General features: G+C 44.2%; 1 protein-coding gene and 2 long non-coding RNA genes across 11 annotated transcripts; all 3 read left to right on the top strand.

Moving 5' to 3' along the window:
- The first annotated feature begins 44,287 nt into the window (after window positions 1-44,287).
- LOC125709367 (uncharacterized) lies at window positions 44,288-69,834 on the top strand. 2 transcript variants are annotated; one of them, XR_007382685.1, is made up of 4 exons: window positions 44,288-44,730; window positions 45,291-45,390; window positions 57,359-57,458; window positions 68,613-69,834. It is a non-coding gene; the product is annotated as an uncharacterized LOC125709367 (long non-coding RNA). The 2 variants fall into 2 exon arrangements; XR_007382686.1 differs by lacking the exon at window positions 44,288-44,730 and adding an exon at window positions 45,031-45,143.
- Window positions 69,835-70,797: 963 nt separating this feature from the next.
- LOC125709086 (uncharacterized) lies at window positions 70,798-74,010 on the top strand. 2 transcript variants are annotated; one of them, XR_007382608.1, is made up of 4 exons: window positions 70,798-71,152; window positions 71,281-71,613; window positions 71,819-71,869; window positions 73,898-74,010. It is a non-coding gene; the product is annotated as an uncharacterized LOC125709086 (long non-coding RNA). The 2 variants fall into 2 exon arrangements; XR_007382607.1 differs by lacking the exon at window positions 73,898-74,010 and having other exon boundaries at window positions 71,819-71,928.
- A 52,619-nt stretch (window positions 74,011-126,629) lies between these two features.
- On the top strand, window positions 126,630-288,109 carry ptprsa (protein tyrosine phosphatase receptor type Sa). Of its 7 annotated transcripts, XM_048976249.1 has the most exons (36): window positions 126,630-126,863; window positions 156,040-156,116; window positions 191,206-191,388; window positions 202,110-202,255; window positions 203,052-203,193; window positions 216,594-216,782; window positions 228,652-228,762; window positions 238,000-238,269; window positions 238,777-239,358; window positions 239,636-239,772; window positions 241,101-241,245; window positions 247,066-247,374; window positions 248,296-248,489; window positions 249,231-249,257; window positions 250,524-250,641; window positions 253,691-254,284; window positions 255,150-255,244; window positions 255,733-255,986; window positions 256,304-256,391; window positions 257,268-257,495; window positions 257,821-257,981; window positions 258,525-258,539; window positions 258,840-258,955; window positions 262,788-262,835; window positions 268,239-268,336; window positions 269,823-269,946; window positions 271,923-272,098; window positions 273,510-273,629; window positions 275,683-275,837; window positions 276,565-276,850; window positions 278,177-278,355; window positions 278,937-279,063; window positions 279,518-279,643; window positions 281,255-281,409; window positions 283,637-283,772; window positions 284,063-288,109. In XM_048976249.1, exons 3-36 carry the CDS (start codon window positions 191,292-191,294, stop codon window positions 284,129-284,131), a joined length of 5,817 nt encoding a protein of 1,938 aa, XP_048832206.1. In that variant the 5' UTR covers window positions 126,630-126,863; window positions 156,040-156,116; window positions 191,206-191,291; the 3' UTR covers window positions 284,132-288,109. The 7 variants fall into 7 exon arrangements, with proteins under 7 accessions (XP_048832206.1, XP_048832207.1, XP_048832208.1 ...); XM_048976250.1 differs by lacking the exon at window positions 249,231-249,257; XM_048976251.1 differs by lacking the exon at window positions 253,691-254,284.
- The last annotated feature ends 249 nt before the right edge of the window (window positions 288,110-288,358 follow it).

Raw genomic sequence — 288,358 nt, 5'->3', positions numbered from 1 at the left:
TGTCGATGGCCTTCTAATCTACTATTGCACACATGCTACAATGCAGTTCTTTCTATTTCAGAGTAAGTGCTTTAAATTGAGGCTAATTAGAATTATTCAACTATTTATTTACATATTTTAATAAGCAAATTAAAATGCAATTTGTAATATATTTCCATTTGTGAGTCCTGAGTGAATATAAATGAAATTAGCTATTTAATGGAGGTAGTTAAGGCTGTGGTGTTAGAACCTAAAGTTTAATTTAATGGAGCTAGTTAAGGTTGTGGTATTAGAACCTAAAGTTCCCTGATCACTTCCTGTGAGGATGATATTGGACCCTTGAGAAAGAGGTAATAGTGGATAAGCCACTGTCTGAGAATACAAATAGACTCTATTCTTGTTGTTTTGCTGTTGCTGTTATTACGAAGAGTGGGATGGATGGGGTAACATGTCCTCATGTCTTACTACTTTGAACACCATCAGGTTCCTCCTGAGTGGGTCTGTCTATTAGTATTCTCTTTTTCTAGAAGCAGAGCTGTTATCTTTTTCTCTGGGAACTGCCTGAAATTATCTGGTGAACCTCAGTGCTCTACAGCAGGAGCATCTGCCACTAGCCTGTCAACTTGTGGCCAAAATCGTTAACTTGAATTACATGAAATGGGCACTTTGGGCTTTCATTTGGAACTTTTCATTATTCCAGAAGGTACTGTACATTTCCAACTTTGCATGAATTGCTAAATCCATAAAAAGTAGTCACACCCACTAATAAATTAACAAATTAAAAACTCTTAATTAAATTTAAATTCAACTGTTTCTACCGCACGTAGCTATAATACTGACGCTGACCTACCAAATTACTGTAGTTTGAAACAGGGCAAAGACATTTCTTGGCTCCTGAAAAATTTGGGGCCCCATGCAAAATTTGAATGTTCTCCGCTTGCAGATGAAATTGACCAGGGGGAGGAGGCGCTCTTGATAGATCGAGTTCCCTCCCTCCGTATGGCCGGCCCTCCCTTGGAAGTCGGTGCAGAATCATCAAAACTGCATACCGTGCAGTAGAGGAATGCTGCAAGTCTGCTGTCCCCACGTGGGAAATGCCTGCCCCCCCCTGCAGGAAGGGTATGTCAAAGTTTATTAAACTTCCACACAGACAGAAATGGAACGGATGCACTGATGAGTCTCTCTTCAACTGGCATCAACTCAGAAAAATAACTATTTATTTAGAGAACAGTGCTGCAAAGAAGATGCAAAGTAACTCGGCAAGATCACAACGTAGCTCTTAAAAATATTGAGAGATTTGTCTATATATTGATATATATATATTACTGCTGCTTGTTATAAAACTTGGTAATGGGAAGGTCTGTCGCAGCTCATTATGAATGAAGGGAACTCGTGTGGGATAACAAATGACAAGCACTGCTGCTTGGTTCCTGCGACCCTCCTCAGGTTCCTGTTTGTGGCTGTGCTGTTTCCATCTTTTCTCATGTCATTACATTTCCAGTTTCCATCTGTTCAGATGAAATATGTCTGCCAGAGGAGGACTGCCCCATAGCTCAGAGGGATAATATATTTTAAAACATATCGGCTGTCTAGAGCCCTTTATTTAATATTTATGAAGAGAGTTAGATGGGATTGTGTGGAAAACGGCTACAATGCGGAAATCGCCATGCAAGCCACATCCACTGGAAATTTGCATTGTCAACTTTTTCCTACAGTAATATGGTAGCATCGCACACCCGTTCTTCTAAATCCTTTTATTAAAGTCCATCCCCATCTGCTGTTGCTTACTTCAGCAGATTTGACCGGCTTCAACTCGCTTAATCCAATAATCCATGTGATTCAAAGGGCTTAATTGAATAATAATTAACTTTTGTGCTAAGATGTGTGGCTGATTAAGATTTCTATTCCAGGGTTTAATATTTTACCTTTATTGTCATCTCCCCCCCCCCCCTTACCTTCGATTTGATCCCAGATGATAGTTTTCATCCAGGGCCCCCGCAAGTTTCCCACCGTAGACAAACTGTGACGCTCTGTCCAGGTTCCCGTGTGAACCCACCTGGACAGACGCAATCTGAATATTTCATGCTCTTTCTGAACCTTCTCCTCAGCTGGCTTGTATATGACTTTATCAGATTCTTGTGATGTCGCCCGTGGTGTGAGATTGTGCGTGTAGCTGTATACCAGCACTGGCTGGTGGCAGGAAGATAATACATTTTACGATATTACAATAGTGAATTCTTCCAAAGAAGAGAGAAAATGTGTTTTTGAATGACAATAAAACTATAGCATTGAGTTATTTCAGAGTCACTTGTTTCATAATCTAATCTCAGAAATGGAGGAGGTACTTCTTCCTCTACCCCCACAGACCCGCCCCCTCCGGCATATGCCCTGTGCTTTTTGTGCCCTGTCCTTCCTTGGATAGTCCCCCGGTCCTCTGTAACCCCGGCCGGAATAAGTACGTGAAAGGTGGATGGATATATTTCTCTCTTGCATTATTTCGACTGCGTAGTTTGTTCACTTCTGTTCCTGTTTGCATCTCTCTTGCCCTTCGCTCTGCTGTTTCACATTGGCCACAAGCCCGTCCTTATTTTTTGTAGTGCGCTGCCATTTTTGGTGAGCAATGCCACTGCGAAGGTACAGCGGGAGACTGCGAGCTCAGGGCCCGGTGAGGCTGGCATGCTCTGCCCCTGTATTGTGGAGGGCCTGAGGGATGGGGGCCCCTACCAAGTCCGCGGTGTGCGGGGCTGCATCTCCTAAGAAAGCCAGATGACTTCTGCTGACCAGGCCGGCCCCTAGGGAGTGAGCTGTCTCGGCCCTGTGTCTCTGCTGAATGTGTCCGTCTGGACTTACTCGCCCAGCATCTGGCTGTGTAATGGGAGTATCGGCCACACTGGCCAGCGAACAGGCCACCCAACAGGCCACCCAGCCAGAAGCAGCCTCCCGAGGCTGTCGCTTATCGACAGCTACGCCGTCAATACCTCGTGTGTCTGCATTCTGCTTAAGGAGATCCATTGCTGGGCTTACATCTTCTCTACGTCTTGTCGCTTCTATAGTGCGATAGATGCAGTTCTATAAAACCTCAAGTGATGAAAACCTCCATCTGTATCACCCACCCCGCTAACAATTTTTTGTTTGTAGGAAAATTAATCCTTGTGTTAATCATGAACGTTACAATTCAGCTATAAAAGTGTCCAGTTTTCCTGACAATCCCAGAACATTACAGAACATTATCCCAGGACTAGAACTAAGACTAATGTGAGAGCAAATGAAGGGTGTAACAGAACGGCGGGGGGGCGCTTTACACTTCAAAGGTCACGGGTTCAAGGCTCGACAGTGTGTTCACGGTATATATATGCAGCCCTTTTACAAAATGATATTTTATCAGAAATATTATGCTACGGGGCGGCATGGTGATGCAGTGGTTAGCACTGTTGCCTCACACCTCTGGGACCCGGGTTCGAGTCTCCGCCTGGGTCGCATGTGTGTGGAGTTTGCATGTTCTCCCCATGTCGTCGTGGGGTTTCCTCCGGGTACTCCGGTTTCCCCCCACAGTCCAAAGACATGCTGAGGCTAATTGGACTTGCTAAATTGCCTGTAGGTGTGCATGTGTGCGTGAATGGTGTGTGAGTGTGTCCTGCGATGGGCTGGCCCCCCATCCTGGGTTGTTCCCTGCCTCATGCCCATTGCTTCCGGGATAGGCTCCGGACCCCCCGCGACCCAGTAGGACAAGCGGTTTGGAAAATGGACGGATGGATATTATGCTACATTAATTGCATTCAAAGGATGTTCAGGTAATAATGTTATCATTGTGAGAGCGAAGGAAGCTTTGTTAAAATGTAAAACGTGGAAGTAACATTCCATTAATGTTCCATTAACGTTACCTTCTCTGCTAACTTCGAGGGGACCTTCACATAACTTTGAGGGAACCTTCACATAACACTAAAGTTCTGGTAAAGTTCCCTGTTAGCTGGGCACTTGCCCTATCATGCAGGGTCACGGAGACTGCAGGTGCCAGGCAGGGAGGAACCAAGCACTGGTCCATTGCAGGGAAAGCATACTAATTCACCTTAGCATGTTTTTGGACTGGGTTGGGTGGAGGGTAGAATAAGAGGAACCCCTTCAATAACATGGGGATAATACACAAGTTTTACACACATAGAGCTGGTGAATGAGTTTTTAAATGACAATAAATCTACAGAATCAAGTTATTGTAAAGTTACTTGTGTCATAATTGACTGGAGGTTAGGGACTTCTATCAGTGAACACCCCAGGATGAGGTACTAGCCCACACTGGTGGGTAATTCAGGTCCAGAGAGGAAAAGTTTGTTTCAACCAACGAGCTGAGCATAATGTAGGAATTATTAGCTCAGGTAAATTTTAATATCTCCACCAATATGTTTTGAAATTAATTAACTTTTAATTAATTATTATTTAATGCTGATTATTAACCAATTGTTATGCCGAATGGTCGGCTCCTCCAAACTCAATTGCGAATCCCCTATATCTGTTAATGTGAGACTTAAATGGGATTCATTAATAACCAGTATCGCTTAATAACCTGTGTTAGAAGGCTCGTCCAGCGAGCTGCGTCACCAGGTAATGTAAACGATCGGTAGCGAAGCTCCCCTCACGGCCAATGAGAGAGAGTCTCGCGATATTTCAGGCGAGTTTAGAGGTTTCAGAGCGTAGTAGCCAGATCGCACAGAGGCAGGGACTATTGTGAGCACTCAATGACGGAGGCTGAAGTTGTGTAAAAAGACATGCATTTATTCCTACAACTAACATAAAACAGACATTATACCTAACAAACAATAAACATGAAGTAACGGAAAAGACACAAACGATGTAATCATGAAAATGCAGTGACCAGATTTAAAATGATTAACCTGAAAAGGGAAAACTGTTCTGCAAAGCAAGCAGTTTGTAGGAATATAAACCTAAAGGAATATAGCAGGTGAATAGGACAGTTTAGGTTGTTAGAAAGGAAAGGAAGTTGGTTTACTTGGATGCAGGAAAGAGGGTGGTCTTTGCAGTTGGTTGCAGTGGCTGATGAGCTGATGGGTGATGGCTCTCAGGGAGGCGCGGTGTTTGCAGCGGTTGTTGGAGTGGAGTCCCTCCGGTTCTTTCTTCTGGTGAAGCTTGGGCTGAGTTGCAGTTCTTTGGGTCTTCACCGACGGGCTTTAAGAACGCTGCTTGTTTCTCCGTGTTCTTCTCTTTTTCTCCGCCTTTCTCCGCTGCTTTGTTCTGAGATGCCAGGTTTTATAGCATAAGGTTCGTGATTAGGAGTGACCAGGAATTCGAGTCCTGGACCAATGGCTGACCATCCATTTGGCGGGCTTTCGGAAGGGGGTCGGTATCAGTCCTTTTGGGATTTATGACCAGACTGACTTCTCTGGTAATGGTGATTTTCATTAGGCTGGTGTAACTTTTGATATATCCACTTTTGTGGTAACCATTGACCAGATTTGGAAACTGGAGTGATTTTCCTTCGGTTTGATACCAAACATGCCGTACCAGCCCAGCGGTTCACACCAAATACCATCTGTGATGATTAATTAATGATTACTTATATTATGCTATTATGTTATGTTCTATTACTCACACCAGTATATGGTACAGGTGGTTTAGGTTGTACCTCAACAGATATTACCCTTTATACAGACATTATATGACATATTCTCATGTCATAAGCACATCTTACCCTTAGATAGGCATGGTAGAATACAAAGATCAGATAAGGGTTGCCGAGGAATGTGGCAAAGAAAAGGGGGGGGAGAAGGTTTGTCAAACAAAGAAAAAGAATCTCCAAAAGTTAAGACACATTCGAACATAACCTGTACATATCTGTATATTAAGACTAGTAGTCAAGAGTAAATACATATACAGATATACAAAAGCCAAACTTAAAAGAAACTTTCTTTGGGGTGTTCGGTGAGTGGTATGTAAGGCAGGACGTCGGGGGATGGGGTTGTGTGCCAAGTCGAGGGGCCCCTGTCCCTGGGGATCCACTCTGCTATCTGTAGGTCGTTAAAGCTTTGGGCAATAAAAGTTGGAGTGCTGGCCTCCCTGGTTATCTATGTGTGTGGGGTCACAAACCCCCCTTTGGGGCCTAGGTCGATATGTGCCTTCTCGTACCAGGGTAGGCCTTGTCTCAGGCCACCTGGAATTTAAGCTTTGTGATATGTGCATGTGTGATCCTACATATCCCCCCTTTCGGCTGATGATGGCATTGCCATCATTCAGGCGACGGAAGTTGAAACAGGATCATCCACATGCAACGAGGCACATGAAAGTTCCCGTTGTTCGGCACTCTGGGTGGTACAGTGACTGGATGGACAGGGAGGAGGCGCAAGGGCTGGCCCCTGGCTTCTGGGACAGCAAGGAGTGGTGAACTCTGTTGAACAGGGTGCTGCAGCTCCCAGCAAGGCGTCCAGGCAGTCGATTGGACTCAGCTTGGTTCACGGTCATTGGGTAACTGCTCCAGCATGTGGGTAGTGTCCACGGCAGCATGATGCATGGCATCCTGGGTCCATAGGACACCTGTCCCACTAGTTTGGCGTCTCTCATGGAGGTAATGGGCTCGGTCGACATCGTCAGACGAATACTAGCTGTATGTGGGTACAACAGTTAGTAATCAAGAGACCGGGCTGTTCCCGGAAGACAATGCCTGACGGAGGCCCAGGGGATGCCCTCTTGGACTGGGGCCTCCCCCTCCTGGCTGAGTAACGCTAGTAGCAGGGCAGCGTCATCCTAGTGGTAAGGGGATAGAAAATAAGGACCGGATTAGGAGTGAGGGGGTGAGTCAAGACCGATTCGGAGTGTGGTGCACCCTTGTGCAAAGGGGACAGGAAAAAGATATAGTGGCAACAATTCTCGGCCAGAGGACAATTGTAAAGAAACAAACGTGACAAGAAAAGTGCAAAACCGGATCCTCTTCAGTAATTTCCCGGGCACGCGTGAGCCACCCCAGGTCCTTACCAAAAACAACAACCAAAGAAATGAGAAGTTATCAAAACAAACAAACAGATAAACAAAAACATCAAGATCACCCAGATATCAGTAGTCAAGCCCACCACATTGGTCTACCCTATCTGTGACCTTCTCTCCTTCCCTTCCTCTTTGTTCTTCTCCCTTGGGGGTTTTGGGGAGATTTGAACTGGAAAAGTTGTCCTTCTTTTGGTTGGAATTGGCAGCAGACCAGACATCCTTTCACATATTCCGTCACATCCTGTTGCATGTTAGGCCAGTAGGCTACTTGACTAAGTGCCTCATAGGTTGTTTTGGCATTGCGGTGGCCTGCACAGGGTGCGTCGTGGGCGTACAGTAGCATGACCCCCCTTTGTGCCTGAGGGACCACGAGCCGTGGTGAAGTGTGGGCATCAGGGACATGAAGAGGTACGCCCTCGGCAAGATGAAGAGAGGATAAAGCCGTCATCAGGTGATGGAGGTCAGGAAGGGATACTTGGTCAGTTGTGGAGATCGAGTTCGCAGAGGGGTCGCGGAGGTGATCGCAGACCGTGCTGAGGACGGAATCAGTGGGCTGGAGGGAGACGATGTCAGAGTTGGAAACCTGAGGGGAAAGTTCCAACAGTGAAATCGTTGGCGGTGGGGCAGATGCTCGGCTGTGACTGCGGGTGACGATCTGGACAGCGTGGGTGGGTGGGAGGGGACAAAACTCCCATGAATCACCGTGCAGTGCTCCTGCTTTGGCAAGTGCATCCGTGTGGTCATGGTGTTTGACTGGCTTGTTCCCTGATGTCTTGAAGCCATTCTGTGTCCAGTGAGGGAGATAGCACATGAAGCTGAGACGTGTATAGCTGGAGTCTTTGCAGATCAGCAGGTTCTCTACTCCATGTTCGGAGGCCATCTCCCGGGCGATTAAGATTGTTGCCAGCTTCGCATACTGCGATGTGTGAGGACAGAGCTTGAGCTGTTGTGGTGGGACGAGGTCGTCGTTGAGCCCCAGAATGCTTGCTCTAGCTTTCAGGGTCCCCTTTTGTTTGAATGCGCATCCATCTACATAAATGGTGATCATGTCTTGAGAGACATTCTCATCAACGTAGTGGTGTTGCGATGGTTCCATTGGCGTCGGCGTGTCCAAAATGCTGGGTGCTGCTGGTCCCTCCTGAGAATAGTAGTGGCAGCTGGGTGACTGTACTGTGTCAGGCTGGGCAGTTATAGCATGGATTGTCAGGTGTTGGTCACCAGCAAGCTCCATGTCACATACAGTCCCTTTTGTCACTGGATATTTTTCTACCCCCATGGTCATTACCACATCTGTGACTTCCATGCCTTGGAGCCATATGCCTTTCCTGATCTTGGGGCTGAAGGATCCTGAGGTAGGGTCCAGCCTACACAGGAAGGAGTCATGGTGCTGGCATGGGTCTCTCGTGTCACGATTCTGATCTCCAGCTGGGTACTCTCCATGGTGTGGAGTGAGGTCTGAGGATGCAGCCAGGGTTTGACATTCCTGTGTGGCTGCGTCAGGTTTCCACAGTGGCAGTCGTTCTATAACTTGAGCCCAAATTTTCAGACATTGGAAGTCTAACATCGGCTCGAACCGGTTCAGGAAATCTTTCCCAATGAGGAGAGGAATGGACTCAAGTTGGGAAATGTATACTGGGTGCATTACATTCATGGGACCAATGGACCAATTGAGGGGTATCATGTGATCCATCCTGGTGCCCACTGGTGAATACGCCTGCACGTCCAAAGAGCATTTCCTCGGTTGGAGGGTTTTGTTCTTCTGGGCGGATAGGTGCTGCACCTGGCAGAAAAGACTGGCTGACATGAGGGTGATGTCTGCTGCAGTGTCGATGAGGGCCTCCAGGGTGAGAACATCTTCCAGGGTGATGGAGAGGTAGAATTTCTTGGCTACCCCCCTTTCCACCAGATCTCCCAGGAGCTGTGGCACAAGGGCCTGGCCAGGAATTGGTGAGGCCTCACCACAGTAGGGGTGGTGCTCTTCTGAGTCACGGCACACAACTAGGACAGCGTTGTCAGGTGCTGGTGGGGGCTCATCCTCTTGATCGAGCTCTGTGTTGGTGACGGCAACATCAGGTGCTCTTACCAGGCTTGAGTCGGCAGCTTTTTTTAGTTGAGGTGGGACGTCTTCAGTTGTTCCAATATCTCTGGTAGGGAAAGCTGATGGCTGTTGAGTGTTACTTAGGGCTGACATCCAAGGGAGTCTGGGGGCATTGTCTGGTTTGGGTTCTGGTGAGGATTGTGGGGTCGTGCGTGTTTTGTGCTTCAGTCCTAGTCATTTTGGATCTTTCTTCCGAAAGTCCTCTTGACCCTTGAGGTGATGCTGAGCAAAGAAATCACGCAGCAACTGGAGTAGAACCCACTCATCTTTCTCCGTGGTTTGTCCAGGCTTCGAGTCTGGTTCATAACTTTTCCTCCTGTCTTTCCAGTTCCGCGGTTGATTCCGTCGGGAACTTAGTGGAGAGCTTGGATTAGAGAACTGGCTTCCTAGCCGATCTCCCCGCTTATTCCAAGGCTCTGTGGGTCTTGGTTTCCCTTGGTTAAGAGAGCGCTGTGCCTCCCACCGGTCTGGCCGGGTCTTCAACTGCTGTGGAGGCGGACCAGGGTAACGCTCATTGTGGCTTGCTGCTGTCCAACCTTGGTCATGGATTGGTGGTTGCGGATGAGGGTGGCCACCTTCCAATGCCAGGTTGGAGTCTGTAATGCCAAGATTTAGCACTGCCGTCGCTTTAGTTGCTTTCTCGGCTGCTGCTCTTTGTTTGTGGTATGCCTTGATTGCAAGGTCTCGTAGTTGTTGACTTGTCATGGTGTGGGGACAAGCCATGAGCCCAAGGTAGTGATTTAAGGTTGGGTGGAGATTCCGAAGGAAGAGAGCCTTGAAGGTTGCATCTTCTTCCATGTCTGCCTCATTTTTGGACCCAAAATATGCCCGACGAAGGCGATTGTAGTAGGCTTGGGGAGTCTCTTGTCTGCTCTGTTTGACATCCAAGGCGACACTGATACCTTGTTCCGACTCGGCAAACTCTTGAATCAGTGCTTCGTGTAGCAGCTTGGAGTTGGCCTTGATTCGACTGGGCTGTCGATCCAGGAAGCTGCGGACCTCCAGGCTGGATGTGATCCTGATGAGGTAGACTCTGTCCTCATTGGTCACACTGTCCAGTCTTTGGAGGTGAAAGTCAATGTCTTGGAGGTAGGCATGAATGTCGTGGCCCCCCATGGGGTTAGGTGTAAACATGTCGATATTCCGAGCTACTTTATCAAGCTCCTTTGTGGTAACCCGGTGTTGGTATCGCTTCAGTAGACCTGTTTCATCTGGGGTGCCTTCTTTGAGAGAGACCTTCCAGGCGCTTGGTTCCTCAAGGTCCGGTGATGGGCACGGAGGTACCTTGTCCCGATGAGAGGTCCCTTGAACGCGGTCTGAGTGCCTTGGGGGAAACAGCACTGTTGGAGAGGAAGTCGGTGCCATCACTGAATTGTAGGAGGCTCCAAATTCTGACTTCACCTCATATGCCTGTATTAGTTCTTGTCTCATCCGGTCAATCTCTTCTGTGTCAGCTTGATGTTTCGTTCTGGTATCGGTGAGCTGTTCTTGGGAGCTGATTAGCTGGTGAGTCAGCTTGTGCAGGCTTCTCTGTGCCTCAGCCAGATGGTTTTCCAGGGCCTGGATCCGAGCATCCTTGTTCTTGAGCTCTGTGTGGGCTCTGTCCAACAGTCTTTCGGCCTGGTCCAGTCTGGCTTCGAGGTTCTCTTTGGTGGCTCTGGCTTGCTGTTCTTGCTGGTCAGCTTTATCTCTGAGCTCTTCCAAGGCCTGTTGTAGCTTTTTGCTTGTTTGAGGAATCTTGCCTTCTTCTGTATCCTCTTCCTCATGGGACGGAGACCTTCTTTGTTGGAGTTCTTGCTCGAAGTTCTCAATGCGATGTTGAGCTTGGGCCGCATCTCGCTGTGTCTCAGCCAGAAGTTGTTGGGTGTCTCTCTCCTGCTGTTGGAGTGCTTGCACCCTTTGCTGGAGACGGGAAGTTTCCTTTTCATTTATCTTCAGCCTGGCTAGAAGTTTGTGTGTGAGGGAGCCGAGTACTTTGGTTAGCCTTTTACTCCCGCATTTCTGAGTGGGTGGCATGGCCATTAGTTCAGCGATGTCGTCCTCAATTTGGTCAGCTGCTTTGGACCGTATGAGATCGGCATGACTGGGCAGGAAGTCGGAAGTCACAACATCAGGCCAGGTACCCAAATCTTTCCACTGGTTGAGGGGGCTTTCCATGTGGATCATTGTGACTCGGTCAACTGCAGGGTGGCCGCAGAAATCTGTTACACTCAGACTGGGGGTTGTCTAGGTGGGTGACCTGACACCTAAATCTGGGTGAACAAATAAAACCAACAAAATAAAATTAAGTAGAACTGGGGCCTGTCACTGGGTAACTGGAAGGGTGTAGTGAACCACGGGAATAGTTACCCACGACAAAATAAACAAACAAAAATTGCTCCCTGGGAGAAGTTGTTGCAGGTTAGAACAGTGTGAGTTACTCTAGGGCTTGAGAGATGCCCTAGTCAGGGGTAAAAGGTAAAACCTTATCCAGGAAATTGTCGGTCTGTGACTACTGACAGTGTCAGAAGATGACAGGAGAAGTTGGGAATAGAAAGTGGGAAGCAAGAGCTTCAAAAGCAATGGGACTGCATTCAAACTTAGCTTGCTGTTGCAGATCAGATTACCCCTGGGTTGGGCTCTGTTGAACAACTCTGCTTTGACCAGACGGGGGACCACTAGCAGGTTTTGCTTTACTTGTCCCTATCCGAATTGTTGCGGTGTTAAGCTAGTGATGCAGGTAGAGAGGTTTGAACGCTGTCAGGTGTCCCCTCCTGAACAGGGCACGTCCTACAAGCTCAATCCCAGCCAAGCAGGCCTGAGTCCGGCTCCCACTCCCCCGATCCCCAGCAATGTCAACTTGGAAGGGGGTGTTCTGTATGCACAACTGAGACAACCCAGGTGGGGCTCAGCTTATCGGCTGCACTACCTGAGACCTGACTCGACCAAGGCTGGCAAAATAGCCTTCAGGTATCACCCACCCTAGTGAGAGTCCAAGCTAGGGCCGTTCTCAGAACTCACCCTAGACGAGGTCCTGCTCAAAAGTTGTAATGATCGCCTGAGGTACCTGTCAGCCTTGCCCTTAATGAGTCAGTGGGTGCAGCCGGGCTGGCACGCTTTTGGGCGTCCAATTGCTGAGAACTCCCCTTCGGTTCTGACAAACTGTATGATCGCAAGCAGTGACAGCAGAGCCACAGACAAGCTCAACCAACAGAGAGCGAATGGTAGGCACCTAGCACAGGAAGAGCTCAACTGATCAGACCCAAACGACTCTCCGATGTGATTGTGTATGTTGACTGTTGTTAATAATGGTTGAACTTCTATGCAAGTACCCTTGGTGGGGGAGAGGGAGTGAATAAAAGCCTAAAGTGAAATAAGACCTAAAATAAATCAAAAAGATAAAACAGAAATCAAACCCAATGAGTTGTGATTCTTATTCAATTGAAAACATCAATTAGTTATGCAGCAATAACCTAATTAGATGTTAATGTGTTGTAATCAAGTTAATTAAAAAGTTGATTAAGGCTTTCAGGCAAGAACCTGTGTGTCCAATTATGAGTGTTGGTATTACCGCAGATGACCACCAGAGGCCCAACTCAGATGTTAACCTACTATGGCTGACCACTAGAGGTGCAATTTCAATGGAGTGGCACTGCTATGGCTTGCCACTAGAAGCGCAATTTCAAAATTGAGTGGTAATTCTATGCCTGACCACTAGAGGCGCAATTTCGAAATTGAGTGGTAGTTCTATGCCTGACCACTAGAGGCGCAATTTCGAAATGGAGTGGTAGTTCTATGACTGACCACTAGAGGCTCAATGGGGCGTTGCTCCCTTTGTGGGGGGTCCCAGGCAAGTGAGCCTAAGGGGTAGGGTCACTGGTGACCCAAAAAAAAAATTGGCGTCAGGCAGGCCTTCAGGGCTCTGATCTCTAAGTGGTTAGAGTGGCGTTCGCAGACTGCACTCGTAACCAAAGAGATAGCTAGGCGGTTGCCGACGATCAATGAGTGTCACACACGTTTAATGCATGCACATGCCGCTTGCGGCCTTCTGCGCCTTGCGCAGTTTAACCCCTTAAAACTATTACTGGAGCGAGGAAGCGCTCGCGTTACGGCGACGGATCTAAATAGTGAGTGCACTATATCTCGTCGCAAATGACGCTGAAACCACGGCGGGTCTCAAGAACTGGAGACTCCCAATTTCCAAATTACACACACACTTGGCTCGCAGCGCAAAGTGGTGTTAAACTTGCTTTGTCTAAAGCAGGCACACACATATGAGTAAGATCCTGATAGGTAGCTAAGCTATCGGTCTTATCTCAGGGAGTCCAAGCGCAACAGAATTCAGGTTAGAACCTCGTAACAAGAATTCCTGTTCGCTAATAGAGAGATCTCTGCCAGGATATATGGAAACGGAGAAACTCGTCCGAATCGATCCTGGAAACAACGCGCTATATCTGAGAATCTCGTCAGACATAGGGTTAAGGTTTACTGCAGTTTTAAACGAAATAAACTAAAATAAAATAACCAAAAATAAAACAAAATAATATAACTACTAATAACAGAAATAAAAATAACTATATTAAGCCCGTATGTTCCCGCTTATATGCCTTCAGATTGCCCTGAGTGCGATCGATCCTCAACTTTTTGCAACCAGTTCACTGTAGCGCTTATTCAACTGTACGTTCAGTCATAAAAAGTTTAAATTGTGTGCTCACAATAAGTTTAAACCTTGTGCCCGCATTCTCCACCAATTATGTAGGAATTATTAGCTCAGGTAAATTTTAATATCTCCACCAATATGTTTTGAAATTAATTAACTTTTAATTAATTATTATTTAATGCTGATTATTAACCAATTGTTATGCCGAATGGTCGGCTCCTCCAAACTCAATTGCGAATCCCCTATATCTGTTAATGTGAGACTTAAATGGGATTCATTAATAACCAGTATCGCTTAATAACCTGTGTTAGAAGGCTCGTCCAGCGAGCTGCGTCACCAGGTAATGTAAACGATCGGTAGCGAAGCTCCCCTCACGGCCAATGAGAGAGAGTCTCGCGATATTTCAGGCGAGTTTAGAGGTTTCAGAGCGTAGTAGCCAGATCGCACAGAGGCAGGGACTATTGTGAGCACTCAATGACGGAGGCTGAAGTTGTGTAAAAAGACATGCATTTATTCCTACAACTAACATAAAACAGACATTATACCTAACAAACAATAAACATGAAGTAACGGAAAAGACACAAACGATGTAATCATGAAAATGCAGTGACCAGATTTAAAATGATTAACCTGAAAAGGGAAAACTGTTCTGCAAAGCAAGCAGTTTGTAGGAATATAAACCTAAAGGAATATAGCAGGTGAATAGGACAGTTTAGGTTGTTAGAAAGGAAAGGAAGTTGGTTTACTTGGATGCAGGAAAGAGGGTGGTCTTTGCAGTTGGTTGCAGTGGCTGATGAGCTGATGGGTGATGGCTCTCAGGGAGGCGCGGTGTTTGCAGCGGTTGTTGGAGTGGAGTCCCTCCGGTTCTTTCTTCTGGTGAAGCTTGGGCTGAGTTGCAGTTCTTTGGGTCTTCACCGACGGGCTTTAAGAACGCTGCTTGTTTCTCCGTGTTCTTCTCTTTTTCTCCGCCTTTCTCCGCTGCTTTGTTCTGAGATGCCAGGTTTTATAGCATAAGGTTCGTGATTAGGAGTGACCAGGAATTCGAGTCCTGGACCAATGGCTGACCATCCATTTGGCGGGCTTTCGGAAGGGGGTCGGTATCAGTCCTTTTGGGATTTATGACCAGACTGACTTCTCTGGTAATGGTGATTTTCATTAGGCTGGTGTAACTTTTGATATATCCACTTTTGTGGTAACCATTGACCAGATTTGGAAACTGGAGTGATTTTCCTTCGGTTTGATACCAAACATGCCGTACCAGCCCAGCGGTTCACACCAAATACCATCTGTGATGATTAATTAATGATTACTTATATTATGCTATTATGTTATGTTCTATTACTCACACCAGTATATGGTACAGGTGGTTTAGGTTGTACCTCAACAGATATTACCCTTTATACAGACATTATATGACATATTCTCATGTCATAAGCACATCTTACCCTTAGATAGGCATGGTAGAATACAAAGATCAGATAAGGGTTGCCGAGGAATGTGGCAAAGAAAAGGGGGGGGAGAAGGTTTGTCAAACAAAGAAAAAGAATCTCCAAAAGTTAAGACACATTCGAACATAACCTGTACATATCTGTATATTAAGACTAGTAGTCAAGAGTAAATACATATACAGATATACAAAAGCCAAACTTAAAAGAAACTTTCTTTGGGGTGTTCGGTGAGTGGTATGTAAGGCAGGACGTCGGGGGATGGGGTTGTGTGCCAAGTCGAGGGGCCCCTGTCCCTGGGGATCCACTCTGCTATCTGTAGGTCGTTAAAGCTTTGGGCAATAAAAGTTGGAGTGCTGGCCTCCCTGGTTATCTATGTGTGTGGGGTCACAAACCCCCCTTTGGGGCCTAGGTCGATATGTGCCTTCTCGTACCAGGGTAGGCCTTGTCTCAGGCCACCTGGAATTTAAGCTTTGTGATATGTGCATGTGTGATCCTACAATAAAGAGTCACAGACACAGAGTATTTAACAAGTTGATAGAAACAAAGTCCAAGTCTGAACTTTTACTCTCTGGACCTGAATTGCCCAACTCTGCCAGCCCATCGCAGGGCACAAACACCATTTGGCAACACCAATTTAGTGTCCTTTTTGGGCTGCGGGGGGGAAACTGGAGTAACCCCACAATATCACAGGAAGAACATGCAAACTCCACACAGGCAGAGACTCGAACCCCAGTGCCAGTGGTGGGAGATAAGAGCACTGCACCCCCATTCCAGCTGTGATGACAAGTCATGCAGTAAAAATAATCAGTTTCACAGAAAAATCAGGGGCTGCCCCTTCCCCGCGACAAAATGCCAAACCAAAGCTTTACCTAATTTAATAATGAATGAATCATTAACATTTATTATATTCAGCATTTGAATTTTTACAGTATTTAACATGAAAGTGTACTGGTAACTTAAAGGACAGGGGAGGGAGAGATAGTGTGTGTGTGGATCAGGTTTATATTACATTGTGGGGCCAAATGTCCCCACAATGTAAAAAAAAATAAATTTTTACATTGTGGGGGACATTTTTCAGGTCCCCACAAAGATCTGTGAATGCAATCAAAAAAGTAAAAAAGTCTCGAATTTTGTTTGGTTACTTATGGTTAAGGTTAGGGCTGGGTAGGGGTTAAGGTTTTCATGTTGAGATTAGAGTTTTCCCATAGTGTGTGTTTGTGTGCGTGTGTGTGCCTGTGTGAACCATCAAAACACAGACACACTTTCTCTTTCAGGGAAATATAACGGCACTATTTATCGGCAACAAATTCCAGTAAGCAGTAGATAATATTAAAATGATGTAACATCATTGCCCGCTCAGCTGTCTTAATTGGGAGAGAAGGTGTTGTGTTTCAGGTGTCACTGGCCTCTGTCCAGGTCCACTTCCATCTGGAATGAAAGAAAATATATGAAAAACTAAATTATTCTCTGTATGTGAATACCAAAAGCAGTTTTTATATGTGTTTTAGGCTTCAAAAGCCAATTATCTTGTTTATTTGTGTACGGCACTGTAACAGAGAAAGACCTGTCAAATCATCACCTGACGCATTTAAAACCTCTTTGTGCCCAGAGGCTGGAATAGCTCCCCCAATTTTTCCCTCCTTCATTTTTTCTCCCTCTCTCTTTGTACTCGTCAAGAGCTGAAGATCAAAGGCAGGGCCTGCAAAGCTCCCAGGCTTAAATTAGATTCATTCTTTCTTGAAAGAGCCAAGAATCACTAGGACAAAATCCGCAGGTCAAAGTGAGCCCCAGGTGTGCAAATTGCCCCATGTCTGGGCTTAACTCCCTGTGCTCTGGTTCCAGGTCGCGGTCATCAGAGGCTGGATGCAAGTGCAGGTTCTGTGCCCGACATGGTCATACACGTGTCCAATTACGGACCTGTTACATGTGCATTAAGTACAATGTTATGTCACTTTTGACAGCCAAATGCTCGGGTCGTGCGTAAATCTTATGAGTGACTCTATTTGAAGAAACATCTGCTCTTCTAATCAATTTAATTTATTTTTATGTGGCACCTTTCAAAAAGGTGCTTGACTGTACTACGTCATTTAAACAGATTAATACATAAATCAGGAAAGAAAGAAAGGCAACATAAGAGGAGACCCAAAATATCAGAGGGTCCAATGTCAATTGGTTGGTCAACCACTCAATGCAGGATGATGTTATAGAGAAAAGAAAAGAAAAACAGAATAAATGACCAGAAAAATTTACAAGAGCTCCAGCGAAGTGCTTTCACACCACTTTCACATGCAAATCTTTCTTTTTAGGCTCTTATATTGAGCTTGTGTTTTGTGATAGTCCAAAGCAAATCGGTTTTGTGTCGATTTGTGATATTATTGCTAATATTAATTAATCAATTTTAATTATGCACTTGAAAAGTTGTTGCTTGACGTTATGCCAAGCACTTTGAAGAAACCTTGTTGAGAAAGGTGCGATGAAAAAGTCAATTTAATTTAACAATGGACAGTAACATCAAGAGATGTTATTAGTATTACTGTGTTGTTTCTGTTATATGAAATGAAATGAAAGAATTTAAATTATTTCAAGGCAATTAAATACAATAAGTAAAAAAAAAAAAGAAAAATTCAAGTCACACGGCATTTAATTATGTTTCGCATTATTGAGCTGAACTAACTTTTTACTGAGTCCTGTGAACAGTGATGTTCAAATGCTGTAGTTAGTGAAGCCTGAATCATATAATAATTAATTAATTAATTAATTTGCTGCAAGATCAAAAAACATGGACTGTCTGCGGTCCCCTTGGACCAGTTTGGGAAACATTGGTATAGAGTCTTGCATCCTGGGAAAGATGAGAATAACCCCAAGCAACAGTCACTGATAAGTGCATATTGAGTGTTTTATTAAGTCCCAGGCTCAATGGCAATGTACAATGGCAATAGCATTACACCCATCCTGATAAAATACACACTGCCCTAGGAATGATCTGTTTGTTCAGTTCAGTTGAATTGAGTTTTATTTGTATAGTGCATTTTCACAACATTACATGTCTCAAAGCGCTTTACATTATCCTTGCCCAGTGTCCCCAGTCAGCAAACCAGATGCGACAGTGCTAAGGGAAAACCCCCAAGAAGGCAGAAACGTTAGGAGGAACCAGACCCAAAGGGGGAGCCCATCCAGCATTGGGCGGCAGAAGAAGCCCTAATCAAACCCAAAGTCAGGAGGCCATCCTCCAGGGGGCAGCAGAGGAAGCCCTAATCAAACCCAAAGGGGGAGGTGTCGCAAGCAGCAGGGTAGGCAGGATTTCTTGATAATATCTCCAGGAAGCACACCCCAGGAGGAGTAGGAGAAATAAAATGTGCAATTAGCTAAAGTAACGAATTCTAGAGGCAGTGCAAACAATTAGGTGAGTGCAATATGTAAGCTCCGGTAGATATGGCTTTGGCCCCCATAAGTAGGAGAGAGAGGCAAGAGAGCATGCAGGCCTGGGGTGTCCCTGAAGCACCCCAATTCCACAAGGGAGTGTGAAGCTAGAGTGACAGCACTGACAGTTCAGTTCATCCAAAGCCAATGGCACCGATCCCCACCCAGCTCTACACCTCATACTATAGGTCTGACTGGGAGTGAGCAGTTAGCTAGAGCTAGAACTAGAGTCCCTATAGGCTAGACTGAACAAGTGTGTTTTTAGTTTAGACTTGAATATTGAGAGTGAGCCTGAATCCCACACATCCGCTGGAAGACTATTCCACAGCTGAGGAGCTCTATAGGAGAAAGCTGCAGCCTGCCGTAGCTCTTTGTACTTTAGGTACTAATAGATATCCTGCTCCTTGAGATCGAAGCAAGCGAGGAGGGTCGTAATAGACCAGTAGTAGTAGGTATTCTGGTGTAAAGCCATTCATTGCTTTGTAAGTTAACAGCAGTATTTCGTAGTCAGTCTGAGACTCAACTGAAAGCCAGTGAAGGACGTGTAGAACAGGGCCAATATGATCACATTTTCTATGTTTATTAAGAACTCTGGCTGCGGCATTTTGTACCAGCAGCAGATCCAGATGAGCACCCAGAAAGACAGGTATTATAGCAGTCCAGTATGGAAGTTATAAAGGCATATATTAGCTTTTTTGCATCATGAAAGGATAGCATCTTCTGAAGCTTTGCTATGTTCCGCAAGGGAGGCTATACTGTATATCTAACATTAACAAGTAATGACCTGAAAGCAGAGGATTTTGAGGGATAACAGATACATGTTCCACCAGGACACCATGGCTCAGAATCAAATCCAGGGTGTGGTTACAGGCATGAGTAGGCCGACTACATTCTGACAAACACCTACAGAGTCTAGGATAGCAGAAAACGTTGTTGTTAAAGGAGCACTGTCATTCTTCATGCCAATGATAAAATCATGAAGAATCACGGCTTTGTCAGTAGTGACCACCAGATTTGTTAAAAAATCTGCAAACTCCTTAAGCAAATTACTGTATGGACCAGGCGATCTATACACAATAACAATGGTGACTGGATGTTAGGGACCAGGTGGTCTATACACAAAATCAATGGTGATTGGAGGTTAGGGACCAGGCGGTCTATACACAATAACAATGGTGACTGGATGTTAGGGACCAGGCGGTCTATACACAATAACAATGGTGATTGGATGTTAGGGACCAGGTGGTCTATACACAATTACAATGGTGATTGGAGGTTAGGGACCAGGCGGTCTATACACAAAATCAATGGTGATTAGAGGTTAGGGACCGAGTGGTCCATACACAATAACAATGGTGATTGGATGTTAGGGACCAGGCGGTCTATACACAAAATCAATGGTGATTGGAGGTTAGGGACCGGGCGGTCTATACACAAAATCAATGGTGATTGGAGGTTAGGGACCAGGCGGTCTATACGCAATAACAATGGTGATTGGATGTTAGGGACCAGGCGGTCTATACACAATTACAATGGTGATTGGAGGTTAGGGACCAGGAGGTCTATACACAAAATCAATGGTGATTGGAGGTTAGGGACCAGGTGGTCTATAGACAATAACAATGGTGATTGGATGTTACGGACCAGGTGGTCTATACACAATTACAATGGTGATTGGATGTTAGGGACCAGGCGGTCTATACACAAAATCAATGGTGATTGGATGTTAGGGACCAGGCGATCTATACACAATAACAATGGTGATTGGATGTTAGGGACCAGGTGGTCTATACACAATTACAATGGTGATTGGAGGTTAGGGACCAGGCGGTCTATACACAAAATCAATGGTGATTAGAGGTTAGGGACCGAGTGGTCTATACACAATAACAATGGTGATTGGATGTTAGGAACCAGGCGGTCTATACACAAAATCAATGGTGATTGGTGGTTAGGGACCGGGCGGTCTATACACAATTACAATGGTGATTGGAGGTTAGGGACCAGGCGGTCTATACGCAATAACTATGGTGATTGGAGGTTAGGGACCAGGCAGTCTATACACAATAACAATGGTGATTGGAGGTTAGGGACCAGGCGGTCTATACGCAATAACAATGGTGGTTGGAGATTAGGGACAAGAAGCCTGTGGGTCATTCATGTTTGGAATCGTGTGAAAAATTGGAAATATGAATAATGAAGAAATATATTTATACCTGCTGGAAATGCCAGGAAATTTTTATTACGAGGCGCAAAGAGATAAATTGTCATTAGAAAATGTACAGTTCTGAGTATTCATCCAATAAAGTTTAGTGTTCTACATTTACAGCAGTGTGATAATGGAGCTTGAAAAGGCTGTTGCTCAAAGCACTGTAGCAGTTTCACTTTCACTTTCATTAAGAGATTTTCCATTAATACAAGCACATTATATGGATGTTTTATTTAAATGAGCTTACTACAGCGGAGTGTCTCTCAATGTGTTTTCAGGCTTGATGTCTGTACTTGATTTATATTGAGGGAGAATATTTCCCTCGCTAAATTAGCAAAGTGTATGGCTTAGAAAATAAGCAAAAAAACCCGCATATTTAGCAAAATATTTCACTTGTACCCAAGGATATCAATGTTTTTTTTCCTGATATTTTTTTCATTAACTTTTAAAATTGCAGCTACGTAGTGTAACATCCGGTTTATTTTAGTTGTGCTGTTGGTTATTAAACAAAAGGTGTTAAGTTTTAATGCCGTACTTAAATCAGGTACTCATACTTTAAGGAAGAACTCAATCATCGATTTTCCAGTTTTGGTTGATGTGAGCCAGTAAGAGGTAAGGCAGAGGCAAAGAATTGTGTTTGAGTGACTTTACGTTGTCATGGTAATAGATTACCAGCCTGCATGTGTAGAGCCACTGCTGTTAGACACCCAACTGGCAATAATGAAACTGAACAGCTTGTTAAAGATAAATTGGGTCACCTGGTCTGAAGGGGGGAGTTATAGGAACTGGTGTGTGTGTGTGTGTGTGTGTGTGTGTGTGTGGATTAGATTTATATTACATTGTGAGGACCAAATGTCCCACACAATGTGGTAAAAACCTGTTATTTTGATGTTGTGGTGACCATTTTTCACATCCCCACAAAGATCTGTGAATGCAAAAAAAATAAAAATGCAAAGTCTCATATTGCATTTGGTTACTTATGGTTAGGGTTAAGGGCTGGATAGGGGTTAAGGTCGTCATGTTAGGATTACAGATTTCTTCATAGAAATAAATGGGGAGTCCCCACAAAGATATAATTACAAACCTGTGTGCACGCACGCACGTGTCTTGTATTATTTCACTAAAAACCTGCTCTTTTGACGATGTGGGGACCATATCTACGGAATAGGATTTAAACTGAACTGTTGGCTTCTCTGTTTCTAATAATAATAATCCTTCTCTCTTCCTAATAATCCATACTTTTGATAACACCCACACAATAATCACATCTATATTTTTATTATTTATAGTAGATGCAGCATTATTGCTAAGGTGGCAGGTAACACCACCTAAGATTATATAGTTAATATGTTTAGTTATTACTTCCCTGTAAATGAGAATTCAAAGATCCCAAAGTAGGTGTGTAGATCTGGTCAGTGTTTCTGTGTTTCAAGTGGAAAAACAAGGAATTTATATTTCATAAAATCAGGTTATTATTCACGTAACAAAAAGATTAAATAATTATCAGTTACCCACTTGTTCGTTTTTGAGGCGTAAAAGCTCCACTTGTGTGAAACTACGGTGACCGTCACCAGGGGTAGCAGCGGTAAATCGAGACAAGATTAATACAGAAACTATCCGAAGATGTTTTTCTGTACAAATGAATCCAGTAGCTAGATGCTCTATATTCATTCCTTCCCTAAACCAGCCGCTGTCACCCAAACGGCATAAAGATATTTTAATCTCAGTGGATACAATTGCTTTACCTCTCTTGTGATTTAGCTGCATTTAGCAATGTGCACAACAACAAGCAGGAGTATTGATCTGTAAATGGGTCTTATTTTTATACAGAAAGCGTCTCTATACAGAAGCAGGGCCAGAGTGAGTCTCTCTTCCAGCCAAGGAGATACCTGATACATACCAGCCCATCGCAGCCGGGGGTGAAGATGTCAAGTGCTTTGTTTTATTTTATTTAGTTTAGTTTTTTTTCTGAATGAACGAGCCCCTGACAACAATCCTATACTCAACGCAGTGGCCACGCCTTCAAACCAGCAAAAAAGAAACTGAGATATAATTGAGTAATCAACCAAAATTCCACTTTATTTTTCGAAAAAAAAAATGAAACTACTTAAAATCAGTAGCGGACTTACACTGTCTGTCAACTCAAGAAAATTTGATAAATATAGACTGTCTACCTGCAACTCGAGTAGCTGTCACAATATGTGACTGGTCTCTGCAACCTTGTTTATCGCCCATCAGTAGCCAAGGATGTGCCTCTCTTTGTTGTCATGAGTATAAATACTTCCACTGTAAGTGCTCCTGAGTGAGAGTGCTTTTAAATCTGCTAAAAACAGCAACATCGTTTGAGATTTATTGACCATCTGTTTTCTTTACCTGCCTGTCCTATGCAGGGTCACAGGTGGTCAGAGACAATCCTGGGTGCCATCAGCACAAAGCAGGGAACAACCCAGAATGGGGCACCAAGCTGGGCTGTTTGCAGGGCACACAACCTGTAATCTCCACACACATAGAGCCGTGGCAGAGACTGGATTGGAGGCCCCAAAGATGGGAAGCAACAGTGCTAACCACTGCACCACCACACCCTCTATTCACTGTAATACAGGCAGAATGTCCAAGTTGTGCTTGGACCTGTGCTTGCGGGCAGAGTGATGCCTCTTAGCCAGCTGATGGAGCAGCCACTCTCCCCATTTCCATCCTGCCTCTTGGCTCCTGTCCATAAACATCATTTCTGAGGAATTCTTTGCATTATGTGAACTTGGAGAAGGGGACTAGAAAATAGCGAAGGGAGGGGGAGGGAGAAATCAAATTAATCCACTAAAAGCCTTTGAGCAGTATTGCCATCCAATCACAGTCTGGCTCAGGTAGTCTCCCACCCCTTCTTTAATTCCACTGGAAATTTCATTTAGTCTGAGAGCTCTTCATTTTGTCAATTAATCACTGCTTCTGCTCTCCACCATTCCTTCTTAATCTCTTCTCCCCATTGCTCTTTCATCTCTGCTATTCTGTCATCTCTATTTTTCCTCCATCTCCATGTTGCTTTCTGTTTTTTTTTTTTTGTCACTCAGAATTTAGCGAAGTCATTTTGCCATTTTGCCTAAGCGGCATGCCACTCTGAAAGGATGACCTACCGCATTTTGTTCCGATTTACTTTCCTGTAATTTTATGGGGATATTATTTGCTACTTATGAGTAGTAATGGGAGGCTTTGAATTTGCAGGCGTATGAGAGGACCATGTGCTATCAGTCACCACCTGGTTTAACAGAACAGGGTCTATGGAAAATCTGGGCAGTCCTTCTCAAATAAAACTGAGTGAAAATATGGAGGATAACTGGGTTATTAATTAATAATTTCAATACAACAGAGTAGAGGTAGAGGTGTTTAAATGGATGTGTTTTTGTAGCTAATAAGCTTAGAAGTGAATTCCTTTTAGTTTTACTTTTTTGCATTTTGCATGGGGCAGTGTCTTTTTCTGAAGTTTTGTTAATCAAGTTTTTATCAATCCTGCTGTCCTCTCATCGCCGCGTGGGAGATCCTAACCAAACAGGGGAGTGAAAGGTACCCTGTGTGTTGAACAGACCAGACATGCTGTAAGATGTCAAAGCTAATTGGATTACTGAACAAAGAAAAGTGGTTTTGAAGGCAAGGTCGACAAAAGAGGGCGTTGTGGAGGGCGTTGGGTTCCCCGTGATAAAAAGATACTGTTTAAGGTAAATTGAAATATAATGGTTCTGCTCCTGGGATTAAATCATCAGTTTGGGGATCTATGCAGTATTCAGGGTATTTGAAAAATAATGAAAATCTGGACCCCGTTTTGGGGGGGGGGGGGGGGGGGGGGCAGATGATTATGTCAATTAAGTACTGTCTCATAGATTAACGCTTATATATATATATATATATATATATATATATATATATATATATATATATATATATATATATGATTCTTTTGGCATTTCATTCAGTACGATTATGTGCATAAATGTATATACATTAAATAAATAAAATCACAGACTAATCAGTGCACCTGGAGCATACCTGTGCATACGAGCCTCGACGCTTCCAAAGCACGCCGCATAAATACCATTTAACAATGCGCCACTGACTATAGACGTGGTTTTTGTTGGTCGAAAGCACGATGTCATTCCGCTGTCTTAAAATAGCAATGTGCCAACAATGCACCCGGCTACACCTCATTGAAAGACACCACTCTTACGAGGGTGAAGTGGGCGCAAAACCATTTGCTATTTTAATGAACCATGCGCTGGTACGAAACTAGCAAAACCCCTTTGCCTCGTGCTTTGTGTTGGTAGAAATTAGGGCCCCTTGTATTTAAGTACCTGTCTCCTGATCAGCCCCAGCCGGTCATTGGCGTCATACCTTCCTGTTGCCAGTGACCTTCCTGATTTCTAGTCTTCCTCTTTCGGATCCCTTGTGATCCTGTTTGTTTACCGTCCTGGTTCATTTACTTCAATAAAACCCTTTTCTGTTTCGCCCACACACCTGCCCTCGAGTCCTTCATCCCTCGAGGCATGACGAATTGTGTTATGATTCTCAAGCAGAACCTTAACTACCACCACTAGATAAAAGTCAGGAAAATGTCCAGATGTAAAAATTTATTCTGGACACAAGCTTCATGAGTGATGAGTATGTTTAATACATAAATGATTATGTAACTTGGATAGACCTATCACTAGTTTGAAAATCCTAAGATGAAAAGGCATAGAAAATTCACCAGTTTTCTGTATCAGACATGAATTCTTAGATGATTTTAATGTTACTATTTTGCTTAAATGACTTTAGAAAAGAGCTTTCCATGTTTAGCTAAGAATGACAATATTAAAAAGGAAAATGTGTGGTACGATACAACTAAACTGATTAGAGAGACTGAATCAAACCATTTACTTATGTACAACAGGGCTTATTCAGGGAATATTATTTTTGCTTATCCTCAGTTTAGGAGTCTTGGTAAGCAAGGCATTGCCTTCCGGAAGTGACCCAGTACTGGATAAGCAATTGAAAGTAAGTTGGATTGATTAATTCTTTTATGCACTTTTCTGAGTTTCCCAAGTAGTATTTTGCAAGTAATCTTTGGTCCTTATTTGAAATTATTGAATGAGTCTGTACCTGCATTACTCACACAGCTGAATGTGGGGCGATTTTATAATGCTACCTTGTTAAGAAAAGGGCAGCTGAGATGGAAAGGAAATGTTTCCGCCTTCTCTGTCATTAATGAGCATTTAATTCAGAAATACATTTTTATTTAAATGTAGTTATTAAGGTGGCAACTCCTAATGGGGTTGACTGTATTTTTAACAAAAGGTTTATAAAAATGATGCTTATGCTGTAATGGCGAATGAAATAAGGGTCACCAAGTTCCAGGGCTCCACAATTTTAATTAAAAAGGGGGGTGTCGTGTCCCTCTGTGAATTTTCAAGCAGATAATGCCCTTACGGAAGTTAGCATGATCCATCAATAGTATGGGTCGAATTCTGACAGAGCTGAAGATTGTTTCTGTGAATAGCAGGTTGTGGCAGCAACTAAAATGGCTAATGGTAATGGACAGCCTTCTGAAAAATACACCACCTGCACCTAGACAGTAAGGAGACATCTTCCCACTGGACCCTGTGCCTTCCTGAGCCACCAGAATTAAGAAACGATCAATAGGAGACTCTGCGGAGACCAGAGCATAGAGCTGAAGGGATGGCAAGGACTGCGTCGGTTATGTCGGCCTACGAGGTTTCCGAGCTGCTTTTGTGGAGCCCAGAACCATGACAAAGCATGTCACTCCGTCTGACGAGCATTGAGGTGGACATGGTTCACTTCGGGCTGTTTATTTACACACAGGTTATGACTCCTTTCATCACATCCTGACCTGTTTAGGAAGCACGACTGTCTCAGTTCACCGTGTCAGAAAGAAGCTGTAAAAAAAAAAAACATCTGTTTAATGGACCGAATATAGAAGGACTGCAGTATTAAGGCCAAGGAGCGTTTGTGGAATGAAAGAGCACCCTGCCAATGTTCATGAATTAGTCCCTTCATCTGCTGGGACTCCGTGGTTCAGTACTTAAACACACTTATTACAAAGTATGATTAATTTAGGTAGCCTATTAATAATCCATCTGAAATAATAATGGATTGGACACAGGGGATAAAGAGGAAAAATGAATTGTTTGATTAATAATAATATATTATTAACACCATGAAAATCAGGAATGATAACTATTAATAATCAATACAAAAATGTTGTAATTGGTTTCATTTTGTGAAGAATCTGACTCCTGGACATCCTGAGTTCAACTCATCCCTGGGTCAACAAAGGGCTTGTGTTTCACTGCTTTAATCAATCACAGTCTTCATTGTATGACATCACTACATCGGTCTGTTTTTTCCCAGCCCTTGACCTAGGGGCTATGCCTCATGATCACTGCTTCAAGCCTGTGCACCTTTCCACGTAGCAGAAAGCACTGGTTTTAATTAATGTGGTGATGTCATACAATGAAGACTGATTGTATAAAGACAAGCCCCGCCTTTTTTAACCCAAGGATATGTTGAACTTGGGAAAATCAGGACGTACTTGAGTCAGTCATACAGAACTTGAACATAAAACTGACCCTTTGATTTCCAGAACAAAATTCAGTCTCCAACAATTCACAATAGTTTCTGTCTAAAAATGTTAAGCTATTTTTGTTCTTTAGAAATGGTCATTTTTGACATGACAAAATGTTCGCCTAGAAAACATGCAAAATTATTAAGTACCCTGTATTATCCAAACTATTAGAAAGAACCAAAATATTCAGTTTTGGTGGAATTCCCTTTTGAATAAAGATTTTAACTGATAATTTGCACATTATATGTTTAAAGACTGTACCCAGACTAGCAGATATTTTGCCTGTGTTTTCAGTTGTGGTTGACTTTTCTATGACAGACAGGCGTGGCACCATTCTGAGCACTGTGACCTTTCTTATTCCAGAAGGATCTTAATCTCCACTTCAAACAGCTGCCTCATCCCTCTGAGAAATGACCACACCGCCACCCCACTGTCCGCACGTCATCACGCTGATCAAAGCACCCAAGACGCTTATCCTGGCTGCCTTGCAAGGGGTCCCGTTGCTTTGATTCCTGCAAGTTTTTAAGCCTCGACAGACCACAGTTTCATTCGTAGATGCTTGTCACGCACAAACCAGCCCCCCCCCCCCACCCACCAGGTGCACCTTGCTTGCGTCCTAAAAGCTTCTCAGATAAACCATTTATTTCTCTGCCACTTGCATAAGTGCAATTTACAAGGAAGAGCGGGAAGACAGAAGGGAAAGAGAGAAGGGAAAGACAGAAGGGAAAGAGAAGGGAAAGAGAGAAGGGAAAGAGAGAAGGGAAAGACAGAAGGAAAAGAGAAGGGAAAGAGAGAAGGGAAAGAGAGAAGGGAAAGACAGAAGGGAAAGAGAAGGGAAAGAGAGAAGGGAAAGAGAGAAGGGAAAGACAGAAGGGAAAGAGAAGGGAAAGAGAGAAGGAAAAGAGAGAAGGGAAAGACAGAAGGGAAAGACAGAAGGGAAAGAGAAGGGAAAGAGAGAAGGGAAAGACAGAAGGGAAAGACAGAAGGGAAAGAGAAGGGAAAGAGAGAAGGGAAAGACAGAAGGGAAAGACAGAAGGGAAAGAGAAGGGAAAGACAGAAGGGAAAGAGAAGGGAAAGAGAGAAGGGAAAGAGAAGGGAAAGACAGAAGGGAAAGAGAAGGGAAAGAGAAGGGAAAGAGAGAAGGGAAAGACAGAAGGGAAAGACAGAAGGGAAAGAGACAAGGGAAAGAAAGAAGGGAAAGACAGAAGGGAAAGACAGAGATCTCTTTGAGTGTTTATGAATCTGTCTCTTAAAGCCGTTTTTTTTTCCATGCTTTTTAATTTTTCTTTCACACACATCAACTTCCATGCAACATGCATCATATGAGTCTCTCATAACCTGCATTCGTTTTACTCAATTTTGCCATTACAAAACCCTGGAGCTGGAGAACTTCTTTTTTTGTTGGCTTAATTTGACCATGCAGTTAACGTCATGATCAGATAATGTCTCAGTTTTTCAAGTCATTCAGCACTATCATCTGAGCAGACTTGATGTGGAGGAGAAGCTTGATAAATCACACTGTTTGTGAGCAGCTTGACTTCACACATAAATGGTACCTCTGATCATTTTAAGAAGCATTCAAGTTCGCGGACCTTAAAAATTGCTCTGAGACGCGACCGATTCACTTAAAGCAACGTGACAGCTGTCCTTAAATTGCTTTTCCTTAAACGCTGAGCTTTATCTGGGTTCAGGTATGCTGGCTTATGAAAGCTGATTATTTATGTGCAGGTCATCTACTCCGCTGCTCATTAAGATCATTACAGATCAGGTAATAAAATATGACCGTTTTTATACTGGGTGGTGGATAATCTGAGGAATTAACACAAAATCTTATTTCTCCCCCATCAGACGGCTTTGAGGGGTTAGGAGGCCCAGGGCTGCGGGGGTGCCTAGTTAGGGACAAATGGACTAAGTAAGGTGAGGTTTTCGCCAGTCACCCTCCATTCACTCCCCCTTCCCTAACCACAGCGCCCCCTGTCTGGCGTGATGAGCGGCTGCCGACCTGCACCTAATCTAGTATGACCTGCTAGATTTGAGACACCTAGCTAGTACAGTACTGGGTATGACCTGCTTTATTAGTTACACCTAGCTAGTACTGGGTATGACCTGCTAGATTAGGGACACCTACCTAGTACTAGGTAGGACCCACTTTTCCCTACCGAACCACTTGAAGGATAGTGGAGCATTCAAAGAAACCTTTGCGCTCACTAATGTCATAGTGAGGTGTTATTTTTGCACTTTTGGCCTTCCTGTTAATGATCTCTCTCATTAAGGAGGTGTTTTCAGTCACAGAAATACCGTTGACGGAACAGCCTTTGAATCACACCATTCTCCGTAAACTCTTGACACGCTCGTCTGTGGAAATCCTGGACGGTGGCTGTTTCTGACATCCTTGGACCCACCACACACGGCATTAATTATCACAACATATTCAAAATCACTTAAATTAGACGTCTTAGCGATTCTCACATGCAGCTGAGCAGTAGCTGAAGCTCTTAGCCTGTCTGCATTGCGTGCGCATGACACTGCAGTCACATGGCTGTCTGTTTTGAAGAGTTGGTCACTTTGGCAGTGGTGGCCTAACAGTTAGGGATGCATGTTTATAACCAAATGGGTGCTGGTTTGAATCCCTAACAAGCAAAATACCACAGAGGTACCCTGAGGAGGGTACTGCCCCCTGGGTGCTGAATTGGCTGCCCCTTGCTATGTCATGATGTCTCATATGTGTATATGTGTTGTGTGCTGTGGCGTGTCAACAATGACAACCAATCACTTTCTCCCTTTTCTCCTGCTGTAGTTTATAGCCATATGTTATCAGTTATTTCTAACACAGTATTGTTATTGACTTATGGCCTGTGTGTTTTTTTTTTAACTTCATTTGATTTTCTTAGTTGAACAGTAGACATATAAACACATATGCACGCATATTCACACAGAGGCTAAACAGCCAACTATAAGCAGTGACTACATCAAAATCATATTTACATCGTTTAAATCATATGTACACATAGGGGAGGGGTAAGAGATGTGTCAATTATTATAAACAGAACTAGACATCAATAATAATAATAATAATAAAAATTATAATAATGGAAAATCAGAAAATACAGAAAAGAAAAGAAATGAGAAAATAAAAGTTGTGTTAGCTCTCAGGTAGATTTAATAAGAAATACTGAGTTCCAAGTTTGCTCAAAATAGTGCAATTTATTTTTTAAAGAAGCTGTCATTTTTCATATCATATTTTTTCTGTAATTAATTGATTTCATAGTGATGTGTTATGTGTAGTTTTTCAGTTCATGAGAGTAGTTTTCTTGGCAAAAGCCAAGGTGACCTATACCAGTTTTGGGATCCATGGAATGTATTTTACACCAAGCCAAAGTTAATTATGTTAGTACTTATTGCACTGGGGAAAATTCTCATACATACATAAATGCTCATACAGTGGTCTGCATTGTACTGATATATTCCGTAACTGCCCTCATATCTGCATCCATCCTGCTGACACACAACATGTAGACTGCAATAAAGACCTAAAGACTTTCCCATAAAGCCCAGTCACAGAGCTTACAGTTCAGGAGTCATGAAGCCATCCCACTTTCCATGAAAGGAAGTGCATTAGCCTTTTTAGAATTTTCTAGACGCAGTGTTTTCTTTTCTGCACTCATGCTTGAATGACTTAATCATTATTGAGCTCACTTTGAGTCAATATTTGATGTTTTTGGCTCTTTATTTTCAGGTTATAATAATGCTTCCTGAGGGAAACCCTCAGCGTTAATTTGTGGCGTTTAATAGCGCATTCTATTAATCTTTTGAGAAATAAGTAACCGTTTCTCCCACCTTCATTCACTAATTCTTCTTTACGTCCAGTGAACTACAATCCCTTATACCATGCACCTATGGACCATGGTATGATGTGGATATAGAAATTAACAGAAGCTCATTTCCAGTGTCCACACTTGGCAGCATGTAATGTAGAGCATGAATTCCTGGTGAAAACAGAGGTTATCTTCAGCCGGTTGTTACCAGCAGGTAAAACTGAGTTTTATTGACAATGTCAAACTGACAGCGTATCTACGTGCTCTTCTTACCAGGGTGATCCCTGGGTACCATCCCTTAGACACTGGCTATTGATTTAGCTTTGTCGCTGACAGCGTGTGTCCCTGAATCTCCATCTGAAGGTCATTTTCTTGGCAAATGGCCGCCTCTCCTCGGACGCTCCCAGTCTCTGACAGGATCCTTGTTAGAGGTGCGGCTTCCAGCAGCAGCGTTGCCCATAATTTCCTCCGTGTGTGTCAGACTGTTTCTGACTCAAGCGCTGAACTTCCTGGACATCTGCTGAAAGCACATAGTTTCCATGAGTGGATGCAGATCCAGCGAGGTACTTTATTCAGTTTTTTTTATTATTATTTTTATTAGCAATGATACTTCATTGATTTTAGCAGGGAAATTCTCTTTTTGCTATGTTCACCGTGCATCGTGACACACAGATAGAGGTGACAGCAAGGTTGGCAGTGAAGGGCTGCCTCCCATAGTGGTGCCTGCGGAGCTGGGGGTTAGGGGCCTTGCTGAAGAACTCTCATATGTGGCTCTTCTGCTGCGGTCAGGCCCGAACCAGCAATCTTCCAATCAGGGGCACACAGGTTTAGCCCACTGACCCACACACCACGCATGTATGTAGCTCTTCTAGCAATAATTAAAACATCAGTTAGTAGTATGTATCTCGGTACGTATCTATGTACTGATGTACAAAAGGCAAAAAAACAAATCTTCAATTTACCGCTTATGTACAACATTGATGTACACGCAACATGACAGCTGCAAACTGAAGGGTCCTCACTGAGCACTCTATATATTCTAATCTTATTGTCCCTGTGTGCCAGAGACTGTCCTCCGCAGCTGCCCAAATCACAATCTGGGTTATGACACTTCATTTTCATGATGTCCCTTCAGCGTTCTGTCCCACAGTTTCCCGTGCTGTTTGTTAAGAATAGCACTCCGTATAGCAGAAATGTAGTTTTTTTTCGTATAGGTGTGAAACAAGTATCTTCAGTGAAAAAAATAACATCGAATGAGTATATTGTTTTGTTGATAATGGGACTATATAACCTGGCTGGTTTGGCTGATGAATTTGAAGAAAACGTCGCGCTACTTACCAGTCTGTCTTCGGGACTGTAGTTCTCTCGTACTGTTGCTGTCCGTGGTGCTGAAAACTCTTTATTATTATTATTATTTTTTTTTTTCGTTTAAATGGCCACAACTTAATGTACTCTTAATGTACCACTAATTCATGACATCTCACTAAGGAATTTTCAAAATGCTTTTGCACTTCACCAATTAAAATCTGTAACGGAAAAATATACAGTATGTGGCGCAGAGACATATAATCAGGGACAAAGCAGAATTCACTCTATTCTGCCAGTTGCTGTACTCTCTGTTTTGAAACAGCATTGTCAGTTTGTGACTGCAGTTGTTTTAATTACTACTACTATTCCAATCGGTGAAAACTTGTATGCTATTAAAAAGTATACAACACAAAACAATACCATTTCGGTGCTTAAATGAGCAATGTAATTGGATTTTTATAAGCATATTTTTCCTATCTACAAAATATATTGCTTCTGGTGTATGGAATGTGTTTGTTTATTGGTTTTATTAGTTGAGCAGTAGGCAAATGAACACATACGTTCTTTATTAATAATGAAAGAAATTGGAAGAATTATCATAAAAAATCTGCCATCCTTACCTGGAGAAGTAGCATGAAAATGAATGGATTTTAAAATCTGTTCTCATCGTGCTGAAATACCCTTAAGTGATGAAGAATTCTTGTTTACAATAGATTTTTATTAAATTGCCCCCCCCACTGATCTGTCTCCACCTTCAAAATGCTAGATCTACTGTGATTTTTTTTTTTACAAGTATAACACATGAACATCTGTAAAGTGCAATTCAGTGTTGGGCATTTGATAAGACACCATCTCCATTTGAGAATTCATTCAGCATTTTTTTTTCGTTTCTTTTATACGTCAGAGTGATGTGGGACAGTTTATTTCCTCTCCTTTTAAAATGCAACAAATTTTATTTTTAATAAATAATAATAATAATAAACTCATTATTTACACATGCATGACCACAGGTGTACATTGGGATTCTTCTCCTTGCCTAAACCATCTTGCTCTCCATAGTGTGTGTGTGTGTGGGGGGGGTCACAGTGGCTCAGCCAATGTCCGGCGCCCTGGGAGCTGGGGGTTAAGGGCCTCGCTCAAGGGCCCACGGACATGTGACTGTTCTGCTGAGGCTTGAACCAGCGACCTTCTGAGCACAGGCACAGAGACTTAGCCCCCTGAGCTTCTCACCGCCCCCTTCCTGAGTGTGGCCTTCAGAGGCAAGATCAAAATGGAATTTCTCCATGGGCCGGGCATCCAGCTTACTCCATACACATCTCATCCCTCATGGGGGACAGAGCCCCCTGCTTCTGCCCTTCATCTTAACCTCAGCAAATATCACAGAGCTTTATGAAGGGAAGTACAAGCCCACTGTAATGTTGCAGAGACCTTGTGTCCTAGTGTCTGCTACCACTGACACTGAAAGATTATAACACAGGCCTTACCTTGTCCAGAGGGATGCATAATGCCTTTATAAGCTCGTAAGTGAAATCACACGGATTTTTCCGTTTGCCACAGGAACGAGCGACGTGACCCTTTGGTGGGTCAGTGTGTCCAGGCCTTAAAAGTTAAGGGGATGTGTTTTATTTTATCTCTGCAAAAGTAGAGTATAGATGAAAGAAGAGCCAGTGACTGCCTGTAGTGTCTCACAGTGCTTTATTATCTTATGTGAGCCAAAGGGAACGTGTCATTACCCAAGACTGGTTTACGAATGAGGGAGCTATTTGATGGCTATTTGATGCTTCGAGCTGTATTACATTCTGGTTACCTTAAAGCATTGTCATTAAATGTAAGATATTCTTATTGAAAAGATATTCTTTGAAAAAAAATCAAAGCATTTTTAACTTGAATTCAATTCTGCATCCCATGTATGAAAGACAGATATATCAGGAGAAGGCTGATACGCCGGTCAAAGAAAGGACACACGCTTGCAATTTATAAACGCCGATTAGCCTGACTGCATGTCTATGGAATGCAGAAAGAAATGGAGGGAATCCTGTGTGACACAAGGAGAACATGCAGACCCCACATACACGGAGCAGGGATTCAAGCCTGCAACCTACTGTGACGCCCACTGAACCACAGCACCGCCCACCCAATTACAGCTTAGTAATTAATAATTCATTTAGAAAGCTGAGCTCATAAATGCACTGGAGGAGAAGGCAATGAATGAGGTGGAATGAGTCTCTCTGACACAAATGTCTGCTCTTGGAAGAGGACTGATAGAGGACAAAGGTCTCCTGACAGTTGAGCAAAGCACAGGGTACCTTACTGCTACTGTAAAGGAAAGGCCTCTTGTTATATTACCATCGATATCATTTTCTTTAAGATCCCAAAGTAAAGCAATTTGTCTGCTGGGAATTCATGATGCTTTAGTCCAGTGTTTCCCAACCCAGTCCTCTGGGAACCCTGGACAGTTCACATTTTTGCTTCCTCTCAGCTCCCAACGCACCTGTACCAGGTATTTGGTGTTCCTGATTGGCTGGGAGCTGGGAGGGAGCAAAAACGCGGACTGTCCGGGGTTCCCCGAGGACTGGGTTGGGAAACACTGCTTGAATCATAGGCCATCAAGCACCATTTGGTTGTAAGCTTTATTTTAATAAAATGAATATACTGATTTTTACAGTATGACACCGTCACATACTTCAATATATTAAACAGTATTTTTATTCATTGCTTTTCTTACAGACCCTGTCAGCTATATTACCTACATTGGTTTTGCAGTATACTAATATGTCTTATTTATAAATCCATTCATTCCATTTTCTAATAACTTATACCTGTATGCTGCATTTTTTATGATTATTTCGGCCAGTAATATTATATCAAGCTCACATTCACAATCACCTTCCACTGTGTTGTAAGCAATGGTAGACTGACGTATGTTTTTGCCATTTTAATCATGTCTCAGTTTTCCCAGGAACAGAGGCTATACATCAGTGACATATCTGCTGAAGTTTTAGATGCAGTCTCTAGCTCCCCACTGTCCAGAGCGTCTAAATGCTTAGACTTGTGGTTCAATTGAGCTCTAAATTAGTTAATTACGACCGCAATTGAACAAATTTGTTCCAACCAATAAACCCTTTGTTTTCAAATGGTCTGTATATATCTTTAAATCATCAGCTACTTTCGGAACTGAAAGGGGACAGATTTGCCTGGTGAAGCAAGTAATTGCTTCATCTGTTTCCCAGCGTTTAGGTAACGAAAACAAAGGGGAACAATCTAGCTAAAATGTTTTCTGATCCTGATGCAGTTTTGTTCAGTCGACAAATAATGGCAAAAAAGGGCCCAAATCATGTCATATTTGTACTCATACTATACTCAGTAATCGTACTCATACTATTTAAGATTACTTTCCTGTATCTGTTTGAGAAATCACTTGATGAAGTATTGTGATATCCACACATTTTTACACAAACCAGACAAACAGGAAAAAGAAAGCGCTTATTGTCTCAGTTATGTTACATTCCCAAATTATCTTCCTTATTATTATTCAAACAAATCAATCACAGTAACAGTCTTAAGAGATAAATACATGTGGGATGCCTGGTTTCTTGTGAGAACCAGTCACTTTCCAGACAGCATTCTAAAAATTTAATTAAGCAGTGGGAAAATAACGACTTTATCCGAAGTAATAAGGGCTCAACTTTTTTCCTTATCTTTAATGATAAAAAACAAAACTTACATAACTGAACAAATTTTCGGTTGTGTGTGTGTGTGTGTGTGGGGGGGGGGGGGGGGGATTACAGATCATTACAAATCAGCTAGAATAAACCTTAGAGGAAGCGACTGTTTACGGGATGGCGAGATATAAATAATTAAAGGCTAATCCTCTTGTTATCGCCTTGTTTGTTTGGCAGCAGCTGAGTCAGCCTGGGTCTGTGTACTTTTATCAGGTTGCCTTAATGGCAGTCCGCACAAACTTCCCGTCCAAATTCTCTTCCAAGACCACCCTGCATCTCCAGGAATCATTGATCTGTTAAGCAAAGCGCTTCGCTAAGTAGCGCGTAGAACTACCAATTTAAAAACAATCAACACATTATTCACGGTGCCATTTCAGAATTTATAGTCTTTCAGTGTGTTTTACACTGTAAAAAGATACAGCATGGTTTTCGATGACATTCGGGGGGAAGGGGATTTAATGATGGCACTTCTGCCATTATTTTATTTATTCATGAGGTGCATCTTGCTAAGGCAATTTAGACCGAGTTTCGTGTTTGAAAGTACAAGAACAGGCTCGCCCCTTGGGACTCTCACTTAAAGCCTTGTTGCTGGTCCATTTCCTTTACCTACTATGCTATGTGTCGCCCCGTTCGGCACAGCAATTCAGCTGACACATTAACACTCTCTGTTGATTATTCTTATGGGACTTTAAATCACGCAAAGCCCATTGTCAAAATGACATCATCGTGTATATATTTTTTCCCCTTGCTGCTCAGCATACTGTAGTTGTGGTAAAACTGAAGGCGCGCATCATAAACTTTTAACGACAACGAGTGTCAACTAATATTCAGTCCTTCTGGCCTTTTTTCGAAAACCCCCGTGTGCCGATTTGGACTGCAGTCCCAGAGGGATTGGTCAGGCATGCTACAGCCTTACAGTCGATAAAATTTACAGGGTGGGTTTATCTGCCCTGGCTCATTCTCTGCCGCCTACAAATCAGTCTTGTGAGTGGAGCACCAGTGTCCCTTCTCCAGGAGACAGCTTGCATCTATTTGCACGGAAAGACTCGGCTGAGTCCCGGCCGTTGTTAGCGGTCACGGCACAGACTGTACTTGTTGGGAAGCCCAGTCCTTTCGAGGCGGCGAAAAACTTCACCTCTAGACCCGATGGGCATGTGAAACGCAGCGATCCGGCCCGAAAGTGTGTAGGCTGCAGAGCAGTGCCTGGCTGACCGAGAGCCATGAAGAATCTCAAATCGCTGAGTAGCTCTCTTGACTCGCACGGGGCCTCAGTTCACTGCTTGTCAAACATGTTGAATATGTGCTGAAGCAGTTCACAGCATGTGCCCAAAAGTATGGCCCGCTCCAGCTTCTGAGAGAATCCTCGTAAGGGACATCATGATCCGTCTCTTCCTTTGAGTGTGTGCAAGGCCTCTTATTGCCCATCCGCATGTAATTCTAAACGTCTCTGTGGCTGAGCCTGCCCCAGGGTTACACTGCCCAGAATATCTCACCCTACCACAGACTCTCGGGACATTCTGCTGTTTATCTCCTGTCAGGCCTTTTTCATATCAGTCTGCCTCCATGTCCTGCACCGCGACCCCTGCCACCTGACTGCTCACAAAGGCTTTATATTATTATGTATCTTTACATCCCAGCAAGGCACCTGCACCCTGTCGGCAATAACTGTGCATCTGTCCCTGCATTCATTACTAGGCTCTCTATCAATATGAAACCGAATTTGGGGATTGTTTATTAAAATCTATTGCCTTAACTCTGAGAACGGGCACGGAATTAATCACAGAAAATAAGCAGTGACGGTCTTTAGTATTCTGGATAACGCAAACACTGACCAGTGATTTGTGTGTTTACCTGCTGCCAGGACATCCCAGGAAGACCCCTATTTTCATAACCTTGAATTACTTTTTATTTTTGGTATAGATTTGGATTGAACAAGAAATATAGATTAAGGTAAAGTAAGCTGTAAAATGGATAAGGGTTCGGAAGTACTTTGGATAAAGACCACAGTTATATTATTGGAAAATAATGTAACCGTATTGAGTAAAGAATTAAGAAGAAAACACTGTGTTGAGTGTGAAGATGAGTGAAGAGCCTGCAACATTGAATCACTTATTGTATTACATACTGAAAATGGAAATTACTTCTGTTTGTTTAAGAAACTTTCATCAAAATTAAGTCACCTAACTGGTTAAATGTTGATGTTATATTTGATTGAACATAAGTGATTAGGCCACCTCCACTGACTGACAGTATAGTTATTCTTAGCAGATGATTCTGTACTCAAAGTAACATGAAGTCAGGAGTGTTTTTGGGATCAGAGAGCAGGGTTGTGCAGCATGAGCTTCCCTGGGCTAACTGCAGGTATGAGTCTAGGGTGATAGCAATACTCTCCTGCCAGGTTACTCTCCTGTCACGTTACTCTCCTGTCAGGTTACTCTCCTGTCATGTTACTCTCCTGTCACGCTACTCTCTTATCAGTACTCTCCTACCACACTACTCTCCTGCCAGGTTACTCTCCTGTCAGTACTCTCCTGCTATGTTACTCTCCTGTCAGTACTCTCCTGCCACATTATTTGAATTCCCACAGGATTTCGGACAGGTCCCAAGCCACTGAGCTCCACATCTAGATGTTTACTTAATAAAAACTGGCCTCAAGCCAGGTTTTAATTGCTGAAGCCCTTTGTCTGTTTGATGATGATGATGATGATGAGAACCCTTTATTGCTGTTGCAATACACCATGTCACTAGTCACAAGTACCAGTGAAAAACTGGCCATCAACCGACCATACATATACACAAACATCACAGTAGGGGGTAGACAGGTCGGGAGACAGGGGAAGAGAGAAGAAAAGAAACAGAATAACATGAGGAGAGAGGATGAAAATACAGCCCCCAGACTGTACTCCAGTGGGGAGTACATTGTAGGAACCGAAAAAAAACACCTCTGCAACATAAGCACATGGTCACTACGCCTTACAACATAAAAATGGTAAATGGTAAATGGACTGCATTTATATAGCGCTTTTCTACTCCTACGAGTACTCAAAGCGCTTTACATTTCATGCCTCACAGTCACCCATCCACACACTCATTCACACACTGGTGGCGGAGGCTGCCATGCAAGGTGCCAACCTGCTCACCGGGAGCAATTTGGGGTTCAGTGTCTTGCTCAAGGACACTTTGATGGGGTCAGGAGGAACCAGGGCACGACTTGACAGCCATTGTTTGCTCAATATGCTATGATACCTGATGGTATAGGAGGACCTTCTGGGATATAATTCGTATCCCATTAATCCAGGCAAGTGCACGGCCCCTAATCTCACTGGAAAAAGTGCCTGTTTCCCGTAACAAGTCATTGAACTGCTTATTTACATTCCAATTTTATCTGTTTTTTGCAAATTTATCATATCTGTTGCTTCAGCTGTTGGACTAATGTCTCTGTGTTCTGTTGAAGAACTCTCGGCTGAATTAATTATCCCTTTAATGATGTTCAGTCCTCTAGGTTCAGAGGAAGAGGAAGAAGCAACCGGAGACTATCCCAATCCCACCAGCACGTATACTTGATATAATTTGCAATTTTTTGCCAAAAATTAAAAAATAAGGAGAAAAATATTTACATCTGAACAGTCTCAGGCTGAGCAGCTTTCTTGTACCGATGAAAGTATCGTATACTGTTTCCAAAAGACCTGATTGGTCAACATAGGGGACCACTCAGGAAACACAAACGGGTGCTAAGCCTACAAAAACACAATGAAGAGGACGGGAAGGAGAGTGACACCTGCTGGTCAAACAGGGAGACAGACAGGCAGGGAGAGATCCTGACATTTACAGGATATGTCCCACAAGCACAATTTTCTCTCTATTTTCAAGCACAATGTTGAAAATACAATGAATATTGCCTTATAATCCTAATATTGACAAATTGATTTCAGTATGAAGCTTTTGTTTAAATGAGGATTATGCAATATGTGAAAATAATGTCTTCAAGTGCAAATGTGTAAGCCAAATGGGTAGTAACCGTGGTAAAAGCAGGCTAATGCACTCCAAACTGTGCATTATATGGTGTGAAATCCATGGCAGCAGAGGCAAGGAAATGTAAATATGATTTCATTGAATGAATACTTAATTCAACTTAATGTACCTTCTGGTCTTACACAGGACTGTAAAGGATGAATGGACTGCTAGTACATTACATAAATAAATCATTTTAGTATTAAATCACCGACCACAGTCTGAAGCACTGCTCTCGTCTAAGTGATCTGTTGCAGTTTCTTTGTTTTTACAGTTTTCTTTATATAGTTACAATTAAAGAATATGATCACACATTGATTTGCCATTGTGATTCACCCAATTGGTACTACGTGTAGTTATAGAAAATTAGTCAACTCCCTTCAAACCAATCAGAATTCAACAGTGCTGTGTTAAAAAAAAATAAAAGATAAAAAAAAATGAATGAATGTGATGTAATTGCATCACAAATTTCCAGATCACATTATTTGTGGTAAATTTTAAGAGGGATGATTGTATCATGACTGAATGTATCACTTGCAAATTTTAATTAGTTTTTTGGACTATCTGTTGACCCCTGAAAGGCTAAAAAAAAAAAAAAAAAACAATGTGACTGGAATTTATATCAGTTTGTAGGAAAAAAAATCTTTTCAGAAAGAAAACAAAAGAATGAAGCTGAGCACACAAAAGAATTTTCAGTGCGTTCTTACATTGTAAAGGTGCTTTAATGAAAAGTTGCTAATTCTACAGCTGTGTCTCATTGTTGAAATGCCACACTTCTTATCTGTATATCTGCAGAAGAATTCAAAAGCCACCCTGTTTGGATGTCCGCTCTGCACCCTGAGAAATTAATTAGCATGTGGACCTTGTGTCTGAAGTCAACAGTGTTGTAATGCTGAGCTGGCTTTTATCTCAGTCTGGCAGAAATGCAGGGCAAGGACATTAAATCAGTCATTCAGGTGGCAGTAGACATGGTGATCAGGGAAGACTTATTAAACTTCCTTTTTGTGGCCAGCACAAAATTAATCTAGCGAGGCTAAACATAGCACCATAAAACAAAAGGTTTATTTTGTTATCAATAACAGCTCATTCTAAACAAACCGAATAAGGAATCCTTAATGAGACTGTTAACCGAATAGGGAAAATAAATAACATTAAATCGAAACCAAACATACTCTTTGTGCTTTCCCATTTCCTTCTCTTGACTAATTTCCACATTCGCCAGCAGACACCCACACAACACCATTCTTGCCATTTGAAAAGTGAAAAGTCTTCTCTCCTTCTTGACACAGAGCTGTCACAATTAGTGCAGCAAAGGCAACTCATTAACACGTTCCTGTCTTCTCAGCAAAAATCTTTCGCCACCTGTAGCATGTCTGTTCCACCAGCAGTGCTAATTGGTGCAACAGCTAATCATAAATTAAAGTCTACAGCACTGTCCAACTTGGTTTGGATTCCAAGACCCTGGGACCTTCCCTGTAAAATGGTAGATACAAAGACGAAGAGTAATTTTAACTAAGTTTTATTTATTTAGTTTTTCATGCAAAAGTCATTTTGTATTTTTCTGTTTTTGTAATTAGAATGTTAGTAACTGTAATGCTGTAATGCAGTCATACACTGGATCATTAAATAAGTAACTGGAATAACTGGAATAAAGTTCTGCAGTCTAAAAACTGGAAGCGTTTCCACAGTTTTGGCTACTGGTGTGTGTGTGTGTGTGTGTGTGTGTGTGCGGGGGGTGACTGTGTTTTCATGCAGTTGCTTCAGGTGTTGAATCCTGTAGGTGAAATCCAATCTGCTGTTATGTCATAGCTTACTGTATTTATACAAAAATTAACCAGAACGTCCACAGCTATCTGTGATATTTATAAATAATCCCATTGCTCTTGAATAAGGATTGTGTGACACAACCTCAAATAAGAAATGAAGATTTCCTACAAGATTTGCATTGTTTATGCATTGTTTATGCAAGTGTTTGAATTGTTAAAATGTAAGTATTTGTATTGTAGGAATATATTGTCATATCCAAGGCCGCTTCATAGTACTTTAGGTTTTATTACTCAGTAAGTGTGACCCACAGAAAATTTGCTTCGGATTTTCCGCATGTGGAAATAAAAAGCAGCATTTCATTGCCCAGTCTCCCCGGACCTGCAGACCGTGTGGTTCCTACTTATCCTGTCTCGCAATAACTATGGCAACCGTTTCTTTGCTGGGAGGAACAAACTGAAAATCTTCAAATGAAAGGTGCAGGTGGAAATTTAATGACCTGTAAATGGAATGGGGACCCATTTGATTTTTACAAGCTTGGAGGGGAAGAGAATATGTGCCTCTGTAATGCTGCTCAGCAATGCAATTGAATTCTTATTCATTTCAGCTTCATCTTGCCTTGCCTGCTTTACATAAAATGTCAAGACAAATTAGCAATGATGGAATTTGGATTTTAGGAAACAATTTAAGTGGTTAATACTATTAATAATGACGGTGTGATTCAGAGGCCATCCGTGAGATTAAATCACAGTTTATAAATGCTTCTGCGATCTATCACAGCAGAGCCCAAAACAATTTAACGTCAACAGAGAAATGCTGTATAAAAAATGGTCATACATTTACCTTTCAATTTGGCTCTGCCTCATCGGCAAGCACTTATAGACTAGAACAAATGGCCATCAGCTTAATGCTGTTCTCTGTTTTCATCAGAATTATGTATGGTTGTGTAATATGGGAAACATGCCCCAACGCTGGACCCTACAGTAACACTTGCACCAGCAAAAAGAAATGATCAGATTGCTTTCAGATATTATGCTGTGTTTGTCGTGTTTGACTTCAGATATTTAGCTCACTTTGAAAACTTCAAAATGCTTCAATGGTGCTGGAATTCCTTTAATCATTACGTTGCCCTTCTAGCAGTATTCAACAGTGCTATATCATTTAAAAATACAAATAATTGTGGATTTGTGACATCCCTCTTTAGTCTTACAAACACAATGATTTGAAAGGAACAAAGCCCCCAGATTCATTCAGCCCAACCTCTAGTATGGTCCCGTTCAACTAAAGCGCAGCAAGCAAAACTACAGAACAACAAATAAACTTTTTGAGAGCGTAGATCAATGAAAAAAATCTAGAAATGTTGACTCTTCGAAAATGTTGCTTTTGATTTAATGTTCAATAAAAGGGATCTACAAAAACAATGAATCTTTGGTCCGTGTTTCAAAGTGTTGCAACACACTGTGCACAAGACTGGGTCAAGGGTTTCTGCTTTTTTTGCTGAGAGGAAAAAAATGAAAAGAATATTTAGTGCTGTTTGATCAGTATTTCATTTCTTGAAGTGAAAGCAATAAAGCATCCAGATTTCAGATGTGAAAAAAAAATGAGCATGAATGTGAGGTTAATCATGGTTGGTTGTTCGAATATTTTGACTGTCAGTCATGGCCAATTTGATCCAATCGTTTCCATTGACTTTAGTAATTTGTCGACGTTTTTTTTACTGGTTTAAAAACCATTTACAAAAAAGACTTTCAGAAAAATGGCATTGCTGGGCGTCATTTTTTAGGCAAACAGGTTGATGTCTATCCTGTCAGCAAATACTTGTGCCTGCACCTGTTCATCTTTAACATGAGTCTTACATGTATTTCCAGCTCTTGTCCTTCCTTCTGTCCACTAGCATTATGCATGCAACAGTGCTAATGCAACACACCACCCTTTAACGAGTGCCGTGCTATCGAACACTTATACAATGTCAAGCTAGCATCAATGCTAAGCTGCCGGCACAGCTAGGCTATCCAAGCACCACCCTCCAATGACAGTGCTGTGCTATCGAACACTTATACAATGTCAAGCTAGCATCAATGCTAAGCTACTGGCACAGCTAGGCTATCCAAGCACCACCCTCCAATGACAGTGCCGTGCTATCGAACACTTATACAATGTCAAGCTAGCATCAATGCTAAGCTACCGGCACAGCTAGGCTATCCAAGCACCACCCTCCAATGATAGTGCCTTAGTGGACAGCCAAAGCTAAGCTCGCAAAAAAAAAGAAAGATGCTTGGAGGCAAGAGGGTTGGATAAATCACTGGGGGAATCAGATGGGTACTTTTCTTACTCAGGTTGTTGGTAAGACATTAATTGTAAAAGATCAGTAGGAAATTTAATTCTTAATTGGCTGTCATAATTTCTGTATTGTGTTCATTAAGTGAATTTGGCTAAATATGGACAGAGCGGTGGATGACTGCTATGCTTCCACTGATTGTTGCTGGAATGGCAAAATAGTTCCAAATGCAGTAGGAGGTCTGTCATGCTCATGCAGGTCTTTGTACCACTAGACTAGAGGAACAGGCCTTTTGTCTGACTGGCTAGAGCTGGGTATCATTCACTGGCAAAACTGCTGACGCTGCAGATTCTGTACTCATGGACGGTTTTCAGTCATTACTGAAACACGATTAATCTTATGGAGCCAGCGGATGAAAGGAAAGCCGCGCTTTCGGGACATTGTGGTACGTTTCGGTTTTGTAATCATACGTGGTTTTGATAGTGAAGAATGTGAAAGCATTGTGACATTAAACTGCGAGATGCTGTTATGGGTTTGATTTGAGGGCTTGTGCACCGGAGGTTTAACGATCTCTTTTGCTGGACCTGCCACACTCTGAGCAATATCTTGCCCATGCATTCTAAGCTGTATCCAGATCACGGCAGTATTATTGCACTGTCAGCTGCTATTATAGTCATAAAGCAGCCCTTATTCAGAGCAGCACTGGAAGCCGGATCGCTCAGAATCCTCTCTGTTAGCACAAATCTCCATCTAAGCAACAGACACTCTGACCTGTGACTGTGTGACCCGCATTAATGCAGCGAGCTCAACTCCTCTGACATTGCTGAAGCACGTTTGTTTAACTGCCATTTCTGACAGGTACGACAGCATCGATGATATCTAACACTGATACGTATAATATGAAGCTGAGAAACTAATTATCCATTAACATCCCGTTCAGTTTTTGATTGGAAGCTTAGTGTAAACTGCATCCAACTGTTGTCTATACCTGTTTGTCCAATGCAGAGTCACAGCGGGGCCAAAGCCATCTCAGAAGCAAGGATGGGAATAACCGAGGACAAGGCACCAACCTTGGAGAACCTAAAACTCCACACGGGCCCCAGAGGTGAGATAGTAGTGCTAACCTCTGTACTGCCGTGGCGCCGTAATAGCAAACTCATCTCACTAGAGGACTGTTTCCCAATCCGGTTCTTGGGAAGCGACAGACAGTCCGCGCTTTTGGTTCCTGCCAGGTCCGGGTAGAGAGCGAAAATGTGGACTGTTTTGGCAGGGAGCTGGAAAAGAGCAAAAACGTGAAACAACTGTGGGTCCCGGAGGAACGGATTGGGAAACACTGATGTAAAGCATCTGCCTCTTGAGTGATTTTGCAATAATGTTGATTTTTTTAGGGGGGAGAAAGATATTTACTTCCCATGGACATTTGAGACTCGGTCAATTTTTAATGTAGTGCAGCCCCTAAAGTATATTGACATGTTTTTACAGATGGTTTTATGAAAAGGTGCCTTCCCTTCACACATTGCTTGTTTGCAGATCTGAATGAGTAGCCGATTTCTTTTTTGGATTAACTTAATGAGTTATAGTTTGCGTTTGCTACGTTCAAAACCTTGTTTTGGAACATATGTCAGAACTATGTCATTGAAATATGTTTTATTTTGAGTCGTATTTTTAAAATGTTGTTCAGTCATATCCTGTCCTGCTGCATTTGAGAAACTAGGCCACATTTATCACTGCACCAAAAGTAATGCTTTACGTCAGGGTTGTTTTGATTAATTGTGCGTCTGTCAGCTCTGGGCAGTCTGGTCTTCGCCAGGTACAGGATTCTGAAGCAAGGGCCCCATTCAAAAATAGTACATGTACCTCATATCACACCTGCCCTTGCTTCCCTTCACTGGCTTCTGCTTGCTTTCAGAGTTGATTTAAAATTTGTATTACTTACGTAGTTTCAAAGCCTTTTCGTTTCTCTCCTGATGATATCACTGAGCTGTTAGAGCCTGCTGCACAGAGAGAGATCTGGGGTCTTATCAGATAGGTCTCCTTAAAATGCTGAAGACAAGACAAAAGGAGATTGATCTTTTCCTGCACCCTGCCCCAGGAACTGTACCTTCAGATATCGTGAACTGGTCTCCTCTTTAATGCTTTTAAAAAATGCTTGTTGTGTCGAAAAAATACGAGCTTGTAGAAAATCGGTCATGGTGAAAGTAAGAAATCAGAATAAATCAGACGGGCCTGTGCTTCTGTCCTTTATATCAGTTTAACTGATTCTTCTATTTGTAATCAAGCAATAAATCCCAATTTTGGTATTAGTGCTGTAGGTGCAATTGTTTACAGTTCAAATTAGGAAGTTATTTTGAAAAGGGCTGTTTCCTTACTCCTCCTGGGTGGAGGGGGGGGGGGGGTTGTATGCTGTGTTATGAGTGTGTGTGTGCTGTGTTATGTAATGGGTAACTCGTCCTCGGTGGCCCCCAGCCTTGTGCCCAGTGCTGCCAATGATAAGCTCCATGCCCTGTTTGGGATGGGTACGCAGTCAGACTTTCACGTTGGTGAGGGTTGGGGCTGGAACATCCCCAGGAATGTGAAGATTCACAAACAATACATGGGCTCCCTAATCAAAACCCATAACCGTCTGCTACTCAGCAATAACATAAAAGGTCTATTTGTTATCAATTTCCAAAAAATACATACTATTTAATGATAATATAGGATATGCTGTACAATAATATGGAAACCATCTAAATTAGGTTCCATGTGCATACAGAGTCTAGCTACTACTGTAACACTGAATGCATTGTGTTTTAGACCCGTCATTAGAAATGCAAGATTAACAGGACTGAAAAGTTACTGTGAGAAACGCAAGATTCCAGGATCACAAAGACGGCTAACATGCGAGTCAGGCTGGTCGCCAAGATGTGTGGCAATAACCAAGCCAAGACTTATACTATTAAAGCTACAACATGCACTTACACTTGGCGCCAGCGTTGTCTGCGAGTTTCTGCGACGTTTCAGCAAGCCCCAGACAGTTAATTCCTGTCACGAATAACCAAAACTGTGAATGTCGAGCCTACGGATGTAAAGAATTTACCGTATATGAAAAAAGTGAGGGAAATCACCTAACTAAATTTCACAAGTGATTTTTAAAAAATATTTAGCTTTTTTATTAGTCTAGTTGTAAATTTTTTGTTGAACTTCAATAATGGGCCTTGACGGAATGCACCAAGTAATGGCGCCCGTCTGGCTCCAATCACTCATAAATCCTTGACGGGTTAAAGCAGGGCAGCTGGGACAGTTTATGGACCAACAAAGGTGTTCTACAGTATTGCTAAACTATTTCATTAGTTTGCCTACATTGTTTCTCAGCCATCTTAGAGACGCAATTTATCATACAGAGTCAATGTAGTTGGCCTGCTTTCCAGTGTGTGTGTCTATATCCTGTGGGTAATGTTTTACGTCATTTTAAAGTCTTTAAGTAAACTTACTTAATCAAGTTTCTAAAGGCAGGTGCTAGAAAATGAATACTAGACGTAATATCAACAGTAATTATACAGCAAAATATCTACATACGGTTCTGTTCTGTACCTCGAGCCGACGAATCGCTGAGCCGCGTGTTTTCACGAACATCACAAAATAGAGTGCGTTCGTTATTACGAACCATTGTGTTTAACTGAAATGTGTGATATGGGCATTATGGCAGCCATAAGTATGAGCTGTTCATAAGTTGGACATTCTTAACCCAGGGACTGCCTGAATTCCTGTCTACAGTTAAAAGAGAAATTATGGGTTTGATTAGTGCATTTTCGCAGTGAACTGCCAGTGATTCTGGATAATTCTCTCTCAGTATTTTGGCAATTCTAGGATTCTCTAGTCTTCCTTAAACTAACAACATCAACTGGTTCATTTTGAACATGGATTTCTGACGCTTCATTTTTATCGGTGCGAAGCGATCGTTCATTTGCCGTTCGGGCGTAGACGAGGACAGCTGCACTGGGACGCTTCCTTTCACATGTATTGCACAACTGCAGACTTTTTCAAAGCCAACAGTCTTGTCAGGAAAGTCGAGCTGAAGCTGGCTAATCGCTGATGACGTCATTAATAAAACCACAGGGATCTACAGCACATTAAGTTGTAGCATACAAGTGTTATTTTCATATAGCGTTGCTGCTAGATTGCAACCTGTTTTTGTTTCTGCTGGTTTCTGTTCTGTGTAAAAGATTCACTGTATGTTCTATGAGCGGTCTCTAGGCATCATATGCATTAAGTTTTGCAAATATAGATTGTTGCATGTTGCAAAGCATTGTCTTCTATTGTAATGAGAGATTAGTTGAAGTGGACTCCACTTTCATGACATAACTGTTGACTTAATAATAATCTGAAGTTGTGCGGTCCCTTATAAAGGACGTGGGGTGCGCTCAGAATGGCAGGCCATTTATCTCTCACCCCCTAGGAGCTCTTTTTTTTTTGGGGGGGTGGGGGGTGGTTAAGAGTCGTGCTCAAGGGTCCAGCAAAGATGTGACTGTTCTGTTGGGGCTGGATCTGACAACCTTCTGGTATCAAGCGCCTAACCCTCAAAGCCAACACCCAACACTGAGATTGTCTCATGCTGCACTGACTGAGCCAGTGATCTTGTAATAAAATGAAACGATCATGAAATGATCTTTATATTTTTGTACTCTGCTAAGCTTCAGAAATTCTGCCTTCTCTGAAAGACGCATCTGTGTAAGCCTGTGTGTGCAGTCAGGTTTATCCTGCAGTGTCTGAGCCCGAAACGGTAGCGGGAACCTGGCGATAGGCAGAGAGTCATGTGGGCTGCAGAGAGCACTCTGAGCGATCTCCCACGGTTCATGTGAATGGAAGTTTGCTAGGCTCAAAAAAACCACACAAATCTACATCCATAAAGAGAGAAGCATAGCAATCAATTCTTCACAAAGCCCCAAAAAACTGCGAACCGGCAAATAGCACTTGATTGAAGAATTGCCATTTTAATTCCCACTGTACTAGTATGACAAAACATGTGTCCAACTGTTTTTTTCCTATGATTATTGAAATGTCCGAAAGGAAGAGATGGCCGGATTGATCGTAATGCAGTTTATAAGTACAGGAAAAAATAAGTTCAATAAAAGAAAAAGGATGAAATATACAAAGGGGTCAGTGGGAAGACCACAGGCCCTTCATGTACCTTATCTTACCGTACAGTAGCTAAGGCATTGTGCTTTTCTCCACTCTGGATCATCTCTCCCAGTGCAGGCTGACATCTCTACTGGAGAACTCAGTCCCACCCCCTAGTTGAGGCGATTAGCAGGCAACAGTCACGTCCTATTGGCCCCGTGTCCAGCTGTGAGGCGACTGCAGGCCTGTGTGCTGCTGATCGCCCCCTGCTGGTGCCTAGTGGATTCTCTGACACGTGTCACCTGTGGGTCTTTGCATTAGTTACATCACCAGCAAAGTTTATATTCATGGAGGATTTTTGTTTGTAGAGCAAGATCGGTCAATGGCATCCAATATATGGAGTAAAGTAATACTTCAGTTTATCTGGATTTAAGACTAATCAGCTTTGTGTTTTGGAGTGTGCAGGTTGGCCTTTAGGTTCCCAGCTGGGTAACATAACTGCTGTAGATTTATTGTAGAAGACGTGTAAGTTTGTCCTTATCTGTTCAGTTATATAGGGTATGTAACTGTAGTTCTCACTTTGAGTTAAGCTGCCGTTCTTCCAGTATAAAACCAACCACACGGTTACACAAACAAACAACCACGCACTGTTAAGAAATAAATCAAATTTTAATTGTTTCTGGGAAAATTTGCAGCAGGAGTTAGAACTTCCTGTAATTGCCTGGAAATGAGTACAACAGTAATTATGCTATATAACAAGGTTGAAATGGAAGAACTGGGACTTTATATATTTATTTAACAGATAAAAAAACCCTCATTAGCACATCATTTAGGTCACATAACCTTTAATTAAAATGTACACAGTTTCAGGTGAATAATGTAGAAACTCTCTAGCATTGGATCATTTATCTCATATCCTAAGGTGATGACAATAATGAACAATAATGAAAATATAGATTAAAAAAATCACAGGAGTTCTGGACATCCTGTGAGGATGGGAAGTGTCCTGTGCACAGTTCTTGGCTACAGTTGGAGCTTGTTGGAAGAGATTTTATCTAAAGGAGCAGGACACTGACCAGCATTTACGCTTTGCAGATTTCCACATTTCCTTAGTGACAAAAAGCCCTTCATCAGTCACCCAAAATGGTGGCTTTTCAGCAAATCCCGGCCAGTGTGATATTTTGCATGTAAGTGTTTGTTGATGTGAGGTGTGAATAATGGAGGAAACATGCAATTCCCACTAGTTGTTCGGTGTTTTATCTCTCAGTACTTGAGCTGAAGATGTGACCATATCCAAACTACTCCGCTCGCTGATCCTGCGACCCAGGAACCCAAATAGATTTCCTTTTCTCTGTTCAACTTTGTGGAATTATCAGTGCAGGCCAGCAATACAAAATAAACCTTCTTTTGCTGACATGTTTGCAAACCCTATAAAGAACATCAGCAAGCTGAAAATATCAATTCCCCATTCTGTCAACCTTTTAAAGCAAAATCGCAATCCATCCCCTCTCAAAGAACAAACATTGTGACATAAACTGAAATGAAATAAATGTTTTTCAAATACCTCTAAAATATTTATAAGTTGAAATGGAATCAGGGCATGTATTTTACATTGCGTAATCGGAATTTTAACATTAAATAAGAAGATTTTCTAATCTAATGGCAGCATGGAACAGGAATGACAGGTATTTATATTTATATTCAGACGATGCTCTACTTTATCAATCCCAGCAAAGGATCCAGGAATGCAGGCATATTAGGTAATTCACATATCTGTCTGTGGCACTTCAGCGATTCCCACTGATTATTTATAGTGGCTGTTTAAATAATACAAATGTTCTGAATCATTTCCTGCACATTCACTAATGCTTTTTATTTCATTTTCGTGGATATTCTTGCATTACGAGATTCTGTGCACAGTTCTCATGACATTCTCTGAATATTTTGTGTCGTGCATGTATAAAAATTAATGTGAATGTGAATTTTTGGCCCAGAATATTATTATTATTATTATTTATTTGAAGCAGTAGTAGTATTTGTGTAGTATGTAAACATAATGTTTGTAGCTGCAGTTATTTAATTAAGTATAGGATCTACTGCAGAGTCCAGCAGTGCTAAAGGTATTCTAACAATGTCATTTTCTCAGTTTCTCTCCATCTGCTTTGGTTCTGATTCTGTGACACCGTTAAATGATCAGAAAAATGATTAGTTAGCTGTTCAACCCTGATGAATTTGTGAGAACAAACGTATCCCTCTGCTGAGGCCTTTCTGGGTCCAGGCCCTGTACTGTACAAGGCTGCGGTGTCAGTGTGCTTATCAGATATCCTTTGGAACAGTGATCTGATATAACTCCCTCCTCTGTTATTTCTTGACATCGCTCCTCCAGAAGGAACAATGAGTGGGAAGTGGAGACAGATTATCTTCCCAAGAAAGTAACAGCGACACGGTAACTTTGCCTTTGTCTGAGGAAGAGCTTATTTTTGAACAGAAAACCCATGCAACGCTTGGGCCTATTTTTACCTCTGTTGCTGCAGAAAATGTAGCGGCGGTAGGACCTGTGATATTTTATTGACAGTAGCGTTTGAACATGCAGATGGAAACTAAGTTTTGTGAATGAGAGTGGGAACTGGATCACAATATATCAAGTTGTAGTTCTTAAATTGATCTGTCTGTCTGTCTGTCTGTCTGTCTATCTATCTGTCTACCTACCTACTTCTCTGTCTAGACATTCGATTCTGAAACACTTTTTTTGGGATTAAAGTCTGATGTAGTGAGACACCTCAAAATCTTGGCACACTTGTCAGTATAGTCCCTCCCAGTTGAAGAACCATTGCAGTGCATTGTTTTTTCACTGCACTGACACGTTTGCCAAGATAATCCTGTGTCTTACACTGGAATTTCAGCCTGGATGAAATTCCATACTGTTTGTTCTTCAAAAATGACATCTTTCATCCCAGTGTCTGACACTTTGTCCCACGTATGCGACTGTTTTGCTGCTGCTCCTACAGGTGTCAGGGAACATAACATGCGTCATACATGAGGTTCGTACGACATCACTTGGTGGCTGTAAGAGTAGGTGATTGGTTGTGCCACCCTGTCCATTGAAAAGCTCTTCGATAAATAATTGATATATTGCTTCCTTCAATTAATCAGTGTGCAATTAACATGGCACTGTGTATTATTAAGTGTGTGGAGTGTTCCGACCTGACATTGAAGGTCAAGCCACATGCTTAGTTGTGAATTTCAAAGGGAATGTCTTGGTAGGTCCTGTTCCTGTTCTCGTGTAGCATTATATGAAGCCACTCAACAATCACTCCAACTCGCACTCCTGGCTGCTCATACCTGGCTGGTGCTTTTAAAGATGAGAAGCCAGGCTCTAGGAATTCACCACCCAGCTACAACCTGTAGCATTACGCCAGTGGTTTCCACACAGACTCAAATATGCCCTTGAGATAACCATAGCTAATTTATCTTCGCAGAAGATGAAAGCTCATTTTTGCAAAAAAAAATCCGCAAGTTACGAACCAAGAGATTGGTCATTGGCTATGTATTTCTGTAATATTAACCCTTGTCATGCAGAGTGAATTAGATGAGACAGACTGTTTGCGTCGTACTCCTGACCTCAGCTGAAAAGTTCCTTTATGTCATATAAATGGGGCGAAACCTTATTGCACTGATATTAAACATAGAAGTAGGTATAAATCATATCCACTCAGTGCAGCAGTTGGGGTATCTGCTTTCTGCTGTGCAATTATTACTACCTGAAGATGATGGTGAGGTTATACATCATGCAGATGTCATATTCAGATATCTATCCAAGCAAGAGTCTCAATTGTTGTTTCATTGGCCACTCTCTCCATTACAAAATCTCCTCCTATTCTTGTTTGAGAGTCTGGCAGCCAACTGACAATGGACATCTACGGGTTTTTGCACCTGTATAAAACTATGGAATTCTCTTTCCTCTGCTTCATTGCCTACTTGCTTGTCATGCCCATTGATTTTTACTATTGTTACCCCTAGTTAGTGATACTTTGAATGTTTATTAAGCTGTTTGGGGGAACTATGTGGGTAAGGAAGCATAAAACAATGTTGAATTGCACTGAATGTTCTCATCTCTCTACAGGGAAGTACTGTCTGTACAGTCTGCCTGTGCAAAGCAAAAGTCTCTAGAGTCTGTTATGCATCCTAGTGCCAAAGCCTGAAGACAGCTTGTATGATCTGTACTGATTACTGCAAGATGAATTTAGCCACAAAGCCTCACTTTCCAACCTCTCAGGAAGATCCATGGTCATATCGATCAGGTTCGGCACTATGTGTCATTAAGTTTGACCCCTTAGAATGATACTAACAAGTTTCATCAATGTTGCTTGCTTCAGAAATTTCATCATTTGCCACAGCAGACAATTTCCTACAAAATGTGGCTGTGGCATTTGGAATGAAGGATAACCCAATATCTTACCTGGGCTCCATGTCTATAGCGGGGGCTGGACATCCAGAGCGGCAAGTGTATATAAATGACCGAGTAATTCACTCCAATGGCACACTTGTCCATAGTGTTTAATTCTCTGTTTGTGTGGTCAGTCGCGTGTGCCGTGCAACGAACTGCAAAGCTATTGGGGGTAATGATAAATCCTTTATTTGCCATTTGCACACGAGCTCTGTGTCACTTGGGGGTTACAGCACAGGGACCCGCCAGCACATTGTGTCCCTGAGGCACACGGACATGTGACTGTTCTCTCAAGGCTGGGGCCCAAACCTGTGATCTCACGGTCACAGGCACAGAGACTTCGCCTGCTGAGCCACTCACCACCCACACCCATGCCCTGCGCCCTACGCTGCCTGAGATAGGCTACAGGCCTCCTCTGTGACCCTATATTGGATAAGTGATTAGAAGATGGATGGATGGATGCATGAAAGAGGTGTATAGAGGAAGATTAACTGCATACTGAGGCATGTTACCTTGGCAAGAGCTAGACCTCTGGGTCGAAGATCATTGCCACGAGTTTCATTTATGCAGGAGATTTATGCAGGAAGTAGTACTATGTGTTAGCAGGTACATTTAGCTACATTTTTATATTAATTATACATGTACAAACACAAATGTTTAATGTTTAATGAAATATGTGTATTCATGTAATCTTCACGTGCTACAGTACCACAACACGTATTTCATGATTCAGTCATCAAAGTATATATATATATATATATATATATATATATATATATATATATATATATATATATATACACACAGTATACTGTATATACATTTATTAAGATGAATTGTAAGTGAAACAAATACTGTAAGTAAATGAATGAATAAAAGGATAGGAAGTGCCATAGTAAAACTTAGATTTTTAACAAAATCAAAAATGTTTAAGCTCAAAATCCGAGTGATTGGAGTTATATTTATAGTCTGACAAAATGCGTGCAGTGAGGGAAAACATTTTTCATTTGAGCATTTTAAATAAACATTCACCAGAATTTCGGTTATTTTAAGTACTTGAATTTATCACACTACTTACTGTATTGCATTATTTGCTAGAATGCAAAAATATATCTTTTTGAATGTCATCTATATGCACTTATTTTCTGTGACGCAGTGAAAGCTACTGCAAACCTTTTTATTATTCAACACTAAGTCTTGCTTGTTAGGAGAAATAAAGCAACTCATTTTTGTTGAATGAGAAATGCACTTCACTGCATGTTTTTCCTCAGCGGGGAAGATGTTCAGGAAGCTACAACTTTAGCTTTCTTTTGTAAAATATGTGCTGTGGCGTAAAATGTTAAACACCGACCCATGCAGTCTCGCCATTTCATAGTCAGCTACTGTATAACCACATTACATTAATTGTAATTTTCATGTCAGACTTACTGGATGGTCTACGTATTCGTTATCTTGCAACATATTAAAATTGCTCATATGGTGTGCCAGTATGTGCACTGAAAAATTGTTAATACAGATACAATATTGTCATGCCCGGCTCATCCGCTCCTCCTGTGTACCACGCCCCCTGCTTACCCACGTGTGTTTCCCGGATCGTACCCAGCTGTGTCCGTTTGCTTTCAATCAGTCCTGTGCATTTAAGTCCTGGTCTCCCCAGTTTTCCTTGTCTGTCATTGATGTTTGTTTGCGTGAGATCCCCATTATTGTCATTAAATCCCTGGTTTACCCCGACTTCTGCCTGTCCGCCTGCTTCCTGCCCGTTCGCCTCGAACGATCGCCGCTGTGCCCGCGGTCGCTGCCGACTCTCCCGTGACACAATATATTAATTTAATGATCAATCCAGAATTCTAAGCGTTTTTTTCTGGCAGTCCACTAAGCTGTAACTTAAATGTTTTCCATGTCAGTACAGAAACCTTAAAGTCCACGTTTGACGATTGAAAACTCAAAGGATTTCGTGTCCGTCAATGGGGCCTCCAGAGAAGCGAGGTATTGGGGGGATTTTCCTGTTTAAATAAGCCATTGAAATACAAGAGCATTTTCTGTAAGACCTTATGAATCTCATTCAGTCTTACAGGCATGGCTTTAGTCATGGTAGAAGTATGACTAACTGTTATGATTTACAGCAATAAAACATAAAAACTGTAATCTAATCCCACGTTGATTATACTATTTAATTTGATACCAACTGTAAATATTACTAAGTAAGGCTTCAGTGTATTTGTATGATGTTAAAAAAATAGCTGTTTAGCTAATGTCTCATCTCTCAGCCCCAGGGCAGTGGAACTGTCATACTTGTTCTATAATGGAGTATTATGAGTATTTTAATTATACTAATATATGCTCTGCTATACTACTTGGTGCTGGTAGCATAGGGCTGGTTGTTGCAATTTTTGATAAAAATTGGTTGGCTTTAGAGACATTTAAATGCAGAATAAAATGTGAAATTAGTTCACCTGACACTTTCAAATATTGTAATATAGAGATATTTAAATGCGGAATAATATGTGAAATTAGTTCACCTGACACTTTCAAATATTGTAATATATTTAAAATGTTATGCTGTTGTTTGATTTTGGATGTTTTTGACCCTCGTGCCCCGTTTAAAAAGGTTTGGTTAAAAAGGTTTCATAATTTTTTTTCTATTTCAGTTCATTGGAAACATGGATACTATTTCAAGTATTCAATTTGAAAATGCAATCAAACAATATTATTATGATAATCGGATTCAAGTCAAGTTCCTTTTTGATTAATTTTAATATCCCTGTTGAATAAGAATGCAAAGGACAACGTTAGAAGACTTCTGCCACTAATTGACAAATCCTTTCACAGAGCAACAAGTCAATCACACCAAGTCCGGTTGTTTCATCTTAATTAGCTCTGTATTAAAATAGTCACACTAAAAAAGCTAATTAGCTTTTAGCAGTCAAGTTACATTAAATAGTCAGGTCTGCTGGAGGAAAAAGATCCTTTGATTGAGGAATCTCTCGCTCTACGCCAAGAAACTCATAAAAATCTTATTATAAGGGGATTTCACCAGCAAATTCAATCAGGGGACTCTGAGAATGCTCCATCATTCCGAGGAATCGCTGACCATGATCAGGCATAATGCAAGGGAATGACAATTTTAGGTCATGTATGATTTTTGCATATGCAGATTTTATGTCATTCCTCCAAACCGTGTTTTAATTCATATGGAACATCAAAATGTACAGTAATCAACAACTTTATTAAATGAGTTCCAACTAGCATCAACAATTAGCATCAACGGTCTAAATGAGTTTAACATTAAAAGAAATCTGCAACATTTGAATCATCAGAAAGATACCAAAACTCTCAGGATTCGGTACGCAGCAGTTGTATAAAGGCCTGTTTGGCTTGTAATTGCTGTTTGTTCAAACATGTGGGTGCTGTGACGGTTTGGCCAGTTCGCTTATACGAAGCCTGTTTTCCGTCGTATGTTTTGGATGCACCATTTTGCATAAAACTCAAACACGATGCAAGACTGACTATCCTTTAATGCTTCTAGGTGATTATCTTCGGCTCAGGTCACCGCGCCCTCATCTGAAAAGCAATGTCATCGCAGCTTCTTCATTTTCCAAGTTAGTGGTAAAGTAAAACAAGGAGGGGTAAGTAAAATTAATTTAAATCACTAACGTCTTACTGTTACTCTGCATTTGACAGCAAACTCACCACTCCCGTCTGCCTTATTGCAATGGGGTCTTATCAGCTACATCTCTTCCGATTATATCTACTGAAAGGCACCCATATATTTAACAGCTGCATCAGCAGAACACTGATCTTTCCAGATATGTGGATGTTATAGGAGTCCGGAGGGCTTATCTTCGTTCCCCAGCAGATGGGGAGATGCCGTTGAAGGGTCCTATGCTACCAGATGGAATTTTAGTAATTCGGCTGATTCGCAGGGTTGGGTGAGCTGACTTTTGCAAGTGAAAAGCTCATCCAGCTCCCCGGAATTCTGTCTAAATGTAAAGATGGAATCCAGTACAAATTCAGTTACATTTTGTAATTTCCGTAGGATCCGTAGCATGTTTCGATTAAAGGCACAGCATGGCACTCAGGCACTTATTACAGGGGCAGATTATGTTTACATAAGTATATTTATTTTAGCATAAAGCTGACAGATAAAGCAAACTTGGAGGAAACAGTAAAGCCATTGAAATAGTAATTTGTGTTCAGGGAGGAACATTCAATGTGAAAGAGCTGAACTGAGAGACGTACCAAAGGCCAGAGTGAAAAATGAAACGCAGTGTTTGATTTCTGGCCTCTGCACCGTTAAATTATCCAAAAATTGATGTGTGGGAAAAGAACCGACGCAAATGAAGGTTTTTTTGACGGATCTTCCCTGTGCCATTATCTGATTCGTGGGCAGTCAGCTGTTGTCTTGCCACAGCACCCAGTGGTAACAACCTCTGTATTTGTACAATAAGCAGAGAAACAATGGGAAAAGGAAATTATCACTCATTCAGACGTGTTTCACTCATAAATACACCTTCATGTAAACTTCAGTCCCAGCCAGGCTTGTCACATACCCACTGAAAAGCTGTGTTTTTATGGTCTATTAAAAAGCATGGTGACTTAAAGATCTTTGGTACCAGTGATGTTGATTTCACGATCTCTGTGTAGTATTGGCTTGCTTTATCTGTCTAATGGTCTCTGTCAGACATAGTTTATTTATTTCAGTCTCAAAAACATGCCAATTTCCATTCTGTTGGAATTCAACATTTAGTATAGTAAGTATACTATACTATAGTATACTAAGGTATAATGACTGTACAGGCTTTCTATGTGTAACATACATTCTGTCATTTATTGTTTCTCACACTAGATTACATAGATAATAATTTAATAGACAATAATGGATAATTAAAAGATAATTTATTATTTTGAAATATTAATACTAAAATGTTTATATATAATAATTCTCTGCATCGGTATAGTGACTATATCTGTTTTATAAAATGATTAGGCTGGCAAAAGTCCTAATACAAGGCACTGTGCTCCAGGAACTGCAAGCCACCCAGGACTAGAGCAGTGTTCATGTCCTTTGAATGAGGGAGAAACCTAGAATATCCTAATTAACACCCAAAGGAAAAAGGAGGAGAGGATTCAGCCTTGGGGTACCTACTGTAGGGTTAATGAAATACTTCCACTTTCTGATTTGGCACGCAGAGTCACATGACTAACTGGTGCAGCAAACCAGTGTGTCCTTTATTAACTGATGGATGGGATCTGAAATGGGGAAAACAGAATATTAATGAAAAAGAAACGGCTGGCAATGATCACCCACCTTCCTCTAAACCAGTGGTTCTCAAACTCGGTCCTCGGGCCCCACTGCCCTGCTTGTTTTCCTGCACTGTAACCTGCAACACTGGGTCATGCGGGTTGCTGCTCTAAACCCGGACAAACCGAAGATTTTAGAGAAACCGTCCAGGTGCATATAAAGGGGCCCAAAAAAGGAAAACCTGGACGTGTGGTATCCCTGCTTCACAGATATGCAGCAGCAGACAGTTTTCTCAACAACCGTGTGGCACAAGATAGCTCCCAACCGTTGATGCATCGGGTTGAAAAATTAATGGCTGGTAGGAGTTATGGGGGGGGTTGGAAACCATTGGGTTTATGACTAGATATGGCATCTGCTTCATCCGGTGTTTTGGTGACACGCCAGCCCCGTTGGTCTCGGAGATTTCACTGCAGCCCTGAGACATTGCAGATGCCATAGCTGACCATTACTGTAGATGTTTAAAGTGTTCATGCATAAACAACATCAAGTTAAGAAATACTGTCATTTTATCACTATAATGTCACCAGAGCCGCGTAAAAAGTCTGTACAATTCAAACTGAGCAGGATTTTTTTTTCCTGAACTTTGCTGATTAAGAACTCTTCCAGATGCTCTTGGTTAGATAGATATAAAAGTGAGCTATGTTTATTTTAGCTAGAGGGCCATCAATACAAAGCATATATGGATAGGATGTTTACTTTTCCATGCTTGGGATAAGCAGTCAGAAGAAAGATAGGTGGATGTTTATTTTGGGAATAGCCAAACCGAACTAAATACAGCCATCGGTGTTTGAAATCGGCGCGACGGGACTGTACGAGTCACCGTGTCAGTCTTACTGAAATCCCCTTGTAATATATTCAGGCAGACACTCGGCACTCCGGCAGGGCTGTGCACGCTTTTGAGATCGTTTGGTGACAGAGAAGGAGTTTAAAACACTGCAGATTGCATCATATGCTCCGGTACTTGCTGGACACCAGAAGTAGCTGGAATAGGATTCAAACTTTTAGGGAATTCCAAGGAGGTTACTGGAGAAGCCAGCAAAGAGGTTTCCCCATCTTTTGGGTAGTTGAGGAGAAGAATGGAAATGACGTTTCCCTAACCTGTTCATCAGATGTCTTAATCTACATCTCTTTTGTATGCGATAAACAGTAGTTTCCCGGTTAAAAAAAGAACCTGATTTCTTGGGTGACATTGTATTTTGTAGGCTTGCGGCAAATGGTCAATAATGGAAATCACCATAGGGAGAAGTTTGGTCCAAGATGGGGGGTTTTTTCCTGCAGTGGCAGCTCTCAGCAGTTTCCCTAAATGAGTTCCAGTATTGAATGAAGCAACTGGCTGTATAATTACTTGAATGGGCCAAAGCCATTGGAGTACGCAGGAAACACAAATAGCAAATGGCAGCGCATCCGATAGTTTGTCCCAATTTTTTATAATGGAGTGACCAAACTTACAAATCAGGGACTTTAATGTTTTATTAAAACACCCTAACAATCCATTGCCAAGTCTGCAGTAAACCCTGGTGTGTAAATTGTTTCACACTCAATAGCTTTCAAATTTATTGTGGAGTTTGTTAAATAAAAAAGGGAACTTTAGGATTTCGGTTTGGGAGTAAAACAGTGGCTTTAGTTTAATGTTACATACTGTAAGAGTTCAGGTTTTGGGTCCCAGTCACCACTGATCCACAGGCCAAAGGCTTTGGAACATCCCTATTAGTTCATTTGGACCAGGGTCTCCATGGATCGTTTGGGACATAACGGCATTATCTCATTAGCCACAGAATCAGCTGTGATTTGCGGAACTTCACACACCACTAGCATAACTAGCATACATATGATTAAATTCCAGAACTACGCTATCTGTTGCACTTTACTCTCCCTCTTCTCCTTCTGTGCAGTTGTGTTTGTCCACCTGTGAAGTCATTTTCCAGTGGCTTTTTACATATTTAGCAGATGTTTTTGTCCAAAGCGACTTACAAGTGAGGCGAGTGGCACATTTATATTTAACTTATTTTTAATTTGCACTTTGACCTATGAGAATGACGTCACATCTCACAAGCCGACAATAACGTACACTAACTATGACTTGACATTGGAAGGTCGGAATAATTCACATCAATGGTTGGAATGGGATTGCAGGTGAGCCAGCTCTTCCGGTACTGGGTTGATGTATGACCACACCCTCTCACCAACAGCTGATGGTAAGGAACTGCCTGATTACCGCTGTGTGCTCGGCTAAAACGTGGCTTCTTAATTAATATATTTCACAGTTACTGAGAAGCTTGTTTGAAGCTCCTCGTGTCAAGGGGACGATAAACAAGACACCTTGTTCAATAATGATAATAAACTTATGTTCTTTTATTAATCTCAGCCTTGTCGATAAAATTAGGAGAAAAAAAAACATTGTGAAGCTTTGCACGCAATGCTGTTATTGAAGAATTGCTTTGGCACATCTGAATGTCAGACTCTTTTCCATAATGCAGTTAACAGCAAGTCATTGTACCACCATCATGACCTGCAGTGATATTAATATTACGCTGCTACACAGACAAATCGCGTGTTTTGAGCTTTGCAGGAATTGCTTTTTTTATTAGGACAAAGATGTTTCCCTTTGAAATCCCATGGGACAGAAAACACATCCACAATCTATTAACCTTAGCTTTTTGTGTAGGTATAAAATGTGTCGCACTCATGACAAAAAGGTGGTTTTGTTAAAGGACTCTTGGCTTATTTGGACCGGTTTGATATCCGGCTTAATTGAAAGCCGTTGCTGTTTGTAGATTTCATTATTTTCCTACTTCTGGTCCATATTTCTTTCATATTGTACAGCATAACTTTCAGTCAGACCCCATCTTTTTTGAGTGTTTAGTCAATTCCAAGCAATACAGACCTCTGAGGTGAAAGACTTTGCTATGATGGACAGTGAATCTATGTGTCTTTACTGATCTTATAATGTTCTATAACTGGTTTGAGTAAAATATGAATATCAGCTTCATCCTTAGATATTATATGTGCTACACACACATACACACATATCATACACAACATGAGTAAATCCTGCCATATTTATACATTGTCAGGAAGAAGAGTACCGAGTTGTACCTTTGCAGGCACAACTGTTTGTCACTGGGCCTGTACCCTTAAGGGCCTGCCAATTGTACCCTAAGTGTAGGTAAATGTACCCTTTTAGTCTAATTTAAGGTGCAGAAATGGACTCTGGGGAGCATCCCCAAGGTACAAACAACGTTAATCTACCCCAGATGGTACAAAAGTGTTCCTCAGAGTCACACTTTACAAGGCATATTTACCTACAGCTGGAGAACAACAGGCAGACCATGTGACAAGTAGTTGTACCCACAAGGGTACAAATTGGTACTTTCTTTTTCTGACAAGGCAGGGACCCGAGGGTTTATACCTGCCGTTCCATCCAGTTATATCATAATGACATTTCACATCTTCTTTTAGTTTATTTAGGGATATACTATTTAGTCATTAGTTTGTTTTTCCAGTGTAGGACAGCGGGGCCCACCCTCGTAGAGGGCTTAGCACTTCTGTCAGATTTCCAAAATCAGGACAAAGCACATTTTGTATCTAGTGTTTCGTTTTAATTGGGCTGTTTTTACCGTTTCTCACGTTTCCCTGCATTTACCTCCCTTCCCTGCTCTGCCTCCCATGACTTCTTATCGAGTCCATCAAGTTACTGGCAAGAAGAGCATTTTAAATGACTGCCTGAGAAGTCTTGCTTTTCAGAAGCTGACCTACCAGCAAACACTACCTTCCAAAAATCATTCTGTTTTCAAAATTTTTGCGTATGACAATGGTACGAATTTTTAGAAACACGGTATATATGATTCTGTTTATTGTTGTGTGAGAGGATTATGTATGTGTTTGTAATAGCAATGGGGGAAGAGAACAAGTATATACAGCATTATAGAATATGCGTTTTGAACAAAATCGCCAAAATGTAACAATATAATTGGCTCATAGGAATGCTACATAGCTGAGAAGGTCAGCGGCGGCAATATGAGAAACCCAGTTCAAGATTTACTATAGACCAATTATTCCACAAATCTATGAGAATTTTTTTAGAAAATATCTTTAAAATACTGGTTGCTGCTCCATTCGTAACGGACAGAGAGAAAAGTTGATTTCATGTCGTTTTGCTAATGTTGAATATTTTGACTTTAGATTAAAGACTGTTTTTTTAAGAGACTGAGGACCTGATTACATGTGAGTAAATGGATGAAGCATAGAACATGTCATTTGTCACACTTGTGAACAATAATGAAAACATATATGTGCACTATGTATTCTCTTCTTCAGGTGTATGCTACTGTATTGAACTGGTTTTGGTGTTTTTCCAGTTAGAAGGCGACTTACTCCCAAAGGATGAGGCTCAGTTCAGTCTTGCTGGAGAGCTGATAGATCTTGAAAGCATTTTACTCTCCTTCCTAAAAAGCAGCCTGTCTCTCTCTCTCGTGAGCCGTTTCTATCTCCACTTGCCCTGTTTCCCAGAAGCAATGCACACCCATTGTGACTCGGGTGGCTGTCATTATTCAGACTGATTAGTTCCACCTGCTCCTCTTCCTGCTCTTACTGCATGCTAATGTGCTCTGCTTTCGCTTTTACGCTAATCCTGCACCAGAACCCCCCCAACTTCAGACCTAAACATTTGGGTTTGAAATTACAACCCCCCCAGCCCCCAACACTGGAAAGCCCTAATATAAACATCCCATAAATATCCCATAATTACCTTCAGTGCAAGGAATAATTATCTCACTTTCTTGCCTTTAATACTTTGAACTGGGAAAATTTAACTGTAGGAGTATGAGAGACAAGACACTTCAGTTTGTCTAAAGGAGAGTAACAAATATGGCTTTGATGAGTTCTTACAGTATGTAGGGTAGCCAGATAATCCATGTTAGAGAGGGGACTATGAGCTATGACAGGATTTGTAAATGACCATTTCAATTAAAAGGGATTTCACTTAACCACCGAGTTCCTGCTGTGTGCTGATTGGTCAGTGTCCTGTAATCATGCATGTGTCACTGATGTTAATGCGAAACAGCTGGATGAGTCTTTCAATCAAGGAAACAAACCCATCAAAGAGCTGAACTACAGAGCCAATCACAGGAGCCTTTCAGGCTTAAAGTGGTTTGTAAAACCTGAAGCAGTTCAGAGTGTCCAACCAGACGTGGATAATCTTCTCATCCAATCTCCATGTGATCAGTATGGCAGTATGCCTATATCTAACACTCATCAAAACAGCCAAGATTACCTTTACAGGAAATTGTAACACTTCTGAAAATTGCAGGTGATTATCTTAGGTCCACTTTGGCAAAGGTGTCTGCCATCTTTGCTCCAGTTGTTATCATCCTGACACCTTTTCATAATCACACTCTGGATATCCTCTTAGTTTACTGTATGTTATTGATTTTCTAAACAATTCTGTAATTCCAGAACTCCCTGTAGTATCTGCATGAATTTAACAGTGAAATTCTCAGTGACTAACTTTAAGTTTAATGTAAGTCAGTGCCTCCAAAAAATGGTTGCACTCATTTTGCACAAAACACAAGCTACATGCATGCATACCCAGCAACAGAGGGTGACTGTCACATACAATACATACTGTATTACAGTATGTCTGTTCCCAGGTGCCTCAAGTCGGCTTTTACCAGGTTCACCACCCAAGAATCCTGATCTGAATCCATATACTTTTATGGGCATGACTCCATCCATCCATACTTCTGAAATCGCTTGTCCTATTCAGGGTTGTGCAGAATCCGGAGCCTAGGGGCACAAGGCAGTGAACGACCCAGGCGTGAGGCAACCGTGCTAACCACTGCATCGCCATGCCACCGCGGGCATGTGAAGCGCGTTGCTTGGCAGCTGTCTCCTGTCTCCACCTCTGCTGTGCTGTGAAGATCTTTTCCCTGCCCTAGTTCCCGTATCCCAGAATACCCCAGTTCCCAGTGCCATTTCCCCACGTCCCATTGATTGTTATCACTGGACAGGTGTTCATTGGTTTAGGTCTTCTGTATCAGACCATGATGAGTGTTACCTTGAGTAAAACATGAATCATCAGTTTACTTGACATTTATGCTATTCCATAGTACTCAGTCCTCAGGAAAATGCTCCTCTCCCTATACTGTACACGCCCTTTGGGATCATTTTGGTGCCCAATGTGTTAATTACTATTGTTATGCTAATGACACACAGCTCCTTGTATGTGTCAAACTCCTGAAACCTGCGAGAAGAAAATTAGAGACTCGCTACAGCTGAACTCCTATGTCAGACAGAAAAGACTGAATATGAACATGCTGAATGTGGGCAGCCTCTGGGTCAATGCAGATACTTCAGTAAATGACCTTTGCATAACGATTGACAAGGACATTTGAGATTTTGAGATACAGCCTAGATTAGAAAAAATTGCATAAATGATACACAAATGCCCATCTCTCTGGCTTCAAAAAAGTACAAATGGAGATATATATATATATATATATATAGAGAGAGAGAGAGAGAGAGAGAGAGAGAGAGAGATTCCCATATGGAATAATCGATACGGAATAATCTGTTTCCTCATTTCTGTGATTCAAACTGTTCTTATCAAAAATCTTTGCCCTTCAGTTGCTTTCATAGTAAAAGGTGCTGTATGAATGATAAAAATGCTTATGAGCTAAACAGCCAGGAGCCCAAAGTGCTTTGCGCATGCTGGCCATTCCCTGCCTTGTTTTGGTGTTGACTCTCTTGTGGCTCCATCATGGTTGTTTCTGTTGGTACTTCCAAAGAGTTAACATGAAGCAGGGAGTCAAGAAGTCATTTGAACTAACAGTGTTCTGTTTTGGGATTCCTGAGAAGGACACAATACAACGCATAACTCAAACAGTATTCACACCTTCACCACTACACAAAACCATGAAAATTCCAGGGAGGTTAGACATTTAAATGCAAATTTATACGCGATTTTTTTCACAACTGTACAGTTCGGGTGAAGTTCACCCCTACTGGGGCACGAAAACATTGCCCTGGCGCTAAAATATTATCGGCCTCATCTTTTAATTAGCCATAGTTACATTCGCGATTGGCTACATAGTATTACACCTAATTGACTGCACTTCTGAATAGCCTATTGCAGAGGTTCTCAAACTTTTTGATCAAACGTTTGCATCAGATTATTGTTCAATGTCAGAGGTGTGGAACAATTTTCAAAAACAAAACAGCTTCATGAACTTCAATCAATTAATAATAACCTTTGAAATAGACATCAATACATGAGAAGGTAACTTTTTTTTATTGGTAACTTTTAGGTAACTTTTTAATGCTCACTAATCATTTCAACGAGGCTTAGTGTTGTGATCGGCGATAGCAGGTAAGGCGCACGGACAGGGCGACGGGCAGAGAAGCAGGCGATCAGGCAGAAGTAGGGAAAACAGGGATTTATTCTGCGAACAGGATGCAGGGAACATCTCACGACGACTAACATCAATGACAGACGAAGGACTCAGGCAAGACATGGACTTAAAAAGACAGGACTGGTTGAAAATAATCAGACACAGCTGGGCATGATCAGGGAAGCACACGTGGATAATCAGGGGGGCGTGGCACACACGAGGATCGGACGAGCTGGGCGTGGCACTTAGGGTCATTCCAGAATGCATGCGTCAATTTCATTCGAAATCAGGAAATTGGTCTGGACATGGAATTTAAATCTCCCTGAAATTCAAATTCAGTTCCAGTTCTGTTCCCCATAGTTTTTTTTCCGATCCCAACTCCAGTTCCATTTCCTGATTTGCACTGGAATTGATGAATGCTTTCCGGAATGGTCCCCACTCTGGTTTCAACTGTCTGTCATTGGGGAGGGGAAGGAATTTGGGGGTTCTACATTGTTTTTTGTAATCTAAGCCACATTAAGCCTTTTTAGGATAACCATATTGATTCATAAGGTGCATTATCAGTTGGGTCTGGATTAATTTGCGGTTTGGTCTGCATCCGAATCGTGGTCCAGACTTTGAGAACCGTCAATCACATCAACCACAGCCTGCTTGTAGTCCTGCAGTATAGAGAATGGCACTAGACAATGGTCTAGTACATTGACATAGCTACTGGGGCCTGCGCTTCGATTAGCTGAATCACATGGTCATGATCATCTGCCATTTTGAATAATCAAATCATCATTTGTTTATATTCTTTATAGAATTCCATTTTTTATTTACGCATTCTATCAACATTATTTGCTGGGACTAACACTCAGTCACTGTAAAGGCCTTTGTGATATATTTTGTTGTAAAAGTGCACTATGCTAAATCGATAAATTAACTGATTGTTTGACTGCCTTCTCCCCTGATGTGGTCAAGCTTGTGCAGGTGACATTCTGCCAGAGTAGAGGTAAACTCTTTAACCTTTCATCTTGGATTGTGTGCACACTAAATTACAGCTTCAGCAATGCGAAAACACACTCATTCACACATCAAGTGCAAGAACAGTCCACCGGGCAGTGAAGGCATCAGTGCCTGGTGTATTATTGTCTGTATGGGCCAGCTACTTTCTACACATCCCAATACACACTTTCTGTCTTTGGTAAGAGTGGTTTACATTGTTTATGCTCTGTATCTTATATCATATAAAAAGCCTAAGGGTTTAACCTAAGAGTTTCAGAGTTACAACCTTCCAGAAAGGTATTTTGACCAATTACACCAGCAGTTTCTTTTCTGTAAATATATTTAAATGAATTAATTTAAGGAAACTATGAGTATATCTTGGGGACTTTTTTTTTGTCAGGATTGCAAAAAACTGCTGGCATGCAGAAACCCTTTGCTAGAGTAACACCTGGATACATTATTGTAAAGCATGGACACTTCCGACGTAAAAGAAATAACGCCACACTGTGTTTGATCAATAATCGCAAGAGAAGCCATCTTCGTAATCTCTGAGACAGCTGTCTAACATTCAAAACCATGTGTTATTATTTGCGAGTCTAATTAGCTCCTTTAATACAGCTATGGATTTTCAAAATCGCCAGGATCTTCAAAGCAGACTCAGTGAGTGGGATAAGCGATTAGCACCATCCATCATCGAGAGGTTTTGCGTATCTCCACAGCTCCGCCGCTGGCGACTCTCAGGGACTCGCTTGTCCATTTTGACGCATCCCGTCGCCATGTTGCCAATCCTGTTCCGGCACTGACGGTTATCCTTGTTTTCCCTGCTGTCTTGCTGAGGTTTATCAACACGCTCAGGGAAGAATAAGCAGACGGACATCGACAGACAATCCTCCCGCGGATTAGCTTGAACAAAGAAGCCAGACCGTCTTAAAACAGCTGTGTGCCTTGGATAAACTCTGTCTCCCTTCCTGTAATTTGGAATATCCTTCTATTCATTGATTGATTAAGAAAAACAATTGATTTACTGTTTTTTTCCCTCCTTTTTTTTTACAACTTAGGTATTGACTCCCCGTAGATCTTTGTTCACATCTCTCTGCTCTTAGGCTTATCTGCACGGAGACACCTTCAGTCTTATCAGCTCATGAAAGAAAGAAGATAAAGACCAACTCCATTCCACTCATATGAACAAAGAAAACTGCACAAAGCCAGTATCCTTAAAATATTAAAAAAATCCATCTTGTTATTAACCTTTTCAAAAACATAGATTGTCCCCCAGTCTCCTTTCTCTGGTGTATGTAATATTCAGAATGCATGTGTATAGTTTTTTGCTTTGCTGGAAATTGTATTGTGATCTACTGAGTTGAAAAGGTCAAGAAGAACACCTGCATTGTAGTTAACCCTGATTGGTTGTTTCACGTATTACATACACTACAGTGGTTTTGCTTACAGAGGTAGACATATTTTATTGATCCTAAGCGGGAAATTCGGGTTTCATTTCATTACGTACCCGATCGTTTTATCCAGAGCTACATACATTTTCTACCAGTTTTTTCAAGTTGGATTTTTACTGAAGCAAGTCAGGCAAAGTGACGCAAACGTTCTAGTTTACAGGTTCCAGGTTCCCATTAACTGCAAATATGACTTATAGCAACCTCTGCAAATACCTATTTAGGTTCCAGTCTCTTCCATACACAGGCTGGTTTCTTTAAAAGGTCCATACACGGTAAGAGAATTTTAATTTTAGTTCGAGTACCTGTAATGGCTTGCATTGTTGTGAAAGGTTTTTAAACTGATTAATGCAGTAAGTACTTGTCTTAAAATCCAGTGTGTTTAAGTGCTGTGCACCATTGAGACTAACTGTCAAATGAAATCAAGCATTCTTAATTTCTTCACATGCTAATACATGTTAATAACTAGCACACATATGATGTTTTTTATGTTTTACAGTGGTTTACAGTGATTTAAACTTTTTATAGGCACACGGTACCGGTACACGCCACCTGGCCAATGTCACAAATCTCACAGTATGCAGAACAAAGAAATTATAGGAGCAGTTACTTTTTATGTGTCATTTTATTACCTGGATCTCCATTTAAACAGGGATCATTTTGCATCATCCTAGAAATATGTGTTCCATGTCCAAATTACGCAGAATTTTATACCTGGAAAGCACATGTATTTTGATGAAGATCTCATGTCAACTGTGTAGTACTTATATATTATTGGCTTATTATATATGAAAAATAAATCTCTGTGAAAAAGTGGAATTCTGTTCTGGTTGTTTTAAACCGGTTATATATCTATGAAATGGTACAAAAAATATAAAGATACATTGCAGAATTTCACGATGGAAACCTCCAGGTTGTGGGCTGGATTCGTGCCACTGATCACAGGGACGAGGCCCCAGCCGCCCTGATGCAGGCTAACTGTGGTTGAGGGTGGAGCCTCAAAGCACATTTCTCAGGTCTGATGTTTCTCTCGGGATTTTGTGTTGTGCCCCGTTGGTTATGCTGACATTGCCAGCCGATCCAGGTCCTCACAGCCATTAAGACTCTGCTGTTCCTGTCACCTTGAAGCCAGTCAAGGCTCTGTTAGATGCACTATAGTGCAATATTGCAGCACAAGTCGTGGGATCCCCTCTTCCAGGTACAAGGCTTTTGAACCACCTTGACGAACACATAAAGAATAAAGCTTTTATTGTGAGTGTCCACCCCATGGGAATCTTCTGTTTGAGAGCACAGCAGGTCTGAATGTACAGTGACACCTTCCAGAGTTACTTCTGTCAGAATCTTGCCTTTTAATAAATACCTTGTTGGTTTCTATGAGCCACGTTTCCATAAAAACCAGACACGGCGAAAGGGCGTCGTATTTAAAAGGCATGGCTAAGGTGAAATGGTGTAATAGTGGGTAAGTAATTCCATTGTTTGATATTAGTGTCATGGCAATTCGTCGTATAAAATGGCACTTGGATTTTTATGCCCTGTTTTTGTACCAAATGAAATGTTTTCTGAATATACAAAATAAAAGAGACTGGAACTGAATTGATATGTACTTCAATGAGAAATGAGATAATGAGTGAACAGCTCATGTGCGCTAAAGTCAAACAAATGTTTAGCATTTTTTAACATTTGTAATGAAATATGAACATTTCACAGGCTAACCCTGATTAGTTGCTTCACATTCCATTAGTTTATTGTTGTTGTTATTATTTTTATTATTATTATTATTATTATTATTATATCTATGTCTGTCTATCTATTTTTGATTTATTTGTGCATTGCAGGCTTACATATCCATATCAATTCATTTCCTTTATTCTGTTCATGTTAGTGTATTTTGTTGTTTGCAAATGTCAGCTGTCAGAGGTTGCTAGGATACGAACATACCATCTGGGAATGTGGTCCTTCCACAGACTATATAGTAAATTACATAGGTTTCCTAATACGGGATAATAGTGTTCAAGTGAAGCATTTTAAATAAAGCCCATGACTAAATATGTGTGACCAAACCCCAAGATTAAGCAAGAATCAGTAATTAGAGTCAATTTAAATAGACTGATAGACTGACTGCAGGTGCACGTGATTACAGATGGAAGCCATCTGGAAGTGGGCGTGGCCACAGAGGACAGCGACGCCTGCGGCAGGTAACTTATGAAATTGATTCTCACCGGGATGTGACACCTGTGTTATTAGTAGCAAATTGTTCTGCATTTTCACAGATGCAGAGAGACACGTTCAGGTTCCCTTAAAAGAATCACTGCTTGTCCCACAGGCGATCACCATTAGGTGGACCAAGGAAGAGACGATCCTCGACATGCTCCCGCTCTGCCCCTCAGGGATTACCTGGGAGGCTGCCTTTGTTTCTCAAAGAATCCTCAGAAAAGTGGCATTAAAGTACAAGCGCCCTCTGAGACCTCACTGGATAAAACGGGGTTTATGTTTCTGTTTAGCGGGCGCGTTGCACAGCGTTAGTAAAGATCCTGCGGCAAGTTGTGTTAAAAGTTGGCAGCTGTTGGGGCAAAAAAGTCATCACATTAAAAAAAAAAAACAAGATGTCCTAATAAAGCCTGAGAGACTCCTTCAAAGGAGGGGCCGCGCGTCTCTGGTAAGACCACTGCTTATGTTTGTTCTGATCTCCGTCACTCCAAAAGATCTCCCCCTCTGTGCGAGCTTCTTGTGTTTTCACTACTGGTTTAACATTCAAGCCATTGAAAAACTTCAGTATTTGGAAAACGTTTGATTACATTTCTGTTTTTTTTTTTTCCTTAATACTCCCGCTTGAGCCATTTATCCTGTAACTGCTTATGCAGGTCTGGGTCACGCTGGACTTGAAGCCCATCATAGACGGCACAGGACACAAGGTTGGAGGACACCCTGGCTGGGATTTGGGACTTCAGAGAAAACGTACACAATACAGGGATAACACACTAACTCCATACGCCCTAAAGCAAGGCTCTTCAAATCTGGCCCACAACTCCGAATCCAGGCTGGGTTTTCACTTCTCCCAGGTAGTTAGTTTAATAATTACTGATTCTGATTGGCCAGAGACGTCACACCTGGCTCACAGGTAAAGGATGACTGGAAAATCCACAGGGCCCGGACCTTGAGAGCCCTGCCCTAAAGAGATAAGGCAACAGTGCAAATGGCTTCCCAATGGCCACTGAGCACCTAACACACCCTCATTCTGCTCGATTTTCTTTTTTTAAATTGCCGGTTATTTTAAACCCTGTTTCAGTCTGTTTTGCCTGTAGCTACCCCAGCTATCAAGGCTGATTAATGATGGTAGACTACAAGGAACGCTGACCATAAGAAGATATGTATTGTAATCTAAACGACTCCAGATTAATTCCTGATTGATATTTGGTATAGAGGCTCTGGCCAATGGCTTCCCAGAGTAAGATCACAGAACTCCAAGCAGAGGTCAAAGTGTACCGATGATAGAAGGCTGCTCATGAAAAGCTTTCAGGGATTTCTGACTTACGGTACTTTAAGAAGGAAAGTATAGTATGTCAGTCAGCACGCGGCAGGACTTGCCGCGGACTACCATAATCTGTGCCGGGTATAAACATGCTAAGTGGCATGTTGGAGGGGAGGACTGTGTCCCATGTAAATGACAAGTGACAGAATTTATTTGGACAAAAATCTCAAATGCTTCTGGACTGAAAAAAATATATATTAATATAAAAATGCAGCTCATGACTGCCGTAATGGTGGTAATCCGGAATTCTTAAAGCTATGAAACATTTTTTAATGTTTTTCTTTTTTAATTGATATTGAATGTCACATTATCCAGTGGCAGATTAGTAACAGGTAACTGAAGAAAAATGCAAATGTATTTTGGACAGAAAACCCAGTCCACAAAGATATGTAATATTCAAGATTTTTTTTTATTATTATGTTAAAATAGCACAATCAAATTCTTGCATGCCACCTGCAAACCGTATTGCCAAATAAGCAAGACAATTAGTGCAGCGGCTAACAATAAGTGACAATGAAAACATCGAATAACACCAGTATAGACAAACAAACACTGTAGGACCTGGGGAATACAGTATCACGATGTTAATTGTAGCAGGATATGGTTTGCAGTTATATTCCTCGTACTGCATATTTGCTTAGACTTATGTTCTTGGATAAAGCTTCAGTGATGGCTTTGCATAGACAGAGAGCGTAGGGAAAGACCGCATGTGCAGACCCATCCAACTATGACGGTGTGGTGAGGCGGAGAGGACAAGGTGTGCAGTGACTGAAACAACCCAGTGTCTTTGCTGAAGTACTGGAACCATGGACAGGCGCCAGTCAGGAGAGGCTTTGCTTGGGTCTGGACAGGCAAGCAAACAGGCTACATTCTCTGCTGAGAGAACTTGGCTTCCTGTCTCCACCTCCCTGTAAAAGCTGTTAGGGAGGAATAAGAGTAGACAAGTATTTGTTGTAACCTGAACCAAACATAGTCATGTCTAAATCAGGGTGTAGACCCTAGGCCTACAAGAAACTTTCAATAGGAGACTATTCTGCTAGAGAGAGTTTTCGTAGAAAGTATCCTGACTGGCTGCATCACCGCATAGTATGGCAGGGCTACAGCCCACGGCTGAAGCTCCTTTAGGAGAGTCGTGGAGTCGGCACAGAGCTTCACTCATTGTAAGCTGCCTTGATATCTGCACAGGTAGATGCCCCAGGAAGGTCAGGTCTGTCCTCAGCATCCCCAGACACCCACAAACCGTTCACGCTCCTGCCTTATCGGAGCTTGGAATCCCGGGCACGCCGCTCCGTAACAGCTTCTACCCTCAGGCTATTTGAGCTGTTCTGGCTATTAGCATGGACAATTAATATATCTGCACGCTGCCATTTTATTTCATTGCTAATTGTTATTTTCCTTATTTTCTTTGCAGCATATATTTCTATCATTTGCAGTTGGGAACTTCAAGGGAAACTCATTTCATTGCCTTGATCTTCCAATTTTGCTGCACTGTTGTGCATTCGATAAATGAACATTGATTTGGTGCGATTTGATCTTAACAGGAGTGACTGATTGTCATATTAAACACGCCTGAGCAAAGATCTTATCCCCCCCCCCCCCCCCCCCCCGCCAGATTTTTAATTAAAATTAAAAAGATGCTTCTTAATCTGCTAATTTCAATTTCCACCATTACAACATGGCCACAGAAACGCCATTATGTCTCTGAGCAGTAAGGTTACATTGTAACTGTGTATAGACATTTGAATGCTGAAAGCAGGGAGACCATCTTGATATATAGTAAAGAGCTTATTCATGATGGAATGGTAGATGGAGAGGAACCGCATGCGTGACTACAGTAGTCGCACTTTTCAGATTATTTGCATAGGTTTAAAAATGTAATAGCTTGAAAATAAGTTGAAAGTATTTTTTTCTTATGGACACTTTCATATGAGCTGATATTTCCTATGAAAATCCCACCGAAAACCTCTGCAGTTTTATTTTCTCTCACATCGCTATTCTCTGGATTTTCTTCTTATATTTCCATAGGTTGCCAGACATTAGATGCGATGCAATATATGTGGTGTGCAGTCCCATGACAAACATACACTCTATATTTTACACACACACATATATATATATATATATATATATGACAAATCATACTTCCTCAATTTTTCATTCTGACAACTGCTGTGCAATGTTAGCCATTTTAAATCATACTGCACAAAGAACAGTGAAATATTTTGCCCTGCAAATGCATGTACAAACTTCTGGCAACAGCCCCTTCTCCTGAGCCCCACCCTCCCTGCCTGTCCCACAGCTGCCCCCAGCAGTTTTGCTTTTGGCAGGAAAAGCACAACAGGACATCAAACTTTAATCATGGCAACACGTCTTGTCAACCAGGTACAAGCTGCAGGCTGAAAGCTGGTAGTATCCAAGGCTTTTTGTAATTCTGCATTACTGCCCAATGATATAAAAGATTAACCTATAACCCTTTAACTAACTCTGTTCATGGACTGTGGAGCAGGGGAGGGGTGGCTGGGGGGAACCAGTTAATGTTTCATGCACCAGTAAGGCACCAATGACCAGTCTTTAAAAAATGCAAACCAATACAGCTATCAATAACTGCCCAAATTATATCTGTACGTTTTGCAAAATGAAACGGAAATGGAAAGGACTTTCTGATCCCCCTTTTTCAGGTACATTGTGTGGTCTGTGACCTGTTTTATGTAAGTCACACATTTTGTAAAAAGACAAAGGAAGAGAACACTTTGTTTTGATTTTTTTTAGAATGACTTACTTGCATATTAAACACTTTGGAAATTCTTAATCCATCCATGCATTCTCCGCCGCGTATCCAGGTCACGGGTGCAGCAGTCTAAGCAGGGATAGCCGGATCTCCCCCCCCCCCTAGCTACCATGTCCGGCTTCACTGGGGGAATACCAAAGCGTTCCCAAGCCAGACAAGAGGTGTCTCTCCAGCATGTTCTGGTTCTGCCCCAGGGTCTCCTCCCGGTTGGACATGCCCCAGGGAGGCATCCTAGATAGATGCCTGAATCAATTCAGCTGGCTCTTTTGGATGTGGAGAAACAGTGGCTCTACTTTGAGCCTCTCGCTGTGTCAGACCGGTACAACATCCACATAGCTGCTGATACTGCACTGATTTGTCTGATACTCTCCATTCTCCCCTCATTCATGAACAAGACCCTGAGATGCTTAAACTCTTCCACCTGCGACAATAACTCATCCTTAACCTGGAAGAGGCAAGCAACCCTTTTCCAGTTGAGAAACATGACGTCAGAATGGGGATGGACCGATCCACAGTATCGGTATCGATCCGATATTGGCCAAAATTACTGGATCGGGTATTGGAAAAATAAACTGAAGGGGACCACAAGGGGTCAAAACTAAACTGACGCAGGGAGGAACACCAGGCTCAACAATACCAAAGATAGGAAGGAACACAGGAAGCTATGATAACTAACAGGGTAACTGCAACTAATGATCAAGAAAGAACAAGAGCAGGCACAAGACAAGACTAGGGACTAAGAACCATAACAAATCACTAAGGACTGGGGACAGCAGGGAACAGGTGGGGAATATTACAATTAACAGGCATTAGATATTAGGAAACATTAACAAACGCTGAGGGCTAGCTACACAAGTAGAGACTAGGAACACAGGTAAAACAGAACATAAATTAAGGCACGGGCAGGGTAATCATTAGCAGGAACACAAAGCAAAGACCGATTAACAATACCAGATGCTAGAAGATAAGGTAAAACCAAAATATTAAATGGCCACATGACAGAGAGATGTCTGCCTCTGTGCCACACATGCAACTCATTGAGGTACATGGCAGCTCAAAGTGCAGGAGAACACACTTTGTCAACACCAAATGGTACGACCAGTAGGAACCTCCCATATCATTGTGAGGGTAAAGAGCAGATCCAGGGTTCCATGATGATGACATAATTCGTCTTGTTCCTCCCGGATCCGAGGTTGGATTAACAGACAGACCCCCCTCTCCAGTACCGTGGCGTAGACGTTCCAAAGGAGGCTGTGGAGTGTGATCCCCCTGAAGATGGAGCACACCCTCAGGTTCCCCAACCCAGTTTACTGTCCCTAACCACTACGCATTGTAGAAGAGGTGTGTCAGCTGAGACATCCAAACAACATCAAGAGCTTTCAGGAACTTTGGGTGAATCTGACCCAAAGTTCACCACCTGAACTTTACCACTGAAGAGTTTTTTTTTACTACCTCAGTGCCATCAGCCTTAGAGATGGGCAATTCCTCCGCAGCATTCCACTCGACCTGCTAGTACCGGTCAGCTGCTTCCAAAGCCCCACAAGCTAACCAAGCTCAGCAAGTCTCCTTCTTCAGCCTGACGGCTCCCTTTACTGCTGGTGCTCACTACCCAGTTCAGGAGTTGCTGCGGCGACAGACACCAAGTGCTTTACCACCTCAGCAATGAAGGCACGAAAATTGCCCATTTGGGTTAAATGTTTCCAGCCTCATTTGCTATGCAAGAGAAATTCTGCCAGGAATTGAGTTGAAGAACTCCAGGACAGAGGCCTCTGCCAGATGCTCTCAGCAGGCCCTCACTATAATTTTGGGTACTGCAGGTCTGGAATTTTCCCCCATCTTCTGATCCAACTCTACCAGGTAGTAATCAGTTGACAGCTCAGCTCCTCTCTTCACCGAAGTGTCCATGACATGCAGTCGAAAATCGATCATCAAGCTGCTGCCTAAGGTGCTCTGGTGCCAGGTGGACTTATGAACACCCTTATGTTTCAACATGGTGTTTGTAATGGACAAATTGTGGTTAGCACAGGAGTCCACTATCATTACTCACTTGAAAGAAAGTCCTCCAAAAGGGGGCACCTTCCAGCACCCCATCCAAAGTCTCCAAGACTGGAAGATCTGAATGGGTATTTGATAGACAACAGTCAGAGCCCGTCCCCCAACTCGAAGTCAAAGGCAGGTGACCTTCTCATTCACCGGGGTGATTTCCAACGTGCAAGAGCCAAACTGGGGGGCTGAGGGTTAACCAAGATACCTAGGTCTAGTTACATCTAGTGGTATGAGTACAATTACTGCAGCTCTTCAAAGTGAGACGAGGTTTATAAATCTCACCTGTATGTTTCCCGCGATCTGACAGTCCCGTGGTTCAGTGCTTTCAAGGAGGTTTTTCCACCCGGTTGAACTTGCTGTGAACTACGATTTGGGGGTGAGACACTCTGCTCTGCCAGCCGCCTGCGAGGTCTCCATCAGGGAGGGGGCAAATATTCCCAGCCTGCGATTTAGGACTGTGGGAGCGAGGAGCTGTGTTTCATGTTGCCTTTTGGGAACTGGGCTTTCCAGCTGACTTTGTAGTTCAGATCTCTGAGCCGGCAGATGTGCTACATAAATTATACAGTGAGTAGCAGACTTCTCAGGCCTGTCTTAAGGGTTAAGGGCAGCTCACTTTTAGGATTGTGATCAATGAGATATTTTTGATTAAAAAAGCGAGCATGAGCTGTGTGTACAATACTCAGTATGAACTAAAACTGAAACTTCGCTTGACCTGCCTGCCTGCCTACCTACCTAACCTAACCTAACCTAACCTAACCTAACCTACCCTTACCTAACCTTACCTACCTACCTGCTGGTGACTGGCCATGTTTGCATTAATATCTAATCTCTCTATGTATTTAATGAGCACCACAGGATCCTGGTCCATATATCTATTTAGTTTTTGTTTTGTTTTTTTCATTTAAATCATGCAAATTTATACATTAAGTTATTCTTTTCTTAAGTCTCGGGCCAAACACAAGCATTGTTTCATGGTCTGTAAATTCTCAGCACCTTGAAATAATTAAAATCTCTTCATGAATAGAATCCCTTAAGCATTTTTTTCTATAATTGATGCAAATTAAAATTTCTATACTGTATTTTATTAAATTGTTATGCTTGGGTTGCAAAAAATCTCCCCGTTTGTTGATCAGAATGCTTTAATCCCAAAACTCCTCTCATCATCATCTTGCACCTCATATATACCTGCTGTATCTTGTATCGGTTCCTTAATAATTCAAAAGTATAAATCTGTTTCATATGTTTAATTCATGAGGTCAAGAAATGTCTGCCCAGTTCTCCCTCCACTCTTTTGTTGCTAGGAGGGGGATGTCTGCAACATCACAGCTACATACTTCTACCCTAGATTCTAGATGGGATACGGGCTTCTACAGTAAACCATCAATGTGTGTATATAATGTCAGAGGTAATTCCTCCCCCATCCGGACCCCATAAACTACCTTTGCATCTGAAGGACTAAGCAAACCTTGGAATCAGTACCAGACTGTATAATAATTCATCAGTTGCCCCCCCCCCCTCCCCCAAGTCTATGTTTTGACTCTTGTCCTTGTCCTCTTGTCTATGAAAGTTTTCGTTTTTTGGCTCCTAGCAAACCTTGTGTCATGCACTCTTTACATTTCTCTTCAGATATGAATCTATCAAATAAAATGTGCTCTTTATTTTAAACTATATAAAAGAAAATGACTAAGCATCCATTATCTAGGACTGCAGTGTGGCTTACAAACATGCCTGTTAAACACGTTTCTATTTCAGAGTAGGAAGTGTCACTCATATGAATCATGTCAATTCTCAGTAATATGAAATGGTCTGTTAACTAATGAATCTTGTAAAAATGTAGTGATCTTTACTGTATAGCCTGACAAACCTGTAGGCTTTCTTAAGTATCAGTCTGGAGGAAAAGATCATCTACTTTAATGATTGGAAGTACATTTTATCTGCTACAATTTCATCTTTTTTCAAAGCTTACCCTTATTTTCACATTAGATTATGAAGCAGTTATTATGTAATCATGCTCATTAAAATGCAGCATTTTTTTTAATTGTAGGCTGGCCATAGTGTTATATAAGAGCAAAACTAGGCTGCCTTGGAAGAGCTTGAACAAACATGAATCGTCGTGTTGGGGACAGGCAGGCCTGTGATGCACATGTGATGTATTCACTGTGTGATCGATGCTGTACTTAACAAAGAGTGACACTGATCTTATTAACAATCAGGCATAATAACCCGAAATGAAGCAGCTAATCTGGCAGAAATACATCAACTAAATTTGATAGGTAATGAAAATTTTCCCCATTTTAAAAACTGCCTGTTGTAATTGCAAGCCCATCAGATGTTAATTATGATAATGAGTTCATGAAACAAATATACAAGAGTAGGCGAACATTTGAATTTTGCATTGAGAAATCTACATTGCAAATTCAGTAAAATTGTTTTTTTTTTCCACATTGATTTACAGAGCACTCTAGATTTCCAATTTATTGTCTTCAATTTCCGACCTTGCAAAAGTCAGGTCCCTTTTTTATGCATGTTAATTATATGTCAACTGCACTTTCCCTAGTTCCCAGAGCCCCCCCCCCCCTCAGTGAAGGGGTCATTCAGGAAGGGCCCGACCTGTGCATCTTATCTTCAGGTAAAGTTCACACCTAGAAACTGAAGGCAAGGTGGCCAAGCTTGAATGGTCAAGATTTTCCACAAATTTGACAGATTTTTAGGGCTTTTTCAAACTTTTGGGAAATTAACGAGTGAAGTCGGGCAAATGAAAAGCTAGAAGCGATCAGCACCCTACACCGCATACTAATCACTGTCACTACTGCACTTATGGAGTTATAGGGTTATGGACTTTTATTAAAGTGTGCAGATCTGAGGTACATTTTTTGGTCCATACTGGACACAGCCTTGCTCATTGTGTTCTATTCTGCATTGTATTTCCTTTGCTCCATACATTGAATGTAAACAAACTCGCTAAAACAAATCGCTCGAACAATTCAATTCAACTGAATTTATTCTTCTATAGCGCCTTTCACGAGAGTCGCCCTGAAGCACTTTACACGCGTGTCGTGATACATTACAATGTCAATGTCAGTAGGACAGAATAACACAAAAACAGGGGAAGAAAGAAAGAAAAGCCAGATGAAACCTCTGGGGGTCCAAGCCCCCCCCCGGCATGCTAACATTAATGAAAAAGAAAGAGTGGGTTTGTTCGCTAAAATCAAGGTGTTAACGGGCAAATTCCTTCGCAAATAAAGCTGATTCTGATCATTATTCTGATAGGAATCATTTCTCAATTTCCAAGCAAGACTCAGATTCAGTAAATACCTGCGGCATCAGCAATGCCCCAAACCACGGCTTCTGGTTAAGGTTCCATTGCTTCTAACCAGGAGATGCTCTTGCTGACGTCCCCGATCCCCTATTGAAAGACGACGCAGCATTTCCTAACTCAGACCGATGCCTGTGGCTCATGATCAGGCAGAAGTACCCCTCGGTGGTGGTGGGGGGGGGGCTCCAGCATATTTGCCATTTATTTCCAGCCGCAGAGTGGACATGATATCTTAATCAAAAGGAGCGTCCGCGTCGCTCGACAAGCCACCACAGCAGCGGTCGCATCGCGGAGATTATCTCGCAGGCCGCTGCACTCTGACTGCCCTGGGAGACACTGTGGATTAGGTGCATTTGGGGCGTGAAGCGAGTGCAGGCCTTGGCTGCATCTCCAGAGCGCTGCACATGCAGTGAGCATTTCCAGTCCCCTGCTCCATCACCACCGAGGTTGATCACGGTGCGACTGCCTGCTCCGGCCCGGGATTTGCTCAGATTGACAGCTGCCTCGTTGCAAACATTCGATTGTGCAAATGATTGCAGCATGCAGCTGTGTCTGAATGAGTAACCAACTGTCATGGTAACATGCTTCTGGCTCTCCAAACATCATCACGACAGTCAGCAATGCCAGCTAATGGAGCGCATCAGCGGTTTTTGCTTTCTTTCTCGCAGCACCTTAGAAAGGATGCGGGCAGGTCGCGCTCACAGAACACCGTCTTAACAAGAGGAGGAACGTCAGGAGCCGAGGACAGTTGTGATTTCACACGCCGCCTGGGAGCGGCTACATGAGCAGCAGGTCTGTTTCACAGTCAGACAGGTCCAGAAAGTTAAATAATTAATGAAACTGAAGGACCCAACTGAATAGAATATCAGGAATAGGACATATTTACTCCTTTGCATACCTTCAGCTGAGACTAAAACAGCTCTCCGTTAATGCTTAGAACACCATATGTGACGATAAGTAATTGGCGGTGCTGTATTGTTTTATTAATTATTTTGATATTGTTGCGATTAATACAAGCTCATCCCTCCCGACGTGTCCACTGTCGCATGTACTGTGTCACCTGGAATAGGTTCCAAGCTCATTCTGCTAGGCTTGGCAGGACAACACGCACTTCTGACAGTACAGCCTATTATGATGTTATGCTATAGCTGTTAGCTACTCTGCTATTATCATTGCGCTGTAAAGGATTATGAAGCAGACTATTTCACTGAAGCTGATCCAGAATGTTGTTTTAAGGGACCCTAGAACCTGAAAATCAAATTTCCCGTAAAATGTGTAATTCTTTAACCCTTGCCCCATTCAGTGGCCACTTTAATTCATTTTTAAAATTTACTTTCCAATGGGTTAGATCCACAAGGGAGACGTGAAATATGGAAGTAATAAAAAAGGGTTGCTGAGGGGTGTTTAAGACCAGGAACTGAATAAGGAAAAATGCCAAGAGCAGAGCTCTGCTATTACTGCAATCCAGCAGAAAACTCATTTAGAATTAATATATTTACACCATGGGGGACACAGTCACTTTACATCTCCGCTCTTACACACTTAACACGCACCAGTGATGCGGTGCGAAGGTAGGCCTCCGTCGCTGTAACGCGGCTTCCGTCTGGAGGGCAGAGTCTGCCTTCCGCATGCTCTCTCTGTACACGTTCCCTCTCCGCCTCCCTGTCACAGAGCAGACCCCCGTGCAGCCTGTCGGCCTGGCTTTCACATAGGCGCATCTAAGTGGTGGCTGTAAACGAGCTTTTAGAATCGCAGCCTCCCGCGTCATCCTGTGCTGGGGCCGTGAGTGTGTTTGGCAAGCTCTGGAAGATGTATTAGGCTGATGATGTGCTGTCTGCAGCTCCTTTGACAGCGGGGTGCAACTTTGCAGACTTCCTACCTGACAGAGGAGGAAAAAAATAAGGAAGATGGTGCAGACGGTGGAAGCAGTGCTGCAGTGCCTCAGCGGGTAGCTGCATCGCCTCACACTTCTGCAGGCGTAGGTTCAAATCCTCAAACACGTATTTGCATGTTCCCCCTGTGCTGTGTGGGTTCCCCTGCAGGCAGGCTGTTAAGCTCAATAGCATCTCCGTCCTCTCTGTGCATGCACCTTGCAATGGCCCGACATTCCCTGCGGTGCTTGGGGTACACTTTGGGCTATCGGAAGATGTTAGAATTCTGTAAAAGTTCCTCATCTGTGTCCGTGTGTATTTCACCTGCATTTGCAGATGGACCAAGCAGGCGGGGGGGGGGTTCAGTCACCATCCCTTGCATTGTGTCTAAAGTTCTCTTGTAGCCAGTGTGATTTCTATAGAAATGTATCACTGCCAGTTCCATGCTACTGTGCAAATGGTCTCGTGAACCGACTGGTAACAATTACTATAAATAATAATGATATACTATGCCAGCAGTGGGTGTACTTATATTGTTTAAAAAAATGTCTAAATATATTCAAAATCATCTATATAGCTCCCCATTTCTCTTTCAGCAGGAAATAAAAGCCCAGACAGTAATTAGAGTCAGAGTGCTTCATAGGGGTCTTTACATTTCTCCCTCACCCTCCCTCAAGCCCAGCACATAAATTAGATTTCTTTTTCTCTTTAACCTCCAGTTTTTTTCCGTTGTGACCTTGGTTCACAGCGGAGTAAAAAAAAAAAGTAATGAATGCATAAGGAATGCATTAATAAATTAACAGAACCATTTTTATTTTCATGCATTTATGACTGAATATATGGCGCCCTTAACGTCTGGCTTGCAGCCTTGCTGGGAATGCAGTCGTTTGCAGAGTAGGGGGACTCGGTGACCCCGTTGTAACAGGTGTAACGCGCAGTAATTGCGACGCTGAAGAGGCCCCCGTGCTGGAGGAGTGACAGCTCGCGCAGACCGTGCAGGTCAACAGGAGCAAATTAGCGACAATCCTCAGCGTGGCGCCCCCGGGGGCATCTGTGTCACTCCTGCTGCCACTGTAGAACAGTGGGGGCCGCTTGTTCTGCATTTAACACCTCTCTCCATGTCAGTTAATCGCAGAGCTCGTTTTCAGCGTTACGAGTATCCTGAATGAGAGGCTCTCCACGCAAGATGAGAGATAAAAACAAGAGGAAAATAACACAGTATTACAAATTGGCACTCCAAATTTAAACTCCAAAACGATATCATCGCGAAAGAACCAACCAAATAAACTTCAATATTTCTAAATGCACCCACTTTTAACTCTGCAATAGCCCTTTTAGTGGCAGTATCTGTCGCGTAACTTGTGCACGTTAGGAATGAGGCGGAAGAGGCAGACGAGGGGCGCGCGAAGCCAGTACCCGGCCGGCGTGTAAATGTCAGCGCGCTAATTATAGTGCTGATTGTTGTTTAAGCGGCTAAGCCTGGCACTTACTTAAGTGACGGAGACGTGTGGGTGGAAACTGCAATAAATGAATGATGAAGCAGGTGGCACGAAAAAAGCGTGTACCTGACAAGGCTTTGGGCAAACTGATCGCAGGGATTGCTCTGCGTCCAAGTGACAGACGTGTGGACGTTTCTGACCGGGAAATGCTCTCGATGGATGTGTCTGCATATAACCTTATTTGTTACCTGCCTTTTCATTGACTAACGCAGGACATGTGGAGTTACTATATTTTACTTAGTCCTCCTGCTCGAGGCACGGACGGATCGTTCTGCTGCTGAGGTTTCCGGTAGCTGACTGGTAATGCGTCGACGTTTTTAAGGTTTTGGGTTTTATTAATCGCCCGCCCAGGTAGAGGGGGACAGCTGCCCCTGCAGTGGGCCATATGCAGGCCTAGGCGTGCCAGGACTGCGTGACACATCTGTTGCAGGCAGCCACCCAGGGCTGCAGCTTAGGGACACCTCCCTCGTCAGCGGTCGCAGTGCTGCGTGCTGTTTTTCACCCTTTCCTCCCTGTGGGTGTTTCGCCTCAAGAAACCGAAAGGCAAAGTGAAAAAAAAACACACAGTTTCTCAGCCTATACTAAGTGCTTTTATATATATATATATATATATATATATATATATATAAATGTTTCCAGAGCTTGGTACCCTTAAGTACCTTTCGCGTGTGCCTGCGGGAGAGATGAAGATGCAAAGCTGCGCTCCAGCGCAGTAAAACCAAACACTACAGCTTCATTGAAAGCGATCGTTTGCAGCGCAAGAGATGCGGCGCCGACATCCGCATGTCTGTCTCAGCACTGTCGCGGCATGACAAAAATGCAACCTTGCCGCATAGATGTGTCACACTTTTGTATTTGACGGATGAATGCTGTGTGGAATCAAATATAGAAGAACCATATTTTTGTTGCTGTAAGCTGCTACCCCCCCCCCCACACACACACACACACACACGCACACAGACAATCCGGTACTGGATTAGGGTTGAATGAATGGATGCATGCTTATGCAACTTAAACCCACCATTTGAAACGTAACTGTGACCAACGACACAGGTCTGCCAAACTCCACCACATTTTTCTCCATCCAACCTTTTCCCCACATCCATCCATACATTCATCCATCCATCTGTTCATCTTCCTTCTTCCCTACCGCCAGAATGTAATTAATTTGTTAATTATTAGTTAATTATACATGCACTCCAAAATGGAGTATTGAAATTGGTATCGTTTAGTGAGCATGCTGCTGTCACACCATCCGGGTGGGGGCTGTGCGGTGGTTGTGGTTCAAGAGGCTCCCCATCTCTCCTGTAAAGTGCTTTGGGTGTCTTGAAAAGCACTATATAAATGTAACGTTTGCTTTTTCGTTCATTCACTCATTTCAGTGGTCAAAAGTACTGCATATGTCATTGACAAAAAATCCAACAAACACTTTTTAGATAATCGTGAAGATTGCTCATTAATTAAGGGAGACTAAATTATTGAGTTTTGCCTGAGCCTGGGACTCATGGACTAACGGACAGATGAAAAATCCGTAATACAGATTCTGCGTGATGTCACATTATTATTATTAGATAATAATAATAATATAGATATTATAGATATTAATCCCTCAACCTCTGTACTTTCAGGTATTTCCTGATTGAATTGTCCATGTATGCAGTGAAACACCAAACCCATTCATGAAGACTCCTTCTGTTAAATAGTGTCTTACATGTGCTTTTGTCATATTAAAGTGTTTAATTTGTTGTGAAACTGAATCTGAAGACTACATACAGGAAACAGCTCATTCTAATTAGAGCAAAGCACCTTCATGTGGATAAGATACATAGATGGTGCTAGGGGGCGCTGTAAGGGGGGGGGGTGGTTAGGACGATTCTAAGGGCCCCTGAGTGACAGGGGCCCTAAACCATTTGGAAAATGACTGGTCTGGACTGGAGGGCCCAATATGATACGCTTTCATGGCGTCCAAAATCTCTAGCAACGTCCCTGGCTGTAGTACGGCTTCCAAAAACCATATAGCATATAAGTTGGGGCAGGAACCTTTTACATCCATAAAGGCAAAGCAGTTAAAATAGAATGTCTTAATTAGAGGTGGATACAGGCAATTTAATATGAGTGACACTACACAACTGTTACAGGTAAATTATTAAATGAAAAGGTGATTATGAAATGTACTAGATGCTTTTCAAAATTTATGCTAATGAAAGCTTAGGCAAAATGTCTGTTGAATATAGATTAAATAAAACGTCCTTGAGACTATAAGAGCATTATTAAATATATTGTAAAAAAAAAACTGAATTATACAAAACACCACCAAAAAAAAACAATTTATCACCAAGAAGGCAATTTAGTGTTTCATTTGAAAATCCTTTATTAAATTCTTTATTAAATAATGTAGACTTAATTTTGTGACATTTCAGTTAATTAATAATTCAGTGGTGAGCAGACTGTTCAGTGGGCTTCTGTGAAAGTGTTTGGTGTCTCTAGTCAGTGGCTTTTTCACGAAAGATGGCAAGTTCAGCACATTTCCTCCCTTGTCAGAGTTGCACGCCTTGTACACGATGGGATTCATTCAAGTCATTCCCGCGTGCATTCTTAAATGCATTAATCCTTAAATTACACGTATACAGCACCATGAAAAAGCATTTGCCCTGAGGTTTGCATATTTTGTGGCACTAACCTTATTAGATTTGTCAATCCAAAAAAAAAAGAGAAAAATCCACAAAGAGTAATATATTAAGTAAAGCGAATCATTGGTACAGCCAGCGCTCCCTTGATGGGGGGGGGGTTTGCAGATCAGGGCACGGTGGCTGAACTCTTTCTGACCTCCTTGCCAATTCCCTGCAGTTATCTTGGAAAGATGTCTATATAAAGCCAATTCCTGTGAAGACTGACTTCCATCAAAAATGACGTCATTTGCACAATAGGACTCTGGCTATAGAGCTGTAGAACAACCTTGTCCAGACTAACTGAGATTTATTATTGTCCTCAAACAATGTGCCTCTAGAAACATATGCATCCAGTACTTGATGATTATCTAAGTGAACACCAGTGAATGGCTTTCGTATACTTTTTGCAACTAACTTCACTGATTTTTGCACCGAGCAGTCCCCCTGCCAGAGTACCAGGAACCAGAGCTGACTGGCCCATCCTGTGTGAGTCACGCTGTGATTCAGCTGTTTATTTCTGCAGCATTTTCCATCCAAATCACCCCCTATAGAACATAATATTTAGCATGAGTCACTGGAGAGAGTACTCTTCCCCTCTCCCTGTTCGAAGCCCTTCACTTGTTGGTCGTGTCTGTTACAGTCAGTCCTGTGGAGATACGTGACAGATGCTAACATGGCCATCCTACTTCAATGCCTTTATGTTTCATATCATAATCAGTGGGACCAGATATGCGGGAAAAATGTGGCTGATACATTCATCGCTGTAGTCAGGAGTTGAGTGTGGAGTGGGAGGTGCAATGTCGAGTAGGAGGGGCAATGTCGAATAGGAGGGGCAATGTGGAATAACAGGGTCAATGTCGAGTGGGAGGAGCAATGTCGAGTGGGAGGGGTGTATCACAAGGTGTAGGAGGGATTTATAATAAGGGTCAGGGTTAGAGAATCAGATATTAACAGGCCTCTCGTTATAAACCCCTCCCACATTGCCCCTCCTACTTGACACTGATAAGTCTGTTTCTGTGCGTTTACAAGTCAAAGCTATAGAACCACTTACAGCAATGTTAACCAACCCCATCCATGGGAACCCACTTCCGGTCCATGTTTTTACTCCCTCCCAGCTCCCTGTTGGTTACATATACAGTCAGAATGATGTATGTACTATTGAATAACTTACATTAACTGAATAACACCTAACTGCAGTAATGACAATAATGCAGGCTCAGGGGACATTCTTGGTTTGGGTCATTCGATGCCTTGGTTGCATATTTATATCTGCCCTGTCCTTTGGTATCCTTCCTGTACTCCGGGAGCTGAGAGGGAGCAAAAATGTGGACTGTCTGCAGGTCCCTGAGGACTGGGTTGGGAAACACTGTCTTAAAGGACAGAAGTGTTGTGATAATTGTTTGAGAATAGTCCTAATGCCATCTTGTCCTAATGCTTCTCTGTTTCGGACTTTTGTGCATATCCTTCTTATAAATGTGATTTTTGTGTGATTGTGGCAATACATGATCAGGCTACATCCATTTTTAACTTGGATGCAAGTGTGTTGATTGAGACAAATGCGTAGTTTCGATGGATTCTTCTTTGCTGCTGCATTGAGAAACTGCTGACCGCTTATTGATATGGAAATTCATTGGCACGCATGTGGGCGCGGCTCACTGGTATTTACCGCGGCAGATTGCGTATCCGTTTGGCATTCGTGGGACCAGCCACATCATGTACACCTACTGTGTTGCTCGCCTTTCAACTCCGGTATGGAAATAATGGAATTTTATAAATAGCTGTGGGATATCACTTTGCAAAAGGAATCCGCTTGGACACATCGAGCCCATGCTTACGGTGTCACTTACTTTCCCAATAATGACAATCACAATAATCTAGGGCTCCTTATTTTCCCCATAGCTACAGGGTACAATCCATATTAACAGACTTTAATGACTTGTCTTTTGCCTGGGCAAGATGTTTTAATTGTCCTTCCTATGTAAGATTTTTTTGTGACATAAATATTATAATGAGCACAAACCGTTTTCTCACAGGTCGATTCCTGTACAGAATTACAGGTAGGCTACAGGTTTTTACGTTAGATAAGTGAATCATAATGATGCTGCCTTATTTGTATTTTTGAAAAGCATTTATGTTTGACCTTTGCAAATTTGAAATAGCCTCATTTTATTCCCCTGCCTGTGTCCTTTGGTAACTAACAATTGTCTGATTAATCTTCTTAGCTCCAAGATTTTAATGCCCCCTAGATGCTCATGATATTGTTAAACGATGCATTAGTGCTACCTGAGGTAAAGCTACGGCGAGTTTTCACGGGCTGCCTTTGCGTTACAGCTGGCGGTGCTGGTGACGGACCTCTTAAAGGTCTGCATTTCAGGGCAGTAGTGGAGACGACTGTTATAGGCCAGAGGATTTAGGAAGGCCACCTAAAATACAGATCAGATGCAGCCAATTCATTCGTGCTGCACATCCGGGCAGCATGAGCAGGAATATTGACTGTAATGTTTCCTGGAAATTGTGCAATTAGCCTGAACATAAGAAGAATAAATAATGACCTTATCGTCCTCCTTCCATTCATTTGGCCCCTGATTTATATAGACCAGCACTATTGAGTATTTTTGCTGTGTAACCACAAGGACTCACTACTTGGTTAGCCTGAACAGAATTCATCTTTCCTCTAGAACAGGGGTAGGCAGCCCTGAACAGGGGTAGGAGAGCCAGGATCCAGCAGGTTTTCCATCCTACCTGCTCTCTGATGAACCACACCTGATCTGAGGCAGATAATAACTCATCAGGTAGGATGGAAAACCTGCTGGATCTAAGATCAGGGTTGCCCACCTCTGCCCTACAATAATTTAACTATTATTTTGAAACACACTCTTCAAACATACATTATTTAAAATGAGTATTATTTTCCAACCAACTTTAGATGAAATGACTGGAGTGGAGTGGAATGCCGAATCTGACCTGCCTCTAACCTTAGCGCGACATTGCCTGCTATCATTAATGCATCTTAATATGTGTCAAACGCGTGACTCTGGCAGCCTATGGGAAACGCAGCGAGCTGCTCTGTTGAAGGATAAGGTTTTGAAATTTCTGCATATGTCAGAAGATTATCGGAAGATAAACGGCTTCCTGTCCCCGTCACCTCTAAGCGCCGCCCTTTCGCACCCACGATAAATCACTGTCTCCGTGGGGGGACAGAGTCACATCAGCATGTCACCTTTCTGGGATGCCCTCTTTGTCATAATTAGGTGTGACCCTCCTGTTTTAAAAAGACAATGCTTGCATGGAGCTGTCACCGCACCACACATCATACTTTCTGCTCAGTGTATTATACAGCAAAAGGCAGTGCTATTTTTACCTTGCAAACAAACTTACCGTGTCATGGTGTTAGGATTTAGGGGATTCAATGTTCTCGTCTGGACATGGTTAAACTGTACAGAGAACAGTAGCCCTGACCAATCTGTTGTCTTATTTTGCCTGCTGAAAGACATGCCTCAAAATGAGGATGTCAGGAATTATTAGCCTTTGCAAGATAAAGATAATTACCTTCAGTAGATCAATAAATATAGAAAAAAAATTTAAATTGAGATCAGATTAGTTTGGAGCGTCAAAATAAATTTAAGTAAGGGATCGACTGTGGCTGGCACGAATGCAAAGCTCAGAACAAATGCAGAGGATGCACAGAAGCTTCTTTTGGCAGTGACTGCAGAACATTCTGGAAGCCTGTGTGAAAAAAAGGACAGGCCGTTGAAAAGCAATACTTTATTCATTGGGGTAATTGTCTTTTTACTTACACCATTACAGACAGGTGAGAGCTAGCTTCGGCTGGCAGGAAGGGTGGGGGTCACAGTACAGGGTCAGCCAGCATCTGCACCCTGGGAGCCGTTGGGGGTTAGGGGCCACACTCTGTGTTCTAATGGTGACATCAGTCTGGCGGCCATAGGATTCAAACCAATGACCTTTCGATTGTGGAAACAGTGTCCAAACCCACTGAGTCACACACAGCCTCCCCAGCGCAGGTAGATAATTTATGCTTCCCCTACAGGGTGCAGCTACTGAAGGACACGACAAGTATGAATGTCACTCAACAGCGACTAAAGCATCGTGCAGCCCAACGTGGGACTGCCCCCTGAATTATACCCAATCATGTCATTAAAGTAACAATAGGTAGGTGCTATTCAGTTAATTTAAGTTAATTTGAAGCACATACATTATTCTGACTGTGTACGCAAATAGCCTTTAGGACAACATACATAATTATCAATAAATTGTCATATAATGAGAAAGACTATTTACATGGCAGCCGTGTGTTTTTATATAAATGGAAAGGTAGTGTCACTTTTATATATATATGTGACTCCGCAGGATAGGACCCTGCAACCATGATCAGAAGGTTGCAGGTTCAAACCCCTTGGTCAGCAGGGTGATGTCACTGTTGGGCCCTGGAACAGGGCTCTTAACCCCCAGTTGCTCCAGGGTCTGTCTGATCCTGCTCTCACAATTGTATGTTGCTTTGGGTAGAAGCATTTGCAGAGTAGCTTACAGTATTCAGAATAGATTTAATGGATTTCTTGGCTGTTTGTGCAATTAACTTACTTTTTGTGAGTTCTTTTTTTGAGCTGCATTGTTTTTAAACATCCAATTAGTTTCTCTGCAACAAAAAGAGAAAGAATGTTTTCTTAATGAAATATATTATGATTCCCAGCATCTTCACTTTGTTGGAAAATCTATTTTGTATCGTCACAAATGTTGTAATTGTGTGTTATGCATCAGTTCACCATTCACTGAGACTGAATAAGTATTGGTCTCTTTGTAATATTACTGTACAACAATTTGTGCACAGAAATGTGTTTTTACAGACACTAAAAATGTCACACCTGCACATAGTATCCATCCAGCCCTGCCCAGTAAGTTGCATCTCCCTCCCCTGAATACTAGACACACCTGTAACTCACCGGGATCAAATAGGCAAAAATTAGAAGCACTGTAATCTACGCCACGCTATGTGTGTGACCCCGCTTGCTCTCAGCTTCTCTTGTTCTTTGCCTGGCTTGTGGATTTGGTTACTCGCCCTGCATCCCTCTGATCGACCCCTCCCTCCACATGGTCTTTGGGTTATGATTAGGATACTTCGCTCATCGTTTGCTCCTGCCCAGTTTTTGGCCTTTCGGATGCACTATCCCTGTCCGATCGTAACAAAAAAAAAAAAAAAGTTGGTTCCGCATATTTTATTTATATTATTTTAAATGTTTGTCCGGTGGGAACTACACCAAGTCCTTTCATCGAATTGTTATAAACCCCCCCTCCCCAGGGTAGGTACAGATGAGGTAAAAATTCTCCGTTAGATATTAGACTCATTCGCACACTAATTTCCACATAATGCTAAGGAGGCCGATACTGTACCTTCTGAAACAAAAGGGAAAGATCCATTGTAGCTATTGAGAGCCTTGCGTGCTCCGTCTCTCTGTAGCGCCTGCCTTCCTCTAAAGGCCTGCAGATGAGCCACCCGTCAAGCAGCTTTGCACCGTGAAAGAACCTGTCAGGTCAGCTTTACATTTACTGCATGCAAACGGCGCCTCAAAATGGCTGACATGGAAGAGAGAGCAAATTACAGCAACAGAGTCTGGAGACTGTAAGGGGCTTGGAGGAATCATGCTGCGAAAGTCCTCTGTTTAATTCAGTCTGTCATCCATAATATTTGGTTATTTGGTTTTATTCCAGACCTGGACAATAGTCCAGTGACCCATGGAACACAGTTGGCCCGTTACCCTGTAAATCCCGAAGACACATGCTGGACATGACAAATAACCCTGTAACTATGAATCCACTCTTTCCATTCGCTACATAATTTAGCAGAAGTTTATATAAAGCCAGTAGCATATGTGTAATGGCTGCCAAAACTGAAAGATGCAAATCTATGCCACATAAGCGCAACAAAAACAAAGCTCTCTGTATATCGTCCAGGGTGAATAATTCCTTAGGTCTCTTTAGCGTATTAGGTAGTCTCTGTAGCTGAAGAGCAGCGCTAGTCTTGACATTCTTTCCAGACGAAATCCCCAGAGGACCAGCTGCCACCTTCGAGAGCTGCTCCTCCGATGACACGGTGGCTCAGTGGGTTACCTCAGGGTTCTCTGTTTTCCTATCACTATCTAAAAACATGCCACATGGTGATTCCAAATTGCCATTAATATGTAACCTGTGGTAGGGTGATCAGATCATCCATGTCAGGGAAGAAAGCTTGTGCTAGGACAAGATTTATAAATGACCATGTCAATTAAAACAACCTGGATTTCACTTAAGTGTTGAGTTGTTGCTGTGTGCTGATTGGTCAGTCTCCTATAATCATGCATGTGTCACTAATGTTAATGCGAAACAGCTGGATGAGTCTTTCAATCAAGGAAACAAACCAATAAATTCACAAGAAGAAGCCAAACTGATTAGCCAAGCGCAGGAGCTTTTCAGTTTGCAAAACCTGAAGTAGTTCATAGTGTCCTCCCTAACATGGATTATCTGATAACCCTCATCTGTGGGTCTTGACTATTAAATGTGAGGATTCCTCTGAAAAAAGGAGACACGGATGGAGTCAGGTTACTTTGTAGACTGCCACATTTTTTCCTTCTAATAGTCCACTCAACTTCTTGTTATCACAGGGTCACACGGTGGATTTTAACCAATCGGAATTAAAGGAACTCTATCTATTTGATAAACCTGTGTTGATCTTATAAAACAGATCCAACACTCTTCCTCAGCTACCATATATCACACTACAAATGTAGAAGTTATTAACAGTTTCAGGAACCAGTTTCAAAGAGTATCAATTATTTATGCAACAAAAACGAATGACTTATTAACTTGTAAAACATACTCTTACAATTGTGTGACTGAGAGTGTGTGCTGAGATGGACAAGTATCTCATCCAGGGACTCCACGGCTGCACGATGGATGGACAGAGGGGAACCCCTTTGTCCCAGAAGAAAATGTAATGCAGAATGGTCCTCAAATTTGCTTTGTCACTCTTAAATGGACCGTGGTACACTGGATACTTATGAGAATTAAATATCCAAAAGTCTGCTTTGGATAAAGTTTATCTGCAACACATTCTCAATGTTTTGGTTCTATATGGCATGAATACATTCCCAGACTTACGATTGTATGTTTCCTAGTTGTCTGTGATATTCGGCTGTGGTCTTTGACATACAATATGGTTAGCTTATCTGCTATTCGAAAATGTTGGTGTGGTTATGCATTTAGATGTCTCCATGGTTACTGTGAATATGCAAATGTAAATGACAGAGTCTGATTTGTGTGAGAATCTCTCTCGGTCGCCGTGTTCCCGGCCACCCAGCTGTCACTCGTCTTACATTCCTGTGGCCCACAGCTTTATAACAGAGGACACAAGGGGGGGCAGCATGTTGAATGTGGAAATGAATGCATTTCCTGGTTTTTCCTCATTTTGCAGAGTTCATGGCTGCCTGTTTTAATCTTTCACCCGGTGACCCGCACACAAACTGGTCAGGTGACTCCATCTGGTGAGGCCTCTTGAGAAGAGAAATCCTGGAGGAACATCTGTTTCCCCAAATATTCCCTCCGTCTGCCACAGATGGTTAAAGGATGACATATGAAGAGATGTTAAGTAAGACACAGGAGCACCGTGCCTTCATACTACAGGCGGAACACACAGTCTTGCCCAAAGTGAATGCTAACTAGCTGCTTTTTAGCTGACTTACATAAACACGGATGTGACATAGTGTTTAGTAAGAGATAATGCCATTTTGTGGAAGCATTTTTTATTCACATTAAATGAAAAACATTTTTCCTCTTAGTAAGTTAATAGAAATGATTCCCAACAGGATAAAAGATTTACATATTTATTTAACAATGTTTTTCACTTATTTATTTCATGAATGTCTGGTATATTACAGTTTTGCCGTCATAATTTCCAGTCTTGATTTCATGAAATCATGTGCTATTTATAGAAAGTAGAGGCTGACTTTCTCCAGCAGAATCATTCAGACCTTCCCACGGCAGGGCGTGGTGTCCATGCCAGGAAGCGTGTTCAGTGCATGCAGCCCATCCCTGTCACTCTGATTCACACGGAGAGTGTTCAGGTCGCAGGAGAAACCAAAGAGCGATGCAAGTACCTGGAGAAAATGGACGTTCCACCGAAAAGCATTGAATCCTGTATCCCTGAAGCTATGAGGTAATAGTGTCACCCCCCGCCACCCCAAATCTAACGCTTGTGAATGGCCACTTGTATTAGTTTTTATTAAAATAACATTTTATTATCTGCACCGCAAATAATCGTATAGCAATTACATTTCCCACCATGTATGAATATAAACACAAGATATTATTAAAACTGCCCTGCTTTTTCAGTTAATGCAAATGGAAGTATATGACTAGAACTGCTTTTATTGGCCAGTTGTCTGTTAAGTGCAACAGGAAAAATGGTAGAGAATTACCTTATTGCTGATGTAACGTTATCATGTGTCATTTTCTTAACAGATAAAGTCACTGAATGCAGGCCAAAATGGTGAATTTGGGCTTACAAACATCCAAAATTCAAATCCGTTTAGGAATTCACCTTCTACTTTGTATGTCAGTAAATATGTTATGCATAAATGTTTCCATCCTCTCAGCATTGCCGTTCATGTTCCTGCTGATTAACTTCTCGCTGGAGTTGCAGCTAAGGGACAAACATCTCAGATGTGCCCTTCTGCATGACTCTACCTCTTAAGTTCCGTCCATCTTCTGCAACTGCTTTTCCTGTTCAGTGTTGCAGGGGGTCTGGAGTCTATGGGAACAAGCCAGTATGCGGCACCAACCCATCACAGGACACACTCACACACCAGTCACACCTATGGGCAATTTGGAAACTCCAAGTCACCTCAGCATGTGTTATCACTGGGGAGGGTGGTGGCAATCAGTGCACAAAGCAAGGTTGGAAAGGACATGGATGAGCGAGTTTGGTGTGGAGGAACTTGACTGGCCTGCACAGAGCCCTGACCTCAATCCGACAGAACCCCTTTGGGATGAATCAGTGTGGAGACTTCTCGTCCAACATCAGTGCCTGTCCTCACAAATGCTCTCCTGGAAGAATGGTCAAAAATTCCCATAAACACACTCCTAAACCTTGTGAACAGCCTTCCCAGAAGAGTTGAAGCTGTTATATCTGCAAAGGGTGAGCCGACTCCATACTAAAGCCTACAGTATGTATGAAGAATGGGATGTCATTAAAGTTCATGTCTGTATAAAGGCAGGTGTCCAAATTCTGAGGGCCACATAGCAAGGTGAGCCTGAACTGGATCCGGGTAAAAAGTTGTTCAGAAATCGTCACAGATCCGTAAACTGGATCTGCTCTGACCCGTACGTGTTTGAGAGTCAAAAGTTAAATTCAGATGAGGGCCAAATGGGAGTGGTAAGTGGCTCGGTGGGCTTAGTCTCTGTGCTTGTGATTGGAAAGTTGAGGTTGGTGGTTCAAGGCCGCCCTCAGCAGGATGGTTATAGGGTGGGTCCTTGAATGCACTTGGTGACCCTGCAGTGTGGGGTGTGTATATGTGAGAGCAAAAAGGAGAGGGAGAGCAGGATCATTCAGTGTGCTTGAGGGCCTGCCCTGTAACTATTCTGCTGAGGGCAGTCTTGAGGACGCTGACCTGATCACAAGCACAGAGATTAGCCACTCACCACCCTTTTTTTTGAGAAAAAAAAATTTGCAAATAAAAGATTCACGCACATACCACCTGTCTCTGTGGCCCTTCCTCTAGGGTCTGTGCTGTGATTATTCTGCCAAGGTTGGGCTTGAACCAGCAACCTTCTGATCATAGATACAGAGGCTTAGCCTGCAGCGCCACTCACCACCCCTGCTTGTATGCTCTGTTTTTCAAATATATGTCCCTATCTTGCCAAATAAAGGATTCACACACATGTACCACCTATCTTTTCTGCCAAGGCTGGACTTGAACCAGCAACCTTCTGATCACAGATACAGAGGCTTAGCCTTGTATGTATGTTTTTTTTTCCTATGCGACCCTTAAGGCCTCATTACAAAGCCCTGCCGGGCGACGCGACAACAAAAACAGTTACTGAGTGAGGTTCGAAGCTGCGATCTCTCAATCGCAAGAACAGTTACAACGACAGACACTCTAAGTTAGGGAGAGAGAGCGAGAGTCATTTTAACAAGGATTGCCTGCGTTATTCCTTGATTCTTGTTGTCGAAATGCTTAGAATGTTTTATTTTAAATAACACATTGGCCGAAAAAGAGTTTCATTACTTAAAAAACGTTATGGGTAAAGGGTCTTATTTGAAATAAAAGTGCAACATGTGTCCCCGTTGGTGCCGCTAATTTGGAAATAGGATGTCTGCGCTTTAGCTACCGTCGGACTTAAAGGTTATTCCTCCTAAAAGCTTGCTGGTTAAATGCTTTCTTCAGCCTAACAACGAAATAAAACACTGGTAAATACCGCTAAAGGTTTTCTTCTTTTAACATGTTGGTTAAATGTAATGAGTTTAAGTGCTTTCTTCTTTTAGAACGACATGCTGTATGTTAATTGGTGTCGCTTATGCTTGTTTAAACTCAGCATTTGCTCTTCTGACTGCGTTTCGTTCAGGCATGTTTGTACTTGTTTAAATTCCGCCTGCTTTTCTTTCTTTTTTAAAAAATAACGCTAAAGTTTTTCTTCTTTTAAAAAATACCCGCTGGACGTTTATGCGCTAGCTTGCATTCATCCCGCTATATGTTTCATTATTCCTTAACGTAACTAACGTAACACATAAATGAATAAATGTAATGTGTTTTTATTCTATTAAAGTTTATTGGCAACCCTTATCTCCTAAGCTGTATGGCCCCCTATCGGCAACACGTGGCATAAGCATGTATGATACCATATATGGACATAACCCCTCGACCAATCAGAATAAGGGATACGCCCCCTTAGTCCCAGGTTACCTTAAGCCGCTTTCATCAGACATGCCCTCCTGACGAGCCTCACTGGGATGGCTCACAGTGTGATCATTATATCCATGGGGCTACATTTCAATTGGGAGGAACATCAGGATTTCAGTTCAGGTGATCTTGTAAGTGAGGTGGCATGGTGGATGAAGGATTAGCATTGTTGCCTCTCACCTACTGTATGAGACATGGGTTTGAGTCTGCACCATGGCTCCATGTGTGTGCAGTTGACATGATCTCCCCGTGTCATTGTGGGGTTTCCACGGGGGCCTGACTGTCACCACCCTCCCCAGTGATAACACATGCTGAGGTGACTTGGAGTTTCCAAATTGCCCATAGGTGTGACTGGTGTGCAGGGGCGCCGCTAAGGGGGGGAAAGTTGGGACAATTCTAAGGGCCCACGCCCTTTAGGGGCCCCCAGAGATCTGAATGGGTGTGGTAGGGGGGCCCAACCTCATATTTTGTCATAGGGCCCAAAATTGCTAGCGGCGCCCCTGCTGGTGTGTGAGTGTGTCCTGTGATGGGTTGGTGCCGCATACTGGCTTGTTCCCATAGACTCCAGACCCCCTGCAACACTGAACAGGAAAAGCAGTTGCAGAAGATGGATGGAACTTAAGAGGTAGAGTCATGCAGAAGGGCACATCTGAGATGTTTTTCACTTAGCTGCACCTGCAATGATATAGAGATGTATAAATAACATAAAAAAAATCTCATGAAGACATCATATTTGGTTTATATGCTTAGTTATGCAAAAACATTCCGTGTGTTGGTTTATCACTACATTTTGTCACTTGGTACAAATGATGCTGCTTTGAACAGCGTATCATGCAGGCCTGTGGTACTGAGCACCACAAAGAAATTTCACACTATAGAAATTCCTCATTATACATATAGAATTCAGGAGCGTCCCACTCTCAGACGGGGAAGTCTGGATGCATGGATGTAGGGGAAGATCCATTTGCATTTTTACAGGACACTATTATTCATGGTCGTTTTTGCTTGGAGCAGGAATAGAACCTGAAGCCAAGCAGAAGCTGACTGAGCAGAAGCATTACTGACACTGCACTCTGGAAACGTGCTGGTCTTCGGCTTCCAGTGGAAGGAATTCATTCAGATTCAAACAGGCTTACATAGCAGCGCGACCCCACCACTGTAATTTCTTAAAAAATAGAACCAAAAAATAATAATTGGAGAGCTGTGACTATAATGCAGGTAAAAAATGAAGAAGACTGACACTGTTTAGGAGCAAATCCATGAATTTCTCTAGGTTCTCTCTAAGTCTCTTTTTGTCAATCATGACATCTTCACTAAGGGAACACAGGAGACTTATAGAAAGAATAGAATAAATAAAATCCACATTTAAATTCATTTATATTAAATTGGAAAAAAATTATTAAGCAGCAAAGAATGCATTGTGAGGTTGGTGAATGGAGTCTTAAGTGCTGTCAGTGGAGAGTCCCCAAAAAGATATAATTACAAACATGTGTGTGTGTATTGGTGGGAGGGAAGGGGGGGAGTTTCATGGGTTCCCTCCCGCCATCGAATGACAAGTAGTTAGGCTAATTAAAAGGTTTCAGATTGCCCTTTGTATGTGTGCCCTGTCCCGCGACCCCGGTTGGGATTAAGCGGTTAGGGTGATGGATGGATGGATGGATGGATGGATGGATGGATGGATGTGTGCCCTGTGATGAACTACACCAGCCTTCTGATTCCTGCGATAGGCACCAGGGCCCCGATGGGGTTGGTAAAATAATCTGACCTATTCCAGTGAATTATCAGTGTGTGTGAAGCATACAGAGTTATCATGAGTATATGCATGACACATGGAATATTTGTGTGAATTCACCTTTACTGTGGATTCTTCTTGTGATTCCTGTTAATCATGCCACATGTTGTAAACCACTGCTGAACATTTAAAAGCAAAATATTCATGGCGTGTTTGAAGATTTGCATGACTAAAGATCTACTGACAGACTTAAAAATAGCTGGGTTATTTTATGGCATCTCTAGTACTGAGCCCTTGTAATTTTTATAGTGTTGGCAGTGATTCTGTATCATTCATGTGTTGCTCTACGGAATGAAAGAGCATTTTCACCTGTATTCTTTCAAAAAATGCAAAAGCCATTTCGCCGTATGGACACTGCGGATTCTTGGACTGTAATATAAATTGTTAGATCTTTTAATCGCATTAGAAGTGATGGCAAAATGTGCAAAATGGTGGTGACCTGGACGACCTCCGTAAATTCGCTTTGCTGGAAATATTAAACGGGGAAAATTACTTTTAGAGAACATACGGTGTGAAAACTCTGGGCTTTTAGGGTGTGACTTTGTGAGAAAGTGCTGCTATTCCACATATCAGTGTCTTAAATTCTGAACTGAAGCCAAAGATGCTGGACTGAGCTGGGATTTTGGGCCCCAAAGGCAGTCTCACTGTCTAAAAAGAGGTAAAAGCGGTAAATCCCAAATAAGAATACATCTATGTATTTGAATTAAGTGAGAAGCTCAAATGTTTTTTGCAGTGTGAAGAGAGCCATTCAGCGGACAGGGACCTCAGCTTTGTATCGGTTGCTGTCTTTCACGATGCCTGACAAAAAGATGGCTACGGTACGCTGCCCTCGCTACACGGGGTGCGTGACACTTGCATGCTGGTGTGCTTGGAGCACATAGTTGACAAAAGATCTAAGGAAGTAAACCACTGCTGAACGTTTAAAAGCAAATTATTCATGACACGTTTGGAGAGTTACATGACTGAAGATCTACTGACAGGCTGTTAAAAATAGCTGGGTAATTTACTCCAATCGTAATGTGCTATAGAAGAAAAAAGTGAACAACTGCACCAGTTTAAGGCGGCATTATCTCGTAATTACTCTGACCCTGGTTGTTCACTTGCCGGTCACACCTGTAGATTAAAAGACCCTGGTATGTCTTTGGAGGGGTGTGGGGGGGGGGGGTAGAAAGAAAAAATATTGGTTCAGAGAATAACAAATCAAATTGTAGAGGAGGTTGGTCCAAACAACTAGGGGAGGCGAAACCAAGACATCTGATTGGTCAGTCCCCCCTCCTCTAGTTGTGTGCACCCACCTCCTCTGTAACCCGATTGGTGATCTCTCTGAACCAATCATTTTTCCTTCTGCTCTCAGAACAAGACTCTCATGAGCTTTGTTAGAGGTGGAAGAATGTGACTGGACTTCTACCTCCCAACTAGGGTTTTGCCCGTATCCTGGAAAATTCCTAGCAACTTGAGCTGAAGCCCTAGTGCCGCATCTTGAAGTTCCCAGATTCCTTTCTTGTTCCTCCTGCATGTTTTTGTTTCTTCATTGCTGCTGCTAGAGACAGTTTCCCTCTGTCCTGTTCGCATTTTTTCTGCCCCAAGTTCCCCTTTCCAGCACTACCCCTTGACATGTGCTTTTCCTCACTGTCTGAAACAGAAACAGTTTCACTCTGTCTAAAAGGTTTCTGTTGTCGTTGCAGCTTTTTAATAGTTTAAAGGGAAACTGGACAGTGGGAGATTTCTTGAATTATTTCTGCTACACCGAACTCCTACTACCCTGTCTGTTAACGCTGTTAAATTGGTAGCACCCTTGCCAAAGTACTGCAAGAAAACAAGGAATAGATCGATGACCTCCACCCTCTATGTCCCCCTGGTGAGGTAACATTGCAGATGAAACGGAAAAGTACGAGACCATCTGAGCAAGAGAAGATGGGACAGGTCAGAAAGAGGAAACTAAATACGGTACGAGAGTTTCTAGTGGGCAACTGGGTGTCAGTGATTGTAAGAAAGACGGTAACATTTTACTTAAGGTCATGCTTTTAATAATTTATAAACACATTCATCATGCATTATAATGCATTCATAAAGCATTATAGACATGGCTATACATATTTATAAAAAGGCATAACACATTATAGCCATGTTTATTATCCATTATGAATGCTTTATGAAGCTTTCATTTATAATGCAGTACAAAGCCTCCTTAATGCTTATTCTGACCATTATAATACATTGTAAAGGTATCTATAGTCCATTATAGACGAGAGCTTCATAAAGCATTTATAATGTATAATAAACATGGCTATAAATTGTTAAGCCTTTTTATAAATATTTATACCTATGTTTGCTATGCATACCCATGTATACCCATTTTTTGTTATGAACCTTTTTATATATTACTAAAAACATTGCCTTAAGTAAAGTGTTACCCGAAAGAGCTATACATGACCAAGGATTAAATCCAGTTGTGTGCATGATCTTTCAGACCTCCTCACCATATGCATCAGGGCTTGAAGGCCTGTGCATCGAGATACATTACTTCTGTAACCATCACTACAAATCGACTTTTATTACATTAAGAACGGAGGAATTTATTACGCTATTGGCATGTTATTACATTATTGGCTGCTACAGGCCCTTCTATTTGTTTGTACCACATGGGATAGCCTGCATTCACATCTTGTATCGACGGCTTGTCCACCCAGTATCCTGTCGGCACGTTGTGGTTTCTCCCTTCTCGGATCACTCTCAGTGGGAATCCTGTTTTTGCTGAGTTTGACGTGCCGGCTCAACAAGGGAGGGGCTTGCGTTTCACTTCCCTAACCGATCACAGTCATCATCGTGTGAAATCACCACATGAATTAAAGCCAGTGTGTTCAGTGTTATTGTGTACGCCTTTTGTTAAGGGACATGTCGTGGATAAACAAAGACAAAATGCAGGAATATGCTCATCTGCAAAGGCAGTATGGTGCAATGTAAGGGTGCGTCTATATTTCATGATGATAATAATAACAATAACAACAGCAAAAGTAATAACAACAAAATATATTTGCAGGCAGCGATTAACAGGGTCCAAGCACTATAGCCTGCATAGATACTTTGGCCACATTAACATCAAATGTTCCATTACAATGTCTGTACATGAATGTGTATTAAGTAAGTACTCAGTGGGTACTCAGTAGGTACTCACCACTGCTGTCCATCAGCACCCCACAAGCAAGCAACAAGCACCCAGTTGGCGATATGGCCCTTATTTTGTAAACTCACTCAAATCTTTATTTCTAAGTCTTTTCTTCTACGTTCAACAAGTCATCTACGAGTACCGAATGCTGGTTTACCGTATAATATACCCCACACTTTGACATGTGCCGTTTTTCCCATTGTCAACGAAACTCCCGTCGTGTGGGTGTGGTAATAATGTTTTGGCTCATCAGTATTTACAGTATCAGAATCCAGCAGTGACATACGTTTGCATACTTTGACCCTTTAACAAGAGTATAATCTATTATTAGCCTGGTCAGCAATTAAAGATGCTTAGAATTAATCAGCAAACAGACTTTTCAAATACCTGAAGCTGTTGCATTCAAGAAGGACACCTTCCGGACACTGACCCATGCAGATGTGCCCTGTAACTCAGCTGCCTTCACAATCTGCCTGAGAGCTGCAAGAACAAGACGGAAAGTTGGATTCGGTAAAGATAAGGGGACAGACCCCTACTGTCACTTGTTCTTACAGAAGCCAGCAATTACTGGATGTTTAACCACTCTGCAGCATTCCAGCTTAATAATTACTTTAAACCCATAAAGACCATTGACTTGGTAGTCGGAATTAGCAAGATCTCTATTCTGAATTCAGATTTTCCTTTTGCCAGTGTTGTGGGGTTGCTTGACTTTCCAGCAAGGATGCTCTGAAATTTCGGGATTCCCCTTAATGTGGCAGCCACCAGAGTTTCATTTCTGCTGCAATACCCCCGATACACGTACACAGACAAGTGCACACATATACCGTACTCGCTCCGTGACAGTCACAATGGCATCCAATGTTAAAAAAGGCAATATATTAAATCATAATAGTCACGCATTAAAAAATCAAGAAATCTAAATAAAGCATAGAAATTTCTTGGGGGTGCTAAGGAGGTGCTATGGCTATCTTAGGGGTTACTACAGCACCCCAAACCCCACCCTGGCACAGCCTCTAGTTGTCCATTGTCAACACATGATCCATGCGTATGACTGCCTTCTGCGGGGGATTATGTTGTGTGAAATTATGCAAAGAGCTGTAAAATAAATGGTTCAGAAAATGTTGCGTCTCATATAACCCACATTAGACAAGTCTGTGTCTAGGTAAAATAAAGGTAAAATAAATATGCTGACAGTTTTCAGACAGATGTAAACTTGAGAATTACAGGACAAGGTTCAGAAGCATATACACCGATCAGCCATAACATTAAAACCACTGACAGGTGAAGTGAATAACATTGATTACAATGGTGCCTGTCAGGGGTGGCATTATATATTAGGCAAGAGAACAGTCAGTTCTTCAAGTTGACGTGTTGGAAACCAGAAAAATGGGCAAGAGTAAGGGTCTGAGCGACTTGACAAGGGCCAAATTCAGTTCAGTTTATTTTTATATTGGCCATTTCACAACAGAGTCACCCGCAAGGCTCTTTACATGGGTGTGCTGTGGTACATTTCAACATCAATAAAACAGAATACAAAAACAGGGAAAAGGGAGGAGGGAGAAAGAAAGAAAGAAAGAAAGAAAGAAAGAAAGAAAGAAAGAAAGAAAGAAAGAAAGAATGAAAGAAAGATGACAATGGAGGAGAGGAACCAGAAACTCCCAAGTAAGGAGAAAAAAAAACCTCAGCTGGCTGCCCAGCCCCCCCCCCCAGGCATGCTAACATTATAGGAAGAAGAAAGAGTGGGTTTCCTTACTTGTGATGACACGACGACTGGGTCAGAGCATCTCCAAAGCAGGAGGTGTTGTGGGGTGTTCCCGTTATGCAGTGGTCAGTACCGACCAAAAGTGGTCCAAGGAAGGTCAACCGGTGAACCAGCGACAAGGTCCTGGGCACCAAAAGCTCACTGATGTGTGTGGGGAGCGAAGTCTAGCCCGTCTGGTCCCACCTCACAGGAGACATACTGTACCACAAATTGCAAAAAAAGTTAATGAATACTATGATAGAAATGTTTACCATGATTTATTGAATTATGTTAAAATTGCACGGAAAACATACATCAGTCTGTTTATTACTCAGTAATTATGGATACAGTTGTAATGTGTCAGTAGGGTACCTCTGATAATTAAACATGGCAATGAGATCTCGCCATTTGTTCATTTTTTTATTTAAGACCTTGCTGGACGCGTATATATACACGCACATATATACATTCCCAAAATGCCTATGAATGTCTGGCAGGGTCTGAGGAATAGCGAAGGTTTTGGCTGAGCTGTACGCAGATTGTTTTCCGGGGAAAAGAAGAATCCACAGCTAGTCCCAGAACAGATGGAGACCGAGACCCACTGAACTGCATTCAATGTCAGCGGCGTGTTCCAAGGCAGCCCCTGAGATCCTGAGGCCTCTAGCAGAGATGAGGTTTGTGGCTCTGTGCAGCAGAGGTTGTAAAAATCATACAGCCCCGTGAGTGCAGCGCTGACACATTCCGGGGAAGACGGATAAAATGGAAGAACATACTCTTCGGTGTAACGTATCTCGCTCTACAGTTTGGCCCAACACTCCCCAAAGAAAAATAATATGTTTGCATAAATGAGGAAATAAAATTCCAAATTGATTATTTGTGCAAAAGCAACTTGTCCCTATGAGTCTCATATAGCATATTTTTTTAATTAAAGTTGATGTTCAAGTAAATGAAGTCAAACTACTTTCCACTTAACTTTTGATTAAAAAAATAAAAACAATGATGATAGTAGTAGTGGAATAGTAATGAAATGATGGTGATGACAAATTTTGTAGTATTTTTGCATTTTTCTGTCATTCTGCTGCCTCTGAACTCACTGGAAATACCGATACTTCCAAGTGTGGCTGGGTCTGCAATGTTTAAGTCTGTGGACTTAAGCTACCATGCTTCCGGCCAGAGCTGCAGCCATGCTATGGATTAACTCTGGGTCGCCTGATTGGTCTTGAGAGCGAAGGGTGAGCGCCGAAGCCAATGAAACCTCTCGCTCTTCCTCTTGGCTCTGCCTTCAGATGACCACAGCAGGTCGCGGTTATTTTCTGTGGCTTTTCTATCAACATTGTACTCACTGTCTGTTAGTTGGCTTAATGGCCATGAGATCCTCAAATCCTGCCACAAATGCCAAAATTGTGCATATGTTTGTGCAATACAGGCACTGTGGGGTCAGTCCTTTGATCTCATACAAGCACACCCACGTGTGCACACATGGACACACACACCAACACAGGCACAGGCAGAAACACAGACACACACACACACGGTCAGTTCCTGCTTTAAAAGGTCTCTCGATGGCAGCTGAACATTCATAACACTTTTCATTGGTTGGTTCAAAAACTGAACATGATGTCATATGTTTCCAGGACATTTATTTAATGTGTTCCATTACACATATTAAAACCCATTGTTGTGCTGCAACGATTTTACATCACTGTTTGTACAAAGTTTATATTTTTCAACAGAATAGGATAGACAAAATTCAGTGGATATACAGTACAGTATAGACAAGCGAATTAAGTCACATGACAAAATTCTGCTTATGTTTGTGTGTTGTGTCTTGAGAAAGATTTCATATTGACAAGAAATTGCCTGTGAGTCCATCCATCCACTTTAAACACTTGTCCTATTCAGGGTTGTGGCAGGCAACAAACCAAAATGGGGAGCCAACCCAACACACTGACACACCATGCTCAGTTTGGTAACTCCAATTAACCTCAGCATGTTCTGACTCTGGGGGGAGACTGGAGAAATCCCCATGACAACACATGGAGGACATGCAAACTCCACACACATGGGGCCATCGCAGAGACTCAGGTCAAACCCAGGTCCCAGAGATATAAGGCAACAATGCTAACCACTGCGCCATCGTGTTGTCCCCTGTCATTTATAATCAAATTTGCATTTTGTCTTATGGACTGGACGTCAATTAACAGAACCTACTGTACCTCCCTGCAGCCAAGCGCCCTCTGGTAATACTCCAAATATTCCCTGTTTTGTTTTCCTTTTCCTGCTGTGCCAGGGCACCATAAAAACACTACAGTCAGAACTGTGGGATAGCACTTTATTGCTATTTTGGGCTGAAAGGTCAGTTTGCTCGTCTCCATAGCGATGTAATTTAAGCAGAGCCATTTATCCATGTTATCTATAGCAGACCATAAACATGTACAGGGAATCAGAGGTGCGTAATTCAGGTCCAGAGGGTGAAAGTCCAGACCAAGATTTTGTTTCAACCAACCAGTAGAGTGTTAAGAGTCACAGTCACAGTGTTACTCAACTGGATGGGTGCAAATTTGATTATAAATGTTTTGTGGTCGCTTGTGCTACCATGACAATGATTACTAACCCTGACCCTACAGCTAACTTAGTCAATGACAGCCAGTTAGCCTATTCTGTTCAATAACTGGGTAATTTTGCTTAGAGGGTTGGTGGATATTAGTGGATGCATTGGGTGAACTTGGCAACAAAAAAACTGGTAAATACCTAGCAGAAGGTGTTTTTACAAGCAATTATTATTATTGTTAGCTGCCATTAAATCAGTGTTGATTCTTGGAAAATATTTTACAAGCAACGCTGCAACACTTTTCTTAAAGAGCAGCAATAAAATTACAATAAATTTTTTTTTTTTTATAAAAGTATCTATCCTTCAAGTTTTATACTGTAAATGACTGAACATATGAAATAGAATTAATTACATTTTTCCAGAAGTATCAATTCCTCTAAAGAGTAGATGAGTAGGCAGCCTTTAATTACTGTTCAGTTTTATTGTTGCCATTTAGTACCTGAAAAGGTTCAATATCATTCTATTTTCGCTGGCAGCAGCTTGAATAGAAAAGGACACCTGTAATCATGCAGCATTGTAGCCAGAATCGTTCACCGTACAGAAATGCCATTTGTTGCATCATAGTCAGTGGCTACAGTGACAACATCACACTGCATTCATCACATCAACATGACTTCAGGCATAGATATAAGGAAAATAGACTGGCTATCCCTCTCTTATTCTGTGTCTCCTTGCTCAGCTCTCCCTCCTTAGAATACTCTGTTCTCCCTTCTTAAAAAACCCTTTAACAGCATAAATTTGACACAGCAGGAATTCAGCAAGCTTCTTCACTTGCTCTATGGGATTTCTGTGCTCTTCGTGCTAGTTCAGTTGTGGCATGCAGTGTTTCCCAACCCCTGTCCTCTGGGAACCCTGGACAGTCCACACTTCTGCTTCCGCACAGCTCCCAGTGCACCTTTACCAGATATTCCATGTTTCTGATTGGCTGGAAGCTGAGAGGGAGCAAAAACATGGACTGCCTGTGGTTCCCCGAGGACTAGGTTGCACTAAAGTAATGTCAACACTCTTTATATGCTAATCTCTTCATGATTTGAAACATCTTTCCAAACCAGGTTTATTATTCCTCTACTCAAAGACAAAAATAACAGAGGAAAGAAAGATGTTGAACTCAGTCAGTCCCCATTAACTTTTTCATATCCTATTCTTACAAATTAAGACTTGAATGCATACAGTACAGGTCTGATTTACCAAAATAGGTCTTCGTTAGCAAATTCACACTTTGTGAGTAAATCTGTGTGATCTTTGTAAATGTTTATATTGTATTTTTTTGTCAGGTTCTTTGTTAGATAATGTGTCAATAGGCAGTGTTTTACAGTGATTCCACAGGTTTTACATAGACTTCAGTAAACGTCCAAGATTTGGATGGTTCAGAAAACTGACTCTGCTGCCCTCACCGAACTCGACTGGGTCATGTCGTCCGAAACGTGAGCCGGGTGTTTTGCACTGAAGACTAAAACTTCAGATTCACCAGACCATAATAACTTCTTCCTAAACTTCTCATGGTCAGTCACAAGTCCTGGAAAAATACTCATTACAAATGTTGCCCTTTTCAGAAAGGGGTTCAGTTTTGTTACACTGCCAAAGACTTCAAAGATGTGTTCTGCTGTAGAGCCTGTCGACCTTGGACACTGCTTTCCCATTTCACCCAAAGAGCCATTTAACCATAACTACTGTTGTATCTGGTCTCTTATTCACTTCACTGAGTGTTTCCCTTCTCGTCTAGTCACTCTGATTGCTACGGAGGCCTGATTTTCATAGCATCTGGATTCTGGGTTATTCTCCATTTACATTTCTCTTTTACAATGGACTTCATTCTGCTCTTGTTTAGGTCCAAAGCTTTGTCATTCTTTTCATAACATTTTCCTTTTTTTTTCCGCTTCCTAATAACTTCGTTCTGAAGTCCCACAGATAGATACCTGGTTTCCACTGCAGTGTGACTAATCTCATCCACTTCTTTAGCCGAGAGACTTGCACAAATGCAGCCATATTTATTCTCCATTCATGCAATTAAACACTGGTGAATTCCAGCTCAACACAGATTTTGATGTTCTGTCAAAATGTAATAAAACCTGACTGATTTAGGTGAACATTTATCAAGGTGAATAATGAGATAAAATTACAGCCCCACCAGTCTGTCCCCGGCATTGTGCGCTGTGCTTTCTGGGACAGGCTGTAGGTTCTCCATAATCCTGTACTGCAGAAGCTGCATTAAATCCTCAGTTCTCTTTCACACAAGTAGGACACATTCAACCCAAGCTGAACTTCACTATCCTGTTTTTGCAGTATATTCCATTTGACCATGTCCCCAGAACCCTTTGGTAAAGAATCCTGCCAGATTCAACCATATTTTCCCAAGCGTCATGCCATTACCTTTGTCTTTGTCAATGAATGAACTGTAACCCTGTTTATACTCTTGACCCTGTGAGCCTAGTTGATGCTGTTTCAGAACAGCCCACAGCTACCATTTAGCTCATTATTCAAAGCAGGCCATGCTGTCCTATTCTGAGCCTTTTCCATCCATCCATCCATCCATTTTCCAAACCGCTTATCCTACTGGGTCGCGGGGGGTCCGGAGCCTATCCCGGAAGCAATGGACACGAGGCAGGGAACAACCCAGGATGAGGGGCCAGCACATCGCAGGGTACACTCACACACCATGCACTCACACATGCACTCTGAGCCTTTTATATTGATTAAATATAAAATGATGGTGAATCGAGATGGCGAACTCAGTCCTCCTGGGTGAAGAGTAGCTGGTCTCCATTTTGCCGAGTCCCACTTTTGGTTAGCTTTTTCTGTCCGGCCACAGAAGGAGATCCAGCCGTACCTCTGTGGCACTGTACTTCAGGAAGTTTGCCTCTCAGCTGTTCCCATCTCCTGAGACCTAAGGGTTAATGAGAAGATGTGGAGCAGTTCAGTGGTTGTTTAATCCGTCCCAGGTGTACGAGCCTAGATGAGGCAGGTAACTATCCTGGTAGTTCGTGTTTTTCCTCGGTCGAAATGGTGCTGAACAGACAACTTGTCACTTTTCCCGAATCTGCGGTTTCCTCTAATTAACGGACTGTCACAGTCCCACCAAATTTATTTTTTAGCGTTCTCAAGCCCACAAGAAATCTTTAGCAATCTCAAGATTATTTTATAAATATACAAAATTGTATAATCTATAATTACCTCCAAGCTGATGTTAAAAAGATCTGCGGCTTTATATTATTGCCCCAGAAGTGCTTTCTAAAAATGTGAAGCGGAAAGAGTGCAAGGGCAAGAAATAAACCATGATGTAAAGGAAAAAAAAAACTATTGCTTCCACATGTCAAGCAGATCTAAGGGATATCAGGGTACTGGAGGATGGAAGACGGGAATTTTATTGGCATCCTTGGGTTGTAATGAGTCAGCGAACTGGGCAAATACAAAATACAACCGTTATTTTCCCTAATGAAAAACGAGCAAAGAACCAGACCTTTGCTCTCTCTCTCTTCCTTCCCCCCCACAGTAATCCTATTTGATATAATTATCAATTGCTTACAAATGGCGAAAGGGCCTCGTCCCTCCACAAAATCCTCTACCTGCTCCCTTGAAAAGAGACCGGCGTCCCACGGGATTTATTATCAACGGAAATGTGCAGGTGCGCAAAAGCTACTAAATCTCATTTCTTTGAGATGATTATGCCCATAAGAGAGCTGGGTGATATGGAGAGGAGACACAGTTTTTTTGTTTTTATTGAGTTATTAATGATGAAAGCCAAGGGGGCAGTTAGACACTGTATGTGCTGTATCTTGCATTACCATAGCTGCCTTCTCCAGCAACTATTTTCCATATCACCACTAGCATTGCCTTTTATTATACAATAGAGACTCTCCTCTGACATAAAACAGTAATATGAAATGTAATGCGTTCCGGGGAGCAAATCGGTTTTTGTTTAGTCTCTTTGATGATAATTCCTATCAGGAATAGCTAATGAATCGCATTAGCCAGCCTCGGGGGTTTCTGTGGAATAAATGCTGAAGAGCAGGCCTGGGGTCCCGACTCTCAGGGACTCTCACTGGAGCCTAGGACCCTGACTCGTATGGACACTCAATGGGGCCTGGGGTCCCAGCTTGCGGATACTTAGTGGGGCCTGGGGTCCCGACTCGCACGGATGCTCAGTGGGGCCTGGGTTCCCGGTTCTTGCGAACACTCAGTGGGGCCTGGGGTCCCGGCTCTCGCGGACGCTCTGTGGGGTCTGGGGTCCCGGCTCTCCTGGACACTCAGAGGGGTGTAACTGAGTGGGAAAATTCATCGTGTAAGTAAATGAGCCGGGTTGAGACGTCTTTCTTAAGCAAAAAATGGCAGAAGTTGTGTGCCACTCAAAGATTGCCCTGCTGTAGGTTTAATTATAATTAAGAAGCTAGAACAAGCTCGTCTTTGGCATGTTTAGGAAGCCAAATGGTATGAGTAATCATAGGTGAAAGATGGAGTGTGATTGTCTGCCATTCTGTTTCAGGCTGGCTGCGTTAGTCACGACTCCTTGAATGACTCAAATACTCTCCGGAATTCTCATAAATTACTCCACATTTATCTTCTCGTCTAATTTATTTTTGAAAAACTAGTTGGAGGCTTTGCTGAACACAGATCCACTGCAGCCACACTTGCCTTAAAAATTAGATACGCTTAACAGAGTACCGACTTTTTTGGGGATAAATTGCCACATGCTTGAAATGCTTGTATGAATTTTCTCAAAGTTTATTGTTGGGGTGAAAAAAAGAAATCTACTCTGAGTAATTTCTTGCTGAATCAAAATGGAAGCATCCTGTAAGGGTTTATGTTTGCAGGGGGACCTTCAACTTTTGATGTGGGCGGTGGATAGTGAGAATGAGACTCTTGTCCTGTCAGCGACAGACTGTTGAGGGGCTTATATCACAATAATTGACGTTCACATGTGAGCAAGATGGAACTGTGAAGGAGACTACAGATTTTACGCATGAAAAAAGCAAATAACATTGCAATCTCGATGAAGCTGGTATGCATTTGAAATGCATTCTTCTCAATTATACCTCTTCCTCATGTACGGCCCTTTACCCTCCTCCGTCTGTTCTGCCTGCCAAGCGATCTCATCCAGCTGTCCATTCAGCTCTTAACAACATCCATTTGCAAAATTATATAAATAAGATCATGCTTTACACTTTTAATTAATGGCTTAAATTCTGTTCAGATCTGAATGTCGGGATGTTCTGCTCTGTATAAAGAAGGGATTATTGGGGGCATTTCTTGGGTTCCAAGCTAAGATTTCATGCGTGATATGTATAAAAGAGGAAGGCTAGAGTGAATCAGTCACAGACGAACCCGCAGGTTTATCATCACAAGTCAAAGTTAACTGTTTTTGTGCTGGATGCTTATTAATAGCTACAGAGTATGGAACAAGACGTTAGCCGCTATCTGTATTAGTAATGTTAATTATATGGCATTTAATAATTCTGTTTGTCCTTATGAATTGAAAGTAGCAATTTCATGTGTAAGTTTAATAATAAAAATAAATAACAGACACACCAGAATACGAACCGAAAGCCATGTCTGAGAAGTCTGATTCCTTTAGGTTAGACATTTTTTTTGGCTATTTTCCGAAAGGGTAATGTACAACAGAGATTGGGCTTTATGTAACTGTGCTTGCAGTAATATCAATGTAGTTCGCTTGGTTTTGATTGGTTCAAAAAAGATTGTCTATGAGTTCACCAGATTTACGTCAGAGTGGGTGCTTCAGTTAGTGTAACGCTTGTTGTCCATTCAGGTGGTCAGTTCATTATGATATCATCAAGAAGCATTGACGTAAAAACGCTTTCACTAAGCAAGTCATTTATGGATGTATGGTCACGTTTATTGGCAATCACCAAGAACCAGGTCTCCTATTCAAGAGTTGGTTTCCATGGTAAAATGGTATATGTTAACTTGGCTAAAAGCTGAATGCAAAGAAAAAGCTTTAAATAGACTGACTCGTAATTTACATTGTGACTTGAGAATGATATATCGTAGCTTTGGTATAACTCTGATTATTTTTTAACTATACTGGAATGTATTTTAAATAAGAGTGAATAACTGAAAGTCTAAGTAGTGTAACAGAATATTACAGGCAGAGGGGACATGATCAGTGATGCATGGTGCTGAGGAGAAATCCACCTTGTAAAAAAGAAACTACTACCCGTTTGATCTAGGAACGTTTACCGAATGTTACAATTATAACATTCATATAACGTTCTGGGAATATAATATGTTAACTGGGTAGTTATTCCTTCTGGAAACTGTTATCTTCTTCAGGGACAGTGCTCACATCAATGTTTGCTTAAGAGAATAAGCCTTTTTTCCAGCTGTATTCCATAGCGTCCCTGCAAAAGCTTAGTTATATCGTTAATAAGCAAAACACACAAGGCTGTGTCCTCTTGGTCTCCGATTGTCAGGCAGATGTTAGCAGGCTACAGATTTGACATCTATTATCTGTTTCTCAGCATGTGTACTGTTCTGTACTTTTGAAGACGGAGGAAAGTTTTTAATTAATGATTTACAATGTCCCATCTCTTACATTATTCAAGAAGGCAAACTGTTTGGGTTTGGAATTTAAAGTGGTAGTATTTTATTTTTTTCAGGCCTCACACTCTGAAACGGGATGTAAAAATCACACAACTAGCCCAATGTGGTGGACTCACACCTTCAGAATGGTGCATTTGATTCTGTGTGTGATGTTTGCATCTTTCCTTTCCATGTGGGGTCTCCAGTTCCCTCACAGTATTCAAAGACGTGTGGTTTAGGGGAATCACTCTCTCTGAATTGCCCATTGTGTGCCATTGCCCGGTTTGACTGTGCCATACCCCTCCACTTCCTGGTATAGGCTCAAGACTCATGGTGACCTTGCAGAGGATAAGCAGGAATGGATGAAAACATTATTATGGTTCTGCAGCAGGAGGTATGGAGTTAAAATACCAGCATTATGTTGAAAACAGCAATTATCATAGCATTCATCTGTAACACTGCTGACCTAAAATGACACAGCAGCCCCTGAAAATGGGCTATCTGGAATGCTGTGTGATGGCAGGCAGAGCAAATATGAAAATATGTAAATATTCAAAATCATTTTCAGCTAAAACTGAATATGAAATTTATTCCTCCATCTCTTGAAGTAGCTATTCAGTCTCTGTTGAATTTAGTTCAATATAATAAAAACCTGTAATGGACATAAATCTCCCAGGACAACCTCACAATGCTTGACTTTTAAAATAGATTTTTTTAGTGGTTTTCATTATACTTTGTAGATATGTACGTTTCAATATTTCTGACTGAATAAAAATAGCATTTTGCTCATATTATAGTCATAATGAGAAAACATCTTAGATTGCGCAGAACATTCTGGAAGGTAAAACCAAAAGCTTCCCTGTCTTGAGTCATAATAGCAGTTAAATTTAGCCAATTACTTTGCATACATATATATCAATGCACTCCATTTATAAAGTCCATTTATAATTTTGAGTTACAAATTCTCAGTGTCATTTTAGTAAATTCTTGATGTGTTTTGCCCTCTTCGTAACCAGGTGACCATCTCGAGAATGAGAGCAAGATTCCCATGGTTTTGAAAGCTGCTACTGACAGCGATTAGAATCTTCTGTCCCTTGTTGCAAGATTTGTATTAATTGGTTCTTTCTTAAATGACATCCACCCCCCAACCTGAGTAACGTGGAAGCCACACTTAGTGCTAGAGTAGACCCGATTGTCTGAATCACCCACCTGAATTTTCCAAAATGGTACTTTATAGTTTTGTTACAACATTAGTGGCACTTTGTGGTGTGTTCTGTTGCTGTTTGCCAAGTCACCATTCCAGAAAAATCTCGAAAGGAAACCCCCGTATACAGTAACCCCCCCCGGCTATTCATGGATGATACATTCTAAGACCTACCACGGATATCCGAAACCATGGTGAACAGCAGATCATCTCCTGACCCCATGTTTACCGTGATTTTTGTGGTCGTACACATGGTAAATCATAAATTACACACAATGTAGCAATGAAAAAATATGCATTAAGGGAAAATGGGGTAATCATGCCTTTTTCACCCCTCAGACGGTGAAGGAACAATGAACAAACATACTGATATACATCTTACAATATTGTTTTCAGACCGCGGTAAACTGGAGATAACTGAACCTACCGCGGATACGGGACGACTATAGTCTGTGTTTCTTTCTTGGGCATTTCTGTGTAATTGAGTACAGTTAGTTGTCACAATGGCATATATGTCCTCAATGTCAGTAAGGAATCCGTCGTAGTCATTAACGATGCTTTGATCCATAACAAAAATCTTTGATGCCATTTCAAGTCCCAGCAGCTGTCGATTTTATTGATTTTATTTTGGCGCTTCATTCTTAATTACAAATATGCTCACTTCTGGGAAAAGGATTAATTCAGCTAAAATATTTCTAGCTCTTATGTTGTTTTCGCCACTATGTAGCAACTCTTTCAGGGTTTCTATTAAGTGCATAACATTTGTAGAAAGCTTAATCAAGCAATTTGCAGTAGGCATACATACAGCTAATTTTTTTTCTTTTCATTTCTAAACAGCATGGGGCAGATTTCTACACCATACTATGACTGTACATGCATTGCATACTATGTATGGTCAATTGAAATTGTTTGAAGTACAAAATATTATTGCGTTACGCATGTTCTTTACTAACACTATACGCATATAGAAACAACTGCCTTACACCTAAAAAAACCTTGCAGATAAATTGGCAAATGAGCGATGAAAACGGACTTCTAAGTTACATTCTGAAGTACTGTAATTTGTTTATAAAGGCAGATCACTTAAAAGATCAACAGGCTTCTTGTGTATTTGCCTGTTTTCTCTTGTGACTTCACCAGATCACCGAACCTCCCCCATCTCTCTCTATATTTCCTTAAAAGTAATGATTATTCCAGAGAGTCTTGCGAAGAGTTATTAATTTTTTGATCATTAATGCCATAATTTTGGGGAGAGTGTCACATTTAACCACAGCTTGATCATACAGTGTGGCCAAATACTGAGGGGTTCACGGGTTCATTGAAAGGTGCAAAATTAATTTTCAGTGTCACAATTTGAAATAATAGAACAGCAGGCTCAAACAATGCAGCAATGATCTGAAAAAAAAATGCAAAGTCTAAAAATAAACACCGAAAGTCTGATACCAAACTGTCTTATGGGCATCACAAACTCGTGATGATTCATGGTTAAAATTCTGCAGATTATCCCATATACAACATGAAATAAAATATTTCAGTGCAATTAGTGAATAATACAAGTAACAATTCACCCAGTGTCACGGGTCGTGGGCAGCGATCGCGAGCCGAGCGGCGATCGTGCGGATAAGGAGCAGACAGGCAAGCGGGATACGGGAAAACGGGGGTTTAATCGGGGAACAGGACGGGTAACAGGCATTGACTCACAAACATCAATGACAGACCAAGCAAACTGGGGAGACCAGGACTTAAATACACGGAACAAGGCAGCAGGAAACAAGACACGACTGGGCAGGATCAGGAAATCACACGTGGGTAATTAGGGGGCGTGGCACACAGGAGGAGCGGACGAGCCGGGCATGACAGAACCCCCCCCCAAAGGCGCGCTACACCGGGCGCGCCCAGGAGGAGGCGAAGGACGGGACGAGACCAGGGAACCAAAACCTGAAAAACAAGAACAGAATCAACGCACGACGGGGAACAGGACCGAAGCACAAAACAAAGCCAGGGACAAGACGTGCGACAGGAGCTGACAAAGGGATGGGAAGGCAGACAGACAGATCAGGAAGGGAGAAACAGAGGGAACAGGTGGGACAAAAGGACCGGGAGTGAACGGAGGGAAGCCAGAGGGAGAAGGAGGAACACGAGGAGCAGAGACGGGAGGAACAAAGGAACGAGGAATGGAGAAAGGAGGAAAGACAGGAGGAGGAGCAAACAAAGGAGGGACCAGGGCAGGAGAGAAGGGAGAGAAGGCGGGGGAACAAAGGGGAGCCCGTGGGAGCCCCAGCGGGCGACGGGCGGCAGCCGGAGGGGCCGCAGGCGGCCGGGAGGCCGGAGCCGGAGGGGACCGAGAAGGGGCAGAGGAGACAGGGCGAGGGACCCGCGGAGGGGCCAGGGAGGGAGCAGGAGGGAGCACCAGGGAAGGGGACGAGGGAGCTGGAAGGGGCCAGGGCGAAGGCACGGAGGAGGGGGGAGCCGCAGCAGGCGGCGACGTCCGGGGGAGGGCCGGAGGTAGGGGCCCCGCAGGCGACCGAGGAGCCGCCGTCGGGGAACCCCCAGGCGACCGACCAGGACCCGGAGAGGGGAGCGAGGCAGGGCGACGAGGCACCGGAGAGGGACCCGCAGGCGACAGCCGACCCGGAGGGCCAGGACCCGCAGGCGCCAACCGAGCCCCAGCGCAGGCGAGGCAGGGCGAGCCAGGGGGCAGGGCGGGCGGGACCCCAGCCCTGCGTCTGTGTCCCCTCCCTTTACGGGACACAGACATGACCCCAGGTCGGGGTCGAGTTCGCCGGGGCGAGGGAGAAACTGTCACAGGGGGCGCCTCGGGAGCTGCTGCAGCGCGGTCAGGAACTGGGGCGCTGACAGGAGCTGCAGGTGACTGCAGTGGGGGCGCCTGCCCGGGAGCTGCAGCAGGTGGCTGCAGTGGGGGCGCCTCTGCAGGGACAGGAGCGCGGTCAGGAACAGGAGCACGGTCAGGAACAGGAGCGCGGTCAGGAACAGGAGCGCGGTCAGGAACAGGAGCGCGGTCAGGAACTGCAGGTGGCTGCAGTGGGGGCGCCGGCCCGGGAGCTGCAGGTGGCTGCAGTGGGGGCGCCGGTCCGGGAGCTGCAGGTGGCTGCAGTGGGGGCGCCGGGACAGGAACAGGAGCGCGGTCAGGAACAGGAGCGCGGTCAGGAACAGGAGGTGGCTGCAGTGGGGGCGCCTGCCCGGGAGCTGCAGCAGGCGGCTGCAGAGGGGGCGCCTGCCCGGGAGCTGCAGCAGGCGGCTGCAGAGGGGGCGCCTCTGCAGGAACTGGAGCGCGGTCAGGAACGGGAGCTGGCTGCAGTGGGGGCGCCTGCCCGGGAGCTGCAGCAGGTGGCTGCAGAGGGGGCGCCTGCTCGGGAGCTGCAGCGCGGTCAGGAACAGGAGGTGGTTGCAGCGGGGGCGCCGGCCCGGGAGCTGCAGCGCGGTCAGGAACAGGAGGTGGTTGCAGCGGGGGCGCCGGCCCGGGAGCTGCAGCGCGGTCAGGAACAGGAGGTGGCTGCAGTGGGGGCGCCGGCCCGGGAGCTGCAGGTTGCTGCAGTGGGGGCGCCGGCCCGGGAGCTGCAGGTTGCTGCAGTGGGGGCGCCTGCCCGGGAGCTGCAGGTTGCTGCAGTGGGGGCGCCTGCCCGGGAGCTGCAGGTTGCTGCAGTGGGGGCGCCTGCCCGGGAGCTGCAGCAGGCAGCGAAGGCGGCTGCGCAGGCGGCGGCTGCGCAGGCGGCGGCAGCGGCGAAGGCGGCTGCGCAGGCGGCGGCAGCGGCGAAGGCGGCTGCGCAGGCGGCGGCACGGGAGCGGGGTCCGCCGGCAATGGCGGCTGCACGGGAGCGGGGTCCGCCGGCAATGGCGGCTGCACGGGAGCGGGGTCCGCCGGCAATGGCGGCTGCACGGGAGCGGGGTCCGCCGGTAGGGACGGCTGCTCCGGCTCGGGTTCCGCCGTCAGAGTCGGCTGCTCCGACGGGGAAACAGAGGCCCTCTGTAGCTGGAGAAGCCGTTTGAGGTCCCCTGCCAGCCGGTCGAGGTCCTCCCGCTCGGAGGCGGGAGTAAACGTGTCGAAGCCCCTTCTCAGACGGACAGTGAGCGCTTCTACCTCGTCGCTCACTGGAGGTGCCACCTCCGCTAACGCCCTCCAGAACAGCCCCTGGAGGGCGAAGAATTGATTGGCGAGGGCTGCCGTCTTCCCTGGGAGAGGCGAGGGATACGCCTCCGGGGTGGCTGCCGCGGGAGGTGGAACTGAGACGTCCGGCGCGGGTAGGGCAGAAGTAGCCCTTATCAGAGCGCGGGGTACCCGGGGAATAACGTCCCTCATCGCTCTGACACCTCGGTTACCTAGCCGCTCGGGCCGGTAATCACACCGCTCGAGGGGCGGCAGCAGTTCCGTGGGGAGGGGCTCCAGGTCTGGGAAGACGAAGGACTCGTCCTCTTCATCCTCACTTGGAGCCCAGAGCCTGGCCACGGAGCAGGGACCCAGACCGTACAGTCCCAGGTCGGGACCTAGGACGAGCTCCTCTTCCTCCTGAGGGAGCCCGGGGCTGGAGAGCGAGCAGGCGCCCAGATAAAGAGGCGGCGCTTCCGGGATTCGCCTTCCCCTGCGTCTCCTTTTCTTTGTTGGGTCTGTCATTCTGTCACGGGTCGTGGGCAGCGATCGCGAGCCGAGCGGCGATCGTGCGGATAAGGAGCAGACAGGCAAGCGGGATACGGGAAAACGGGGGTTTAATCGGGGAACAGGACGGGTAACAGGCATTGACTCACAAACATCAATGACAGACCAAGCAAACTGGGGAGACCAGGACTTAAATACACGGAACAAGGCAGCAGGAAACAAGACACGACTGGGCAGGATCAGGAAATCACACGTGGGTAATTAGGGGGCGTGGCACACAGGAGGAGCGGACGAGCCGGGCATGACACCCAGGTTAATGATTAAAGTTATTCTGCTATATTGATTTCCATGTCCTTTAATTTAATAAGATGATGGCAAGTCAACAGGCAATGAATGAATTGTCTTGGAGTTGGACATTTCACATATTGCAGAATGCAAGTATTAAAATCAGGTTGTACATTCTAAGGTTTGATCAGTTCCAAGCTAGCAAGCTGAAAGGTCTACCAGTGACTGTGGGGACGATCTTCCATTTCTGTGCTTTAAGCTTTGACATGTCATGAGACGTCCAGATACCCACGAGTTGCGTAAAGCAAACTATCCTCATTTCCTTCTAGTGAATATAAATTCTGAGATAGGAAAAAAAAATGTTACAGCTCTACCAGCCTAAAAATAATGCCAGATAGACCACTCCAGTGCTCTGTGAATCTTCTCTTATGTTGAATACCAGTTGACACGCTTGCGACAGTCTTTATGTTTCAAAGGGAAAAAACCAAAAGAAATATGGCCGTTCATACTGTAGTCTGAAGTCCTTTTCTGTACCGCAGCCATAGCAGGGCATGATATAGAATGTGCCTCTCTGCTGATGAGGTGTAATACTGCCATGTGCTTTAAATTAAAGCTTCTTTTTCAGAGACACAGAGAGTAATTATTCCCAGTGCCAGTGATTCCCAGTGGAAGGCCCTGACCTAGCCTGCACTCTGGGAATAGAATTCAGCCTTTCCCTTATGCATCGATTTCCTGTTCAACACAAATTAACTGTTAATGTTGTATGTGGGGAGATGGAAGAACTGTGAGCTAAGGGGAAATGTGATGCACAGCAGTTTTTGAGCACTACTGCAGAAAAAGGGCACCTTTCGTTTTAGCCATGATAGTCGTAGCAAACGAATGGTGTCTGTGATGCATCGTGTTTAACACGTCTTGCCCTGAGCATTAGCTGTGCTCATGGTTGTTATCTTTGACTGAACTTTAAGAGGACACTGTGTGCGGTTTGATAACGGCAAAGTACACACTTATATCACCGCTTTCAGGGTAGTGGGTTCTGCTCATCTATAGTGGGTTTTTTTTTTCAGTATTTCACCAGCTAAATGTCATCACATGGATTCAGATATTGGTATAAAGAAATGCAAAGTATATTAGCAGAGATAAATTACCATTTTGTTTACAGTGAGCATTGACTTTTACAGTTTGAACTCACTGTAAAGACCATACATTAAACAGAAGCTGTGTTCACTATACTACACTATACTATACTATGCTATGTTATGATATGCTATACTATGCTATGCTACGTTATGTTATACTATGCTATGCTATGTTATGCTATGCTATACTATGCTATGCTATACTATACTTTGCTATATGTCTTCTGAGAGTAACCCCTCCATCTATACCTTCTAGGGCTGTGTCAAGAGAAAGATGCGGCAACATCATTTATGTTGGAGTGAAGGTTCATGTTGTATTACAATTGTTTAAAGCACAACTAATAAAAAGGTAAAAGCCTGCATGTATGGTACATTGTATATCTTTTCAAAACTGTGAAATATATGTCTGAAGCTTCAGTTCTGACACGCCACAGGAAGCATGACAAATCTTATAACCTGTTTAAAAATACAAAAGAATGACAGTATTTCTATTGAAATTGACTTGCATCTGAGCCCGTTATCCATGAAGGGTATTGAAATATGAAAGACACTGTTTCCCCATTTGAGAAATGGAGAAAGGCTTCACAGACCAAGCGATTCTCACTTTTGCTTCTGCAGAGGTGAGTCTAATAAGACAAAATGTACCTGTTTTAGATTATGCCAGCTCATTAATGCTACATCATCGACACAATGTGTAACACACATAAGGATTTTCCGTATCAATTTAACAGATTTGGACTATTTTACCATAATTAGATATTTTATTACTCATATGCAGATTTCATTAATATAATTTGCACAGCATTGTCTTATTCCTCTGCACACCTTACAGCTACAATGTTTAAAACTGGGGTCAATGGAGAGTTAATTGGAATTAAAGAATGTTAGTTTGTTGGACTGGATATTGATAAGAGAAAATTACAGGTCTGGAAAGCTCCTATCTCCAGGCTGGCTGGTCTGGTTCTCACTGCAGCTCTGTGTGTGTGTGGTACTCACACATTCTTCCTGTGTTCATGTGGGTTTCCTCTGGGCACTCCTGGTGTCTCTAAATTGGCGTTAGTGTGCATTTGTGTTACTTTTCTGCGAATAAGCGTCTCCGAATTCAGGATGTTCCCTGCCTTAAGCTATGCTGCAGGATAGATAATTATATACCAACAAGACATAACTCGCTAATTTCAAGCAAAACCAACAAATCCATTTATTAGTCAGCTTTTTAATCATTGCTTTTCAGTCTCCTCCAACCTTCTTAAACTAAAAGGTGACAAAGCCAAAAGTAACAAAATGACGAGAGTTTCAGCCAGTTACAAAACACGAAATTCTGTAATATTCAAACTGTCCTTCCGGATGGAGTGTATTGACGGCTGTATTGTCAGACACACTGCAACCACCTCACACAGAATCTGGGAAAGATCCGCAATTAAATTCAGTAATTAAGATTCCAATGTGAACACTGCCCGCCACTTTCCATTGGCAGGAACACGGGAGCCGTGGATTAAATTGGGTATGGAGGTTGGGCCTGGAGACACAGGCAGTAGACCGGGCAGTATCCCCTTAGAGTTGTCTTTGCCTGGATGAGGGGTATGGTTCCATTACGAGTTATCAGGGTTTAATCTAGGTCAGTGGGAGGCTTGAATATGCATGGTGTGTAAAATGTGGTCTTCCCCTCTCTGAGTTCTGTGAGGTGCAGGTGTTCATTGTGCATGACGACTAAAGGCAATTAGCTAGAGTGCCAAGGCTGGCTCAACACAAACACTGGGAGACTCAACGTTTTAAAGTCACTTAATAGCTTGGAAGATGGTGTATACATTTGATTTTGACTCTCAATAGCCCATAAATAAGTGAATTGGACAGCATTCTGACTGGTATATGCAAAATCTGTAACATTTCCTTAAGGTGCAATATGGTTTGATCATTAGCAATGGCGTGAGTACAAATCATGGGGCACATGAATGCTGTCAGTTCTCCCACTGGCTGAGGGTCAGAAACATGTCTGTCATCCTTCACAACTGAAAAAAACAGGCGCAAAAGCAGCTGTTTCTGTTTCTAAGCAGAAAGGCACGGAGGGTATCGGTTAGCATCTAACCACGTTGGTGACGATCTATTACTGGGCAAACGGCGAGGTGATAGTCGTCGGGTGACCAGCCTCATTGCTGAACTCTGGAGCTCAGCTCTGGACACGAAATGACATGTTAGAGGTTGTCAGCTTTTCTTAATTTTTGTAGATACTTGAGACTCCAATCTGGGATGGAGAAACAACGTGGACTGTCTGGCAGGGAGCTCAGAGGGAGCAAAAACATGGACCGGCTGTGGCACAGCAATTTTTTTTTATTTTCCTGAAAATATTTACCTATTTGGGTGCGGCATGGTGGTGCAGTGGTTAGCAGTGTTGCCTCACACCTCTGGGACCCGGGTTCGAGTCTCTGCCTGGGTCACATGCGTGCGGAGTTTGCATGTTCTCCCCATGTCATCGTGGGGTTTCCTCCCACAGTCCAAAAACATGCTGAGGCTAATTGGAGTTGCTAAATTTGCATAGGAGTGCATGCGTGAGTGAACCCATCCTGGGTTGTTCCCTGCCTCGTGCCCATTGTTTCCAGGATAGGCTCCGGACCCCCCGCAACCCAGTAGGATAAGCAGTTTGGAAAATGGATGGATATTTACATATTTTTTAAAAAATATAAATACCAAAACAGTTCAAAGGTTAATAAACATTAAGTGCAACTACAGCTAATTTTGAACATTAAATGAAACAAAGCAAGTCTGAATGCATACATGGACAAATTCCTAGTCTAGTAAGACATTGCCTTTTAGATGAGAATAAACAATTATCCAACGGTTTCATGGTTTGTTTCATAGCAACAATTCTCATTAACAGCTCCATCATTAAGGTCTATATTCAGCACAGTACCCTTGGGGTGGGGAGAGAGCAGAGAGATGTCTAACACTGATAGGCTAGAGAAGAAGGATGAGAAGATGGAAGAGGAGGGGAGTGATATCGAGGAACATTTAAATGGTAAAGGGACCTGCAACGGTGAATGCTGATAAAATAAATAGGCACACTTTACACAATCTGAAACTAAGTGTCTCATTGCATTTACCATCCCCAGAGAGCTGATATTCGGCCAAACTGACAAGGTCAGGCTATTGTTGGAGGTGATGTTTCTACCAAGGTTAAGTCAAATTGGATCAGCGATAATGCACTAGGAATGGACTCTGATGTCCATGGTGAAAGAACAGCCAGTGGTTTGGAAAGCATGAGGAAATGTGCTCTACTGTCTGTCCCCATCTTTGTCTCTCAAATATCCTAGATGTGTTGAGGAAACAAGCTCACCTACTTTGGAATAGCAAGGAAAGGATGTTACTAAGTCTGCCGCTAGTTACTCCCCGATTTGTGCCGCCTATATCCACAAATAAATCCATCAGTACGGTACACAACCGACTCTGGACAAGTTCTCATTTCTTCACACTGAGCGCTTTTGTCCAAAAGATGAAAGTTACAGCACTAAAATATCTAAGTTTGAAACCATTGCAACCACATTACATTTCGTCTCCATTAAAAACCAAACGGTCAGTCTGTCTGGACAATAGCAGACGCATACTGGGAGATAAGACGTTTTTCAAGCGATGCTTGTCTCGCCTTGAATGCATTGGCATTATTTAAGCGTTTTAGAACATACAACAGCAGACAACTGTGCTGGCATGTTATCATTCACGTTTCTTGTCCAGCGTCCCATAAGGAGCACAAATTAGGATTAATGTGAGCGTTTGATCTGCTGATGTTCACTGAATATTTGATGTTTCAAACCCTGCACATGTTTCACCAACCACAAGTGAAGAAAAAAATTATTATATTTTTGGCCTTGGTTCAGGAGATGACCTGTAGGCCAAGGCTTTGCCAATGTGCTGCAGCCTGTAATCTGCATCACCTTTACACTGTTGCCGAACAGGTTTTCCTAGCGTCACAGTGCATGCGGAGCGAGGAGAAGCTTTCGGCGGAAGTTTAGCACCATTGCCCACCTGCGATTCCTGTCAGGCTGTTGCTATAGATATCCTAACAGAGAAGCAGTGACAGAGAGAGAGAAACAGAGAGAGAGAGATACAACTCCCTCAGTCTATCCCTCAGCCTACCAAACTGCTGTTGAGTCAAGGCACATTCATCTTGAGAAAAACCCTCTCAACCTAATGAGGCAAGTGTCCCTCTATTGTGGGCATTTATACCTCGGCAGCAATAGAGCTGACACAGCCCATTTGCCACACGCAGTTATCCCGCACTTTCTGCTGTTTTTGTTGTTTCATTCTGCTCTACAACACGAAGTCACGGTGGCACCATTCTATCCTTAAATAAAGCGACCTGCTAAGACCCAGCACTTCCAGGCCACGGCGGGTGACAGACACGTGCCTAATATGAATTTATGAATTAGCTGACAGATTAAAAAAAACACACACACAATTATCTGGATTGTCTGGTGGTCGTGTTCCTCTAAAGAGGAACCGCCAACGTTAATGACTAAATGATGTATTGTGTCCAGCGAGATAACATGTTGTCACCCACCAATAGCTACCTAATCCAGGGCTCCCTTCTGCCCTCATTCCTAATTACCAATGAATCAGTCCTACCAGTGACAGTCAATTTAATCTTCTTGCTAATTAAAGCTCTCATCACCAGATCTTTTCTCACAGAGTGATTCCTGTGTGACCGTTACAGGGAAGCTTTGGAAAAAGTGATGTATGTGAGTGTGGACTTATACATTGAGAACAAACAGATGGTTGCTCTAGTATCAGGGTAATAGTGGTCTGGACAGAGAGACTAACATCAAACTTCTTTGCCTCCTCAAACTGCAGCTTAATGGGAACAGCTATTTGCTCACCAGTAACTCAGATTTTCTTAAATGCCAATTGTGTTAACTATGAATTGTCACTTAGACATGTATTGCACTTTGGAATAACGGTCTAAATATTAACAATACGAAATTAAAAATGTAAACAATTGCAATACAAAACAAATAGCGATAAAGAATGTTGTATACAATAGGTATCGAATTTCATTATATCAACTGTGCAAAATGACAAGAAACAAATTCTAAACTATACAATAATTTCACATTATAACCCCTGGTGGTACTTATCAGGGGCGCTGAAGATTGGGATCCTGAAGTGATATTTAACCCAGACCAAATTTTTTAGGGCTCCTGTGACTCAGGGGCCCTTGGAATTGTCCTATCGTCCCCAACCCCCCAACACACACACACACACACACAGACACAGACACACACCTTACAGCTCCTGTTAAACATTGATTTTTATTTGCAGAGTTAGTTATAGGAAATGTAACTGCAATATGTCAGTAATATTTGTGCTGTGGTGCTTCCCACTAAAAGATCATGAAATCCCAATTGTATTTTAGATTTCTAAAACTACACCATTAGGCCTACCTAAATAATAAATGAAATATAATTTTGTTAGGTAAAATGAGTACGGTACGGTATCACATAAGGCTATGTTCAATTGGTAAAAATGCTGAATTATTAATAATATAATAATAGGCCCTGCGTTTTGTGTATTCCGTTAACACTCCTGTTTTCTTCATGGCAACGGCTATTTTTTCTGTTTATATAAATGAAGGCGTACTGTCACTAATAAACGTTTAAACTAACGTTTTAAAGCCAAGGAAGCCGATAGGTGCGGGACTGCGCCGGAAAACGCACGCAGAGCTTTAAAGCTGGCTTTCCTGATTCGCGTTTTATTCCATCCCGCCAAACGGTTTACAGGGAGGCTGGCCGACGTTGGTTTTGGAGGCGTGGGGATCGGCATGACTTCATCACGTAAGCGAGAATGGAAGAGCTGAGGGGAGAGGAGGGGAGGGGAGGGGGATGAAAGGGGAGGTGGGCTGTCTATGACATCACCCTTCTGCCTTCCGCGCTGCCAGCTGTGCTTCCTCGGCGCGCGGCTGAGCAGCGCTCGTGCTGTATCATACACGAAGAGCGAGCGACACGCGCAACCGGGGGATTTTCAGCGCCGTGCGATACTTAGCTGTACCCGGCTTTTTGGGATTTGCTGTGGGACGCATATATGCAGGATTATTTATTTGTTATTTAATCAAGAAGATGTGAGAGCCATATATTTGTGCAGAACGAAGAGGGAAAGGAAAACCGTCATTCATAAAGGTAAGGACAATTGCTTTCTGTAAATGGGGGTGATTGTGTGTGAGGGGGTCGTGACTGTATTCACGGTATTTTTCTTTTATTGTCATATATTTCCTTTGATCGAAGCCATGCCTTTCCTAGTGTTCAGGGCATGCTTAGTTTGCTGGAAGTGTCTTTCTCTTACTTTCCTATATAGTTATCCGACTTCTGTCCTTCAGTAGAAGTGTGTGGCTGCACATGCCATGTCCCTTGTACGATTGAGACTAATATTTGACGGCACTGAGTTGGCGGGGTTAAGTTCGTGCTGATACTGCAAATGTGTTGGTACATGGTGACAGCGATTGTAGGCGATGCTCCTGCCTCCGTAGTATATTCAGAACTGCATTGTTCATTGAGCATCGCACGAAGTACCAGGCACTTCTGATTGATTGTATTTAGATTTACTGCCGTCTGATGTCGAATCTGTGGCGTTTCAATAACAAAAACGCATTACTAACCACATTCATTCTCAGACACAGTCATATAGCCTAGAAATATATACCGACAGAAGCCTTTCAGTGTGTTCAGGTAATTTACTTGTTGAAATATTTGATATCTGAACACTACTGAAAGTTATTGTATTATTATTACAATTAGACATAACATTTACCATTTTGCATATTTTATTAGTATGCTTTTCATATTTATATTTTGTATGTTTACACTGAAATGTTATTTGCCGATTGATTATAAGTTATTGTCGTTGTCGTATCGCTGTCAGTTGTTGTAAGCAGTATTTTTTAACTTTGTATGTTCAGTATTGTATCGTTGCCACAAATGTGAATTATAATTTACGCATCCGACAGCATGCAGTTATTCAAGCGCTCGGGTTTAATGTTTCCATCACATTATATTAATACGACCTCACTGAATCAACTGTCAAACACTTTTTCCTTTTTAGTGCTCATCACGTGGATATTTTATTTCTAGTTTGATATTCATTAACGGTTCGGTCCCAACTCAGTTTCTGTAGCATAACTTAATTCGCATGTTTATACATTACTGCACAGTTCAGCGTCTGATTTCTTAAATACTGTTATTCTTTTCTGGCTTTTTAATGATTTATATTGTATTATGTGGTGGGCACATACTCATTACGAAGAATAGAGAGTTGAATATGTGAAGCAATACAGGTTCCGTTCTTATTTCACATTTTCCTCCATCGCCGACTTGTGTGGATGAAGGCTACTTTTCATTTTGATTCCGTAAAACAAGACCAACAAAAACAACCAGATTCGGAATACCTTAGTTGCTTTGTGATTTAAAAAGATTAAATAAGCACCAAGCGAAATTTGTCAAAGGTATGTGCACGCAGCCTCCAGGGTAAAGCGTTGACAAATTTAGATTCGGTTCAGATTTTACCGCGACTTTTTGCCTTAAGGCCATGTATCTGGATTTATTGTCTAGTGTATTGCATTTTTCTAGGGAAACCGGGCATTAGTCATTTAGGAAAAAAAGATCAGTAAGAAAAATGTATATTCATTCATATATCGGGCTGAAACCCTCTAAAACCGGCGGTTGGGCATTTGCATGATTTGTTGCAGGTTATTTATTCGATTAGTCGTTTTTAGAAATATCGCCGTTTTCTTACTAAGTGTAGATCTGCTGGACACGCTGCACTGTTGTTTTGGGGGATTTTCTAAGTGCAAAAAATGTTGGGTTATTTTATAAGGATGCAGAATTGTTGCATTTGAAAGTGATTGTATCTGCTTATGCGCAATTATTTCTGCCTCTCTCTCTCTCTCGCTCACCCGCTCTCTATTTCTATATATATAAACTTGCGTGTTTGTGTGTGTGTGTGTGTGTGTGTGTGTGTGTGTGTGTGTGATTGCTTTGGCGGTGTTGTATGCCAGATTGGATATAATATGAGTTAACGTTCACCTTCCGAGGCTGGCCCCCGGACTGTTTAAGAAAATTGGTTCATTCGTTTTCTCTCAACCCGCGGTAATATAGTTATTGGCTTTTTTTTATGATGCTTGAAAATAGCTTACGGGTTTGCACTGCAGTGTAATCTAATCATGTTTATAACGTTACTTTGTTTTACAATTTCCCATTATGTTTCATCACATGAAATCGTGACACAAAGGCGCTCTCCCGTGTGGTATTACGCCATGGCATGGTATGGGATGGCATTTTGGGTTCGCTACGTGCTGGACAGCTCCCACCGCGCCCGTCATCATATAGCACCAAAGACGTACGGACCTTAAAGTACAGCTCACACTAACCCTATTCCGTCTTAATTTAATTTGGTCACTGGTGACTTTTTTACGATCTGTGAAGTAATCAGATTCCTAATCACGTATTATTAAGATGCGGCTTCCTTAAATACACCTACTCACAAACTGTACCCTTAATGCCTGTTTTACCGTTAGATTGTGAATTTTACAAATATGTTTGCTGCTAAATGCACAGTTTTGCATATAGCCTACCATAATTTACTTTTCAATCATGGCATTAATTTCACAAGCATTCCTACATGTACCACGTCTGGAATATATGTTTTAGATCGACTCATTTCACTGGTGATATAACTGTTAACTCAGCTATACGGTTTTCAGATTTTGCGTGCCACCTGTAAATGCTGTGTTACCTTACTTATTTGATTTAAATTAATGCATATGAACTACCGTATGTGAAACAGAGGGGCCGCGCCGCGTGCTTGGGGGCTTCTGAGCTCCATCTCTATTGACGTTATAGGCTATTGACGACGGGGTTTCATCGACCGCTTCCCCGTGAAATATTTTGACAAATAAACAGTTAAAATGTATTATATATATAATGCATACTAGACCTATGTGTCAGCATTAATATTAATCGTGTCGTTCGACCACATTTGCATTACAAACTTGCTTTTAATATTATAAAAGTCTGACGGATGTGCTACGGTGGACCGTAAAGGAGACGGAACATTCACTACTTTCTAATGCATAGTTGTTCTTCCCCCGAGTGAAAGCAGTTTATCTCTCAGGAAAACGGATGAAGTTTATAACTCCTAATATATTTCTTATCTGATCCTATGACTTGTTTTGGCGTCTGCGCCGTTTACATTTTCCACGGGGAGTCAGTTCAGTTTTAGCGGTGAAGTTTCTATCTGTACGCAGCTTACGGACCTAGAAGTAATAAATACTTATTTTCATTTGGCGTGATATCAAAGCTTAACTCTACCTCCCGACGCGTTTATTGGCTTTTGCATGCATTCTGTCTGGTCATCCATACCATATGAAGAATACATTGTTATATCAACGGCGTTTCTCAAAATAGCTCTGAAATAGCTATCGGGACTTTTACGAAAGGAGTATATCATATTATGAAATATCGTCGAAGATTTGTTTTTTTGACCCGTTGTCTTTGGTTAAGAAAGAGTGTATAATATTAAACATATCTGATTTAGCGGTGGCCATAATATCTGCTTTGCCTGTGGTTAAATGTGTAATAGTCCATACCTAGAATATTTTCTTGGCGTTCCAGTGTGGCTTTGTTGTTGTGTGTTCATTTTGCAGCTTTAAAAATAATAATAATGAAAGAACTACTAGTATGAGAATGATGCTTATTTTGGACTGTGAGCTGGTGACACTGAGGGGATACCGACACTGGACAGAGATCATCATTCCCAGCCAACCATTAAGCAGCATCACCTGTGGTTGTATTTGTGGCAGCTGGTTGGTGTAGCTCTGATACGTGACTTGGTCCCACGCGCTGTCAGCGTCTACTGCCCACCTGCAGCCCTCCACCCCTGTCACCGCTCTCCTGTACACTGCTGAGTAATTTGCATCAGGCCTGCTATATCCCTGCGTCTGGTGGATCCGGCATGTCATAATGGCAAAAATAGAGCGCTTTATTTTGGCTGCAACATTATCCAAAGAAACAGCACAAATACTTCGTAAAATAAAACATAATTCATGGACTTTATGCAAATTCACATTGCTCAAGGTGTGTCAGCTTTGATTACCAGGAAAGAACTGGCTAGTCGTCCTTTAAATTAGCACCCCCCCCCCCCCCCCCATAGAATCTGAATTTCTAAGTAGGAAAATGTTTATGGTAAAATGTTCCACCCTCCCTTAAAGACACCATCTCAGCTAAAGAGAGAAGAATCCTTTGCAGTAGGTACTGAATGGACCATGTATGTATCATGACGAAAGATCAGTGGTGACAGGATGGCAGGTTAACTTTTGGCTAAGCCACTCTCAGTAAACACTGCAGTGGGCTAATCTAGTTCATAGATTCAGCTAAAATAAACCTTTAAACTGTACTTATGGAAAATTTCTAGATATCGGACCTCTTTTAGACTAGAACATTCGTTTTTCTTCTTCTGGCAGACCTGTTGTGTAAAGCATACATGGACAAGAAAAGAACCTGGATTTGCTAACGCCTCTGAAAATTCAACTTATTCTTGACATGCTAATGCTGCCAGCATATTTTATTTGTTGAAGCACGGTGGTTAAGTAAATGCTTTTAGTACGTAACTGCTGCTGCAGGTAATTAGCTGGGTTTTGCATACAATCGAGGTGTTTGTTTTTTGCATTGTATCCCAATCTGTCGATTAGCAGCATTGCTGCCCCCCTCCTGAACACTCAGCACCCTTTAACAGACTACTTTGGAGTGGGGGGGGGGCATGAAGACGTACCTACTCAGCCCCCATGTGTTTTCCCCTAACAGGCTGCAGGCTTCATCAAGCCGCCAACGTGCTTGATGCTCAATTCCGCCCACAGGTTCACTGGCACCCAGCCAGCGTCCCTGTCCAGCAGTGAACGATGGGAGAGGGACCCAGGCCTCTGACCCAGCCGGAACAGGGCCCCCTCATTCTCTGGGCCCCCTTGGCACGGATGGCTAATATGGCACCTTGGTGATCAAGGGCAGGTCCCGACAGCGGGACGCACCCCAGTGCATCACCAGGGAGACCCAAGCAGGCATCTCTCATGTCTGAAGACAATAAGATTTTATTGGCTGATTTTCTAATAACAAGCCACACATAAAGATGATTAGCATGGCGGTGCGTATACGGTGTCCTCAAGAAGTTACAGTTTATTGATTGAGGGGAAGAATGGATTACCATTCCGTCAATCCTGGATGAATGGATTATTATTATTATTATTATTATTATTATTATTATTATCACTGCTATGAGGTATTGTGGTGGCACAGTGATTAGCACTCATGCCCCTGGGACCAGGGTTCGAGTTTCCACTGTAACTCCATGTGTCATTCTGGGGTTTCCTCTGGGTGCTCCGGTTTCCCCCCACAGTCCGAAAACGTGCTGAGGTTAATTGGAGCTGCCACATTACCCATAGGTGTGCATATATGAGTGGATGGATCATTAATATGAGCATTTTTAGTGGAGAAGTACACTTCAGCCGGGGTCCCTAGCATACTTCTGTCCTGCTTCCTGTTTTTTAGCTTAATAACTGACAGGTGCTGGTGATATACTGTCATATAATCGCATGTCACTTTCACTTTGTCAGTGCATTATCAATAAGTTGCCTTTTAATTTGTTAACTTCTGCGTTTTGCTGACAGGGTTCTTGATTGTGGACTGTCGCCATGCAGGCTGTGATTTGTCTTGTCTTGTTTCCTGCCACTCATACAGTCTGATTTTCCATCTCTCGCCATGTTCTCATTTTGTGTTGCCCATCATATCACTCCAGACTCATTCTCTTCCGGTCATGTATGTATTACGGCATCCGCTGTGGTCATTGTATGGATCTCAGCAGACCAAGGAAACTAGATCTTATGGACAAAGACCTGCCACTTCTCTGCAGCTTCTCTGTCTCCCTTATTCTGATCTTCTGGGTAAACAGGCAAAGATCTTTTCAATAAATGGGGAAAGTTTGCACATGCGGAGATCGGTAGTATAATTAACTCCTGAATATTAACAAGCATAAATTTCCTAGTGTAGCTGACCCAAAATAAAATAAACCAGTAATGTAGCAAATGTGTCAGACAATTAAAGATGAACGTTCTGAATAAGTCTGCAATTACTTTAAATACACATTTGCATTGCATATAGCTTAGCATGGCTGAAAATTTGCAGAATGCAGGTCATTCACTGAAAGCATTTTGTGCTATAAACCTGTTTGCTTGCATAATGTTAAGCAATGAATTTAAATTTTTAGGAAAACAAAAAAAGACCACTCCCAGAAGCTATAACTTGTAGCCAGATAAAAAAAATGATAATAATTATGACCACAGTTCAACTTTATTGTGGCTACATTTTTACTATTTGGCAGAGACCTTTGTCCAAAGTGACATAGAAGTGAAGATAGGCGAGTGCTGTCATGGACTCACCCTGCAGTAGCTGGATTTTCAGACCTCGCTCCAGTGCCCAGCGCTGATATGATTCCTCTGCCGGCCAGGGGATTCAAACTCACACATCCCTGTGTCCCTGAGCTGCAAAGCACCCACCAACTAATTTACTGAGCTAATTATTTTTAAGTTTCACTAGTTATTTTCTTCATATTGACTGCAAAGTGATACATTTATTTATTTTCTTAAATTCATTTAATCTCTTAAAACACACAATGCCCTTAATCTGACAGGTACAGCTGGTATCTTCTCTGCTGCTTTCCGCATCAGCCGGTTGCCACTCCGGGCGTTTGCTTTACCGTACCAAAATGGCATAGTGTCAGACGGTGAGACAATAATGGATGGCCGTCCGACACTGATGGTGTTGCTGCTGTCAACTCGAGTGTTTCAGTTTTATCACAGCGTGAGCAGGATGTTGCATCAAAGAAAAAAAACAAGTGAAACACTGCAGACTAAGTAAAACCACAATTTGAATGAAATTGTTTTGATTCTATTCAAAATCGTATCAGTCTTAAACAGCAGTACAAATCGAATGTAAATATGAGATCACTATCAAGAAGGCACTTTTTACTAACACGAGAGAACAGACAATTGAAAACCAGGGACTGGCTGCACCTACTGACTCCTCCATGCCCGGTCCATGAAGAGGCCTCCTAAGATGCTTTTCCAGCTGTCCTGAAGGAGGTGCCACACGTGCTGAGCTCTCACTGGCTGCTTTTCCTTCACTCTCTGGTCAAACTGCTCCAGAACACTGGATTTGGGTCAGGTGGTCAGGTCATGTGATGCAACACTATCACTCTCCTTTGTAGGCAGCTTGGCGTGCCCAAACTTTTGCCTGGTGCTGTATCTATTCAGAAATGTGTAGGCATATTCCAAATCTACTTTTTATTTGATTAATTAGTCATTAAATTCATTCATATCAACCGTTTGAAAATATGTTTCTTTTTTCTAGTTGTTAAATATTACATGAACACAAGGGCTTCTCGTGGCATTTCACTCACTCTACTGTAGGTCTATATTTTTGCCATTAAGTTGAAATTATGAACTATTTATATTGAAACCATCTATTTTCTTTAATGATTCATTTATATTATACAAAAAATGCTCTGTGTCCTTGGTTAGTCCCACGTCAGGCCCTTTCTAACCACATGCATGGTTTAAAAAGTCGACATTTTTAATATTATGTTGCTGTTCAACATGGAAATGACTCACAACTCTATCCTGTGCAGTGACCTTAATTTGCGTATTGATTACTATTCAAGCGTTAACTTGTGTAATGTAGTTAAATTAAGTTGTCGGCAAATGCTGAAATGTTTACACAGTATAAAAAAATGTTATAATAATAATAATAAAAAAAAATTAAGAACGAGGTCAACATAGGTCAGATGTAAACAGCTCCAGGTCTATTGGTTCAGTTGGCCCCCCAGCTCAGTGTGTGGGGCAGTCCCTCTGTTTGTCTTCATTTCCATGGAACCCGGTTTCTTCTCGCAGTCCAGAAACATTCATGTAGACGGTGTCTCTAAATGTGCCAAGGTCTCCGAAAGTTTGCCCTGTGATGGAGTGGTATTCCATCCAGGGTGTTCCTCTACCCCATTTGATCTGTCTCCTGGGACAGGATCCAGGCTGCCACTGACCCTGAACTGGAAACGCGGTATGGAAGATAAATGGATCGATGGTTAAAAACTACGCAGTGCCTTCTGTAGAGTGCGGGGGGCCCATGGGGTACCGTCACCTGGGATTTTCACCCCAGGATCCCATTAGTAACGCTTTATCTTCACCACGGGACCCGTTCCGTAACCTGTCCTTGAACAGTTCTGCGTGATTCCACCAAAATAAAAACCAGTATGTATTGGGAACCAAGAAATAGTCGGTCCCTGAATGGGAGCTGTGATGACATCATGAGTGGGCAGGTATTGTTCTGCTTACAGGTGTCAAACGAACAAACATGGAGGGGAATGTAGAGCATGTACTGCAAAGTCTATTGTCTGGTCCTCAGAAAGAACAAAATTTTTGGTGTCGACATCAAGCAAGTTGCGAGCCAAACTTGAAAGCGCTACTAGGTAAAGTAACCTGTATGCTGAACTGGATCATGCTTCAGGTGTCCCCTCAGCCATCATGATGGAGCTCCACACACAGAGGTGATCATAAAGAGTCATAGATACAGAGTTACTCAACTGGTTGGGTGAAACAAAACCTTGGTCTAAATTTGTACTTTCTGGACCTGAACTTTCCACCTCTGCCCACACAGAAGTCACATCTGGCCCACTCTCACTTCAGCTTTAACTCTTTTGATATGTCCCCATAAACCTACAGGAGTGTTTCCTAATGCGGTCCTTGGGAACCTACGATTTTGCTCCATCCCAGCTCCCCGCCAGACAGTCCACATTTTTGCTCCCTAAATGTAGAAGCTAAAACGTGGACAGTCTGAGGGTCCCTGAGGATTGGACTGGGTAACACTGTCCTATACGATCAAATGTCAAGTGTATGTTGCATCCTATCCATAGTGGACAGCGTAACCATTTACATTATAGGTTTTTTAGTTTAGTTTAGAATTGCCTGAATGGTGAAGATGTCCATTGACAAAAGAATTGTCACAGAAGCATAATCATAGGCCACAGTAATGCCAATATAAATTAGTGGCAGTAATACCACGGATTACTAAACAACGTCAATGTTCAATGAAACAATCAGTGTTAAATCAATGTTATCTTAAGATTTCCCTTTTGGGTCAGTATGCCAGAACAATATGATATCCCCCATATTCTCACCAAGCAAGGCGTTGGAGATTAATGCTTTAGAAACTAGTAGAAAGGGCAGTTTGTTTTCTTTAAGATAGTATTGTTGTGATCAGTTATTTTTGACATAATGTCCATGAATGGAAAATATTTGTCTCTCGTGTCTTTATTTATTACTTACTCAGTGAGAGAGCGAATTGAGTTTTGAGAATAGGTGTAGCCGTGTGTAATGTGAACGCTGGAACTGAATTAGTGTTAGGGAATTTCAGCCTTGAACATTTCATCTGGGATAACAATAAAATCCTTTTATACCAACATTGATCTCCCCACGAATAATCCATTTAGGCTCTGTGTGTGACCCTGTAGGAGACATAAATTATTTATCCCTGCGTGGGAGCACTGTACATCCTTTCTGTATTTTCTTGTATAATAGCAATGATCTTAAACTTGTGTGAGACGCAGGGGGTCAAGGCAAAGCCTCTAGCCTTTGTGAGGTGAACAATTCATTATTAAGGACACAACACTTGCAACCGATTCTTTTGTTTTCTCCACGTGAACCGAACCATTTGACACAGGAATGGGAGAAGGGAATAGGGCTTGAGTGTTGGTGTCAATGTAGAGAATTGCAAAAGAAAACAAAACGAACGATAGGCTATCATAAACGAATACTTTGGGGTGTCACCACTGGCATCGTAGTCGCCAACCTTCAACCCATCATCAGAATAGTCCCATCTCTGTTGAGCCCTTGAGCAAGACCCTTAACCCCCTGAAATGCTCCAGAGGCACTGGATAAATTTCAGCATATATGTGTGTGTCTCAGAGTAGAGCAAGATGATGCTAAAATAGTCGCTCTTGTGCAACTGCTGAATGTGAATGATTCTGCAGTGCATGATAGTTAGTGTGACCATTATACCTCCTGAAAGCATTTCTTGACACACTTGGGACATGAGGCAACCTAAGTGATCAGTTGCTCAGAGTTAATGGGCTGATGCTGAAAAAAAATGTTTTTAAAATGTAATTTACATAAAGAAAATGGAAGAAAACAGAAGACAATGGCGTGGTCTGAAGAATGCTGGTGGAAAATCCCTAGTGTTTCATATACTATGGATAGAATTCAGATAAAATGAGGTATTAAAGGAATTCTGGCCCTGTAGCTACACTTAGCTCATTTCTAGCATTGAGCAATAATTCACAATTTTGTCAATTTGTAGCTGACCAGGAAGAAACAATTGCAATGTAACAATTTACTTCAATTTATATTGTGAAGGGGACTGATGACTTTTGCTGTGACATTGATTTTGGGGTTCGAGTAATTTGTTTTGCTTCTGGTTAATATATTTTTTTTTGTTCAAGAAATAAATGCAGTTCTGGATCAGCAGAGATCAGGCTTTTGATTGTTCATTGACATTCAATATCCAGTAGGTCTTGGAAATATAATAATGATTGTCTGAAATCAAACGTTACATCAGCAATTGATAAATAGTCCCGTTGGAACAAAGACTGGTAAACACTGGGCTTCCCCAAGAACAGGGTTAAAAACAACTGTTAGATGATTCTACTGCAGTGTTTCCTAATCCGGTCCTCTGGGACTGACAGACAGTCCACGTTTTTGTTCTCTCTAAGCTCCAGAGCAGAAATTGTGGACTGTCTGGTAGGGAGGTACCTGTGTACCGGATTGGAAAACGCTGCTCTATCAGACAGATGGTATTTGACTCTTCCTTGGGGCTGGTAAGGTGAGGAATCTCTTTTTGGATACTTACATGTAAACCAGAGGATTCTGGGTTCAGAGAGACACTAAAACGTCCTCATGTCTGAGATCTGAGTTGCCTAAAGGTACGCTTTTCCATCAGAATCATATACTCAGCATAGTTTATTTACATCCTCTACTGACTGGAAGCTATTGTGTTTTAATCTACCATCATGTTGTCTTTGTTGGCCTGGTGTTTTTAAATGGCTTGAGAGAAAAGTACGTTGAACTGAACAGCTTGACACTTTCAGAAGTAGTTATTTCATCTTCTGCGAGTGACATTTGGATGTTTATAACCTTGAGTTAAGTGCCCGCAGGCTGGTTTCCAAAGTAAGACGCAACCGTTTAATTCACGTCCTTGAGGAAGCTCTGACAGCGTTACGGGTTCTTCTCCAGGATAGGAAGCACGCAGGTACTCTTTATGGGCATCGATTGTTTTAACTGGATTGCTGACGGCCATGTGGTCTCTCCCAAGTAATGTGACCCTAATTGCATAACTAGGAAGGTATACAAGTAAGACCCCGGATAAATCAAAAGAGGACGCCGCCTTCCTGATCGATCCACACCACAGCAGCACGGCTGAGGGCAGAGAGAGTCACAAAGAACAGGTGCCAGGGATAAAAGCTTGGTGCAAGGAGAGGTCATCTCTCCGATCTGATCGATGGGGACACGCGAGCGCACTGGGCACACGAGTGCGTGTGCAGCACCCTGTCATGTGACTACTGCTTTCCTTGCTAAGTAAACACCAGCCTGCTATGCCTGACTGAGCCTTTCACTCTGCTGGTCTTAGTTCCGGTAGGGTTAATCAGTAATTTTGGGTACCATGATGTCACCCTGGCTCCAGGTGTGTACCGTTTGCATTTTCTCTCCATGGTTGCAAGGGTTTCCGCAGGGTACCTCCAGTTCCCACCATACCATCCAAAACCATGTGACTAGGTTTGGTAAATCGGTGTGTCCAAACTGGCCAGTAAGCACCTTGGCATCCCATGCTGGGTCTCCGCCTGCTTCCTGGGGCAGGTCACAGACTCACCCTGACCCTGCTCATGATAAGCAGCATGGAAGGCGGCGGTGATGTCATGATATTTCAAGGTTGCTGAGCTGCTCGTGCTCTTCCTCTGATGGATCTGGCAATGGGCTGAGATCACCTGACCTTGACTGCTCGCCCATGTTTCACTCCTGTGGTTTTTTTCTTGCCTGTAACATTTGCTGCCATTTGATGTCTCTTGGACTCGTTCCCTTCATTTCCCCTCACGCTTCTATTCCGGCTCCTTTGTCTCCTTGAATTTCGTTTTCAAATGAAGTGAAAAGATTGAAGGAAACATGAATGGATTTTGAGTTGGGTTCTGGTCCCTTTTTAATCCTTTTTTTAATCCTCCTCTGAAAGCAGTCATGCCGACATGTCTCTGAAATTTGGGGAAAGTTGCTCCTTTAGCTTTAGCTTTGTGATGGTTTGGTGCATCCAGTTGTACAGTTATACCACAGTTAGGGGGTGCTTTAATGCTCAGGCTTATTCGGGCTGAAGCCCAGGCCCCCCCCTCACCTAAAAGGGGACCATAGAAAATAGTCAGTGGGAGCTCTGATAACTCAAATACCCCAGGAGCATTTGGCCATGTTAATGTTGCCCTGACCACAATACCTCAGTTTGCATCTTCATCTACCTCATCTACACACACAAACCATAGGAGCTGCATGTACGTATCAACAGGAGCTGGTGCCGAAAGGGTTACAGTCAGTCTGTCTTCCCTTCTTTTCCGAAGATCCGCAAGTGGAAACGCAGTCAGCTTTGGTTCTGCTTAGAACAGTAAATGCTGTGTAGGATCCAACTGTAAAGAAGTTAACATCTTATTATGGTAAATTTCTGTATGTCCCACCTACATTTTGACAGCGTAATGAAATGGATTTTATAGCGTTATTTGTAAACTATTTTTGCAGGATGTGCACGTTTATTTTTTCCTTCTCTTTTGGCAAATTGCTTTTTAGAATTATCAGAATGCAAGAACATTATAAGTACGCCTATTTGACATATCTCTGTGACCCTGAAGTATTTCATACGGATTTAACACCACATCTTGCTTTTGTGGTATTTTTTTATTTTTATGCTTTGGTTGAATGTTTTAGCAAAGTGAGCACATGAGCTAATCAGCTGAACCTCTCAAAACAGAAGCTGGCGTAAGACCCGGTCATGTGAAAGGTGCCTGTATAGTTTTCTATGATCTTTTGCCTGCTGCTCATTAGGAAGTGTGGCACAGTTTTAATGTAATACTTTTGCTTCTAACCGTACCACTGATTTAGGTCTTTTGTCTTTTGATCGTGTTGACAGGCAGAAATTCTTGTACTGCTGCCAATCTCGCCCCGGTGGCAGTCGCTCCTCGTTTTTAATAAAAAGGGCATTTAAGTTGAACCGCTTTATAAAAACACAGCAACCATCCCCCCCCCCCAATGTCTCTCTTCCTCACCACCCTTCTCAGTGTCCTTCAGAAAAGAGGGTTTGGCATTAATCATTAAATGACTGTTGGCTCGCTCTGAGACTCCTAATTCATTAAGAAGAAGAATATGTTTTGCGGGACGGAGAGAGAAGAAGCAGGAAGGAGGAGGGTGAGGGGAGTGTCCCCGCGATGCCATCAGCGCCAAGAGGGAATGATGGTGCTGCGGGACGCTGACAGACACCCCCGTGCAGAGGAGCCCCCCTGCCTGACATCACTACCCTCGTTTCGGCACCATCTCACACGTGGGCTAGAGCCAGACCTGGGATGACGGACGGAGCATGTAGGTAGATTCCACCAGGACCGGCAGTTGTCCTGACAAATCGGGGAGCTGACGGTGATCGATCAGGCGGCTGGAGCCCCTCCCAGTGATGCGGGGGGGTTGGGGGGCACACAGCTTCCCTGCTGTCACTACACTTTATCTTTTCTCCGAATTAGTCTAATTTCAGTATCTTTGTTTCAGTGTGTGACTTTATAACTCGATCCTTGTGGACAGCTGAATTTTATTTGCGTCAAGGTGTTCTAGTGTAGTTAATAACTGCATCAAAAAGGTTTGCTTTTCTGATATTTTAGATCTGGCTGCTTGGTATTTAATTCAGGCAGTTGGGAGCTAATGATTAAACTAAATCTTCTTTAAATGCTGATGTACACATTACTTGATAATGACAAATTGGAACATTTGCATATGCTTGATTTCAGATCAGTTATATTTCAGGTACTGTACATCTAATTAATAGCTCCTCATATGACCACTGTCAGTATTTTACCCATTGTTTAAGCTTGAGGTCACTTCCTAATTACCCCATCAGGACAGAACACATTACTCTTTTTTCTGACACAGAAAGCACCACTGAAAGATTTTTCACACAACGTTGGCATCATGGATGTTACTGGCCCCTGTATTAAAAAATTAAATGTGGCCCCAGTGGATCCACTTGCAATGAATATTCTTCATACAATAACTCCTAAAGAGAACCAGAATTTGACAGTCTGGTTATTGGGGTAAGTCTTTCTGACTGTGACATCAATTTAACGAAACTTGATTCAATGTGCTACATTTATTTCGATAAAAGATTTAAAAGATCGATATTTGAAGAAATGAATGCTAGCAGGCTTGCATGTTACGTGGTTGGGGAATGGAACGAAAACGGTGATGCTTAAATGTAAAAATGTTCCATTTAGCTAAAAGAACATAAAAACTTCCATTCACAGTTGAAATTCTGCAGTACGTTTGGAGGCTCTGAAGCCTAAACTTTGTTTTGTCGCATTTCTTGCTAGAGAATGTTTAGGAAATTCCTGGTAATTTAAGTGTCAGCTGCATTTGCTAGTGCTTGTGGATGTCACTGACAATTTTGTTACTGGGCGACAGGACGACATCGTCGTGTAAAGTTGGCTATTGGTTATAAAAAATACTCCGTGCCGTCACATGTTTCGTGAACGGCAGATAACAGAGTAATAAAGGTGCTTTATGGTATTATGAGGTTTCTTTCTCTAATTTATACGAGGCATTGCTCATTAACACTTTAGTATCTTGCACTAGCTTGTGATAACGGTATTCAAACTGGTCTCACTAAAAAGCCCATTGCATGTCATCCAGGCAGCCCATTGGCTCTCACAGCCCAGTGTCCCATCCAGGCAGCCCATTGGCTCTCACAGCCCGGTGTCTCCTCCAGGCAGCCCATTGGCTCTCACAGCCTGGTGTCCCATCCAGGCAGCCCATTGGCTCTCACAGCCCGGTTTCCCATCCAGGCAGCCCATTGGCTCTCACAGCCCGGTGTCCCATCCAGGCAGCCCATTGGCTCTCACAGCACGGTGTCCCATCCAAGCAGCCCATTGGCTCTCACAGCCAGGTTTCCCATCCAGAGATCCTATTGGCTCTCACAGCCCAGTGTCCCATCCAGGCAGCCCATTGACTAGTTATGCAAATACTTGTGATCCTATGTTTATAACCTCAAGATGTTTTCCAGCAAGAGTCTGTGGGAAATTCAGATGGATGAAAGACACTGGGGGAAGACCTTGAAGGAATAGCAGCTAATCATGTTAACTGGATGTTCAGTAAAGACCCACGAGGAAGTACCAGGGTATCCAGTGCTTAGGGTAGAGCCCAGTGCTTTAAGCGCAGCAGGCAATAAAAAATGCCACTGAAGTGGCAGTTCTGCTTTTGGAAGTTTCATATGGATACTTCCTGTCTTCGTTTCTCAAAGCGAAGGTGAGAGATGGACATGATTCTTTAATGCAGAAGAGCTACAGTCTATTGACATGGTGCTGTTGAGATGGACTAGACAGATTGTCATTAATCATCCAGGGTTTTTTCTCCCTTACATTGTCCAAGTAGAGAGGTGATTTTGTATTGCCATTTGCTGCATGGCAGGATGCATGTATTGACAAGTGTTGCCATGGGGAATATGTGCGTCTCTCTCTGGATTTAGTGCTGTGGACACATCAGGCATTTTCACAATCGGATTTCTCTGGCTTCGGATAAATGTATCTCAGGGCAACCAAACATTATGTAGCCCATTTTAATCAGGTTTAAAAACCTGGGTTACCTCCAGTCTCTCCCCACATACCGAGTTTCAATCACCATAAATTTGTGAAAGATGGGAGTTTACGTCATTTGTGCGTTAAATAATGAGAAGAAAAAGACGGGTGAAGCGATAGAGCAGGGATTTCGTTATTGGCTACAGAAGCTTTTCCTTCGGCCTTTTTTTTGGATAATTCCCTGTTATTCTGACTCCTTGTTGTCTGGTAATTAATTATTCAGAGGCAGCATTATCTCTGCAATTCTTCGAGGAAAGAAAGTGTGTCCTCAGGAAAGAGTTTCTTTCGTTTATCTTTCTCCCCATTCTGCGGTGTTGTCCCCCCCCCCCTTCCCATTCCACTCCCCCCCCTACATTTCTCTTTCAAAGGCTGTGCTTTGCAGAGCCTGCCGTTCTCTCGATACTCCTATGGAAATTCTTTGTTTTGGGAATAGATAAGATTCTGAAAAAAGGGACCAGACATCCTTATCCAGTCGCCTTGCAGAGCAGGGGATTATGGGTTTGCACGCAGAGGAATGACGGCGAGTTCTGCCCGCCGCCCCACCGCTAACTGGAGAGCAGGGGAACCGGCACCTCGTTAGCAAAGCCGCAGACAAAATGGATAAATAGGTGCCTTAAGGAAGTTTTCATGTGTCCACGCTGATAGAGTGCACTCATTGTAATGCACCGTGGCGTGTTTCATGAGGTCTACGGGGATGTGACAGATGGGCATTCGTTATTCGACCCACCCCCCTCCATGATGGAATACACGGCTTGTCACGGCCTAAGGCTGACGTGCACCCGAGCACAAAGAGCCCTTCGCAGAAAGCTACAGATCCTGTCGGCATATCAGGTGCAATTCCAGCTTATACCAAAGTTGTGGAGTTCCAGTTCAAAGGCAAAGGAAGAGGAGGACACAAACCCGGAACGAGGCACACAGGGGTTGGAGGCATCCATAAATAAAATGGAATAAATAAAGAACAAAGTCAGTTGATTCTGTCCCAGGCTTGTAGGTGCTGAGTAGGAATGCATTTATATGTATGGGGTAAAAGATATTTGTTATAATGCTGCACCCTCGCGTCGTATTGACATTTTATATAGAACCAAATTACCAAATTGCAGTGTCGCAGTGCACTTGAAATTAGCAGCGCAGCCCATGGGTGAAAGTTTGCACTTTCATTTGTCCTTTCTTATGTTTTCATCATCTTAACCTTGTGGCGCTCTTAATATGATTGAAATGCATGGATGGGAGGGGGCCGTGCGGTGATGTCACTCCTGCCCCGTGTCCTTCCTCACTGTGTGCCGTCGCCACCAGAAAATTGCCGTTTGCGCCACTTCATTTGGGCATTAATGTGCATTGGCGCAGATGTAAATTGCACGGCCCCCTTCTGCGCGGCAGGTGAGGATGCCTGGAGCGACATGTGTGACACTTGGCCCCAAGGTCATTCCCCAGCCGCCTTGATCTGCACAGACGAAAAGGTGCTGAACCCTGATATAATACGAGGGAGATATTTTAAGGACTGATAAGCTCCCTTTACCTAGTTATTTACATGTTTGCATTTTAATGAGACCACTGCCCCCATGCAATGGTACAGAGTGCCTTATTTATAATATTGAGACAAATGGCTGTGTGCCCATGAAAGGCAATCTGCTGATTAACTCACCCTGGCTGGCTTTTATCTGTTGCCATTTGATGTATGACATCTTTTTAAAGCCCTGGTCGAATGCAATCACAGGCTCTTTCATTGCAGAGACCCGAGACATTCCAGATTGCCTGCGCTTCCCCAGGGAGCTGATCCTTCAGTAAATATTGACTGTTCAACTGTGTGTGTGTGTGTGTGTGTGTGGGGGGGGGGGGGGTCATGTATATATTACATTGTGGGGACCAAATGTCAAGGTTGTCATTGTTGGGATCAGGGATTTTCCCATAGAAATGAATGGAGAGTCCCCACAAAGATATGAATACAAACATGTGTGTGTGTGTGTGTGTGTGGGTTAGCTTTATATAAACCAGTTTCCAGGTCCCCACAAAGATCTGTGAATGAAATCAGAGTAAAAATGCCAAAAATCTTGTATTATGTTTGGTTACTTATGGTTAAGGTTGGTGTCATGTAGGGGTTATGGTCGTCATATTGGGATTAGATCATTCACCTAGTCAGAAAAATAAAGACCTCTGTCATTGTCAGTGTTTTACACATCCAGTCCCCAAATCCTAACATAACACTTATTGATTATTTCTGCTTAAGAGTAAATGATCTGGGTAAAAAAACAAGATTGTAACTCTTTATAAAGAGGACTTTGAGTTTTTGCAATGCAGTACAAATTTATAGCGCCATGGGGCCATTTCACGTTACGTGTGTCACAGGTTTGATTCAATTTTCAAACTTTGACTCCCTATTGCTCTGATATGGAAAGGTCTTTGCCCAAACTTTTTAGTTTGAAATATAGCTAATTTAGTTGTTATCAGTTTGATCAATAAATTTTTTTTATATGCCTCACCAACTTTCTGTGGGAGTTATGTAAGCAGCGTTACGTGCGTCACATTCAGACGTAACACAAAAATATAAAATCAATGAAAAATTTGAAAATTCTGTGAAGTGTGTTATTACAGACACCAACTTTTTTGCTGATTGTAGTCAAAATTTAGTCTAAATATCAGTAAAAAAAGAAAGAATTCTGTACTCTTGCCTTTTGTGCTGTATTATGTGGTACATAAAAAGTACTCAACAAATCATCATACGTCCCAGTCAAGCTGTCTAGCAGCACTGGATCATCTGATAAATATATGGTATATATAATATTTGGGCATTGGGTGCCAGTTACTGAACACAGAAATCTAAAGACAGAAATCAGTTCAGTTAGTAATTTGTACCCGCTATGCGATCTCTGATTCTCACCGACTGGAATGCTGCTCTCTTTAGTGGATGAGGCAGCCAAATGTAGGTTCATTGTTTATGATCACAGAACCGTTGGCAGGAAGTGGTGGCACTGGGAGGAGATGACAGGGCGCACTCCGCGGCTGTGGAGGGCCTCTTCACGCTCGTTGTAGGTGCTGCGCCTGAGAGTTCCCCCTTTCACTTTGGCCATGACAGAGCTGTGTTTCTTTCCTTTTTCTCCGTCTTCCCAGTGTGCTGCACTGTCATGGGGGTCCCTGGTGCCCTTCGCTCAGGTCTGACAGACATGATCCTACTTAAACTCCCCAGAATCTTAATAGTTTCCAAAGGCAGCAAATAAAACGAGGGACACTGGTGCCCGCTTTGGTTTTTCCACGTTATGTTGGGGTAGGAAGGAGTCTTTGCTATAAAAAGCTGGATATTTGGATATTAACCGGAATGAGATGTTGAGATAAAGTGCTTAGAGATTCTCTGGCTACTCTGAGATAACAGGACCTGCAAAAAATCGAGCTGTTTTTGCCTCGCGCTTGCAGAGGCGGGGCAACCGCCTATTATTTCATCTGGAAAGCTGGGTCTTGCCCCTTTAAATGGCATGGCTTTTCCCGGGCTAGTGACCCCCGTGAGGTCGACGATAAAATGATAATCCTCTTATCTATGCTTGGTGAAGGGAGCTGCGGTGCCAGAGGGTCCTCCTAAAAATTCTCCCTTGCGCTTCCCTTCTGGGTTCATGAGGCTACAAGCGATAGGTCTGACTTCCCTGCAGTGGCACATACTAACCCTAACAGGAGAATCACACCATAGAATGTTTTCAGAGCAGGCGTACCATAGACAGCAGCACCCACAGACGTACCATAGACAGCAGCATCCACAGACGTACCATAGACAGCAGCACCCACAGACGTACCATAGACAGCAGCACCCACAGACGTACCATAGACAGCAGCATCCACAGACGTACGATAGACAGCAGCATCCACAGACGTACCATAGACAGCAGCATCCACAGACGTACCATAGACAGCAGCATCCACAGACGTACCATAGACAGCAGCATCCACAGATGTACCCTAAAGGCTCATCATATCTCTTGGAAGGCTGTTCTTCAAAAGTAGATATGCAAGCCAATTATTAAATGTCTTCGGGAAGAGAGCTTTTATGGTTTCTTAGTAATTGTCGTCCTCCAAAACTGTTTACGTTTATAAATCTAGATATTTACCAAAAAGGTTCAGATTGCTGAAGGGTAACAGTGTTCGTTTGTGATGACAAGTGCCTTATTCAAACAAGTAGTCCCTGCTAAAAAAAACAACAGCATAGACCAGCATGATTTCCATGCTGGTGTATGCTGGTTAGTGCTGGTTTGATGCTGGTGTCGTTGGTGGACCCACATAGCTGCGCTGGTCCACCTGGCCAAGAATCTGGTCCCCCTGCCAACTTTCATTAATGTCACTGCACCACCAGCACCAAAAACCCAACATATGCTGGTTGGTTTCAGCAGGAGTGGCATCATACTCTATATAGCAGGAACCCCATATAGGTAAAGGCCATGATAAGGGGAGTTTTCCTATATGTCGGTCATGAAAGTACCTTTATGTAATGTACCTTTAGCATTTAGGGTATCCCTGCCTGTACTGTATGTTCAATGTCTTCTTGTGCCTCTACAATGGACCAGAGTGACATGAGTTGTTGGAGGCATGATGAGAAGCTTCAGTGTCCCTTCATTCACGCCATGGTTTATGCACTTGTCTCAGTTTCTGTGTAATATCACATAATGCAATCTGGTGTAGGTGGGAGACGGACTTAACAGAGATTTACTGGGTTTTACGGGGGGGGGGGGGGGGGGGGGGGGAGGTGGCGCTTTGTGTCAGAACCTTATCTGTGGCGTTGCCGAATTCCTCGGAATGGGACCGAGTTGCAATGACAGCCGAGCCGGTACGATGTAATGAGACGATATTTGTCTCCAGGAGTCCGTGTGTGAATGAGTAAAGTCTGTATATAAGTGCTTTGGCGGGGAATGAAGTTGCTGAGTTATTGGCACTATGTGGAATGAATAAGTTTGGCTTCATTCTGAGGTATAGATCAATATAGCACCATAGAATACGGCTTGATATGAAACAATCTGAAGAGATGAAGAACAACCCTGAATGCACTCGTATGTGTACAATACATGCGTGCTTCCGCCTCAGCGCCTTGCAGCATAATTTGGTGGTATCTTGTCAGAAATAAGATGTCGATCCATAATTGATGTGTTTAATGTAACACTTAGAAAAAGAAATTGATGAGATGCACCGGATCAATAATTTACCGGAGTCTTCTGTGATCACAATGGAGCACTTGCTACTGTTTTTCCATACATTTCCTGTCAGATGATTCCCCCGTGTTTCTCTCTGCTCTTAGTTCTTATTGAATTTTCATTAGGCTCAGCAGGTTGTTCTAAGAAATAATGATTAGTTCTAAAGAAGTGACTTTCTTTCAGACTGATGTGGGGGATGGGAGAGGGGTTGGACACCAGGTGGACACATCGAAAGACACACATTGCAGACTGTATGTCAAACTCTTACACCCCGAATGTATGGCAGAAAAACAAATATGTATCTATTTGTTAAATAGATAAAATACATTAAATGACCTGCTTTTCTCTAACATTGTATTATGCCTCTCCAACCATCTTGCTCTTCTGTGAACACGACAATTCTTCCAAATTTCTCAGTGGACCTGACTAATATCCACTAATTTCTGCTGGATCTTAAGCGATCAATGAATCATGCTTTAAAATCCCTGCGTAAAGCCAGGATTTGGCTGTATTATGTGTGTTTGTGCCCCGATGTGACAAAGTTAAAAGTGTGTGTCACAGTATGCAAAGACAGCAGGGTTGTGTCAGCTGACTGTAGGACCAGAGCAGTTACACAGGACTCTACATTGCAGCCAGCAAACCACGCCGACGTATTTTGATTTGTGTTGCCCAATGACAAGTACTGCAAACCACGCCTACATATTTTGATTTGTGTTGCCCAATGACAAGTACTGCAAACCACGCCTACATATTTTGATTTGTGTTATATATATTGGGGCTACTTAATATGTAGTTCTCCTGAATCCTAGCTGGCGGTGCTGAATTGTTGCTGATGCTCCTATAAAGTGTGAAGTGGGGACACTGGTGGACAGTAGGAGACAGTAAGGTGTCATGGCGAATGCTGGGCCATGTGGAATTGTACTTTCGCTTTTATCTCACGTCTCTCGGCACTGGCTTTAAACAGGCTGCTGAAATACAGCCTTAATTATTCATGATCTCAGGGTGATAAGCTCGTTAACAGATGAAGCCGTAATTCATTTTTTTTCTGCCTCCGTAGTAAAGCTGTTTGTTGGCGTCGCTGATATGTCAGTATTACGCAGAAACACGTAGCTCTGTAAGTGTATGGAGTCTGTAATTAAGGAACCATTTTGATTTCATCCGCTGAGAAATTTATTACTTATTTATGAGCTTTGCTTAAGGTCTCATATAAGTGTTAAGAAGTGGGGTCATACTTACATATTAGGATATACAGCTAGAGAATAAATTAAGAGACCACAGCATGCTTTTTTGTTTTGATCATTTCTTAATTTATGGGTGAATTAATCTGTGAATAATATATATTTTTGCAAACTGCAGCCTGATTCTTCTCTGTTTCTCATTACTGAAGGGCTTCTCCTTGATTTATGGTACTTCAGTCCTGCTTCTCTTTGTAGGTGCCTGATACAAACTCTCCTGGAAGTGCACATCACAACTGCACTTAATGTTTCCTGCTCCTTTTGAAGGTCACTTGGTGTCATCCTCCGATTCATGAGAAACTGTTGGATAAGTGAGTGGTCACATCCTGCATTAAGAACGTCGTTTCTGCCCTTTACCTGGCTGGTCTCTGGTCGTTCCCAGTGTCTCCTGCTTCACCTTATTCTTGTGTACTGCTGTCTTGGAAATTTTGAACCTCAAAGCAACCTGCTGCTCAGCATAGTCTTCAGCCAGCAGAACAACTAAAACAGCATTTAATGTATATGTTTATATAAGAGCGGTCTCATCATTTTATCCACGGCTGTATATCTGAAACTGAATAGAACGCATTTTATTTTTCTTCTAATGTGGTACACTTGTATGATTCCAAACCAACTTCTAGAGCTGAAGATGCACTCAGGCACCGGGCCACTCAGTAATATGCCTCACACAAAAACACTGTTCTGATCTGGGACATTACACCGATGCTGATGGATTATTCCATGTCGGATCCAGCCGTTCTCCCAGTTATGATATTTGTCATAACCTTTAATGCTGGTCTAATGCATGTACTAATGGATGCTTGCTCCACGTTATTCAAAATGGGTAGACATCACCCCAATGAAGGGTAGCAGAATAAGGTGAATGAGGTGTGATACATTTATGATCCACCAATGGGGTTTTATTTATAGAGTACATGAAAAGAAGTATTATGAAGTGTCAAACAGGTTCACGTCGAAGTCCCAATTAAATAGCATCTGATAAATCGAATTTTTTAGTACGCTGTTTAATGAATGCCTGTCTTCTTCACGTATTGGAACATAATTTCAGTTTATATATATAAAATTAGCTAATTTTTTTTCACAGTGTAATTAGTTTTTTTTTCTTTTCTGAAAACAATAAACATGTGTTGCACTGGATTAGTGTGAGGAGGTAAAATGAGCAATTTCGTTTCCTAATTAAAGATGCACTAATTGTTCATAAATAGCCACTATTAATGATAGGTCGCTTGTCACTTTGTTTAGTGTAGTAAGATGGTGCCAGTGAGACTGATCCTTCTCATTTGGGCTCATGGGGTTTTGACCAACGTTTGATAGTTGAGAGTCCAGCCCACAGTTCGCAGGCTTCATGAGAGTAGCATACAGAACTGCTTGAATGAGAGGTTCTGTCAGCTTGTCCTTCCAAACTGAGAAGCCTGCAGCAGATCCTCAGATCCCGCGTTTAATGCATTACCCTCATGACACAAAGGGGGCACAATGACTCATTGTGTAGATCCACCTTCACGTATGTGGATGTTTACTGGAACGATTCATCGGTCATATTTCACTATAAGCCTTTGGCAAAAACATTCTCTGTTGGGTTCTTGTGCTTTTGAATAACCGTTTCCCAAACTTTAAGCTGAAGTATGATTAAATGTGATATATTGTAAAAAAAAGAAGGACATCTCCTTTCATCAGAATGTTAATACTTTCTGCTTCTTGAAAGAAAAGACATTATGACTAATCGAGTGTTCAGTCATTTTTAAATAGGAAACAGTCCAAGTTGACGACCTCTACTCAAATGTGTGAGATAATATTATCGTAACAGAAGCTTTTTTTCTAATTTATTTCTAGAATTAAAATGATGCACTGATGTATCAGTAACTAACCAGTCATGTTCTGGTTACTATAACGACTGCTTGTAGACCTAAGACGATGCAATGCAATGTTTCTCACCACAGGGCTGAGGAGTCCTCTGTTGTTTCTGGTTTTAATGTAGTTTTCGTTGAATAGTGTGTAAGAACATTGTTGAGAAGGCAGCCATACAGTACTTTTCCTGTTAGCCTTTATCTTTGCAGATATTTGCAGGTAGACTGATATACTGAGCATTATGTAGTACATTTTCAAGCTTCAATCTGAGATAGATAGCATGCCATGCCAATTTAAATTTAATTTGTGTTCTTTGTATTAGCGTGTTCTTTTTGCCTGCAAATCTGTAATCAGGGTACTAATAGGGGCTTTTTGAAGTTTACAATGTTTCCACAGGAAAAACACTGGTAGGGCTAATATGTTTTGGGTTATGAATCTTTCTCTATTCCATCCTATTACTAGCTCCTCCTTCTAAAATTCAGAAGAAAAACTTCTCCAATTACAAATACTATAATCACAAAGACACCTTCCCAGTGCAGCTCAGGCCGAGTTACTCATATTTACGGTCAGCAGCAGTAGTAGTTGTGTCTGTTGTTTACAGGGCTGTATATGGGTAACTTCTAAGATTTGCTGCCGCTTATCTGTAGCTGGGAGAGTAGCGAGACCTACTGCTCAGCAGTGATGCGCTATCACCCAGCTCATCCTTAATGAGAGCGGATTAGAGAGGATAATCGGGGCTTTACAGAACCCCAGGTTCAAGGCTGGGGAGGTCAGAGGCAGCTTGGAATTCTGTGCCACAAATCCCAGCCCAACAGATAGAGGTAATAAGGAACTAAATTGCCCCCCCCCTACACCATCATTGTAGCCCCCTTACTGCCCAAAGAGATGCATTCAGTGTTTTAGGTTATTTCTTTCCCCTAAATCAATAACTATTTTGTATATATTTCTTATAATATTGCCTCAGAAATTCCTTGACAATGAACAACGACCAGGCGTTTACTTTTTCAATGGATTTTTTTTTTTGTGGATTTTGCTTCATTAATTTGGTCCAAATACAATATGTAGCAAATTTGTGTAGATAAAGATGAATATATATGTAAAAAGCATCAGAGTAAGCTTCTCCAGTATAACAATACATGCTGCCATCGGTGTGTATCTGTATGAAGCCCAAATTCATTCACAGGAAGTGTATCACGTGACCAGCTAATTACTGTGTGAAAAGGCAGGACTCACAAGTGAAGTCACGTGTTGAAATGAATCCACGGAATCCGGCTCTCTGGTCAGAGCACAGCTTGAGGGAGGGCTGCCTTCAAGGTCATAACACTGCATGAGATGAAGGATGAGCTCAGTCGTCGACGCTTATTAATAAGAATTATAAACAGGTGAAGGATAATAGGAAAAAATAAGCCACACAATCACAGATATATGTTTGATTATAATTTTCATAACAATGACTTGCAGAGGGCAAGACTCCCTGTCTGTAATCAGACGGTCATCGCTTCAAGCGTTGGCAGAGGAGTCATATGTCTGCAGGCCCTTGAGCAAGGCCCTTAACCCCCAGCCCCAGGGGTGCCACACGCTGGTTGACCCCCCGCTGTGATCCCCAAGCAATGGAGAGCAAGATAGGGTTGGCGAAAAGAACAATTGCAATGAACTTGTGCAAATAAAAGGATTTTTTTATTAACAAACATCTTAATAAATACACTTGACATGGGGGGCTACTTTTATTAGCCATATTGCCCCCAATATTATTACTATAATTAATTAAGATAATGAAAAGGTTTTCCAGATGAATAGCCCATGATTTTGAAGGTTCACTGCTGCAATTGCAATTCTGAGTGGCGTAAACACGCGTAATTATTTTTCAGCCATTAAGCACAATGGCCGCTGCTGTACTTATCTACACTACGCAGGCCTGTTAATGCAGCTTGAGGCAGCACCGGCTGCTGGAGAGCTTTGACTGGGCAGACATTTTCACGGTAAGTGGGGAATGCATGTCGCATTGGGGGACAGGTAGCTGATCACTGAGTGTGCTGATTGTGAAGTGCCAGTACGCGTGTGACATGCAGGAAAACACAAGAGTTCACCATAAAATGCCTTCGCACTATTAACACGAATTAATGCTTCACACGACACTAAAATGCCACATGAAAACACAGTAAGATCTTTAAAAAGACTTTTGTTTCATATTCCATAAACCATGGATAGATTATTAATACATAAACCATTAATACACATCAATGCTTTGTATAGATAGACTTTCTGTAGGTCAATAACCAGCTTCCAGTCACTGGAGGGCATTTAGCGAATTACTCTGGTCCAGAGCATGATTTAATTTATGTTTATACCAGACTCCTAACTCTTACACTATGGAGATAATATTCTACATGATAGAAGCGAAGCTTTCGGAAATGTATCCCTGCTCTGCCTTCCTACTGCCACTTGCTAATATTGACAGAATGGAGTGAGTCACACTGAGATTCTGAATGGCAGCACAAACGATGCTGTAACATTATCTAAGTGTGAAACAGTATGTCCTGCTAAAGGCTTCCTTTGCTTTTTGTAGAACTGTAATTGGACACAGATATGCCGATTATGAAAGCTTACTGCCCTGGAGATAAATACAGTATAGTCTTAGGCAGTTTAAAGAGATTAATCTTGGTATTAAGTGTATTCTCCAAAAAGTAACCAATATCTAATTGGATGGCTAGATGAACACCACTTTCGGTTCCCAAACCTCTCCTCAGGGGCACCTCTGCCGTTACACGTGTTTGTTAAATTTCAGTACCAGCTCACTCAATTGACTAACTTAATTAGTTAAATAACTCAGTGAGGTATTGATTAACCAAACATGGTATGCTGGAGGTCCATTCAGAAAATACATTGGCTAATTGAATGGTGGCTGCAAATCCCATGGTGACAATAGGAGAGGGTGGCTAAGCTGCCACACTGTGACCGACATCATTACATGAAGACATGAAGATCATTTAAGCATCATTATCTTGCATAGTTCTCCTAGTACTGTGTGTTTGGGGGGGGGCAGTATATGTATATTACATTATGGTCAAATGTCAGGGACAAAATGTGATATAAAATCCTTATTTTTTTCGGTTTTTATAAAAATCTGTGACTGCAATCAAATGCACTAAAAAAGGTCTTGAGTTTTATTTGGTTACTTATGGTTAAGGTTAGGGCTGGGTGGGGGTTCAGGTCATCATTGCTGGGATTTGCTTATAGAAATAAATGGACGGTCCCCACAAAGATATGAATATGTGTGTGTGTGTGTGTGTGTGTGTGTGTGCATATATAAAACTGAATTGAAGGAAGGAAGTGACCCATTATTGCAATTCCTGCCCTAAAGCTGGTTTATAATATTGAATATCAGAGGAGCCTTAGATGAGTTCCATTTTAATGTTTGCGTCAAGGTATTTTTAGTGCCATCCAGTATTATCAGGTTACTGGCCCCTTTTCAGCCAGACCCTGAATGGGAGACACCACTTCGATGAACAACATGGAGCAGAAGCCGATTTTCTTAAACACATTTAGATTACGGAGACCGCTAGCTGCCAGGACGGCGATGGGAGAGAGCAGAGCGGTTATTTAAAGCTACTGAAGCAACATGCAGGAAGCAACAGCTTCGTTTGGCACGAAACCCATCAGCCTCCATCACCTAGGAGTGTTTAACGAGGACCGAAAAGCGGGTGCGAATGCTTTGGACCGGGTCACATTCATAAGCGTGTTTCAGGCATCCATGGGACGGGTGGCATCTCGTACGCCGAAGCATGCTTTAGCCGTGTGTGTCTTCGTTGCAGTTCCACCACCTCCAAATTTACCATGCACCATGATGGTTGGCCATCTGTCTCAGCGGTGACTACACTTCATGCCAATATGTTGCAAAGTCATGATAAACATGAACAGTTCCTGTTTTCCTTTGTTGTGCTGCCGGAGAGCACAGGCTTTTCACTCCTATATGAAGCATATATTTTGCTCCTCTGTCATCCTCTTCTTGCGATTACCATGCCTTCATACATATGTAAATAGATATACACTTAAAAATGCTAGACAGAGATGCTCTGGACAGATACAGACATAGATATATTTGTACTAAAAAGCGAGATAAAACTGTGAGTTTTTTTGCACAGATTCAGTAGATATGCGGTGTTCAGGGAGCTAAAAAAGGTGACGTATGATGTTGGAAAGACGTGTGCTTTGTATGGTATGGCTGGCGCCCCTTCGCGCACTGCGCTGCTGACCGTCTCTGTTCGGGCATATGGCTGCCTGTTATTTCCGTAGCAGTACGTGCAGACTGACTAATGGAGGAGTGCCTGAACCAGGCGGGGTGGTGCTGTGCAGGAGCAGTGGCGCATCACGGTATGCTCCGGGACCCAGCTCTGGACGTTAAGCCCGTCTTCAGACGCGGCTCTGCGTGTCTCCGCCTCTGGGGACTCCTCTCTTCCTCTGCCTGTTGTGATTGCGAAGGCTCAAATTAAAGTGGCCCGTCAGGAAGAGTGATTGCGTCCGCCTGCTGGTTGATTGTTGTGGCATCGATGGCCCCAGAGGTTGCTGGGGTCTGACTCGAAACAGAGAGATCGGGTTGTAGGAAAAACTACACTGGAGCCATTTGCTGACAGACCATAAAGACAAAGCACGCAGACACACACAAGCGCACAATGCGTTTGCATGCTGAGCCAGCACTCGACGACTGTAATTTCTGGAGTTATAAATAGTTACGATACAACAATTGGCTCCAGATATATGATACTGTGAACAAAACTGCATTTTCCTTCTTCCGTAGCCTGACCTGACCATATAAAACTTGTCTTGAGATGTACTGAGAGCTTTGACCTAGCATTGAGTACAGCGATTACCTGTGACTCTCGGTTATTGAAGCAGAGTCTCGTTTAATGTGAGGGGGAAACACTACAGAAAAGGCAGCGCCGACATACTTTTCAGTTCAGTTAGTCTGGCCCATTTATCTATCGACCCGGGACTCACATGGGCAACGAGGGTGGACGTGTCTCCCTGTGAGTAATTATCTCAGAGTTTGCATTCATAGCAAGAAGGAAATTCATTCATGAATCCTTTTCATAATTTTTTGTCGTTCTCTGTTTAAGGTGTTACCTTCTCAGACCGAAGACGACAGGCGAAAATATGAAGATATGAAGTTAAAGGGGTTTTGAAATCAAGAGTGGTAAGTTTTTGTATTTGCTTATTTAATATGAAGGGAGATATGTTCGTGTGAAATTTCGGACACAGCTCTTTGGGTTTCCGTGATGAATCACATTCTTTTGATTATTTTCAAGTGACTTAATAACATGCTATGGATAAATGAGGTTAGAAAATTACTGGACATGGATAGAGGGAACAAAGGTACACAGCCCTGACTGGTACAGAGAGGTCATTAATATTAGAGTTTGTAATATTGTTATCCTTTGGATTTCAGTTTCAATTATTTTCAGGTGACTTTCTTCCTTTTCTCAGTCTCCCGGAACATTACATCGATATTGTCAGCTCTGCCCAGCTCAGGCAATAACACAGACCCAAGCAGCTTAATGTTATAGATCATTTCAAGGATCAGATACGGGGTGTGATCCTGGTGCTCTGCAAAAAGTCTTGGGGGAGAAAAAAAATGAGAGGGAGGAGAATCAGACTCTATAAATTTTAAGCACAATCACATGAGCTCTCAAAATCTGGGCGATACCTGTCCTCTCTGTCCCTCTCCTGAGAAATCACACATTTCCCCTCGAAATGCATTGGATTTTCTCCTTCCGAGATTTGAATGCCGCTTCATTATCATGGAAATTGGCAAATCTTCTGGATCACAGTATGCTTACGTGCACCCAACCTCCCATTCTCGCGGTGCTAAGAAACCGCATAAAAATAATCTCTGAAAGGTACGCAATCCCAGCATGGCTTCCGCCAGCAAACAACCTGGCTCGAACCATTCACATGAAGAGTAAGATATAAACAGCAGCACACCCCACATTCAGGAAAGTGATCCTCTCCCCAGTTAACAAATGAACATCTGGACCAGGCTCAGCAATTTCATGGAAAAACAAGACCGGTAACAAAAGGCTTTAAACAAATATCGAGCAAACTGGGTTTTCATTGATGAGCATGTGGGCATGTGCCTCAGGAATCATTGTTGAATCCTGGGGTTGTTTTGTTTGCTGTTCAGTGGGGCTTTATGCTATTTATACTCATGAGGATGGGGGGGGGGGAAGCGAACTGCTGAGAAAATAGTTGAACTGGAAATTGAACATGAACCATGAAGTTTGACAATAAAAGTGAAAAACCAGCCTCTGAATAAGTATGCAGTACTATGCAAACATGCTGTGCAGAGATTCAGTTTAACAAACCTCCGTTAATCTCTGCATCCGAGACATCCGTGTCGTGTGGATAGAGACAGCAAATCTTAGTAATTTACTGTGCTGGGTTCAAAACCCAGAATTTGCTGCTTTTAAACTCTAACTTTAAAATGAAATTTTAGTTCCATGACCCTAGTAATGTTACCCCTGCAGGAAAAGGAAATTCTACTAGTTTGGTCTGCATGATGTTGCAGAGTGATTGTCACAGGGTTTATTAATAAAATATTTTACTCTTTAAACTTTCCAGTTAATGATGATGGCAATTTAACACATAGACCACAAAAAATAGACAATTCTTTTATGTTTTAGAGTAAGATCCACGTAAAAATTCTTGAGGTTGGGCATTCAAAGTTATAACCCAAATGTAATAGAGGGAAATGTGGTCATTGATCCAAAAGATGTTTTAAAACTTATAACTGAAGTGCACTACAAGATTCGAGTGACTAAAATAAGAAGAAGAAAGCCAGGATTATCTCAGACTATATATATATATATATATATATATATATATATATATATATATATATATATATATGATATTGTTAACCCCAGCCCTATATAATCCACAGAAACACTAATTTCAAAGAATTGAATTCAAAGAGTGAAATACTGTGTGCCCTTTTCATGATTACAGGGTATGTGCCAAGTCAAGTGCTCAGACCTCGTTTAGCTCATTTTTCCACTGTATGTACTGGTCTTTCCTTTCCCTTACACTTCTATCAGTTCCTGAGCACAGTGTGAATCTATGAATATTTCCTATTTCCTAATTCTTACATTTTTCCTGGCGAAGGCACCTCACTTCCACATGAAATCAAGGTAAGATATGGATCCGCTCTTCTGATCTCCCGGCGAGTGCCTGCCTGAAAGTCCTTCACCACTGCAGGCGCTTGCTCCTCAGCCTTAGTGTTCACTGGCCCGGTGACCTGTTGCGTAACCATGGCGCACGGTCCATTTACAATATAGCCTTCACCAAATAAGGTGACTGTTGCTGCTATGTTAGAGGAAGTGTGTTGCATGCTGCTTACTGCTCACAGTCAGGTGGGTAGAGGATTGAGGGGAAGTATATTATATCTAGTGGTAGATACCTGCTGTTTATTCCTCTGTAGTCTCCAATCAGCCATGCAGAAAATTGCCTAATTATTATAGACATCTATAATAGACATCTTTTCCTGGTGTCAGATTACATTTACGTTGAAAAGAATCACCGTGGTATTTATTGTTTTTAATATCACACTATGTATCAATAAGACCGTGCTTAAAATCAGAATCGGCAAACAAAACAGGCCTCTCCACTTTCCTCGCTCTCCCTACCGGGGGAAATCAAGATAATGCATTCATGCTTTCTTCATCCTTTTGAAGATTTATTCCAGCGCGGGTGATAAGAAGACGCCGATGCAGTCAGACTTTCTCGGTTAAAGATGTTTCCTCAAAAACGAAAAGCTAATCCTTATCTAACAAAAAGCTCTGCGCGCACAAAGACAGTAGGTGCTATTCGGGCTGAGAGTTGATGAAACGAAACAAGGGGGTAATAACTTCCCTATCAGCCGAATGATGAGAATTACACAGAAGTGCCTGGCGCTCTATCTTAGCAGGCGTACGGGTTATGGAGGTAATTTAGATAATTATACATTAGATATTCATTACATTGTTGAGACAGCTTGTCTCCGAAATTTTGAAGGAAATCAGAGAATGAAAATGGAACCTACACAAACATGAGAGAGTAGAGAGCTCAGGTGAGATTTGAACCCATAACCTTGGTATGCCGAGCACATTAAGTCAGCAGGCTCTGCAAGTGAAATGTACCACAGTAAATCCTCACATCAATGGGGACAACTGACACACCGCTCGAGATTGACTGTGTCGATTATATTAGGCAACCCTGATAGAAAAGCCATGCAAATGAATACAGTTACACAAATGCTTACGTTGGTACTCAAGCTGATTAACAGTATAGCTTTTATGGAATTACTTGTCAGCACTGTGTCCTGTGAGCATACAAAACAGCAGAATGGGGTTACACCGCAAATACTGTTTCTCGCAACTTCACTATTGCATTTTCCCCTGTGAAATTTATACACCAGTAGCCGATATACTGTCATCTTTTAAAACAATTTTTCAAAAAACAATCTCAAGTACCCTTGAACCCAAGTCTTGGGCCTGGCTCTAATCAATAAATATTGATTACAATAAAACTATTGTAGCATCTGCATTGTGTGTTTGAAGAACCAAACACTGGTTTTAGGATCTATACACAATAGAAATCTAATTTACCTACTGTATCACTCCAATAACTATATATAACAAATGCATTAGCAGCTTAAATACTATTATCAAGCTTTTCTATGGATTATTATGGGTTGCAAATGTATACAGGCAAGTTAGTGAAAAAGATGGGAAAATAAATTTCAGTCAATCAGTCCACGTGCAGCTCCCTGTTGATCCTCCCCATTCTGACTGTGAGTGCTTTGGAATAACACTGGACCCTGGGACCCTCATCTGTTTCCACTCTTAGCTAATACACAAGCGAATAGTCACGTGGACTTCGGGCAGCTGTGAGTAAAGACACCGAGAACTACAGTACAAAACAGTGCCATGTCGTCAAAGAAGAGCAGGAAAGGTGAAAAGCCACAAGGCAAGGATTTTCATTATGAAACAACAGGAATTTCGGAATCTGGCAGAAGTTTGTTCATGCAGGTGTTTCAGAGGGGCACCACAATCCAGAAGGGGAAAGAAATGTATAATGAGAAGTATTTAGTAGGCTAGTTTAGATATTTCACAGTTTGTTAGTTTGTTTATCTATCTATCTACTTGTCTGTTTGTTTGTTTATTTAATTATGAAAAACGTGATTCGTAAGCTTAATATCCAGAAGACTGCATTATTATTTATATATCTTTCTCTTAATCTATTGGGCTGCAACAACTAGATAAACAGACATGATCCTAAGTAGGAAAGTTACCATGCATCCCCGACTTGCATAGTCTGCCGTCTTGTGTCAACAAAAGGCGCAAGTGCATTACAGAGTCTGAGAGACAGACATCGCAATAGTATAACCACAAGCGACTCTAGGGAGTAGCTGCTTGTTACAAACAAGACTTTAGTCCATTGTGGGGTTTATTCTCATTTTTACTGCCAGTTTTAATGGATTTTGATAAATGGAATATTTTAATGTACCATTGATATGGAATATTTTAATATACTATTGATTAAATTGATTCCGTCTTTTCACATATCTTCTCTTCTGATGTTTGAAGTGCGTAACTCAATTGACGTTAAACTGGTAAGTCCATAAGTGATATTTTTGGAGCATTTTTTTCTCTTTTTATTGTTTTAAATGAATAACGTTGCCGGACGCGGATGGTTATTTGCTGGGCTGTATGATTTAGCACACCGGTTTTAGGTCATTTAAGATCCAAACCACTTAATATTTATTTACTGACAAGGTGTTTTTGTAAATTGTTCCATAAATGGTATTAAAACCATCACATCATTTGGACAAGTGATCATTTATGCTAATGATCAGTAGCTGGCTTGTAATGATGTATAAATGAATGTCATCTTTGTCTCTCTTTCCTAATATATTATAATCTGGCTATATGTGCACAGAATAGTACAGAACAGTCAACCAATAACCAATATTTTGTGGTGCAGTGAAGCCTTTGGTGACGAACATACAGACAGCATTCCTGATGAAACGCCAGTCTTTCGTCTAGTTATTGAGGCTCACCAATATCTTGTTCATCTTCTTCCTCTCTAGGCAGTATGGTCTTAATATGCCAAAAATAACACTTACCCTGGTGACTTGTGCTTCAAGCTTGTTCGGGCTTGAGTTGATTAAGAATTCGCTTCTGTTGCCCTTGTTGTGCATGGTATTCAAGAAAGTCTTTGCTAGTACAACATTTCAAAGACATCGGTACTCTTCCTGTACCGCTTCTTCATTGTGCAGCTTTCGCATCCATAAAAAGTGACAGGAAATACCAAATTCTAAACAGTTCTGATCTTAGTTCTTACAAATACATTAGTACTCTTGTTTTGCAAGGTGCTTTTCGATTGCTAGGTTCTTTCATATGGAAGATTGTTTCAAGGAGAGAAAAGCTGCCCATAACTTTCATCTCTTCACAATCTACACTAACATTAGCTGCTGCTTCTGTTGTCACAGCTTTCGCTTTCTTTATATTTAGCCATTGTCCCATCTTTTCACTCTGTTCTTCTTGTATCTTCAAATCTTCCCCATTCTCTCCTAAGTGTGATGTCATCAAAACATCTGCGCACAAGTCAAACTGGTCTGGTGCTGGTGTAGATTGATCTTTATCATCATCTTGCTGGCATATAATGTAAGGGAAATCGTATGGCAATTTGCCTGCTCTGACTTTCTTTCTTTGGTATTGGCACATATACTGTACTACTGTCTTCTCGCATGAGTTTCCGTGAACTCGAAATCATTTGCTCTGTCAGTTGCTTGCAATATTTCTGTTTGGACACCATCTATCCCTGTGGCCTTTTTGGCAGTGAACTCTGGAATAACTTGGGTTTAATGACTTCTTCTTTAATGAAGATGTTATAATATTGGTCTTTCTCATTACTGGAAGCTTTCTGGAATATGCAGTGAGTATTATTACGACATCTTTATCTTTCCCGATTTGGCTTCTCTTTGCAGTTTCCACTGTCCTTTTCATCATTTACTTTAATTTCTTTGGATGTTTCATTCTGTCCTGGTTTACCATCAAGTATGTCCATTATATTGAATCAGTTTTTGACAGTTTCCTTAAAGGCAGTTGGTTTATTATTGGAAGTCGGGCGGCCATCTTGTTTTCTCTCAGCTTTACTGGGAGTTTGCCATAAGAAATTCATGATCTGCTCCACAATGTGCTCCAAGTGATGTCTTTGCTGTTTGTTTGAAGCTCCTCTATTGTCTGGCACTGAGACTGTGGACTTTGTTCTTGTGAAGTCCACCTGGCGATGTCCAGACATAAAGATGCTTCATTTGGTTGAAGAATGTATTGGCAATGACGAGGTCGTTGGTTTGGCCAAAGCCGAATAGTCCCTCAGAGTCCACACTGGCCATCTGCATTTCTTACCCTCTCATTTCTAACTCCAGGCTTCTTTCAGTCTCTGTATTACTTGTATGTCATGGCTACTTCACCCCAGACCTGGTCATGAACATTTTCAAGTCCTTGCCATTGTTCTCGCTCTGATCATTTTCCGCCAACACAGTCCTACATCACTGCTTCCCAATGTAGGTGGGAGGATTTGTCTGCCACCCTTGGTAAGCCCTGCTTGGCATGGGACACCCTGATAGCACTTTAAAACACAAGGAAACATGGCTGTTAGCTTCCCTGAAGAGCACATAAACCTCCTTGCCCCAGTAAGGCACCAAGATGAGGGATTAACATCATTAGACTATATTTAATGTAGCTTTACAACTGGGATATATACTTATATTTACTTAAGTAATATCTGTCATGTTATTCCCAGATTATCACAAATATTATATGATTCATTTTCATTATCATGCATTATAGCCAGCTGCCTCTTGTGTTGACTATTGCAGCTGACTGAGTCTTTTTGATAATTCATGAACAGTAATTGTGGGTCTTTGGTTACATGTTTTAACCAAACTAACTTTAAGCGTTAAATGGTAACTGAAGGTGCCGGTGATTGAGGAAACCAAGGAAAGGCAACAAGTATTTCTTATTTTAATGGAATTGCTGGCGTATTATCACTGTCAAAATCAGAGAAAAAAAAACAGAAAAGCTGTTGTTGATAATGAAAGAACTTTATATTAGTTTCATGAAAGCGAGTAAATATATAAAACTGTGATTGCTTATTAAAGAGATGTTTTCATCTGGAACATAAACTTGTTATTTACCAAAAGCTTTTTTCTCTTTTAATGGGGAGTTAATTGAATCGTGCCCCAAATATGCTTAATAAAAGTCTAGGCTGATCCTTAGTGTTTGTAAATTAATTTCCTGCATGTTGTTCTTTTCAACAGTTTCCTAATCTTTGTTTTCACTTATATGCCTGTTGAAATGCTTCCCGCAATATCCTGATTCTGTCAGCATGCATTTGAGCAGAGAATTGAGTTTACAACTGAACTGTCCGATTATTATATATATAAAATTTATATTATAAGACATTTTCAAATGGATACTGTCAGGCATATCTATTTAATTTTTAATTGAATATTTAATTGAATTTGGTTGGATTTGGAATCAAAGATAAGTACTTCATATACAGTATTAATTAAGTTTAAAGTTAGTTCAGTTGAGTTGGAAGATAAGGTTTAGATTACTTTAGGGTCTGTTAAGACAGCTTCTTTTAAATTAAGTCAGGTATTGTGCTGGTGTTGTAGTTTTTTTACATGGCTGATACTTTGCACCCCAGTAATTGATTAAGTTCAATGCGACTTTATCAATAACTGAAGCTTCATCACAGGGTCGACTCTGTCTGAAGCTGTCTATTAAATGCTTTGAGGAAAAGGATGTATTTTAATGTAGGCCAAAGACTTGCGTGAGTGAATTCAGGGGGCTGAAAACAGTAGGTTGTTTGCATCAAATTGCCTTAACATTGAAGACATGGCTGTCCGGTGAGAAGGCAGTAAGATGGAAGAGGCACTAATCCTGAGACTTTGGTCTTTCTGCAGATTCCTGCCTTGGGTTTATGGTTTTCATGAATGGAACATAAATCAGGTCATCTTTGCTAGAGTAGCATGTTAGATGTTCTTCTAATGCATTTGGTGTCGATAAAAGAAAATTACTACCAAACCTGCCTATGACATCAGAGAGCAAAGGACAGAGAATATGGCTGCTGATGGATAAAATTGTCAAGTTTGTGTTCTTTTTAGCCCCAAAGCCTCCATCTGGCATGTTTTGGATAAAGGAAAAACACACTGTGGAACGTCAAGGACATCGCAATTAGCCATGTTGCTCTTGAATGACTGACAAAAACTGGCTGGAAGCATTAGAGGAAACGGCATGGAGGCCCCTCATAGCGGGGGAAGCGTGGCGAGGGAAGAACATGCTGTATGTGACTGCTCCACTCTGCGGATAATTGTGTTTATTCCTCTTAATTTGCCCTGAGTGCTAAATTGGCCCTTGCCACTTTACAGTGGCCTCAGTTCCCCCCGCAGTTTAAAAGGGATCTTTCTTCTGCCTGCAAGCCATCCTGCACTTTTAGTCTTTGACACCAACTCCGAGCGCCAACAGTGGCAAAGCGGCAGGAGAAATAGAGGAACCCAGTGCCAGGGCCAGAGCTGTCATTCTGGGATTCTTCTTGCTACAGTGATTTTTTTTTCTCAGTCTCAACACAGTGATACAAACAAGGAACAACATCTTCCAAGTGATACTTTCCTATTATTCTTGCCTCACACTAGGCCTGAGCTGTGATGGGAAGCTTATTGCGAAATTGCTGAATGCTGAATTTCGTTAGCTTGGATGTGGGGTATGACAAAATAGTATGACCCCAAAAGACACGTCCTGTGTCCAAGGCAATGGTCCCCAATCCAATCCTTGGGGACCCAGGGGACTCGCAGGGAGCAAACATGGACCGACTGTGGCTCCCTGAGGAAGCACTGGTGAATGGAGTGGTCAGGCATAGCAGCAAACGCCCTCACCAGCTTCTACTTCTCTAACCGCTAGTGTCTCCCTAAGCTGCGTTCTCCGCCACACATTCTAACAGCCTACAATTAATTGTCTGCTGCTCAAGCATTTCTCTGAACATCACGACCAAGCCGTCATCCCCACCGAACCCTCGGTCAAACATACGGGCCAAAACCCACCCCAGTTAACTGCTTTAGCTGCCTCCTAATGGAGCTGGTGCAAAGTCTAATGATTCCCTTTTAACCGTGAATCATCCCCATCCTCACATTGGATAAAACTGACCTTCATTTCACTCTCAATTTTTTCTCCTTACTGCCAGGCTAAGCTGCAGCTTGTAAAGTGTAATTATCAGCTGCCGCTCTCTTGCACCTCCCGGGACACCCGGACAAAAGGAGTCTGTCATAAAGCCAATCCACAGAGGTCTTTATGGGAATTATAATGTTTACAGAACTGGCCTATTCACACTTTCTGTTATGTCATGTTCACAGTGCGAGACGAGTTCTTTCACATTCTTATTAATATGCGGTTGTTGCTTTACGTGGCCCAGATATTTATATACCCACGGCTTGGGGTGACGGAATAAGGGTCATGTCCTGGCAAGGCTACATCCTGCATTTTGAAGGAAATTTAACTAATGAGTAGTTGAAACAATCTTGGAAAGAATCCGTTAGAAGAAACGAATAAACTTTCTAGCTGAGTCCAGCTGCTGTTTAGCTCTCAATCCTGGGTGAAAGTAGACTGGTAAACATAATTAGCTCTTCGTAATTAGCTCCCAGCATGTATGTTTTACATATGCCATGCATGTTAATTATATCAATAGTACCACTAATAACAATAACACCAACATGATGATGAGGATATTATTATTATTATAATTATTATTATTAGCGGTAGAGTGGTAAATGTATGGACGTTTCGTAGTGATTTGTTACTGGCTCGCCATGGCCATGCATGTTTGTGTGCGGCCTGACTTCTTACTTGCTGAAGGGCAGGCTAGCATTGGACTGAAGGAGTCTGTACGTGCCCTAAGCTGTTAATCCTTTGGCTTTTGTGTAATGACAGAGCCTGTGGTGAGGGGGCTGGCCCGAGCCCTTTCCTGGGTCATCTTTTTGGCTGTCAAATTTCCTATATAAGCAGATATCTGGTGGGGGTCTCATCTACTTTGAGGTGGACCTAAATGGTTGGGATGACCTGAGGGAATAGAGTTGACAAAGGGGAAATGATTGGGTGGACTTCAGTGGTTGTGAGTACTGCACAGGGTAAATGTGTGCCTCAAGGGAAATGGCTTTACAGCTTACATGTCGTGGCTGCTATCACTTAAGTCCGTGATTGATTCAGTTCCATTCATTTTATATTGGGCTCTTCCCAACTTGGTTGGCTGAAAGTGCTTAAAAATTTAGTTACAAGAACAGTGTTATAGACAGGAATAAAAGCAGATAATGTTATACAGTATTTAAAAGCCTGTGGACTTAAAAAATATAGAAAGCAATTCAGGAAAGATTTATCTATCATTTGGTTGAGTAGGTCAGAGGTTCTGGGCTTGTAGCTTAAGCTCATTTGAGGCTCACGCAAGGTGCAGAAGGTTCATCAGCCATTATGGAGAAGAATTAAGCACATGATGCGTCAGATTCTGAGAGATCTAGAAAGATATGGCATGCAGGATATATGCAGAAGAGTTATCTACAGACAGAGTTAAGTAACAGGTGATCAGTCTACATTTAAATGCTGATATTGAGGGGGTATTGGCTGGCAGATGGTGTCATAGACTAGAACCCCTATAACCATAGGCTTTGCTGCCAACAGTACATTAAATTATTCAAGAAATTACACAAAGGACTGCATCCTGCAATCTGAGAATGTTATCTGGATCGTAAACATTAATCAGCTGAAGTAGATCAGCAGGGGCCGTAATTTCGAGGCTTACTATGTGGGGAGAGTTTTGAAGTCTGTCCAAAACTTAACGGGAAACCAGAGCGGAGACCAAAGGACGGGATGCCTGCAACACCAGCATATAAGGACGGGATGCCTGTAACACCGGCATATAAGGACGGGATGCCTGTAACACCGGCATATAAGTAATACCAGCATATAAGGACGAGATGCCTGTAACACCGGCATATAAGGACGGGATGCCTGTAACACCGGCATATAAGGACGGGATGCCTGTAACACCGGCATATAAGGACGGGATGCCTGTAACACCGGCATATAAGGACGGGATGCCTGTAACACCGGCATATAAGGACGGGATGTCTGTAACACCAGCATATAAGGACGGGATGCCTGTAACACCGGCATATAAGGACGGGATGCCTGTAACACCGGCATATAAGGACGGGATGCCTGTAACACCAGCATATAAGTAAGACCAGCACATAAGGACGAGATGCCTGTAACACTAGCATATTTTCTGGTTATGCTTACAGTTTTGGCTGCTGCAGTCTGAGGTCACTCCGGGGGTGTCTGTCCATCAGGCCTCTGAAACGAAGGCAATGAATATGAATAAAAATGAATATTCAAGACACAGAATGTTTTTTTCTTGAATAGTAAGAAATTGAAGAGTCAGACAGCCTTTTTTCATTATTTCTGAGCTGTAGGAAGCATGTCTTAGATAAGGCTTTAGCATGAAAACCTAGTGTTTAAAATAATGCCCATATAACAAGCTTATTCAGTAAAACAAACGTTGAATCCCTCATTCTTACCTCAGTTTTGGAATATGCAGTTTTCACTGCCATTATTGTGGTCATTCTGTGGCCTCAGCTTATGAATTAAAACCATTTCCTGTTTTTGTATGATCCAGTTGGTTTTCTATACAAAGAAAACTGTATTAAGTAACTTATCCTCAACCTTGTTTTAGGTTTGTTATGGAAGTTAAACAGAAATAACAAACATTTTGGATATGACCTCCAGTGGTGATTATGCAGAATATATGCTTATGAATGTATCTCAGACTAGTTAGGAACCCTTTGGAATCAAGGAACGGTCCTAAAGCATTACCAAGTATCTCAGCATCAGTGTATATACTGAAATCACTTAGTATTACAACTCTGTGTATTTTAGATAAAAAAGGAAGCCACCAAACTCAGATGAACAAGAGTGGTCCCTAAGGCCTGTAGATTGAAACTACAGATGTGGGTGATTTATGTATTATACACTGATGCCTCAAAGGAGAGAATTTCATTTAGATATTTTGGTTCTATCTGTAATTTTTCATTAAAGATGACTGCCGGGCTCTCTCTGTGACCTCAGCGAGGGGCTTTCTCTGTGACCTCAGCTAGGGGCTCTCTCTGTGACCTCAGCGAGGGGCTTTCTCTGTGACCTCAGCTAGGGGCTCTCTGTGACCTCAGCTAGGGGATCTCTCTGTGACCTCAGCGAGGGGCTCTCTCTGTGACCTCAGCTAGGGGCTCTCTCTGTGACCTCAGCTAGGGGATCTCTCTGTGACCTCAGCGAGGGGCTCTCTCTGTGACCTCAGCTAGGGGCTCTCTCTGTGACCTCAGCGAGGGGCTTTCTCTGTGACCTCAGCGAGGGGCTCTCTCTGTGACCTCAGCAAGGGGCTCTGTCTGTGACCTCAGCTAGGGGCTCTCTCTGTGACCTCAGCTAGAGGCCCTCTTTAAGCCTACAAGTGAGACTTTGATTAATGGTATGGTATCCATGACTCATAGTCCGAAATTAGTTGGCAGACAGAGAACAGAGGTGATTAGTATATCACTGATCACACGGCTTTGTATCTCAAGAAGAAGTTATTAACAACCGGTCATTTCGTGTTAACCTTGAGGAGATTTTGAAATTATTTGATTAAAACGGTATTGTAGAAATCACAAGGACTTCATTGTGGAATGTATAAATTACACCTAGCTATGGTTCTTAGGTAGTATTTATTTAAGTTTAAATTGGAGTTAGTTTAAATTGGGAGGATGCCCACGTTAGAGCTGGAATTTAATGTAAGGTGCTGCTCTGAATTTTCAATGGACAGTAGAGTATGTTTGCCCTATTTTGTGATATTACAAATGGTTGTCTCAATTTAGGTTATAAATGTAATAGATCATTGTAATTGTTACCAAAAATTATACAATTGGAGACAGGTCCATTCTGAATGTAGGGAATGTAGTCTGCAGTAAGTTAGACAAAATTTTGTAGTTTCTCTTAAAAAAAAAAGTTCTGTAGTTTCTCTTAGAGCCTTTTCACACATCGCCATGAAGTTGCTCTTTAATGCATCATATAATAAGTAGTGGCACGGATTACTAATACAAAGACTTCATTATCGGCAAGAGAATCGATTTGACTCACTGTGATAAACCCAGATCAGGGAGAGGCATTTCACGAAACCTGTCGGCAAGTCGAGTTGTGGATGGCAAGCATGTAGCTGTTGAAAGTGCATGGTATGTATTTACATTTAATCTGTGGGGGGGGGGGGGGGGGGGGGGCTGCCCGAGCTTTGCTTGTGACTGTAGCCCAGTCTCTGAAGGTGCTGCTTGAGAAACCCCTACAGCTGCCTCTAAGTAAAGAGTGTGTCGCCCAAGCCTGATTAATGTCTAACAACGGTAATCTGTCCCTCTAGATTTTTTAGCTGCATAAAAAATGTTGATATGTTACAGTTATGCACTGTACATATTATAGGAACTCAAAAGAGAGAAGCCTGGAAAGATGTAAAAAAATATATATACTTTTTCAGCCATACAATCGAATGCAGTGACGCTCAGGTTTTGCCTTGGAACCTGCTGTTGCTTGTATCAACCAACCAGCTGAGTGCTCTGTAACTGCGACTCTATATACTCAACTGGCTGGCTGGAGCAAAACGTTGGTCCGGATTTGTACTTCCTGAGCCTCAACGATGGTGTTTGGTGAATCTCTGCAGTAAATCGGGAAAAAGTGAAATGGAACTGTGTTTATCGCTACCAAATTCAGAGCGTGCTTGAAGATAAAAAATGTCAGTGGGTTGTTCCAGAATCAGGCAACAGGTGCTCTTAAATATTGAAAAAGCCTGCGTGGTGTTTTCCCCTCCTGTTACCCGCTGTGAATGTAGCTCATTTCCTTTGCATATATCCCCTTGTGTTTACATGCATTATAGATGCGGATAAAGCCTGCGCATTAATGCCTGCATGTGCCTATAAAACCAATCAATTGCAACTAATTACGTTAATTATGTACTTACTTCCTGCATTCATACAGCCTAATCCATTGAGTGAACCAGCATTTGCGGGCTCTACGGGCGTCCGTGACGTGCTCCTGGGCGGTGGCTTGTTCCTGTTTTGTCGCCAATCTTCTGTGCACAGCAGGGCGACGACATTATAATTCATAATTCTCTCTCTTCATAGGTCTCCATTGCATTTGAGATGAGCAAAATTACTTTTTCCTCAACGCATGCTCCAGTAGTTATGCTATGAGGATATGCAATTTAATGATTGTCGCCCTTTGTAAAATTCAGTTTATTCATTTTTCATTGTTTATTCCATAATCTTTTGTGTTGACACACCAAAATTGTTTATGTATCATTAATGATGTCCGCCAAAGACAATTGCTGCAGCAATGAATGTCCTTCTTCATTTTCTCCTGTAAGCACCTTCTGCAAGCAGTGGTGTTACAAATTCAGCTCAGTCTAAGAGACACATTCCCGGCAGCACACTGTTTTCTTTTAGTGTGTAAAGAGGAAGTGGGTCTCCTTTGGGGGCAACTCCGCATTTTAATTTGCCATTATGATGCATTTTTAGTAAAACAAAATGTCACAGTCACCGGGGCACCAGTGGTCTTCCGAAGGCAGTCCATACTTGTCTTACCTCTCCCTGTTGTCATTTGGTCTAGTGCACCTTTGTTGTCAGGTCTGTCCTGTCACCACTCAGGTGGGTAGATTACTGTAATTACGACTTTATTATGGTGTGACTGGTATCTCTGTGTGTCCTGCGGTCAGGGCCGGCCTTCATCACGGCATGTCCTCGTCGGAAGCTCTGACATCGAATGCAGCCTCTAACGAGCCCCAGTGTGCGAAACCCTGAGCCGTTCAACGTAATTGGAAGAAAAAGTCGTGTAAATAAATAAATTGCCCGTGCGATCTCAGTACCTGAGGGGATCATCCTGATTAAGGCTGCTACAAACTGCAGAGAAAGTGAGCCTCACGATTGTCTGGAGAGATTTTGTGATGTGAAGATTAAGAGGGAAGGGAAGGGGGGTTGCTTTATTATTTATGAATCATTTTATATAGGCATGTGTATAAGTGCTGCGGTTATTATAATGGGGGGGGGGGCTGTCTGTAAAGGTGCTTTACGATATTGAGCACAATTGAGGATTCACACCAAGGATGGAGGTGATTGAGGGGAAGGTGCTCACTTGCACTCAAAGCACAGAGATTAGACAGAAGACTAATGACACATCTGTCCCCCTTTATTAGATGCTTTACTTATTCTCTGCGTTTTGTCCTTGTTCTTTGGCCATGAAAGGCCCAAGAATAACACCGTGCTTTATCTCCTATTCGGGGTGTGCAGCCACTGGGCGGGAAGGGAACAGTGGAAGGAGAAGGTAACCAAGGGAGCGAATCGCTCCCGTCTCCGCCGATATCGACGACTGATACAGGGCATCGCCTGTGCCGTAGATGGTTTGAAATACAGAGGCAGTCAGCGGGTAAACAAACAGCGGGAGCCTTTTCAGAGCAGGGATAGCGACCATAACCCCAGGGAATTTGGGTCCCGAAGGTAATGGCCGGGTATGAGGATGGGGGAGTAACAGAAAATATTTTCTGGGGGAGACTACAGGGGGGAGCTGTTTCTATGTGCTGAGGAGTGGAAATCATTAAGGTGATTGTGAGCTGTCATGGAGAAAGGACTCCTCTCCTCCACATGGTGCAGGTACGGCACGGAACAGAGGTATTCTACATCAGAGGTGCATAGTTTAGGTCCAGAAAGTCAAAATCCAGACCAGGTTCAGTGTAGAAAGTCATAGGGTATTCAACAGGCTAATTGAAACCACATCTTGGTCTGGATTTTCACTTTCTGGACCTGAACCTTCCACCTCTGGTCTTCATTAATTAAACTCGGCATCCCAATTTAGTTGTGCCATAGCATGACCACTGGTCTGTGAGTGATCAATCAGAGTGATAATCCAGCAAATCACCATGGATTCATTCTAAGTCTCATATTGTTCTCTAACATTATCCTAAAGCACGATGGAGCCACTGACAACATACATTCTTCAGAATGTGTTGCTGTTGGTTCTCTCATTCCCGAAAAAGTCAGCTATGCTTTGCCGAAGTTCACTGACATGCTGTATGAGTTGAAAAAGTCATCCGGTAATCAGAATCGTTACTGTAAAAACAGGAGCTGTGCTACCCACTAGCTGGAATCCAGAGCAAAACATCTCAAAAACAAAGTGTCACCGTCGTTTAGGTCTCCATTGCCCTTTTGTCCCCGTGTGTGATGTTTAGCAAGCGGAATGCATGGTCAAGCTGGCTGCTTTGTGTAGAAGAAATTATTGCTTTATACGTGAAGGGGCTGCACTTAAGGAAATCCCTTTGCAGTGAAACACTGCACTGTCTGGTTTTGTGTGGTTCCAGCAGAATAGAACTGAAACGTTTTGCTATTAAAAAAAATGCTCTGATGGAAAGAGTAGGTTTCTAACAAGGGGACAATCTCTTTGTTTGTAAGTTATCTGAATATCAAGAGGAAATGAGGGTAATAAAAACCGAATGAGATCTGTGTACAGTGTGGGTTTCTTGGGAAAATTATAATCAGTTTTCCTTTCTACAGTGGCCATATATATCCTGCGAAGAAGGTTTATTAGTATTTTTGTGTTTGGGATTGGTTTCCGTTTGCCGGATGAGGTTTCTATTCTTTGACTGGTGTGACGGTTTAATAGTTGAGGATCACCAGGGGAATTGGCATTTCAGCCAGCAGAAGGATTCATGGTTCAGTGTCTTCTTCTTCATGCTGGTTAAACTCTGATTGCATTCTCTGTGTTGCTTGCATGCATTTACAAATAACCTGCCTTCTAAGCGATTGGTAGACAACGGTCTGAAAATGTCCACGTCTGACTCACCCACTAACGGATCTGCTCTGACTGGAGCAGCAGATGCTGAACTGTTACCAAGGGGAGGTCCAGTGTAGCAGTGAATGCCCTTTTTTCCTTCAGATAATCCATGCACAAAACACCAGTATCTCCATGCATTTCGACCAGTCAGATGGTGTAGATGCAACCGGCTTGGTTTGGTCAGACTTTTCTGACCTGTCAGCGTGGGTACGGCTCGGGTATGGCTCGGGTACGGCCCGGGTACGGCTCGGGTACGGCTCCGGTATGGCTTGGGTCTTGGCGGCAGTGGAAAAACACCATAATGCTGATAAATGGAGACTTTATCTATATCTGCTCATCGTGGCTGTTAGGGCCATCAGGTGACCTCTAGTCTGAGCAGAGGGGCTTACATCATCCGTGAATGTCATGCTTCCTCCTCTGTCCCATTTGCTGAGTTTCTGCACCATTTTAAAGGCTGAATTATTAAACAGGTACACTTCAGGACGCTCCATGTGACCTGACACCGGTTCATGTTACAGGGTATTCAATCAAATCTTCAGTTATAAACTGAACATTGAACTATTAATATCGGAACTGGTGATGGTGTAACGCACTCCTCTGATGCTGTCTAAAAGCCTTCTAATATCTGAAAAATTAACCATCTGACATTGAGCACACGAGACCCCTTGCCTATCTCTCACCGGCTAGCTCTTCCATGGCAGTTTGAACTTAGCAAAGGCTGGTTCATTGAGAGCGTATCGTGGAGAATGAAGCTCCCTCGACTAGGTTCACCATCATAGATGAGAATGAAGGGCTGGTGCCCTACCTCAGCTCATACCGTCACATACGGTTATTGGTCAAATGTCTGAGTCTGATCCAGGGTCAGTTCTCAAATGTCTTATTTTTTTCCCTCTGCAGGCCCTGTAGTTTCCTTCCAACTTCATGAAATATGCATTTCAAGCATATTAGTGACAGTTATAAATGAAAATGTATTTCTGGGCTCTAAATTTGAATGATCTTCTTTCCGGGCATGTGTTTTTATTAGGAATATGCTCCACTTCACTGCAGCTGTTACTTCAATAGGTATTTGTTTGAAACTCTCGATAAGGTTTCTGGTGTCGTCCGACACCAGTAATGTTGTTATCAGGTTTGTTTACTTGCGTTTGTTCGTGGCATGTTTAGTACAGGGTTTATATAAATAGGGCAAACATTTCAGGGTGTTTTCCTTTGGGAGTCTCACTAAGTATAGACGTTATGGCATAATTTACATATTTCAATATTGTACCGTACCTTAAAAAAATGAGAAAATCAGGACCGTATTTAAGCTTGATGGATTTGTATTGCCCGCTCGCCAGTCACCCTTGTTTGAAGCTGCGCCGTTAAGCTAATTCATTTTCAGGGGGCTCCATTTGGAGACGTTAGCCGCAGTTTTCTGGCATCGTTTGACTTCTCCCATGGTAGTACTGTCAGCAGAACAGTTACTGAGGGGATTTTCTCCTGCACAGATCTGTGCTTTCATTGGTAAATCCAATGCAGCTTTGACTTTGCAATGAGGCAACCCAGGGGATGTACCCTCACCACCTTGCACAGTTAATTCTCGATTGCTATAAGAATAAATCATTCCTTTATGTCCCCTGGTAAATCAGAAGGTAAGCGATATTCACCAAGCCATATCATGCTTATTACAAAAAAGCTTTTACAACTGAAGTGAATCTGGTTTTTAAATAAGGCTGCTGCTTCTGCGGGGCTCCCAAGTGAGTCAGTCTGCCAGTCCGCTCTTCCGGAACACAGGCTGAGCTCCAATGCTCGCATCGCGGCTCACGTCCAAACAGCGTCATTTGGCGATCGTGACCGGGTGCCCCCAGTGGCGGAGGGAAAATGGCGTCGTTCTACCGAAACAAAAAGGCTGAATTCAGCCGAGGTCTATTGTATGCATGCAGCGCATTCGTTGACTTGACTTTTGCCGGCAACCTGACGGCTGCCAGCGGTGATTGTCATGTCACTCATCCAATCAGCTCTCTGCCCTCTTGCATGCTGCCAAATGATTTGCAAAGCAAAAAAGATCAGTGAGGACAGGGAGTTCAGGGAACTGAGGGGCAGCCATCATCTGGATAGTCAACTCTAGACAGTTTATTTCTAAAGCAGACATCAAAACACAAAGTGCTGTACAATACATCAGCAGGTATACAAGGACATATCGTGAAGAGAAAAGAGAAACGGATCAGTACTGAAATGAAAAGTAACATCCTGATCACAGTTTAACCATTGGCTGCTTCAAATGCACATTTTCAGTCTTGGTTTAAAAGTTGAGGGTAAAGCTGCAGACCTGAGATACATTGACAGGCCAACGACAAGGAAGAATGTCCTCCAGCCCACCTGCCTTAGAGACAGCCGAGTCATACTTAACTTAAAAAATGCAAATCTGTGGGAAGCTTGCCTGAAATACTGGATGTATGAATGTATTTGACAGGCTGTAGCTAACAAACATAACTGCACATCACTTTTATGGCACGTTAAAGTTCTCATGACAAGAACGGGGTTTAAAAGTGTGTATTGAGGTATTTCTGTGAGCTGATTATGAAGTTTGGAGGGATGCATCTTCTGTGTCTGGTTGTTTCGTGTTTGTTTTTCTGTATAATTTTTTTTTCTCACTTCTATCCAGGCTTTTCTTAAATGTTTGCTAGGACCTAAATGTCGCCTAAATTGGATACTCTAAAATTCCAGACCATGTCTTTTTGTGCTTAGGCTAAAAGATTGAGGTATTCAAGGTCTAGAAACCCTAGCTTTAAATATGGAGAAAGCCTTGCGTTGGCACGCGGCAGACCCGGAAATGCCTGTGAGAATTCTGCAGGTCGGAATACTGGCATGACCTGATGTGGTGCATCTGGGTCTCCCCGCGTTTGCTTTTCTAAGCCCTTTGTCGCATGGCGGAGAAGACCAGCACATCGTGTTTTATATAATTTGGACATTTTGGTGCTGCTTTACAATATTTGGGGTGAGATGTATTTCAGTAGGAGTGATGTGGTGACTCTGTGGGTCGCACCTTAGGCTCGTATCTCTAGGGTTGGGGTTTTCAGTGCCACCGGTCTGTGTGTGTGGCGTTTGCAGGTTCTCCCTGTGTTGTGTGGCTCTCCACTGGGAGCTCTGGTTTCTTCCCACAGTCCACAGATTTGCAGTTAAGTACGTGGCATTTGTAAGTTGCCAGTGCAGTGCATGAAAGTGTATGCCCTTTGATGGGCTGGCATCTAGTGTATGGTGTACCCCCAGTCTTGTAAGTGCATAGATGGTGGTTAGGTGTTTGAGTAAATCAAATTCCCTGCTTCAGAATCATTGCAATCATGGTAGAAAATAAAAAAAAAAATCTTCTCTGCTCTTTCACCATCAAGTCTAGGTGTAGGACACTGACCGGAAAACACCGCAGTTATAAATCTTTGTATGAAAAGAGGCGTCGATGTCCTCGTCTGCCTGTCCTGGCCCAAAGTGGACCATGTCTTTGGCCCTTTTCTTACCACTTGGCAGGAAGCCACCGCAGCAATGCTAGATATCCACGTACAGTACTGTTTCCAAACAACTGGGAACGTTCTACACCCAGTGGAGAGTTACATGTTTGAGTCTCTTCATTTTTTGGCGACAGGGAGTTAAAGAGACTGGCTGTGTTTACACTGAGGCTTTGACTTTGATTGTTGTCTGAATGATCAAAAAAGAAGGTCCAGGAAGCAAAGCCCCCCCCCCCCCCGGTGTCCCCCGGTCACAGTGCTCTATTCTGCCAGCGTCCCCCCGAGGGAGCCTTAAATTACGGGCCACTCTTTCTCAGCGTCAACAAAACACATTATCATAATTGCATCTTTTGTGGAACTTCTTTGAAGTGTGTGTGTGTGTGTGTGTGTATATATATATATTGATTTCTCTTCCTGCTTTTTTGCTGTGCTTCTCGTTTTCCATTTTGAAATTTCGTTCAGGATTCCTCTGCCAGGTTGAGCATTTGCTCTTCTTGTTTTCAGATCCATCTGTTTTTCGGGTTCCGTTGCAGTGGGAAACGGAAGCATGAGAGCAAATTGGATTATGGTAACAGGAATAAAACTCATCAGAAGCACATAAAATCTGCTCTCCTCAGTGAATGCCTTTGATTACCAGAGTATGTGAATGCCCAGCCTTTTAAAGTTCCTCTTGCTGAACGACTAGAGACTGGGGTCTTGTTTACGTGCTTATCAACTGAGACCTCTGTTATTCCATGTGGAATGCTGCTCTGCTCCTGACTTATTAAGTGATATTTCAACAATTAGCCTGGTTAATCCAAGAAGCAGGTTCCGATTTGCCCCAGACGGTTGCAATTCACTTGTCCTTAGGCATGTTTAGGTACGCCCGCATGCCAGACGAGGACTGGTGAATTCTGAACATTCAATTAAAGTTGAATTAAAACAACTCTAAATGGTGCCTTGTGGTGGCATGGAAGCTGCAGAAGATGAACACGCCAGTATTTTGGGTCTTCCATTATGCCATTTCCCATCCACCCTCCATTTTCCCCACAACTTACACCATCCTGAGGATCCGTTTCCACCTTTCGGATGAGAACTGGGGTGTCACAGTGCCTGACGACAATCCTAACTTCCCGCCTTAAATCATCTTTCAGCAGGATCCTTCTCATGTCAGCCTTGCTTTGTTCTCAGCGCTGCCTTGGATAGGCTCCACCCCACCTGCCCTTGTGACCCCATACTCGATAAGTGATTGGAAGATGGAGGGTTGGACCCATACAAACTCAGTATAAATATTCAAACGAATGCATACAAAATCCAGATGGATGGCACTTTTAACACTTACATTTCCCCATCGGAGATATCTTCTGATGGTCTGTGCAGAACCTGAGGTACCGTCTGATAAGGGGGCACAAAACAGCAAGTGAAAAAAATAAATCAGAAGAAATGCCTATGGTTACTTTCTGTGACATTAGTTATTTACACTCATTTTAATATTTCAGTGCTTTTCATGTGAAACATGAAACCCTGTGCTACTTCAATATTTTTTATGTAACTGAACTAGCAACATTTTTATGTTGCTCGGGGCGTGGGGGTCACCTGAACGCCTATGGCCTGTGCACATGGCAATCTGCCCACAGGGACGAGTCACAGGCCAATGTGATGTCAGAGCGTCAAGCGGAGCTGTTCCCCTGTTTGTCCTGTCTGGGACTGTATTACTAAGTTGTTTGTTTTTCAGGGTCATATCTACTGTTCCTCTTCTTTCTTTGAAGTTGCGTTTCTTGCTATCCGTCTGAATTCCACGGCCAGTCCCTGCATGTGAGCTGCACGTCTCTCTGCTCCCACCTCCCCTCGAGTGTCGGACAGGAAGTCGGCGTGTTCTGGGAATGAGAGGCATCTTGCAAGGGGAGGGGGCTGCGCGTGAGGTACATGAGGTGCAGGACGAAGGGGCAGGCAGGGCGGGGACCACAGGCCCTCAACTGAGGACCTCGATTAAATATTTAGGCAGGCTTGGGTATCGAATACTATAAGTACTGATCATGAATGGCTGCTGCAGAGCCCAAGTAAAGTACTCACTTTCCTTTTCTATCAGATGAGAGCAGCAACTCTGTTTAGTTTATGAACAGAATTTCATTCATGGCTTCAGATGTCCTTCAGTGGATGGGCACACCTGCGTGCGTGTGTGTGCATGTGCGTATGTGTGAGACGGAAGATGCTCAGGCAGGGATCATAAGAGCTCGCCGCTCCCTGCGTCCTGATTATATAGGACAGAACAATGGAGGGGCTGTACGCTCGTGGCACGCGGCCTGGCACAGTCTGCGGAACACTGGCTTTGATTGTTTACGCTGACAGGGAGCAGCCCAGTACATGGCGATGGAGCGTGTCGGAGCTCCCGCGGTGAGTGTCACGTGGAGCTCGCCTCGCTTAACGGCATCTTAAATCTCTTGGTGTAGCAGCCGGGGCCGCTTGCTACTTCCTCCTCAAACAGGAAGTCGTGCGGCCACGTGTCAGCCGGCCATGTTAAGTATGGGCGCCGCTGTGCGCGACTGCTTCAGCTAAAGAACATCTCGTTTTGGCTGGGTGGTTCTGGGCCCGGCTAGAGCGAGGCCCTGCCGCCGGTCTTCTGGACTTGGGCCCTGCTTTCCAGCCACCCAGATTCCGGAGCAGGTCCATACATTGCCATACGTCTTTGTTCTGTGGCTTTATGAATAGCACTGGATAGAATGTCATATATTTCAGTTAACAAGCCCCTTACATAATCTTATCCACCTGTAATAGAAGTCGAACGTGTCCTTTTGGAGAACCCCTGTCACAGGCAGCAGATTTCAGGGGTGACGATACAGAAGATTCTGGAATGCAATGTACTTGTACATTCCCCCCTAGACATTATTTGCAAGATTTTTTAAAAAAAACAACAAAAGTCATGTCATTACCATCACCTTGTTTATTTTTCTCCGCTCTCAAATTTCCAAATACATCCTGTAGTTTATTCATGCAATTTTGATTATTTGTCTAGTCCTGTCAGTGGTATTTACTGGCTGTGCAGCTACCTTGAGCAAGATGCCTATTCTATCTACCTGTCATGAAAGGCGGACTCTTGCTCAGACACTGATTCTCTCTTTGTGTGCAATCTGGTGGAGGACTTGTAGTGAGGATGGGGCACAGCAGGGTGAAGGATGCAAGATGGCATACAGGATGTGGAGGAAGCAGAACTGGAGCGATAGAATGCGGCTCCGCAAATGAAATGCTTACTGATCCAGAACCAGTTTCACTGGTGATGTTTCACTGCAACCTTTTATGGCAGAGAAGCTTTGGGTTAAGCACGAGTTGTGTAGCGTGCGCAGTGTGTGTGTGGGCGCATCTGTGCCGGTCTTTGTGCTCCCAGTTGTGTGTGAAAGTCCAAGAGTGACAGGAGACTGCAGAATGGAAGGAGGAGGAGGAGAAGCGAGCCGAAAGCGAAGGGTATGTAGCGAGGCGGGCTGGGGAACGTCAAAGCTGGGGGCTACAGATGGACAAAGTGGTCAGTGTTATCACCCCGAGCAGAGTCGGCCTGGGGGGGCGTTGGGCACAGCTGGCTTTCATTTTCAAAGAGACCCACCCCCCCGTCCCGTTGGCTGCCATGAAGCAACTGAGTGTCGGTGTACTGGGTCAGAAAAAGAAGACGAAGCCGACATGCCTGTGTAATTAGGGTCTACGGGGATTGCTGAGCCGTGATGGGCGCTGTGATGGCGACATGAACGAGGGGCTGTCCGCATGTTTGCCCATTACTCAAGATCCTCTCAGTAATGCTCTGTGGTGAAGGGAAGGGGTTTCTGCGTGCTTGTCATAGTAAATGCTGTTAATATTCATTTTTATTTAGTACTCCGTAAAAAGTCTGCGGCAGCCAAAGGAATGTATGTGTAAAGTTATTAATTTGCATAGTAAATATACATTATCTTAAAAAAACATACTAAAATAAACAGTAAATTTCATCAACAGTTCATTCAATTAACTTAATTAAGGCATGGTTGTTAATTGTATGATTATTACGTGGTTATAAACTTGTTACTCTTACGTACTAATATATACCAACAAGAAGTTTTTGAAAAGCACTATATTGATAAATCCTATTATAATATTATTTTATTAAGTAGAAGGATAGGTAGGCCTTCCTGCCCAGTCACTTATGCCGTCTTGGAAGCAGGCGTATTACTGTCCCGTTTACAGCACCTAGCCCAGGCCAGGTTAGCCCGGGTCTCCTTGACGTTTTGTCACTGTGGACGCCACTGCGTTTGATGGAGTCATCGGGTCAATGATAGGATTCTGCCAGCATCCACCTACCGCCTGGAGAGACTTTCAGCCCAGCAGGCCGCAGTGTGTGTCGTAGCCAGCGGGGCCGTGCACTTAATTAGCGATGCTTACAGCCCCATCGGCACTACCTAATAATTATTCTCTTGCTCACTCGCTCGCTTCTTCCCCTCCTCGCTCTTTATTTTCTGCACTTTTGGCACCTACTGTCCCCCTAAGTAGCCGTGACCTTCGCCAGTATCCCCTGGCTAGTGGCCAGCAATGTGAGATATGTCACGCCCCCTTCTGGTGAAGAATTTATTCCTTTATTGCCAGAAGTTGGCGGAATCCCGCGCTGTGCTTGTGGGGTAAATCAACGAGAAATGGCCTCAGCTTAGCTGGCATTGTGCTCTCCTGGATCTGCTGCCCTGCCCTTATTCCTCCCAAACTTCTTCATGTGCCCGATGTTGGCTGAGTGCTAGGAGGTCCGGGAAGCTGACAAGGCTTGCCCCCCCCTTAAGTGGCCAGATTTTATTCTATTTTTATTTATTTGGGTTATCCACAGTGCTAAAAGTGATTTTGATCACAGCGACCAGCATTCAGACCCAGCGAACAGCACCTGAGTGGGGCCTACGTCTGATTGGCCGAGAGAGGCCAGCATTCAGAGCCTGCCATGAGGAGCATCTGAGCATCTGGGCCTGTGTCTGATTAGCCAAGAGATCCCGGCATTCAGAGTCTGGCTAGAGGAGCACCTGAGTGTGGCAGTATTGTGTGACACTTGTTTTATTACTGCCCTGCTAACAGTCGGCGTATTTAATAGCCGTGTGTTAGTCAGGCCATTTAAAAGATGACGTTGTCATATCCACTTCAGGAATAAGGAACATTTTTGCACTGCTGTGTGGCAACCAGTTTTTCAAAATCAGTCAGAGACAGCATTGTGGACATATTTAGGCCTTGTATGTGTCCGCGATAGAAGAATTTTAGCCGTCCCTCCTTCTGAAAAATATCTTCTGTTGTCACAAGGGTAATATAACTTCTTTTAGACTCTTTGCAGTACAAATATTAATGGGCAGTGATACAAATTCTTGGTTTTGTCAACAGTCAGCTTCTGAAAAATCACAGCAAAGTGTTAAATATAGAGATTTTCCTGGCCCACCAAAGCTAGTGTTTTGTTTTATGTTACGTAGCACTTAGCAACTTGTCTCATCACAGTATATGATTGCATTTGAATACAGAAAATGAAATGACTGGACAATTTAGCTAAAAGCAGTAATTCTGCCTGGTCTCCAACGTATTGTCTTGAGAAAGACCCACACTAATCAAATCACACAGTTCCTGGAAATTCTGGGGAATGGAGCAGTTTAGCTCCCTAGATTACAGATGTGTTGTAGGAGCTTAGTGGTTAAGCGTTGGAGGCAGCTGTGGTTTAGAAGCCTTCTGCGACATGAGCTGGTGAAGGAGCGTTTGCCAGCCAGTGGATTGTGTCTGAGGTGACCTTGCGCAGGCTGCTGTCGATGTTCTCACCCATTGTGTTCGCTGCCTTTGAACACTGGCGCCCCCCCCTTTGTGAAGCAGGGAGCCGGTTTCACAGCGTCTATTCAGAAAGCGCAGAAACCTCAAGTGAGTTTTCAAGAATTATACATTTTGAGCCGTTCTTTTCAACTCTTTGCCGCAATTCTCTGAAAACTCAGCAATACCGCTGAACAGCCGAGCAGAGAATAACTAAAATAAGCAGAATAAATATTAAATTGTTGGATTTATACTTTAAATAGGACTGTTGCCTCTGGGCCCAGGTTCGAGTCTCCGCTATGGCTGTGTGTGTATGGAGTTTGCATGTTCTGCCCGTAGGTGAGTGAATGGTGTGTGAGTGAACGGCGTGTGAGTGAACGGCGTGTGAGTGAATGGTGTGTGAGTGAATGGTATGTGAGTGAACGGCGTGTGAGTGAACGGTGTGTGAGTGAATGGCGTGTGAGTGAACGGCGTGTGAGTAAATGGCGTGTGAGTGAACGGCGTGTGAGTGAACGGCGTGTGAGTGAACGGAGTGTGAGTGAACGGCGTGTGAGTGAATGGCGTGTGAGTGAACGGTGTGTGAGTGAACGGCGTGTGAGCGAATGGCGTGTGAGCGAATGGCGTGTGAGTGAATGGAGTGTGAGTGAACGGTGTGTGAGTGAACGGCGTGTGAGTGAATGGCGTGTGAGTGAACGGCGTGTGAGTGAATGGAGTGTGAGTGAACGGCGTGTGAGTGAACGGTGTGTGAGTGAATGGCGTGTGAGTGAACGGCGTGTGAGTGAACGGTGTGTGAGTGAATGGCGTGTGAGTGAACGGCGTGTGAGTGAATGGAGTGTGAGTGAATGGCGTGTGAGTGAACGGCGTGTGAGTGAACGGTGTGTGAGTGAATGGCGTGTGAGTGAACGGCGTGTGAGTGAATGGAGTGTGAGTGAATGGCGTGTGAGTGAATGGCGTGTGAGTGAACGGTGTGTGAGTGAACGGCGTGTGAGTGAACGGTGTGTGAGTGAATGGAGTGTGAGTGAACGGTGTGTGAGTGAACGGCGTGTGAGTGAACGGCGTGTGAGTGAATAGCGTGTGAGTGAATGGCGTGTGAGTGAACGGTGTGTGAGTGAATGGCGTGTGAGTGAATGGCGTGTGAGTGAATGGTGTGTGAGTGAATGGCGTGTGAGTGAACGGCGTGTGAGTGAATGGCGTGTGAGTGAACGGTGTGTGAGTGAATGGTGTGTGAGTGTGCCCTGCGATAGGTCGGCTCCCCATCTTGGCTTGTTCTCTGCCTTGCACTTATAGCCTCCAGGATAGGCTCCAGACTGTGAATTGGATAAGCGGTTACAGAAAATGGATGGATACCTTAAATATGTTTGTCCCAAGAACATGAAGCAAAACAGATTAGCCAGATGCTAAGATTGTGTGTCACACCATCTGATGAATGAACTGAGCTACCTGACCTTTCAGCGCTGGAACCTCAGGAAGCTCATTCGTTGGTCAGAGATTGATTTTGTAGAATAATGGTCAGCATGTACAGTTGAAAAGACTTCGGAACGGAGAAGAATGCAAGACGGCCGGGCCGCAAGCAGCCCTGACTCACTATGACGTGAGCCTCAAGCCCAGCGCTCAGTAACACTGAACGGCTTCACGAGCTGCCCACATGGCAACAGGCCACAACAATAACCTTGTGTTTGGTCTTCTGAGGAGGACCTCCACCTCGGCCTGGTGCCAGCGAGGCCTTCTGAGGTGGTACAACATGCTCTGTGTTTCCCGGACTCCTTATGTTGATGCTGAATACATTAAAAGGGTCACACTGTGTCACCCGCTGAAGTCCCCCGCCCCCCCACCCGTCCCTCACAAATCAGTGACCCTCTCTGCACTGCCGCTCCACACCCCTGTCATGTGCCCAGTGGGAGTTCCATGCCCTCTGCCCTCACATTTTTGGACAGTTCCTTTGAATTCCAGAACCTTCTATTTTGAGAACTCCAAAGCAAAATTGGTCTTACGATCTGACAAATACGCATTAAAAAGCAAATGTTTGCAGTCTGTCTGGGAGGAAAGTGATGAGCAGGAGTGTAGCGCTTGAGTCGGCTTCAGAGTGGTTAAATGCAGAGCCTTACTGTTAGCTAACGCCTGGATTCACAGTTATTACTACACACAGCATATATTAATGTATCTGAAAATTGATTTGTGATACTGAAGCAAAGGTTGGTCATATAGGACCTATTATCACTAATCTGTTATGAGATGAGCTTAATCACTAAGCTATCAGGAGATTAGCTTAATTTGAGCATGAAAAATATGCTGGTTAATCACTGACAAAATGTGTTGATTTACATTTTTATACCAAAGACAGAAAAAAATATATATTTTTACTTAAAAAGAAAATTAGGGTTATACACAGATATGAATGCATAGAGAGCCTTTTGTTCTGCAGTTTAACTATATCCTGTGTCGAATTAATAGAGAGGCCAGGATGAAAGGTTATTGAAGTTAGTCTGAAATGCTGTCAGGAATGACTAATGTCAGTCTGCTGATTTGAAAAGAGCAACCTCATTGTCAAAATGCTATAGGTGGGCACTTTAAACAGCTTACTGTAGGGGTTGGCAGTCCTGATCCTGGAGTGCCGGGATTCAGCCAATTTCCTGCCTTACCTGCTCTCCGATGAACCACACCTGATCTCAGGCAGGTGGTAACTCATCAGCTAGGATAGAAAATCTGCTGGATATCGGCACTCCGGGATCCGGGTTGCCCGCCATGTCTTACTGCTTTTACGTAAACCGAGGCTCTACTGTTAAGTTAATTTTACCTGGCTTCTCGCAGTGGACGTGGCTGATGGGCGCGTCCAAAAGGCCAGATGCGCTTCCGTTTAATTTTTTTCAAGCTCCAGCAACGTGCCTGTTATCGTTTGAGATTCTTCAAGTACCTTCTCTGTCTGGCGGGTATCCAGGTTCCCGGGGAGCGGAGTCGCCCAGAGAGCTGAGCATATCTGTCCGCACGCTGTGCCTGACACGTTTATAATTAAGAGACGCCCGGCCATGACACGTCCTCCCGGGTTCGAGGCGCCGGCCACCTTCCAGATGGGTGATGTTATCGAGCTGCGCCCCGTGGGCCCCCCTGGCTCGTGAAAGGGTCGCCAGCGCAGAGAACATGTTGCCCCCCCCCAGGCGGTGCTGGGGAAATGTCATCCCCGTGAGGAGCAGAAACGGCTTGTAATGCCATTAGTTTAACTGTCAGCTTGATAGATTCGGTATCATGGAAAAGCTCAAGACCTTCTGTCGGGCCGCATCTGTGGTTTTCGTCACACGCAGGTACAGTGCATCACCGTGGGGACTGCTCCCTCATCCTCAGGACCACCGATCAAGTGAGACAGCCTGAGAGGAGCTCGTACGGCCGCCTGGGGGACGGAGAGGAAGCCGCCACTCGCCGCTATGAAGGGGGATCCCGGAGAATCCCCCCAGTCTTTGACTTTTTTGGTTCGCTCCCAATAGCGGCGCTGATCCAGGTGCAAGTTCACTCCCAGTAGCCGATAGGAGGGTCAGAATTATACAGCAGCTCGTAATCTGGCAAAAATGAGTGTCTGTGTGTTACTTCAGAAACCTTATTATTATTGATAACATTAATAAATGATCTTGGCTAGGTCTGCTAAGACTTTATTTATATTTTTTATTACTTATTTATTATTATACATTATTTATGTAGTACATAAAAGTTATGACATATAGTGTAGTCTATATTTTTTCACTGCAGGTGTGAGCGTGTGCGATGCTTCGGTGTCCTTGCTGAATGTAATGCAGTCCATAGCCAGCAGTCCATAGCCAGAGGTCCATAACCAGAGGTCCATAGCCAGCAGTCCATAGCCAGAGGTCCATAACCAGAGGTCCATAGCCAGCAGTCCATAGCCAGCAGTCCATAGCCAGCAGTAATGCAGTCCATAGCCAGCAGTCCATAGCCAGCAGTAATGCAGTCCATAGCCAGCAGTCCATAGCCAGCAGTCCATAGCCAGCAGTAATGCAGTCCATAGCCAGCAGTCCATAGCCAGAGGTCCATAGCCAGCAGTCCATAGCCAGAGGTCCATAGCCAGCAGTCCATAGCCAGAGGTCCAAAGCCAGAGGTCCATAACTAGTGGTCCATAACCAGAGGTCCATAACCAGCAGTGCCACCAGACATTTTGGGTCCCATGAAAGCATCTCCAGCTCTCAACGGGCCCCCAACCCAGACCAATCCAAATTTTTGGAATTATCCTCACTTTGACCTTTTTTGTGATTAAACTTTTTAAGATTGTCATACATTAGAACCAATAAAAGATTCAAGCAGATATAAAAAGAAGAAAAGAAAAGAGAAGAGAAAGAACATGCAAATACTTCATGATCTGGCATAAACTCTCCATTAAAAACTGACCACCTCTTTCGACTTCCCTGTCTCGCGTCTAGCTTTGACTTTCATGAAAGCTCACGATCTGTCCGACCTGCTTTTCAGAAAACCATGTGACCCAGTTGTAAGTGCCAGACAGCTGCTGAAATCCCATGATTATAGTATGTGGTGGAATACATCAGAGCCCGACCAGACCAATTTTCCACTGTACGTGTATATGAACACATATATTTCACTAAGGAACAGTGTTTACAAAATATTCATAATACTGAATCAGTGTAATGCTTGTTTTGCTGTTAGTGTTTTTGCCCAGCAGCATTACAGGTGTTAATCGCTTGATGGGGACTTAGGAGTGCCGATTTATCAGCGAAGGTAAAGGATGTGAAGCAGTCAGAAGTGCTGGCATACAGATTTGCATAATGTCTCTGCAGATAAATGCTAATACATGCAATTCTCCTGCAAAAGGTCCGCAATGAAAGCTTACTGCGTAAGCATGCATAAGAGGGAGCAGGGAAAGAGAGGAAGAAAATGAAAGGCGGGTAGGATTGTATTTTTAGCTGGAATATCTGCAGCCACCATCTTGGCTCTGATAAGTCTGCCAGGTGCAGGGGCTGCCAGACAGTAAGACAGGGGTCCTGAGTAAAGTGAGGTGTAATACACAGCGATCATCAACCTGCAGAAGAGACAGCGCCGGCGAACAGCGGGCGAGAGATGAAAATGTCCACAGATCTGCCAAAGGGACCAAGATGAGAAAAAGGCTCGTTTTTTGAAGGGATGTCCTTCTCCATTTCTGTCACCAGCAATATGTTTGCAGCGGCGACATTTCAGTTACCATTGCTGGATGTTGCCCACTCCTCACGGTCGGGGCACACGCCTTTTTTCCCTCATTTCTGCCATCTCATTGCTTGTCTTTTGCCTGATCCTTTATAGTTGTAGGACAAGTGCCTGTGTTCAATGTGGAGAGAAACGTTCTTCAGCTGAAGAGAAAATTAATCATCCGTTCTATCTTACATTAGCCACATGTGGAACTACGGTATGCACTCTGTTATCTGCTCAATTGCTTTTGAGTCAACATGAAGTGGCTTCGCACGTTCTGGGTTCAGTACTCTTTATGACCGTGTCTTCTCAGTGAAGGACTGAAGCTGACAGCCTGTAATAAACAAGGGCCGAGCGCCGCGTCTGGGCGCCTGCGATGGCCACGTTCTCGGGTCTCCCTGACTTCTGTCATCAGCTTCTCATTCCTTTACAGGCTGAGCATCTGGGCCTGTGCGGGACACAGATCAGGGTGATCCATGCAGTCACGGGAGTGCTTTGGGATATCCACATGTGCAGTGCTATCAGGTTAAGACCTGCCCGGCACAGTCAGCTAGTCAGCAAAGCTTCCATCCGTCTATCCATCGATCCGTCCATCCTGGGCAGCACGGTGCATAAGGCTGAGGAACACCATGGATGCAAGGCAAAACGTTCATGCACTCTTGCATGCATATGCAACGGTCATCACAGGGGAAAAAGTATGATTAAAAGTATGGAAAAGGCAAATGATTAAACTTTAAGGTCTATCTTTTGAGAAAGGTGATGGAAATTAAACAGTAGATGTTTTTCCCAGTGCCTAAAAAGTTCTGTGGGAGCAATCAACAAATGCCTCATCGTCTTGGTCCCATCTGGGTGCAGTGCTGTCTATGATAATGTACTGTGGAAGGCTGTCTGGCTGTAACATGCTAGCTGAATGGGATCGCTAATTCTGACTCTGTCCTCAGGAGGTCCTCTGTCTGCGATTTCATTTCTGGCACTTTAAAATATGTCATTAATATATCATTTATGTATATCGACAATTATGTATCATGCTGAAAAACTGCCAGTGTATTTGCCTGGAGACAGATTCTGTCCTGCTCACTTAAGCGAGAGTCTTCCTTGGTGCTTTAGACGGCATGTTACTGTGAAGCTGCTTCTTTCTCCGTCCAGTCCGGTCTGAAGGGATCCTGTCTGCTCTCCTGCCCTTCCTCTCACGTCTGAGCCGCTGCCTCCTGTCATCACAAGCTAACGATTTGCTCAAGTGAACACAAGCTGTTCTCGGCTCCGAGGCAGCCGACGCGCCCACCCGCTCTTCCTGCAGCTCTGTGCAGAGACAGCCTGTACTCAGACACTTTGCCAAGGGCCAGCACATGTGCTGGGACCGGGATCAGTGTGAATTTCATAAGCCTTCGATTGTATCTACAGCCGATTTTTATTAAAGCTTTTGGTTTCAGTTTTCTGTGATTCCCTGCTAGTTGGGGCTCTTCCCCTCCTGCAAACCCTGTCCTGTCTTGCCTACAGCCTTGGACTGTCGTGCCCGGTTCAGCTCACCTGAGAATAAAATGCGCTAGTATCAGTAATACATGAAAATGCATGGGCTTAAGTGGGCTGAGCTTCAGAGTGAGCTGCCCTGATTGTCTCTGACTGCTGGAATTTACAACAAAAAGTTCTGTGTAGTTACCACAGAGCAGAAGAGGGAGGTAGGGTTCGGGGGGGCATTTTGTCACTTGTTGCTATATAACTCACCAGAGTTACACTCTACTGTATATCACAACTTCTTTAAAATAGGGAACAGGTCTGGAAGCTCAATAATTCAAAAACCCGAGTATGTGGCTGCCTTTGCGAGGCCGGTCCTTGACGATGGAATGCATTAGTCTGGCCCGGTCTGTTCTGGATGGAAGGCTAATTGAGGATACAGAGACAAGGACGCTTTGTTCCGCGGTGAAGATGCTGCTTTTATGTGGCCTACTGTTTTATTAATGTCCCTTTATTATTCCGCAGCGGGTGTATAAGTAGGTGATTACCCCTTCAGAGGGGGCGTAGCTTTCGCCAATTGATCTACCTCTGCTACAGCCGCGCCGGGGCGTCATGCGCTTCCAGCTCTTTGCAGAAGCTCACCTGCATGTAATACTGTTTGCCTTTCTCGGTGCACCAGCAGGGGGCATGTCTGCTTTAATGAGACCCTGTGACTGGGAGGTCTGCGATGGCGTTGTGGTCTGTAGCGACCACAAGTGCGTGGTGATGAAGTAAAAAAAAAAACACGTCTTGCCTCCCCAGACGTGCTGACTGCGATCAGGCGTAGAGTCAGTGCTCCTGCAGCCGGGGGTCATTCATCTCGCTCTCCTCTGTATGTGTGTGTGGGTAATGTTCATATTACATTGTGCAGACCAAATGTTTCCCACAATAGAATAAAACCCTGTCATTTTGATGTTGTGGGGACACGTTTTTCAGGTCCCCACAAAGATCTGTGAACGCAATCTAAATACTAAAAATGCCAAAAGTCACATATTTTGTTTGGTTACTTATGGTTAAGGTTTGGGATGGGCAGGGGTTAAGGGATTACGGTTTTCCTCATAGAAATGAATGGAGAGTCCCCACAAAGATATAATTACAAACCTGTGTGTGTGTGTGCGTGGTTGTGTGTGTGTGTGTGTGTGTGTGTGTGTGTGTGTGTGTGCCCTGGCGTTATGATCTGTGAGCCCGAAGATGTCTCTGAAGACACATTGATGGACTGAGCTCTACTGGCCCCTTTGACAGAGCGGAGGGCTATGTATATATAGAGTCATCTGTCCTACACATAATGGCTGCCCCCACCCCCATTGAACCTTACTGGGGGGCAGTAATCTGCATTTTAGGCACAACAACACTCTTTTTTTGTTGTTATAATCTGGCCTGAACTTTTTACCAAGTGGTGATGGTTGATTGGCGACACAGTGGCCCAGCGGTTCGCACTGTTGCCTTGCGACTCTGGGACCAGTGTTTTAGTCTCTGCTTTGTCTCCATGTGTGTGCAGTTTGCCTGTCCTCCCCATGTTGTCGTACGATTTCCTCCAGGTACTCCAATTCCCCATAGACCAAAAATATGCTGTTAACTGGAGTTACCAAATTGCCCTTAGGTTTGTGTGTTTGTGTGTGTCTGAGTGTGTCCTGCTATGGGTTGGTGCCCCATCCTGGGCTCTTCCCTGCCTCGTGTCCATAAACTCTGGACTTCTGTGACCCTGCATAGGTCAAGCAGGTACAGAAAATGGATGGTGGCGAGTCATGGAAACAATCCTTGATTTTATTCAATTCCTTAAATTCACGTAAGGTTGATTGAGAGAATTTTAGTCGTTATCCTTTATTATCCTTTTCTTTGTACTGAAATGTCACACATGCAGCAGGCATGTGAGTGATTCTGCATGCACGGCTCCTCCTCCCCCCAATTTTAATTAAAGTGTGTATAACTGCAGACCATCATTTTCCCTGCAGTGCACCCAGGACATATCAATCGCACCGCTCTCTAGCCGCCGGTGTACAAAAGGATTAATGGCAATTCTGCTAAAACAAAGAGACGTGCACTGAAATATCACCGGGTACCTGCGTAATTACAAGATTGGTGGATAAGCAAATAATGACAAGATCTTGGGATAACCAAACTAATTATGAAGAAAAAAAATAGCAGTTCATCATGAAGTCAGAGCAGCAGCAGCTCGCATTCCTGCAGCGATAGAAGGACACAAGACATGTGCTACTTTGGTGGGCCGGCAAGCTGTATGAAGAAGGGCATGCTGGGAAATCCGCCCCTTTTATGCTTAGAATCTCTTTGAGTGATTGGCCGATACTGTGGCACACGGTTCAGGTGTGAGATCATGGTTACGTTGTTCATGTCTACTTTTCTGCACAGCCTTTGAATCATTTGCCTTGTTTTTCACTTTCTTTTCCCTCAGAGTGCCAAGACGTCCCGTGTGAAGCCCGTCTGTCTCCAGTCTGTGGGGCCTCGGCTAGCCGGTCAGGCCAAAGGTCACCTCCGAGCATGATGCCCACCTGGCATCTGCAGCCCTGCCTACGGTCCCTGCTGCCTCTGCTGGTCCTGCTCCTGCCTCTGCTGTTGAACGGCAGCCATGCCTTATGTAAGTCCCCTCACCGTCACTACGATTCCCGTTGTCTGTCTGTGCCTTCATGTCACCGTTGTTCAAGGTCTCAATCGTAGGCATTTTGCCAGAGAAGAGCGATTATTCGTACATATTCAAGAGGCAGCTTAGGGTGCCGAGGGGCCTCCATCCCTGATGGAAATGCTAGTCTTGCTCCCAAATGGATTCACCTCCACAAAGCTGCAGTTAAGCAAGTCGTAGCATTGCTATTACGTGGTATGACTTTCCATCTGATTCACGCAGCCTTACGCTGGAGAAGAGGCCCAGTTTGCCGACTGGCAAAGATGCCCGCTGAGGCCCACCGATCCCGCTTTGCGCCAGTTCGATCCCGTTTCTATAAGCCAGTGCCGGTGCTCAGGCGTGACTGAGCTCTATCTTTCTGTTTGTCTTTCATCATTCCATATTTATCCATGTGGACGTTTAACCTGCTCATCTAGTCTTTTTATCTTTATTTGTTCTGCTTAAACAGCAATTTGAAGGCAGTAGATTAAAGCTGTTTGATTTATTGTCTCTCTACCCTCTCTGTCGCTTCCCCTCCTGGTTTTATCTCTCCTCCTCTCGCTTTAATGCCTTTCACTCTTGTGTCCCTCTTCCGTCAGCGTCTGGAAGCGGTAGCTCTTTTTCACTAATCCATCCCGCTCTATTTATATGCCGTCTGGATGGCTGAACGCTCCTTACTCCTCAGACAGACGCCTGCCTTTCTCTCCCTGCTGAAATGCACTCTGCATTCAGCCAGACGCACGGCGCCGCGTTCCCAGGATATGACCCGCCCCCCTTCCCGGTGGCCGTCCGCATACCTCGCTGTCTCCGTCACCTTCCCGGAGCCCCTTTGTCATCTTGGTCCCCACGCTTCTGCGCCTGGCTGTTTCCACTGCTTTCTTCCCTTCGGTTGCTCTCATCTCACACCGGTCCCCTACCCAGACGCAAGCTGCCAAGCTGCCCTCGCCCCTGCTTTCGGAATCTTTTCCCTTCCTCAGACCTCTCAGCTAACAGCTTTGTTAAGAGGCACATGATGCGTATGCGTGTCACCTTGCTTGCTGAGGTCTGATCTGCCTTTGTGGAAGGCATGATGTCATTGTCTCTCTCTCTCTCTCTCTCGCTCTCTCACTCCCTCTCATCTTCTCCTCCCTTACTCACCTACTGTCCCTTCCCTTCTTATAAATGAAATTGGAAAGACAGAGGTTTTAATCAAACCAAACACAACTCTCAGAATGAGTCATCCCAGTAATAAAACCCATATACTCTCTTTGTGTTATGTTTTAAGGTAATCAGTTTCCAGGTAATTCAGGTACACAAGGCAGCCAGCAAGTTTTATTATCATTATTATTATTATTTATTCTGTGACTGTGACTCTTTATACTCAGCTGGTTGGTTGAAACCTGGGTCTGGACTTTGAATTGCCTATTATTATTATTATTATTATTATTATTATTATTATTATTATTATTATTATTATTATTATTATTATTATTATTATAGTGGTAATAGTAATAATAGTAGTAGTAGTATTTTATTACTTGAAGAAGTGGTAGCAGTAATGACCTTACTATTATTTTGCATTGGCAGATATTGTTATGCAAATTGGAAATATATTATGTTTTTTATATCAGGATGTTAACTAATGATATTCTAAGTGTTTTGCTCCAGGGTGCAGTAGTAAGTGTTTTTTGCCACTTTCTGATGTTGGGTTTCTCTTCACCAATAATTACCTGCCAGGTACATCCATGAAAAAACAAAATCCATCCCTACATCACACTGATGTGAATAACAGGCCGATTAACAAGATGACAGTTATGACTCTTACGTTCAGGTTTCAGGGGGACTTAATTCGCCGTGTCGCTAAATGATTCCACGTCTAACTGTCTGTCAGACTGTCACACGGAGAACGGAACATCTGGACGTGATGACGTCACATGCAGGAATAATGCGCGAGCAGTGCGCTTCCGCGGAATGTTCTGACTGGGCTGCTGGGCCTCTGGCAGCTGGTTTTGTGGGGAGAGGTGCAGGCCACATGAAAGCTGCCAAAGTGCGTTTTCTGAAGTGTCTGTAGAGCTAGTTTCAGGAGCGGACCTCTCTCACCACTGCAGGTCTCTGTGACCTGAGAGCCCCCCTCCCCTCATACACGTATATATTCCGGCCCCTCTGCCCTGCATCCTGCTGGCTGGCCGTCATGCTCTTGCACCGATGCTGAGCAGTTGCCTGTCGCTCACTGATAACTACGCAGAGCCGCTTCCTGACCCAAGAGGCTGTTTGCGTCACCGCAGCCGGTTCTGTGGTGGAGGCTTCGGCGGACCTCTGGGTCGGCTATGGTGCGTCGCGGCCATATCGGGGTTAGCGTGCCCCCCCACTGCCCCGGCTAGAGCGGCTGCATTATTAAAACTGGCCCTCTGCTGGGAGCTCCGAGCCGCTCACACAGAGCTGCCTATTAACCCCCCACCGCCGCCGCGTCCGAGCCCTGCTAGCCCACACGCGGTGCCTGCTGTCTTCTTTTTGGGCATCGTGCACTAAAAAAAGCCAGCGTGACCGGCCAGCAGTTCACCACAACAGCCAGGGTTACAATTACTGTGCTGTCTGCCCAGTAACGTCCCATCGCCGGACGTCATGGGGGTGGGGGGCGTGATCTGCAGCCAGGCACGGAGCCCGGAATGCTGCCGCCAAATGCTAAGTGCACACACTGTCCTTCCTCTGTGCTTTGGGCACCTATACACTGATAGAAACGCTGCATGTTTTGGCTGAATGTGACATTGTCTTTGATACGATGCAAGTTGCCAGTGATATATATAACGAAAGGGCTCTGCTGGTAGACTTTTGTATTCTGTGGTATAAATATTTTTTTTGCCTGTGTTCCTTCGTGTTTTGTGAATTTTCAGTTTTACCGGAGTACAAAGAAATAATTCAGCATTTATGTCCCTACATGCATCTTCCTAAGGGTCAGTTTTGCCTTCTGTCGCAATCAGCTCATTTAATTGTAATTGACTTAGCAAAACGTGACTCAGACTATTTCAGTCATTTCTTTCATTCTGCCATGTACAAATTTTTGGAGCCTTTGGTGTTTTTTCCCCCATTACATTTCTGTCTTAGACATTTACGGTTCCTGTTTCGCTTTTGCTAACCTAAAAATAAACTGTAATGGAAAAAAGAGAAAAAGTTTTTTATTTGATTGGATGAAATAATATTTAAAACAAATCTGTCCATCTATGTTCAATGATCACCTCTCCAGTCAAGGTCAGTGTAGTCAGTAGTGTGGGATCCGTGCACACACACACACACACACACACACACACACGCACACACACACACCCACACACACACACACACAGATGTTCACCAGTTTACCTTAACTGTACATTTCAGCACACTCCAAAGAAAGCCATGTCAAAACAAGGCAGATCATCTGAATGCCACGTCACCGGGTCTGACCTGCATTTTACATTTTACAGGACACCACCCAGCCAAAATAAAAGTGTATATGCTGTATATAATTTTGTCCATCGACGATTATTCTATTCGTCCTCATTGGTGGCCTGGTGTCTATAATGACATCACACTAGTAGTTGTCTTCGCTACCAAAACCCATATCTTATACGTCCTATTTTATGATGCATGTTGCTCTGTTTTTTATTGTATATTGAAATAGCTAAATATTCTCAAACAAGAAGAGCAATAACTTACTTGCCCACCATCTGCTTTGTATTGATGGCCTTCTTATTTGCAGTCAACAATGGAAGATTGCCGTTCTAGGTGTTGGTAGTTGTTGTACAACATGTCAAACATTGTATGATGCTGTTGTACTTCCCAGATGAATGTACCGCTACCCAGATCCGACCAGCTTAGGCGCCGTCTTCTGAGGGGGGCGACTTAGCAAACCAGCTTCCCTTTGTGTCAGACAGGGGGCGCCGGTGGAGACACATGGACTTCAACCAGCACTGCCATTACCTCAGATCTTCTTGACCTTAGTACAGTTTCATGCAGTGGACCTTAGCTGCGGAAAAGATGATCTGATTTTCAGTAATAACTTGATTCCTCGCGTGTAATTATCTCTTTTTATCCATTTTGAATGGAAGTCTGTCCTCTGACTGACTGACAGATACTCATTATAGTGCGGTCTATCCATGTTCAGTGAAATCAGCACAGTGCAGTAGCTGCATGTTTACACAGGGGATATTCTAATGCAGAGAGAGTGAGGGGACATCGGGCTGTGAGAGCTACACCCAAAGAGCTCGTGGTCTCTGTGTCATGAAAGGTTTTTGATGTCCAGTGAGCGTCTTCTGCCGCTGGGCACTGAATGAACCTCACAGAGCTGCTGAGATATGCACATAGATTTATGTTGCTCTTGTATCCAGTAGCTAGTTTACACTGTTACCATGCCCCCCTGGTTGTGGAGCATGTGGTGGTAATGATGAATATACATTTTCCCCTCCGGTGAGCTCACACAATGGCGTGCCCTGCGATGGGTTGGCACCCCATCTTGGGTGGTTCCCCGCCTCCATCGTCTCCGGGATGGACTCCAGACATCTCCGCCACCCTGATTAGGACAAGCGGTTACCAGTGATGGATGTGACCATGTTCAAAAGCTCATTGTAAAGATACTCTAGTCTCTTCCTACCTCCATGATGATATAAAATACTGGCCTTGTTTTTATAAACACGACGCAGAGCTCTGCATACACTAACTACCCATGCAATAGCTGCGCACGTCGCATGCATTTGAGGTCATTGCATTTCCATTATTGTGATGAAATGGTTTTTTTCCTTGTATTGTATTCCACACATTTCCGTTTTTCTTAGGGAGCAATCAGGTAGGTTTTTTTCTTCTTTTTTTTTACGTTTTCTCTTTGTAAACTTCATTAATACTGCAGTCTGAATTCTGAGAGCTCCTCACTTTGACATTTTTCCGACTCACTGGGGAAAAGATTCGGCAGCAGTGTCGGAGGAGCACAATAATGACTCAGGGCCCGTTTATACAGATTAACGGAGAAAGTGTGCTGCCTCAAAAATCTCATACTTTTGCTACAAATTTTGCCGACCAGTTTTCTTTTGCTTATTACGAGCCGGTCCAAAGACGCACTCTCTCTTGTAATGGAGCCTTTCCCACTGCCAGCCGCTCGTTGGCAGACCTCTGCCTAATGCAGTACCTGTTAATGAGGGATTGCGGACTGAGTTTTCGCGCCTGCATCTCTCTGCTCATCCCTATTATATATTCAGCAGTCAGCAAACACAAATGCACCACAAACACTTTAATGTTTCTGCTTCCAGCTGTTGCCTGGTTACTCCCTGATTATCAACGCCATTCCATTTTACCTCAGGTATATCAGTTTGCTCCCAGTCGTTGTGTGCCGTGCTACAGTATGCTGCTTGGCCTAATGCTTGCCTCTTGTAGTAAAGGAATCTTGCTTTAATGCATCACCTTGTGACGTAATACTGTTACTAGGCTTTGCATTTCTGAATTTTGCATGGTATTATATGTTGGAAAAGAACTGAAAAAATGGCTTATTTTGTTTTATACTGTTCTTTTTTTATTTTATACATTTCGTACCACACATTACACAAGACAGTGTATTTCAGTAGTTTGTTTTGAAATTCAGATTAAATTTTAGATTTAAGCTCTGTGATCATTGCCATCTTTTATTGTAATGACATACAATTAAACATTTAAATTCTGGATAAAAAATAGCATTTTCCATTTTAAGGATAAGCTACAACAGTGTGCATATGCGGCTTTCATATCTGCATATGCGTGTGTGTGTGTCTGTGTGTGTGTGTGTCTGCGTGTGTGTGTGTCTGCGTGTGTGTGTGTAGCTAAAGAGTCTTTCATGCAGAAAGACGGTGGGTGTTTGCAGTTGGGCACTGGAAAGCCTGACAAGGTGCTTAGCGTGTGTGTTAAACCAAACTGCTTTGTCACATCGTTTTCATCTCCAGTGAAGAGCGCTGGCCCACTGCGCAATCCTAGGGTAGCTGACTGAGGAAACGACGTAATTGTCTTCCCGGTGCGACCCACTGTAAGTCTCATTCAGTGCTGCTACCCCTTAGGAAGCTGTCTAGAAGCCAAACGAAGACCCACCTTCCAGCCTGACATTCTGGCTGTTGTTTACTGAGGGAAACTTATTGTGTCATTTTCATCACTTCACTCTTAACCTTTTTCAGTTTTGCACCCGTAGAGGACAGGTTACGACTTTTCCGACAGTTCGTTCTTGTTCGTCGTGATTCACTCCCTGCTTATTGAGACCGATGCTTTCTCTTAAGGATTAGAGCCTCATTGCAAATCCTGCGTGCGTATTTAAGAGGGGATGGGGACAGGACAAGAAGAGATGGCAGGTTTCCATAGCGATGGATAAAGTCAAGGTCAACCCTGAGAATGACACGGAAAAAGACGATAGAGGAATTGTGACTTTACAATATGAGCGTAAGCAGTGTGCGGGTATATACATATTTTTTCTTGTTTGTCATTCAGCTGTCACTCTCTGGTGGCACTCAGGACCGTCCTAAAATGGGCTCAGTGGAGTATCCAGCTGTATTAGAGGGTACCATTTAAAAGTGACGTTTGGAGTGAGCTCACCTGCTGCGCAATTTAATTATAGATGGACGTCCTTTATCGATCTGCGGGAAAAACATAATTCATAAATGGAATGCATTCAGTGAAAAGCCATGACGTCATCTGGGATTTTTTTTTTTGTGGAGTAATTATTTGTTTTGACCTTGGCGTGAAAGGGATGAGATTTTATTCCAGAGAAGCTTTCCAATGTGTTGAAATGGGCGCCACTTTCAACTTTTGTTCAAACATTTCTCTGCAGACCGAAATCCATCTAATTCAAAGGCTGTAATTGGGGTTCATTGTGTCTATGTGAAAAAGGACAACATGCAGGAAAATGGCCCCCAAAATACCGTAAAATGTGCCCCTTCACACTGCAAATAAGCTCCTATCAGCTGTGAAAGGTGCCTATTTTAACCAAGACGGATGACAAGTGGCCTTTTCTTTCCACTTTCTCCTGGTCAGACGCTGACATCGCTAATGGGTCGCTCTTTGTTCATCAACATTCCTGGCTTCCTTGATAATGGCCCCTTTCCTATGCTGTGAAAAGGTCCATATTGATTATAACATTAAATTTGATGTAATTATCATTTTCATCATATAATTATGATTTTACAATATTTGTCATATTAATGAAGAGGTCAGAAATAAGTGAATTTTTCACAAATGGAGATATATACTGAATTTTTACATTTCATTCATTTATTCCACATGATTAATGTGTTTGGCTTGAGATTTGAACCAAAGGCCTTTGCATTGTTGGCATATTACTTTACTTGTTAAACTACGAAAATTCAGTTTCATGAACCTGATGGCTGGCGCCAAACAACGTTATCGGTGCAAACGCAGGTTAAGGACCATCAAGGGTTGATGGACCGTGTGCTGGCTGTGTGCGGACCGCGTACTGGCTGTGTGCGGACCGCGTACTGGCTGTGTGCGGACCGCGTGCTGGCTGTGTGCGGACCGCGTACTGGCCACGTGCAGGTCATGTGCGGACCGCGTGCTGGCTGTGTGCGGACCGCGTGCTGGCCACGTGCAGGTCATGTGCGGACCGCGTGCTGGCTGTGTGCGGACCGCGTGCTGGCCACGTGCAGGTCATGTGCGGACCGCGTGCTGGCTGTGTGCGGACCGCGTGCTGGCCACGTGCAGGTCATGTGCGGACCGCGTGCTGGCTGTGTGCGGACCGCGTGCTGGCCACGTGCAGGTCATGTGCGGACTGCGTGCTGGCTGTGTGCGGACCGCGTGCTGGCTGTGTGCGGACCGCGTACTTGCCACGTGCAGGTCATGTGCGGACCGCGTGCTGGCTGTGTGCGGACCGCGTGCTGGCTGTGTGCGGACCGCGTACTGGCCGCGTGCAGGTCATGTGCGGACCGCGTGCTGGCTGTGTGCGGACCGCGTGCTGGCTGTGTGCGGACCGCGTGCTGGCCACGTGCAGGTCATGTGCGGACCGCGTGCTGGCTGTGTGCGGACCGCGTGCTGGCTGTGTGCGGACCGCGTGCTGGCCACGTGCAGGTCATGTGCGGACCGCGTGCTGGCTGTGTGCGGACCGCGTGCTGGCTGTGTGCGGACCGCGTGCTGGCTGTGTGCAGGTCATGTGCGGACCGCGTGCTGGCCACGTGCCGGTCATGTGTGGGTCCCCTTGCCTATCGCTCAGTCCTGTCGCTGTGGTATCTGCATAGTCAGGTTATCCGTGGTGCTTTATGTTTCCACCTGCTTCGCCATCCACCTGCCAGATAAATCTCATATTTGGGCTTATCTGTGAAACGCAGCAAACGGATTCATTTAGAGAGTGACTGGAACGTGAGGTGCGGACGGAGAGGGACTTGGACGCTGGTCAGTGGTCGCCTGACTCATATCGAAGCAAATTCATCGTGATCATGAAACAGTGCTGGCCTCTTTAACAGCACAGCTCTTGACATGGTGCCCAAAGCCACCATTTTTTCTTCCAGTAGAAGCCCAGGTTAACTGCCTATTGCCACTGGTGGAAGGTAGTTGGTAGCAGTCAAATTGCAGGACCCCTCTCCCAGCAAATTCTGTTGGGAACCCAGCTTTAGTCTGAGTGTTGTTATAGTTTAGATTTTTTTTAGATTTCATTTTTATATGATTTTCAATTTTCATTTGAAATCCAGCGTGAATACACAGTGCTGATTAGGTACTAATGTCTACAAAATGGGCAAAAATACTCCAGATATTAATAATAATAGCCAAAAATAAACAAATCAGTAATAGCTAAATTTTATTTAAAATTGGTAGTGAAAGTATACTTGACATTTGTTTTTATTTTCTTTCAGTTTCGGGAAGCAATATTTACCATTTTCGTTTAATTGTAGTTTATCTTATTTTCATATTTTATTTCAGTTTACAGAAATGTTTTGTTTTACAAAAATTTTTTTCTTAATGATAATAATCCTGTACTAGGCAGGTTTACAAAACAGAAAAATGCTATAAATAAAGTGAGAGATGTAGCTTAAGCCAACATCCAGGATGTTTGAGGCTGCCACTGTGCCCATGTTTTGGAGACATTTCGGAGTCGTTTTTACGGGTTGGACCTGTAAATGAGGTCTAGCCGAAGCATACTCCAAATCGGAATTGCTAATACATTTAAATAAATATCACCAGGAAAGTTTAAAAATGTCATGTGTGCTCAGCCATTGTGGAGAGCGACTTTGCGATGTCTCAAAATCGTACTTTTGCTATGTCTTTCAAAGATTGGTGAGTATACACATTTTATATACATATAAGTAAGTGAGAGTATTCCTTCTGCCCCAAGAAATTTGTTCACCGTTAGCTGTTTGCAATAGAGCTACAGTAGTCTGTGTAAGATGTTCCGGAGTCTTGAAAGACCTTTGTCAGTCATAAAGAAAGCAAGAATGACGTCATGGTTTCTATGAAAATGGTGCTGATGTGTGCATGTTTGATATGTTTCACCTACTAGGTTATGAGTTGTGCCAGTTTGTGGAGCATAAAGAATGCCTTCAACTTCCTGTCAAAAATGTCTCCATCTTCTTCACGCGTCTTCCATTGTATTTATCGTAGCCCTATTCCCTCTCTGTCATGTTTTTGTCACCATCTTGAAGGTGAAGATTTCCCTGGGAAAGTTCCCTTTCAGGCCTTCTTGTGTCTTGGGAAAATCGTACTTAGGGAAACAACGGTAAACACACAGCACACACATGTGCTATGATTATGTAGTTCTGAATAATATAAAATGATCACAGCAGCATTTTTGATTTCACTCATTTCTCAATTTAAGGGTGTGTGCCTGTGAATAGTATATTCATTTGTTTGCAAACTGCAGCCTGGTTGTTCCCTGTTTCCCGTTAATAAAGGGCTTCTTCCTTCTTTTATGGGACCTCAGTCCTGCTTCTAGGAGCCTCATACACACTGTCCTAGCAGTGCACTTCACACCACTTAATGTTTCCCACTCCCTTTGAAGGTCACTTGGTGTCATCCTCCGATTCATGAGAAACGCGAATACGTGGATATGTGAGTGGTCATCTCCGACATTAGAATGTCACTTCCATCAATTACCTGCTTGGTTTGAGGTCATCCCCACCTTATCCTTGTGTACTGCTCTCTTAGAAATTTTGAACCTGCTGCTCAGCGTAGCCTTCACGCAACATAACCAGGATTAAACCAGGATTTACAAACGTAGATTGTTTTAAAAATATGGGGTGGGCTCTTAATTTGTTCCAGAGCTGCATATTCCTGTATGTATCTGTGTATACATTCATTGTCGTGTACAACATTATTTACTCGTATAATCCCCTCCCACTGAAATTTCCAGTACAGTGTGATGGTGCTGAAATGTATACTTATATATTATACATTCTGATATATTAACATCCCCCCACAGAATGAGGGTTAGGCTTCAGTTTGATTACAAGAGCGGGGAAACAGGGGCTGCAGTATTTTCTTTCTTTCTTCCATTATTCATGTTGACATCAGCATGTGAGCTGCAGGGTAATTACAGACACGTGATTACAGTGGCAGTTCTTATTTACACAAGCAGCCCCGGAACTTGTCTCATTGCCTGGGTTTTGGGCAGCGCCGCCGCACCCGATTACGCAGATGAGGGTCTCTGGAGCTTCCCGGCCCCCCTCCCCCGCTATCAGCCCTGTGTTCGGCGTTCACCTGGGTTGCTACGCTCTGACATACTTCGCTTTCCCCCGCAGCTCCGCCCAGATTCACGAAGGCCCCCGTCGACCAGATCGGCGTGTCCGGCGGCGTGGTCTCCTTCGTGTGTCAGGCGACGGGCGACCCCAAGCCGCGCGTGAGCTGGAACAAGAAAGGAAAGAAGGTCAACTCACAGCGCATCGAGGTGAGGTGCTCCCGCTCTGCAGCCTGCTCCACCCCTCGCATACATGACAGCCAAATAAATGGGCTTTGTAACCAGAGACGGGACAATAATACCATCTCAATTTGCCCTGTTCACAGGTGGGTAGTTCAGGTCTGAATAATAAAAGGCCAGACCAAGATTTTGTTGCAACCAACCAGTTGAATATAAAGTGGAACAAATAGAGTATTCAACTGGATGGTTGGAACAAAATCATGGTCTGGATTTATCCTCTCTGGATCTGAACTCCCCACCACAGACCCTTTTTCAGTCACTTGAAATTAACGTGTCATAGTGTGGTGCCACTTTGAGGCCTTATAGATTTGGAGCGGCAGCCAGCTGCTATCTGTTTCCATGTAAATGAGCTGTACTTAATTTATGAGTTTTGCTTGTTGTTTTTCATTGTTGGGGCACAGATGGGAAGCGTAACGCCTTGATTGATGTTCACCATGCTTTAATTAAAACTCCCTTAAACTCCCAGCGCTCACGATGTTTCAGGAAGATGGAACGCTCACACAGAAGAGACAAAAGCATTATGGAGATAAACAAGTTAATTATTTTTGTGTTTTAGTATGATAAAAGCTGAGGAGGCTGTTGGACCGCGGGCCGTATTTTGCTTCCATTTATGGTACTTTTGTAAAATACTCTTGAAGACCAACTGAACTTCCAGGCATAGACTGATCACGCGATGGTAACCGAAAGCCGGCCAGCAGTACAGTCCACGCCGCAGGCGTCCACTGGCCCGCGTTCCTCAATCCCTTTTTGTCCTGCTTTTTCCCAGACAATCGAGTTTGATGAGGGCGCAGGAGCCGTCCTTCGCATCCAGCCCTTGCGGGCTCCGCGTGACGAGAACATCTACGAGTGCGTGGCGGAGAACAGCGAAGGCGACGTGACCGTCAACGCCAGGCTGTCAATCATCAGAGGTTAGTTTCTGTCCGTCGTCATTCTCGGATTAAGCTGGACGTGAACATAAACCTTACAACATGTATTATGGGAATTTCTGAGCAGGCGGGCAGATCGGTGGCACAGTGGGGGATTGGACTGGGGATTTTATTTAACACAGCAGGATGTCAAACGAAGCAACAGAAAGATACATGTTTTCCTCTCTAAGCTATGCAAGCAATAGGTAAACCCACCAGAGCCGGACCATTTCCTCTGCCTCTCTCCCACACGTTTCACTCAGCTCTCTGAGTGGAGAGGTGTGGTCCCCGAAACCTGCCCCTCCCTGGAAACAGCCACACCTTTTTGCGTTTCCCAGTAATGCTGACGTCTCTCAGTGATCCGCGGCCTCCCCGCTGTATAAATCAATGGCAGAAAGTGTCACCCTTAGCAAGATCAGAGACCCAGATTTAGCTACTGGACCACATTTTGAAATGACGCTGGCGCTCACAGAGATTCGAGTCGTGGCGTGCGGGTGGGATGGGGGGGGGGGGGGGGGGGTGTGACAGTGAACGCAGTGTCCGGCACATGCCCTGCCCGCTCTGTGCCCCGATTCGCGCCGCGTGCCCCTGACGCCTCCGCGGCTCAGCAGTGTGACGTCGTACCTTCAGCTGTGCCTCCTGAGACAGTCCGGAGTGCTGGGGTCTGTCCTCCTGAAGCTTTGGCACGACCGGCCCAGTGGGGACGGGGGGCGGGGCAGGGGGCGGAGGGGAAAGTGTGCGGAACATCCCCCCGCCCTCTGGGCTGGCCGGGCCCCAGGTCATGCGCTGTATGGATAAGCTCTCACCCAAATGTATGGCTTCCCCTCCTTTGTATATTTACTTGCCCTCGCCATCTGCCTCAGCCGAATGCCGGGCCTGGTGGCCCATGAGCTCCAGCCTGGGCTGCGGACCAAGCCGAGAGTTATTGTACAGAACCCAGCTTTACATGGAAATCTGGGATTTGGCACGGGCTGCGTGGCTGCGTAAGACGTGCCGGCCGGGCTCCGGGAGAATCACATCGCGCCCATCTGCTCTGGGGCTTTCGTCACCGCTCCCTCTCGGCCAAGCGCCCCGGACTGGGGACGGTGCCCAGGGGCATGGGTGGGGCTGCAAAACAAGGGGGGGAAGGAGCACTGTGACGGTGAGAGGGGGCCGTGTGCACACACATACACACACGCGCACGCACACACAAACACACACACAATCACAAAGACACAGGGGTGTAATTAGCATCTTTGTGGGGACCTGGAAAATGGTTCCCACAACGACAAAAAAAAACAGCCTTTAATTACATTGTGGGGGACATTTGGTCGGAGATTCACACACAAACCGAGGCTCTGCCACATGAGGACATGAAAGTATCAACATGCAGGCAAGTGCGGACGTGGGCAGATGGGGCCGATTTCGTCGTAAATGGGGGCCGTTTTAGGCAGGGCAGCTCCTGCACCTCCGGGACTTTCTGCAGCCCCCCCCCCCCCCCCCCCCCCAGGTTGCCCCTCGCTGCTCTGCACGCGTGAGTCTCCGGCCAGTAGCCCGAGAAGCAGACGGCTTCGCCCATTTTTTGCCTTTTATTTGGCCATGGTTTTCTGGAACCTTCTGCCCGGAGCTGGAGCCCTAAGATGTGCCATCTGCCTTATTAACACATCCCAGCGTCTCCAGAGTGTGTCGAGACAGACACCCCTACACACCGGCCACACCTGCAGCGGTGCCTCTCACATTTATTGTTTCTTCCTATCTCCTCTTCCTCTCTGTCGTTCTATCCCTCTTAGCCTCCTCTTTGACTCCCACTTTCCTGTTTCCCCGTCCCAGTAAAAATGGCTGTGAAAAGCTGTAAACCATTACAGAAGTACGGCATATGACAGCGATGTTATTAAACCATAAGAATGACAATCATGGTATGTAATATTACAGTAAGTCTGTAATGGTTTCTTTACCGCCACAGTTTCCATCCCTAGCAAGCGCAGCCTAGTAAATGTTCCGTCTTCTCTCTGTCTCTTTTTTATTTTCCGTAAGGTGGTACCAAAACGAAAAATAGGTTCCGGAATGCGGGAATATTCTTGCGTGCCGGCTGAAATGAGCTTCCTGCCGGTAGCGAAGGTCCTTACTCTGAGAATTTCTGGATGCTTCAGCTCGATTCTCCGGTGGCTCGCTGACTGAGATTACATGCCAGTCCTGGCAGACAGTCACCCCCCCCACCACCCCCATCCCCACCCCAGTTCTTGCGCACACTTCAGACCAACACAAACAGCAGCCCAGGTTTGGGTGCCCCCAGCTGCCCGCTCGCTGAGTGTGACAGACTGGCCGTGACACTGCACCCCCCCCCCCACCCAGCACACCTTCAGCTGGTTCTGCTGGAGCCAGCTGGTCACATCAGAGTCCTGACAGCCCTACAGTGCCTCTGCCTAGGTGTGTATAGCTACTGAAAAGCCAAGCTCTACTTAAATGTTAAGGAACTGGATTTTTTAACAAGGCCCCACGTTGGTTCAAATCCCACAAAGAGCGCTATTAGTATACGTCTGAGGAATTTATACACTCTATATACGTGGAAAATATTTTAAACTAAATTCTACTGGACGGTTGTATCGATCTGTTACAAAATCAACTCACTAATCAGGCAGCAGTAAAACATGGCGGCTTCCTGTTCGGCCCCCTCTGTGAAGAAGCTTCAGCCCTCTGACTCATGTTGTTAAAAACAGAGGTTTACACTCGATAGCGCCGATTCCCATGAACCATCCTGCACGTCCCGCCCGCTCGCGTGCCTCTGCCAAATGGCCAGGCTGCTTAGAGATGCAGTACTGGAGCGAATATAGAGACGCTACGCAGGGTAGCATTAGTCACCTTTGAGCCTTGGAGCCTGAGCCCTGTCCACAAGGCCTGTTAGCGTAGAAGCATAGAATGCTTGGGGACAACCAGGGGTGGGGGCTCGATCACTGCTAATTACGTACAGCTTGGAAACGGAGGGGTGTGCTGCAGCGTCTTCACCACATCAGGGTGACCAGCTTCGGTCAGCAGGCTGGAAGTGAGATCTTCGATTTGACACAAGTCTGCACGCACATTCACATGCATTTACATGTATGTAAGAGTTTTATTCACTTGTAAATAGTCTGTAGTGTTTGTAAATGCATCCCAATGCTTTGGATGTAGCTAATTTTAGGTTTATAGTGGAATAATACAGATCTGCTGTAAGATTTCCTGAGAGAGCGTGAGAGTCAGAAAGAGTGAGCGTCATGGCAGATGCCTGGCATGAGTTAGTTATATTTTATGTATTTTTAGTCTTATTTTTTGTCTTTTTAAACAAAAAGCAATTATTCATTATAGTCCCTGTGATTTTTTTCAAAGAAAATGTAACTCAAGAACCTTTATAAATATTTTATGAAATTTTCCACAGATCACTCGTCATAAATCAAGCTGGCTGCTCCGCGCAGTCTGCAGCTGGAAGCGAGTCAGACCCTTGTTAATGAAACAATGCCGTGTGTCAGCCGCACTTTACTGGACGTCAGACAATAAATGCTAACAAGTTAAAAGCAGCAGACTCAGCAAAAGCATCAGCCAGCAGCTGGGCCCGAAGCCCCTGGCGCAGAAGAGAGGAGACCCTGTGCTCCCTGCCCCAGGGGCTTCTGGGTATTACTGGATGCGTGTAAAGCCTGTTGTGAGTGATTTGGAGCAGTGGACTGTGATTGTCCCCACCGTATTCCTCCGGAAAGCCCGAGTGCATTAGAGAGCTGGCAGGCCCAGCTGGGGGGAATGTGCTTCTTATTCCTGCCGTTGCTTAGGCGTGGCTGCATGCAGGTGGAGGGTCGTGGTGCTAAGGTAGCATCCCCAGTGGGCAATTGACGTGGGCCTGTAAGCGGGCACCGTGCCTCCGGTAGGTTTTGTAGTCTCACTCCGCAAGCACACAAACAACACGGACAGCTGAGGATATCGCTGAGAGCTGTTGACATTCATCCAGCAGTTAGCAGGTTGAAAAATCAGACTTCTGCTGTACGGATGCCTATTTAAAGCAGAGAATGTTAAAAAATAAATAAAAAACTGAATGTCTGAACTGGCGTCATTGTAGAGGAGATGTACCAAACACTGCCTCTTCAAGGAACAAGATTTCCTACCAAGAAAAAGACATTTTTAAATACCAGGAAATGTCTGGGACATAATGCGGCAAATTTATATTTTACTGCAACTAGTGCAGCCTCGTTAATCTCCATCCCAGAGACATGCGATGATGATACATGTGTAGGATGCCATGTCGTGCAAACGGGCTTTGTGCATGCAGGTAACTGCTTTGATTGAAGGTGTGATTATAAAGTGCTCTGAATTTGCTGTTGAAGAGCTGTTCATGTATATGTGCATGTGTGCGCAACTCTGCCTCTACTGACTGATTCCCTGGTGTCTACTGCTAATGAATGTTTTTCTTTGGTAGCTATACCCCAATGCATGACCCAGCTGGCCGGGGGACATACTGCAGTTTGATGAAACCCAGATTCATTTACTGGTGGACAGAGCTTGGTTATACCCTCATAAGCAAGGGGGACAGGGGTTAGAAAAACTAACCTGGTTAGGGAAGGGGTGGCACGCCGGCGCAGTGGTTAGCACCACTGGGGCCAGGGTTTGAGTCTCTGTCGTGGCTCCGTGTGTGGAGTTTGCATTTTCTCTCTGCGTCATCTTGGAGTTTCCTCTGGGTTCTCCAGTGAAGGTGAACTGAAGTTCAGTGGAACTGGGGTTACCAAATTGTTTATGGAAACTCAGGAGGAGAAACCGGGAAAAGGCGGCACTCAGTGTGCAGTGGGGAACTGCAAATAAACCAGCTAAATGACCGTCCAAGCCGACTGAATTATTATTATTAATGTCCAGTTTTTCTCATGTAATCAGGGCAATTGACCGCATTACGATAAGGGCACATTAAATTAAAGCAAAGTTCATTCATGAAATGCATGACCGTACGCCATACAGCAGTACATGCAGACCTGGGGTGGGCAGTTTGATCCTAGAGTGCCAGCATCTAGCAAGTTAGTGTCCCAATACTTTTGTCAATATACTGTATGTTCACTTGCTTTTGGAACCTGGTGGCAGCATCCTTTCAGCATCAGGCCCCCAGTCTGGAGAATTCTCCATGGTGACTGCTCCACTTAACCTCCAACAAGCTTCAGTCAGTCTGGCAGTTTTTTGATTCTTGCAAACTATGAGAGCAGAGCTGAAGCCCTAAAGACAAATTAAAAGAACATTTCGATTTTATAGTACGACTCCACTGGCACAGAGAGGGTCCAGTAAATCATAAGCCATCCTCCATTTCCTTCCCATCCTCGGACTCCATTTCCTTCCCATCCTCGGACTCCATTTCCTTCCCATCCACAGACTCCATTTCCTTCCCATCCTCGGACTCCATTTCCTGCCCATCCACGGACTCCATTTTCTTCCCATCCTTGGTCTCCATTTCCTTCCCATCCTCGGACTCCATTTCCTTCCCATCCTCGGACTCCATTTCCTTCCCATCCACGGTATCCATTTCCTTCCCATCCACGGACTCCATTTCCTTCCCATCCACGGACTCCATTTCCTTCTGCTGCATTGTGCCATAGATTGTGTCTCCCTCACACTGTATTCTGTCTTACAGGAGCGATGAAAATGCCTAACCTTCATCTTGCAGACTCCATTTGAGCTTCAGAAATACAGTCGGTCTGAAGCACCAGCAGCTCTTTGATCCTCGCCACCTAGAGAGCGTTAATAAGCCGTGATTTGTGGGAATGGGGCTCATCAGTGGCTAAAAGTCAGCTGTCTGGCAGCAGCTGGATTTCCTCACGCCTCTCGTTGATTCACATAATGACTGTTCAAGTAGAGCCACCTCAGACCCATCTAGCTGGTAGCCAGGGGAGATGAAAAAGTTGACAGAAAAGTGCCGGTAGACTGTCAGAAGTTTGGAACATTTTTTCTACTGTGATCTTACTGCCTTTTGTAGAGTCAGGGTAGCGCTGACCAAACTGGGTCAGCCGTCGAATCTCAGTCCCACAATACAGGGATAAGGGTTTTTGCGTTTGTTCTGCGGTTGACTGCTGTTTTTCTGCTAGCTCTCAGGGAGATTTGAATAGTGATCAAATTCTCTAGATCAGATACTTTTACCAGATCATTGTCAAGTAAGATTGTTGGGGGGGGGGGGGGGGGGAGTTTCAGGAAATGTCTCATCCGCTCAGCAAGTCTTCTGCTGCATGACAGTGGAAGTTCATTCAAAAAAGAAAAGAAACAAGAGGGAAAAAAAACTTTGGAGACTCAGAAGCTCCAGAGTGATGACTGGTCCTGAGCCTCATGAATTAAGAAGCCTTTTGTTGGGGCCTGGGGGGGGGTTAGATGTCAGACATACCTGTTCATGTCCTCTGGTGCCAGGAGAGGGGGGAAGGGATCACAGTGCAAGACATCACACATGCTGACGTTCAGTCATGCTTGGTTGGAAGAAGAAGAAGAAAAAAGCAAAAGTGGTAAGGCTGTACACAACCTCTGTCCCAGTGAGTTATCTGCTGTCGAAATAGCTTCCCACGAAAGCTGCAGGCCCCCAGTGTCTCTCAGAGAATGGTCTCCTCCACAATCCACCATCTCCCGGCCACGAACACAGGGAAAGAGGAATGGAGGCCGAGAGAGTGACGTCTACCCTGCAGACAGATTGACTCAATTACAGAGCTTCTGCCTGTAGAGTCCTGCCACCGTCTCAATAGACCCTGCAACAGCTGTTAATAATAAAGAACAACCAAGTCGTCGTCTTTAAAGGGCACGTCGCGTGCGATCGCCGCTGCCTCAGCCTGCCACTGCAGCCTGTAGCTTCCGCACTGGACCGTGCAGAAGTAACATCTGTTCCTTGAGTGTGATGTATTTACAGTAGGAGGCTGCTGCTGGTGTCTACTCACAGACGTACATGTTCAGCTAGGCTTGGGTGCATTAAGTGCAACTTGGACTGGTGCCTGTCATAGTCGGGCTGATATGGTTTATAAGTTTTTGTCTTAAGTCTTACCGAAGGAGTCAGTAGCCCACTTCCTCATTGAAACTGTTCCAAATTCCTCAGTTTTATTTACAAGGAACAAAGCAAGTATTGTGTCTCACCTTTTGTTGTCATTCAGAAGCAAAGCAGCTTTTTAAGCTGGGGATGTTGCCTCTCTCTCTCAGGTCTCATTGTTGTCATTATGGCTGGTTGCATTCTGGGTAATCAATATTCTCCTCATTGTTCCCCAAAACATCGCCATGCTTCTTGTCCCCCAGTTCACGGCAGGATTGTCCCTCAGTTGGTGCTGGACCTTGATCTGGAGTGTAATTACACAGAGTTAAGACAATAACTGGCACAATAATGCATAAGTAGCATGATTCCCCCAATAGTAGGTGCTAGTGATATCTGGGATGGCTGTTCTCAATAACGTTGACACCAGCATTTCGCAATCCGGTTCTCAGGGTTCCACGGACTGTCTGGCAGGGAGCTGGGAGGGAGCAAAAACATGGACAGACTGGGTGTCCCCAAGGCCCGGATTGGGAAACACTGGTTTACACTAATGTTCATTATATTAGCTTACTGCATTTGTTTTTGTGCTACTTGTTCAGGAATTACAGTCATGGGCTCCCCCTGATCTGCACCGAGTTCTGGGGGGTATTTTGAAGTCCAGTTTCTACTTATACCTCTGTAACTGTGCTGCAGGAGCCAGTTAAAATAAAAACTGTAAGGTTTTATTACAGACAGATTCATTGGTTCGCTCCTAAAACATCACTTGCAGTGATTAAACTATATGAAGGCTATCAGAGACGGAGTCTAGAACAGTGGTTCTCAACTTTTTAGCACCGCTAAATTTTTCCGTGCTAGCTCAGTCTCGACCCTTTGTCAAGTACAGGTTTAAATTAACGTATCAATGCCTATCGCACAAATTGAACTGGATGTGCCATGAATTTTAAATTAAGCATCTGTGGTTTGGCTTCTTGGATTGGTTGAGTGTTCACTAGTTTTGTGTTAAGGTTTGCCCAAGACCCGTTTATATAGGTCAATTATAGGATTGGGGCTGGGAAATCTGATCGTGGATCAGCATGGAAGCTTGCTGGTTTTAAAATTACATTTCCAACTCTGCTTTGTGACTCCTTTCATAACTTGCCGCTACCCAAATTTAAGTCATGACCCGCGGGTTGAGAATTGCTGGTCTAGAACAGTGTTTCTCAACCCAGGCCTTGGGGACCCCCAGCCAGTTTACATTTTTGCTCCATCCCAGCTCCTTACCAGACAGTCCACATTGTAACTGGGAGCTAGGAGGGACCAAAAATGTGGAATGTCTGGCTGCCACCGAGGACCAGATTGTGAAATACTGTTCTATGTCCTTTGTTCAGCTTCACCTTCCCTGGCCTCCTCCTCACCAGCACCCCCCCCCTCCACAATACAGAATATACCTTAGACATTTTAGTAGGAGGAATAAACAAAAGATGGACGTCTCTCCCCAGAGCTGCTCTGGAGCTGCCTCATCTGTGGGCAGGAGATAGAGGAGCTGCCTTCAATTACTTGCCTGCTTCTGGTGTCGTTTCTATGGCAGCCGACTCCCCCAAAGTGCCCACCCTAGCTCTGATTACGTCCCCTGCCAGGGACACAGTTCCCGCAAACACCTGCACCGCCGACCCCACGCTGATTCCCTGTTGAACAGGCTCTCATAAACAGAGCAGTCCTGATGACCACAGAGCATAGAGGAGTGCTGGACACATTTGTCTCAAGCAGGCTACTGTACCACAGGCTGCTGACAGACAGCCTTTAACCTCAGAGCTAAACTACTCTGTGTTCACGTTGAGCTGGCGGAAGATCTCCCCCCTCCCCAGACCCTCACCCCGCCGGAGGCCTTGCTCAACTCGGCCTGGGCCTGGTATGTCAGATGTGAACATACAGTAATACTGTTCGCGTTTTAAGCTCCCTAATTCTAACTGCACTGCAAACATTCTAACAGATGGTATAATAGGGACAGGTATATACAGGCATACAACATGTTCACATTGTTTTTAATACTTCTGATGCTTGCAATTTTGAAATACATCTTTCCCCAGCTCCACTGCTCCACTTTTTATATACTGTCTTTTTTTCTGCTTAAAGCCTGCCCTAACTGCCACCTTGGTGTTTACAGCAGTTCACTATTATCCTTCCTATGTTTGCACCCTCATTTCTGTTCTTTGTGTTGACACCACCCATTCCAAAGCCATTGTCCGACCCCCCACATCTGGGCAAATTTCAAACCTTACTGTCAATTATGTTAATTGAGTTGCTTTCAGTTTGGATGCTAAGCAAATGAAACCGACCGCCCCTGGGGTGCAAACAGCTGGGTGTGCAAATCAGCTGAATTTCCGTTTGTCTGGGTGCAGGTGTGACGATGCTTTCCTGTGTCTTCGTGGTTTGCTTGCGGTCTCCTGTCTTTCCATGGCATTCAGCTAAAGCCTCTCTGCTCCTACTCTTCTTGGTACAGCCGTCCCTTGATTTGCATTACTAAAAAAAACATTTACAATTAACAAAAAGAATGTAAGTCAAAAACCTGCTTCCATTATTTTGAATAAATGATAAATAAAAAGCCCTTTATTTGCACTAGTATATTGGATTTTTTCTCTTTGCTGACCCCCATCTTGCTCTTTGTAGCTTGCAGGCTGCAGCACAGGGTCAGCCACTGTGCAGTGGCCCTGGGAGCTGAGGGTTAAGGGCCTTGCTGAAGGGCCCATGGATATGTGGATGTTCTGGTGAGGCTAGGGCTTGAAGCAACAATCTGGCCACAGATACAGGGACTTAGCCTATTGAGCCACTCACTCCCATTCATTCATTTTCCAAGCTGCTTGTCCTTCTGAGTTGTGTGTGTGTGTGGGGGGGGTAATCCCAGTTTGACAGTAGACCATGTTCCCTTAGAACTAGATGTCTTTGAATTGTGGGGGGACTTGAACCCTGGTGTGAGGCAACGGTGCTAACTACTGTACTACCATGCCCCCCCCAGAGACCCCTAAAACCCAAATTTTCTAAAAAAAAAAAAAAAAAAACATAACAGTCACAAAGATTATATATGTAACAAATACAAAACAAATAACAACGAAATGTGTTGAAACAATATGAACGTAGGAAAGACCAAACGACATATGGGACGACATATTCATCCTGCGCTCTACATATATGTGTTTCGCAAATCTATGGCACGCTTTTCAAATTTATTTCACGGTATGAAGTATACTTTGCCTGGAAATTGTTCTGCCGAGGAACGTGGTAAATAAAATGTGTCAAAAAAAATCACTGCTCATAGTGGTTTTTGAGTATAGTCTTTGTCTGGAAATCGTTGAGGAAATCAAGCAATCAAAATTCTGGCATGAAAACTCAATACCTTTTATAGCGAGGGAAAGGAAACTGAATTAAGGGAAACTGCGACAAGGAGGAGCCTGATTAATCAGCTGAAGAAATCCCATCGTTTCTTTGGGGGGTGGGGGGGGTGGTACAACAATACGACTGTAAAGGGGGGGTCGTCACATGGCACACAGAGCAGCCTAGTGTTATGATTAAAACTGCTTTTGTCTGGTTTCAAAATATATGGCCTTGTTTCATCTAGAAGTTCTTATCAGCAATGTGTGTACTCAGAGGTAGATATCAACAAGGTGATCCCCGTTTGACAGTAGACCATGTTCCCTTACAGGAAGACACATTAAATGTATTTGAACCAGGATTAGGGTCACTTATGGCTTTGTGTGAGTACAAGTGCTGTTTTTTGCAGAAGGGAAAGATGAAGGGTCCTCGTACGTCAGTAATTGTTAAAACACGTCTCCTTTATTCTGCAGCCGTGTCTCACCAATAAGTCTGCATATCCAATCGAAGGCTTTACACTCGGCACACAGAAAACCACAATTAAAGACAATTGCTGAGAACGGACGCAGAAATTGTTTCCTCTTCTAGTATCCAAAAGTAAGGAGACAGATTGGGGCCCCGTGCAGAGCCCTTCAGCGCAGAGCCGGCTGCCACCCAAGGTGACGCGGGCAACCGTCTTGTGAACGGTCCTCTCAAACAGCGGCCTTATTAGTGCCACTTAACAGCCTCGCACGCCGACGGAGCCAGCCAAGTGTCAGGCTTTCACCGGCACCGCGGAGCAGCTGGCTGTTGCTTGTCCTGGGGAATTTTAAGGAAATATGAAAAGCGCAAATGGTGGGGGTGAAATAAACAGGCCATTAACCAAATCGGGAACACCTGACATGTCTGCTGGGCAGAGTTTTTCAACACCGGCCAATTTGGTCTGTTTGGAATACAAATGTATTTAATGTGATGCCTGTCCGTTCCAGCAAGGTTATCTGAAATTGGGGTGCTGTCAAGGTAATTATCACCTTTTCTGAGCGAGCGGAAGCGTCGGGGTGTTCCGAATGCGAAATGTACGCAGGGTTAGAGCGTGATTAAAACTCGAGTGCCCCTCCGGACAAACAGAAATGGCCTTAGCTGATCGCGGGTCATCACTGAGGAGAGGCTGGGGCCTTGGTTCCAGATGAAGAGAGAGCAATTGGGCAGTCAACTTAGTGTGAATGTTTCTGTTTAGATGAAATTACCATGGTAAGCAGGCCGAGGACTAAGAGTATATTTCCAAGGTGGTGTTTGTCAATATGCCTTTCATCCATACCACTGTTATGACAATTGAAGGAAAGCTTATGTCCTCAACTACTTCATTTATGGAACACTGATTTGTGAACAGAATTATGGGCATTGATAATGGCACACTTATCTCATAGACCCTCAGATCAGTGCATTTCTCTGTCTCGCTCGTACTGTATATCGCTGCTGCCCAATGAAAAATGCGTGTTTCAGGAGTGAAAATAAACAGAAAGAACTTTACAAAATAGACCTGAAACAATGTAATGACTCACCGTAACACCACACATGGAAACCTTTCTTTTCACAGCCGTCACTGAATGATTTAATGTCTTAAATGGACTTAATGTCAGTGAGGGAAACAGGTCAGTATCAGCAAGATACAAGCTAATTTCACTGTATATTCACACCTAACAGTGATGTCAGTCAGCTAGCAATCTAGCCATCAATGTTACTTTATTAATATAAGCGACATACAGTAATTCATACAAATGACCACCAGGGATACAAAGTCATTAGATAAATGTAAATACTAGTTAAATAGATGAATTAATATAGCACCTTTTCAGTGGTCAGTGAGATGTCAAATGCTATCAGTAGACAGAGGAGAATGGGCGTATCTCATATACAGTAAAAAGTCAATCGTCAAAAAGTGTAAATACATGGCTTTCATTAGACAGCCCCATCTGTGCTAATCAACTAGTGCCCATCTATTGATCCTTTCCGATCAGGTCCACAAAGGTTAATGGCTCACATGACTCCTCCTGGTACGCTAAGCTGTAGGCAATACATAGTGCTTCTTTCTGACTTGTGATTATATTGTTTACTTGTACCGGTTCATAGCTCAGTGAAAGAATCCCATCTGGATCAAAGAATCGCTGAGCAGGTGTTGTGAGATTTTCTGGCATCGTTCATCTCCAGCTTCCCCTCCGTCCCCCTTCAATCACAACATCAGCTCTGGAGCGTCATGCAGTCCGCAGTGTGCAGTTATTCATCTTATTAAGATGAGCCTAATACAGTGTATTGTGCCATCAAGATTATCTGTCTGCCCGTCTCACATAATCCCAGCTTCAGATGTTTAGCTGTCTGCTATTGTCACAACACGGGATCTCTCTCGGGGAAAGGCTTCAAAACGGAAAAGCGGTCATTATGAGTTTAGTGCGTTTCAGTGTCTGAGCAGGGAGGGACAGAAATGATCACATCAAACATCAACTGAGATATTTAATTTCATGTCAACACCCATACGATTACTGTACCATTTTACTAGTTGATTATATGAGATTCTAAATAATATGGGGGAAAAAATGTAAAAGAAAAAATCTCTGAATGACAGTGGCATTTTTTCTAAGGTGTCCTTTTTTGTAGGCATTAAATTAAAAAGTAAAATCTTAAAAAAGTAAATCTTTGCTTAATGGGGGCCCCTGTTATGCTCATGTTCACTGTTCATAATTTTATTCTTGGGGTCGATTAGAAGAGATGTACATGCTTTAATGTTCCAAAGACACATTATGTTTCTGACACTGAACATCTCTACTCACTCTGTCAACACTGTTAGAGCTTTAAGCCCCTCCTCCGATGAGCCCAGCTCACTCCGATTGGTCACCTTGCCCAACATGTTCTTCCCCTGTCTCGCAGTCTGCAGACAGATCCTCGCACAGAGGAAGTCGATAAGGACTTTGCTACCAGGTGACCTCAGCATGTCAAGGAAGTAAGGGCTGGAATTCCAAAGAGGCGTTTCGGGTAGATTAGAGAAGACTTCTGTGGTGAGAAGTAACCAGTGTCGCTTCTTATGTTCACTCACCACTTCTGCCATTCCTCCCCGCAGAGGACCTGCTTCCATCTGGCTTCCCCAACATCGACATGGGCCCCCAGCTGAAGGTGGTGGAGCGCACGCGTACAGCCACCATGCTCTGTGCCGCCAGCGGCAACCCCGACCCAGAAATCACCTGGTTCAAGGACTTCCTGCCTATTGACCCCAGTGCAAGTAACGGGCGAATCAAACAGCTGCGCTCAGGTAATGAAAAGATACATCCTGGATGTCCATCGCATTGCATTTTGTTTTCTCCTACAGATCCAAGAAATACAGGTTTTTAGAAGTCATTCTTAACTCTTTGTTTTATTGTGGAGACTGAATGTATCTATGGATTTATACCTCACCTGATCCTGCAGCCCTAAATATATGGAAAGCAACTTGACTTTCTAAAATGCAGGATAACCAGCTTGTCTCCAGTCTGATGAATGCTCACTTGTGATTTGGGCTATGTGAAAAAGCAACACCATCAAGTGAGTGCATCGGGAAGATTTAATGTCATATTGGGTGACATACTTTGAGCCGGCAGGCACAATAGTTTTGACGGAGCCCCACTGATTTGTCTATTTCAGAGACCTGGTAAAACGACGTCTAATTATATATGCTATTATGTTGCATTCAGCAGGTGCCCAAAGCATCAGAAAGTCAATGTGGGTCAATGGTTAGTCACCATTCGAAAAGTATAATGGATAACGTTCTGTCTCCAGCCATTAATGTAAATCAGGGTGGAGAATTAATAATGCATCAGTGACAAATTTAGCATCGTTCAAGGTTCGAGATTACAAGTGCTTTGCTGGAGCAACCCTCATCTGTCCGCCACTCACGCCTTTGGTAGATGTAAAAGCAGATGAATACAGAGGCACCCATAAAATTGTCTGAGAAATTAAACTGAGAACAACTTGGCTTTCTTGGTGAAAAGTTATAAGTCATGTTTCAGTGGAAGCTGTTACTACGGCAGAGTCTTTCCCTTCACGAGTGTAAAAGACCTGGATGTTCTCAGCAGGAGCATCGAAGGCTTCGGAGAGAAGTGATAACATGGAAATGTTGCTGACTCCTTCTCTGGAGCACGGCAGGCAGCTCCGAGGGGGCCTGGCTTAGTGAGCCAGAAGCAGTCTTCCTTTTGCTAATGTCCGAAGCCTCTGCTGTCACGAACTCCCAGGCACTCCAGCCCCCACCAAAGCCGCTGGAGGAAACTGTGGGACACCAGCTTCTCCTTTGGGGTTTCCGGTCACACATCAGTGCTTTGTGTTTCCCTGCTCCCAATGCAATGCAAACGCTGCTATTAATTGGTCATGTAGGTGGCTGGATCCAAAGCGACTGAGAATGGTCTGGAAACTGTATCATATTTCACGTCTTTTGTCTTTTTTATTTGAAACAAGGATTTGTTTAACTCTGCTGAGGTTATAGCCTTAACTCTGAGCAAAAAGCTCATTTTCCAGCATAAATTTGTCAGGTTCTGTTCAGACTGGACATGATTTTTTAATCGTGACACTGTTTCGGTACTTGACACACCCTTTGGAGAAGACGTTTGGTGTTCTGAGTGTGTCATAGGTGGAGGACCTGGAAAGCATAGCTGATGTCTCATGGTTTCCTTATCAGGGTTGAGTGCGGCTCTAGTGGGTCTCCGCATTGCAGACCTCTGGCTGTTGTCGTGCCCGTGTCCCCCTGTGTGTGTCCTGTGTCCCTGTGTCACCATGTATTGCTGTGGCATTGTGGTCTGCATTCTGTTCTTCAGTTGATGTTCCCATGTGTCATGATTTTTAAACAGTCTGCAGCCACCTTCGAAGGTCTTCATGAATTTGCATTGATCGTCAGTAATTTTCCAAGCAGTAAATAACTAACTTCAGGTACTAACACTAATTCCCATATACCAGTATCCAGAAATATATTACGAATAATAATATATTTTATTGGAACAATTATATTAATAACATGTTTGATGCTTCGCGAATATGTTGAAAGTGTAGTTTATCTTCATTATTTTTTTTTATCTTGAATATTTCAGATGTGTACCGGTTTCTCTTTCCCATACAGAAGAGTAGTGATATCACAACAGTGTTAAAAGCACCACCTGGGCTCTACGGGTTGTTTCCATTCTCTCATCACATCCCTAAAATGTATTGTCCCCCCCCCCCCCTCCCTTTTTTTGTTATAATTTCCAGAAGCCTTTGGTAAGTGCCTGACTGAGTCCACAAGCCCTGAAGCAGATGGCATTTGAACTGCTTTTAAAATGCATGTCCCAGCACCTCTCCTTCCTTTTCTTTCTCTTAATTTTTTCACTTTCCCATATTTCTGTCCCTCTTTCTTACTAGAGTCCAAAGAAAACCTATGTTATCCCAGTAAAAGGCATTCAGGGATGAGATATTTGTATCTAGCAGTTGTCAGTGTAGGGTATAGGGTGTAGGATGTAGGGTATAAGGTATAGGGTGTGGGACGTAGGGTATAAGGTGAAGGGTATAGGGTGTAGGACGTAGGGTATAAGGTGTGGGGTGTAGGGTGTAGGGTATAGAGTGTAGAGTATAAGGTGTAGGACGTAGGGTATAAGGTGTACGGTATAGAGTGTAGGGTATAAGGTGAAGGACGAAGGGTATAAAGTGTAGGGTATAGGGTTTAGGGAATGGGGTCCCATCCTTCTGTGGCCTTCCAGAGTTCTCTCACAGCTGCTCAGTATAATAGGGTCTGCTTCACAGCTATGTGAGTTATGCCATTATGTTACTTCATGTTATTTTAAGAAATTATTTATTGCACTGTCCTGTAGCTTTGCACAGGTAAGTTGGTCTCGAGAAGTTTCTTCTAGATGTTGGCAACAAACAAAGTTTACACTTCTACTCTCTTTATAAGCATCACCTATGAAATCAATAATAATCACTAAGACATTTATCACATGCAAAAAGGCAACAAATTTCAGTCACTTAGTGCTTAGAAATTAGCACTGAATATGTAAGATGAAAAACTACACTGAGGTGTGAGGAATGAGCTAGTTTTGAGGCTTTGAAAGCTAAATCCCAAATATTCTAATGCTTTAGGCGGCATTTAGCAATTTTGTGCCATTTCCACTCTGCAATTCTAGGTCTTTCTACCAAAAAAATTTAAATAGTAATTTGTAACTATCATTTAAATGCCAGTCGGGCTGTATTTCTCGCTGTTTCTTGTGTCGACACAGTGGGGTGAAAGCAGAGATAAGGCCATTTTTAATGCCAAACAAGTCTGCAGCAGCCCCAGAGCTTCTGGGGGTGGAGGGTCAGGATGCAGTGGCTTTGAGCAGGAGAGGTCCAGCCCACCTGCCAAGGCAATTTATGCACATTAGAGAAGAACATGAGACAAAACACCCTCGCTGTTGTCATCTGCAGGCCAAGATGCTGAACACCCCTGTCTTTAATCGGTTTCCCAAAGAAACCAGAACGCAGCTAACACAGTCAGGTAGAAGACACTGCCATGCCTATTTATGGGAGGCAGAGTGTGATTTAGCACAGTGATCTTCATTCAATGAGCTCTGCACAGCATTATGCACCATCCTGTAGTAACTCCTCAACCCAAATGTGTCGTTTGTTGAACACATCCTTCTGACTGCATACTACTCCTGCAGGTCATCTGTACTCCTCAAGAAGGAGTCTCTCCATTCAGTTCTACTGGGAAAACTCTAATCCCAACTTGGCAACCTCAACCCCTACCTAGCCCTAACCTTAACCATAAGTAACCAAATGAGACGTTTGGGGACCTCATCGTGGGGACCTGAAAAATGCTAAAAATGTCAAAAAACAGGTTTTTATTATATTGTGGGGGACATTTGGTGAACATTTTGTTTTTTGATTGCATTCACAGATCTTTGTGGGGACCTGAAAAATGGTACCCACAACATAAAAAAAAAAGGTTTTCATCACCTTGTGGAGGACATTTGCTCCCCACAATGTAACACACACACACTCACACACAGTACTACCACAATCAGTTTAATGCTCACTGCTGCTGGACATAATTCTGACTGGCTGTGATTTCTTGTTTTAAGATGCAAGAACAGTATCGGCCAGCACCTGACATAATGGCCTGTAGCTCTTCCAGCTGTGAGATTACTCTGGGGACGGGAAATCAGGATTGCACCCAGTTTGCATTTAGACAACAAGGTCAGTTCGGCCTTGCAGGGGCCTGATGTCTGACACGGAGCTGAACCATGTGTGTGCAGATGGACGGTGGCCCTGTTCACAGTGTCAGTGCTTTATATAATAGCCTAGAGGTATCTGCTCAGTGGCCTCATTCAGCATGTCAGAACTTAGAGAAACAGTATGAATTTAAACACCTAGTAGACCGTAATCCCCCATCTCCACGGGGAATGTAGAGATTGCTTTCTGCTGATCTGTTTACAGTATGGCACGGTGTATATGTTTGTTCATAAATTGTGTTACTTAGGGAAACATTGGGATGGTATAACATGATTACCTATGTCTTCCCACCAGCGTGGATGTTGGAATTAATGGCATTTATACTTCTAGCCATCTCTGATGTGCTGTTCTTTCGCCATTTGTTTCTCCTCATGCCAATGAAAGGGCTGTTTGCAGCCTCTCCGTAGAAGGTGTGATAGAGCTGACAGACACTGGTCATGTAGGCATGACAGAGAGGGTCTGTCCATCACTGGGAACAGTCAGCTTCTCTAACAAGAAAAATATATGATGCACCTGCTTGCTTGTGGCTGAGGAACGATGTGGTCTAAGCGTGGCAGAATCCCTGTCCGCAAAAATACGAGCTGCTGAACATATCCATAACTTGTCAGCTCTTTGCTTTCCAAATTTTAATAGAAACCCTATGTAATTATTTTTTCCAGAATGAAGTTTAAGTTACTCTGAATCTCTATACTCATGTACGGCAGCTTCCCTTACCTCGTATTTCTAAGCCACTTCTTCTTGTCTCTTTCTTCATTGAGCACCGATTTCCATTATTAATCACCGGTTACCGCCCCTTGCTTTACAAACCCTCTTTCTTAACCTTTAACCAAAAATTAACCTAACCTCACCTAACCCTGACTAGCAACTTTAACCCTAACTACCTCACCTAACCTTAACTAGCAGCTTTAACCCTAACTAGTACCTAAACTCAGTCCAACAAACGATCTACTGCTGCCTTAAAAATCTAACCAATTAACAGCCCTGATCTTTCTCCATTTTTTTTTTTTTTGGCATAACCTTTAAAAAAAATTTAAATGAGAATAAAAGCCAGAATGTTTTGCCTGGTTCTTGAGAATTCTACAGCTAAGGACTTGTGTCAGGGGTAAAAACCGATCTTCCAGCTGAAGGTAATTCAGTCAAGTGCATTTACTTTAACTAGTAAAGACTGGTACTTTTACAGTCTAACGTGAGGACATCGAAGTCCCTTGTTACAAAAAATTAGAGAAAGATTTACTATGATTTAATGTGACTGGAGTCATTCACTTAGAAAGGTCTGGCTCTATTTTTGTAACATGGCTGGAACTGATTTGAAATGGTTCTCAGATACAGACACATAGGCAGGTAGGTTAGTTATCGTCCGGAACAATGCAGCCATATATAAACAAGAGAGGCAAGAGATCTTAGCTTTTTTTTATATTCCTCTATGCCTGGATAGTTTTTCATTTCTTTTTCTGCACAAAGGCCTTTGGGTAGGTGACAAGGGAGGAGGAACAGAACGTGACCGAACAGCGCTGTAGATAATCAAAAAACTGGGCAAAACATCCTTTTCCCCACACTGACTGCCTTCTGATTGCTGGTGGACAAAGGAACAATCTGTATTTAATGCGATATCAAAACCACGAGTAGCTGGTGTTCCCCCCCCCTCTTCTCTCACGGAAAACAAAGCAAAATTAAAAAAATAAACAAACAATCTTAATGCTTCTTAAAAATATTATGTGAGAGGAGATTAAAGGTCATTAGGTTCACCAGAAAAACCTGCATTTGAAACTGTGGACCACTTAGAGATGTGGTCCACTCTGCACAAAAACGTGGACCGTCTGGGGGTCAATGAGGCCCAGGTTCAGTAATACTGAATTAGAAGAATGTACTGCACCCCCTGCCAGGTCTGCGCTCAAACTGTCCAGCAGACAGGCAGCTCCAGCTATGGTTTTGAGAGATGCGCAGAGAAGGTCTTCAGACTGGCTAAAGCTTCGCAGCTTTATCAGTCACAATCACCTTTTAGTGCTCCTGATATTCAAAGCAATATCGCAACTAATAAAACGCCACCATTAGAACCCCAACTCTCTTAATGTAGCATCTCATCCTGTCCTGAAATTATAATGTATATTTTTAGAAAATTGCCACTCCTGTTCCTTTGAAAAGCCAGCAGAGGACTTTAAATCCTAAGTAACAAGTCCCTTAATCATAGCAATAACAACGATTAACTATTAATAAATAAATGATTCCATATCCGAAAAACAGCTACTAATTCTAACATAAACCTTTAACTAAACTGTTCTGTTTTCCATTTATGTGTCTTGCAGAGGGCACGCCTATTCGAGGTAAGAAGATAACCAGAGTTGTGTGTTGTTCGATCACAGGTAACTGACCAATAGCTAACCTTAACAGCGCCGATCAGAATTACCTGCAGATGGTAAACGTTCTGGAAACATTTCACTTTGTTTTTCCCCTCTTTACAGAACATCTGACCCTTGTGTTCCATTCGTGCCTCCCTTGTGTTTCCTTTATTTATGTCCCCTCACCCTTTGTGTGTCGCCGTTTGATGTGTCCATCGAGTTTTGTGTGAATTTAACGCTCAGCGTGTGATTTGCTGAGCGGCTTCTTCCTCGGGGAAGGACGACAATGTGATGCTGTTTGGTTTTGACCTTTGGCGTGCGTAGCAGTGGGGCATCCTGTGGGTACCGTTCAGCTCCATGCTAACACGATGCTTCTGAGCCCAAGGCTAAGGGTTTATTGTATCAGAGCACATTCTGCGCTCAGCCGCCGCGCATGTATGTACCAGCTGTGTAAATTCCCGCTCCAGTGTGGCGCAGTCCCCCACAGTGAGAGGTGCATGAATTACACTTCGACTTCGCTGCACTGGCTCCAGTTTAATCGCAGTGGTCCCCTCTGAGATTTTTGTGCTGGCTGTGCAGAGACGGTATTCCCGCTCTGGGAGTCAAGGTATGAGAGATAAAATGAGGAAAAAAAGCAGTCAAATGGCTTTTTCCTTGGCTGAAAGAAGGAAAATCTCTTTCTCTGTCATTTTGAATATATATATATATTAATTGCTACTATCTTGGACGACTGCTTTAAGTTTATATATTTATGTATGTATTTTTTTTGCAGAGAAAGGAGGTAGGTACATATTTCTTGTTATTGTCTAATACAGGGGTCACCAACATGGTGCCCCCGGGCACCAGGATGCCCCCAAGGACCACAGGAGTCACCCACGGACCTGTTCTAAAAATAGCACAACTCACCAGTGAGAAGCGTCCCAAGTTTTATTTTATCCTGTTGCTTCTTTAATCACATTTGCATTTATATAGATTTGAAAATGACAATATCTAAAAAAAAAAGCATTTAAACATGTTTATCATACATGAAGTTTAGATCAGTGTAGGAGGGCGTTTCAGACTGGTAGCCCTTCGTATAGCTCAGTGCCCCGAAGTAGCTCTCAGTTTCAAAAAGGTTGGTAACCCCTGGTCTAATACGCTATCCACATCTGGCAGGGTTCAGAGAAAATGAATGACTGCACTTTAAAGCTGTTTAAACAAAGTTCTATTAACCAGAAGCTACATTCGACTGAAGATGTAGTACAGATGTTCCTCTACTTACGAACTTTCAACCTTCAGACATACAGTACGAATGAAGAGGACTGTAAGTCCAAATTGTGTTCCTTGGGTTCCCGTTCAAATTTTTTTTACTAATTCCACCTCGTACGACTTCTGTCCGTTACTCCCCCCATGCAGCATCGTAGCGTGGGTACTCCCAGCATCCTAGTTCTTTGTAGTTGCGCATACCCTAAAAATGATGTTGAATAATGACTTACGGACATTTCAAGTTACGAACGGCCGTTCGGAACGTAGCTCATTCGTAAGCAGAGGAGCGCCTGTATTGTGCTCATCACGTTAGTATCATGGATTCTTTAAAACCAAGCTCTTTCCAGTTTTACATCTTTTCCTTTCTCAATCATCCCTCCAGAAATGTATTTCATAGGCTTAGTCAATGAACAAGTATTCTCTTCATATCAAAGTGCACGTTTTCCGCTTCAGCCAACTGCATTAACAGGTCTTAAAAAGACCTGGCAAATCTATCACTGCTGATAAAGAACCACGCGTAGCTTCTGACCTCTACACTCCAGAACAGGATCAGAGGTGCACAGAGGGGAACTTCCTGTCTGCGTGACGGTTCTGCTCCTGCAGGCGAAAGGAGGATGGTGTGAGGAAGGGAGGAGCGAGACGATGGCAGTCGACGTCACACGTATTCCATAGCTGAGCGTGACTTCCAGCCGAGCGAGAAGCTAGGGCTGATGCCACCATGAAGCACAGGGAAACTTTAGCAGTGTCTGTTTTGCGTCTGTGTTGCACGTGTCTCTGCGCACATTTACGCTTTGAACCCGTCTCTACGCCAACACTGCGTTTGGATACCCGTCACCATGAAGTAAACAGTGTGCGACTACCTAGGAATCCATGTAGAGCCGGTCTGTGAGCTTCCTGCGCAGACACTGGTGATTCTTACCCGAGCATTACAAGCCAGCAGATGGAAGCTGACATCCGTCAAGTCGCGCCCCGGACCCCATGCTGCTCGGCCCGCATCTAGCGACCTTGAGGTGTCGTCGGAGCGTGCTTTTCTGACAGCGGAGAGGGCCACCAGACTGGTGAACTCTTGCTGCAGACCTTTCAAGGTCTTTGTCCTTAAACTTTCTGCCGCATCTACTCATCAACCTTGTATAAAGTTTGTGGCTAAAGGCCACTGGCTGCTAAAGCTTCTGCTTTCGCCATAAGCAGATAAATTATCTGAGTTGGGTGCATCGTTGTAGTGAGAAGGAAGGCATAGAGAAACGGAGTCACCTGTTCCCTACTGATCTGCTGTATTGTGCATTTAATATGCATGTCATATTTGTTTGTATTATTTTAGCGATAAAATATGAAGCTTTTGCCACCGGTCGTTATAGATGGAGGATGAGTTGTGAAACCCTGGTTGGAGGGATTACCTACCATCCTTTCCCTACGAAGCCCACACCACTGAGCTATACAAAGGGCTACCAGTTTGAAACGCCCTCCTACACTGATCTAAACTTCATGTGCTGTATAATAAACATGTTTTAAAGGGGAAGATGGTGGCTCAGGAGGTAGTGCTATTGTTCGGCAACCGGAGGGTTGCAGGTTCGTGCCCTGGTTCCTCCTGACCCCATCAAAGCGTCCTTGAGCAAGACACTGAACCCCAAATTGCTCCCAACGTGCAGGTTTGCACTTTGCATGGTAGCCTCCGCTACAGGTGTGTGAAGGGTGAACGTGAGGCATGAAATGTAAAGCGCTTTGAGTACTCGTAAGAAGTATATAAATACAGTCCATTTACACCACTCTGTGACAAGCTGCAGTGGGTGTATTCAGGATTCCCCCACCCAGTCCTTGTGGTGTCGTCCGGCCTTACGAGGCCTTACCTGCTAGTGCAGTATATCGCTCCTGTGCGGAGTGGCCCAACTGACTGCAGGTTATGGGGGGACCTTGAAGACAGCTGGACAAAGTCATCGGGGAGGGCACAGCGTGTAAAGGCCATCTATGAGACGGGCAAGGAGGCGCAGTCCTGGGTTAACGCAGGGAAAGTCTATATAAATTCTTACTGTAAACATGCAAGCAGTGACCTGAAAGAGATTCACCTCTGCCAGTGATTCACCATTTTGTTAAATTAAGTGGAAGGTTTGAAACAACTTATGCGAACGCTTGCAGCTCTCATTTCCAAGATTATCCAACGTGACTCAGAAATCAAACACACTTTGCACATTGAGGTTTTTATTATTTAGTTTTACACATATTGATGTTTTCCATTTGAGCGTCTTAGTGTCAACTGAAAAAGCGCAGTTTCTGTGTTGTACACTGCAATTTGGTAAAATGAGACTGAAGCAGGCCTGCAGGAATGAAAGGAGCAGTGTTGGCCTCAACATTTCATGGCTTATGAAGCCACCATGAGAAACTCTGCATCGTCTCTTCTCTCCTGTCCCTGAACCCCAGTGCCTCATATTTTTGTATAATGGCACCATATGAAAATGAACTGAACAGATCTGAAGTGTTGATGTAAAGAGATCACACTTATTGCAGGGTTCTGTTACAGAGAGAAAAACTAAATAAACACATTTGAGAGGATGCAAAGAATGTTTCCCAGGAGGTGAGCAGAGAAACAGACTTTGTGTATGTAATTCTGCCCTGATGAAATGTGGGCACAAACATGCAAAGTACAACACGACAAAAGGAACAAAAGGAAGACAGCAACTTCTATTATAGCCTTGATATTTTTCCGGGATGTTGCATTGACCTGCTGGAAGTCACTGTGAAAAAATACAATCTAACCTGGACCAACAGCAGTATGAGTCTCCCATCACCGATACTCTCCGTGTGCATCTCAGGCTGGCTGTAAGTAACGGCTCCGTGCACAGAGGGTGAAGCGAAGGGATCCGCCGGGCATAACAACTAGCGTGAGGGCCGCGAGGATTGTGGTATCCGGGCTGCAGGCCGCCAAAGGGGCTCCCTGTCGATACAGGAGGCAGACCGATGGGCGACAACGTACCAACGTGCCCTGACTGGACAGTAATGAGAGCAGATAGCTTGTTTGTCAGAAAGGTACAGGCAGCAATCTGTCAGCTGCCCAGGCGCGGCAGAAACCTTAATTATATTATCATGGAGTCCGAGCATGGCTCAGTAATGAGCATTTCCTCCTGTTTGTCTCATCATCACGCTGGTTTGTGGGGTGGACCCACCCAGCCACACACACACACACACACGTGTGTGCATCAATATCTTTGTGGGGACTCTCCATTCATTTCTATGGGACAAACACTAATTCCAACATGACTCCTTTAACCTCTACCCAGCCCTGACTTTAACCATAAGTGACTAAACAAAATGCAAGTGATGTTCACCTTATAGTAAAAGCCCCCAAGGCAATGAAGTAATACATATGAACTATTACAATGACCAAGAGCAGAGGTCAACATCTCAAAATTTTCTCAAATTTTAGACTCTTCTAAATACCCTCCTTTTTGTTTTGGTGTCAGCACTGCAGACTCTTGGCTTCCAGATGTAGCCGTCTGGAATGCTTCTCCAGCAGTCCTGGAGGAGTTTCCACAAGTTCAGGGCACAAGTCGCCCAACTTGCTCTCACATTTCAATCCAATCCTCATTCCAAAGCAGCTCTGTAGGGTTTAGGTTGGGGGGATTGTGGGGGCAGGTAATTTGTCACTGCACTCCATCTCTTTTTTTGTTCAGAAGATATTACAATACTTATATAACCTCGAGGTGTGCTTAGGGTTGTTATGATGTTCAACCGGTGTTTTCGGTAGGTGTGTCCAGACTTTTGACTGGTACCGTATGTGTTTTATTTTTTTTTTTGGCAAGTTTAGAATAGATTATTTCTGAAGCAGTGGAATGGAGCTCCAGGCGGCAGGCGAATTTGCCTTCACCAGGCACCCGTCACACTTCTGAGAAGCGCGTTTGTCGCCTGAATAATGCATTAACATGTCCGTGTCTTCCTGCCTCTTCCCAAACAGCCGTGCGTCCGCCGGTATCTGACATCCACATATCTCAATGGAACTCACCCGCACTTGTGTAGAATGAAGCACCTTTTCCCGTTCCCTTTTAAACGGGAAGTGAGCTGAATTTAGTTACTTCACTCACTCAGTCCCTCTTGTCTTCGCTTTACATATCTTCGCTTTATGTACGCGCAAGAATTTCCCCCTGGGAACAATGAAATTTATCTCATCTTGTCTTAAGGGTTTTATTGAAAAACTGGGTCTCACAGCTTACGAATGGAAAAACTGCAGTTAATTTCAGGGTTTCTGCTTGAATAATCTTTCTTCTTGTTCTCTCCCTGCTTCCCCTGTGTCTCACTTACTGTGTCCTGTTTGTCTCCGTCTGTCTCTATGTCCGCTCTTCCCACCAGGTGCCCTCCAGATAGAGAACAGCGAGGAAACAGACCAGGGGAAGTACGAGTGTGTGGCGTCTAATCTGGAGGGCGTCCGCTACTCTTCCCCAGCTAACCTATACGTGCGAGGTAGGGAGCCACATGGCCCAGGAATGTCAAGCTGACAGAGCTAATATAGCGCTCGCCCAGGGGGGGTTAGTGGTCCCAAAGCCCTGTTGCTGGTCCCGCGGCAGCTACCCACGTGTCTGACGCGTTAACTTGTCGCTCAGCTTCCCCAGGGACCCTGTTTCCTGTTTAAACCCCGTACGTTTAGATCTGTGCGTAACTTAAAATCACTCCTGTAATATTATCAAACGGCAATGTTATTACTTTTTAGTTTTCTATGTCGTAACTAACCTTCCAAAAAAAACATCGATAGGATGGTTCCAAAAAGTAATAAGTTTGTAGCTACAGAGAATATGTGTAAAATTGTATATGTTAAAAATTAAATATTTTTGCATACTTAATTTAATACAAAAAAATTAAGCTATATGAAGTATAGTGAAATATGATTGTGATCTTATATGCATGAAGTTTTTTTTGAGTGGTAAAGGATGTCCTGAAAGAAGAAGTTAGGCGAAATTTACATAATATGGGAAATAAAATAACCTGTGCTAAGAAAAGTGAAATTCAGGTTTCCTCAGTTGTTTGTGTCAATTGAAGCGTTTTTCCAGTTCTGCTCGATGAAGGTGAGGTGACGGTAAGTCAGGCTGGGACTGTCCCGCACGAGGCATGCCGCCCTCTCAGGCTCCACTACACATCCTATGAAGTGTTTAACAAAGAAGGGCCTGTGAATTGTGCACCTCTTGACTAATTGTTTTTTTAATCAAATTTTATCCATAAGTATCGAATTCAGATACTCTTTAATTTGTAATGACAAAAAAGATTTAAAAAAATGTTTCCTTATAGATAATTATGTATACACCAGGATACTTATTAATTATATATACAGTATGCACACTAAAAGCATGCAATGCCCTGTTTAGTGTAAGAAAATCTTCCACAGTAAATACTCATGAGGCTGTATTCATTTGTAGTGAGATTGCAAAGTGAAATATATGACACAAAGTAGAGCAGTGTATTGAGCAACCTTGCCTAGAATAGGTGGCTGCCATTGCTTTGTGTTTCTAGATACTGGAGACATAGATAGACATAATGTCTCCATAGTGACAGCTGCAGACACTTTATGGGCTCAAACAATTTTTAACGTTCAGTCAGTAACCGCAAATTAACAAAGAAAAATCGCACTGCACCATCCATAGCAATTAAATAATAACGGCTAAATAAGGGTTAATGTCATGCTGTTGGTTAAATAACTGTGTTTTTCTAATTAATGTATCACATTTTAACACCAAACAAAGAAGATATGTTAAGTTACATTTGAAATTAGCAGCTGCAGCGTATGCACGTTTGCATCGAGTTGATTTCATCGCTGTGGCATCTTCGGATGCCTTGCATTTCAGTCTGTGTGCTGCCAAAATGTTCAAAGATCATTCCAGCATCTTGAACTGCAGCTGCTAATTTTGACATAAAACTGTGATGTTTGTACTGGCTGATTTGTTGATTTATTAGGTTAATTTTGTTGGTTTGCTTTCGTTCTTTATATTTTTCTTTCTATACTCGGAACAAACGGGCCACCATGGGCAGCCTCGAGGTGGCTCAGACCTTCTGTCCCCGTCTTACGTTCTCGAGTTTGGGTTTGCCGTTGTTGCTGCCGACTTTAGCGAGTGGCGACATGGCTGTTGAGATCAGTTTGATTTCTAGGTGAGAGTAGAAGCAATTTTCTGAAAGAAGGTTGTTATTGATATCAAAGAAAGACAAAGGACAAACAAAAAAAAAGGAAATGTAGCAGCTAAAACCCTTGAGGTGGCCTTTTTTACTCTCTCTGTGTTTCCCCTATTTTCTCTTTTCCTCATGTCATTGTGTTCTGCATCAACCCCTTTACATCCCTCAGAGCTTCGAGAAGGTTGGTGTGTTTTTTCTTTTTCACTTTTTTTACCCACATAAAAAAAATATATATATATATTGTATCTATTAGTGTATCTATTGCAAAGCTAAATTTGAATAAACTAAACAAAAAAAGGACAAACATGCTAAATATTATGACAGAGGAATGATCTGTGATGATTTTTACAAAATATTATCTAGTACAATGATTTTAAAAGAACCCGCCCGGCTCGGGTTGTGGATTTCCTTTGAGTTTGCATTGTGGGGCCTTTTCTCGTTTGCATCCGTCGGTATTGCTTCAGCTTAGAATGCTAATCGGCGCATGTTGTTATGGAAACCCAGCACTTTGAAATGGGGCCTGATGCATGATGGGAGAATGTAACTATCCTTGCATGCCTGAACAGCCCTTCTGGGCATCGTCTCTTCCCTGCACTCCTCGTGTTTTGGCGATCACTTCTGCTACGGATTGTTTTACCCGCTTGTTGTGTAGCGAATGCCATGCCAACTGAATTGCTATGCTACGGTGTTTGTGCTTATTTATTTATTTGTTTGTTGCTTTTGGTTTTGTTTTTGTATTTTTGTCTGCTTTTAGCTAGACTGTTGGATATGCTGCTTGTTCCCCCTCACTCCACTTTCCAGTCGCATCGGCGCTTTTTATTGGGCGAACAGCGTGACCGCATTCTTTCGACGCGCAGTCAGTGTTCCTGTCTCCACAGTTCATCTCTTGAGTAAGACCTCTTTAGGCTGGTGCTGGTCATGATTTCACACACCTCTCAGGCCACTTCGCACTGCCATGTGGCCCGGTAGCAGATACGACTCCTGCGTCACAAGTCGCCAAAGTACGGCATGAGCTCTCATGCCACGTCACATGACGCGCTGATTGGCTGCACTTCACCACTAAGCACGCTGTCCTGCTTAGCGATCCAATTAGCACCTTTATGACAATGTCCAACTGAATTGGTTTCAGAATCATTCATATTTGGGCTATAGAACAAAATCAAACGGACCAAAATATTCAAAATTGTGCCAAATGATTAGATTCCAAAGTTGTTGCGAATAACTTGTTCCCACAACTGCAAAGGTTCCAAAATAACTGGCACCTAATTTCAGGCCAGAGACCAATGACACACAATGCAAGTTTTATCACCCTATTGTGTGCATGCTGTTACCAAGGGCATATAAAGCGATACGGACTGTGGCCACTGGATTTTATAAATCAGATTTTGACTGGAATCACAGGCTCTACACTTCTTGTGTCAGTAACTGCAGTAGGCTTGACTATAAATTTTACTGCCATATTTATGAATACATTACATGGCTTTTGGGCTCAGGCTGGTACAGAGCCAATAATTACAGCCCACTTGTCTTGATTTTCATTTGGTTTAAATGAATGTCCTTCTGGCTCAGCGTCATGCTGGGCTCTTATCTGAAGCGTGTGGATGGAGTTGTGTGGGCGGCGCCCCCCAGCCCCCCCCCCCCCCAGCTGTGTGAAAACATGTCCAGTATCACATATCGATCCGGATGAGGCAAAACAGGGAGGTGGTCAATAGTTCAAGAAGACTGTCATCTCTCAATAAACGAGCATTACCACAGAGAGGAAGTGTCAAGAGAGCTAGCGAGAAGGAATTGGGCCTCTCCTTGTAAGGGTGCACATAACAGAGGATCCGGCCCTGGGGTCCGGCACCGACACACTGGGACTTGTAATCGGGTCCTTCGCGGTGACTACTGAGTCCCCTCTTGACCTGCTGATACAAAAGCCCCAAAAGACATGAACAAACAGCTCATCGCGATGGCAGCTCCACGGCGATGTCACAGCAAACACGCGCGTCCGCGCGCCATTAAGCGCTCCAGCCCCCGGCCGCACGGGCCGGAATTGCTGATGCGGCCGCCCGTTGCGGCGTGTCGTTAAAATTACACGGGAGCTTCGCTTTTGCTTCGGCTCACAGAAAAGACAGTGCTACTTTTAAAAGGCAGCACCGTGTGTTTGAGAAAGAAACATTATAGCCGATATCGAGCAGCTGTGCACTTGGGGACCCAGCTGCCGCAGCCGTCGGCCATTTTTTTCCTGCCCATTTGTAGCTAAAGTTATTAGCTTCGGTAAATTCCGTTGCCTCTTTTAAGTTAAATCTTTTTTCTTTTTTTTACTGAAACCTCGGCTTTAAAAACCGTTTTTAATAATTTAGATAAAGAAATAATTTCAGTAGTCATTTCATTTTGTCATTTCTCTTTCACACAACAGGCAGGTGTACCTTTGCCTACCTTATAAAAAACAACTGCGATGAACCCCAGTATTTTTTTAAAGAGAGAACTTTCTAGACAAGCTGGAGATGATTTTTTAAAAATATGACCACCTCTTGTAACCACGGCTCGTGCTCGAGTTTTCGCAGAGCATTTGTTATCCTTGATCAGCCACATATATAGTACATATTTTTATAAACCTGATCTATCGATGTGTTGACACGGGAATGCTGTGCTGTAGACTCTGGGGTGTTGGCCCTCCATATAGGTTTTTCCGCCGTTCTTTGCATTTGGTCGCATGCGCTGCCATGTGTTCATGTGTCGAGTTGGAAATGAAAGCTAGATTACACCTCTTTCCCCCCCACGCTGATCAAAACGGTGGCTGAAATCCAATATTAACTTGGAGGAGTGTCTGGGACTTCGGAAGCCCCCACGAGGGCCAAGCTAAATATGTGTTTCTTCTGAAATTTTAATCCCAGTCTGGTAAAGACAGCAATGTATCTGGAGCAACACCTAAACCCAACCAAAATCTATTGATCCCATTTAATCGCACCCACTGCCAGGCGAAGAACAGAATGTACCAGGATACGTAACTGAAAATAACACAAGTGTGCTTCATAGCTGAACATGTAAAGAGGAGGGGATTTATTTTAACGATAAGGATGCAGCATGTATTATTCATTTGATACAAACTCAGTTGTACATACTGGGTCCAGCTCTGGAATGTTCCTTTGTAAGAATCTCCATCATTCCCTCTGAATTCCCCACTGAGGGTGGCGTTAATCGCCACAGCACAGGTCTGTCTGCCATTCGCCGCCCCTCTGGGTTTTGTGGCCGCAGCCATTGCCTTGCGCTCCCCATACTAAACACGTCCTGCGTCCCCTGCTCGGATTCCAGGAGGGGTGTAATCCTAGCTTCAATGTGACACTGAAAGGCTGCACATTTCTCCAGCGTCTTCCCTCATTTTGGAGCAGGACAGGCTTGCTTGACTGTTCCCACCAAAATGGGCAGAAACGTCTGCCTGCTGTCCTCTGTAATGGCATGTATCTGTGTATCTGTAGCCTTGGTGGAATACTCTCTCGACTGCTACGCGACACTTTACACTTTTCAGTTGTCCCTCTCTCCACACCGGGGCTTGAAATATTGAGATGTATGGGACCCCCTAAGCGTTTGCAATCCCCCTCTTATCTGGGACCCCCCCCCCCCCCAGGCTCCTGGTCTATGTGAATGAGGTCCTTGTCCATTGAATCGGATTAGGCTTTGTTTGGTTCTCTGGACAATAATTATCTCCCATTGTCCTACATCACATCAAACTGGGCCAACTTATGAAAGTCTAATGAAGAATTCATGCACAGCACCCGTACCGCACTTTAACTTTGGTTAGTAGATGACAATGGACAATTCTTCCATTACATACAGCAGAGAATAACAGGGATGCAAGGGAACGAGTAACTGTAGATGTAGCATATTGTCTACACATAAGCATAAGTAGCTATAACAGTAAATTCACAAAATCAAGAATTTATCGAGGCAAAGAGCAGATGCTTCTATTTGAACTTCACCTAAGCAGTGCTTTTTATTATGATGTTGTAATAAATATGATTTTACTTTGTTTATTTTAGATAGTCAATCAGGACCTCTGTGATGTGCATCTTCTGCCATAATAGTGTGAAATTATTAATATCTGAAATGATATAGTTATAATAAAGAGAAATTATGACCATAGAGACGGACCTGTCATCCATGTAATAGCCATTGTTGCCAACACTCCATGCTAAGAATTCTATGTGGTCTGAAAACATTGAGTAGGGTTTGAGCTGATTCAGGGCTATAATTAACCATCAACAGGACCCGACCCAGCAGAACCCATTATCCTAGATATTCAAAGGCTAATGGTGTGAAATTAGTAATATCTCGAATAATAATGTTACAATAAGGGGAATTATATATGGCCAAAGTGATGGACCTACCATCCATGTAATAGCCACTCTATATTTGAAGTTCTGCGTCTATTTCTGGGTCCTGAAAATGCTGAATAGCATGTGAAGTGAAGCCCAGGTTTGTTCAGACAGCCCACAAAGGCAGGTTTTCAGAGGGAAAGGCAGCGCTGCCTCGTGCTAACCTCATTCACACAGCCGCTGCAGCCCCCGGCACGCCAGCAGAGCTGCCTGCCCTGAGCTCAGAAACCACACTGACTCTCCTAGGGGACCCGGCGTCCTGAGTTCAGTCTTTGTGGGTTAACGTGGGGGCAGCATGTAGCCCAGTGTTCTGTGTGCTGATGTGGTCTACAGAAGCTCTCGTTCTCTGTGCTGTGACGTTGTCTGTGCCGTGCAGACGGACTTCTGCTATGGCTTTTGTTTTATTTGTGTGTTGGTTTTCCTCCGACGTCGCCGGTGTTGCACCCGGGAATGGATGGCATGCTGGGATTGGCTGCGGTGACACGCTGTGACTGTAGCGGGACTCCGGCTCGCAGCCTTGGCGGACGGCCGGGTGCGCTCATTACTCCTGTCACCTCATGTGCCGGCCTCCGTACTGCATGTCCTTGTGAGGAATGGGTTACCTCTTTACCTCGCCCAAAAAAAAAAGCAAAAAGAATTTAAGAAAAAAATTATAATAATCCAGATATGCTTATGTTTTCAGACTGCCTAACCTGCAGTTTTTTTCAACAGTTTAATTTTTGGATTATGTATTATATTATGTAGTATTATTTTGCATACATATTTGGAAAAGCTCTTGTAGCATATATTGTGTTGCAGTCCTGTGGACAAATGCTGCATGCAAGATGCATATTTAAAGCAAAGTGAGGTATCACCAAGTAACCGCTTAGGGTCTCCTAGCAAGCAAAATGGTGAAGGAAGTACCTGACTAGCTTCTTACAAAATAAAATGACGTAGCTCAAGAGCAGTTTCCTTAAAATGAATAGCAGAAAAAGCTCTTCGTTCGTATGCTGATAAAATTAATCTATAAAAGCCGTAACACCTTGGTTACTCAAAATAAAACAAAACCACAGAATCAATCATTTTAAGAGAAAGAAATGTGCTATTTGTCACGAAGTAAAGAGAGGGACTTTAGAATGGTATAAGGGTCTTAATGTTAGCAGCTAGCTTCATATTTGTCTTTTGCAAAGCATATACTGATGATAATCAGGGGTCAGTATGCTGTCTTGGGTGCAGATCTCATCCTCCTGTTCCCATCTTTTGTACCGATATGAAACAAACATTTGGGGGAGTTTGAATCTTGGATTTCAAGCCTCGATGTGTGAGACCCAAACCCACTGAGAACCATCCTCTTCTCTTTAGTTTGACTGGAATCGCGAGGTCCTAACCCTGTTTCCCTGTCCCCCGCTGGGCATGTCCTCCCCTCTGTGCCCCTGACCTGTGTCTCCTCACACATGGTATTCGTTCGTCTGTCCTTGTGGTCCATCCCGCTGTCTTGCTGCTTGGATTTTGCTGTGGCTATGTGTCCCTGTCCTTATGTGGTGTCTGTCTTCACATTCTGTCTGTCTGTCTTTCTGTCTGTCTGTTTCTAACCCCAATTCCGTTCCTCTTCCACACCTCAATCCTCTTTTCCTTTCCATTTGATTCTTTTTGCGTCTGCATGATAAATTTCTATCCTCATGCCTTTTTTTTCATACCCTCCCTCTGTTTCGTTTACTAAGACTCTACACTGCCCTATTTCATCCTAAACGGTGCATAGTCAGGGTACGTGGTTAATGGTCTTAAGCTCACCATTAAGTTCACACATGTTGACAGCTAGCAGTGACGCGCCACTAGCTGGTCTCTGGCTAACAGGGAAATAACAAATGCAGGGGATCCATAAAGGGTCCAGTGGACCATGTGCCAAAGCTGGAGCCTTCCATACCACCTGATTACCCCACCCGTGCTATTTCCTCTCCACCCATCTTCACTCCTACCTTTCAGAAAGCTCCATCAACATCTCTGGAATGGAGATGCAAAGTCTTGACCTTTGTAATCTGACATGAACCTCTGGCTTCACCCACTCTCATTGTCCTCGCCGGTTTTCAAAATTCTTGATGTATTTTGTTTACCACATGCTACCTAATGAGTACTGAATGGAGCACCCATCCCCAAGACAATACATGTCTCTATGTGTATCAGTTTTGTCTTATTTCTCCCCAGAGTGAAAAGTGACAGTGTGGTCCTGTCACATGAGGTCAAATAGGCTGGAATGAAAATAAGTTTAAAAAAAAAAAACTTATACAGCACTGGTTTGGCTTCCCATCCCTCTTCTTCCCAAACCTCCTCTTTTCTCTCACACTCTTTCTCTCACTCCTACCTCTCAAAATTCACTTTCCTCCTCCAGTCTTCTTCACCCAGGCATGCAAGTGATCCCTCAGTTATATCCCTCTATGCATTTTACCTCCGTTTATATCCGATTTCATTTTTATCATTTACTTCTTTATTTACTTCGACCTATTATGCATGCTGTCTGTGAAACTGATAGCTGCATCTATCAATGGAACCGTGTCAGATCTCAAAAAGGCTTTGTCCAGTTGATCTACCTGAATCACAAAAATCGCATTAAAGTTTCTCATCTTTAGTGAGGGCTGAAAGGTAGAGCCTGCTTGTCTACGTACAGCAAAGTACAGTAGCGTACACATAAGGAAAACACAGCATCAGTTTCTGAGTCATTATTTAGGGCCTGACAGGGCCTGCTGCAAGCTGTTTTCTAGATGCATGTGCCTTCAGTGTGAGAGTATATTGCTTTGAAGATCTTGTTGTTGTGTAGATGTGTGTGACCATTATATTACAGAGATGGTAGCCCCTACCGTTTACTCTACGAGCTAAGGCTACGTACAGCATTAGGTCCCTCACTAATTAGCTAGTTACATTGAAAGGATGAGAAACTGATAATAGATTTTTGTGTTTTTTTTTAAATGTGCTGTGATGGGTCGAATTTTGGTCAGTGGATCCTTGTTGCCATGAATGGTTGCTTTAATGTCAATCTATATTGTTGGTGAAACAGTTCTGCTAGTTTTAGTTTTCATAGTTATTTAATTTTACTTTTGAATCCTTGATTGTATTTTAGTTTGCTCTTTTCTTTCTTGGACAAGGATTCCACATGAAGGGGGGCGTATTTTCATGAACGTGTTGTTACCTCTCTCTGTTTGCTTTCCGCCAGTTCGACGCGTCCCTCCCCGCTTCTCCATCCTGCCCACCAGCCACGAGATCATGCCGGGCGGCAGCGTCAACATCACCTGCGTGGCGGTGGGCTCACCCATGCCCTACGTCAAGTGGATGCTCAATTCCGAAGACCTCACCCCGGAGGATGAGATGCCGGTGGGCCGCAATGTACTGGAGCTCAACAGCGTGCGCGAGTCGGCCAACTACACCTGCGTGGCCATGAGCAGTCTGGGCATCATCGAGGCTGTGGCCCAGATCATAGTCAAGTGTAAGACTGCCTGCCGGTGTCTCTGTTAGCTGTCTGTGCACCCGGGACTCTCAGAATGCTCTCGTTTCAAGGTTACAAAGATCATAAACAGCTGAGAGCAAGGAGTACTGTCTAGTGCCCAAATGGCCTAAATTTGTGCCCATTTTAAAGCATTACTGGGATACATTAATTCAATTATTCAATTATCCACTATCCAGGTTAACTGTGGATGGCACACATACACGTGCACATAGATAGGCTTGCAGAGTCATACCCAGTCATATCACCCAGTCAAGTGACTCTTTAGGGTCTTTAAATTTTGGTGGGAACTAAAAATAAAGAAGAACCCTTGCAGACACAGATACAAACATACAGAGACATTGTTGGGGTCATATTCTGATGCAGTAATATGAGCTATTGAGCCCCCCAATGCACCAGCTGTCCATCAGCTGCTGTAACACGTTAAGGTAGCTGAAAGCTACAGCAGTATTCATTTATTCTGGTCCCTGCTCTGCCTTTTCCTGTCAGCCCTACCGAAACCACCGGGGACACCCGTCGTGACAGAAACCACAGCCACCAGTGTAACCATCACCTGGGACTCGGGCAACCCAGACCCCGTCTCCTACTATATCATCCAGTACCGTGCCAAGTCCCCGGACAGCAAGTTCGAGATCATGGATGGGATCACCACCACCCGCTATAGCATCGGTGGGCTCTACCCCAACACTGAGTACGAGATCCGGGTATCTGCCTATAACACCATTGGCCAGGGGCCACCCAGCGAACCCGTCGAGGCTCGGACAGGGGAGCAAGCACCCGCTAGCCCACCCCGCAACATCCAGGCAAGGATCATCTCCCAGAACACCATGATGGTGGAATGGGAGGAGCCTGAGGAGCCCAACGGGCACATCAAGGGGTACCGTGTCTACTACACCATGGACCCCAGTCAACCCATGAACCAGTGGCAGATCCACAACGTGCAGGTCAGCAGGATGACCACCATTCAGAGCCTCACTCCATCTGAAACCTACACCATCCGCGTGCTAGCCTTTACCTCGGTGGGCGATGGGCCCTTCTCAGACCCCATCCATGTCAAAGTTCTGGAGGGAGGTAGGTCAATTCAGTTCTGTTCAACTTTGTTTGTATATCGCATTTTCACAATTCATAGCGCTTTACGTTATCCCTGCCCAAAGCCAGTAGGTTGCCTGGTCGATTCCCACCATGGTTATTTTAAAACAGGGTGACAGTTCGACGACTGTATTTATTCGTTTGATGGGTGTCGAAAAAATTAAACCACTTGTCCTTTAGGTGACATTTAAGCTATAGATACTTTTATTTATTTTTTTCATTGCTTACTTCTTGGTGTCTTGCATGTGATTGGCTGTAGTGCCGGGGCAGCCAGCCAAGTTCCAGGTGGGCACCGTGTCTGACACCAGCATTGAGCTCACCTGGGAGCTTGCCTACGAGAAGGAGGGCATCATAAGCTACGAGCTGCGGTACCGAGAGGGCAGCGCGGGCACTCAGGTATAAACACTTTATCTTCTACACTCTCTGCACAGTAACTGCGTGTATCTGTGACCCGCCCCCCACGCACATTTACAGTCCGGCACCGGTTCTCAAATTTAGTCTCAGAATGAAATGGTATGGCACTAAATTACCCCTGAAATGACGATGAAAATGCCATGAGGAAGCCTGCAGACCAGGAGAGAAGACATTCTGCAAAAATGCCCTCTATATGGGCACCAGGAGTCCACATTTACTAGATGGTGATAGCTAATAATAAAATTATGTCTGAGATGTACTGTCAGATTAAATTTATGCATTTTAATTTTAACCGCCTAGATTTAATAGTCAGATACAGGGTATGGCTATTTAGAAAAATCTATCGAATCGGTTGGACAGTCCAGATATCAGACCACTAGCATTGATAAGAAAAAAAAAGATAAATGCAAACACACTGTGACTGTTCTGCCAGCAGCCCTCTGGTCACGGGCACAGAGACTTACTGTAGCTCACTGGGCCACTCACTGCCCCCTGGCGTGAGAATCTCACGCAGTGTGTTTTAAATGTTTTTATGGGACTGAATGTCAGTTAAGGGCCACCCCTGAGCTCGAAAGGGGGGCATGTTGTCGGTCTTTGTTACCTTTCTGAGACATGAATTGCAAACTGCATAGTTCATAGTCTAATTGTGTGTCAGGCATCATTGTTTTGGAATATGCAAACTTAAAATGATCTTTCCTATGTAATAATTATTGAAAGCGTTGATGGACAACTGTTTGAATAAGGTATAGTGTGTATAAGCAATTTACTTCCTCTTTACCATGATATATTACACTCAGCTGGTACCAAATAAGACCCACTTTTGCCTCCAGAATCGCTTCAAGGGGAGATGAGTTACACAAGCAGAGAAACCTTTCTGTGCAGCACTGCTGTACTGAGCTGTTATCCTTGCACTTGTCTCCTTCCTTTTGGCCTTAATGAGTCTGGCCGTTCTCCCCTGACTTCTCTCACTATCAGGGTATTTTTCTCCCAAAGAAATGCCACTAACTAGAAGGTTTTTGGTCAGTCGCATCCCCCTCTGTAAACTCTAGACCCTGGAGATACAAAGTCTTATATCAGATGAAACTATTTCCTTTGTTTAATAACCTTTTTTGTTAGTCATTAGCAACAAAATGCTATCCTCTGACGAGGTCCTTCAAAATAAATCAACACTGTGGAGTCTTAGTTTGGTCATCGCTCACAGAGCTTTACAGAGCTAATATTCACTATAAAAACAGTTCAATACAGTAAATCACTGGCTTATCGACGTAAAATCCATGAACTCCTATGTCAGATGTGTTGCTTTTCTGCAGGTGACGAAAAAGCTGGCACCTGCCTCATCCTACATCGTCGATGGGCTGCGAGCTAACACTGACTATTCCTTCTCGCTGGCTGCCATCTCCAAAAAGGGCATTGGGGCCTTCACCAACGAAGTAATGCAGAAGACCACTCAAGCCAGTAAGACGTCCTTCGCTCGCCTCTCTGTCCTTCTCTTGGTGTCACTGCGAGATTTCCTCGGAGGAAAGGCGTTGTTGGATGACAGCAAAAGCCCGATCAGACAGTTGGCCACAGTAAACGTTAATGAATGGTTTACATCGTGTTCGTGTCATTTGGAAGTCTTCTGAGAACACAACGCAAAACATGCTTTAAACATTTAAGCGCATTGATTTAAATCACACAGCTTGTTGAAATTGCAAATCCCATATTGCAATTTGACTGCATCATAGACATCTTCAAGTGCATCCCAACCCTTTATCCCACCGATGTGAGAATCTCTGTGTTATCATGCTGAATAACAAGCAGAAATGATTTTTTAATCTTCCACGTGTTAGAATATGCAGGAACAGTGAAACGGGTACATGATTTCAATTGAAATATAAATGTGTGGCGTGTCGTTTGTCCGGTGTATGTGTTTGAGCCGAGGTGAAAATGCATTTCTTTGCTTAGATTAATGGGTTGTGTCAGTGATTATGTCAACTGCGGAGCAGCTACAGTTCATTTTCTGACTGCAGTTTCTGTACCTTGATGTAACACACACAATACGTACGGTGGAATTCAGGAAAGAGTCCAACCCAACCATCAGTTGCATTTTCCTTTGAAAACCGCGCACGAGAGACTTAAATGTCACGACCTCGTGTAGATGTGCTTGCAGGGGTCTGACGAGCTGGGAGGGGGTAACAAAATGATAGTCGATAATGACTGCTTCCTGAAATCCTTCATTCGGTCAGCAAACAAGGAGCCAATCAAAAGCCAGGGCTGCTTTGCGCATTTTTTCGTGATTGGTTTGCAGGGCCTCAGCACGCTGCTGAGTGCTGCAGACCTGCAGGGATCGCATTATCTGTTATAGGGGCTGCTGAGCTGATGCCCCCCCCTCCCCCCACCACCGCCATTCTACACATTTCAGGTCCCAGGTCAAACTCCTGATTCAGAAATGATGTCACTTATGTGACCCTCCTGTTTAAAACTTGTTTATCCGGCCTGGAAATTAAATGATGTCCCAACATTTGTACTTTCTGCACATTCTGCTTAGGCTTCTCTATGGAATTATCTTTGAAAATGCTTCTCAAAATAGGATGATTGAAGGAGAGTGCTTTCTAATTAAATGCTAATAGAATACTCAGGACATCTTCGCTTAACGAAGAAGGTGGCGTCTCAGGAGAGGTTAATTGCAGGGAATTCACCCTTTACTTCCTGATGGACACGTATGCACAGAGTCCCTGTTAATGCAGATATTAGCGTCGTAAAAATTAATTATCAAGTCTCTGTGATTTAATTAGAATGGGGAAAAAATGTAGATGAGTAAAAATGTCCGTGAGTGAACCGCCAAGTCTCACCAGATGAATAGTTTGGACAAGCCTGCATTGTGACAGACAGCATTTAGAATTGTCCTTTGTCCCAGATTATGCAGAATACATGTGTGCGAGGTTGCAGTGAACCTCCAGCCGAAGGCAGATGGCTGTACCCTCAGATAACACCTGTATGGTCTGAGGGGCAGGAAGCCGGTCGTGGCCACGTGAGGAGGTGTCGTGTAACACATCCCTCATCCTTCTGGAAGCTCCGGGGGTCTGTCTGTCCTGCAGTCTTTGTCTTTGCACTCCTGGGCATCGAGCAGAGCAGGCAAGACCTAGTGCAGATGTGGTCATGTTCCCCAGTGCCTTTTAGTGTGTCTCCCTACGCGTGTGTGCCTGTGTCTGCTGTGTTTGTATGTTCCTGAACATACCGTGTGATTCACCTTACCTCTGCTCTCAGAACAGTGACAGGTGTAAACAAACTAGACTGGAATCCCCCCCCCCTCCTAACTGCCCCATCTCCCTAAATCCTAACAAAAACATCTTTCCCTAGAATGTCACCCGCCTTATAATTGTTTTCTTTTTAGCTTTTCTATTTTTCTATTTAAATATCTCTTAGTTTGTTGTCCAGGTGAATACAGCTCAGATCGCATGAGGGAGGTCTCCTGCCTGGGTCTTAAAGTGGAAGTGAGTGACAGTAAAAGCATTTGCTAACACCTAAACACTGCAATTCATGTTAAGCTAAAGGTAAAAGTAAGTATCTCTGAAGAATGGGTGGGTATCGGAAGCTTGTTAGCCCCCCTCCAGAGCTGACAGGATCCACGCAGCGTGTGCTAAGGCCTGGTTCTCTGTTCAGCTGGTAAAGTAAGTTTAGTTAGCCGCTGCACAAATAAGCCCCACCAGCAGAGGGTAGTCTGCCTGCAGAAAGGACACCACTGTCCCCTCAGCTGGAGGTCAGTTTTCTTTTTCCCCTCTATGGAGAAGGTAAAGAACCCAATTTCAGGCCTTAGGAACAGAATCCGACAGACAGAAACGCTAAAGAGGGTGAAGCCAAACTGTGTCTCATGGATGGTACCTCAGGGAGGTAAGTTCTGGGAGTCCAGCCCGCCTTTGCCGGTTAGCAGAGTGCTCCGCCTTCGCCGCTGTTTGCGGCCCGGACGGCGTAAGCAGCTCTCCTGTCCCGCGGAGTGGTAAACAAGGTGGAACAAGGCGGACAGTCTGACTGCACCTTTTTCAAATCCACAACTTTGGAAAGGGAAGCACTTTCAAAAGACAGGACGTGAAACTTCACCTGTCTCCAGGGCCCTCTGGATGGGAGGCAGCAGCCTGAAAAAGCCAAGGAGGAAGAAGAGCTGGCGTGCGGCGTAAACACACTCGGAAATGTTCTAGAAGACAGAGCTGTTTTTTTATTTTTTTTTGGGTGGGGGGGCATATGAAAAGCCACCCACCCACAGGAAATCACGCATCATGTTGTACATATGAGTCGCACAGTGAACAGGGCCCAGGCTGTCCTGCTGTCGCCCTGTAACGATGCGGCTGACGCCCCACCCATCCGCAAATCCGATTACCCCCGTCCTGCTCTGCTGGCCGGCCTCATAGCCACACACCACACCGCGATACCATGGGACCACACGGGCCTGATTACCGCGAGCTCCACCGTCTGTGCGCTCCCCCCTCACCCAGACATACGTACACAACAACAACAACAATTTTTTTTTGTATAGCGCGTTCTCACAACTTTACATTGTCTCCAAAGCGCTTTACGCACACGCTTACAAGTGGCAAATAACCGGGACAGGTGATGCCGTGAGTATCCGATGGAGGCTGCAGCCACTACTCAGACGTTTCTTTGGCAGCCTGAACATCACAGCAAAGAGGAGAATGAGATGTTTGACGGGTGCCTATCTGTGGGATGGTCGTGTGTGTGTGTGTGTGTGTGTGTGTGTGCAGTGAGCCTGGCTTTTGTTGCCACAGGGACCAGCATGACCAGGATAAAACGAAGCACGACGGATCCAAGCGGGTGGGTGACATCTAAAGTCAGGGAAAGTACAGAGTGATGTGGGAATGGGGGCTGGTTCCTGGTCCTGGTCACGGTCCCCATGGCTGCACTGCCTGCTCAAAGGGGCTGCATGCTTCAGACAGCTCAAGACAGCAACAATCGCTTTGGAACCCCCCCCCCTTTAGGTGTCCAGCAGCTGGAAGCGGGAATTCACACCATGTCTCAGGATTCCACATGACAATGGGCAGTGGCACAGCTGTGTAAGGTGGGGAGGGTCTCAGACTGGAATCCCATTTCAGTACATCTCACCACGGTTTGCCAGGGAGCTGTGCGCAGGCCTTTCCAGCTGGCTTTCTAAGACATTTCCATTGTACTTCGAAGTTACCAGCAGCTGTCTCAAGTTAAAGAGCCACCTTTCAACCCTTCAAATCTTGTCAGCCCCCTAAGCAAATTAATCATAGAAAGGTCTCTATGACTCACGTCAGATGAACATTAACATAAGTGCTTACCACTTAAATACAATTCAAAGATTTCGTTTTGTTTGATAAACAGGTTCTGTCCATGAATGAAAATTACTGTTTGATTCCTCTGAAGATTCAGTGGGTCACAACTGGCAAGATAAAACTGGTTTAGAAAACGTGATTTGGTCGTGATTTGTCACTGCTGACGATAGCCAAGGGTATCGGTGCTGCGTCTATCAATAATGTGTGTTCCTCTCTGAGTCATGCCTCATTTAATCTGACGTGAGGGAGGGTGTGTAACAGTGCGATCCGTGTCACACGCCTCGTCTTTCCTGTCTCATTACAAGTGTTTGAAAATTAATTCTCGACTTTAATATTTCACGCGTGCAGTTAATCTCTCGGAAAGTACAAAGCAGGATGTCTGCACGGTGAAATGTGTAACGGCTGAAAAAAATCACTGCTTAAAAACTATAGCGGGTGATGGTTTGAGGAACCTCTCTGACAGACCAGTAAAATAAATGTGCTGGTGGCTAAAATTAAATGGTACCCAGTGTAGCCTCTGTACCAGTTGCATTGTAGTTAGCAGATTGTACGGCATACCGCTGGTCCACACCTGCCCAGTTTAGCTCTTTCTGGTATAAATATAAAAATTTTATTAGGTAAGATTAGATTTAAAAAAGAGATCAAATATTAATTATCATTCACTATGGACCTTTGGCCAGAATTTTATTTTTCCACAGTCTATTTGTACACCAGCAACAAACAAGCACTGTAGCTTCTGCTCTTAATCTGAGACATGCTGTTGGATAGAAATCGAGACGTATGTGAAGGCTCCCAGTACGCAAAGAGGATGTGTGTGGATTCCCGCGGTGCTGGACACCACGGTCCACGGGGCGGGCATACGGGACGGTTCCGAAGCGAAGAGTCAGCCCCCTCTCTCCGATCACATGACTGCGGCAGTTAGACCTGCCTACGCCGGAGATCGCTTCCTTCCGGCTGGATTATCCCTGAGATTTTGAGGAGAGAGAGGCCTCACTCCCCCTGACCCAGAGCGGGCTGTTCTTACTCTTACCGGTGTCTGGTGTTAAGAAAGTCTTTAGAAGTTAGTGTTTGACAGAAGCCAGGTACGTATAAACGCAGGACCTTCCTGTGACTTGCAGCTTGTTGTACTTTCTTTATGCTTTATGCTCCCGCATCACAGAAGTTTACTTTTCATTCATGTCATTCGAGTTCCCTCCTCTTCCAGTTCATCAATGTTTTATTTTAATTTAGCTTTTGCTTCGTTGTTATGTAAGTATATCCATGCCACACTTACTTTCCATGGAATAAGCCTCCATCCTGAACAGAACATAAAAACCGCCCTGATTAACTGGGCTAATTTAAAAGGCTGTAATTAACGTATATGAAGCCAGCTTAAATCAAAGCATCGTTTTTCTCTCTAAGTACCAGTGCCTTAAATGAAGGCTTTTACATATACATGAGGAGAGGCGGCCATATTTGTTCTGATGTAAATTGAAAAGTGGCATTTGTTTGCACTTATTCTCTTCATTCCGGCTGCCAGCACAGAGTCTGCACCTCCCTGCAGTCTTCGCCGTGCCACATGCACAGTCTCGCAGCTTTAATATCCCCGGCGGAGAGCACAGCCTCTCAGCTGCCGGGCAGCTGGCCTCTGGGCTCTGTTACACTAAATCCATAGGTGGGATGTGCCGGATGCCCCCCCCCGAGAGGCAGCTCCTCCTGATGCTGTAAGAGTGATCTGTTGTTTCGAAAGCCGGCTGTGATCCAGGAGACACCATTTGCATCGTCATTATGCATTTTCTGTTTTCATCACCCTTTTCATTTGCATTTGTCCTATGAGTCAGACCCCAGATTGTTTCTTCTTTTTCATTCTTTCTTTTCTTTGTTTTTCTCTCCTCTTTACATTTTCTTTATCTCTTCCATGTTTTGTTTCTTTCACCCCGTTCACCCTTCTTTCACTTTCCACTTGCCCTTGAACCCCTCCCCCCCTCACCTCTCTCCACCTGACCAGAGCCCTCCACCCCCCCCCAAGACGTTAAGTGCGGCAGCCCCAGCTCCACCACCCTGCTGGTAAGTTGGCGCCCCCCACCTGCAGAGAGCCAGAATGGGGCCCTGGCGGGGTATTCGGTGCGCTACCAAGCGGCGGGAGCCGAGGCCGGTGCCGAGCCCCTGGACGAGCCCACCGTGGCCCCATCCTCCGAGCAGGTCCTCCTCCAGGGCTTGGAGAAGTGGACTGAGTACCAAGTGACAGTGGCGGCCTTCACCTCCATGGGGTCAGGCCCGGAGAGCCAGCCACTGCTGTGCCGCACTGACGAGGACGGTAAGCATGCCCATCATCGTCTTTGGGTTCGGGTTCGACAGCAGTTAAAGCTGTAAAAATGGAGCCGGCAGTGAATATGCGAGGCCTCCTAGAGCTGCATCATGAAGGCCGATGAGGCTAACAGGCTTCAAGAACAAATTTCTAAAACTCACAGAGTCCATTTTTGCGCAGTTTTGGAAGTAAGACCAGTAACGACCTAAAGTCCGACTCATGTCGTAAAGATATTTAACATGATGGGGAGTAATGGGGGAAGAGAGCTCCCCCGCTACTGAGTTTGCCAAGGGGTGGGAGGGGGACCGAAATGTGTAGAAAAATACAGGATAACTCCCATGTATTTCGGGCTCAATAGATGGCATTCTATTTATAGATGAGACGATCCCATAATGAACAGGACAGTTAGCAACTCCACTCCCAGTGAACCAGTCCTCATGTAATCCAACAAAAAAGACCTTTCTGTAAATTACCAAAACTCAACAGTTCCACAGAAATTTTCTCGTGGACTGAGTGAGTTTTGGAAGTTTTCTCCTCAGTTTTGTCTCGGCATTTAGTAATATATGTCAGTAACATGAACAAATCGTGAACAACTATAGCCACTACTTGACATAAAAGATGCATCATCATTCATTAATGATGAACAAATATGAGATCAATATTTCACTTGTGTTATTCATGACTTGTTCCTTCAGTTGTCAGTTCCTTTAGTAGTTTACATAATTAATTAAAGGTTTACAGAATTAATAGATGTAGTAGCAAATATGTAGTAACTGCATAGGATAAAACATGCATCACGATTCAATAGTGATGAATTAGTATGAGATCAGTATGTAACTAAGACTTTGTGATTAACTAAAGCTCTCTGCACATTGTTTGTGTGCCATTTTGCCTATGTGACAGCTAGGGGGCGCTTTTCTCTCCCCACAGTGCCGGGGGCCCCACCTCGCCGCGTGGAGGTGGAGGCCCTCAACTCCACAGCGCTCAGGGTGTCGTGGCGCTCTCTGCCCTCCGGGCGGCAGCACGGCCAGATCCGCGGATATCAGGTGCACTACGTGCGTGTGGAGAACCGGGAATCTCGCGGACCGCCGCTCATCAGGGACGTCATGCTCGCGGACGCCCAGGTGAGCCGCCACGCCCGCAAGCCCTGCAGGACCCGGCGGCTCTCAGCGCCAACGCGACACCCCCGAGCGGTGTCCGTTTTAGAGGACGTCAAACACACAGCTAGACGTTAGCTGCTGCGTGCCTGATAAGCACAGGCTGACGATATTTCCTCATTCCTGCTTCCTGTTGCCTTCTATCAACACTATGAATTTCCTCCAAAATAAGGAATCACTGAGACACTCGGCACTCGAAGGCACCAGCAAAGCATACTGTTCACTCATGCACTGGAACGAAACCCAGAAATTTAAAACATGTAAAATGTCACCATAAATTTTGACTTTTTCTTCCCTACGAGTGGAAGCGTCAGTGCTCTCATTGGAAGTTTTGTGGTCACCGGATTTAAAGGAAATTGACTGTATCCTATTTGTACATTCAAAGCAACACACCTTTATGTAACATTTTAGACACGTTAAAACTTTATTAGTGATGTTTTTGCATCCTCCGATTCTTCGTTTGCCTCCTTTGGCCTGCGTTTCTGCTTCTGAGTAGATGTTTGACTAGCAAACGAGAGGCTTCCCTCCCATATTCTTGCTTTTCTTGAATGAAGGGTTGCAGGGCTTCCTGTGCTGTTCTTTCTGCTATGTTGCAATAATACCTGTTTTGCTGCTCCTGATTAATTTCCCCTGGCAGCCTGTCTCACCCTCTGCTTTCTCTCCCTTCTTTTTCATCTCCCTCATGCTCTTCCTCTGGGGGGGGGTTAGTGGGAAACAGACGATACAGCTGAATATGTGAGTACAGAGTGCCCCCCCTGTTCTCCGCCATTGCCGCTGCATATTGCATCACCGCTCGTATTTACGGACGAGAGTGAGGTTTCCGCAGTAATCCCATTCATTAACATTATCACGTCCAATTATGGCGCATTTGTTCAGTGATCTCTACTGACATGCTTTAACGTTCAGGCCTAGAGAAGCGGCTGTTCATGGCCCAGCACAAAGAGCTAAGTGCCGACCTGGGTCTTATCCCCTTCAGTAGCTCCCAGCAAATAATGCACATTGGCAGTGAGGAATGATGCAGGGTGATGCAATACCTACGCTCGCTTGTGCCTTGGCTGCGATCTGTCTCTGACTGCTTTCCCTCTGTTCATAACCATGTAGCTTTCAGTGTGAGTGTGCGCCCCTGGTGGCGAGTTTGGACACTACAACAAGCAGCTATAGTCATTTTTTACCATTATGTTGACTCTTGCTATCAATATTTTCACATGCATGATATTTGGTTCTGTTGTAATGCACACTTTATGAATGAAAAATTCAGTTTGCCTTTTCCAAGAACATATTAGCTCTTGAGATGTTTACATGTGGGTAAACCATTTTGTGGGCTCCGTTTTTTCACATTTTGTATGACTTTCAGATGACCACTCTCTCCGTGGTGTCGCATGCTGGATTTTACACAAGACACCAGCAATGTTCAGTCCCCATTGTCAGCTCAACATGACCCTGTATCTCTGTGTTTTCATTAGAGCCCTTTTGTAGGAAAAATGCCTGTAAGGGCAATAACCCATAATAATGTTAACAAAGACTGATACACAAGGTAAAAATGCACAAACATGGCCCATTTCCTGAAACTGCGTGTCCTATTCTGGGTCGCAGGGGTCCAGAGCCGATAGGCACACCACAGGGAACAACCCAAGATGGGGCGCCAACCCATCACAGGGCACACTCACACATCTACAGGCAATTTGGCAACTGCACTTAACCTCGGCATGTTTTTGGACTGTGGGGGGGAATCTGGGGTACGTGGAATATAGCCCACAACAACGTGGGGAGAACATGCAAACTCCACATACACACACATAGCCACGGCAGAGACTCAAAGCCTGGTCCCAGCAGCGTAAGGCGACAGTGCGAACCACGGCCCCACCGTCCCACTTCAAGAAGGCGGTCAAGAGAAGAAATTTTGGTTTAAAGAGCACGGAAAGGGGTTAACTGAGAGGTTTGAAGGTACAGCCGATCATTAGGAGCTCGGAGGACTTACTGAGTGCCGTGTTTTGCCCACAGGAGATGGTCATAGGGGGGCTGCAGCCTGAGACCACCTACTCCATAACTGTGGCAGCCTACACCACTAAAGGAGATGGAATACGGAGCAAGCCCAAGCTGGTGGTGACGAAGGGCGCAGGTCAGCGACGTGACGTTAGCAGGGGAGCTAGCTCCTGGCATGCAGGCGTGAGCAAGCACTGCGCTCCTTTCACTTATGTTCTGTGTGCACACCAGAAAAAGCAAAGCACAGACATTACAGGTAATAATTTAGGGAGCACTGAATATTAACATCAGAACTGCATGGTATCTGTCAAATAGTTTCCATTATAGTTTACATAAACCAAAATACTGTGGAAAGGTAATGTGTGTCGCTGCTCCACATGTCAGTGTAACGTGTAGAGCGAGTAGGGGATACTATGTAGTGACATCTCATGCTGGTGCTTATTACTCAACCTGCCGTTTCTCACTCGTACAGACATACAATAAATGTTCCCAGGTACAAAATGGCCCACTTCCTCCTTGCTAATGGAAGAAATTAAACGTCCCTGTCACTGGGTCTTGTAAATGACCACCGAAACCCCTGTCTGTCGTCATTATTGGGCATTACAATATGGATCCTTCCATAAATCCACCGCAATCGCTCACCCTGCGTAGGATGGACTTTAGTGATTAGTGTGATGACACCCAGGAAGGTGGAGAGAGACTACACGAGATAAGGTTGCGTCAACAGCAGAAAGAGAATCTCCCTGTGGTTTGAACCTGGAGGATTTGGGGGAGAACACCGGCCTTGTGCTGACTTGCTGGAGTCTTGTAGGGTTTATTTTGTTTTTTTTTTTACTTCTTTGAGGTTAACGTCCTTTTAGACCACATTTAGGCCTTGGAGATGAATGTAGTTTTCAGCTCAGGTTAGTCTAAGCCTTCCAGCAGCCTACGCTAAGTGCAGCGAGCGTGAACGCTACAAAACTCAGCGAGCATGAAGCTCCCTCGAAGCCAGGCTCAAAGAGGTTGTCAGGTATATAATGTAGGGCTGTTTGGACTCAGTGCTTCTCCAGACTTTAACCCCCCCCTCCTCCGACAGGGGCTTGAGCTTGACAGGTATGCCTATCGCAGGTGTCACGGTGTGACAATGGTGGATAGGCAGCCTGTCACTCTCCCCTGTAGCTGGGCACAGTGACTGAGGCGCCCAGGTCGTTGACATCACCTTTCAAAGGAGCATTTTCCCTTTTCCGCCGCGCCAGAGAAATGGCTTAAGCTCGAAATAAATAAGTAAATAAATAATGACGTGAAAGTGACTTAGGCCTACTTAGGTGAAGAGCTGTGCGGCCTTTCATGTGACAGTGTCGGCATGCGCTTTGGCCACGGGCCCCAGTAATCACTGCAGACAGTTTCACGCTCCTTTTCCGGAGCGCTCTGCTGTCAGACAACTTAAGCAGAAGCCTTGCAATATTGATAAGACCGGCTTCCTATTGAGTGTTTATAGGCACGTTAACTGCGGTCCCCACACTGCTGCAGCTACATTTGGAGAAGGCTAAGCTGCATTACACACACACGCACACACCGGAGCCACCTGTGACACCCCAGACCCAATCCTCCATGCGCTACCCTCAGCTGTCATTACTGGTATCTCCCCTCCCTTTTTTGGGAGCAGATTGCAAGCTGGCAGTACATTGAGAGTTCTGATCAGGAGAACTTGGACTGTCTGGCACGCTCTGGGAGAATGCCGTCTGGACTCCATGCTAGTCCCTAGACCCCAGGACTGCTCCCTCTTTAATTAGGGTACTTAGTATCTGGGAAACCCACTGACTTCTCTGCCAAGGACCTGCCACCTAAGTGAAACATTTATGGGTAATGATTATTTAAAATTAGCCTTAGAATCTGTGGCTCGTTTGACTGGGCAGAAACCAGGAGCTATAGATCATCACGACCTTTACTGTCAAATGCCAAGCCTCAGACATTGTTCTTCAGATGACTGAATTATGAATATGGGCAGCATTTTCAATTATATTTGCCCTCTAAAATTTCCAGGTTCTGGTCTTGCTCTGATGGCATTAATTTGGTAGGAAATGCCGTGGGTCGTTTCTGTAGTGCCCGGCACGGTTGGAGTGGCGCTTTAAGCCCTGCCAATAAGTCGCTGCAGCAAGTTAATCGCCAGAAAGTTCAAGGTTATTATTATGTGCTGTTTTCTTTCTCACTGAGTGAAGCAGCCCTCTCTTCACCTCACTGTCCCTGGAGATGAGGAGGCCAGACATGGAAGGTAGAAGGGAATTAGGCGCCAGGCGGGAGAACGGAGACAGGGACGGGGCAGGCGACAGACGAAGGGGAAATAAACGCGGAACTCGATCCCATTTCAATCAGCGGCGTGTGTCAACAGCGGCCATTAATGCCTGTGCTGATGGGAAACGTGCCCATGGTCCCTCTGGGAGGGATTGAGAGCGGTACTGTTGGGGGAAGGGTGGGGGTTAATCAAGGAGGCGGTCACTATCCTCACCCCCACCAACCTCCATTCAGCGCAGCAGATTAAACTGCGTCCCCGTCACCTTCACCGCCGCTCCCCCTGCTGGTCCCGGAGATGCACTCACTCTGGTGCTGCTTATTAGCGAGCCACCCTCTGAGCCCTCCAGAACTGTGCGGTATCAGACCGCTGCCACGTAGCAACACCTCCAGGCCAATAACCTGCCTCAGAACGTCACCTTCAGAGCGTGTTGTGCCTTTGGGATGCTAAGCAGGCTAATGGGATCGCAAGAGGCCGCTGCGGGGGACACTGCTGCCCCTCGCTCCTACACGCTCCCTAGTACACATTGGCGTCACACGCCACTGTGGGGGAGTCCAGCTGTCTGCCATCAGAGATCTCCTGCGGAGGTTCATGTTGAGTGCTAAACTTGGAGATTGGGAGACTAGAACGCATATTGTCAGGGTCCTGGTGTGGAGCAAAGGGAGTTTGTCTGTCAGTTTTTTAGTCGGGGGTGTGGTGCTTCTCAAAGTACATCTACACATCGCAGACCCATTCTGCTGAACGGGCTTTGATCTGCTCTGAGAGGACACTTAATGGGGTGCCCCACCCCCTTTGGGCCGGAATGGGCACTACCTGGTCATGCCCAGAAGTTTTACAGCTACAGGTCATTGCTTTCCAAGTGTAAAACAGAAAATGCTTCACACAATAAAATCTCTTCTCGTGTTGCTGCCAACAGTCCCCGGCCCGCCCCGCCTGTCCGCCCGGCACAATGCAGGGACCACGGTGCTGGTGAACTGGCAGCCCCTGGACGCCACATTTCCGGGGCTTGAGCTCCTGGGATACCGACTGCAGTTTGGCCGCAAGGACGTCACCCCTCCGACTGTCTTGGAGTTTGCGCCCTGGGTGCAGGAATACGTGCTGAACGAAGTGAACCGCGGAGCCACCTACGAATTCCGGCTGTCGGCCAAGAGCCGCTCTGGCTTCGGAGAGGAGGCTCTGCAGGAAATCGCTATCCCGGAGGCAGCGCCCCATGGCCCCCCGCACATCATACAGGGCTCCAACGTTACCTGCTGCTCTCTGCGGGTTTCCTGGCTGCCCCCGGACCTAGCAGAACGCAATGGCGCCATCACGGAATACACGGTGGCCTACAGGGAGGCAGGTAGTGCCTGGAACCCTCGGGAACTGACTCTGCCAGCCACCGAGACCAGCCAGACTATCGGCGGCCTGAGTCCCGGCTCCGCCTACGACGTCAAAATACGTGCACACACCAGAGTAGGTGCGGGGCCCTACAGCCTGCCGGCGCGGTACCGGACCGCAGCCTTTCAGACAGGTAGGGCCTGCTGGTTTCTTTTCATGGGAGCAAACAAAAACAAAACAAAAACAAAAAAAACACAAATCAAAACGAGAGAAAACAAGCCCAGCACCAGCACCGGCATACGAACGAGCAGACAGTTTGCTGAGGACACTCACTTCCCTAACCTAAAGGTAAAAGTCAGTAAGCTGTAGGCCCCAGTGGGGAGCGACGTCCAAGGTAAGTGGGGAGCAGACAGCCAGCGATGCAGGCAGCACACGCAGTCAGGCCGCCTCGCACCCGTAGCTCCGCCAAGGTAGGCCTTTCTCATTTTATCACCTCAGTCAGGGTCTATTGCTTTGTTTGTGTTATTTTGGGTTCATTTTAAAGCCCATACCACCTACCTCCCCCCGCCTCCTCTTTCTCCCCCTCTTCACACCAGGGTGTGCATGGCATCCCAGGATGCACTGCTCAGAGCTGCCGGCATGCTGGGTTTTGTACACTCTCTGTCCCTGCCAAAGCCCTTGTCGGTAGCGCCCGTCCAAGCTCATGTCTCCAGGTCCATCCCAGCAAGATAAAACAGGCGCAGGGCCGGCACTGACTTAGATCTGGGTTGGGTAGGGAAACATGCTGGAGTGTCCCTGCCACTAGGGGGCAGCAGTGAGGATCTGTTCTCTGTGGGTCTGTGTCCCTGAATTGTGTGTCGTGTGTTTAACCTGCCGCCCTTCTGCCCTCACAGTGGTCACTGCTGCTCACGTCAGTGAAATCCTCGTGGGTCAATAACCGAAACACCTTCATATTTCCTCTCTGCGCACCCCCCCCACCTCCTTCTCCAGAGTGAAAAAAACAAAATAAAAAACTTTTTTTGTTTTTCTCAATTTCTCTATTTTTGTGTTCCCCGCAGATGTTCCAAAGAACTTCACGGTGAAATTCGTTACCAAGACAACAGTATTGTTGATGTGGAAGTTTCCGGAAAGCCGGCACCCGTTTCGATGCAGTGTAAGTGTGGAGGGTGAAGCTGGAAGGCAGGACTCCCTACAGACAAACAGATCGCAGCGTCAGATTAGACTTCCAGCAGAAAACACACCTTTAAATTTAAAGCACAATATCAAACACTTCTGCATATTTCCCAGATGTTCCTTGATAATCTGAAGTTTCTTTCTTTTTAATAAACTTTTTCATCGCAGTGCTGCGTCAACATAACTTTCCAAATAAACTGAATGTTCAGCAACATTTTAAGCGAGTCTAACAGTGTCTTTCTCAAAGAAATAAATGAATCTTCGAAATCTCCCATCGCTGCTCAGTGTGCTGGGATTTTATGAGGTCTTATTGTATTTCACAGTTAATTTTCTTTGATGACTTTATTTACAGCTGTCTGTCCACCATACATTAAGTGGGCATCTTGCTCAGGGCGGGTTCCTCCAGCTGAGCGGCGTCTTGTTTTAACCTGCAGTTCCGATACTGATTTGGTTTTTGTGCCTTAACAGGTGGAGTACAACCGGCAAAAGATGGAAGTAGATGCGAGGGCAACGAAAGTGCTGATCACAAACCTGAGGCCCAACACCACCTACGACTTCAGGATCACCTGCCAAGAGGATAATGTCGGGGGCCTGCGCCACCGCGTTGTGGCCAGAACCGCCCCGCCCATCCTGCTCAAGAAGCCAGAGATAGATCTCGGCCGCGAGCCAGACAACACGATCTCCATTGTGTTTCCATCTCTGGAGGCCAAGGACATGATAAGGTCAAATGGGGACTCCTGCCTCTGTCACACTGTACACTTGCACAGAGACACACACATCCGCACACAGACAAAGCATTAACAGGGGACAGATACAGCCCTATAGTGAAACTGTAATTCTGTATGTTACATCTAACCAATACCAATAGCTGAAAATACTATCTACACAAGATGTGAAGCGCTCACAGAAAGTCTTGGGATGCTCACTAAATTTAGTAAAAATGCAAATGTATTGTTTTTATAACAAAAGTCATTACTTCATTCATTTGTTTACAAAAAACATATACCATATTATATATATCACTGTGTTGTGGCCACAGGAACATTTACGTGGTGGTGGTTCCACTGAAGAAGGGCCGCGGGCCAATCAGGAATATAAAGAACCCCGACGAGATGGACCTGGATGAGGTGAGCAGGAGAAGGGAGTCTGCGGATGAAACTGGGAGGTGGCAGATCCATCACAGATAGCTGAGGCAGATCCATCACAGCTAGCTGAGGAAGATCCGTCACAGAGAGCTGAGGCAGATCCATCACAGCTAGCTGAGGCAGATCCATCACAGCTAGCTGAGGCAGACCCCACACAGAGTGCTGAGGCAGATCCATCACAGCTAGCTGAGGCAGATCCATCACAGCTAGCTGAGGCAGACCCCACACAGAGTGCTGAGGCAGATCCATCACAGCTAGCTGAGGCAGACCCCACACAGAGTGCTGAGGCAGATCCATCACAGCTAGCTGAGGCAGATCCATCACAGCTAGCTGAGGCAGACCCCACACAGAGTGCTGAGGCAGATCCATCACAGCTAGCTGAGGCAGATCCATCACAGCTAGCTGAGGCAGACCCCACACAGAGTGCTGAGGCAGATCCATCACAGCCAGCTGAAGCAGACCAAACAAGAAATCTGTGTAGAATTGGAGTGACGACATGGTCATTCCTCAGGGCAGAAATATTTATTAGGATTTATACTGGCAATGTAAAAATGTCCCTCAGACATGTCCTGCAGAGAATTGTATTTCTCTACCCAATCACGCTCGGGCGATTGCTTAGTCTCAATGGATGACCTTGCAGTGTGATCAGTCAGGAGCTATTGGCATCAGAATTAGTGTCATTTCATTTCAGCATTTAAAAAAAAACAAATCAGCTTATTCATTCTGGCCTGTAGCCAGTAGCTGTGCTGGTGACTAAGCTGAGAGAATGGCCACAAAGGGGCCCCAAATCGCTGCGCTGACACGTCTCCGTTGTCCCAAAAACTTTGTTGATTTTGTTTCCTTTCCTGCCGAGTTCAGCTGCTGAAGGACGTCGGTCAGAAGACGCCACACAGTCGCAGCAGCCGGCACCGGAGGCAGCTGGACACACGCAAGCCCTACATCGCGGCCTGCTTTAAGCCCACCGCCATGCCCAGCTCCTTAACCCTGGGTAACCAGGTGGATTACAATGGCTACCAGAACAGGGCCCTCGAACCCGGGCAGGAGTACATCGTCTTCCTTCTGGCGGAGCTGAACACCACTACCGGGGTAAACGATGTAGCCGTTTCTTCCTTGCTGCCCACGTACAGATGCACACTCCAATCAGGGCAAGCTTTCTAATGTAGGTAAAGGAACAGGAGGAGATGGGTAAAAAAGATGGAAAAAATGAATCATAAACTGGGAACTGAGCCTAGAGGACGGAGTATGGATGTGGACAACACTAAATAATTCATAATCTAGTTATTCATACTATTTGGCCAGTTGCATATATTCGCTAGACAAAGAGTCCAGGCTGATGGTCCTTCTTCTCAAGCGTGAAATATCAGACATGGCTCTGATATGGCACTCTGTCTCCTATCTTGCCGTTGTTCAGAGGATGTTCGTGGCCAGCCCTTACACGGACAGCATCATTGCCCCTGACGTGGACCCGCGGCCCATAGACACGGGAGGGGACGGGCTGATTTGGGTGGTGGGGCCCGTCCTGGCCGTGGTCTTCATCATTTGTATTGTCATTGCCATTCTGCTTTACAAGAAGTGAGTATGCACAACACGCTGTGAGTATTCACAACAACCTAGCCAAAGGGCTCGCATTTCCGGTCCCTGCCTTTAGGCTGGTAGAAAAGAGCTCTCCACTTCTTCGTATTTGAAAGCTATAGTCAATATGTGATCCCAAGGGGCCTGCATGGGAATGTGTAAAAAGTTTGGCATGGGTGAATGCTGGATTCCGGAGGCATCTCTAAAGAAGAGGCTCCCTTAATGGCAAAAGGTCTCCTCTGCTCCTGGCCACCTGGGGGGGGGGCAGCCTCTCTGCTCATCACCCACACCAAGTGCCAGTTCTGCAGATTGTATTTCCGTGACTTGCCCTTGACCCCCCCCAGCTCGTGTTCTTTGCTGGGATCGGTTAGTGTCTCTGCAGGCCGGCTCCGCACTCCAACAAGCTGATCCTAATGCAGATAGGCTTTTTCCGGCGCTGCTCTGCTCTCCTGCGAATTAAAATGCTCTTTATTGATTTCTGGCTTCCTTCCTTTGTTTCCTTCCTTTCATATTTTCTCTTCGGCCTCACGCTCTCTTTGGAAGCAGTAAACCTGACAGGTAAGGCTTAGCCGAATTTTACTGTCGCTTTTCAGAATGAGGACCAAAATGAATGGTCCTATAATAAATTACTGTGTTCCTGATGTATTTTTTCACTTTCCTCTGATGTATTATATGTCATTGGTGTGGAAGGCTATGTGGAGTATTTGTAGAGCATGTGGAATAGTACTGTATTTGTAGAGCATGTTTATACGTCTCATTACTGTCTCTCGTGTCCTGATGAAACTCAGCAGGGCCCTGCTGATGAAATGGCCCGTTGCTTCATGATATTTACGCTGTTTTCTCTGTTCCCCCATGAAGCAGCAAGAGGAAAGACGCAGAGCCGCGAACCAAATGCCTACTGAACAACGCCGAGATCGCCCCGCACCACCCCACCGACCCCGTGGAGATGAGGCGCATCAACTTCCAGACCCCAGGTACACACACACACACAAGTTTGCATTCATGTCTTCGTAAGGATTCTCCATTCATTTCTATGGGCAAAACCCTAATCGCTGCGACAGCAGGCTTTATCATATTGTGGGGACATTTCGTCCCCAAAAATGTAATTTATAAATAACCCACATATGCCCAGAGATACACAAGCACACACATACATACACACAGACATGTATGTACCATGCTCTCCCGCGCGCGTGACTGCCCTTGCTTGGTCTAAGCCCTCGTGAGGGAGGTGCTCTCCCATTGGAGTTCTCAGAAGGGCAGGCTGAGTCTGCATTCCCTCAATCAGCAAACCCAGCGAGACAAACAGGGGAACCGTCCTGCGATTGCTGTCTGCCTGCCTTCCCCTTCATCCCTCAGATTGTTAGCACTGAATTCACTCTTCCTTGTGATGAGCTGTCACTGCCACTCGCTGCTGGGAAAAGTGAGGAATCGGGTATTTGGGGGACGGGGGACATGGTACCACCCCTACTGGCTGCGGTTTAGGAGAGGTGCAAACAGTGACCTCTAAAAAACACAACGGAGGAAGCAAGGGGGTTTTGGTAGGTTTTACTGAATGATATTGAATAAATGTGATGCTACATGAAGCTGAATATGTACTGCAGCCAACTTTTAATCCCATAAATGATGCAAGAAATTATTTCCACAATAGCTTTTAAGTCATTACTTTGCAATAATAAACAAGCGTTGGATGTTGAAAGCTAATTCGGACAAGCAGCGATGGAATCTCAGCTATGGATGGAAAAACGACATTAAGATAAATGTGTAAAAATGAAGCTTCTTAGAGGAAAGCAAACACCGTACATTTTTCAGATGCCTTGATGTCCAGCTGGGATCCCCCTGCTGAAATCTACCCTCAGCATCTGTCGGACTCACGACGGCGAACCCGTCCTGCTCCCGTTTTTTCTCTGTCTTTGGCTTGTAAATCAGTCCGTCATCTCTCCGCCACCCTCCTCCCTCCCGTCTTTCTGTCTGTCAGGCTCCTCTCCCTGCGCGTCTCTCCCATCTGTCTCCCGTCTCCAGTCCATCAAAAGACTCTTCATTTCAAAGCCCATAATCCCTAGAGCCGTGCGGAGAGCGGCCATATTATAAACCAGCCAAAAGACGCCCACCGCGACGAGAATGAAGAAAGAAAAATCAGGGATGTGAGCGAGCCTGCAGCGTGGGATGTGAGCGAGCCTGCAGCGTGGGATGTGAGCGAGCCTGCGCCGTGGCCGGGTCAGGCCAGGTTACGGCAGCCAACTGGTGCCCGAAAATCAGCCGCTTGATTGGCCATCTGTATTCTTAACAGCTGTGATGATGGCAGCGAAATTAGCCAGGCCCCTATTCATCTCCCTCCTTTTACTTTATGCACCTTAACAAGCCCCTATTTAAACGCGCTTCGCACCCCCATATTAATAAAGAGCTCGGCTCCCACTGCCGCACCTCTGCTGAAACGTGGGGGGTCGTTATCTGTTCACTTGGAGATCGTCACCAAAGCGGACATTTTATCCAAATTAATGGCGGCGGCGGACGCTAGCGACGGCTAATAGCAGCCATCACTCGTGCGGCCCCGGGCTCCTCACGCAAGATCATGCGCCCGAGAAGCCCTAACATATGGTGCTTCCGTACTCGCTGGGCGTGCCAGCTCGCGGGCGTCCGTGTTCTGCAGTGAGCGTGCACCACCGGCTCGTCTCCATGTGCCCATTGTCCCTAGAGCCTCACATCCACCTCGTCTGATTCCTTAACCCGCCGTGATTACAAGTCGGTAGGGTGCTGGCTCGAGTCCTTGGCTGCACGTGCCCTCATCGAATTTCATTTCAAGGTTTCTTATTGCCGTGAGGCTCGTTGAATCTGTCTGCCAGTCAGGGAGACCCCTCCGTACACTTCGGAGAACTCCCCTCCCTCACAACCGGCCTCCCAAAGCACCCAGGATCCCCTACTCTTCATCGGAATCCCACCCACTGCCCCCAGTGACGGATGACTATCTTAACTCGGAAGATTTGTAAACCCGCCCCATCTTCAAATACTCCTTGTCACAGTCCAGTGAGGGAAGACTCCACGTCTTCATTGACGCGATCCATCGAGCACATCCCCCTCTCATTAAGAACCTCTGAATGTGATGTTCTGTTCAATTTGAGAAGGCTTTTGAAGTGGTACCCGAAAAGGACAAGAAGAATTAACGGTGAAATGATGTGCTTGTAAATTGCCAGCAGCTGGGGTCCCTGTTGCCATGACGGTGGAGGCATTTACTTGTTTAGCAGACGCTTTTATCTGAGAAGGCAGGGTGAGCCAGGCCCTTAACAGTGGGGTTAGGGGTCCTGCTCAGGGCCCCCAAGGTGGGTGACATCATGCTGCCCACTACGGGTTTTGAACCCACGACTTTTTGAACACAGCGTCTTGTCCACCTGAACATCACCTCCATGTTGGACTCGGAAGTGGAAGACAAGACTGGTCTGCATCCTTCCCCATTATCTCTCTTGGGGGGGGGGGAGTAAAATAAGCCCCACTGGCTCCAGAAGGGAGGCAATATCTTCTGCCACAAGAAACGTGGCTGATTTTAGAAACAGCTACCTGCAGAAATCCCCTGTCCCATCCACACCTAATAGTGTGATTTTACCCAATGGAAGAGAGTGGTTGACAGGAGAAGTTGAGCCGCACACTTTTAAATTGATGTATGGAGATTACTCTGCTTTCCAGTCAAGTCTCATTTTGTCCGGTGGATTCCCTCAGAAGGTCAATCCCCCTGTGAGCTTATATTTTCTGTACATCCAGCCTCTTGTTATGGATTTCGCTTTGGCTCTCGTCAGCTCCTGTCGACCGCGCCTTCTGACATCTGACAGTTCATTTTGTTAAACTGTCATAAAGCGGAAAACTGATATTTTTGGCAACCTTCTCCTGAGCTTCCCGTTAACGTGAAAACAGTAATAGATATGGAGACGTAAACTAGTTTGCCTTGACCGGCAAGCAGGTTTAAGTGAACTTAAATGCACGTTCGAATGCTTAATTTTTTGGACATTAATGACACGAATTCTGTGTTGTCAGCCTGAATACTTGCAGATTTCCTGACTGTGCCTCCCTGTTTTTCCTGAGCTGTTTTCTAGTCTATAAATAACGCTCCTTTATCCCTGTTTCTTGCAAACCAGCGATGATTCTGACTGTTCCCAGCACCATTTCGCTTCTGGGTGACAGACAGACATAAGTCACCGAATCTGTCCTAGATTTCTGTGAGCGTTTTTGGCAGAAATACGGCTTTTCATCATTCAGTTCTACTTTTAACCCTCTCAGCCCCTGTGGTTCCGCACACGAAGCCTGATCTTCCCATTTTCCAACTTCCTCCGTAATTTGCTTGCACCCTCCCCGCATTTATGAAAAGCTCGCCCAACACTCGTAATTACTGAGGTCGAGGCCAGGGTCTTGCAGAAAGGCCCTCGCCGGGACTGAAAGCAGAGAGCGAAGGCAGGGCTCTGATTGCCCGGTGGGACGGACAGGGTGCAGCCGCTGTGTGGCCTACTTTCCTGTGCCATCCTGTGCTCCCGTGCTCACACTGCGCAGACTGGCCCCGAACCTCTGCCCAATAATGCTTCAGCTTCAGCTGGGAGGAAGAAAGGAAACGCAAACAGTCATTTTGGATAAATGTGAACCGCGTTGTTAAAAAACAACAATGAATGAAATGTGCATAAGGTGAACGGTGCATTTTGTTTCATTTGTGTGTCTCCTGAGCTATGCTGGCCTTTATTTCAATATCATTTGGTCTTTTTTCGGTTCTGTCGTCACCATCAGTGTTTTAGGTGCTTTCATTGTTTTTATGTTTGCTGTCCCTCACAGATTCTGGTCTGAGCAGCCCTCTAAGCGAAGTCGATTTTGACTATGAAAGTTAGTTCTGACCTATACAGTTCTTGTTTGTCTTTTTTGATTGTAATTTTTATTTGTACTGTCCCAACTTTTCAACTGTTTTGTTTTCTTTTGTTAATTTTCTGTTACATAACATACATTTCTAATTACTTTTGCATTCAGCACTAATTTAATTTACTTTGTGACATTGTGCATTGCTCTTTTTTTCCCCTTTTGATTTGTATCTGCATTGCTGTGTTCTCGCGAGCTGCTGCCTGCTCATTAAGTCACTGTAGCCTCTGCAATCACAGCTGATGTAGAGATGGTCGGTTTTACAGACCTCCTGTCCCCCCCCCCCCCCATTCACACTCCTCTCCCTACTCTCGTTCCAATCTGAAATGATGGGGTCTTTGTGGAGGCAGAGATAACGAGCAGAATTAATTAAACCAACAGTAAACAATGGGCTGACATTTTGTAGCTTCTCTCCAATGAAAAGAAAACAAGAAAATGTAGGTTTCCCAGACACTGTTTTATATGTAAATAAATACATAAATGCACCTTCAGAGCTTAAAAAGCTATCAAAGGAAATCATTAATTCCGAGCGGCGCCAGACCCAACCGGAGTATCAGAAATGTGAGCGAGCAGATTCAGGTTCCTTTTCCCCTGCACTTGGTGAGCTTGCTGAATTTCAGGGAGCAGAACAGCTTCGCTTTGGAAAGGAAGCTCTCCAGTGACAGACATGTCCTTGAAGCAGTTTAGTATGCAGTTGTGTGTGGCAGAGCAGAGCAGTGTGATTTTGAATGTCTTTCGAGTAAATACGCTCAGCACGCTGTGAGAGAATCAGGACGAGGGAAGTTGCTCAGTACAACAGACTGTCTTGTCACTTACTGCAATAGAACATAACCGAGTGAAACTAATTATGTGGATGTACACATTATACAGAGCTGAAAATGAACAGAGGAGCGTCATAATACTAGGATAAGCTGCCTTGTGGTATGAAATAGATCAAGTTGTGTTTTATGCAGTGGAATTAATTCAGTGAGAGGTATATTTGCATTTGAAATTCATATAACATTTTACTGGAAGACACTGGTTCTGATAGGGAAACCAAAGTGGGAAATACTGGCCTGGGGTAGGTGCGAACAAAGAAGAGAAGAGAGGAGATTAGCTGGGAAGAGTTAGATGGATGGCGGCCTGAGCAGGAAGAGTGTTTTTGGAATTGTGTGTGTCATATGGACAGATACTTACTGTGGATGAGAGGAGACGGAGTTGATCTTTAGAGTCCTGTCACCTCCAGATTTCTATTTATAATTATTTTTATCTACTTGAGAACATTTTGATCTGAGAATTTCTTCAGGCAGGTGAGCATGCCTTAGTTATTGCAGGTAACTGTTTTGAAATGTGTATATCATTGACTTTTATTTTACGCTCCAAAACAATTCATGCTTCTAGCTAATCAATCAACTGAGTGAAATTAGAAATATAAAATACAAGCAGTGATTTAAAAATGGAAACACATGGAAAATTAATTATCCTGCTTAATTCCTGACACAGAATCGCGTCGCAGCAGCTCAGTTTAAGTCAGCGTATGATAGTACTTCCATGAATTGCTGTTTTTGTCCCCTAAGCTCTTTGAGTTACATTCAAGCTTTTGGGAAGTTGTGCCGCTTGTGTCTTGGTGTGTGCAGCGTTTTGACTCTGCTCCTCACATTCCCAGCGCCGCTCGCTGATGTACACGCATTACTTTCAGTTCTCACTGGGGAGGTTTGGCTTTTGCACCCGCTCGGCTGAATGGCACGTCTTCGGAATGTGGAAGGAGGCTAGGGGGAGCGAGAGGGACAGACAAAGCCAGACAGGAGCCCGCAGCCTTGATGCTGCGAAGGGTCTCGCCATCGGCTGCCTGTTGATGTCTTACCTCCCTTTTCCTCACAGGAATTCGTCAGTGGAGTTTCCTTCTCACACAGTATCCTCATGTGACACCATGCAAACCAGCATAAGTTTATAAATGTACAGATTTTAGAACGAAGGTGTGGCCTGTTCCTTGTTCAAAGCATGGAGATTTAATTGCTATATTTCTTACACCAAACACATTCTCATACATACATGTATATGATGCGTATTTACATCTTGCATCCATTAGCTACATGCACATGTTTTGGACCTTTCTGTTGTCACAATCCACAACATTTTTTCTTATTTCATTTAAGTGCTCATTGGTAAAACTGCTTGATGGGGTGCAAATACTTAGTATAATAGTACTAAGTATTTAATAGTAAATAATAGTAATCCGGTTATTACTGAGGTACAAATCATGAACAAATATAGTCTCTACTTGAGATAAAAGATGCATCACGATTCATTAATGATGAACTAACATGAGATCAGTATTTCACTTGTGTTATTCATGACTTGTTCCTTCAGTAGCTCACAAATGTTTAAAGAATTAACAGGTATATTAAATACAGTAACTGCTTGAGATATAACATCGCATTAATGATAAAGTGACATGAGATCGAGATGTAACTAAGGCTTAGTTTGTGTTTAATTAATACATAAGTAATCACATGATACTATGTTATTTGTGACCCATCAAGTAAAGTGTTACCAAAGCATGAATATATGGCAAACAGTAGGTTACTTAAGTGGTCCTAATTCCATCAAGGAGAGGACAGGCCACACAAGTATGAATGCTGAGCTAGTCTATTCAGAGCGGGGTACATTCCCTTGGTGATACCGCCTGGATTAATGAGAGAGAGCTAGCGATCCTTATTTTTCAGAAATCTGAGCAGAGTTGTTTAGGTTACGTAACATGGTTCGGTCATTTCGATTGCACCATCTGGTCCCTGACCATGCCGCGTTCCGATTTTAGCAGTGGGCTGCCGCTTTTGCCCGAGCACCAGCCTACCACCAGCGGACGGCTAGCTAAAGAGCATAGCCACACTATAGAAACAGGAAGGGCTGGCAGGAGTCAACGTCAGACAGGCGGGGAACGGGACCTGGAAGGCCGGGCAGGTATCCGAGCCAAGGACAGATATGGTAAACACCACAGCGGGCGGGCTGCAGGGAAACCAAGTAAGACAGAGGACAAGGAACAGTACAACTACATCTCAGACAGTAAAGCTTTGACTGGATCTCATAAGCAAAGTGTCGTATGTAAATAGGAACTTAATTAAGGCTTAATTAGTGGCCGTGACCCGATTATGGCAGGACCCTGGAACTCTGTGTGCATCGGATCTTTGCTCACGGAAGCATGGATGACAAATAGATCTGGGTTTCCTCTCATAGCAGGACAGATCTCGCTTAGTTTGTTCCATTTATTTATTATCTAATGATAATAATCGTGTATAAATGTGTTTATTCAGCTGATCTGTCCCACAGAAATGTACAGCAGAAATAAATCAGGTTCCCCTCTTTTTGCTGGTCAGGTCCGTAAAGGATTATTCCATTCTTAAGGATTATTCCATCTACCAATGATAGAGAAATGTGTTTATTTGTGATTTGTATGGTAAAAGTGTGAATATTGGTGCTTTACCTTTTTAACATTGATGTGCTTCTGCTCACGACGCAGTGGCTGGATTCAGTTGCCGTCTTCAGTGGCCAGATCACTGCTCCTCGATTCAGCCGCGTCTTTCAAATGACATTTCCTGTAATTTTCCCTCCTGTTTTAGGGTTTAAGTAACATTGCTCCTCTAATTTGACAATTATCTTTATTTATTAGAATTTCTTTGATAGAGGGGAACTAAAGGCCCGAGTCATTGATTTAGCAAAATGTAATAAGATCCAGATGACATTTAGACAATGAGGACATTGACTGAAGGGGAAATTGGACATAGCTAATTTAATTATACCCGTTTAGCATGCTTAATTACATATAGTGAAGTATTGAGAAAATGATTGTGGAAATGGGTACATGAGAATATGACATCTTTAAGGAGAAACTTCCCACATTAGTAGAGACATTTAGGTGCAGTGGTCCCTGTCACTGCAGGATCTGAGTCAACCATGGACGTGTCGCACATGCGCCAAAAACTAAAAACTTTAACGTTAAAAACTATAAGTAAAAAATAACTGAAATTGAAAGCCAACTAAAAATAAGCCATATATGTCCAGCTCCTGTGAGGGGCTTTGCTGGTGTCAATGCAGAATATTAAGGGTAATCAGCCATTTGTTTTTATTTTATGCAAATACATGAGACAGCCCCTAACTTTCTGTAACTGGTAAGGGTGCAAATAGCCTAAAGTTCTTCATTGCTTGAATAGTTTAATACTTTAAACATGGGCGACTGTAGTCTTGTAGTGACAGTCCCACAAAGGTTTGGTTCCCTTTACAAGATGGATGTCAGGAATGGCCTCCCGAAATGTCTGTTTGAGCCACGCAAGGGGAGTGGGGAGAGATGTCCATTCCAGTGCCCTCCCACTGTTTGGTTGGAGAGTAAAGCGAGCGAGGAGATGGCGTGTGCATCCCTAGTGATGTCATGCTTCTCCTCGCAGCTCCGCCCCCCGCCATGTGTCCCCACCCCTCCTAACCCCAGGCCAGGCCTCGCAAAGCCCCACTGAACTCGCCACTCTGCCGCAGGGGGCGACGTCAGATGCAGGATGAGGCAGAGAGATGCTGAAAGCTCACAGTGCCTCCATTGGCATCACTTCTGACTGAGCTATAGTTGACTGAGGATTTCAGCCGTGTTGGTGAGAGGGCTGGAACATTGTCTGGAGATAGTTGTTCAGCAAAAAGACAGGGATTACTAGTCAGTTATTAATCAGTGAATCTGTAAAAAATAGCAGTTCAACTACATTTTAATTTCCTGTATGATTAAACGTGTACTAGACCTCTCTCCACATAAATGTGGAAGTATTCTGTACTGTTGCTACAGTCATTAGGCTTGTTGCCGCTTTTCTGTAGAGGGGAAAGATTTATTTTTCATTTAATGACAAGAAGGAGTTTGATTTCTCCCGTCCTGGCACTATGAAGTATAGTTTTTGTAATTTTCCTTTTTATTATTTGGAAGTCAAAATTCTTGAGGCTGTGTCATTGCTGAATGGCCATTAAAAGTCACGTCTCTCCAGAGTTGCCCGGTAATTGGTCTGGGGGCTGTTCTCCCCTCCGACCCCCCTCCTTTATTTCCCCTGGATTTGTACGCCATGTGCTGTGTGCACGGCAGTGCCGGGGAGCAGTGGGTGCGGCGAGTGAGACTCCCGAGTCCTGGCCTGATCATAGATCATCTCCCAGCACCATCCATCACAGCTGTGCAGACTATGTACATGTATCACTGTGCTCCTACGGGCTTTCTCTGTGTCCCGGTCCGCTGCTCGTTCCGTACCCCCCGCCCCCCCCCCCGCCCATGCCCACCGCCACCAAATCCACCATTCACACATATTTCAAAGCCTGCTCTTCTCTCTTTGTCACCCCGCTCCTCATTGGCCGTGGCTCCCTCCGCCTGATTGGCAGGCATGATGAACCACCCACCGATCGCCATCACCGAGCTGGCGGAGCACACAGAGCTGCTGAAGGCCAACGACAACCTGAAGCTCTCTCAGGAGTACGAGGTGAGGGGGGCGCGGCCAGAGTCAGGAAAAACACCAGGGGGAGCGTTTCACTGGAGCAGGAAATCCCCAGATCCACAAATAGCCATCCCAGTCCTTGCAGAGAAGCGATCATCTCACAGTTTCCCTCAGGTCAGGTCCGAGAGGCGCGCAATGCTGCACGGTGGTAACGGTTTTGCCCCTGTGCTTTGGCGTCTCATGAATTTCCATGCGCCTTAACTGCTGCGGTTATAAGCCAAGCAGCTGCTGATTACCAATGCTGCCTGCTGAATCAGCCCTCATTTACATACCACAAAATCTTTTCCCTCCTGGCCCTAAATCAGTTTGATTAAACACACACACAGGCGCCACACAAGGGGGAGATTAGCGGGCCTGATTAGTTTGGACTTGAGAGCTGCATCCTAGTGGAAGAAGGAGCCTCTTCTGGGTAAGAAGTTAATAAATGAATGTTGTTGAAAAATACACACGATTATGGCGGGGCCCTGCGTAGGGGATGCGCCTTGCTTCCCAGCAAGATATGAAGGCACAGGACCCGGCCCGCTCATTAACTGGCCCGAAAGACCAGTTTGGATGCGCCGTGAGTCGGCACTTGTCTGCCGCTCCTCCCCGCCAGACGCGGCTCTTTGATTGACTGCGACCGGAGCCAAGTAGCAAAGAAGCGCAGAGACTTCAGGACGGACGGGGGGCTGGCGGGAGCGGGTTCCGGAACGGCGCATTTCTTAGAACAGAGGACGATGTGCCTGCGTGTCTGTGATTATCCAGTCCTCGCTGGGGGGGGGGGGTGCTTGTTATGTAACCCACCCTTCGCCGTCTGCCTGAGCCAGTTTCGGGAACGGCACCTGTTTACGAGCAGGTCGGTCCCTCTGCTGCGCATACCGGCCAGGCGAGGGGTTGGGGGAGGTGGGGGGTGGTGGTACAGAGAATATTGGAGATATGAGTGCTGAGAACTGGGCGAGGGGGCAATCGGATGATGAAAGGGGAATCCGTGCACTGTTATTTTAGATTAATGACACTGTATAAACTGTTCATACAGGAGAGAGCGTATTGTGGTTTATTGAGCCCTTCCTGCACATGGCGCTGGACCCTAAATGAAAGAATCCTTCAAGCTGCATCCTAGGGAGCGACGCCGGCAGAGAGCGGCTCCGGATCTTAATGCAATACTAAATTACACCAATGAGCAAATGGAATATTTATTCACAATTCTTATATTCGGAGCACGGCCACATTAGTCATGCTAGCACTGGTCGGCTGGCTTATTTCAACTCCTCCCCCAGGGAAGATCTTGCTGCCTTTATCACTATGGAATCCCCCCCCCCATATTTTATGGCCATTTTAGCAGTCCAGATTAGCCAATGCGCAGTTGGACTTGAATATTTGAAACGGCGACTAGATCTTGATTATAGCAAACACTGAGCAGGCAGAGATATTTGGCTGTTTTTGTCCCTGCCCGCTGACCTGCCCCCCCCCCCCGCCACCCCTGCCCTCGCAGTCCATCGATCCTGGCCAGCAGTTCACCTGGGAGCACTCCAACCTGGAAGTGAACAAACCGAAGAACCGCTACGCCAACGTCATCGCCTACGACCACTCCCGCGTCATCCTCTCGCCTATCGAAGGTGAGACCCGCACATTCTCTTCCTCCTGGCTGCCCTGTGGCCTTGTATGATCATTACTTAAATTGCTCTGGCTTGGTAGCTCCCCTTAACTAGAAACTAGGTGCACTGATAGCCCTTTTCCCTTCTGAATTCCTGAGTCCTTTTTCTTGCGTCAATATTAAATCTGAAGCAGGGATTCTCAAATTCCAGACAACAGTTCAGAAGCAGATCGAACCACGAGATAACCTGGGCTCAGTCAATGATGCAGCTTATGAATCAATATGGTTAATATGGTTAAAAAGGCTTAATGTGGTTTGAAGTACAAAAAATACAATGTAGAACCACCAAACTTCACACGTACATCGCTCATTATAATCCCCCCCCATCCTCACCCCCCTATGATAGAGAGTCGAAACGATCGGCGAGCATTAAAATATTCCCAATTTTTGTTATATAATGATGTCTGTATCAAAAGTTAGTTATTTTATCGAAGTTTGTGAAATACCGCTTTGTTATTGCAAATTGTTCCGGACTTCGGACTAAAATCTGATGCAGAACTTTGATCAAAAAGTTTGAGAACCCGTGATCTAAAGTATTTTATTTGCGATGGGTGGCACCCGGTCCTTGTTTGTTCCTTGCTTGTTCCCTGCTTTGCTCCTAGTGTCCGGGACAGGTTGTGGACCCGCCACAGCCCTGCGTAGGACAGGCGGATTTGGAAAATGGGCGAATGGATGGATTTAATTTTATTTGAGTTATTTTGAGTTTACCAGTAGGATAAGCGGTTTGGAAAATGGATGGATGTGTGCATGTGTGTGTGAATGGTGTGTGAGTGTGCCCTGCGATGGGCTGGCCCCCCATCCTGGGTTGTTCCCTGCCTCGTGCCCATTGCTTCCGGGATAGGCTCCGGACCCCCCGCGACCCAGTAGGATAAGCGGTTTGGAAAATGGATGGATGGATGGATTTTGAGTTTATGTCGACCATTTGCAATGGCTTGACTGAACATATCAGTAATAACAAACAAGATGAAATGATCACGAAATTTGCATGGTAAATTAATTAAATCTGAAATTTTAATTTTACAGTGCAGTGATTTCTGCCATTAGTCACGGTGCTGGAATAATTCATACGCGGCACTGTCCCCTGTTCATTAAACTATGACTAAAGAACAAAACAGCAGTCCATGGACTGTTTTAAAGCCATTTTTCCCCCCTGAGTGCTAATTTTCACAATTTTTTAATTCTGGGCCTATTGATAAGCTCTCTTGAATGCCTCTTTGTTTTTAGCTCAGGTGAAGCATTTTCCCTGGAGGATAGCACTCTCTTCCAAAAGCCTCACGCATGCCCAGAGTGCTTGGCCTGCGCGCGCGTTCCTCTCTCTCTCTCTCTTTGGCAGCAGGAAGCACGCTTTCAAAGGCCACTTCCACCGAAACGTTGCTTTCTGTCCGTGCCAGAAATGCCACGTCAAGACACAGCCCACCGCACCCCCACCCTGAACCGCAGCACCCTAAACCCTTTTGCCTCGTCTTCCTCTTTCGGCTGGCAGAGGGGGCTGCTTAGGGGAGAGATTTAGTATAGCCAGAGTCCGACAGGCTGCCATCCAGCAAGAGAGGAATTGGCTGAAAGGAGACTGCTGCCAATTCTGGGGCCTGATTTACGTTTTAGTTCCCCGTAATTCCATCTTGTAGCACAGTTTGTACTCAGCCTTAAATCAGGTGCGTCCTCGCCGCCGGCGCCCGCTGGAGAGAACCAATGAAATGGCCTGATTTTTTTTTTTTTGAGGGATTATTTAAGTGATGGATTTCAGTATTTCAGTTGCACAGGCCCCAGGAGGTGGCAGATATGGTGCTCATCACAACTGGCCGTTCGTCTTTTGTTTTTTTTTTTACATTTTTTCGGGCTCCAAATTACCCGGGAGAGTGTTTCATGTGAGGATTGGGCGCAGGTCGCTTCATGCCTGGACCGTGAACCTGTCTGCTCTTATTTCTAACCCTCATCCAGGCATAACAGGGAGCGATTACATCAATGCCAACTACATCGACGGTTACCGCAAGCAGAACGCCTACATCGCCACGCAGGGCCCACTTCCTGAGACCTTCGGCGACTTCTGGAGGATGGTGTGGGAACAGCGGGCCGCCACCGTGGTCATGATGACGCGGCTGGAGGAGAAGTCGCGGGTGAGAGCCTCTGTCGCAGGAACACTCGTGCGGTCACAGGATGGTGGCTCTGTAGGAATCGTACACTACCAGTCAAAAGTCTTTGCACATGACGGATTTTTACCACTTTTCCATTTATTTCATAATCTGCAGATTTTTTATGCTTTTTAAGCTTTGCAAAGTTGATCATCTCTAAATGAAAATATAAGCAAAAAAACAAGTTTCCTTTAACCAGTATGTAACATGTCTGACATCCTATTAACTGGCTGTGTGGTGACAGCATCATCAAATTCTAGGCTGTCCGTTAACTCTAAATGCGCTAGTTAACTTTCATCCCATTAACCAGAGCAGTATTTAATGTCCCTTGCAGAAAGAATGTCTCACATTTTCTCTGCTGTTATAACTGATAGAGGAGGCTACTTCGATTAATGACATTTTCCTGCTCAAATGGTGAACATACTGTAAATTTATTTTTTAGCAAAGAATACTGAGTGTATTTTCAGTAAATGTTACGGGAGTAACATGGAATTTGGAAAATCTCACTTGTGACTGGTAGCGTAACGGGAGTCTGCCGCTGACTGCTCAGCTACCCTGTCTGGGTGGCTTTTTATAGGCATGACAAGGCAAAAGACTGAGTTTTAATCTGAATAAATCCATTTTTAATTAAAAATAAGGGTGAGAGTTTGGTATGTGGGGCACGACTTAATAATTTAAATACAAAAGTCTATTTATTGGGGGTAATGACTGAAGCCAAATTAAATATTGGGGAGGACACATCCCCCAGTTCCTATGCAGTCACTAAGGTTAAATCAGCACAAATTCATTTTGTCAGTTGAATGCTTACTAGTTGGAAAACAGGAAAAAGTAATTTAAACAAAAGCTTTTATAAATTCAGCCGAAACGTGAGCAGAAGCTGCTGGGCTGTTTTTCCTTCACAGTCAAAGCCACACGGTGAGTTTGGTGATAAGTACGTTTTTACCGGAAAAGCCACGGCCCTCTAGTCAGCCACATACTAGCCTGCGCCCGAGGGCGATTTCTCTCAGGTGCTGTGATGCCGAGGATCTGGCTGGAGCTGGTGTTAAGTGGGGGGGGGCGTCCCACGTCTTTCTCACCCCACCCATCCTGCTGTGTGACTTTGACAGCAGTTCTGCGCGTCACGCTGCCCTTTGGCGATGGGTTTGGGCCACACACAGGCGTGAGAAACGTCATGGCAGTTTGATCGATCACCGTCGTTGGGGGGGCAGCAGGTTTATGACGGCAAGTGAAACTGGGCATGCCTTCAGGCTTATTACTCCTGCTTTCTCTCAACATGCCCCCGGGAGGCAGACCGCCGCCAAGGCGGGATCCCCTGACCTCTCACATGTGATGTCACCCAAAAGGGGGCAGGACGTTCGATGGCTGGCCTTTGACGTTAATCCTGTTCTCTCTGAAGGTCAAATGTGACCAGTACTGGCCCAGCCGTGGAACAGAGACCTACGGCATGACTCAGGTGACCCTGCTGGACACCATCGAGCTGGCTACCTTCTGCGTCCGCACCTTCTCCCTGCACAAGGTAGGGTCACGCCTCGGGAAACAGCCCTGGGGAGGGAACCTCTGAGGGAGCAGGAAATCAGGGGGTCCTCAATTCATTATAGCCAAAAATACGGGCACTCCAACCGTGTGGAATGTTCCGGAAAAGCAGGTTCGCTCCTTAGTTAGTCATGCTTCACCAGGAAAAACATCAGCAGGAGATGCACTGGGATCCTCTTTTCACTCGATTGCTGCAGCAAAGCACCTAACGCAGCGAGCAGGTGAACACCCATGTAAACATGATGAGTGGTGGCTGAACTGGCCATCCTTCTCTTTTCCTCCATCTCTCCCCTCGTTGCGTCCTCATCCATCAAGTTTTAATTAATGTTTATAACATCTGTCAGCGGGAGGCCAGGGTGCATGTGTAATCGGAGCACCGTCTATCTTACATAGCAGGGGAGGGAAACTTGGGAAGAGTGGGATGCTGGCAGGAGGGTGGGATGATGGCAGGAGGGTGGGATGCTGACAGGAGGGTGGGATGCTGGCAGGAGGGTGGGATGCTGACAGGAGGGTGGGATGCTGGCAGGAGGGTGGGATGCTGGCAGGAGGGTGGGATACCGGTGGGAGAGCAGAATCCCAGAGGGAGGGTGGGATACCAGAGGAAGGGCAGGACGCCGATGGGAGGGCGGGGTACCTGCCGGGAAGGCAGGATACCCGAGGGAAGGTGGGACGCTGACAGGATGGCTGGATGCTAACAGGAGGGCGGGATACCAGTGAGAAGGCAGGGTACTGGCAGGATACCGGTGGGGGTGTGGGATACCAGCAGGAGGGTGGGACGCTGACAGGAGGGCGGGGGCACTGGCAGGAGGGCGGGATACCAGTGAGAAGGCAGGGTACTGGCAGGATACCGGTTGGAGTTTGGGATACCAGTGGGATGGTGGGACGCTGACAGGACGACGGGGCACTGGCAGGAGTGTTGGGGGGCTGGCGGGAGGGTGGAATGCCAGAGGGAGAGCATTGGGCTGGTGAGTGGGTGAGGGTCTTGCCTCCCCTAAAGAGGTACCGTAAGCAGTATGAAGGCAGTAAGCTCCTTGCCCCTAAATCAGCCGTTATGGAGACAGCCTCTGAGCCTCAGAGTTCCAACGCCTCTCTCTCATTCCCGCCATGTCGGCCTGCTTGATTTCCCCTGATTCCCCCAGTGTCGGGCTTTTCAGCCTACAGCCTTCGCGTCTCACACCGAGGCCCTCGAATCCCATCTCTCATCCTCTATTCTCCACCCCCCCACACCCTCTCCTCTGTGCACATTCAGCACTCTGATGTCATCCGATTGGATCGTCAGATCATTCTGCAGTTCAGCCTGGGTGGTAGAGGTGGACAGTGTGAGAGCAGTGACCAAAGATGTGTGGGTGCATCCCAAATCACACCTGCATGCGTTCAGGCCTGTACGGTAATCTGTCCATAAAAAAAAATTAGCCTGTCGCTCAGTACGGTGAAAAATAAATCCGTTACAGACAGCAGCTCGGAAAGGTCCAGCACGAAAACAGAAAGTAGGCTGCAATTCTTTTAATTGCAATGTTTATTTATTCATTTATTCATAAAAGCCTTTGTCAGGAGAGCAGAAACACTACATTGAAATGCAAAGTCCTCCTTTCAAGAGCTTCCAGGAAGAAAGAAAACTAGATTCGGGACGTTGTGTGACGCTGTGCAGAATCTCGTTCGCCTTTGCAGCTGGAGGACATTTGCAATGGAAATCAGTGTCAGATGCAAGTCTTAGTCCACATTGACCCGTCAGTGACACTGATCCCGGCCAAGATAATGGTGATTGAGCGATAGTCTCGATGTGCTCAGTCATTTGTAACAGCCTCTCCTCACCTGCACCTCCCATCACTCTAGGCAGTTTGAATCGCCACTTTAACACCCTCTTCTCCTCTTCGTTCCTGATTCATCTGTCCCTCTCCCCCTCGGGGCACCGTGGGAACATAAATGACCATTTCCGTTGAGACGCACAGCTTTCAGATTCGTCACGGGGTAGCGGCTCGGTCTTGGTGCTGTCTGTGTCATCGTGACGAGCACATGTGTGCTCCCGTGCTCCGCAGAATGGCTCCAGTGAGAAGCGAGAGGTGCGGCAGTTCCAGTTCACAGCGTGGCCCGACCATGGGGTGCCGGAATACCCTACTCCATTCCTGGCCTTCCTGCGGAGGGTGAAGACCTGCAATCCTCCTGATGCTGGACCCATCATCGCCCACTGCAGGTCAGCAGGCCATCCAGAGTCCCTGTCTTCCCAGCAGAAAATGCCCCTAGCAATAATCGTGAATTTTTAAAACCGTAGATGCAACACACCTACCAGATAGTATACCGGCCTGCACGTGGTTCCTCCAGCCCCCCTGTTGCTCCTGATCATAGTGTTGCTCCATCATGAGGGGAGGGGGGCGAAGAACCATCATCTCCATGGTGACTGGTGCTGTCACACACAGAAACATTCTCACACGGAAAAATTCACAAGAACCTAACTTGCGTTGAAATGAGCTCTGTAGTCCATCGTCCCGTTTTTTTTTACTGCTCACAGAGCATGGATGACAGTGTGTCATGTGTAGTAAGCTTAGGTTCCAGGTGAATTCTCAAGAACATCCTCTCACATAAATCGAATGTGAAATATGCAGCTCCATTGAGTTTGTTTTTATATAGTGCCTTTCACACCCGAGTCGCCCCAAGGCACACGACAAGAGTATGTGGCAGTCCCTTTCCACGCGGTTTATATAAAATGGCGCATAAAACAGGGAAGAGGGAAAGAAAGAATGCTAGACGCCAACAGAGGAGAGGATCCCACTATATAAATAGTTATTCTTGCAGTACACAGTTTTCTTGAGAACCACTTTCTTCACTGGGTATAATCTGAGGAGAGGGGGTTCCGTGACGGTTGATTGTGGTTCTGTTGTGAGACCTCCTGAGGAGAACCTCCACCCTCTACCCCTCCACAGCGCCGGCGTGGGCCGCACAGGCTGCTTCATCGTCATCGACGCCATGCTGGAGCGCATAAAGCACGAGAAGACCGTGGACATCTACGGGCACGTGACGCTGATGCGCTCGCAGCGCAACTACATGGTGCAGACGGAGGATCAGTACAGCTTCATCCACGACGCGCTGCTGGAAGCGGTGGCCTGCGGGAGCACCGAGGTGCCCGCCCGCAGCCTCTACTCCTACATCCAGAAGCTGTCGCAGGTGGAGAGTGGAGAGCACGTCACCGGCATGGAGCTAGAATTCAAGGTATGGGAACCGGGGCCAAGAACCTGCAGAGCAAGACCGCTGGGGCATCATAGCACAAGAGCAAAAGCTTCTCTTATGAGCTCCTAATTATGGTGGTTAAATAACATCTTTGAGGTTTTTGAGACTGTGATCTGAAGGACAACAGTGTGGAGAATTAATTACATTCAAAGCAATATGACATCCATTTAACAACTGCTGTTCTTAATGAGGACAGAATATAGCAGGTACTTAAAGTTGTTTGAAAGGAAGAATCACAGCATATTTCGATGGCATCTCACAACAGGGAGACACTGCTAAGGCAGGGAGTGTGTCTTCGTACCCAGAGCAGTGTTTCGATCTGTGAGACGAATCCGAAAAACGTAAAAAGGATGCACCCTGAGACTCCGAGGATACGGAGAAATCCACATTAGATTAGACCAAGTAGCAGATCCTGATTGAGAAGCCACGACCCGGTTAAACGTCCGAGCAGGTCGGCCGGTACCAGGAGGGCCAAGCCGGTACCCATATATTATTTGCTCCTCCTGAGTCAACTGCAGAAGCTTCTCAGTTGTTATCCATCTGCTGGGAGTTTTCATGCATCTCCAGGTATTCCTGTGAAAGGCACTCAAACAGAATCCCGGCCAGAGACTGGGCGAGCTCCAGGTGCGGCCTGCAATTTGGCCCAGAAAGAGGCGGCTGGTGCCATCTGACCTGGGAAGGGAGACAACTAACAGGGATTACAGGAAGAGCTGAATATTTTACCATATGTATCAGCCCATGGATGCAGGCTGGGGCCTTATTCAGGGCTCTCAGAATCGTGCGTAGGCTGTGTCACTGCATCTCCAATGACAGCATTGATGACAGCAAGCTCTTATTATAAAGTAGAATCAATGGACCTGTGCCGTTGTTGCTCAGTGACCCAGCATTTCCAAATGATTAACAAGCGTTTATCTTCTCACGCTTGACTTAGCTCGGCCATGGGCTTGTAGAGAGGTAATGGTTTTGTCAGTGATTAAAAGGGTTATGTCATGTCAACAGCCTGAAGTGTGCTGTTAAACATTTCCACGATATGAGCCTGGAATTATGACAGAAATGACTATATGGCATAAAAAAAACTTATGAGGGTGAAAACAAAGCCTTAATTTGCTAAAATCTGAATCAGGTTTCTCATGTTAGTTATTTGACAGATACTTTCAGTAAGTCCAGTTCCTAAGCAATTGGGGTTAAGGGTCCTGCTCAAGTCCCCACAGTGAAATCACTGCTGACCACAGGAATCAAACCAGCCACCTACTGATCACGACCATGACGAACTAAAGACCCCCCCCCCCCATCCTTTCCACTTCACAGCGCCTGGCCAACTCTAAAGCCCACACGTCTAGATTCATAAGTGCCAACCTCCCATGCAACAAGTTCAAGAACCGCCTCGTCAACATCATGCCGTACGAGACGACGCGCGTGTGTCTGCAGCCCATCCGGGGGCTCGAGGGCTCTGACTACATCAACGCCAGCTTCATCGACGGCTACAGGTAGGTTAGTGGACCAGGGGCAAAGTCAGTAACCGCCTCTTTGAAGTACATGGGGTTACAACAGCCCTTTTTAAAGTTCAGGAACTTGGTTCCTGGTTTGGAGTTCTTGGGTCATCTCGACTGGGAACTAGTAATTACTGGCCACATTATCCCTGTCAATATGGTTCAGGAGCTCATAACCAGGAACTAGGTTCTTGAACTTTGGTGGGAAAGCGCCTCAAGTTACCGCTGGTGTTTGTGGTCAACCAAGCAGCAAGTTTATCACTATAGGCCCCATCCCAGTAATACCTGGCTGAACGAAAAGTACGTACCTCAGAGCAGGGTTCAGGAACCACCTCCCAGAAATGACTGTCAGGCCGAGTTTCTGTGGTGAGAACGCAACAGAAATTCCTGGGTCCTGAAAAATGTCCTAATTCCCGAAGAAAGTGCAAGGAAGCTGGTGACTGGGCGGCCATCGGAGTAAAATCAGAGAATTGAAATATCATCTTTCCGCCAAGCTCTCATCTCCAGTGTAGCTTACTCGGTTCGCTGGGCCTTGAGTACACTTGTGCAGTGTTGTTTTTCTGCTTTTGCCCGGACAGGCAGCAGAAGGCCTACATCGCCACACAAGGTCCCCTGGCCGAGACCACGGAGGATTTCTGGCGGATGCTTTGGGAGAATAATTCCACGATCGTGGTGATGCTGACGAAGCTGAGGGAGATTGGAAGGGTAAGAGCCCCCCCCCCGACACTCCCGAGTCCTGCCATAACCATTGAGAGACCCCCCGACACACCCGTGTCCAGCCGTAAGCATTGAGAGACCCCCCGACACACCCGTGTCCAGCCGTAAGCATTGAGAGACCCCCCGACACACCCGTGTCCAGCCGTAAGCATTGAGAGACCCCCCGACACACTTGTGTCCTGCCATAAGCATTGAGAGCCCCCCCCGTCTAATTCTTACCGTGTCCCATTCTCCCCCTCAAAAAATGTCAGCGCTAAATCCTGAATGCGTAATGCCAGGTCGGGGGAGGGAGAATACTTAATACCCCCTTCCTGCATGCGGTTATAAAGGTCAGATCTAATTATGATTCAGTGAATTAAATTAATTTATTCTTATCTTGCTTCTGTGTGTGTGTGTGTGTGTGTGTGTGTGTGTGTGTGTGTGTGTACACATGCGACCACAGGAAAAGTGTCACCAGTACTGGCCAGCTGAGCGATCAGCCAGATACCAGTACTTCGTAGTGGATCCCATGGCAGAGTACAACATGCCTCAGTACATCCTGCGGGAATTTAAGGTCACCGACGCCAGGGTAAGTGGAGCTTCACACGAAAACCTCCATCTAGACGTTGCATTCCCGAATGAATTGGGGACTGGAGGAATCCTGCCTCGGATATCAGCAGGAATACTGCCTTCAGCCTTGCTGCCCGCCATATCCAGCTGCGAGACACACAAAGGCTTGTTAATCCTTCCAGATGAGCATGTGCGCTAAGTAAGAATGGTTGTACGTGGCTGCTGAAGGTAATTATCGTAGAACATGGAAGTGCTAATTTGCATTTATTGTGCGGATGCGAAAGCAGCCGTTCGTGTTCGGCGACCGCGTTTCTGTGGAGGGGCCGGCATTGCATCACCCGTGACGCTCCTGACTCCGGCAGGACGTGACCCTCTTACAGCATGCTGGAGATTGCAGGCCATTGGTCCTACAAAGATACTGAAGAAGATGAAACCGCCTGAGATAAAGGGAGCAGGCTGATGTGCAGACCCGGCAGGCCTCACTTTGGCAGGGCCTAATCGGGGCTGAGTAATCAAAGCAGCCGTCTGGTAATCAGGCTGTGTCGTACATGGCGTATCTCCTGATAAACGAAAGGGAGCCCTAATCAGAGGTGACTTGAACAAGGAGGGGGGCACCAGGTATGCTGCAACACCCACTGGCTCCCCAGGAGAGAGGCAATCATGTGTTTAATTAGACAAAGCAATATAGCACGTATCCTCCAGCATGTTTACTCTTCATGTGTGTTTTTTGTTTTTTTCTTCTGAAATCCTCCTGTTTTACACCGTAATGAAGGGGGGCGAGCGGCTCCACCCAATGGGCCGACGTTCTTTAGGAAGGATGGGTGGAAATGTCATAATTAAAATTCGGAATAGCATTCCACTCGAGGCCGGGGGAAAAGGCTGCGACCGTTAATGCGTCCGGAGCCGCGGCTTCTGGTTTTAAGCTTTGCGCTTTTCTGCTGGGGAGAGGAATCGGAATGAATTGGACTTGCTTGTGTTGAGGCTAAAAATAAAGCGATCCTCAGTAGGTGCCAATCTGCCCCCCCCCTCCCTCCCTCCCCCCACGATGCACACACACTTTATCTCGACTGCAGCATATTGTATTTTGGCGGCCTCCGCTTCCACATCATCCGTCAGATTCTGCGATGGGCCACTTGAAAGTGGCATGTTCCATCGATTGGTTCCAGATTATTCCATTTAACACCGTCTCCAAAATAAGACATTGTCACGGAGAATGCACTATTGATTTCCCTTAACAGAGAGTTATTCCAGTGAAAAGCCGCAGATTTAAATAGGTATAAAAGGAGGAGGAAGCCGGAGCCAGATGCCTGCTGCCAGATCTTCTGCGAATTATTGGAGACATTTGCGTCTAAGAATGTTCTAGAACAGTGTTTCTCAATACGGTCCTAACAGTCCATGCTTCTGCTCCCTCCCAGCTCCCAGAAGGGAGCAAAAATGTAGACTGTCTGGCAGGTAGCTGGGACGGAGCAAAAATGTGCATCATCTATGGGTCCCCAAGGACTGGGTTGGGAAACACTGTTCTAGAACATCAGGCACTGAGAAACTGTCTGTGGGTTTTGTCTGCTGAGGCAGGACTTAGATCCATGAGTTGTCTCACACCTGGCACACCTTCCCCTCCCTCTGCCAACAGGATGGCCAGTCCAGGACAGTACGGCAGTTCCAGTTCACAGATTGGCCTGAGCAAGGCGTGCCGAAGTCTGGGGAGGGGTTCATCGACTTCATCGGGCAGGTGCATAAAACCAAGGAGCAGTTTGGGCAGGACGGGCCCATATCTGTGCACTGCAGGTGAGCTGCCGTTCGCACGACCCAAGGAGCCGGAACACACGCGACATTCCCTAGCACATAAACACACGGCATTCCCAAGCACTCAGATGGGAAAAGAAGCTAGTTAGAGTGAAGATCTCATATATGATTAAACTGGCAGTAGTGTTCGGTCCCTTGTCAGGTTTGCTGATCTCACAGCTGTGAATGTTTGGCTTCAGAGGCTGATTCACAGCCGTGATCAGGGCATCAGTGTGTCGCCACCATATCATATACGACTCCCACACTCTTTTAACAAAGTAATGTCTTTACCAGATGTGACGTATGCTTTGCTGTTTCGTCCATGGCTCAGCCAAAGGCTGACGTCTTTCCTAAGTAATAAAAGCAAGCTGAGGAATTATTTTATTTTCCAAAGGCTCTTTATGCGCTTCTCCGTGCCGTATCTTTGTACTTTCTTTCCCAATGAGCTTTGTTTTTCCAGCCTCATTTGCAAACATAGCTGGTCGGCTCGCTGGAGGCTGCCGGCGCGTTCAGGAGGGTAAAAGGAGGATGCAGATTTAAAGCCTTCCATTTAATGAATGGCTAAGCTTCGCTCTACCTGGCCCTAATGGAGCAGAGATCGTTTAATCTCCCTCGCCTTGGCGGATGCCTTTTGCGGAATGTGTTCTGGATTTAATGAGTCTTGTGTGTACTTCCATTTTAATTTCTGCCTGGACCACAATGCTCTGGTACAGCTGTTGCGATGCTGCTCCCCTCCTCCCTCCTTCCTTCCCACCAGGCCCTGCTGTAATGTCACAGGACGTTTAGCGTGCCTGCAGGGAAGGGATCCATCAGCCAGGACTTTAATGGATCTGAATTACCTCCCGTCTATGAGGAGTTTAACAGGCGTGCAAGCCGGCGATGAACATGCTGGCTTGAGGTCTGAGCCGTGCGGAGTGGGTCTGTCATAAGGGAATTCTGCCTCCAGTGGGACCCACCTGTACCTGTACGCTTATCTGATGTGTGTTGGGGTCATGTGCACACTGGGCTCCGATCTAATCAGCCACTGGGTCCCTGGGGCAGGAACAAGGGCACGCAGAGCAGCATCCCCGGGGTTTCAGGGCTGCTCTGGTCCGTGTCATCGCCCCTTGTTCTTCCTCTGCTAAGGATGGGCCTCTCCACAGTCACCCATCCTCCGTACTCGGTCCTCCTCTTGAGACGCGTATAACATGTCTGTGGAGAGTCCAGCAGACGCTCTCTGTGTCTCTCCCCCTCCCCGGCAATCTCCCAACCTCCTATCTAATAGCGCCACATTGCTTTGTTATTAATTGCCCGATTACTCCAAGTGAATGGCAATGCAAATCCTTTTTTTCACTGCCACCACACGGCTGTCAGAATTTGAAAGTCTATCTGTTTAAAGCGCTTATACAGAGTCTAAGCCATGTGACAGACTGTGACCGGTCTCCCGGAAGGGCTTGTTTTTCAGTGTCGCAGGCGCTCGATTCTGTACGGTGCCGTGAAAAGTGGCGAAGGACAGGCCGCAGCTAGCATCTCCCGCTAGCCTCCCCGCAGGGCCTCTAGCTACGCCACACGTCGTTCTTCCACCAGTCTGGGCAGAATTTCCCATTTCTTTAACTAAATGTACTTAAAAATGTCACATTAAGCTTTTACCGGCAATTGATTTCAGTTTTTTTTTTACTTGTTGAAAGTTTTTAAAGGTTGAACTTGAGGATATTTACTTTAGCATGATGGCTAGCTGTTTTCAAGCAGTTAGTGCTGTTTTCTTAAGGGATCTTTACTTTTTTGCCTTCAGAAATTATGACTTTAAAAAAAAAAAACTTCTTGTCACATCAATTACACTGGTGAAGTGGAAGTAATTTCACACCTAAAGAGCTTAAAGAAGGAACCATGTACTATTCCAGAACTAGAGTTTAGGAAGAGTTTCGGGAACTGCCAGAAAAAGATGTGCTTAACAAAGAAATGTTTGTGTGCCTGGGTCTTTATACTTTCTTACAAGGCCAATCGCCAGCCAATGAAGAAATAAACTGATGTTTCAGGTAAATAAAATGCCTGTTGCAGAATTTTGAGATATTTTAAACATGACTCGTGTGGCCAGTGTGGCTGTACATGACGTATGGCTGGTAACCGTGGTCCAAAAAGCAGAGGAGGAGGAGATATAAGAATCTGAGGCCTACGAAGGAAACATGGCTTTAGGGGCCACGTTCAGTAGGCCTCCCGGGTGACAGGGGCTTCGCTTTGTCTGTGCCTTCAGCGCTGGTGTTGGACGCACTGGGGTCTTCATCACCCTCAGCATCGTCCTGGAGAGGATGCGTTATGAGGGTGTGGTCGACATCTTCCAGACCGTCAAGATGTTGCGAACGCAGCGACCAGCAATGGTTCAGACAGAGGTGAGACCCTATCTGCTATTAGCTTCTAAACCACCATTAGGCATTTTTGATTCCCTTTGGAAATTTCAAACAAGATCATATCCTGCTTTAGCCCCAAACATGGAAATTTTATCTCAGATGCAGATGTTTTCTCACATCACAGAATTTGTGTTTTTATAGATATATATCCTGACAACAGAAATGACGTCACTGACGCCTGCATAATGACATCGCATCTCTGCGTTTTACTCTGTGAGCTGTCATGTGAGGGATAAGCGCTGACAATTACTTATGTTTTTTCTCTTTAACAGGATGAATACCAGTTCTGCTACCAAGCAGGTCTTGAATATCTAGGAAGCTTTGATCACTATGCAACATAAAAAGCCATTTACTCCCCCCCCCCCCCCCCGATCCCCCGGCCCATTTTCCACCCCCTGTAAAGTCTTCTGAGCCACAGAAACATGCTTGAAATTTTTAAGACGACTCGAACACCAACATGAATATAAAAACGACTAAAAGGTAAATCAATCAAAATAAAAACACAAGAAGCAAAAGGATAGCAACTGGATTGGGGGAACACATTCAATAAGAATCCACAAAAAACATTCATGACCCTGAATCACAACTCACCCGGAGTAGGAGCTCAAGCTGAGGGGGTGGAATCTAAAAAAGTATCAGACTGCTAACCTTACCTCAAGTGTCCAGACGTGGAGATCATTAATATCAATTATCAGTGTGTGTCCATTCCAACATTTAGCGAAAACGCTACAACGTAACCACAAGCTGGAGGAGAAGAATCATACATTTACATCTGTAGTTTACATGAAACGTATACGCCAGCCGTGGGTGAGCAAGACGAGAAGATGGGGGTCCAGCGTAGCATTAGCACTTCCTATGAAGACCAGCTTCGAAGATCACGAGCCAAGGTGGACGTCCTCTTAAAAGATAAGCCGGTGGACACGTGAGAACAGGAGGTCCCGTCCGAGAAGCCCAATGAACAAATGCCAATGAAGCAAAGTCATAAGTGATGACTCTCTGAAGTTAAGCTCTGCTTCCCAGAAGGTTCAGACTTTCTGTAACTCTACGTACAAAACGTGGACCTCTGCGTCGTTTTTTGGCAGCACTCATGCTCCTGCAGAGCTCAGAACAGCAACCAAAGTTTTGGACTGCCAGCAGACATAGAACCTCTTAATCAATAACCCTGGTGTTGAGACAGTTCCATTATTTCTTATATCTTCAAAGCTAATCATGGAAAATGTGAGTTCTGTGTGTGGCTGGGAACATGAGGAGTGGACAAGCCAAGCAGACTGTCTGTAAACAGCTGATCTCTCTCACTGGCACCCCGTCCTTGCAGATTTGGCTGTGAGGCCTCAGCTCTGCACTTCAGAGGCCTAAAGGAATTCACAGATTCTTTTTTTTTTTTTAAAAAAAAGATAAACTATTGAATCATTTTTACATGTGTTTGGATCATGTATGGAGTTTGGATGTCTGGAAGGGAACCTGTTGGTCCAACAATTGAAGGTTGCAGACAGGATGATCATAGAAGGGATGAACACGTGTAATCTAATAAAAAAATAATAATAATTAATGTCTGTATTGGCAGACATTCATTTCAGATTTTTTTTCTGCCATTGTCGTTACTAATTAATCATACACAATTGTCAATACCAACCTTGCTGCTTATTCCCTGCTGTACTGCAGCACTGAGCTGATGCACGGCTGTAGGTGAGCAGTAAAATGCGTGGCACAAAATGGCGGATAACCTCCTAGATGCTTCCGCCCAGCAGGTACGACCCCGTCTGGCGTGTGCACACCCTGTGCATCGCTGCCCAGGTATCTGAGAAGAGGCTCGCGTTCTCTGACCGGAGTCTGCCGTCAGTCAGGATCGCACCTTAGTCTCCCGTCAGACCCTTTAGGCAACCCTGAGAGAGCTGGAGGGAAAGCGCAGCCTGTTTCTCTGACGGCCGTGTTGTCGGAGACTGCAGACGAAGTCTCTTTTGCGCTTTGCTGTACACGACAACACCACTGGGCCTGCAAATAGACCAGTCGGGGGGGGCGGGAATAAGCGAGCTCCCTCTAGCACGCAGCATACGAAGTGGAACGGGCTTTTTCTTAAACTGTGGGACACGAAACGCAAGCCGTAATAACCTCCCGCTGACAGCAGTGCCCCCCTCACTCCGCTTTTCTTTACTCCTGTGGACAGACCTGCTGTGTCTGATTGGGATACCTTGGTGGAAAGGAATCCCAGACGCCAATCCGTTCGCTGTAGTCGGAATATTCCAGGGCCCGTCCGCCATCTAGTTGTCTGAAAACCACCTTCCGCCAGCTTTAACCAGGAAGCCCTGCTTTTTTTTGAGTGCATAGACAGGGCCGTTCTGGGGTTTGCTTTTAGTCTGAAAGTGAATTCATTGAGGATCTTTGCTAGATGTGCTCATTAACAGAGTTCTGAAAGGTGCTGTGAGTAGTCTTTTCTTATTTCCAAAAAAAATAAAGCCTTATTGTTATTGTAACATTATGAACCATTAATGTTGTATTATTATACTTTAATTTGCATTGTTACATTTTTTTAACAGAGATATCGTTCGTGTTTTTAAAATTAGATGAAAAAAATAACAAAATGCTTAATTGTCCATATTGTGTTCAAAGACATTCTATTTTTTCACTGTAGGGATGTTAGTTATAACGTGTGACTGTGTGTGTGATTACGTATGACGTGTATATATATGACATATATAATTATGCACGCACACACACATGCACACATTTAAACTTATTATAAATATATAGATATATGATACTCGGATTGTATATCTTAATTTTTTTGGTGCCACTCAAATTTTGAATCTCTCATGTATGAAAATCATATTTGATTTTGGGTTATATATTCTCCATTTCTCTGGAAACAAATAGCAGTGATATCCAACGAAACACCATCACTGCAAAAGTTTGGGTTCCTACCATAAGGTGCCCAGGAGTGGGTGCATGTCCCCTGATTATTCGGAACAAGCATAATAGTATTAGCAGAAGTATTACTTTACAAGTAGATGAACATGTCTACAAAATACTGGAGTGGGGGCCTAACAGGACTGTAACTAACTACCGCTGTACAGGGTGGGCTTTTTTAACCATCTCTCTCTGGATTTTTTTATTTCTGTTTTTATTATCTGAGTAATCTTAGATTAATCATGTGTTTATCGAACATGAGTAATGAATCAGAATATAATGCCTGTAAATATATTTGTATTTTATAATTGTACCCTTCTTTTAAACAAAGTTTAAATACAAAAATACATCTTTTCTGTTACCTGTTAACGTCTGTATTCTTGAAGCCCCCCGCCCCCCCCCCTTATCACTGCTCATCTGTAGTGTTGTAAGGTGATCATGCAGGGTCTGTGTTCTCCTGTTGGATCATGGGTATTTTGCTGGGGGGGCCAGCAGGTCACCCGAAACATGCGGCTGACTGCAGACCAGTGTGCCTGTTAATTCCACTCCCCGCAACATTTAATCCCCTTCATTTAATCACCCAACTAGTATCCCTTCTGCACACTTGCATAACAATCATCTAACGTTGGTCAGTATCAGTGTGTCTTTTACGCTATCAGTTATCAAAGGATTTTCTTTTTAATAGTGGTCCCAAAATTCAGAAGGACCAGAAGCGCAGTGCCTGACAAGCCAAGTATAGCAGGCCGTAAGCTGCCCAGGGTAAAGGCAGTACATGGTGTGATTCCCCCCCCCCCCTCCTGTTCTTCATTAGGACTGGCTTGAGCGACAGATTCATGCTATTTCCTCGATTCCCTCCTGCCCTGATGAGCTGTTGTGTTGTGCGAATTTCGTTTCCGTTTATGATTATACAGAAACATCGCTTCCCCCCCCCCCATACGAACGGCCGAATGAAATTGAAATGTACAAAGGAGCCGAGCAAAGAAAAGCCGTTTTGAGGAGATGAAAGACTCAGGGGCCACACAGTAGGGACGCGGACACCTGCTGGCCTTCGACGCACATCCCGTGAGCAGAATCGGGAGGTGAATATGCTGCCCGCCCGAGCAGCTGTGACCGCGAAGGCTGCCGCTAAGCCGCAACTTTACCGGAAAGCTACCAGCCTTAGGACTGAACTACAGCAGCCAAACGGAACATTTTGCCTAATCGGGGAAAAAAGAGAACGAATTAAAACATAATAAAAAGATACATAAAATAGCAAGATGTGGTGAAAAATGAACTCATACACAAACACGTTCTTTGTACGAGGGCCAAGTGCTATCGCTTTCAAATTGTTACTTCTAACTGAAATAATAATTGGTTTAAAACCACTGTGTATGTAGATATGTTAACTTTGTATTAAAGAAAAGGTTGTCTGAAAACATTCTGTCAATCATTTGTTTGCATCTTTCCTGTCTAGCCGATGGTAGCATCATTCCACGTGATCTTTCTTTTATACCTTCTGGTTTTTGGCATCTGAGCAGAGAAAATTGCTATGGAATGCGCTGTCACTTCTGCCGCTCTCTTAAAATGAGCAATGGTGAGCAACGCAGACCTAAACTCGTACTATTGTAAAAGAGCAACATGGATAAATCCCCGATTGCGTCCTGAGCTCTGATGAATGCCGTTTC

Source organism: Brienomyrus brachyistius, chromosome 15, assembly GCF_023856365.1.
Source record: "Brienomyrus brachyistius isolate T26 chromosome 15, BBRACH_0.4, whole genome shotgun sequence".
NCBI classification, from domain to species: domain Eukaryota; kingdom Metazoa; phylum Chordata; class Actinopteri; order Osteoglossiformes; family Mormyridae; genus Brienomyrus; species Brienomyrus brachyistius.
The sequence above is the reverse complement of the archived record's forward strand: the minus strand, read 5'-3'. Positions and strand labels throughout refer to the sequence as shown.

Excerpts from the sequence above, each read along its gene's own strand:
- ptprsa (XM_048976249.1), top strand. The coding sequence starts at position 191,292 with ATGATGCCCACCTGGCATCTGCAGCCCTGCCTACGGTCCCTGCTGCCT. Across the intron at positions 202,256-203,051 it reads TCAACTCACAGCGCATCGAG|ACAATCGAGTTTGATGAGGG; the intron begins GTGAGGTGCTCC and ends GCTTTTTCCCAG. Across the intron at positions 275,838-276,564 it reads CCCATCATCGCCCACTGCAG|CGCCGGCGTGGGCCGCACAG; the intron begins GTCAGCAGGCCA and ends ACCCCTCCACAG.